General features: G+C 45.5%; 1 protein-coding gene across 1 annotated transcript; it reads left to right on the top strand.

Moving 5' to 3' along the window:
• The first annotated feature begins 16,297 nt into the window (after window positions 1-16,297).
• IGFBP4 (insulin like growth factor binding protein 4) lies at window positions 16,298-193,741 on the top strand. The gene is made up of 4 exons (XM_069237599.1): window positions 16,298-16,837; window positions 177,486-177,634; window positions 185,478-185,606; window positions 192,184-193,741. Exons 1-4 carry the CDS (start codon window positions 16,498-16,500, stop codon window positions 192,316-192,318), a joined length of 753 nt encoding a protein of 250 aa, XP_069093700.1. The 5' UTR covers window positions 16,298-16,497; the 3' UTR covers window positions 192,319-193,741.
• Window positions 193,742-288,358: the final 94,617 nt, after the last annotated feature.

A 288,358-nucleotide genomic window follows, 5' to 3' on the forward strand; every position in this document is an offset into this window, starting at 1 on the left:
TGAATAGTAAGTTTAAAAGGGAGCTATTACAGAACCCACTAGTGCAGTGAGAGGGGACATGCTCTTTGCTGTGCACAAACCCTAACAGTTGCCCCCCTCAAAGGCCCTCCTACAGGACGGGGTTTTCCTGGGTTTTTTAAATAAAACCGTCTAATCAGCTGTGGGGCATGTACATATGATGCTGGTTCCCATGAATTCTCAGATTCATCATATCCTTTCCATTCTACTAAATAAAACAGACGTCCACTAATTCTTTTTGAGTCTTTTATGCTTTTCACTTCATATTCTAGATTTCCCTTAATTGGTATGGGTGGAGGTGGTGGTTCAGGTCGGGTTTTTGGGTTGTACGGCTTAAGCAAGGACACATGGAATGTAGTATGTACTGGATATTCTTTTGGTAAATCTAATTTTACTGTTACCGGGTTTACTATGGCAGTTATACTAAAGGGTCCAATGAAACATGGTTGCAGCTTTCGGGATCCCTCTATGTTTAGGTTCTTTGTGGAGAGCCATACCTTGTCACCAATTTTATACATTGGGGCCTCAGATCTGTGTTTGTCTGCTTGTCTTTTCATGCTTTCCTTGTACTTTAATAAATGTTTCCTGGCTTTGTCTTGTATGTCACCTAACCTCGTTAGTCTATCCGTTACTGTAGGCAACAGGGACTCTTCTAACAAAATGGGTATAGCTCTTGCATGATACCCCTGCAAGAAATAGAATGGTGAGCAAAGTAGAGCTGAATGCTCAGTATTATTATAAACAAACTCCGCTACAGGGAGAGCATCCAACCATTCACTAGAATAATCAGCCAATAAACAACGTAGCGTTTGAAGTAAGGTTTGGTTCAGTCGTTCAGTCTGTCCATCTGTCTCTGGGTGGAAAGCAGTGGATAATGCCACATCTATTTTCAGTTTTTTACATAATTTTTTCCAAAATCTAGAGTTGAACTGGCTCCCTCGGTCTGACACCACTTTGCTTGGCAAACCATGTAAACGCACAATTTCCCTTATAAAAATATCGGCAAATTCTGCCGCCGTGGGTAATTTCCGTAATGGTACAAAATGTGCCATTTTAGATAAAAAATCCACTATAACCAACACTGTTGTGAAGGATTTTACAGGTGGTAAGCCTACAATAAAGTCTACGCTCACAGTGTGCCAAGGTTGCTTGGGTGTTGGCATTGGTATTAACAAGCCGTCAGGGGCCTTATGAGAAGATTTATGTCTTGCACAAATTGGACAGGTAGTGACAAATTGCTTAATGTCCTTTCTTATAGTGTCCCACCAAAAGTGTTTTTGCACATTTTCCAGGGTTTTTACCCAACCAGGATGACCTGCCAACGGTGAGGCGTGATGCCAAATTATCACCTGTGTTTGTAATTCAGAGGTGGGCACTAACAGCATGTTGTCGTGATACAATAAACCTCGTTGTATTGTGTTATGGGAATCCTTTAACCAATCCTGAGGTGCTATTTGCATGTGTGCATTATATAGATCTGTGATGAAATCCTTCTGTTGTACTGGTGCCAAAAACTTTTGGGGAGGAATAATGGGTTCTCCTATTTTATCTTGTTTCATGTCTGAGGTATGTCCGTATCTAGATAACACATCAGATTGAATTTGTTGTGCACCTGGTCTATAGGTTATAACAAAGTCAAATGTGCTAAAAAAATTTAACCAGCGCATCTGACGTGGTGTTAGTGCTTTAAGTGATCCAAAAAACTGTAGGTTCTTATGGTCAGAAAAGATTGTAACTGGGTACTTGGCTCCCATTAAATGATGCCTCCATTCTGAAAAGGCTACTTTGATAGCTAGTAGTTCCCTTTCAGCCACAGTGTAATTTTGTTCAGCTGGTAATAACTTTTTGGAATAGAAGGCTATAGGATGTAACTGGCCATCTACTATATCTCGTTGAGAGAGAACTCCTCCTAAAGCTACTTGTGAAGCATCCGCTTCAACAAAAAAGGGCAAGTCAGGATCAGGATGTTTCAGAATTGGGGCTGAAGTGAACTTTTGTTTTAGGAGTTGAAAGGCGTGTGCCGCCTCATCAGTCCAAAGAAATCGTTGCCCTTTCCGCAACAAGGTAGTTATTGGGGCCGCAATGTCTGCAAAATGTGCAATAAACCTCCTATAAAAATTGGCGAAACCCAGAAATTTCTGAATATCTTTTACAGAGGATGGTTCTGGCCAATCAGCAATAGCACTGATTTTCTTTACATCCATAGTTATTCCTTGAGGTGACAGGCAGTATCCTAAAAAGTCCACCTTGCTGACATTAAAAGTACACTTTTCTAACTTAGCAAAAAGATGATTTTCTTTTAACTTTGATAATACTGCAAGAACATGTTGGGTATGTTCTTCTGAGTTCTTAGAGTAAATGAGGATGTCGTCTATGTATACTATGACACAAACGTCCAGGAATTCATGTAGGACCTCATTTATAAAGAACTGAAAGGCCGCAGGGGCATTACATAACCCAAAGGTCATTACTGTGTACTCAAATAAACCAAACTTTGTCTTGAAAGCTGTCTTCCACTCATCCCCCTCTTTTACTCAGACCAGGTGGTAAGCTCCCCGCAGATCTAGTTTAGTGTATACAGTAGAATGTCTTAATTGATCCAACAACACAGGTATTAGAGGAAGAGGATATTTATTCTTTATTGTAGCCTTATTTAGTCCTCTATAATCGATACACGCGCGCAGGGATTTATCCGGCTTCGGGATAAAAAAGAGTGGAGATGATACCGGAGATGTGGACTGACGGATGAACCCAGACTGTAGTAGGTCATCTAGGTAGGTTCTTAAGTATTTGGTTTCTTCGTCAGTCAAAGCATATACTCTGTTATTAGGTAAAGGGGCCCCTGGGATAAGATCTATACGGCAGTCATAAGACCGAAGTGGGGGCAGCACACTAGCCTTTACTGGATCAAAGACGTCTTTAAAGTCAGAATATTCAGGAGGGAGACTTGGTTCATCTTGTGTAACACTAGCACAGTGTAATACTGTGCTCTGTTCTGTACCTGCTTCTTGATAGCAATTGGTTCTACAGAAAGAGGAATCCAAAGTAACAGTTCTATTCACCCAGTCAATTTTTGGGTTATGAGTTGTTAACCAGGGTACCCCGAGAATCAAACCAAAATTAGGAGTATCTATCAGATCAAAGCTAATCACCTCTGTGTGCCCGTTCTGACAGACCATAACAAGTGGACTTGTTTGTTTTGTGATTAATCCAGAGGTCAATTCTGACCCATCCACTGCACATACTGCTTCTGGACAAGGCTTTAGGCACATAGGAAGTCCTAAGTTTTCAGCTAACTTATTATCCACAAAATTTCCTGTCGCGCCTGAGTCCAGTAGGACAGGGAGAGAATGCCTCACTTGGGTAGTAACAATTAAAACGACCTGAATTATGAAATGTCTAGGTATGTGCGGTACCATGAAGGCTGCAGCATTAGAGGTTTGATTAAGATGTTTTCTCGAACAAGTAACCTCTCCCCTTGTCGAGCTTAATCGTTTCCCGATTCAGTTGAGGAGGTGGAGGAAACAGCACCCTTTCGTGGAGTTTTAGGCTTTACTGGACATTCTCTGGCAAAGTGACCTGCCCTGCCACAATATAAACATAATTGAAGTTTTCTCCTTCTTTCTTTTTCCTCTGATGTGAGTGGACCTCTGAGTGTCCCTATTTGCATAGGCTCAGGTTCAGGGAGTTTATTATCTGTGTCTTTCTTCTCGTGTTTAATAAAAGTTAACCGTGATTCCAGATTGTATTTATCTCCCTTTCTTTCTCCTAGTCTATGTTCTAATTTCACAACTAAATCTACAAAGTCCGAATAGTCTTCTGGCAAATCAACGATATGAGCCAGTGCGTCTTTTAACTCGTCTCTCAAACCTTTATAAAAAAGGGAGACACGCTTTCCTTCTGGCCACTGTGTCTCGGTGAGTAAACGATTAAAACTAGTGAGATAGGTCAATAAATCCTTGTTACCTTGTTTAAGATTTAAAAGCTCATTATCACTTGCCTGCATGAAAGTGTGTTTTGCAAAAAGGCTGGTCATGGTACGTTTAAATTGATTCCAATTATGGAGGATGGGATCATCTCTATCCACGAAAGGAATTGACCAATTGGCTGCTGTGCCACCCAAATAAGACAAGACGAATGACACTTTCGTAGCATCAGTAGGGAACTGTTGTGGCTTACAAACGAAGTGTAATTGACATTGATGGATAAAAACATGGAATTTGTTACTATCTCCATGAAAACGTTCAGGTGCTGCTAAGGGCACAGCATTAGGAACATTAACAGTAACCTCAACTGGGGGAGGCAAAGTTGTATGTTTTGATGGCACCCCTGTCTCTGAGGTGGTTTTAAACAAAGGCGTAAAAGCTGTGTTCCACTGAGATCCCCTAAATTTATACCTGCTTAAATCCTGTTTTAAAGAGGTATTCTCCATCTTTAATCTCTCTATTTCCTCTTGCATATGTTGCAAGATGCCAGACACTGATTCATTATGAGCCAAGTCCTCATTTAGGGCCTGCGCCATATCCGTGACGTCAATGCCCTCTATTTTTTCCCCGGTATTCATCGTCCACCAGAACTGAAATTTTTTAAGGCTTGTGCTTCTGTCAAAGCCCAGCTCACCTGAGTTCTTGTTCAGTTCTGATGGAGGTTGAAGACAATCCGACCCCACCCTGAAACTGCTTGTTCCAGCACACTAGTTTTTAACACAGTGCACTAAGAACAGAAGCTCAAGGGTAGGGGGGAAGTGGATAAAATAAAAAAGAGAGACAACACCGTTCTTGCGTTTCCACTGTTGAAGTGCTGCACAAATCTGCGGCCCTTTCTGACTTCTGTAGAAACTGGTGCCTAATGAAACATAAACAAAGAACAGATAAGTGCAACCTATTCCTAAATGGGTTCCTGACTATCCCTTTATTTATTAGAAATTCTCTTCTAAAAGTACCTCTTGGATCCTGGTCTCTAGTTTCCAGGTTTGGAATGTGTTACTGCTCTGGGATGTGCTTTCTATTACTGTAAAGTTTCTAAAACATTAAACAAATACCGTTATCAGAATTACCAATATCAAACATTCATCTTAATATAACTAAAGCCTAAATTCCCAATAGCAGACTCACTTTTCCCATATCTCCAGAATCTTTTGGAAAACAAATACTGTACTTTTACATCAAAATACAGCATGTAATTTGTGCAAGTCCTTGATTTACTGTTTGCCTTGCTGTTAATGGTTTCCACTGTTCGATTCTTAAAAGTTCCATAAAAAAAAAACAATGTTTGTTTCACAAAGCTCCGCAAGGTATTCTTGCAACAAAGAGCCTGAATCACAATGTTCGTGGAAGGTATCTTGCTTCAAACCGTCCACACACGAATCCAGAAATTGTTGTCAAAGTTCCTTCAGGTAATAAAAAGTTTTGCACTTACTTGTTGCTGGCAAGAGATACTGATCAGTCTAACCTTGTCTTCTTTCTCTTTTGCAGGTTGTTTGTAGGAGAGAGGCTGAGGCAAGGAGGAACCGGAAACCAGAAGAAGGAAGAGCCAGCAGCTGCGCCCATTGAAGCCAATGAAAGTCTGTAGAGAGCAGGAGTGCCAGCGCCGAGGGATCTGTTCTCAGGTAAGCGGGAGGTAGACGAGCACAAGCACTGGGTGAGGCTCGGGGGCTGCCTTTTATAGACAGGGATGGGTGTGGTTCGAAGAGCTGGGTGTGGTTTGAAGGGCTGGGTGTGGTCCTCACATGCTGCACATGTTCTTGAAAGGTGAGCAGAGCTGGGTGTGGTTTGAAGGGCTGGGTGTGGTCCTCACATGCTGCACATGTTCTTGAAAGGTGTGCAGAGTTTCAGTTATTATGCAAATGAGTTGAATTAACACATGGCCTAGGGAGGAGTGTTTTAAAGAAGCCTTGGTAAAAGCAAGGCCCAATGTGTAAACAAAACAGCACATTAAACAACTTACACAGAAGCCTAGGGGGGGGGGAAGGTGAGATAACAAGAAAGGGTTTGAATAGTAAGTTTAAAAGGGAGCTATTACAGAACCCACTAGTGCAGTGAGAGGGGACATGCTCTTTGCTGTGCACAAACCCTAACAATCTTACCCCACACTCCTCCCACATAGACTTCATGTAGGCAGACATAAGGTTGGTACCCTGGTTGGACACTACTTCCTTGGGGAATCCCATGTGAGTAGATATTCCCATCAGTGCCCTGCCTACTGTGGGTGCAGTCACCATCCTCAGAGGTATGGCCTCTGGGTACCAGGAGGCAAGGTCCACTAAGACAGGACAAATCTGTTGCTCAGAGCTGTCTTGGGGTCCAGAGGCCCCAAAATGTCGACGCCCACCCTTTCAAAGGGTGTGCCTACATTAGGGAGAGGAATCAGGAGAAAGTTCTGCTTTACCCAAATTCCCATTGACCTGGCATGTGGACAGGACCTGCAGAATCTCAGAGGTAATTCACATCCTGGGCCAATAAAAGTGGGTAGCCAGGCTTGCAAAGCTTTTGGCCTGCCTCAGATGTCCTGCCAGGGGTACATCGTGAGCCAATCCCCATAGGAAGACCTGGTAGCTCTTGGGGTCCACCAACACATGGGTTGATTCAGGCTGAGGTACCATAGGTTCACTATTCAGGAGACCATTCTACCAATAGATGAGGAGATCAGCAGTGTTGTCTCCATTTTCCTGAGCCTTGGCCTGTTGCCATAGGCCCTCAGCAATGAGGCACTCATTCTGCATTTGGCAAAACTCTGCTTTGGAGGGGCACATTCCAGCTTGCTATCCAGCTAGTTCAGGTAGGTCTCCCAGGGCAGCAATGTCCTCGCTAGTAAGTTTGGGGGCATCACACTCAATATCAATTTCCTCCCATACTGTTGGAATGTCTGGGTTGAATTTATCATGCCCTCTGCCCCTCTTCTTCATGGTGGGGACCCAGGCAATTGCTTGAAGCTCCTGGTGTTTTTGGCTCTCCTCTTGGGCTGCCATGGGCCATGTGGTCAGACACACCCACTCAGGCAATACTATCATCTCCAAGTGAGACTGCATCTCCACCTCTTTCCATATAGTTTGCTACAGGTCATTTCCTAGTGGATAGCCCACCAGCATAGCTGGACTCACAGCTCAACAAAGGAACCTGAGACACCCCCGACCACCATTGAAAGGGAACCAGAGCTATAGGATAATGACTCTTTTGGTTGTCTGCTGTCACAACCTCATGCATTACCGTAGGGATTACCTACTCTGAGGAAACCATATCAGACTTAACAGTAGCGATACTGGCCCTGTCCACCTTTCTGTGATCTCCCCCAGGTACTCTTCCCTCCCCCCTACCTTATTCTGGGACCCGTCTGTGTCACCTTGAACCTTCCCCTCACTTTGCTGAGGGTGAACCTGAAACACCCTACTTGGGGTCACTTCCAGGTACCTTCTTTTGACCCTGATGCTGAGCCAGAAGTCTGCTTCCTTGGCAAGCTCTTTGGGCATAGTAAGCGTGGACTCTATTTGGTGTTGGTGCAGCTCTGCAAAACAATAACTGAACATGTGCTATTTTAAAACAAGATGTTATAGCTCATCATAATTACTTACTTAAGTGCTCCTCACCATCTACTGCCTTAGCAGAGTAATCCATGAAGTCCACCCAAGACTGGTGAGGCAGTTCCTGGTTTTCTCTAAACTTTAGCCTGCACTTCCCTAGGGTAAAAATAAATTCCATAGCTAGAGCTTCTTTCATCAGATTAAACTTCATCCAGTCCCTTTTTCCCTGGGCTAGTAGCCCTGAACTGGGCAGATGTTTCCACAGACTAGTATCCCTGTCCTCCTCAGGGATGACTGTTCATTTCTAAGGCCACGTTATAGACCTCAAACCATTTATTGATATTACCCCCCCACACACACATAGCCAATCACCAGGTCTTTGGGAATGTGGACCCTTTTACCTCCTCTAGGCACATCTGTATCACTGCCGCCATCCTCACTTGACACTCTGAGCTTCTTTGCATTTAAGTCCAGCTCCTTCTTGCTCGTTTCGTGAGCCAGAAAGGTCTTTTTGTCCTCTAAGGTAAATCTTTTCTTCTCCAGGGTCTGATGACGGCTGCTTCCTCCATGGCCAGTCTTTGCTTCTTTATGTTCAGCCATTTCTACTACAATGTCATATTTGCTTTTTTCACTTCTAGGGCCCCCTGAACCTCTGTTTTCTCTTTGACTATGGCTATGTCTCCCTCAGCCCTTTTCTCCTCTGCACCAGTTTGATCTTGGCCAGCAGCAGTTTCAGTTGTCTTTCAGCTCCTCTGCCCCTCAGGGGACAGGTTGCAGGAGGACACACTGGTTCCTGTTCTGGATTCAGCAGGGAACCTCCTTGCTGGGGGCCCTTCTCTCTACTCTGTGCATATGGTTAGGAGGTACTCTTCCTCCTCTGTTTTATCATCCACTTCCACATCTTCCTCATCCTTCTCCTACGCTGTGGATTGTGCTGGCAAGCATCTTCCCAGGCTCTGATGGCTATCTGGAGCTCCTTTTTATTGGAATCTTTTCTCACCCAGAACTCTCTCCCCTTGCACAACTGTTTCAGCTCCACCACAGTCTAACCTTAAATGTTGCTCAGGACTCCTTCTTTTTTGTTGATCTAGCTACCCCTCATGTTCCTTCTCTTTGGGTCCCATTGACCATTGTGCAGAGCACTTTTCTACTTGTACTTCAAGTTCTAGGTTCAGCCAAACGCACCTGGCTGTGAATCAGTGGTTTGAGGTTAAGGGCACTTCTTTCTCTGCCTGTTGATTAGTTGTAGATCATTGCCTAAGCATGCCTTAGATATGTTTAACTTACTTGCGTTGGACAAGTGGGACTTAATGTTTCTCCAATTCTTCTATTAGGAGACAGAAGAGAAAAAACTTCTGGCCTATTCTCAGCTGGGCGACCTCGACTCATGATCTGACGCTAAGAGTTGGAGCTGAGGCAGGCCTACCTCATACCTCCTATGCAGGCATCCTGAGCACCTCACTGAAGGGTAAAAAGGATTCTGGCCAGGAGGAACAAGGCTGAAGGATCTCTAGCAAAATGTATTAACCTCCACCATAGGAAGTGATAATTGCAAGGCAGAAGCCACCTTACGCAAGGTAGAATTGAAGGAGAGGACATCCTCCTCCGAGAGGTCATCCTCTGAAGGGAAGTCTGATGCCCAACCTAGTTCGATCTCAAACTCAGAAACCAAACCTCTGACAAAATGAAAATCCAAGTAAAATCCTTTCATATAGTCAAAGGAAGAAGATGAAACAACGTCCTCCACTCCAAAAACCATTGCCAGAACATGAACCCTTGATGTTAGACTTGAAGGAGGCGATGTCCTCTAACTGCAAATTTATGGGGCCAATCTAGTTTGAACTTGGAGTGAGAGACAAACTCACTGGCAAAATGAAAATACAACTAGAACCCTTTAACAGATTCAAAGAAAGAAGCAGAAAACAGCACTTCTCTTTCTCTTGAACAGATGTGGGAGAGTATAATACTGTGAAGCTCAAGACCTCAAAGCCCGTACCATAAGCAAAGAACACCTAGAGTGCTGGAACCAAGGAAGCACGTATAGTTGGGTCTCATAAATACACTCAGGTTTATACGCAACAGTCGCATTTGTCAGACTAGTCTCTCAACTCATATGACAAGTAGGAACAGTAGCTGGAGTTGAGGATGCCATCATCCCTGGCACCAACACTGGCATCAAAGCTGATGAAACGTACATGGCATCCAGCAGCAGAACGGGAACTATCAATGTTGAAACAACATCGCCAAGATCAGTGAGACTAAGGCACATCAGGGTAGGAGCAACCCTCTTGGAAGGACTGAAGGCACCCTGGAACTCATAGGCACAGTAGAGGGACTGAAAGAAGGTGAAAAACTGCCAGCAAAGCCTGGGTGAGCTCTGCCACTTGAGTGGGGATCAATGCCAGGCTCTAGAATAAGCATTGGGCAGCACCAGCCACAGGGGAAGAATTGAGCAAGGTCACTGGCACAGTGCCTATGCCCAGGGACACTGGAAATAATGCAGCAGAGGAGCACCAAATCATACAGCAGGATAAACTAAATTATGCAGCAGGAAAGGGGAAATTATTCGGTATAATGCTGTACATTTAAAAAAAAATTATTACTTCATTATTTTACAATGTTTACACAATCAATCAATCAATCAATCAATGCATTTATAGAGCGCGCTACTCACCCGAGAGGGTCTCAAGGCACTGGGGGGGGGGGGGTGTTACTGCTGCTCGAAAAGCCATGTCTTGAGGCGCTTCCTGAAGGCGAAATGGTCCAGGGTAGTTCTTAGGTGTGTGGGGAGGGAGTTCCATGCTTTGGCTGCCAGGTAGGTGAATGATCTTCCTCCTGCGGTGGTTCTGCGGATACGTGGGACGGTGGCGAGGGCGAGGCTGGCTGAGCGACGCTGACGGGTGGGCGTGTAGAATGAGAGCCGGCTGTTGAGGTATTCGGGGCCCATGTTGTGGAGTTCTTTGTGTGCGTGGGTGAGGAGCCTGAAGGTGATCCTCTTGTTGACGGGGAGCCAGTGCAGGTGTTTTAGGTGGGCGGATATGTGGCTGTGGCGAGGGATGTTGAGGATGAGGCGTGCGGAGGCGTTCTGTATGCGTTGTAGATGTTTCTGAAGCTTTGCGGTGGTCCCTGTGTATAGGGTGTTTCCGTAGTCCAGACGGCTTGTGACAAGGGCATGGGTAACTGTCTTTCTGGTTTCGGCGGGGATCCATCAGAAGATTTTTCAGAGCATGCGTAGGGTGTTGAAGCATAATGACAAGACGGCGTTGACTTGCTTGGTCATAGTGAGGAGGGGGTCCAGGATGAATCCGAGGTTGCATGCGTGATCCGCGGGGGATGGTGTGGTGCCCAGAGACGTGGGCCACCAAGAGTCGTCTCAGGCGGAAGGGGATTGTCCGAGGATGAGGACCTCTGTCTTGTCTGAGTTCAGCTTTAAGCGGCTGAGCTTCATCCATTCCGCGACGTCTTCCATTCCTTCCTGTAGGTTGAATTTGGCGGTGGTTGGGTCTTTGGTGAGGGAGAGTATCAGCTGGGTGTCGTCAGCGTAGGAGATGATGTTGATGTTGTGTTTGCGTGCGATGGCGGCGAGGGGGCTCATGTAGATATTGAAGAGGGTTGGGCTGAGCGAGGAGCCTTAGGGTACGCCGCAGATGATCTCAGTGGGTTCTGAGCGGAAGGGAGGGAGGTGGACTCTCTGGGTTCTGTCGGAGAGGAACGAGATGATCCAGTCGAGGGCCTGTCCTAGGATTCCAGTGGTGCGGAGGCGGGTTATTAGGGTGCGATGGCACATGGTGTTGAAGGCAGCCGAGAGATCCAGGAGGATGAGGGCGGATGTTTCTCCGTTGTCCATCAGAGTTCTGATGTTGTCGGTGTCTGCAATGAGGACGGTTTCTGTGCTGTGGTTGGCCCGAAATCCTGATTGGGAGGGGTCGAGCGAGTTGTTAGCTTCAAGAAAATCGGTCAGCTGCTTGACGGTCTTCTCAATGACCTTGGCCGGGAAGGGGAGAAGAGAGATGGGGCGGAAGTTCATCAGGTCATTGGGGTCAGCCGTGGGTTTCTTCAGGAGGGCGTTGACTTCCGCGTGTTTCCAGCTCTCGGGGAAGGTGGCTGAAGAGAACTACACATGGTAATACTGTCTAGGCAAAGATTGCACCTCACTAGTACTCCTTTATCAACTAAACAGAGAAAAAACAACTGAAAGATGAACATTTAACCTCTGCAAAGGGCCGTCCACTGTGCGCAACCGCGTTTTATTAACTTTTGATCCGTTTGTGCTAGAAACAAATAATTTTGTTAAAATGTGCAGATTATGCGGCAGATTATGTAATTGTGGCGAATTCATAATTGTGCGGAAAAAAAGCTGCGGCCAAGGAACTGAATTATTCCAGTGGCCCTGCATATGCCCAGCTGGGCACTGGTGCCAAGTTAGAGACCGACGCCAAGGTCAGAGTCAGGAAATGGGGGCCACTGACAAGGACAAGTGCCCTTTGCGCACGAAGTGGCGACACCCAGGAGAAAACCATCCAACAGATTGAGCTGAATTGGCTACCAGAGGCATATCCCGACCATGGAGTCTTCTCCCCAGAATCACACCGAGAGCCAGACCTGGAGCGGAGCCCTGAGGGACGATAGCCCCACGGACCCGTGCGGTCCTTTGTAGACATCTATTCCAGCTCTTGCTGGAGGAGGATGGAAGCATCAGCAACAGATGAGGTGAAATAGGAAATCTGAAACAAGAATATGCGCACTAATGGTGTCTAAAGAACAATCACTGGCGATGGAAGTGTAGAAAAATCGAGGGAGAGCACACCTGCCGTTTCAGCTCCGGGTAGCGCCTTTTACAGCTCCTAGACATCACGACAGAAGGAGCAGCCGTAATCGAGATGGGGCTATTTGGGTAGGGCAGCACCTGCTGGGCATTGAGAGCCATTTCAATTTTCCTGATCCCGGCTAGTGCCTGGAAAGTCTCACGAGGTAAGAAATCTTCGAGTATCCATTAGAACCTTTCACCTCTTTTTTCGACCCCCCTCACTCTTTGCTACTCTCCTTGCCTTTGTACTTCCTCCTTCCTTCTTTTCTTTCTCTCTCTTTGCTCCCTGCCTCCTTCGCTTCCTCTTCTTCATTCCTTCTCTCCTTCCCCATCTAACTTCTGTCTTTCCTTCCCCTCAAGAAGTGACGCCCTTTACCCTGCTTCTCTTCTTCCTTCTTTTTGCTACTCGTACCTCTCTTTCCTTTTTACCTCTCTGTCTCCTCCACTCTTCCTTCCTCCCTTTTTTCTCTGTCTGTACCTAACATCCTACTTTTATGTCTGACTCTGTCTTTTCGCTGGCGCGTGCAATTCCCTACTTCCAAAACTCCCTCTCTTCTTGTTGGTCTCCTTCTCTGTCTCCCTCCTTAACACTATCTGTCCCTAACACCAACCCTCCCTGCCTCTCACCGTTCTAGTCACCCAGGCTTAATGCTTAATTTTTTTAAAAATATATATATAAGTGCTGGGGCCAAGGTATTGCAGCTGGCACAACCCAGAGCTCCTACCACTGTTGCTGAATAGCAGAGCCAGCATCACTTAAGAACCATCACAGTTAAACTTAAGTGTGGCATTTTTCACTGTTGCAGGTCCCCCCAAGCTGTAGGCAAGACCTGAAGTGCGAATTGCGAAGTGCGAATTGTATCATGTTAAAAAAGAAATTGAATTACAAAACGCTTTTGTTGTGCTCAAAAAATTGTTTGAGAGCGCCGCCATGTGGTGTACTCCCGTTAACAAGTGCAAGTGTTTAGAAATAAGTGCAGGTACCGAACACCGGAGAACAGCATTAGAAATTAAGCACTTCACACAGTTCATAACTTCTACCTCCCTACCTCCGTGCCTCCCTCACTGTCCCTCACTCTCCTTCTTACAACCTCCGAGCCCATAGCTCCCTCCTTCCCTGCTTGCCTCTCTCTTGCTCACTTACAGAGCCAATTTCCCTTCCTACATGCTTGGCTCCCTTTCCTCTTCCCCTCACCCTTCCCCCTTCCAACCTCTTTACCTGTCTCTAACTCCCTCTCTGCCTCTTTCCCACCTCCCTCTCTAGCTACCCTTCCTCTCTCCCTTTTGCCTCCAACGTATTATCCTTTACTCGTTCCTCCATGCTTGTCTCCCCATGCCATGTCTCCCACCTTCCCTCAATGTCCCTCCCGCTCCCCTCTATTTCTCCTCCCTGCCTCACCGTCCCTAACTCCCTCTCGCCTTCCTTCTCCCTTGTTATTCCGAACCCCCTTGCTCTCTGTCTCATTCCTTTCTTCTCTCCTTCCTATGTTTTTCTTTTACAGCCTCTTAATCGGTGCCTCCAGCTTCCCTCACGCCCTCCTGCCCACCCCTAACTCCCTCCCCTCACCGCATATCCCTTCTTCTCCCCCTCACTGTCCAGATCTCCCTCCCTCCAAGCTTACCTTCCCCACACTCTTCTCCCCATGCTCTTTCGTATCAGCTTCATTCTCTCCCCCTCCTCTCACTTCGCTTCCTCCCTAACTCGCTGCTCCTAACTCCCTCTTGTACCCTCTCTCTCTGCTCTCTTACTCCTTCCCTCACTGTCCCTCCCTACCTGTCTCCCTTCATCCACTTCTCTCCTTTCTTCGCTATCTCCTCATATACCTCGCTGGCTGCCTTTCTCTCCCCCTCTCTCTCTCCCTCTCTGCTTCTCTCTCTTTCTGCTTCTCTCTCAGTCAGTACGTCTCTCTCTCTGCTTCTCATTCCCTCTGCTTTTCTCTCTCTCTGCTTCTCTCTTTCTCTATCTCTGTGCTTCTCTCTTTCTTGGTGCTTCTCTTTTTGTTTCTCTGTGCATCTCTCTTTCTCTGCTTATCTCTCTCCCTGCTTCTCTCGCTCTCTCTCTGTGTTTCTCTCTCTCCCTGCTTCTATCTCTACCCCTCTCTGTTTCTCTCCCTGCTTCTATCTCTCTCTCTGCTTCTCTCTCTACTTCTATCTCTCTCTCTCTGCTTCTCTCTCTCTGTCTGCTTCTCTCTCTCTGCTACTCTCGCTCCCTGCTTCTCTCTCTTTGTGCTTCTCTATCTGCTTCTCTCTCTCTGTCTGCTTTTACCCCCCCTCTCTCTGCTTCTCTCTCTTTCTGCTTCACTCTCAATCAGTACTTCTCTCTCTCTGCTTCTCACTCCCTCTGCTTTTCTCTCTCTCTCTGCTTCTCTCTTTCTCTATCTCTCTGCTTCTCTCTTTCTTGGTGCTCTCTCTCCCTGTGTTTATCTGTGCTTCTCTCTCTCCCTGCTTCTCTCTCTCCCTCACTCTCTCTTCTTCTCTCTATCTCCCTGCTTCTATCTCCATCTCTCTCTGTGTTTCTCTCCCTGCTTCTTTCTCTCTCTCTCTCTCTGCTTCTCTCTATACTTCTATCTCTCTCTCTCTGCTTTTCTCTCTGTCTGCTTCTCTCTCTCTCTGCTTCTCTCTCTCCCTGCTTCTCTCTCTGTGCTTCTCTCTCTGCTTCTCTCTCTCTATCTGCTTTTATCTCCCCCCTCTCTCTCTCTCTGCTTATCTCTCTCCATGCTTCTATCTCTCTCTCTCTGCTTCTCTCCCTGCGTCTATCTCTCTTTCTCTCTTCTTCTCTCTCTCTGCTTCTCTCTCTGTGCTTCTCTCCGCGCTTCTCTCTCTCTCTCTGCTTATCTCTCTCTGTCTGCTTCTATCTCCCTCTCTCTGCTTCTCTTTCTCTCTCTCTCTCTCTATCTCTCTCTGCTTCTCTCTCATTGCTTCTCTCTCTGCTTCTCTCTCTCTGCTTCTCTCTCTGTGCTTCTCTCTCTCTCTCTCTCTCTCTCTCTGCTTCTATGTCCCTCTCTCTCTGCTTCTCTCTCTCTGCCACACTCTCTCTCTGCTTCTCTATCTACTTCTATCTCTCTCTGTCGCACTATCTCTCTCTGATTCTCCCTCTCATCTGCCTCTCTCTCTGCTTCTCTCTCTCTCTCTGCTTCTATCTCCCTCTCTCTCTCTGCTTCTCTCTCTCTCTCTGCCGCACTCTCTCTCTCTGCTTCTCTCTCTACTTCTATCACTCTCTGCCGCACCCTCTCTCTTTGCCTCTCTCTTTCTCTCTCTGCCCCCTCTGTCTCTCTCTCTCTCACTGCTTCTCTCTCTGCACCTCTCTCTCTCTGCTTCTATCTCCCTCTCTCACTCTGCTTCTCTCTCTCTCTCTGTTTGCTTTTTCTCTCTCTCTTTCTACTTCTCTCTCTCTCTCTCTCTCTCTGCTTCTCTCTCTCGCTGCTTCTATCTCTCTCTGTCTCTGTCTCTCTCCCTTTCTCTGCTTCTCTCTCTCCCTGCCTCTGTCTCTCTCTGCGTCTCTCTCTGCTTCTCTCTCTCTCTGCCTCTCTCTCTGCTTATCTCTCTCTCTCGCTCTCTGTCTCTCTCCCTCTCTCTGCTTCTCCCTCTTCCTTCCTCTGTCTCTCTCTGCGTCTCTCTCCGCTTCTCTGTCTCTCTGCCTCACTTTCTGCTTCTCTCTCGCTCTCGCGCGCGCTCTCTCTCTGTGCTTCTCTCTCTCTCTGCCTCCATTGTTCCTCCCTGACTGCCCCTTATCTCTCGGCCTCCAATCCTCCCTTCACCTCCTTCCTTGCCTCCCTCTGTCCCTGCTTCACTCCTCCTCCCTCCCCTCTCACTGTCCCCACGTCTCTCCTTCTCTGCCTCTCTCCTTCTCTCACTCCCCCCTCGCCCCCACCTTTCCCTCTGCCGCCTGGCTGATGTGAGATGCAGGGGGAGTGGTCGGACTTCGGTATAAAGTCCCAGAGCTGTCAGCCGGGCCTGGCTCTTCAGGTCCCCTGTGCCCTCGGTGCCCACATTTGGCTCCTGTGTGCCCGGGACTAGACCCCGCTGAACCTCTGGTGCCTTAGTTTTCCTTTCTTCTTGGACACCGTAAACCCGTTTCTCTCCACTTCGCCCCGTGGACTTATCTCCCCTCAAAGTCCGTTATCATTCTACAACGCCCGCTCGGACCCCGGTCGCCATGGGCTCGCTGGCCGCCCTGCTGCTCCTGGCCGCGGCGGGGCTCTGCCAAGCCGACAACGCCATCCACTGCCCGCCCTGCACGGAGGAACGACTGTCCCGCTGCCAGCCCCCCGGGGGGTGCGAGGAGCTGGTGCAGGAGCCGGGCTGCGGCTGCTGTGCCACCTGCGCCCTCGGCCGGGGCGCCCCCTGCGGAGTTTACACCCCTCGGTGCGGGGCTAACCTGCGCTGCTACCCCCCGCCTGGCACCGAGAGGCCCCTGCACACCCTGATGCACGGCCAAGGGGTCTGCATGGATCTGTCCGTGGTGGAGGCTATAGTGGAGAGCCTGGAGCCCACAGGTAAGGGACCCGTACCCCACTGCGCCCTCGTGCCTTCTATGGGTATTCACAGGTCAGAAGGCTACAGGTGAGAGAACTGTACCCAAACCCCTCCCCCCAACACACACACCTTACAGAAGTATTCAGAGGTTAAAAGGCCACAGGTAAGGGACTCGTACCCAGTAACCCCCTACATTCTAAGGGTACTGACAGGTCCGAAGACCACAGGTAAGGGACCCGTACCCCACTGCCCCCCAAACACCTTATAAGGGTATTCAGAGGTCAAAATCCACTGCTAAGGGTCCCGTACCCCACACCTCCTCCCCACCTTATAAGGGTATTCATAGTTCCGCAGGTAAGGGACCCGTACCCCACTTCGCTTCCTTACCTTCTTAAGGTATTCAAGAGGTCAGAAGGCCATAGTTAAGGGCCCCGTGCCACAGTCCCCCTCCCCACCTTTGGGAGTATTCATAGTTACACAGGTAGGGGACCCGTACCACCACTGCCCCCCTACCTTCTAAGGACACTTAGAGGTCAGAAGGCCACAGGTAAGGAACCCGTATCCTCACTGTTCCCCTTCTTACTAGGGTAATTTAGATGTCAGAAGGCCATAAGTACTTTAGCCCTCACCTCTACCCCCACCAATATAAGGAGTGCCTAGAGACTGCGGTACGCCTGCATGGGACAACAAACCCCCCTCCCTCCACTACATCCCTGAATCTGGAGCCCACGGGTATTGTCACCGCACCTCTCTTGTGCCATCCCACCTGGTAGGGGGGGCGTAATACCTGCAGCTTACAGGTGAGGGGGACTCCCCACACTATCTTATCCCTCAAAACTGCTGGCCGGAGGAAGGAACCGGTACCCCATTATCACCTTCCGCTCCCGCAGCTCGCGGGTAATGGGGCGCGCATCCTTTTCCATCTCCCAGAGCCGCCAGCCCAGCGGGAGTGCCCCCCTTCCTTTCTCCGTGTGTGTGTGTGGGGTGGTTGGGGGGAGTAGGGGTCATCCAAGCCCGTAGTCCACAGGTGATGGAGTCGTGAGAGGGTGGGGTGGGGGCGAGGGGGCGTCTTCGGGGCTTGCGGCATTCACGAAAGCGAGCGTAACACTAATCCCTCGCACACACCCAAACATAGCAGGGGACCCCGTGCCTGTGGCCCACACTTTTCATACCCTTTAGCCACATAAAGGAGCAGAACCTATACTGCCCCCTCCTTACCCGGTAAAGGATCTTCCGAGCCTGCAGCTCAGCCCGTCCCCGGCTCCCGATCGCACCCCACACTTTCAGCCGCGGGTGACGAGCATTCTCCCGTTTCACCTCCTCCCCCCGCAGGGTCACCTCCAACCTCGTAGGAGACCTAGAGACAACCCCCCCCCCTCTTCTGTCACCCCGCCAGGGGTTCCCATCCCACGAACCAGATGTTGCTACCCTCAGATGAGGAAGTGTTGTCTCTTTCCACTCCCAGCTGACGCGCCCTCCGCCCAACCTCTGGACCACTAGTTCTTGTTAGCTAGAGATGCCACCCTCCACGTCTCTGCCACCCCTTTAGGGGGGCCCATCCCCGAACCTCCTCGCTTTTGCCAGGTACGACGTCCACTCCCCCCCGCCGGACATCGCAGTCTTGCGCTCTACAAGCTACAGATGTCTCCCCTCTTCATCGGCTTCCCTCAGGCTAGTAAGGATGGGACTGCTACCACTTTTGTACCTTGTCATGCATCCCCGGTACCCCGCCTGCACCCCCTTCTTCTCCTGACAGATGTTTCTCCTTCTCCTGAGCTAGCGGTACCCGCTCTCCGTCCTCTTCCTCCTGCATTTGAAGAGCAAGACCCTCATCACACCTCCTACCAGTCTGGAGTGTCTGCCACCCATAGGTAAGGGACAACCGCCCCCTCCTACGTAGTTTCAGGGGAAGGAGGGGGCTCGGCGAGATCCCTTCGCTCCCCGTTAGCTCAGCTAGAAGGGTTACCATTCTCAAACATCCTGCCGAGTTACTCATAAAGCGCTTGTTCCCAGAAGGTCACGCTTCTAAGCTCTGTAAAGCCTATTCAACTCTCACAGCTACCCACACCACTATGTATTTATGTTTTTAATTGTTTTATCTATGTCTATTATGTGACACAATTAGTTCACAAGCAAGGGCACGCGTCAGACAAGTAACGTTCTTTTATCCTTGAAGCGCACACTGTGAGCTCGGCAATTTCTAGGCGCCGGGGAACTAGTGTCGATTAAATGTGAACAGATGAAAATATGATCTCTTTTCGTTGCCCTTTGTTAATTGTAATTGGATTTATATAGCGCTCACTACCCCTGACGAAGCGCTGAAGCGCTTTACGGCCAGTAGCACTATTCCCATTTTACCTGAAGAAGAGTTTAACAAGGAATGCAGACCAGTACAGAAACAAGGACAGAGATGCCTCGCGGGGCTGCTTTGCTGTTTATAGTCTGGAATAGAAAGAGAAGTTCCCTGACAGAAAGTGCTGAGAGCTCCAAATCAAAGGGGCTTCTGAAATGAAACTCCTTTCTCCAATCAACAGCGCATAGACCTGTTCATACAAGTAAGTAATAGTTCAACCTCCATGGGATTAATCAAGGTAGAGCGCACAGACCCCCTTCTGGGGGGGTTTACACAGTACTCTGATTATACAAGGGGGCGTCGGAACTGACAGGTCCAGTGCATGAGAACAGACAGGGTCCCTGCACAGCAGAGAGTTGTGTTCATAGACCCAGGGGTGACAGTGCCTTAGAAGAGACAGAGACCCTGCACTGCAGGGGTCTGGGATCAGAGACCCTGGGTGAGAGTGCATTCGCATTAGAAGAGACAGGAGCCCTGCACTGCAGGGGGGCGGGGTCAGAGAGCCTTGGGTGACAGTGCATTAGAAGAGACGGAGACCCAGCACTGCAGGGGGCTGAGGTCAGAGACCCGAGGGTGACAGTGCATTAGAAGAGACGGAGACCCAGCACTGCAGGGGGCTGAGGTCAGAGACCCGAGGGTGACAGTGCATTAGAAGAGACAGATACCTTGCACTGCATGTGGCTGGAATGAGAGACGGGGGGAGGTGACTGTCATTGGAAGAGACAGAGACCCTGCACTGAAGGAGGCTGGAATGAGAGACCCGGTGGTGACAGTGCATTAGAAGAGGCAGAGACCCTGCACTGCCGGGGTCAGAGACCCGGGGTCACATTACATTAGAAGAGACAGGGACCTTGCACTGCAGGAGGCTGGCAATGAGAGACCCGGGGGTGACAGTGCATTAGAAGAGACAGAGACCCTGCACTGCAGGGGGCTGAGGTCAGAGACCCGAGGGTGACAGTGCATTAGAAGAGACAGGGTCCCTGCACAGCAGAGAGTTGTGTTCATAGACCCAGGGGTGACAGTGCATTAGAAGAGACAGAGACCCTGCACTGCAGGAGGCTGGAATGAGAGACCCTTGGGTGACAGTGCATTAGAAGAGTCAGAGACCTTGCACTGCAGGAGGCTGGAATGAGAGACCCGGGGGTGACAGTGCATTAGAAGAGATAGAGACCCTGCACTGCCGGGGTCAGAGACCCGGGGCCACATTACATTAGAAGAGACAGAGACCTTGCACTGCATGTGGCTGGAATGAGAGACCCGGGGGTGACAGTGCATTAGAAGAGACAGAGACCCTGCACTGAATGAGGCTGGAATGAGAGACTGGGGGTGACAGTGCATTAGAAGAGACAGAGACCCTGCACCGCAGGAGGCTGGAATGAGAGACCCGGGGAGACAGCCCATCTACGACATCTAGGGCTTCACAGCGCTGTAGTCCAGTCATGGTTATTGCTCTGCAGCGGGATATAGGACTCAGTGAACAACATTACAGCCACGTGATTCTTACCAAGCGGAAAAAACGACCATAATTACAATAGAAAAACGGCTACGAACAGTGGTGTGACAATGGTGCCCTGGGCCAGTGCTTAATTTGTGCTTGTTGTTTCCGGAGCTGAGCACCTGCACTTATTTTTGAGGGTAGGGGCTTATTCTTCTGCCTCAAGCATTTGCTGCGAGCAAAAGACACATATGGGAAAGACGGATGAGCGGAAATAACGTCACAAAGGGAGAAAGTAGAAAGCTGCAAGAGTGAGCTGAAGGGGCAGGGAGTGGCTTTTTATGGATTGAAGAGGCCAGAGATGGCTTCACGATTACGCCGCCTCAGTATTCCCGTTCACACATTGAATTGCAGCAGCCGCGTGTTTAAATGGGGGGCTTTGGGCACCGGCACCTTTTTATTTACAAATTAGGCACTGCCCTGGGCCCTGGTGCAACCAAGGGGTATAACCCCCTTGTCTGTCGTTTGAATGGTAAAATATAGCTATATTCGGGGTGAAATCGGTGTCTGGTCCTCGGTGCCACTGCACCTGCTGCACTATTGGCGACTACGTCCCTGGCGACGACTTGTATCGAGCAGCACAATGTCATACCGAGTGTCAGGAAGGAGCTGAGACTGCAGCACCGAAGCCATCGCGTGCAAATGTGCCTGCCGTCTCCTGTTTGCGGTGCCTCAGAGAGAAATTTACAAAATGATGTCACGGATGGAAAGTTCTTCAAGAAATGATTTGCTGATTCCAATCTTAGTATTGAGATGGAAGATGAACGAGGTCTGAGGGTCTGTACCTCATCCTGCTGGACTACAAAGAGAACTAGGTAGCTTGTGCGAAATGACAATCCGCATTTAAACAAAAAAAAAAAACATAATGTAACCTCCCACCACCACCAGGTTTGAGTGAATTTTGTTGTGCTGTTTTGCAAATTATATGCGAAAGGTTGTGAAATCCACGCTGTATATCTCACGAAGGAAGTTGAACGCCAGGACACACTTGTTTAAATGTCATGCTCGATATCTACAGGCAAGCATCTCGTTCAAGGAGAAACAATCTTTCAGTCTCTGCTTCACCGTTCCACCAGTGAAAATCACGCGAAATTAATCCCAGGAAATTTCGCACTACAATGTCAGAAAATTGAGAACGCGAAAATCGTGACATTTGAGAGATTTCACCTGCTTACAAAAAAACCCACTCAGCACTACCGGCCACCGTCGCGGTCTTTAATGGGCGCCAAAGGGCCTGAAGAGCAAAACCTACATTCTTGTATACGGCCCCAGCCCCCATTGTGAAGTTGGCTGTAATGTCATGCTCGATATCTACAGGCAAGCATCTCGTTCGAGGAGAAACAGTCTTTCAGTCGCTGCTTCACCGTTCCACCAGTGAAAATCACGCGAAATGAATCCCAGGAAATTTCGCACTGCAATGGCAGAAAATTGAGAATGCGAAAATCGTGACATTTGAGAGATTTCACCTGCTTACAAAAAAAAAACCACTCAGCACTACCGGCCACCGTTGCGGTCTTTAAAGGGCGTCAAAGGGCCTGCAGAGCAAAACCTACATTCTTGTATACGGCCCCAGCCCTCATTGTGAACGGGTCTGTATATGACGCTGGCAAGCCCCGTCGTTTTTACTGCTTGAGCTGATTGTAAGGGCAAAATCGTATGACAGCAGAGCTATCGCTCCAAGGTGGCGGTTTACTGATGGTTTAACTTCCCCTTCGACCTTTACATGTAATTCTTACGCACGTGCATTCTACATGCATGTACATATGAACTGCCCTATGCGTTTCTTATTATTGTCACAACGTTTACCCTTCCGCTATCTCACCATAACTCTCTATAGGGGGGTCTGTATAGTGAAGAGGGGGCTCTCTCTACGTGTGCAGATGCGGGATGCTGCTCAAATGAATAAACTTCATCTGTGACCTGCTCGTGCTGTGAGTAACATAGTGGTGAGAAGAACATTCAAAAAGTTAGCAGCGCTCTGTTTTAAAGTATAGACTAAATTGTGCTAATTTATCATAAAGGTATATCATTAAATCAGGTGTTTATCTAGCGTTTTGTGACGCACTTCTGCTGTTTCGAAGCGTTACATACACGGCATTTCACACTGGCCGGTAGGTCCAAAGGATGGTGCAAGTTTGACGCATCTTCCGGTTAGGAAGATGTAAAATCTACGAAATCTGAACCCGATTGAGTCCTCCTGGCTGACTGTCCCTGCCTTTGAAAATCACTCCGTGAAACTTCGTTTCGTGGTTAATGAGCGGCGAAGAGATTCTGCTTACGAGGTAATTGTTTTCAGAAAGAAAGTCCTACAGTGATTCCGTGCACATGGTAAATCCGCCGTAAAGCCAGTGTGCACTTACCCGCCTTGCACCATTCTATTTATGTATTTATATAGGTTTTATAGCGCATAAAAGCCAAAGTAAGTGCGTCAGAGTGCTATAATTGGAGAATGATTTGTAAAGGCACCACAGCTTTAAAAGAGAAAATGTGGTAACAAAGTGAGCACAGCACAGTTCTCGTTTGGAAGTTTTCCTGTACAATCTTTCTACAGGTTAATCCTGCAGTGTGACTGTAGTGTAACCGTAGTACACATGTTCATTAGCATTTGGTTGACCTTGAAAGTAATTTTTCTTATGTGGTCATCATAAAAATTTTTAGTATGCAAAAGAAAAGTTTTGGAATTTAGGAGATTTAAGCGCTTTAGGCATCTTAAGCCCTATATAAAACACCTATAAAATTGCCGCCAACAATTTCAACCATTTATTTGAAGATTCAGTGCCAATTTCATCAGTGTCGGCACATTTCAGGACATGCGAAGAAAGACATGTGTAGTTAGGGGTAGATATCGGGGAGTCAGTAAGCCAGTAATGCTCCCCATGAGTCCAGGCAGTGTGGCATGCCTGGGATAATCCTCGTTGCTGCAAGAGTCACTTCAATTATTTACTTTCAGCCTTTAAGCCGCACAGAGACTTTTCTGGGCCCAAAGCGTTTGGCAGAGAGTAGGAATGAGCTGATATGGAAGTGTGGTAAGCGAGCTGCACATGTGAAAGGAAGGCTTTTTTTGGAAATTAAAATAGCTTGTCCTGGAGCCAGTGTTCCCAGGTCCGGCCCTACATCCTGGAATCCGGTGAGAGAGGAGAAGTGGTTAGCATTCCTAGCAAGTACTAAGGTCTAAGGAAAGCAACTCAGTTGCAAAGTTTTAGCCTTCGGCACTTTGCGCGAAAGTTGTGCATTTTCGCCAAAAAAATTTCCATATGAAAAACCTGCAGAGAAAATGCTATATACATTTGCTATTTTTTAATTATAGTAAACATTACCTCGCAGTGCGGTGAAAATTGTCTTGCAATGTATAGACGGCCTTTGCAAAAGCAAACTTAAATCGTAAAACTTTGCAAGCTTCACAAATTACTAAAATCAGAAACGTCGCCTGCGTAAAAAGCTTTGCACGTGCCTAACTAATGAGTAAGAGGGAGACTCGAATTCCGCTCGGGGGAGGGGAGCACTCTGGAGCAGATGTTATTGATCACTAATGAGGTCCTTTGTGATGTCATCAATTATGTCAGACTCATTTGAGAGGTCATGAGCAGTGTGTTGGTGGAGTTATGGTGGGGATGACAATTTGAAGTCGTGTACTTACCGACCTTGAAGAACCTTCAACAAAATCTCCTTGTAAAAAAAAAAAAAAAAAAAAAAAAAAAAACAGCATAATTTAAGTAAGCCAGACTGTGGGGATTGATGGTTGAAAAGCGATCATTCGTAACCAAAAGGTTATGCTCAGTTCACATGGTGACAGGGTATTCAGTATCCACCAAGACTTGTCTCTAACACAGCGGGGTAATTGACATGAAAGGTTGATAACTCACACTGTCGATAGCCTGAATTTTTACCAACCTTTCAAAAGTTTCATTAAATTTCAGAGTGTGGCCCCACACAATGAATCGATTGTTACCATGTGATGCAAGACATACAAAAATAATGCACGCAATCGAATGAGGCTTTAAGAGCCTTTTCTGCACAAACAGCTTCCGGTTTTGAGAGTATGTTTTTCGAAATCCTGAGCAGTTTTACAATTTATAGTCTTTGCTGATGATTATGTCTAGTCCCAGTCTCTGAGAAAGGTTGAAAATGAAAGGTTGGTAGCTATAGGAATTTATCAATGCTTTGTCCAAGTGCAAAGCTGTTTCTTTGATTAATGCTCGGAGCTCCTTAGGGACACATGGCCTTCTAGTGATTCATACCAGATTTAGGCAAGGAATATCAATGACACAGGCTCATCGTTGTCCTTTGGATCTCCCCTACAACATGGTTGATTTGTTCACTACTCAACAGACTTCAATGAGCTCAGGAGACACAATCTCAGAATCAAGATGCTATTTTGGAGAACCTGAGCTCCAGTCTGTCTAATTCAGATTACTGCTGATCTATGTAGAATCAGATGGTTACACGTTAGCTCATTACGTGATTAGTCAAAATCGAGATCGGGCCTCCATGAACAGTAAGTTGAAGAAGGATGAGTGCTAGCAATTGCAATTGCTCAGTTTATACATCAGTGGTTTGATGGCAGACCTTGTAAGGTCTGCATTTTTCTCATGTTAAAATGTAGGATGCAAATAAATGGTCAACTATATACAGACCAAGTCATAATTTGCTACCATAGTACCACAGGGCTGCAGTGCACATCGAATACTAAAATATATACAATGCAATTTGTGCTTTTTCTTGCCATACCAAGGTAATGATAGTTGGGCAAAAGAAGACACATTTTTGATTGGCTGGATTGTGTCAAGTTAGAGGTGGTAAACTATGGCCAGTTTTGTATTGTCTGGGACGACTACTTGACCTGGAGGCCCTTCTGAAGGGCCCATCGCAAGGGGGCTCTAAATTGGCCTGATATTCCCTCCCTCACAGAGATACAGATAGGGGTATCGTCAGTAAGTCAGGATGTGCGATCATGCTACTGGATCACAAAATGTACCTCTGGGTCCCTTGAGAAATGGTGAATTACCAGGAGAATAAGAAATACTGCACCTAATTCCCATAGTGATTCTTCTCCTGATTTTACACCCAAACATCAAGTGTCCCCGTGGGACTTGTATTCCAGATGGGGTGGGTAACTCTCAATACAAACCAGATTGGAATGACTGGTGCTCTTATAATGAGCACCCTAGATAAAAAGATCAGTTATACTCTTGTCAAGGGTAGCAGAAGTCCATATGAAAGGTCCAAACAGAGAAGGGGAACAATTAAAGGGGATATAGCGAAAGTGGTTTCATCCATGGGAGAAATGATTAATTGTCGTGGAGCAAGAATACTGTTGCAAGAACACTTTTTCATTACATTTACTCATGCACACATTTACACCAGGTACCTGAAAATAAATTTAACGTTTAAACACTTTTATGTTAGTATTCCTGGAACCCTGTGACAATACCATGTACACCTTCTGTAATTCTTAAAAAAGTCAGAAATGTACTTGAAATGTCTAAGGGATTAATGTTTGCCTTTATTTGTGAATTGAGCCCACTGTAAACTGTGAAAAGTTAGAATGAGGACCTGCCACTGACAGGGACATTCATCTTTCAATACATGTGCCACACTGTGGAGATATCCCTTCCAGTCCTCATTGGCACATCTGTATGACGGAAGCATGCTCTCTTTGAGCAATATTACCCCAATGAAAAATCCTATCTGTTTTTTTTTATGCTGAGTTCCAGAATCTGAGATCATGCTATAGTGATTGATTTGCTTTCCCTATTCATGAAAGGAACTGTGTCACGCAGTGTGAAATGTGTTTGCACAATCCTGGCATCACTTTGAGGTTCCACTCCCGTCCTTAGACCGGAACACCTTTATGCATTTTCAATGAAGAATTGCCCTTTTTATTAGGATAAAGGTAGAACTAGGTATGGGATCCCAAAAGCTTCTGTCACTTGTGTACACATGAATAAAGAAGTATTAAGCACCTCTGTTTTCGATTCTTCATTTTTGAGACATTTGCAGAACAGTGATTTATTATAAATATTCAAGACAAGTTGGGTTAATTTGAAAGTAGGGGAAAATTAGTTTTAATTAACCTAAAATATTTTTTAACTTACCAACTGGCAATATTCAAGGGGATGAATTACAATGAATCAAAATCTTGTTTCGGCTTGTTTTTCTAAATTAAATATGCAGTTTTACTATATTTATATTACTACAATCATCCATTTTATCAAGAAAAACAAAAAGTGAAAAAGTTCACTATAAAGCATGTGATCATAAACAGCTGTACGTTTGTTCATACCCAGATGTGCCCCTAATTCATGAAGGGTCTGATTTACAAAGCACTTTCCATGAGTAGATGCTTTTGTCGTAGATGGGAATTACTCCTGAATATGCAGCCCTGATTCATAAAGCACTTTCTGTGAGAAACTGTGTCATAATCTAACATTAAATGTGCCTTACTTACAAGCTTACAAAGTAAAACATCCTCACTCATGGAAAAAGGTTTTGTAATTCAAAAGGATTTTATCTACAAGTTGGAATATTTTACTTCAGGAAATACATGAATAAGGGCCTGATTTAAAACTCGACGGACGGGTTACTCCGTCACAACGGTGATAGGTATCCCGTCCGCCTAAATCTAATTCACATTATATTCTATTGGATTTAGATTTCGGTAGACAGAATATCCATCACGTTGTGATGGAGTAACCCATCTGCCGAGTTCTAAATAGGCCCTAAGTCACATCTGAGCTTGTGTTTACTTCCATTAATTTGCATAAAATGTGCAAAATTATGTGACAATTTCATCGAAAGATTGAAGTGACATTGCATAGTTGCACATTCCTGAATGCTTCTGGATAAAACTGAAATGACCAAAAATCTGCAGACTATCTACAAGCAAGTAAGAGTGGAAAATATCCAAAATACAGTGATAAATCTAGAGATGACATGCCAGCACAAAACACCCAAAGATGAAGCAGCAGCACACCTAACAGGAGGTGACAGTACAAAACACTCAAAGATGGAGCTGCAGCATACCTGACAATAAGTGATAGCACAAATCACTCAGAGATAAAGCAACAGCATGTCAGACCGGAAGTGATAGTAGAAAACACTTAGAGATGAAGCAGCAACATACCCAATAGGAGATAACAGTATGGAACACTTAGATATGAAGCTGTAGCATACCTGACAATAGGTGATAGTACAAATCACTCAGAGATAAAGCAACAGCATGTCAGACACGAAGTGATAGTACAAAACACTCAGAGATGAAGCTGCAGCATGTCAGATAATATCTGATAGTACCAAACACTCATAGATGAAGCAGCAACATACCCAACAGGAGATAACCGTATGAAACACTTAGATATGAAGCTGTAGAATATCTGCCAGTAGGTAAAAGGTCAAAACACTCAGAGATGAAGCTCCATTATACCTGACAGGAGGTGATAGTACCAAACACTTAGAGATGAAGCTGCAGCGTACCTGGCAGGAGGTGATATTACAAAACACTGAGAGATGAAGCTGCAGCGTACCCGACACAAGGTGATAGTACAAAACACTCAGAGATGAAGCTGCTGCATACCCGGCAGGAAGTGATAGTACAAACCACTCAGAGAAGAAGCTGGAGCATACCCTGCAACAGGTGATAGTACAAAACACTCAGAGATGAAGCTGGAGCATACCTGACAGGAGGTGATACTACAAAAACACACAGAGATGAAGCTGCAGCATACCTGACTAAGGTTGGCAGTATGAAACACTTAGAGAGGAAGCTGCAGCATACCCGACAGGAGGTGATATTACAAAACACTGAGAGATGATGCAGCAACATACCCGACAGGAGGTGATCGTACAAAACACTCAGAGATTACGCTGCAGCATATCCGGCAGGAGGTGATATTACAAAACACTGAGAGATGAAGCTGCAGCATACCTGACAGGAGGTGATAGTACGAAACACTCAGAGATGAAGCTGTAGCATGCTCGGTAGTAGGTGATAGTACAAAACACTCAGAGATGAAGCTGGAGCATACCCTGCAACAGGTAATAGTACAAAACACTCAGAGATGACGCTGTAGCATGCTCAGTAGTAGGTGATAGTACAAAACACTCAGAGATGACGCTGGAGCATACCCTGCAACAGGTAATAGTACAAAACACTCAGAGATGAAGCTGCAGCAGACCTGAAAGAGGATGACAGCACGAGCCACTCAGAGATGAATATGCAGTATACCTGACAAAGGTTGACAGTATGAAACACTTAGACAGGAAGATGCAGCGTGCCATGCAGCAGGTAATAGTACCAAACACTCAGAGATGAAGCTGCAGCAGACCTGACAGAGGATGACAGTAAAAAACCCTCCCAGGTGAAGCTGCAGCATGCCAGATAAGAACTGACAGTACAAAACACTCAGAGAGGAAGCTGCAGCATACCTGACAGAGGATGACAGTATGAAACACTCATAGATGAAGCTGCAGCATACCTGACAGTATGTAATAGTACAAAACACTCAGAGGTGAAGCTGCAGCATACCTGACAGTGGATGACAGTATGAAACACTCAGAGATGCAGCTGCAGCATTCTCTGCAACAGGTGATAGTACAGAACACTCAGAGATGAAGCTGCAGCATACCCGACATGAGGTAACAGTACAAAACACTCAGAAATGAATCTGCTGCATAACTGGTAGAAGGTGATAGTATAAAAACACTTAGAGATGAAGCTGCAGCATACCTGACAGGAGGTAATCATGAAAAACCCTCAGAGATGAAGCTGCAGCATACTCTGCAGCAGGGAATGGTACAAAACACTCATAGATGAAGCTGCAGCATTCCAGACAAGAAGTGATAGTACAAAACACTCCGAGATGAAGCAGCAACATACCCGACAGGAGATAACAGTATGAAACACTCAGAGATGAAGCTGCAGCATACCTGACAGGAGGTGATAGCACAAAAAACTCAAAGATGAAGCTGCAGCATACCTGACAGGAGGTGATAGTATGAAAACACTCAGAGATGAAGCTGCAGCATGCTCTGTAGTAGGCGATAGTACAAAACACTCAGGGATGAAGCTGCAGCATGCCCGGCAGTAGGAGATAGTACAGGACACTCAGAGACAAAGGTGCAGTGTGCCAGAGGGAAGGTGATAGTACAAAACACTCATAGATGAAGCTGCAGCATACCCAACATGAGGTAACAGTACAAAACACACAGAGATGAAGCTGCAGGAAACCTGACAGTAGGTGACAGTACAAAGCACTCAGAGATGGAGCTGCAGCATACCTTACAGGAGGTGACAGTACAAAACACCTTTGAGGTGGTTCTGCAGCTTGCCCGGCAGCATGTAATAGTACAAAACACTCAGAGATGAAGCTGCAACCTGCCCGGCAGTAGGTGATAGTACAAAACACTCAGAGATGAAGCTGCAGGAAACCTGACTGTAGGTGACAGTACAGAGCACTCAGAGATGGAGCTGCAGCATACCTTACAGAAGGTGACAGTACAAAACACCTTCAAGGTGGTTCTGCAGCGTGTCCTGCAGCAGGTAATAGTACAACACAGTCAGAGATGAAGCTGCAGCCTGCCCAGCAGTAGGTGATAGTACAAAACACTCAGAGATGAAGCTGCAGGAAACCTGACAGTAGGTGACAGTACAAAGCACTCAGAGATGGAGCTGCAGCATACCTTACAGGAGGTGACAGTACAAAACACCTTCAAGGTGGTTCTGCAGCGTGTCCTGCAGCAGGTAATAGTACAAAACAGTCAGAGATGAAGCTGCAGCCTGCCCGGCAGTAGGTGATAGTACAAAACACTTAGAGATGAAGCTGCAGCATACGTGACAGTAGGTGATAGTACAAATCACTCAGAGATAAAGCAACAGCATGACAGACAGAAAGTGATAGCACAAAACACTTAGAGGGGAAGCTGCAGCATAACTGTCATTAAATGATAGTACAAAACAACACAAAAATATAATGAACGGAATGCTGAACATTGTCAAACATTCAAGCCCAGTCACAGAACTGGGTTAAGTCCATCATGTTTTAGTTCACCATGCCACCCCAGTTTGGACTAAGCCATATCGAAATCAGCCTTGACCCTGCTCCCCATGGGAACAGTTCAACCCGAACTGCCAGGCCAGGTCTTCCCTGGACCGGAAACAAGCATCCTGGCACCGGTCTTGGGGTATCACCCCTCTCCAGCCAGGCTAGCTTGAATCCAGTGGCACAGTGAGGATGACTGTTTTATGTGATCCTCTGGTACTCATTGTGGGTCAACAGAAGGACTGCTGCAAAACAACCCCAGTGTGTGGTCAAGCAAAGAACTAGCCGCTTGACTTGACTATAGAATGTACTTTGGCACCTTGTCAGGGGAATGAATTGTTATATAAGTGCGACTGACATATAATACATCTACATAATGAAGGAAGTGCTCTGGAGACACTGTGTCAGCACTAATATTGCCACTGCAATAGTTCCTGCCTTGAAGCACTACAGTGTCACTCTGTCTACACTTATACCACACATGTACCAGTTTCTTCCTTTAAGCACTTTAGTGCCAATGTGTCACGCGTATAACACCAATGCGATGGGTTCTCCTTTGAAGTGCCACTGTGTCAGCACTTATAACACTGATGTAACAGTTAGTTTCTTGAAGTGCTGTAGTGCCACTGTGTCAACACTAATAACACCAAGGCATCAGTGTGCCGCTAGTGATAACAAACGTGCCACTGTGCCAAAAGTTAACCTGTAATGGAAATACTTAAGCTGCTTATCTGCCAAGCTGCCCCATGCCAAGTGTAATCCCTACAGCCGCGTTGGCGTTTTTAGCCTATAGCGCAGTTTGCAGTACGGGACAGTAGTGGCATGCGCTGCAGGGCCTGCGATGCGAGCCTCTGTTTATTAACTACCAGTACGAGAACTGCTTGGTGAACTAAACATATTAAGCGCTACATAAAAGTTGAACGTTTACATTGTGTGGGGAGAGACTTGCAGGGGAAGCCGCACTGTCCCCCACCTCCCGCACTGCCTACTGAACGTTTGCAGAGTGCTTCACCGTCTAGCGCTCACAGTCTGCCTTAACGGCGCTATATTCACATTCTTCCACCAGAGTCGTGAGCGAGCGGCTCGGAGGTGTGGCAGGGCCTGCAGGGCCTGCAGGGCCTGCCGCACTCCCCCCCACCTCCCGCACTGCCTACTGAACGTTTGCAGAGTGCTTCACCGTCTAGCGCTCACAGTCTGCCTTAACGGCGCTATATTCACATTCTTCCACCAGAGTCGTGAGGTGAGCGAGCGGCTCGGAGGTGTGGCAGGGCCTGCAGCAGCCGGTGTGTTTTCTTTCCTTCCTCCCTGTCCCGGCCCCCACTTTCTTTCCTCCTCTGGAGGCTGCAGCTTGCATCCGTCACAGAGCGCCGGACAAAGGCAAAGGAAGCAACAACCGCCAGCGACCCACCGTGAGACCAGTGCTCATAGAGTGAAACCACCCCCGTCCTCACTTCTCCCTCACAAACACACGTCTTTGCTCCCCCTCCAGCGGGCACAATCTAACTTCTAACCAACCTTTGCCATACAGGGACCGACAGGGGCACCATAGGTGAATGGAAGATGGGGAAGGGGTGGGGGGCGTTGAGAGAGCCTTACCATAGCTAATGAGTAAGGTAGCTCGGCGGGCTCATGACCGAGCTGCTTAAAAACTCTGTTGAATTTACAGGTTAGATATTTGAACCTATTGAATTGATTCATCCTTTCGAGTTAGATAAAACGAGTGCGCTTGCGCAGGGTAGTTCTTTAACCCCTATGATGTTTACAGTACTGCGTAGTACCAACCTGACCTGGAGATTTTGCAACCTCCTGTTGGACCTGTGACTAAATTCTGAAGTGGAACAGATTACATTTTTGGAACTTCTACCATGCCATAAAATTGGCTCATTGATGCTACCCCACTCTGCCTGTCACTCTCCAGTTTAGTGTCACTACGCACAGGGCTGCTGCTGCAGTGACCTGGGCTCCTTGGCAGCCGTCCCTGTCACACGAGTAACCGTAGCTGCTCTCGGCCTCGCCGGTAACGAGATATAGGCTAGTTGTGAAAAACTATCCCGCGCGCAGGGCGCCAGCGGCCTGAGAGATGCCGCGCGCGCAGGTGGCCAGAACCGTGCGCGCGCCGCAGCCAGTCAGGGCTGTTCTCCAGGCTGAGCTCCTAGTCGAAAGCACACAAAGAAGGAATAATGTGCTAAGCATCAGCTACTCAATCAACATAGATTTTGCTTTGACTACTCTAGTACTGCCTCTCCTTTATTCCAAAAATCAGGGACAAGAGAACTCGTAGTACTCTTGACTTACTCATGGAATTCAAGAGTACTATATGAGCCAGTCACAGAAAAATCTTTGTGAATCAGCCATTAACACTGAGCGCCTCATATACGTGGCGCATGAGCATCAAGTGCCTTACTGCGCTGCCCTGCGCCAATAGAAAGGGCAGAAATGCCTCTCTCCTCTTCACTGGCACACAAATTGCTGCCAAGCGCCAAAGCAGGCACCCTTGCACCATGGTTCAGGATGCCTGAGTTGCGGATATGATAGTTTTTTGTGCAGGAAAAGACACCTTCCTGCACAAAAACAAACACAAGAGGTGTTTTCCTCTTTCTACGCGTGTTGCAGAACGCAGCACACATAGAAAGAGGAAAAAACAGGGAGAAATAAACATTTTTCTCCCTGTTCCGTCCATCTTACACTATCCCTGAGGTGGCGTATGAATCCAATACTTTCCCAGACTTGTAAATCTGGGCGTGTATCAGATTCTTCCAGGTTCCATGAATGTTGTGTGGGAACACCCTAAGCAACACCCATGGAATGCCCCATTCACGCAGTGTTATGCATGAAAAGAGTCAAGGCCATGAGAGGTTACGCAAGGTGGCTTTGTGTGGCCTTGTAAATATGGGCTGGCTCTCTGCACCAACGATGCATAAAAGAAAATGACGCTTCTGTGGGGGCAGTGTGCAGCTGGGGCCTCGTAAATGAGGCCCTAAGAATGGGCAATAAATTCTGCTCCGCCGACGGAGTTTGTGGAATTTTGGCCACTCTGCATTATCTGGCCGAATTCTGCCAACATCAGTGTGGCAAAGTTTTTTCTTGAGCGAGGCTCGCCAAGGTTAAGTTGGCAAGTGTGAGCAAGAATTTTAATCCTGTAGAGTGATTTTCAGACCTTCAGGCTAGATTTTCTCACTACGAATGGTTACGGGCGTTCACGCTCATTCACGATAAGAAAGCTACCACTTGAGTAGAAAATTTACTTGAGCTATGGTAAAATCCACTCAAGCAGCAACACCCTCTGGCACTCCACGTGGTGCTGTTTGCACTGATTTTTGTTAGCAAAGAATAAGCTCCTGGCACTAAATATCAGCACGAGCAGGGCAACATGCCGATTTCCGCCCATTAACGGAACTGTGTGGAATTTTGGGGAGATTTCATGTAACTCCGCAGAATTCCACAGAGTGAAACTCCGCAAGTTCCTCCTACCCCTAATTTACACAGTCAATTAAATCATGTCTCTGCACTACCATCAGGGAAAGGTGAATGGATAAGAGGATTTGAAAAAGGCTCAGATTTGAGATTTCATTTCTCATGCAGGAAAGGTGTTTAGCTTTAGTGCACAGGATTTTTTCGACCCTGAACGATTTGCAAACATTCCATTTTGCAAAGTTTTCAGGTTTGCCTTGCCATGTGCAACACTTGTTTTTGGTCATAAAGCATGGTAGATTAGACACTAAAAACTCAGCGGCTCAAACGAAACCCAGGTAGTGTGATTCATATTATATGCACAATATATGTGACATAATTAAATGCTGGATAATATATACTGAATTTTTCTCTGCAAGTTTTCAAAGTTTGCAGACCATTTCCACAAACAAAGACCTCTAACTGTTTACTATGAAGTAAATCTCTGCAGAACTATTTGTTATTGTTAAGCAAAGACATGAATCTAAAATTTTCAAGAAGCTGTCCAAGAGTGAAAATCTGTGCAAAACATGCAAAGTTATTGAGATGGCCTGGGAACAAGGGGCATGTTTACAAGCCTCTAGCACCACTGAAGCATCACTTTTTGTGATGCTCTGGTGGTGATGTGCGCGGCACCGCATTTACAAGGTGGCGTTTAGCCACTTTTTGTGGCTTAATGCACCTTGTAAATACGGCCCCCTACCACACAGCACTTTGTGTGTAAAGGGTGTGCAATGGGTGTTGCTGTGGGTGTGCCACAGCCACACCCATTGTATTTTGATGCTGCCTCATATTTACGAGATTTCGTAAACCTGAGGCAAAGCCAAAATCTAATGCCACCCCATGGGTGGCGTTAGCATGGTGCAACAAGGAGAACTGCTTTCATTTCTCCTTGTTTTTTGCTCTTTCTATGTGTGCTGCATTATGCAGCACACATAGAAAGAGTAAATCACCATTAAAGATTGTTTTTGTGCAGGAAGGATTCCCTTCCTGTACAAAAACAATCTCCCCAGCAACACAGTCATTCTTGCACCATGGCGCAAGGGTGACTGCCTTGGTGCTCCGCAGCTAATTTAGTGCCAGAACAGGGAGAAACACAGGGATGTGCCATATTTTTTAAAATATGGTGCACCCTGCGTTGTAGAAGTGATGCAGCATGGCGGTGCCAATTTTGGCGCAGCGGTTGCGCTGAAACACTTTTAGTAAATATACCCCTAAATTCGCAAATCAGGGAAGGGGGTTATGGGTGTGTTAATTTAGATTCTTCTTTCTTCTCTTATGGTAAAAACTATTAAACTGTGGTGTACAAGGCTATTGTTGAGTCTAGATGTTCTAGCAGCCATGTCCTTCATTTGCAAAATGGTGAAGTTCAGTATCTCACAAATTATTATTTTTTTTTTAATTGCCAGTTTTGCAAAGAACAAGCTTGAGCAGGTTTTCCGCCTGAACGTATTTCTGGCAGCTAGGAAAGGAGATGATGCAGTTGTCAGGTGGTTACTATTGGGTTACCCCAATGCTAGTTAGGGCTGGGGCATCTGAGAGTAATAGCAAGGAAACTACGGGTGAAGCAGTGGAATTTTGCACCTCTTCACAATAAGTGAAGATCCTCAACTACACAGGCATACAGTTATATCACCTGCCTCTAATCATTGTACTAGTCTACCATACGTATATATCAGTGGTATTTAAATAGCTCTATTATATCTCTCCTTTACTCCTCTTCTGACTTTATAACTCTGAAGTCTTTAAATATGTATAAATTTGATCAGCTCACTGAGAAGTTTGGATTTTTTTGTGTGTGTTTAATGATCGTTGAGAGTAAATGACTATGTTATATGAAATGGATCACCAGCAGTGGTAGACAGCCTTAGGGTTGCCTTATCCCAAACTTTTTGCATTCCACATCCATTTTTGCTGATCTCATTTTAGCTGGCCTTAGGAGTCTGCACACTTTACAGCTGCTGACCAGTGATAAAGTGCATGTGCTCATTCCTTAAAAGTCAGTAATATTGGCTAACACTCAACAAGAGAGGGACAAGGAGCAGTTGAGGTCCACCATGCACAGTCCACTGTATATAGCTAATAAAAAAGGAGTATGCAGTTTCTAAAATTACCTCTGGGTGAAACACCATTAGTGTATTTCCAGGGAGATGTGGCAGGTGAAGTATTTACATTCAGGAGTAGGGCCCTCACCCACCAAACTTGGTGGCATGCTTCATCATTGGGCAACTCCTCTTTGGGCTGGCGATGTAATGGCCAACGGGCTCCTCAAGAGGGCTTTTGCTCTTTGCTGGAGATCTTTTGATTGGTTTGCTGTAGCAAGCCTGTAGTGAAGGTGCTGGAGTGGTGTAGACTGGAGTGGAAGTAAGTGAAATATTACAATTCAAATTAACTAAGGGCTTCCACATCACTAGTTTAACATAGTGGTGCTCCCTTGCAGATGATCTCACAATAACATCAAACCTGCTGACAAGGAGGGAGCCATCTTAGTCCTTACTACTGTTAACTATAGAAAAGAGTGTCTCAGACAATTAGCAGACAAGCAAGATCATTAACCACAACCCCATAGAGAGCTTCACTGCCAAGATCCACTCCTTAGTGGACGAAGCTGAGACATTGGGCTGGGTGACTAAGAAAGAAGTGGACTTTTTGATCCATGATCAACATAGGATACCTTACTTCTACATACTTCTCAAAATACACAAGGGCATTTTGTCGCCACCTGGATGCCCCATAGTGTCAGAGATTGGCTCTCTTTTAGAACCTCTCCCAAAATTCTTCAGCACTTCCTCAAAACAGTGGTGGAAAATACTTCATCTTTTGTCAAAGACACTAAAGTCGTTCTCAACTTCATTGAGGGGGTTAATCAAGATAACAACATTGATCTATTGGTTACCTTAGATTGGACCCTGCACACTTTACAACTGCTGTCTAAATGGGAGGCCCTATACATTAATATCCCCCAGGATGCGACCTTTGATGTTATTGAAGGAGTCATGAGATCGGGAAAATGGACCTCCCCGCACCCATACATATCATTATCAAATGTGCAACCATTGCCCTAAAATGAACTTTTGTTCAGTTTGAAGACAAACTGTATCCTTCAAAGTAAGATACCTCTATGAGAGGTATATTTGCTCCAAGCCATGCTGCTTGTATATGCCCAGCTTTGAAAATGACTGTATCCTATGTACTGATAACCCTTATATAGTCAATATACAATTATGGCGTCACTACACAGACGATATTTAGATATTATGGAAAGGTGATTTGACCACATGTGAGAAATTCACCGGATGGATTAATTTGCTTAATCCATACCTACGTTTCACAAGTAATGTATTTGACAAAGAGCTTTCCTTTCTGGACCTGAGTATCACAATTGATAACGGGATCCTTATGAATAGAACATTTAAATAGCCTATGGACTGCATTAGTCTTTTCTGGTATGATAGTCACCACCCTAGGGCTCTAAGTAAAAATCTTCCCTTTGGGCAATTCTTGAGGATCTGCTCTAACTTCAGTGAGATTAAGGACTTTGATATACAATCTGTGACTCTGACAGGCAATTTGACAGTGAGGAATTACCCACACCAAGTTATCAACAAGGCATGTAAGAGGGACAGGAGTAATAACTGGGACGCCCTGCTAAAGAAGAGGATAAACAAACCCAATGACATTCTGACATGCATGGGCACTTTCACCCCCAATTCAAGCAAAATCAAAGAAATCATTCACAAATGATGGAACATACTCAAAACCAGATTCCTTGATATCTCTACCCCTGGTTTGCTCAAAAACATACCAGTAACATGAGAGACATGCTGGTTCATACTAGACAATAACCCACAACACGAAAAGCACAGAGTAACCTATGGGACCTTCTGCCCATAACAGGACAATATCCATGTGGCAACTGTTGTGTTTTGCGGCCTTACTAAATCAACTGAAGAGATTGCACTCGATGACACACACATGTGGTCTCTAATTAACCACACAACTTGATATAGAAGATACTGTCTTTACATGATCACTTCCCCTTGTAAACTTAGGTACATAGGGATGACTTCAAGACCCACAAAGACCTGCATCAACAAACACAGAAGTGGTATTAGATGCAAAAGGGTCACTGCCAAAATGAGCGCTCATTTCCTAGAAAAAAGTCACACTCCATATGATACTGAATTGCCAAAATTTTGAGGTATTTCAGAATGCTAATAAAAGCCCCTCCCTTTTCCTTATGTTTTCCCAAATGTTAATAAAATAACATACATCAACTATTGTTCCATTTTCCACTTACAACCATTTCATAGAACCAACTTTAAACGATCCACGATACCTGTTATGACTGCTCTTTGTTACTCCTGTTGTGCACACATAATTATCCGAGATAATTGACCAATAAATAGTATAACGTTTTTCCTGACTACATCCGAGATAGCACTGCACTGGTTCTATTTTAATTTTTCTCTTGTATTTCCCGCTGATGCACTAACGTACCACGCCCACATGTCAAGACGTGCCAAGCCCATGTGTCATGATGTGATGACAGGGCGGAGCTTCTGAGGCGCGAGTACAGATGTAATTTAAGCAGCGGCCTCCCCTACTCGTTCACCTCCAGGATTGCAGTGACGGGGTAGGTCTACTGGCACTGACCGCACACCAGGCCATGAGTATACTTCATGACCAGTAGCGCTTGGAATCCCTTGTATGTGCCTGACTAAGCCAGCAATGCATATCTTCACTTTCAGAAACCGCATACTGAGTGGTGTCTTGAATCCTGCAATACCTAAGGGGCCTGATATTTTTTCCCACAAGCTTTGACATTAGTCCATGCTATTGCCACTTCACTTATTTTGCATAATGGACTTGTCAAGCCAGATCAACGGAGAAGCCTAACTATGTATGCGTCTATTCCTTAGTTTATTCCACAGGTCAGAGGATGTTAATACCTTTTTTCTTCATGGCAGTATCTCCATAATGAGAAAGAGATGCTAATTTTCCCACACTTTGTGGGTGGGTAATAGAGTTGGGCACTTCACTGCTTTCAACTCTTGTCCCAATCCAATGTAGATTAAGATGCCAATAGGTCCTGGTGAATTGCCACAGATCATCTCAACTCCCTTTACAGAATGAAACATGTTGACTAGATATTGAACACAACTATACTATGAGAACAAGAAGGAACATTATTTCCTTTCTAGCTTCACATTGCTTTTATCCCTTAACAAGGACCTCCCCTACAGTAACCTAGTGATGTGGAGGCCTTTAGTTATTTTTAATTTTAGTATTTCACGCACTTCCATTCCAGTCTATAACACTCCAGCACCCTCACTATAGGCTTGCTACAGCGATTCAATCAAAAGAGCTCTAGTACAGAGCCCCTTTGAGGGGACCATTGGGCATTGCAGCACCGGCCAGTGAGGAGCTGCCCGATGATGAAGCATGCCACCAAGTTTGGTGGGTGAGGGTGCTTGAGCCTGAATGTAAATATTCCACCAACTACTTCTCCCTGGGGATACACTAATGGTGTTTCAACTAGAGGTAACATTGGCTTATCGCCAATTGCAATATTTAGTTTACTTATAAGTCCCTAGTAATATAGTACTACATGTACCCAGTACCTGTAAATTAAATTGTACTAGTGGGCCTGCAACATTCATTGTGCCACCCCCTTAAGTAGCCTTTTAAACATGTCTGAGGCCTGCCGTTGCAGCATGTGTGTACAGTTTAAACTGCCATTGTGACCTGGTAAATAAACCTTTTGCTAGGCCGAAAACTTTATTTCTAATAAATTTAAGTCACCCTTATGGTAGGCCATAAACAGCCCACGGTGTAAAGTATTTAAAAATTAGGACATGTACTTTTAAGTTTTGCATGTCCTGGTAGTGAAAAACCCTTAATCTTAGTTTTTCGGTACTGCAAGGCCTACCTCTCATATAGGATAACATTGGAGTTACCTCATTTCATTTAATAAGCTATAGTTTCAGGTGGAAACACATCACCAGGTCATGTTTGTTGCCTTTGGAACTGTAATGAAAAATCCTCTCTTGTGGTAGTGTGGGGTTTTAAATTACAATTTTGAAAATTCCACTTTTAGAAAGTTGGCATTTTCCTGACTTAGCCATTTAGTAGCTGTAGCCTGCCTCTGAGTTGCATGACTGGCTGACAGTTGGGCTTTGTGTATTCCTCCTATATAGCCACACACAATAGAGAGCTTAAGCATACCTGGATGGACCATCACTGGAAAGGTGGGAGGGCAGGGCTGGGCACAGCCTTACTTACACTTGAATAGGTTGTGTCCTGCCACCACACAAAGGGCTACATACCCCTTGTAGCTTTCAAATTCCATGACAGGAGATGCAGGAAGCCTGTGCACTTCAAGGGGAAACCTTTAGAAGCTTCTCCCACTTCAAAGGAAGGCCCAGGTATAAATATTGGACCTCAGACGCCAACTCTTCAGTACACTTCTTGACCTGTGGATACTCTGCCAGGAAAAAGGACTTCTGTGCTGCTGAAAGGAATGCTATTCTGCTGGACTGCCAATCTACTGGACTGCTGCTCTGAAGGAATGCTTCCCTGCTGTACTGACCTACTGCCTGCTGCCCTTTGCCTGGATGAGAAGGACTGGACCTGCATCTGTTGAACCCATTGCCCCAGAGTGACCTGAAGGGCAAGTTGGCCATCCTCCTGACTAGAGGGTCAGGGACAGAAGGCTCCAACAACCCTAAATCCAGCATAAGGACTCTGCTATGTGTGAGTCCTACCCAGTCAAGTGGTGCCACCACAATCCTGGAGCATTGGAAGTAGGCCTTCAGATGCTCTGCCGGCCGATCTGAACCAACGCTTCTTATTTGCTGTGCGGTACAATCCCAAGCAGAACCAATGCATCACCCCTGCTGCAATAGTTCTCCAGAAGCAAGGACTCAGCATCGACCTTGCAGCCCGCATTGGAACCGCCGCTTGTGTGAAGCTTCCCTGAAACAGGCCATCGTATCGCAAATCTCTCATCCATGGCAGCCTCGATGACACACGTTCCCTTTGTGCTGAGAGTTGTTCTCTGTAAAAAATACATATTCTAAAATTAAATACATCAGTGCATAAATGAATATATCACAGGGCATTGCAAATGCAATACCGGAGAGGTATGGAAGGAGAGAGAGTAATGAAGATGAGAGTGACCTTCAAGGAAGAGGCCTTTCCATTGAGCCCATTCCCAAGAGTTATCAGCTCGCCCAGTACTGTTTTTTCTTTGTATAATGGTATTTGTAGTTTTCTTTCCTGATCATTACTATAAAGGAACCACCAGGAGAATCTGTAAAGAAAACACCAGGAGTATATAGGTTTCTTACACATGAGATGGGACACTTCTAGATCTCTAGGGCAAAGAAAAGATAATAGAGAAGTAGGAGGGGAAGAAAGGGACAGGGCAAGCTACAGAAAAGTAGAGAAAAAGGAGGAAGAAAGTGCGGAAGAGGAAAGAATGAGGCAAATCATGAGAAGCTAAGAGAGAAGGAGATGGAAGGAGAAACTACGAAACATAGAGGGACAAGAGAAGAAAGTCAGGGACAATTGGAGTAAGGGAAAGGAATGAAGAGACATGGAAAAGTTTGAGTGAAAGAGAAGTTGCCAGTCTGGGTGTCTCTCAGTGATAGTTCCGGTGGGGCCTGTGTGATGGAGCTAAACTCTGGACGAGATGTTGGCAGCTGGTGCGAGAGTTGCAGGCAATCCAATGCTTCCAAGCCACTACCAACTAATAGTCTGATGTTATAAGTGTCACCTTCTGCCAGGGCTGGCTTCTTAGTCAAGAACACTTTGCAGTATAGGACTTTTAGTGCCGTGATAGAGTGGGAACAAGCTGAATTCGGGTTCGGACAAGTATTTTTGAGCCAGAGCCATGATATGTGCCGCCCCACTGACCCACCCTCTGTCCCGAGGCTGGTTGCTGACTCAGGCACATTCAGGGACTCACACACATTCATTTTACTTCACTGAAGGTTGCATCGGGTGAAACATTAAATGGCTCCCTTTTTGGACAATAATTAATTCTTTTTGTCCTGACTGTGTGACCTGCTGTGACTGGCTGGAGGTCAAATGAAGCAGAACAGCTGGAGCATTGCCTCCAGATTCAGAAACAAACAAAGTACAGTCGGTGTCGCGTTACAAGTTTACCACAGAAAAAATGACCTTTAAAAGAGTTTTTGACTCAAGCTCTGTGGATATGCAAAATGTGTACTTTGTAGAATTGTCAATCTTGACTGTGTATGTAATTGCACTAATAATCATCTACGTACCTATAGTATATATTTCCAACTTTTAATAATAAGTATTACTATCCAACCAAACCCATTTTGTCAATCTTAAATATTTACAGAGTTAGGCCCTATAAGTATTCTAAATTATGCATCACAAATACATCCAAATGTTTTTAGTGAGTGCATAACTGGTGAGGTATTTTACCCTATTGTAACTATTGCATGAAATTTAAATAAGGACCTCTTCAATTAACTCGTTGAGCTATCTAATATAAAATAAAAATCGGTGACCTTTATGTTATATTCTTTACAGTATACACATCAATGCACTATCAATGGCCACTCGTTATGCATAGATCTCTCCAACAAGTGCATTAATCACCTGAGTAACCTTATCAGGATTATACCCTGCAATATAGACCTCAGTAGCAGGAGCCTTAACTTCCTGGGATATTTTAAAATGCATATTTTGGGTGGGTGCATGCTGGATTTAAGCTATTGAAGTTATTACTAAGCTATCACTTTTCAAAGAAATACCACTTTAATCATTGTGGTAGAGGAAAAATGAGAAAAGACGTTGAGCAACGGAGTCTCTAGATATTCCAGAAAATAGCTTCAGGATTTGGGAATTATCTGTGATTCAAAGACTGCAAAAAGTCTGCACTTTGTATTGCTCCGGGGCTGTCCTGAGTGGTGAATGTTTTTGACATTGAAGTCTGCTAGGGTATGGTAGTTGAAAGTCACGGGCAGCTAAGTCTCATGGTTCACTTAGCACATATCCCCTTACGCCTCCACAAAATTTCGTTTTTATTTCTGAGAAATAAGCCAAAGTCAAGTAAGCTGACTGATTGGTTAAACTAGAAATATTTTAAACCCCAATGGTATTTATATCGCCTGGTACTTTTCAGTTTGGTACAAGGTTATTTTAGGCTACTGGGACCAAGATCTCATTTTGCCTGTGACCTATTTCTAAACTGTACAGCCCAGAGTATATGATTAGTTTCCCATTATGTGTGAGTGAACCAACAGCTAAATAACATCTGTATCTTTTAAAGCTCTGGTCGTGGTCTGAAACTTTCAATAGTGTTAGGCTACTGGGAAACTAGGGGCTATTTAAACCGAAGGACAACTGTGTGAGCTTTGACTCTGTGTACCTCTTTGTTGTGCCAGTTTGTCCACATTTGTGTTTAGTAAATCAAAAGTTCACAACTTCAGTGGCACCACAATGCCTTCATTTTGTAGATCACACTTATGACCTGGCTACAGATACTGAATTACACCCTTTCCAAGCAACAGGCAGGGCTAACAAGAGGACTCTGAAGAGAAACAGCAAAGTGACACTGGAACTGGACAAAAGGTGTTTTGCTTAAAATGCCTATATCACACTTACCCAGGTCAGTGAGAGTTCAAAGTCCTTGCTGCACGTGGCATTCCTATATCCTGAGCTAAGTAACAATAAAAGTGCTCCAGGCCAAAAACCCTTTTTAAGCCATTCCTGGAAACACATAAACACTCAACAAAATATGTTTACAAGTTTAACAGACACTGGACCTGATGGGCAGGGCCGGCTCTAGGGCAGTATGACCGGTGCCACAGCACCAGGTGCTGACTTCAGGTGGGGGAGCCCTGTTTGTAGGTATATTATGATTTTAAAACACCAGCTGTGGCCTTCTTTGACTCAGTAATTTTCTGGCAACAATAAATATGTCAATATAACGCTGATGATTAATGTTCTGCCTGGAGGGAGATGAGTTTTCTCTAGTCAAAAGGTTTAGGTGGGGGGGGGATTAAGATGTCTGCTGCAAAGAATGTACAATGCAGAACACAAAGTGCATATAATGCAAATAGGTTAGTGGGTTACTACTTTTGTCAGAGAGGTCCTTTTGTTACTTGCAGTTTAGAAGTAAAAATCCTTGTAGAGAACAGTAAGCTATTTGCTGTCATCAAATAACTGTATGCATACAGCAAAGTATAAAGCGTCATGATTTTTTACCCTGTCTTTCATTCTCCCAACGTTGCAAAAAGGGTTCATTTGGGTAGAAATCAGTTGTTATTATTAAAGAGAACACCCATCCATGCTGTTACATTTTAAATTCTGAGATTGTGCTTCTTCAGACCAAGCACTCTTAAAGTATACAGCCTACCAGTATGGATGACATGTAACATGTCTTATACACTGAATTACACACATATGATTGATTGTCTCAGTGTAATGTGTGTGCAATGTAAAGAGCTCTGACACCCTACACTGTTATGAGTGGCACTATAAAACTAATTAAAAGCATCTGAGAGAGAGTGATTATGGAGACATAACAGGCACAGAGGGGGTGCCCTTGCAGCAAATGATGCTCGCATGCCATCAATATTTAGATGTAGAACAGTTTAAGAAACTCAAGGATGCTGCCATTTCTTAAGGTTTAAACACAGTGTACATCATTAATGCGGAGAATCTCCAGTAAGTCAATGATGCACTGTATTCAATGAACAAATTGTAATAATCAACACTGTTTGGAAAATATATGAAACAAATGCAACTTAATTGCAGTACATAAGTGATTCACTGCCCATATGCTGCAATGGAACTACATAAAAAAACAAAACCAACTGCGCACCAATCAAATGTCCACAATAGAGTGAAGGCCCCTCTGTCAATATTTATTTTTAAAGATTTTTTGGTGATTAGGTAAACTCTGGCAGACAACAAAAACTGCCTCTAAACAGACATATAAATACTTTAATTGACACTCAACATTAAAAGTAAAATTAAAAGAGTACAAAATAAAAGACAGACCTATCTGTCACCTTCTGAACTAGAAGTTGTTTTTAAAAACAATGTAAAGTCCCTTCCTATGGCATTTTCAAATCATATATTATTACTTATGAAGTTCACAATATAAAGCACCTAAGAACTTCACCAATCACACAATAGCACCTAGTTAAACAAAGTTTAGTCGGTATGTTTGCTTTTAAACACAAAAGATACTTTAATTCATACACAACTTATTTCTGAACCTAAATTTCCTATCTACACAATGAAAACCAGACTTTTTTAGCCCTCCTAAACTAGAGAACTATGTAAGATTGTCTCTCAGTGTTGAAAAATGTAAAGCCTCTTGCTTCGGAGCTCATGTGGAGTTCACAAGCAATGTAAAACCCATGACTATGGTATTTGTCACAGAGTTAACAATATGAATGTTCTCCTTCTTTATTTGTGAGGAGAGAATTTACAATGTAAAACCCTTCTTATTTCATTTATCAGGGAGTTCACAATATAAACCACCCCCTAATGTATTTGACATGGGGTCTGAGTTCATAAAGCCTCTTTCATTTATGAACAATGGAGCTAATTCACTAACTCACTAGGACATCTGCAGCCCAAACAAATGCCTGTAAAGCAGATTAATAATGGTGTGAAACCAAAGCCCTGAGTCACTTTATTATTCCACCCAAACTGAGCACCTAATGCACCACTCTCAAATATGACAATCAAGGTAGTACAGCAGAGTAGTGACAGCTTTTCTCGGGGAAGTGCTGAGGGTGAGGATGTCAGAACTCTGCAAATCACACAAAAAGACTTAATACATCAATGGCACACCAGTGCTTTCACGTTTAGAAAGAACACATACTACATTCATACACAACTAAATGCTTAACATAAAATTACAGAAGTACCCAATGAAATCCAGGCCTATCTAGCCACCTAAACTAGAAATGCATGTTAGAAGGACTCCCATTGTTTTAAACACTGTAAAGCCCCTTACTGTGATATCTGTCATTGAGCTCACAGTGTAAAATCCCCTCACACTGTAACTGTCAGAGTTCACAGCGTAAATCTGCTTTCTGTTGCATTTGTCAGAAAGGTCATAATGACAAATTATTTCTTGCTGTGTTTGTCCCAAGGCTATTTCATGCAAAGGTCCTTTCTCCTTTATTTTCCATGAGACCTGCATTAACAGTGTCTCTATAAGCAATAAACAAAGGTACTACTTTGAATACCAAAATTGCTGATGAGTCACATGCCTGTGGAGAAGAAGATTAACATAGAGCCAGAGCTAAAACCTTTCTCTCAATACTGCTTTGAAAGACTTTTTATGGGCGAACGCAAAGCGCTCTGTCCCACTCTGTAATCTCTCTTTGGGCTTCCAACCATGCCTATGCCACGTCAGTCTCTTTCATTGGTTCTTGGGCTTGCCTTTTAAAATCCGCTTGCTTTCATTTGTGAAAGGCATGCATACGTCATGCCTTTTCTGGTGTTTAGCCCACCTACACAGCACCAGTAAACTACTAAAAACATACGAGGCTCAATGTTTTCAGCATGGTGTCCGGACTACTTTATCTGTCTATTTTCCACGCAGCGCGATCGCGCTGCATTTTCCTTAGTGCGATTGAGCTGCGTTTTTTTTTCTTTACAGTCCTAATAGCTCTAACTCAAGCAAATGAGAGACCCGTTGCATTGAAAATGCTTTTTTAGAGTTGAGCCTGAGATAGCATGCGCTAGCACATGCACCTCATTTGCGAGAGGTTGTTGTTAACAATAAAGGCTTGGAGCCTGCCTGTCACTTACCATTTGTGGGCTTGCCAAGAATCATTTTCGTTCTCTCTGGGGAGCAGGGACCAAGCACTGCTTAATTCAACTTCATCAATGCCCATCCGCTGCTCCCAACTTAAATGAGGGCCTATTTTGTTCTTTTTAATTCTAGTGCCATGCAAAAAGAAGGCGTGAGACTGTCAAAAATGTGCAGAGCAGGAAAAACAAAATTGCAAAGATTTATTTTCTATAGTTAACTTTCTTTTATTTGGCCAAGTCTTCTTTTCTCACTTTCCACTCATGTTTTATTTTGTTGTTTGCTGGTGGGCCCTGTTCCTGAAAGATGAGCATTATCTTGTTCTATATATTGCAAAGCAGCATTCTTTCTTTCTTATGTGTGATTACTGAAAGGATCCTTTAACACATAATTGTGCAGTACATCCATATCCACCCCACTGCAATCCGCCCCACTTAATCCAATCCACCCCAAACCAATCAAATCCACCCCACTGCAATTGAATCCAAACCACTCACCCCAATCAAATCCACTCCAATTCACCACAGTCCAAATCTCCGAATCCACCCCACCCCACCCCATTTCGTCCCATTCAATCCAAAACAATCTCCTCCAATCTAATCTTCTGCTCTATGGTCTACTCCACTCCAAAACACTCTACCTTATTCCAATATGCCCCACTCCAGCCCCAAACAATCTGCCTCATTCCAATCTGCACCACTCCAATCCAAAACAATCTGCCTCCCTCCAATCCAAAACAATCTGCCTCACTCCAATCTGCCTCTCTCCATACCAAAGCAATCCACCCACTACAATCTGCTCCACACCAATCCACAACAATCTGCCCCACTCCAATCCAAAACAATGTGCCCCACTCTAATCCGCCCCACTCCAATCCAAAACATTCTGCACACTCCAAACCACCCCACTCCAATCTGACCAGCTCCAATTCAAAACAATCTGCCCTGTTCCAATCCATCCCACTCCATTCTGCCCCATTCCAGTCATCCAAAACAATCTGCCCACTCCAAACTACCCCACTCCAGTCCGCCCCACTCCAATCCAAAACAATCTGCCCCACTCCACTATGCCCAACTCCTATCCACCCTATTCCAATCCAAAACAACCTTCCTACTCTAATCAGCCTAACTCCAGTCAATCCCACTCTAATCCAAAACAATCTGCCCACTCCAGTCTTCTCCAATCCAATCCAAAACAATCTGCCCCACTCCAATCCATTCCACCTTGCCCCAATCCACCCGCTTCATCCCAATTTACCCCGCTCTAATCCACCACAATCCACCCCACTCCAATTCAGTCCTCCCCACATTAATCCAATCAACCCCACTCTAATCCAATCCACCTCACCCAATCCAATTCACCCCTTTCCCTACCCAATCCACACCACACCACTCCCATTCAATCCACTGCAATCCACCGCACTCCAATTCAAAACAATCTGCCCCACTCCAATCTGCCCCACACCAGACCAAAACAATCTGCCCCACACCAATCCAAAACCATCTGCCCCACTCCAGTTCAAAACAACCTGCCCCACTCCAAAGCAAAACCACCCGCCCCACTCCACTCTCCCTCTCTCCAATTGAAAACAATCTGCCCCACTCGACTCTGCCCCACTCCAATTTAAAGCAATCTGCCCCACTCCAATTTAAAGCAATCTGCCCCACTCCAATAAGGCTCACTTCAATCCTAAACACTCTGCCCCACTCCCATCCAAAACAATATACCCCACTCCAATCTAATCCACCTCACCTCAATACAATTCACCCCACTCCAGCTCTGTACAGTCCAGTCCACTCCACTCCAATACAATCCAGCAACAGCCAAATCCAATCATCTACCCCACTTCAATCCACCCATCCTGCCCCAGTCCAATCCACCCCAGCCCAATCCAATCTACCTCAGTCCACCCCACCCCACCCCAATCCAGTTCACCCTACCCCATCCAATAAAATCCACCCCAATCCAACCCACCACAATGCAGTCCAGCCCACTCATTCCAATCCACTCCATTCCAATTCATCCCACTGCAATCCAATATACTCCATGTCAATGTATACCAACCCACGCCACACCAATTTAATCCACCCTACTCCAATCCACCCTAGTCCAATTCACCACACTCCATTCCACATCACTCCTTTCTGCCCAACTCCAGTCCACCCTATCCCACTCTAGTCCAATCCACCCAATCCATTTCACCTCACTCTAATCCACCCTACCTCGATCCACTCCACTCCAATCCACTCCACTCCTCCCCAAACCAATACAACCCACCCCACCCGACCTCAACCCACCCCACTCTACTCCAGTTCATACTTTCTACCCTAATATAATCCACCCACCCTAGTTCAGTCCACCCCACTCAATCCAATCCTCCCACCCCACTCCAATTCACCCCACTCTAGACCAATCCTCCCACTCTACCCCAATCTAATCCACCCATTCTATTTCAGTCCATCCCAGTCAATCCAATCCATCCGGCCCACCCCACTCCAATCCACCCCACTTCAGTCCAGTCCACCCCACTTCAGTCCAGTCCACCCCCTCTCCAGCCCAGTCCAATCCACCCCTTCAGTACAGCCTAATTCATCCCATTCTACTCTAATACACCCCACTCCAAACCACCCTACTCTAATCCAATCCATCGCCCAGTTTTATCACTCCAAGCAAATCCACCCACCCCAAACCAATCTAATCGACCCACTCCAATCCACCTCACCCCACTTCAACGCATCCCACTCCAAACCACCCCATCCACTCCACCATTCCAATCCACCTCACTCAATCCAACTTACTGTACCCAAATCTAATCCATCCGAATATACTCCAATACAATCAGCCCCACTACCTCAATTCACTCCACTCTACGACACTCCACTCTACCACACTGCACTCTGCAACACAGCACTCTACAGCACTGCACTCTATGACACTCTGTCACTGAACCACTGAATTCTATTTGGCTCGACTCAACTCTATAACACTCTGCTTCTCCCACCCCACTCTACAACACTCTACTCCAACAAATCCCATCTACGACACTGTACTCCCCCACTCCACTCTAAGACACTTCATGCCACTATCTTTCAACAATGCTGAACAGCAGCCAAACTGGTGTACACATGGCAAAATCACATTGCCAAAGCCAATAGCTCTTTTATAGGTGAGACCTATTGGCTTTGCCAATGCTTGTTGTTTATTACATGAGCTCTGGCAGGAGATAAAGCTGTCTCCCCAGACCTAAAATGACACGATCGGACAGATGAGGACTGCTGACCTAGTAAATGAATTTCGGTGCACTATTTATTACCGTCCTCTGCACAAAAATCTTAAGACTTATTCTGAGGTACAAATGCACATTATACTTTTTTAATAGAGGTTGTTGCAAATGCTCCAAACATGAACAAAGTTATTTCATAGTTTCCACCATACTATACACTGCCCTACCCCGGCCCACCAGAAATTGGTAAAAGAGTTGCTGCTTGTCATAGAAAGTTGCTCGAAATCATAATCCAACCGGCAGTGACATCATCGTCTCGTTCAAGAAGCAAAGTGATCTAGTGCTTAAGCTGAGGGTGTACTCGGGGGTGCGGACTCGCTGTGCTTTAGTTCCCTTGCCAGGCAACCGCGTGGCTTATCAACGGGCTGAATGTTGTTAATAAGCGCTATGTGGAATAAGAGGCGCTACTGAAAGCTCTCGTCCCTAGCCAGCCCTCTCTGCTGCCTCCTGATGTCGCTGACTCCATCCCAGTCCACCCGTTTTTCAGAGGACGCGTCTAGTGGATAGTCGATCCGTTTCTCCTTTAGGCCCGTCAGCAAAAAACAATGCTAGGCCAGAACATTTATCCGGAACACAAGGCATGAGGAAATTCTGCCCAATTTCCTTGAAGCATGGAATTGTTTTGACCTGTGGACGAATTCGCAGCCCTGCAGACAGAATGTGCCTGCCAGAGTCTGCGAGTCCCTGTCCGGTTTCAACATCTGAAAGCATAAACAAGAACCCAGGGCCAGGGGAGGTCAGCGAGAGTACCACGAAATGTGATTACTTGGATGAGTAATTGAAAGGGCCAGGCCAGGTGCTGGCAGAACTTCCATAAACATGATGGGGTGAAAGCTAATCTCAAGGGCACCACGGCACCTGTCCGTCTGGGTGTCAGCTACTGATCCCGCGCTACTGGTTGAATGATTTTATTTAATTTTAGGTAATGATGTTACAAAGGAGTGGTGCCAAAATGCTGCATAATATGTGGTGCCGCAAGCGGGGCAAGTACTGGAATAAACGCTTTGGAACTCTACATCACAGGTTTCAACCCCTGGGACCTGTACATCACAGGTTTCAACCCCTGGGACCTGTACATCACAGGTTTCAACCCCTGGGACCTGTACATCACAGGTTTCAACCCCTGGGACCTGTACATCACAGGTTTCAACCCCTGGGACCTGTACATCACAGGTTTCAACCCCAAGGACCTGTACATCACAGGTTTCAACCCCTGGGACCTGTACATCACAGGTTTCAACCCCTGGGACCTGTACATCACAGGTTTCAACCCCTGGGACCTGTACATCACAGGTTTCAACCCCTGGGACCTGTACATCACAGGTTTCAACCCCAGGGTAAGGGCTGCCACAAGGGGGCTTCATGCCAAGTTCACGCATACCAGGGTGCCCTGGTGCTTCAGCAGAAGTTGTTTATTAACTTTTTTTAATCAAATAATCCTAATCATTATCCTAAATAAATAGACAGCTTACATGGCCTTCCAAGTAGAAGGCCAGGTTTTCTCTTTTCCTGGAGTACAATATTTAAGACCTGGTAACTGGCGCATAAGACACTTGTCAAAAATAGAAGAATTGCCCAGAGGGCCCTGCATTGAGTTTTTGTTCACAGCCTCGCAAAAACGTCGAACAAGCCTGCCCAGGGGGGCCAACTCGGTGCTTTAGCAACCTTAACTTTATAAACTGAAACTCCTCTAGATAGGTGTTAGTTAGGGATGTTATTTGCAGAACTAGCTAATGGTAAAAAACTGGAATGGTGAATGCTAAAAAAACGAATTATGTGTGATATTTTAATACACCAAAAAACGTAACCGTCCCATAAATGCCTATCACTCACTTTTTTATTACAAGTGGGCTGTGTTCGAACTCGCATACTCACTAGACCCCCTAAACATTTATTACAGGCGGTGAGTGGTTGAAAGTCAAAGAGCAAGCAGCTGTCTTGTGCACTGTCATTCCTTTGGTTGCATTTTATGATATTTTCAGCATCGAGTAACATGCAATCACATTTCCAAAGAAATAGAACTCGAATTGCCTTTTGTGAAAGGAAAGTCATAAAACTGCACAGCAGCTTAAGTTACCTGCCTTTCAGTTGTCCCTTAAAGTGACTTCTTTCCATGCTTCAGCTCTAGTTCCATGTTGTTTGTTGCTGAAAACTCCTGCTTGTGCCAGAGAACAGCAACTTTTTACAAAAAAATAAATATACGTATGGCCAAGTTTTTTTGGTATTGGTGACCATTCTTAGTGTAACACCTGAAAAGTTGCTTCAGGCATAGGTTTCCAGGCCTACTTCTGGGAATGTTTGGTGACTGTTCTCAGGGACTCCTGTTTGCACAGTGCAGAGTTCAAAGTAGTGTAGAAATCCACGCATGGGAAAGGAGAAACCCGAGCAAAGGCATATTTTTTCCATTTATTCCTCTGTCAGGGAAACATTTTTCTCTTTGAAGAAGGGTCTTTCACTACACCCCTATCAAATCTGAAGGTGCTCTGTGGTGCAACACATCCTGAAAGGGGTGCTACTGCATGATCCCTAACCATTTTCATGGTTTGTCAAGATGCACAAAAGTACGTTTACAGAAACGACCTACATTTACGAATAGGCCTATGTGCCCTTTAAAATGTATCATCTTTGCCATAACACACCAGAATGCTGTAGGTTGATTGCAATAGATAATTTAGAAATTGAGGTTTAAACGTCTCTTGTTCATTTTAAGAACCACTGGCTTCAAAACCTGGTTATTCACAGCTCTGATGCCAAAGTGCTGATGGTGATGCTCTGGTGGACACTGATCGCCCCTGTCCTCAATCTCTGCTTACCCAGAGAAGATAGAGGAGCAGAGGCGGTGTCCTGGAGTCACCAACCACCTCTTCCACTGTCATTCGTACATCTTCACTGCCCCACAGCTGGCAGGGAGCTGGAGCCCCGCCGATGAGGCGCTTTCACAGTCTGAATTCAGTGACTGCTCACTGCTCTCACACTGAAACCACACAGCGACGTTTCTCATAAGGTGCAGAGGGAGCCAGCGGAGGGTGGCAGGATAAAACATATTGTTTTTTGCATTTAGCGTGAGGGAAATGCACTACTAATGGAGGACATGAGGGTCGCTGGATGCCAGTTTTTGTCCAATTAGGAAACGGGAAGCGAGAGAATATCATTGGGGAATGTAGGACATCAGTTATTTTAAGGAGAGCTGAGGGGTGTGGAGCATGGCCATGTAGTGCATGGGTCCTCCGTGACTTCTCTAGTCTTACACTGATGATTACAGAAAGGGAAGAGGATTTGCTGGCCATAAAATTTTACTAAATAGGTAGGTATAAATTGTGTGGAATTCGTCACCTTGGCGTTTTAAGTGTTATCATAAACAACTTTGCCTTGCTTTGTAGTTTGTTAGGGTCGAGTACCGCAAATCGCTCTGTCCCTGTTGTAATATATCTGTGGACTTTTAACCACGCCCATGTCATGCCCATCAGTTTGGTTGGTTCCTGGGCTTGCCTTTTAAAATGTGTTTGATTTTATTGGTGAAAGGCATGCAGACGTCATGCCTTTTCCGGTGTTTAGCCCTCCTCGAGCGCATTGGCCAACTACTGAAAACATACAAGGCTCCATGTTTTCCGTATGGTTTGTGGACTACTTTTTCTCTTTATTTCGTAGGCAGCGCTACCTCGCTGGGCCGTAGTCAAGCGATTAGCATGACATCGACCCTGTTACATGGATAATTGCCCTTTTGCCAGTTACATGGATTATAGAATTGCATTTTTGCCGGCTACATGATAATTTCACTTTTGCCAATACGTTTCACTACGAGCAAACTTCTGTTTCCTTTTGTGTGTCTGCTTTGCACTCGTGGTGGCTGTCAGCTCATTATGTGAAACTGTTTTACTTTTCATTTTCAGTTTATGTGGCAAGAAAAGACCAGTTAGGAGTTTACAATGCTATTAGCTTGAACTCGAGCAAACACGAGACCCCATTGCATTGCAAATGCTTTTGTCACAAGGAATCTCTCATGAAATCAACCATGTTCCTGACAGCTGCCCAACTAGAATTTTGTATATTCTATATGAGGATATTGGTTTCATCTCTAGAAATTTTTCACATGTCCTTTAGAAATTGTCTGATCTGAAAATATATCTCAGCTAGCTTCATTTTGATTTCTACAAGGAAAAACCTTCCTAACTCTTTGAGTGACATTGTAACAAATATATGACACCAGCTACCTCCACATCCACAAATTACATTTGTTCGATTTTACATTGTTTTGCCATCTAATACAATGATGCATTTTACATTAGTGGCACCATCCATGTGTAGCAATTTGAGGTGACAAGGTCCATCATATAAGTTTGTGCTGTCTATAAATGTCAAATAAATGCCTTGTTATTGCATTGGGTTTTAGAGCAGACAGTGCGCATTCTGATGGTGCTGGGCAGGGAGGCCCCATGCACTTGTTCTCCGTCAGCATTTGCATGGTAGGGAAACCTCCATGAAAAGGCTGACGGAAAACAAGGTTGTAATCAGCAGGGCGGAGCTGAGTTCAGTGCCGCCCTGGATGATTACAACTAAGACCGCCGTCACCCCATCCAAACTCGTAATGTGGCAGTCGGACCGGCAACAGCTGCGGCGGTCTGGCCACCACCACGAGGTTGGCAGTCTTGTGGCCACCAACCTTGTAATGAGGCCTTTAGTTTGTAGTTGTTAGAACATTGAAACTGCCAAATGTAGGTTTCCATACTTATTTACATGACAAATGTGCATTCACACAGTGGCATAGCAAGCGTGCCACATGCTGTAGTATAACCACGGAATATGGGTTAAGGTTACCATGCTGATTAGTAACAAACTTCCATAGTTGGGGTGCAGAGTGCCCCTCACAGGTTTGGGCCCCAGTGCCACTAGACCTGCTGCAGCATTGACAGCTGCACCCCGCTACTCACTCTTCAGTGTCACTAGGGTCTTAGCATGCTAAATAGTCAATTACAATGAAATAACACTCTATCCTGACACTTCCTTATAAATCATAGTTTTGTTTTTTGAGCACACTATGGCCCTGATTACAAGTTGCTCATTATATTCCAACCCATGTGTAAGCCTCTGTTTACACATGGATTGGAATTATGAGTTTGAAGGGATTTTGAGCATAGGATAATTATTGCATTTGTTAAATAATTGAACCTTCGTTAAATACCAAAATCTGCATATTTTTCCCCAATAAGTCCTAATAGGTGTTATTTGTCACACCCAACAGATAACATACCCAGTGGTATCATTATTTGTGATGAATGATATATAACGCCTAAACTCGTAATCAGGTCCTAAATTGTCAATGTGCATAGCTATTGGCCTGCTGTTCATGAGTGACAGCATGGAGAGACACTTAAAAGATGATACAATTTCGGTATTTGTTCATATTTAAAAATAAATGCAGGCAACGAAAAGTATTGTTTTCAGTTGTATTTATGTTTAAAAATAAGTAGCAACAGAAAACTGGAAGCCTGAATTATGTAGCGTGCTATAACGGTGGTAATCAGATGAGTTTATTTGCACGGATACATCATTGCCTATGGCACCTGTCATGTGCATGTGTGGGCTACGAGTATGAAGTGCATTTTACGCTTTATGTATATTAGCAAGATGGATTCATGATGGATATGCTGAGATACGTCATGATTCTGTACAGCAACTGAACAGTTACTGTGCAAGTGCCCGTAAATGTGGATAAAGTCTGGATCTTCTTATAAGGAACTTTCACCAGAAGCACCTGAATCTATTTTTAGCATTTGTGAGGTGTGTGTCTCAGTTTCAAGTCAGAACTATATAAATGCCAAATTTGCTGCAGATGGGTTTGAGAAATTTGAAGTACTAAAGGCATTGCATTACAAAATATGTATTTTTTAAAAGTCTTGCTTGTGCTGGTGTATGTGACAACTGAAACTACACAAAAGTTGGTGAACTGTATACAAGTATTTTTTTTTTTTTACGTTTATATAGATTTTGGTGTATTGTAATCTTAAACGCAGTAGCTCAACTACAGGTCTATATTGCAATATAGTGCAGCACTAAGGGCTACAATGATTGTCAGAGGCCCTCTAATCAGTCGTGCTCGCGGGAAGCAGAAGGGGCGGGAGAGCGTGCAGAGAGGGGGGAGGTGTAATAAACATAAATACGTTTTTGTTTTAAAAACCACTTACCTTCACTCGCCACTGCGTGCTCCTCTCCTCCGTCGCAGGCTGCAGGCACAGGCCCCCAGCCTGCCCTGCGGCCAATCCTGATGCTACTCAGAGCAGGGTCAGGATTGGCTGGGAGCCTGTGCCTGATCTCTCCAGCCCAGCAACACAGTGCAGGGCTGGAGAGATCACACTGCGCATGTGTGTTTGGCCAGCCCGAGATGGCCGGCCGAACACACTTGCACTCTGAGGGGGAGCGCTGTGCACTCCCCCTCACTGCTTGTCACCCCTGTGGCCCTGCTCCTTTTTTGTTATTGTTTTCTTGTAAAGGTTTTGCAGCTGCCTCTGCTGATGGGGTCGGGGGGGGCGCTCCTCCACCCTAACGTAGGAGCCGCACCTGCCTCTACTTGAGTTATAGACCAGCGCTGCAGGCAAGGGCTGATAACCAGAGGGAGGGCCTTTTATAACCAGTGTAACCTGAAGCAGAAAGGTTATAAGGCTATTGGAAAAGGTCACCCACTGAGGGAAGACTGTTGAAAATTAAACAAGGAAAACAATTAGACAAATATTGGAACTTTGAAGAAGATGGTCTACATCAGATGTTATTGCCACTTTGCTACACCTTAGGCTTGAATGGAGCTTCCAGCACTGCAATATTCTAATATTTAGGCCCCCATGACAAAACAACCCTCCCTCATGACACGACAAACCTATTGATTGATTTTGGGGCACCTACTGGACGCTATGTACTAGTGTGACATTAAGGTGACTGTAGGAATCTTTCTTCTGGGATCACAGCAAGCGGACACAAAAGGGGGCCAACCAATGAAATTCTTGCTACGGCTAGAGGACACCCGTAAGGTAAAATATAACTTTGCCTTGGGCTCTGAAAAACAAAGCATGTAAGCTGACTTTAAACGAACAGTAGGGCTGGATGAAGAACAAGTGCAGGCAAATCAGGACAGGTGAGAGCTGAACAAGGACGGCAGAGCAGACGTCTCTTTGAAGTGGAACCAGTGCAGATAAGGGTGTTGAAAAGAAATGAACGACCTCAGGTTTCTACAAAGGCCATCCACACCTGCTCCTCCTCTTTGGTTAATTTATTACCTGGTTAGCAAACATTCTCCCTGCCGCCTCTGGGGTCTTCTCAGAATTCACTAAACACACCATCTTCTTTGAAGCAAATTGATTCCTTTTTCCAGGAAAGTGTACTCAAAGCACGCAGAATATGCTCAGTCCCTTCAGCAGCAGCAACGCAGTTTAGCAATTTCGAGTTCAGAGCACGAAAGCAAACCCAAAGCATAATGAATTATCCCGAATGTACCAACCCAATGTGCGTCCAATCGGACCTCCAGGGGGATGCTGAAAACACATCACTGCTAGTTTCAAGCAAATGACCAAGTCTGCGACTTTTATTCTTAGAATTGTTATAACTTTTTGGGGATTCACAAAAGCAGCAGCATTACCGAACACTTATTTTTTTTGTTTAGTTTACAATGTTTTAAATGTAAAACACCTAACAAACAGCTGTAGCAGATAGAAACATTTGAGTATCCTATAGAGAAATATCAGTTCAATTAACAACAACGAAGCATGGAATAATTTAAAATAACAGGATAAAACAGAAACATACGAATTAAAATAGGAAAATAAGTAAGCATAACTCCTAACGAGAAAAGGATAGATAAGCTATGTAAGAAAACAGTTAAAAAAAATTGTAAGAAGACAGGATTCCAACCGAGTGCAAATGAGAAGATGCATAATATAACGAAATAAAATATAACAATTGCCGAACACTTTTGCCTGTAGATTATCTACAGGGCCGTATGCCAGAATGTTAAGCATAAACTCAATGAGCTACAAACTAATGTAGCCAGGATATCGACTACCCTAAGTAACGTGAAGTATAGTGCATGTAATTAATTATAGATTAACTAGTCTTTACTTCACATCTATGTACCTTAAAGATATATACTGCTCAAGTACATACACGTGGAGTTAAGTATAGCAATCTATACTTACCTACGTATAGGTATCATCACAATATTGTTGTGCTCAATATTCTGGTTATGATGATGTTGGAGCACAAAATTTAACATTCGATATCCTGACACTATACAGTCCGTGGACACACAGTCACAAGATTCCTGATTGGGACAATGTGTATTTGTGCACTTTCTCAACGTGGAAACGTGTTTTCATGTGAAGGAAAAAATGTCCCGTACCCCGCGAACTATGGTTGTATTTCAGGAATTTGCCCACCTCAATCGCACTCTTAACCCAAACTCTTTTTCTGTGAAAGTTATGTGTGCCATCAAGTAGAGAAAAGCACTGAAACTTTTTGTAAAAACCCAAAAAGCTAACTGTGGGAGTGTTCACAAGCTTTCCAATGGTCTCCTCCTAATCATCTGGTTGAACTTTCACCTTCCTCTCCTTTGCTCGCACATACCCTTGTGGAAAAGCCAGACACTTAGTGAACTGTCTGTAGTTTTCAAGTTTCACTATAGATCCTCATTCAAAGAACAGGCATGTGTCATTTGCGATCCCGGTTGACATGGTTTTGCACTGAAGTAAGATTTTAACTTGCAAAAGGGCAATTGAATCGGGCAAAACTGCTATTAAAAGGCAACATTAGGAGATGCCTGTTATAAGGCAAAATTGGGGAAAAATATCTGAAAGGCTTTTAGAGCCGGGGCAGTCATCACATACTAGAAAAAGTGTGAAATGTGACTAACTTTGCATAATCTCTCTACCTGAAATGTGGTTGGCTAAACCCCAGCTTTAACTAACACACCTGGTCCCCCTCCTGGTCAGACCACAACCGACCCTATACTGGTTTCAGTCTACGTAGACCTCATCAGTGAGGTGTAGCTTGAGTTATGTATTAAAGTAGAATCAAGACCGATAGCCCTGTGGCTGGTCTCTGTCTGGAACGCAATAGAGGATGAAAAATAGTGGATTGGAATAGAGCTGAGCGCGGTCGCCAGTGGCTGAGATTAATTGGAGCATTCCGTCCAACACCTTATTGTTGGTCGGTATGTACACAGGCATAATAATTCTCAAGTTAGTACAGAGTGATTGGGGTAGACGATCCTAAAGATCATCGAGGCAGTATCTAAGGGGAAATTGACATTGGAATAAAAAAACTCTCAGCTCTGTTTTATAGGTTTTGTAGAACGAGGTAGTCATGATAGGCAGCGGAATACTGATCCAGAGCTGGGGTGTCTCCTCTAAAAGGCAACAAAGCAGTCAGTGAACATGACCACTACACAGTACAGGAGCTGTAATAATATTACAAGGCAACAACAACAGTTAGTGAACATGATCACTACACAGTAAAGGAGCTGTAATAATATTACAAGGCAACAACAACAGTTAGAGAACATGACCACTAAACAGTAAAGGAGCTGTAATAATATTACAAGGCAACAACAACAGTTAGAGAACATGACCACTACACAGTACATGAGCTGTAATAATATTACAAGGCAACAACAACAGTTAGAGAACATGACCACTACACAGTAAAGGAGCTGTAATCATATTACAAGGCAACAACAACAGTTAGAGAACATGACCACTACACAGTAAAGAGGCTGTAGTAATATTACAAGGCAACAACAACAGTTAGAGAACATGACTACTAAACAGTGAAGGAGCTGTAATAATATTACAAGGCAACAACAACAGTTAGAGAACATGAACACTACACAGGAAAGGAGCTGTAACAATATCATAAAGCAACACAACAAAACAGCCAGAGAACATGAACATTACACAGTACAGGAGCTGTACTAACATAACAGTTAGAGAACATGGATACTATACTGTACAAGAGCTGTAATAATATTACAATGTAACATAGCAATTAGAAAACATGACTACTACACAGTAAATGAGCTGTAAAAATATTATAAGGCAACAAAACAAAACAACCAGAGAACATAAACACTACACAGTACAGGAGCTGTAATAACAGAACCGTTATAGAATATGACCACTATACAGTACAAGAGCTGTAAGAATATTACTGGCAACATAGCAGTTATAGACCATGCCCACTACACAGTAAAGGAGCTGTAATAATCTTAGAGTTTGCATGTTCTTGCTCGCTTCTCTACAATGGGTGGTTCCAAACCCAGAATTATGGTGGCAGAATAAATGAGGTGCCTGTTGCTTGAAGCTGGATAGTCATGGTGGACTTTTTTCATGCCCCCACCCAGGCAACAAAGACTTAACATTCTTTTATTTTAGAAGATGCAATCACACTAGGCTCCAGTGGCTTTGTGATGCACGATTTTTGATGGGTCTTTTGGAACAATACATCATGTTTGTCATGTTGTGTATAATGACGAGTGACGATGGCATGGAGAGTTGGACTGGCTATTCTGCTATTATGGCGTTTTCCTGTTATGGTGCAGGCAAGGGGGCTACTTTCAGAGCTGGATGGGCTTCCAGGACCCAATCAGTTCTCAAGGACTCCATTCTAGTAATGGTCATCAGCTTGGTGGGGCTGGTTTGGACATTTTTACTATAGCTGATTTTGGACCCCAGTACAGCTTTAATGACATGCTTATGTTTGCAGGTGAAATTACCTGTCGGAGGCCTGCTGATCAGAGCTAGGTCTGGCACGTTTCCATTGACCTCTTGAATGACTGCTGGTTCTTAGTAATTTCAGATTCATAGATGAGGGTGACCTAGCAGGAGTGTGGTTAAGTCATGAGTTCCAGACTGATGTCAATGACGGGTGAAGGAGCAGATGCCCCAATGTTAGCTCTGGAGCTATCAGTTACTTTGCTAAGGAATGATATTCGATTTTTACAGAGATCCTTCTAGAGAGTTAAAGTAGACGATGTAAGGTTTATGGCCACCTGATCTTTGTCATCCTGGGACACATCTCAGGTGGGATTCTCCGTTTCCGAGGTCTTAGGTAGAAATGGGGTTTCTATGATCTGGTGTAGGCTGGTTTCTTGCTCTTATTGCAATCCTTCAGCCATAGTGGTGTGTTGCTCAGGTGCTCTTCTGACTGTTGTAAGCCGCGAGCAAGCTAAATGATTGAGGATATCAGTGCTTAATTTGTGCTTGTTGTTTCTGATGCTGAGCACCGGCACTTATTTTTAAGGGCTGGGGCTTGCTCTTCTGCATCAAGCATTTGCTGCGAGCAAAAGACACATATGGGAAAGACGGAGGAAAGGGAAAAACGAAAAAGCGTCACAAAGAGAGAAAGTAGAAAGCTGCAAGAGTGATCTGAAGGGACAGCGAGTGGCTTTAAATGGATTGAAGAGGCCCGAGATGGCTTCAGTATTACGCTGCATCAGTATTCCGTGTTCAAACATTTAATTGCTGCAGCCGTGTATTTAAGAGGACGGCTGTGGGCACCGGCACCTTTTTATTTACAAATTAAGCACTGGAGGATATCCTCCAGATATCTTGAGATTAGATCATGTTCATGCTATTACTTGGTTGGGGTACTCCTTTTATGATTCTCCAGAAGAAATCTGTTCCAAAACAAAAGATAGAGTTAAAAGGTGCTTTTTGTCTCACGAGGAGGAGAGCGAATTCCAAGGTGCCTTAACATGGAGTCTGTTTTGCGTTATATACAGATTTTTAATGTTTCTGGTTTGCATTTTTACTTACTTTGGTTAACTAACACTCAACATAGGTTTTATTTGGCATGCCTAAGGCGCAATACAGTGCATCACCTTTTTGCCTTCCCCGCTGCCGGCTCAAGAATAATCGTTTTCTCACGTTGCCCATGTGACCATGTTTCCTCACAATCTACTGTGCACTTTATTTTGTTTTGTAATTTGTATTTTTTAGTTAGGGTTCAGTTTATTTACCCAATTTTAAAGTACAAGCACTTTAGGTCGCATATAGATGGTCTTAGGCACCTGCAACCTGCAGCATCTTTGGAAATCTGCTTTGCTGCTATAAACGTTATTAGTGCTGCTATCAAATTACGGAAATCTTATGGCGCATAATTAGGTTGTTTTATTATGATTAATTATTTTTTATGCGTTGTTTGACGTATTTTAACATTGTACTGGCTTGGGGATTGATTTTGTAGCCTCCTCTGTAAACTTTTAATTTATGTACATATCGTTCTGTCTCTTTTTTATTTTAATTTATTGAATGGACCTTTTATTTTGTGTACTTTTATGGTCAAATTGAACCGAATACAGATTATTATTGACTGATTGAGGATATCCATGATCAATAATGGGCCACTCATGGGCTTGAGGCCTTAAAACATGTTCTTCCTTTTTCTAGGTCGGGTGAAACATGTATTTATGTTGCTGTGCTTTGAATGTAATGAAGGAAAGATCATTTACAAGGACCCCAACCAATCAATCTGGAGTGTTTTCCAATGTAATTTATTCACATTTGATATACTGTTGTGCTTGGCAACAAATCTGGGAGAAAAAGCACCCAATGAAACAGGAAACATTGCCTTATAATATGGAATATTGTGAAACTTGAATCAAGTACTGAGTGCCCAGTGTTGGGCGTTTGTGTGAGAGCCAAGGGATAACCTAATGCATTCTGGGTGCTGTAGTCTTGTTTTGTTTCCATTGAACTAATTAGACTAACACACTTGTAAGCAGTGCTTTGTAGATGAAAGTTTCAGCACTGGAGACAGTGTCTGTAATGACCGATAGTGAGTTGGTAACTCTAAGTCGTAATTACTGCCTTTGATAATTTGTTTGATCATCTTTCTTACAGCTAATATTGATGTCTCTCTCTCTCTCCTTCTCTCTTACAGAGCTTTGTGCTCTGGTACAAATCCAGACAATGGTGCAAACACACGAGATACAAAGCAAGCACGGCTGTGCAGCAGCAAACAGTGGTATAACACAAAATAATGGCCCCAGATTGTAACGAGGGCCCCCGAGTCTCTCACATCTCACAGCTATTTATTGTCCATGAGAGAGGCCATCTTGAAGGGTTGAGGACCCCCTGATGGGTTGCGACCTCCCTCTCCCAACCTCTTCCCGATACGCAGAAGTTGCAGGGACCTGTGTTAATCCCTGGGTGACCCACAGTCAATTACATTATTCCAATTCCTCAAGGGGTAGGTCAGATCTGCAACAGCCTTTTGGTGTTATTAGTGCAATATTTAATCTACTTGCAATACATTTTGATATTTATACATAAAAGCCTATTCTTTCACAGTGGCACAGTTCACTATATTTTCACACTTCCAAATGTTATAGGTTGATGCCGCTAGTGAGTCTGGGCTTTGTAGTTCCACAGCTTTACATGCAAACTCGCCAGGCTCAACATGTCTCTACATTTCCATATTTTCTGACTATACGCCTTCAGTGAGACTGGGGTTTAGTAATCCTTTCCTCGGCAATGTACAACATTTTCTGGAGTACTTACAGTTTGAGTGAGCGTTGAAAAGCACCATCTTTTTTCAGCTTCAATTTTTTCATGTTTTTTGTGACTTTTCCTGGGCAAAAGGAAGGGCAGATTGACACAGTATCGATGTGCATTGTTTGTAGAGGTGCAGCTGGACTGCCCTTATAGATGTTGGGCTTTTGTGTATTTTTACTTCACATCTCAGAATTTAACCTAGGATCAGCCGCACACTGTAACAAATATCTCCGCATTTCACAAATCCATGCCCGTATTTATACTTTTTTAGCGCCGCATTTGCGTCGTTTTTTGACGCAAAAACGGCGCAAACTTGCAAAATACCATTGGCCCATATTTATACTTTTTGACGCTAAACTGCGCTAATGCAGTTTAGCGTCAAAAAAATTTGCGCCGTCTAACGCCATTTGGATGCGCCATTCGGGCGTCAAATTTATACTTTGACGTACGGCGGCGCAACCAACAGGTGGGAGTCATTATTTCGTGACGCACACAGCGTCAGTCTGTCGTAAGGGAAACCCACGTAAAAGTGACGCAAATCACTGTGGGTCGATTTACGACAGCGCAATCGTGAAAACGCCGTTTTTTTTCACGCTATTGCGTGACATTTTTGCGCGAAAACTTCACTTTCAGGAGAGAAGACCCAAAATGGATCCTAGATGCCCCAACAGACCCCAGGAGGATGAGAGCAGACCAGGAACCAGCCAGGAGGAAGCATACAGGAACCAGGACATGTCAAAGAAAAAAAGAAAGTGTCGCTTCAGTGCAGAGGAGCAGGAAATCCTTGTGAAAGAGGTGACGGAACACCAGCACCAACTTTTCATATCCTCAAAATTGTCACTCAGTAGGAGAGAGGCCATCTGGAAAGAAATTGTGGACAAGATAAACAGTGTGGCTGAAGAACGCCAGACAGTCACCGAGTGCAAGAAACGCTGGCATGACTGTAAACGTAGGACCAAAGAGAAAATGGCCAGGAACAGGAAGGCAGCAATGCAGACTGGAGGGGGGAGTCCAGCACAACAGGAGGCCCTGGACCATATGGAGGAGATGGTCGCAGCCGTCATCCCGGAGGAGATCGTCACAGGGATACAAGGACTGGACAGCGCAGACTACCACGACACTACGCACATGCAGGGTAAGTCGCATGGGGAATTACAATGCAATAATGGGGACTGTAAGCAGGGGGGGATACCTACTACACAATGCATGTAACTTAGCACATATATGAAGTGGCATGGGGAAAGGGGCACGGCAGGGGGGAATGCCCAGTACTGACCATAGCCGGGGCACGACAAAATACTGCCACCACTACAGTCCCACAGGGACATCCTGTAATTACAACAAGAGAGCCAAGGGAAACCAGTGACAGGTGGGAAGGACACTACCCTGAATCCACATCCAGGCACTTATTTTGCACAAACTATTCCCCATCAACTAGGTCCCTACCTGTAATGCAGTAGCAAATACAAAAACTGCAACTTAACTGCCACCACAGTTGCCAATAACACCTCTCATCTCTGGGCAGCTATAGTACCAAATGGCAGGAACCCCACCCTGGAACATACATACCTAAATTACGGGGTGAGGATGACATCTGCAACTACTCCTAGAAATAAGACAAAGGTACCAGTACACTTAAATGCCGAATGTCCATAACTGACACATACATAAGCCTAAGTAAACAGCAATAGGAGCCACACAGCACTAATGACACACACATGCTGCATACGTCAGGGTCCCTCACGTGCCTGCCTAACAATGCTACATCACAAATGTCATACTGCTCAGACAACAACATTGACGAGGGGACACAGGCAACTGGTCAATGAAACACATCTGCACAGTCTAACCAAAAAATAGGACATTCATACGATAAACAGGCCAATCCAGTAAGACACACATGAGACCCCATCAGATACAAACATCAACAATGTTTACATCCATACCACATCCTAACATTGACATACATAGGTCATGCCACCTAACATGTACAGATCATGCAATGTGAATAAAAAGTGTATGGTGCAGGGCCTGAGAGTCAAGTGTGCTGGCAGGGCAGTCACAACACCCACAGTCAGTCAAAGTGTAGCGTGGCAAGTGAAACGTATACTTTGCGCAAAAGCCTCAGGCTGGAGGCCTTTGTGCATCTTACCCTGAATGTACTTATACTCATTTGCTCACATCTAAGTGCCTCAGAGCACTTTGCACTAAATTAATCTCATTGCCCTTCCTATCAGTTAATGTAGCAAATAGTCAGTCCTAAGGTGTTGGCAAATAGTCTAATCACCCTGTTTTGCCTACTTCTGCACTGGAGTTTGCCAGAACATATTCACTCTGTGCCCCAGTCAAGGATACCGTCTGGTTCGTTGATCATAGATGTGGTAGGGGTTAAGGTTTGCCATTCCTGCGTAGGGAAACTTTGTCCTCACAATGACATATGTCTTTTAAATTCACTTCCTCGTCCCAAGACACGCATGGGGGAGTTTACAAACAGAAAATCACAACTAGATGCTGCCTGCCTTGCTGCTGATGCACAACCAGATCCCAGCCCATTCCTCTGATATGAGGGATGATGTCTCCCCTGTGATTCAGACAGCCAAGCTCCAAACTTAACATGCTGTGCTATACATAGAATAAGCAGAGGGAGAGTAGAAACTGTTATGCACCATGATAGCTGTGTACCAATGTATTACTCTCCTGCGGACTATTTCAGTTCTAACTGTGTGTATTGTTTTGGTTATTGGGGCTCACACCTAAATTCCTACAAGTCAGTTGTACAATGAAACTTCATATCAAACAAATACTGTCTGTGTCATTTGTGTATGGGAACATACCGGAAAAGATAGAAATGTGTAGGACCTGAGTGACCACCACTTCCCTGAGAAGTTCCAAAGATGTCATGGGCTTGGACTTCTAAACATTCCTCTGTTGTGGGAGACCAGAGGCACTGCTAGTCTGTCTGAGCTAAATAGAATATCTGGGTGACAGAGTTATTTACAAGTGGGTCAAACTTAGTCCCCCACACCATTAGCTATCCTGCTGCCTAGAAAGCCAAGAATCACATGTAGGATAATGAGAGCCCACCCAAACAAATGTCCCTCCATAACAATAGTGAAACACCGAGGGAGGATTCGGACAAAAAAATGCATATTCCGAAATAATTACAAATCAACACCTAGAGATGACCTGGCAGGCATGTCTGATAGCTCCATATCATACATGTGACACACAGGTGGGCCATAGGCCTACAACAATGCCCTATGACGGACAGCAGATACCAAGACAAAATCAGAGTACAAAGTTAAGGCATCCAAAGGCTTGTATCTTAGTGCAAAATGATCTCAACACAGACACACTAATTGTACCCTGTTTCTTTGCAGAGGAACACGGATCTCCTGCCGATATGCCTGTCCATGAGTTCCCTGATGACATGGATGACGAGACCATCAACCTCACACAAGAGACCACTGACATGGTCCTCGAAAGCCTCCAAACCCCCCCTTCAGTAACAAGGAGGAGCCAAGAAGAAGCAGCCACCACAGTAGAACCACCCGCCACCCCAATTGTAAGACCTGCCAGCTCCAACACAGCTGAGGACTCTGACGACACTGGCACCAGCTTCGAAAGAACAGTCGTTGGGGTCCAGCGGGAGCTGGCCAAGGAGGTGCGGGTGGGGATGCAAACTATGGCAGCCAGCCTTGAGAGGGTGCGTTCGTGCATGTTGTCAACTGCTGATCAGGCAGCTGCAATGCAAGCCAGAACATCGCTGTTGGAGGAACTTTTAGTAACACAGAAGGCAATATGCACAGCTGTCATCCAGTTGACCAAACAACTCCAACAGCAAGCCAGTCAGCGTGTGCACGAATGCAACATCGAACCCCTCAGGGCCGACCTGGCTGCCTACCATCGGGATGTGGCTGCCATTCTGAAAAACCAGCAGGCCCTCCTTGCTGCAGTACTGCCCTTCATAACTGGACAGGGATCAGCCCCCGGGATGTCTGCCTCCATGTCTTCTGACACTGAGGTGTGTGTTGCCCCTTCACAACCAACAACAACAAGGACACACCAGGCAACACACACATCAGAAGAAGAAGACATGGAACAGATAACATTCACTCGCAAGAGTACCCGGAAGCCCTAGTCCCTGCACCATGGCCTACTCTGACCAAGGTCCTACGTTTTGACACATGCCAGCCTCACTCCAACTACCCTCAATGACTGTTCGGCAATCCACTGTTTAACTTGTCCACATTGGCTGTAAATGTTTCTCTCCTACCATTTGGCAATTCCTGTTCCTCTGCACCGTCTGTGACATCACCCCAGCATGTCAGGAGCATCATCCACACCCTGTAAATAGGATCACCATTTAAGAATGCACCAGAACGGACTCACCTAACATTGTTAATGGACTTTTTGCACTACTCCACCTAAAAATAAATATCACTTGCACACCTATTGTGTCTCTGTGTCATTTCACACTTCAACTGTGCAGTACATAACTCCAAAGTGGCTGTGTGGCAACCATGTCGATTCTCTATACTACTGTCCTGATTTCATGTATACTGAAACATCTGTGCAGTGGCCAGGATTGCATCATAGCTTTACTAGACTGAGGAAAATAACTGATGTAGGGACTAAGCACACACAATCATGCTGTGTTGGACAGAATGATGCCCCATCCATAGCTATTCTAGACAACTAATGGTGGCTGAGAAATGTAGGCACCTTGCAATACTAAAACAAGAAATTAAGCTGTAAAATGGAAGGAATGATAACCAAATTACACTGCATCAATCACCCTTACAGCGTATACTACCATGTTGTAAAGTCATGCTCAAGCAGTACACACATGATGTAGGTCAGCAATGACAGCAACAAGACAAGAGTGTGAACAAATACTCATCTACAAAGCTCTCCCTGAACTTCACGATGCTGTCCGACCTATCTATTTACCTACAAAATCAACTCTGGAAGCACTCTTTGTGAAGTAGGATACATACCAACCCAAAATCTTGATGATCTATGCACACTACCAATGGTGGCTCTCCCACATGGTGGATACTTACCAAGTTAGCACACGGATAGCTGGCATGTTAAACCTCAATACCCTGGGGATAGCGAGCATAGGACACAAATGTCATACTAAAACTTTCTGCTACACTGATGTCAAGGCCATGAAAAGGTAGCACCTAACGCATCAGGTAAAGGGTTAACAAAATTTTTATTTCCAATAAGTAATAAAAGAGGCAACTAAGGGAAAGATAAACCTACACTAATCTAACCTGACTACTACTAACCCACAACTGTCCCTAACTAACCTAAGCTAAACTTACTCTACACATGTAACGAAACGATCTAAACATCAACCCCCCACCCACCATTATGAGACAAGACACATGCAGGACAACACTTACTAACCTACACACATACTACACTATCCTAAACAAACATATATATATATATATTTTTTTAAATTTGGAATCCCAACATTGCCCCCCACCCACACAAAAATATAAGATATAAAGAATAAGGACCCCCCACCCTCTTACCTAACACTAACTAAGCTAATTTCCTACACTTATCCTATAACTAACCCCCCAAACCCAACTAACAGTATGAAATAGGAAAGAGGTGAGAGGGGAGGGGTAAAAGTTCTGGAGGGCAAAATGTCTACAAGTTTGCCCTCCGTAGTGTTCGCCGGATGGAGCGCACCTTCTTCTTCACCTCAGCCATGTCCTCCGTCAGGGTGTCAACTTTTCCTATCAACCTGTCCAATTTCCTTGACAATGCGTGGAAGTCCGCTGGGTTGATCGGAGGGTCAGTGCAGGTCTGGGTGCCGGTGGAGGTGGATTGTGTTGGTGGAGTGGTGTGGGCACGGGACTGCCCTGCTCCCACCACACGGCTGGGTCCAGGTCTGGATGAGGATGCCTGGTCCGTTGCTGGGTCCACTTGGCCAGACCTGGTGGATGTAGTGGCGGGGGTTGTTGGGGGCACCGTTGGGGGAGCCTGTGGTGTGGCATACCACGCCCCGGAGGCCCGTTCCGAATTGTATCTGCGGGCCATCCTCCGATACCCACACTGCACCTGCAGGATGTGGCTGTACCTCATTGCCCGGCGCTCAAACTGGTTGCGAGCTGCGGCACTCAGGTTTGCAGCTGTGAAGAGAAAAGGCAAATATTGAGCATAGAATTTACAGTGGGTTGAATACCACAATGGGTAATTTGTCCATTACTAGCAATGTATTGGTTGCAGCAATTGTTACAACATAGTTCACGGGAAGGCTCAGAGGAAGTACATGTGAATCATGCATACTGAAGGGCATATCACATATAGCATATCCATGTCTCTACATGATGGATGACATCACCCTAAACTACTCATAGAAATCATACATAAGGCATTAGACATTATGGCACCAGCTCGTCCGCATACTGACTTCACTACATATGTCATTCTATGTGATAACAATCACACTCCTCACTCAATGGCATTTCGAAATAGTTGTGTGCTAAGATTGAACCCCTGGCCATGAATCATATGTCGACACAATGGGCCAGATGTAGGAATTGATGGGAAATCAACTAGCAAATTGCAAAGCTGAACGGTGTCTCTGACACCGTCTGCGAGTCACTATGGGGTCCCTAAATCCCACCTCATGAACATCAATGACGTGGGTTCCAACTTGCACCACCTTAGCAACTATGGGCACTCACGGGGATGGAGGCCTGCTGGGAACAGCAGAACTCCATAGACGTGACTGCTTTTAAAAGAAGCAAGTTATTTTTCACCAAGTGTAGGCCCTTTATCTGAAAGGAAAATGAACTGCTATTTGTTTAAATTCCCAACATTTGATTTTTCGTAATTTACACATTAATTATTGCTCCCTTAGACCACTGGCTGTTTTGTGCAGGAGTATTTTGGTTCACAAACAAAGGTGAAGGTTCACAATGAGGACCCCTTCCAGTCAGCAAGTTGGTTAGCATCCACTTCAAGTGGATGATAACAGCTACTCACTTTGCAACCACGTACTCGTTAGCAAATGGGATTGCCTACCACTGTGATTTGCAAGTAGGGCTGGTAAACTCCTTTATTTTTTTCATTTAGAAAAGCATTTTGCTAATATGTACATGACCACCAAAAACATTTCGGATTGGGAAACAGACGTTTGCAACTCACTGACATCAAATTATGCTATTTGCAATGTGTAGACATTTTGCTACATCTGGACCTAGGTACAAACTCAAGTCACAAAAGGTGTTAAGTACGTGTAACATACTGATTGCTACAGTCCTAGGTACCCTGTTTCACAGTAACATCCCAGTCTTTGTGGGTGGTGTGGGAAGAACAACCAACAATCCCATGATCAATGCACAACCGGGAGTGTACAGAAAGTTCAACAAGCATGTGCCTTCACACACAACACCTATGAAGGGCTAGCAACACGTTGGAGTCAGCCCAACCTTGTCACATCCCAGGTCCACACATGTCAAAATGATATGACTTAGCCCAACATAACATACTATTAGTGAGGCATGTTTTACAACACACACAGAGGAGGTAGAACACCCATTCACATGATTCAACAGAACACCTAGGCCATTGCACTCAAGTCACACACACTTCGAGGTCACCTTGTGGAAGTACATGCCCCCGGAAGATCCGACCTACAGTGTACACAGTCCATCCTCAACTAGGAAGAAGCACTTGTCATCGAAGCCATGTGCTTAGCTATCTGGGAGACTGTCAGTCTGATATGCTGACTCAGTTAATGGCAAGTTCCTGACCAAGTCTAACATTGACCAGTGTATTCAAAATGAGTCATGCCATTCCCAATTGTCGCACTAATTGAATGACCTACTGCCCCTCAATCTGAGAGATGACTAGGTATTGCTTTACAGAAACATTATTCCAATTTGATATCACACCAAAACAACAAAGCCAATGAACGGCCAGCACATCAAATAATGAATTATCCTGAACACACAGTAATCCATCATGCTTCATTTCCAAACAATGTAAATAGCACTTAGGCAACACTCACAGTAGGTATCGGGGTGGTCAAAATGGGCCACCTCACCAACGGTGTACGGGGCTGGTCCACCTGTAAAGCATGAAAGGAAGATTATACTCAGACTGGGTGAACAGACAAATAATTTCTGTTACAATGACACTGTGTGAATATTACATGGTAATGATACACTTTCACACATGCTCATCCTGCCTGGCTGACTTTGTATTCTAGATTATCATTGGATGAGTCTTCTGCTCCAGTGACACACCCTACTACACTCATGCAGTGGCCAGGACAGTCATGTGTCGTCCAAGTTAATCCTCCATTAGTAGGCCCCAACAATCATGTGATCCATACATCTCAGCATGTGCATCCCAGAGAGAAACATTCCACAACTGGTTCCATGAGGACTGCATGACCACTCACAATCAAACAGGCTATGTGGACAGGTTCAACACACAGCAACCAGACACACATGTGACATATGTGTGGACAACATGACTAACTTCATGTGACGTGAAGGCAACACACATGTGTAGCATCATCATGTATTTGCAATTTTCGGTCTAGCTATGGTGTCTACATATGTAGGTATGTTGTTTCTACATGACGTACTCACTGGCCATTATGACCAGTAGAGTACAAATAGAGCAGTTCACGTGTTGCTTTTCAGACACAAATGCAACAGTACATTCCATGCAGCTACAGCCATCTTGTATGTGTTGCAAAAATGAGGCATCGGCCTGGTAGCATAGGTCTTCATACACATCCTGCAACAAATACACATTTGGACACATATGTATACCTTTGTAGCGCAGCATTTGCATCTTTTTGTGACGCAGAGAGGGGGCTACTTAGCAAAATACAAATAGATGTTGCATTTTACTGCTGTTATTGGGTGTACATGTGTAGCAAAAATGGGGATTTATGTGTATACCCATGGGCCTAGGTTTCCCTAGCATAACACGCAGTCAGCTACTTATTTTGCAGATTGGCTACCAATCATCACATGTTCACGCACACATTCCTATTATTCCCATGTAATTGATTAGTACTCACCAACATAGCCACCAATCTGGAGTCCCAGGTGGTCCAGCAGGTCCTGTTCCCTGCTGATCAGATCTGCCCAGCGGTGCTTGAGTTGGTGTATGTTCCTCAGACTCCCGTAGACCCGGACCAGGTGATGGCGCACCTTCTCCCAACGGATTTTCCTCGCCTCCGTGTGATACCCCTGTATCACACGGCCCCCAGCCTCCAGCATCAGTGGGAGGAAATGGCTTACGAGCCATATGAAGCCCCCCAATTCGTCCTCACCCATCCTGGACAGGCGAGGCCTACCTGACATGATGAGAGGTGTAAAAAAGGACAAAAGACAAATGAAAGAAAAAGTGGGAAATGGGGAAAGGTAGAGGTGTGAAAGAAAATGAAGAAGGAGAAAAATAGCCCAACTAACCCCCCAAACTATGCTACCCACAACAGACTCCCACAGACAATACAAACTATCACAGGTATAGACAAAATAACACTAAACAGACTGAAACAATGTTAGACAACAATAAAAGATTGACACAAAGACAAAATACAAGGCACACAGGACACTAAAGCAGTAAAACACAGGACAACACCTTTCACACAACCACACAGTCTAGATAACTCTGAGACTGCAAAGTGAAAGTGAAAGTCAACTCCCAGTACAGATTTGGTAAACAGGATATCCTATTACATCACTTCCTGCATAAAATGGCCGCCGTTTTTATTTTCGCGTAATGCGTCATATTTTCACGCATACACAGATGTGCGTCATATTTTTTTGACGCATTACAGTGCACATGATGCGGAGTGTAAAAATATGATATGAATATTAATATTTCAAATTGTACATGAGATGACCAACATATTGTCCATGTAGCGTCATTTTTACCACGCATACATCATGGGCGTCATTTTTTTTACACGTACAGTAGTGCACATGATGAGGAGTGAAAAAAAAATGATATGAAGATTAATAATTTTAAAGGTACATGACATGACTAACATATTGTCCATGTAGCGTCATTTTTACCACGCATACATCATGGGCGTCATTTTTTTTACACGTACAGTAGTGCACATGATGAGGAGTGAAAAAAAATGATATGAATATTAATAATTTTAAATGTACATGAAATGACTAACATATTGTCCATGTAGCGTCATTTTTACCACGCATACATCATGGGCGTCATTTTTTTTACACGTACAGTAGTGCACATGATGAGTGAAAAAAAATGATATGAATATTAATAATTTTAAATGTACATGACATGACTAAAATATTATCCATGTAGCGTCATTTTTACCACGCATACATCATGGGCGTCATTTTTTTTACACGTACAGTAGTGCACATGATGAGGAGTGAAAAAAAATGATATGAATATTAATAATTTTAAATGTACATGACATGAGAAACATATTGTACATGTAGCGTCATTTTTACCACGCATACATCATGGGCGTCATGTTATTGACACGTACTGTAGTGCACATGATGCGGACTGTAAAATATTGTGGATGTAAATTATACTTTGAAGGCAAAATATTAACACAGTTTGGGATACATTTGAATTTGACTCTGCATTGTGTGCACTCATGTACGTGTACAAATTAAGACGGCCATGCTGTATGCGTAGAATTTGGCGCACATTGATCCTTATGTCTTCATGTTTTTACATTTGGAAAGGTGACTTGTCATGGTCAAACGGTGCGATGTGATACACATTTGTGTTTGGATATGACTCATGTCCGTTGTTTTATGTATGGAAGGCATTCACACTGTAATGTTTGGGATACGTAAACTAATGTATTGACCATATTTGACTATTTATTTGGTGTAATTGCGGATGGCTATTTTGAAATGATGGATGGGATACCATGATGTATTCCTTCTCCAAATTGTGTCCACATTTATGAGGGTGATGCTTTTATCTGTAGTCCTAACAGGGAGTGGACGAGTCACTTACAGTTTTGATGGGGCTAACCATGTTCCATCATGATTTTGTGTTTCCGATTTGGGTTGGACTTATGACATGGAGGCCACACATGTGCCTTATGCATGTGTTTAGTTCACAAGTACATGATTCTTTTATGTTTTGGGGGCGGTAGAGGTGGACTTAGGCCCCCAGCACCCTAGGATTTGACCATCCAGAATAGCTACTGTATCCATGGAGTATATTTATTATCTCATGGCAAACCTGCAGCAGCAGGCTAATGTAAGGCCATATGGGATGAATGACTGTTGACCATTCATTCATCTCATTAGCCCATTTGACATTTGCAGTAATGATGAATTGGAGCTAACTTGCATTCCATTTCCCTATGACTATGTTTGCAAGACTCTCAGCGTTCCCAATGTGATAATGAGGATAATTTATTTGTTGTCTGTGTCCCTTTCTGCATAAACTGGTTTAGTGTCATGTTTCAGTCTTCCTGCTAGGTTCATACTGGGACACAACTGTGATGGTCTACTTTCAAATATTAGGTTGATTGTATGACATATGTGTACATGTGTGTGGGAATGTGGATCCACTATCACCTGTCTGGGTGTATGTTGTCACTGTAACTTCAAGGTCTCCTCCTGAGTTACTGGCAGCTGATGTTGTACCAATTGAGTATTGGTCATATCACACACTTGAGAGAAGCCATTGATGACATGGTCACGTACACATGGATGGTTCCACCCTGTCTCTGAACACGTGTGATGTGACTTTCCAAAGATCTCCAATTTTTGTCTGGATGAGAGACTGTTTCAGTTGTTTGTATCCGGCATCTGTACTTGTCACATGTGTACTCTTGTCGGGCTCTGTGTATGGTAATGTATCATGTCACATCCTGCCCTCTGTGCATACATTTTTAATGTTTATTTTGGTTGTGATGAATGTTATGGCATTCTTGCTCAATGAGACGACATTCATCTTCAGCAATTTCAAAGTAAAGATGGCCAGAAATGAATAGGCCACAGCATGATGTGGTGTTTGTTATCTGTGTTTATTTACAAATGTGGAATACAAGTGAATATTATAACTTATGTAAAAAAATTGTTGACAAGCTGTTGGCGCCTACGCACTCCTGCTGCCGTGTTAAGTTGTTCCCCCTCCTGTTGCAGGCCAGCATCCTCCTCATCATCATCCTCAGGCATGTCTGGGTCCGGTTCAAGGAGGGGAATGTTCCTTTTCACACAAATATTATGTAATATGGCACAAGTGAGTATGATCTTGCAGACCATCTCTGGGGAATAGAGTAGGCTACCGCCAGTGATGTCAAGGCAGCGGAACCTTGACTTTAGGATCCCAAAGGTCCGCTCCACAATGCTGCGTGTCCTCTTGTGTGCGTCATTGTATGCCCGCTCGGCAGCAGTATTTGGATTCCCATATGGTGTCATTATCCAAGGCTGGATGCCATACCCCTGATCAGCTGAAAGAGAAACACAGAATGGTATCAATTAGATGTAGGAAGAAGTGTTGTACGTATCTTGGATGGCAGTAGTTGTGTTGTGTTGTCTGTGACTCTTTTGTGTACTAATGTGTCAACCTATGGTTGTTGGTGAAAACTTTGGCATTTATTTTTTTTCCTTGGCTGAGCAAGTGTTTGTTGGCTAACTGTTTGTCAGCAGGATGTATTGGTTTCTCAAGTACAGTGTGCCCTCCCTTGCATTGTGACTTGTGACACAGGTGTCCGTGTGTCCTCACTGGGGGTGTGATGATAGTTCCATGCAGAGTTGAAACATGTAAGTGTATTAGAAACGTTCATATGTACATACCCAGGCCATCCCATCCCTTAAAAAGTATGCTTTTTATTAGTGTACAGGTTATTGTGAGCCTTCAAATCTGCAAGGTGAGTTTTAGGCAAGCACAATCATTAATGTCTTCACACTAAGCTGTAGAGTACATTCCAATGTGTGAGAGGTTCAATGGTGACTTGTGAGACATGGCTAGTGATGTGAGTACCTCAGTGTGTTCCTGTCTAGTTGTTGCTATTGTGGTGTATGGGTTGTTTGTCCTAGAGGGTTTCTGTGCAGTGAGTATATAAGTAGAATTTTGTCCTTACCAACAAGTAGTCCATTGCCATACCGTCCATCCTGGAAGTGTTGGTTGATGGTGCTGTGACGGAAGATGAATGCGTCATGTACACTTCCAGGATATTTAGCCACAATGTTGCTGATCAATCCTTGGTGATCGACTATGGCCTGCACGTTGATGAAATGTGTGTGCTTCCTGTTGCGGTAGAGGTGTTCCGTCGCAGCAGGTGGCACAAGGCGTACGTGTGTGCAGTCGATTGCACCAAGGACATGCGGGAAGCCACTGATGGCGTAGAACCCCTGTTTGGTTTCCTGCTGCTTCTGCGGTGTGTTAGGGAAGCAGATGTGGCGGGGTGTCAGTCCAATGATGGCATCCAGTACTTTCGGCAGGAATGCGGAAAAAGATGGTTGTGATATTCCCCCAACCAGGGCACCAGTTGTCTGAAAGGAGCCACTTGCCAGCATGTGAAGTACGGCAAGCAGCTTTGTTTCTGTTGGGATAGTACGTGGAGTCACATAAGTGGGGGCCAATTGCTGTTCAATATTTCTGAGCAGCTGCTGAATGGCCTGCCAGTTCAACCGGTACCTCTGGATGATGTCCCGTTCCCTGAGGCCATGCAGGGTTGTTCTTGTGCGGAATATCCTCTCCTGCCTTCTGCGCTGTCTTTGGGGTCCCTGCTGTTGTTGTTGTAGCTGCTGTTGTTGCTGCAGGGCTCTGCGTCTACGTGCACGCTGAAGAAAAATCACCTCCATGTCTCCCTGTTGCTGCTCTGCTGTTTGTTCTGTGTGTTCTGATTAAGTACAGGTGTGTTTGCCCCATTTTAACGCCTGCCCTGACCCAGGCGTTAAAATTTCACGACATTCGTGTTTTGCGTGATTTTTTTGCGCCGCCTGCCGCGCGGGAGTGATTTTTGCCCGGAAGCATAAATCCCACGCACCGCTGTGTGCGTCAGTTTTTGGACGGGCACGCCTACCCTGCATGTCATTAACGCAGGGCGGGGTGCCGCTTCCAAGAACTGGCGCACATAGCGCCATTTTCCTTGTGCGCCGGATCGGGCGTCAAGGTTTAAATATGGGGCAACGTTTGCGCTGAAAGTGCGTCAAATTTTTTGACGCAATTTCGGCGCAAACGAAGTATAAATATGCCCCCATTGTATTTTGTAGGTTTGCGCCGTTTTGCGTTAAAAAGCGGCGCAAATGCGGCGCTAAAAAAAGTATAAATACGGGCTCCAATCTTTTTTTTTGTTTGATCGTGAAATGATGTTTATGGTTTACATGATCATACAACACAGTTATGGCAGCAGCAGTGCGGAATTCCAGCGTCTATGAAAGATTTCCCACATAACAACACATGCAGCAAGAGATCAAAATTCCTCATATGTGGAGAAAAGATGCTGTTGGTACAGCAGCTTCACAAGCTTCACCTGAGTTACCACACAGGGAGAAGTGCATACTTATCCTAACAAGCATTGGCGAAGGCAATAGGTTTTGCTTTAACGTACTGATGTAGTCATAAAGGATGTTTACATGCATTCCGTGCGGAAATGCTATATATAAAATTAGGGCCTCTGTTGTTGGCTTTGTCAACGCGTGGGAAATAAGTAGCAAAAAGGAATGCTGTGTGTACAGAATTCTTGTTAGAGAAAATAAACCTGAATTCAACAAATAGGTGGATCAGAGCGGATATTGCACAACTTCATAACAGAATTGACGCAATTGTGAGGTTGACGGGTGGTGGAACATGACTGAGTACGCTTCTCTGATGTAAAACAGTCCCTTTCCCTTAAGGATGATGTCAGTACTTTTATAGCGTGCTGTCACCCTGCAGTGTATACCAGTACTAGGGGGATGACAACTGGTAATGACAAGCATTGGCAAAGTCAAAAGGTCTCATTTATGCAAGATCTATTGGCTTTGCCAATGCATTTTAGCCATGTTGTACACCAGCATGGCTGCTGTTCAGCATGACTAAAAGTTAGTGGTGTAGAAGAGAGTGGTGTGGAGTGTCGTAGAGTGGAATGACGAAAAGTGGAGTAGAGTGTTGTAGAGCCGAGTGACAAAGAGTGTTGTGAATTGGAGTGGCATAGTGTGGAGTCACGTAGATTTGTTTTACACATAGAGAGAGATAGGGGAGGATCTAGTCCCCATACTACCTCCCTAATTCAAAAGTCATAAACACAAAGAGTATGGGGAATATATTGAACAAACCAACAAGGTCTGTTCAACTGGTCATCAGATCACTATTTTCGTGATCTAATTGAAGATGGGGTATGGTTGTGATGTCCATGTTTTGGGAATCTATTGGGGGATTCCTCATTACAGAATAGGTGGTCTTACACCCATTATAGTGTCATGCTTCATCATTTGACCACATATCCCCACCCAGATAGGATAGTACCACCTGGGCGGACTCAACCTGATTGTTAAATGAACTCTGAGGGAGTGCTGAAATGATATCTTTATGGATAAAGTGGGGAACCAGTTGTGTGAGAAATAACATAAAATTACCTAACAGATCACCAGTGTGTCTTACACCTTTAATGGTGGTGAATGTTGGTAAGGTTAAAAACACAGTTGGGACACAATTGGGTGTAATGGCTCATAGTGTCACCGTAATCCTACTGGCCAACATGTTTCTGCATGCTCGTCCAGCCAATACAGGTCTGGGGCATTTGTCAGGGCCTGGGATCCCTCCTAAGTTTATTGTGAAGTGAGTGCACAGTGCAGGTAGTGCGTCTGCACCAAGCATAGTCTAGTTGAGATTGTAAGGACTTGTGGCACCATCAGTGACATCATATGCGTGTTTTGCCAGATATCTCCTACTGTTGTTATACCTATGCTATCCCATTTCAAAAACCCTTCTAAGTTGGCAACCTTCCATAGCTACTGTCCGTCCCATAGGGGAGTAAGTAGCGTGATTTGGCCCCACCACCCTGTCAGTTTCTAGGGGATCCTCCAACCATGGAAGACCTGGCTAGTGATTTCAGGGATGATTGTACGAATAGAGCTTCCACATAGCATATTCATGAGTCTTGGGAACCCTACTGTGGATAACTCAAGACAATAGGTTTGGTTATCCCACCCGCCAGTAATCCATTCATTGATGATGAGCAGTCGGGAAGCTCAATAGTACCAGTAGAGGTTGGACATGGCTAGACCTCCTTCATATACATCACATTGGCATGTTTCCCATGATAAATGCCGCCGGCCCTCTTGCCACAATGAGCGAGCCATGGTATCCATCTGTCGGAACCATTGGCGAGGGAGCCAGAAGGGAATGTTTTGGAGAATATAAAGGAATCGGGGTAAAATGAGCATTTTGTAGAGGGCAATGCAACCCATCACATTGAGCGGCAGCGTCTGCCCGCGCCCCAACTCCGCCTTCACTTTCTGGGTAAGAGGGCTGAGGTTAACGGCCCATGTTACGTTCGGTTCGAGTGACACTTTTAAGCCTAAATACGTGAACCTTAGGCGATGAATGGGGATGGTCTGCTGCCAATCAATTTAGTCACGGGACTCTGATAACAGGACCCGGAGGGACTTCCCGAAGTTCACATTAAGGCCTCCCCAACTATGCGCAACAACTGAAGGCATCGGGGTCCACTCAACTCCAGCCGTGACAGATTGAGCAGAACATTATCTGCATGTAGCGCAATGCGGTCCTCCCCTCTCTCCCCATCCCCACCCCTCTATGAAAGGGTCTCAATGGATCATCTGTGCAAGCGGCTCAATGGCGAGGGCAAAGAGGAGAGAGGACAGAGGACAACCCTGCCTCGTGCCCCTCCCAATGTGGAACACCTTGAAAAGTCTCCCGTTCACCGAGACACGGGCAGATGGCACCCGGTATAAGAGGCAGACCACGTGTCGAAAGGGGCCTCCCAGTCCCACCGTGCGAAGGACACCATCTAGGTAACCTCAATCTACTGTATCAAACACCTTCTCAAAATGAATAAGGAGGAGGGCCAGAGGGGAGTGGAGCTTGTGTCTGTGTGCCAGGGCCACATGCAGCCTCCGTAGACAGTGTCTAGTGGTGCGGGTGGGGATAAAGCCGCATTGATCGGGATGGATCAAGTGTCATAGGGTTGTTTTTAGGTGGACGGCCAGTATGTGAGCAAAGATCTTAATTTCGCTATTTATAAGTAATATCGGTCAATAATCTGCACATGATGTAGAGGGGGTTAAGACTTGGGCTGCAACACTATCGTGGCCTGGTCCAAGTCGGGAGGAAAGGCCCTTCTTTCCAATGCCTCTGTATACAGTCCATGCAAATGCGGCAGCAAAGGTATCAAAATTTAGTATAATATTCTGCAGGGTACCCATCCGGACCTGGAGTCTTCCCAGGTCTCAGGCTCATGATAGCCTCCCCAATTTCCTCTAGGGTTATGGGATCGTCCAATCCCCCACTGACTAAAACCGGAAGGGTCGGCATGTCTACCTCATTTAATAGCGGCATTTTCTGCTCAACCATGGGTCTGGGCACTGCCATGTAGAGGACAACATAGTACTGGACAAACCTATTTGCTATGTCCTGCGGGCCGTACAGATAGACCCCCGGTCATCTAATATTTCCAGGATCACGCGCCCCATCCGCGGTCCAGTCACTAGCCAGTAGAGAAGTTTACTGTTTTTGTCCCCCCAGCCATAGATCCCGGCCTAAGAGGCGCACCAAATCTGCTTTAACATTTCCAAGGAGTGAGTTCTGATCCTTGGCGCGTCATCTCCAGAGCCTGTTGGACTGAGGGACAGAGGCGTTGCGCCTGGTGCAATACAGCTTTTTGTTTAATTTTATCCAGGAGACCATTGAGGTTCCATGAGATTATATTAGTGGGAGCCATGTGGCCTTAATGAAAGAGTGGACCCCACACTCGTTCCTGCCATGGAAGATTTGGGGTGTTTGCCCAAAGGACCTATATAGATGGGGATCCTGTGTGTAACTAGTGCTTGAGGTGTTCGAAGGCACCCTCTCATCCGTGACATCAAGGAGTAGAGAACAGTAAACAAACAAAAACATAGCAATGCAATCGTGCAGCGGTAAAACCCTCCCAACTCCCCCCTCCCTCTACTTCCCCTTCCAACTTGAAGAAGCATCTGTCACCCCAAAATCCCCAAAGGAACCAGAAGGAAAGAAGTAGAAAAAGGAAAAGACGAGTCTCTGTTGGCATGGAGTGGTGGACCCCTCCCATAGATCAGATCACATATATATGGTGCTGGTGGGCCCATGCAGTGCCCATTAGTCTCATGTCAGATGGTCAGATAGGCAGGGTTTTGCTCAACCTCTCCGATTCCTCCGGAGGCTGCCACCCCGGTGCCGTCGACTCCCAGGGGTGAGTGGGATGGAGGGCCCCTTACAATGGAATGCAAGGCCCTCCGGGACCTGCGTCTCCTGTGATGGGAGCCAGCCTGTGGGTCCCCATAATGGCCCTGCTACCCCACTGCCCTCTTGAGCGCCCTAGCAGAGGTATGCTCGGAGAGAGGAGGAACCACCCGCATCTCCCCGAAGCGGGTGCTCCTCCGTGTCTCATTCCCACTCTGCCTCCGGTGTATCAAAGAAATAAGTTCTACCAGCATATAGCACTTTAAGTCAAGTTGGGAACAGAAGCATATATTTCAGTTGCAGTAACCTTAATCTCTGCTTGACCTGTTCATACGAGCTTCTTTTGGATTGGACCTCCCGGGAGTAGTCCGGAAATATCAATATCTTCGCCTTTTGGTATCGGATTTCTGGTTGAGCTCTAGCCTCACAAAGGATGGAATCTCTGTCTCTAGAGTTGAGAAAGTGAGCAGTGATCGCCCGTGGTGGCGCCCCAGGTGGGGGCCTGGCAGAGAGGGCCCTGTGCGCCCACTCGATGACAAACCAGGGGGACAGTTTTTCCTCGAGCATTCACAATTCAAGCCATTCTTCGAGAAAGACAGTGGAGCCAGGGCCCTCGGAAGACTCCGGGAACCCCACAAATCACAGTTTATTCCACCTTGAGTGGTTTTCAGCATCATCAGCATGTTGTTGCAATTCGTGGGTGCACGTTAGGAGGCTGGATACCTTTGTCTGAAGATCGTGGACTTCATCCTTCATTGTAGAAACATGCGTTTCTGCTTCCATAAGTTGCGCCAATGCATTCTTGAGGTCTTGCCTCAGCAGTGACATGTCGACCCATACCTCCTCTATTTCATTTTCAACCACTGCCTGGGATGACTGTATGGCCTGGAGGATCTTATCGGTATTGCCATTGCTGCTCTCCATCCAGGCAGTGTCTCCAGACATATCTCTCCTGGGCCCCTTGGCCGGGGCCATGTACTTATCAATGCAGGGCTTGGAGGATGATGGCTTCACCTGCTTATCTCTCCCCATGGTGTTAGGAAGGCAAGTAATAGGTACAGAAACTGGTGCAGTGTCTCTCTAGAGTTCCTGGGAGGATCAGTCTCTTAGCCGGGGTCCCCGGGGCAACACTGCAATCAGTCAGCAGCAGTCCGCACTCCCGTCAGATACCCATGGACGTCAGACACCTTCTGGTTTAGACTGGGCAGTGTGCCCTGCCTCTAGGGGCACGGGCACCTCCGGTGGTCACCTATAGCCCCAGCCCCTGATCGATTTGGGACCTCAGCGAGCCACCGGTCTGCGGCTGGCCCAGCCCAGGGCATCAGGTCCTGGCCCTTCTCTTCTCTCCCACACGAGGTGCAGACTAGGGCCCTGGCCTCACGCCACCCAGGTCCAGCACCTCCTACTGGTGTCCGCCGCCTCCGTACCTTATGAGTTCTTCAACAAAGGGGAGATCCGGCAGGCCCATATGCCCAGACCCAGCTCCACTGCGGGCTCCTCTCCTTCTCTGGCCAAGCAGGGCCGGGGGCACCGCCTCACACCAACTACTGCCCATCTCCAGCAGGGCGGGCAGGCCCGGTCTCGGCCCGAGCTCAGCACCTCTCAGGGCCCCTGCCACCTCCACTCCACCTCCGGGCCAAAAGGGAATGGCACACTCCGCGGGCTGGCACCTCCGTCCACCACCACGGCTCAGTGCAAACAATTGCGGGCAGGGGTGGGCCTACTCCATCACGGCCCACCTCGGCCCCTGCCCCTCTTTGCAGCCATTGGGGCCAGCCCCACGCAGCCAACGAGGCCCAACCCCCTCCGTGCAGGTCCTGTCTTTGCTGGCCTGGCCCCAGGCCCCAGATCGCCCCCCGGCCGCCACTGGGAGAGGCACCCAACAGCAGATGCCTCAATTCTGCACTAACTCCAGGCAGGACCGGGGATACCGCCTCACACCAGCTCTGGCCCTCTTCCTGCGGGCTGGGTATGCCCTGGTTGCAGCCGGACCCGGCTCCACACAGGGCCCGCCACCTCCACCTCGTCACTGGGCCAGCGGGGTCTCCAGGTCACCATCGAAGCCCAGTCCACCGATTGCAGGCAGGGGCGGCCTACATCAACACGGCCTCCTCATTCCCTGCTCCTCCTCTCAGCAGTCGGGGTGAGCCCACTGCAGTCACCGGGGCCCAGCCCCCTCCAGATAAGGCCCTTCATCATCGATCCTGCCCCAGGGTCCAGATCGCTCCTCGATCCCCACAGGGGAGGGCTGTGCCTCACAACAGGTGTCCCAGGATTGCACCGCCAAGCCCCCAGGCCCAGACAAGGCCAGAGGCCGCGCCTCAGCACTGGCACAGCCTTCCCTCTCAGCCGGGCGGGCAGGGTCACTGCTGCCCCTCCCAGGCCACCGGGGGCACCCCGATCGCGTGTCTTTGGGCAGCACCGCTGCACCAGCTCTCTGGAGCCCAGGCCATCCCACAAGGCGTCTCTCAAGCACTGTGGGCGGCTGCCATATTGCTTGTGCTTGCCGCCTAGGTTTTCATCGTCTCTCCTCCCTACGGCTACGGATGGCAGCCGGAAAGATGCCCTCTCTCAGCTCGCCGCCCATCCCGTGTCAGGGTAGGACCGACTGTCCCAATCTTGCAGTGCCATGCGCAGCGTGGATGGTGACGGAGAGGTCAGGAGCACTCTTAAAGTACGACCACCATCTTGACGCCCGAAGCCTCCAAAACAATGTTCCTTAAAGGTGGATGCCATATGTTTTCATAAAATATTTCTTTAAAAATTAACCTTAGCATATAAATGTGATCAAACAGTATGCGTGGTTTCTAGCAGGTGCGGAACAGGAAAAAAATTATAGTTTAATTTTAGCTCACATCACATGAAAATATTTATTATACATGAGCAAAGGAAAGTTGTAATTGCCCTTCAATGACTGTAACCAAAAGACATTGTTTAAACACAGAGGGATGACTAAAATATTAAAAAGGATAAAGGATAAAAAGGAAAAAAGCATAGGTGAAGTGAGGTTTTAACCCACCCGCCCTAGCACTGACATGCACTTCTGTCAGGTATTGTGCACATATGATAAGAAAAAATGTCATCATTCACACTCCAATGGTTGAAATGGGTGAATGATGTGGTGGGAGGGAGCAAAATGAGAATAAACCCTGAAGAGGCCACTGGATGAAGAGGGTGGACTCAAAGCCACTCTATGCAAGTATAAATGTATGTTTATGGATATTTTTTACATGACTATACCTAAAAAGGAGGGTTTCAATGCACTAACTTGTTTCCGCTCTACAGATTACAATTTAGGGCATACATCTTTGTCAATGCAAACAGGGACTTGGGCACCACGATAACACATGCACTTCAGTTGGGTAGGGGAGAAACGTTGTCCAACATTCCTTATTTGTTGGAAGGTACCTACTAGCAGAAGTTAAAAACTTTAAAAAATTATAGTCATGCAGATTGACACAGCAGTACAAAGTCTTAGAAGGGTATATACTTTCCAGCGCAAAAGATAATTTGCATTGGAAAAGTACCCTTTTCTCTTAATAAATTGAACTTTGTGCCTCTTTACACCGCTTTTCATCAAGGATACATTAAATGGGGGTTACTTGGCTGGATGTGCACCAGCACCCATAGTTTTTTAAGCATAGCCTAATCTACTAAAAAAAGGAAAATTGGGCTTTAAAAAATAGTGCCTCATTGAAGCAGGTGTCAACTTTCAGATTTTTTTTATTCCTCAAAACTTCCCACATATGCACTGTACAGGACACATCCAGTGTGTGGAATATTTTGCAATTTTGTGCTTTCGGGACACAACCTATGCTAGATATGCACACACATCTCTGCACCATAGTGGAAATGTTGTGCATTGTGCTAGGCAGCCTAGATGTGCACCAGCGAAGAGAATGGTAGCTGCAACAGGCCATTTTTAGGGATCGTATAGCAAGCTGTTGGTAGGTGAAAGAATCTATTGTCACTTTACAGTGGACTTAGAGCCCACTAATTGTATAAAATTGATTGGCTTTATTGCCACTGTCATTTGCTTGCTTCTTATTCATTACCTTCTGTGGGCTTTTCTTCTTCTTGTGTTTGTCCCTCCCCTGGACCATGGATGTAATAAGTGTGTCCATCCACTGCTCATATTTAAGGTGGTACTTTTTTCTGTCTGTTTAACAAGAGTACATGTGTTTTCCAGCTGTCTCTCTTGTGTATTTGACCCCGCTCCAGCACATTTGTTTCGCTCTATTTTGCCCACGTGCTTCCCCCGTGATGCAATCTCCTTCATGTGCTTCTTTCCCCACATTGCATTCTCAGATGTGCACTTCCCCCAGCTCCAGATTGCTCTCCCTCATCGACTTGCTTTTCTCCCTGCACTCCATGCTTGCCTTCTCCCCATATCTGCCCTACCATGCCCTCCATGTGGTTATCCCCGAAGCTCCCTGTGTCGCACCCCCAACCCTATTATTGCTTTGCCCTACTCTCACCGTCCCTGATCCCCCCTCCCATTGTTACTTCTGTCCCCTGTGTTCCCTTCCCCCACATACCCTACTATTTGCTTTTTGTTCACTGATACAGCTTGTATTGGGAACCAAAAAGAAAACAAATCCTGTACCATTTTGTAGGCACACACATGCTTGGTGCCCTTCCCTATAAAATGATGCAGATGGCCATGACATAGGCATTTTAGGTCGAGCATAGCAGCGAGCAAGAGCTGCTTTTCCGACATGGTGGTATGTATTTGGACTTTTAACCACCCCCATCACACGCCCATCACTATCATTCGTTCATGAACTTGCCTTTCAAAAATCTGTTTTCGTTGGTAACTGCTTTACATTTGTCCCTCCTGAGGGTGGTTTTATTGCCACCTTGGCCATCGACCCTGTTACATAGATAACTGCACTTTTGCCGATAACTTTGAGTGCAAGCAAACTTCTTTTTCCTTTTGTATCTCTCTTCGCGCTTACGGCGGCACTTTAAATCGGCTCGCTTTTTTCAACTGTTTTACTTTTTATTTTCAGTTCATATGGCAAGAAAAGTCCAGTTAGGAATTTACAATGCTAATAGCTCTACCTCGAGCAAACACAAGACCCATTGTATTGCAAATGCTTGTTCTTCTCTTTTAGCCATGCTGTGCAGCATCCTGCACAGCATTGCCCAAAAAAGAAATTGACAAATCAATAGGTCCCAAAGACTCCTTGGCTTTGTCAATGCTTGTTAATAAACGTAGATCAATACTGCTCCCCCACTTCAAAGCACAGTAACATCGGTGTACTTTGTTGCACAAAAAAATTATGTTCTATCACATAAGATTTTTGCTATTCAGACAAGGCGGGAAAACAAAATTTGTCATAGACTTGAGTCAAAAGGACTGTGAGTGGTCAGATTCATCGCACTTGTCAGTGATGGTGGCTAAATAGAAATATAAAAATAAACATTAGATAGTGTAATGTAGTGCACACTTACAGGCCCATCCATACACACAGCATGTGCAGTAGCAGGGCACGTTTTCCTCATGCTGTCATGGTGTAAATGTGTGTTTGTAAATTGGTGTTTGTGAGGGAATGATGCATATTATGAGTGCATGATGGCAAGGTATGTCACGTTATTTATGAGATGGTGTGTTTGATGAAGTAATCATACATGTTTTGGTGTAATATGTTCATTGGTGTATGTCATGGTGTCAGATCTGCCAGCTTGTTCAAAATGTTGAGCATGTGAGGAGTGGGCAGGGCCGTGCGTGGGCAAGGCAGGACTTTGTGCCGAGCTCAGTCTGAGGCACTTTAAATTCACTGCCTCCTCCCTCCAGCACAAAACAAAGAAAGATTTGGACGCTGTGGCATATCCATGAACGTCAATTCACCAAAATGCCAGGGGTAGCGGAAGTGACATCAAACGCTTTTTGACCTTCAGTTTCATTCACACACACACACATTCACACTTAGACACACTCTCTCTCAGGCAAACGCACACTCACCCTTAAGCATACACACAACATGCATCTAAAAGCATTTTTTACTTATCTCAGCTGCCAGGGAGGGCACTTGTCCAGCTAATTGTATTTTCATTACACTAATAGAGAATAATTAAACATAATTTACTGTTTGTGTAATAAAAAAAAAAGTGACAACAACAAGAAATGAGCCTCGTCGGTAAGGATGCACTGTCATTGTGTTCCTGGCACTGATTTTGCTACATCTGAAGCCAGGCGTCTCAAAAACAGTGCCAGGGGTCGCAAGGGGCAAGCCAGGGGTAGCAGCTGAAATCTCTGAGGATCCCAATTGACGTCCATTGGCATATGTCCAGGGAAAGTTTCTCACTTGGTATTGGTCGTTGGCTTCACAAAGCTTCACAAAGCCTTCAAACAATTATCTGGAAAACTGTCCTCTGCAGAGGTTTCTAGCTAGTTGTGTGCTCACAATGTAATATTGCCTCCTCACCAGGCAGACGACTGTGGGAAAGGAGCCAATGCCGTGTGCACAGTGGCCCTCTTCGAGTTGGAAGGTTAGCAGTGTGTATCTGATTGTTCAATGGTGGGTTTTTGTTGATGTGTTTAACTGTGTTATGTTTTAATACCAGGCTCCTGTTCCATATCATAGTGCATATATAATCCATCATATCCTTCTAGTCTGCTGTGTCCCAAACAGTTGTCATTGTGCACAATTCTGATCAAAAAAGGTCTTCCCTGCAATAAATAGCATAAATCAAAATCAAGTCCAGAAGCATGAAAGGCTGGGATGGCCCTGCTATGATTTTGGGGCCAGATGTATGACCTTTTGTTTTGCGACTCACAATTTGTGATCCATTTGTGAACCGCAAATTGCGAGTCGCAAAACGAAACAAAATGTTAACCACAATGTTTGGAATTCCCAAATGGGTCTCAAAGGACCTTCCTCATTAATATTCATGAGGCAAGTCACAATTTGCGACCCATATGGGAATGGCCACACTCACAGGGATGGTGGCCTGCTGGAGTCAGCAGACCACCATGTCTGTGACTGATTTTTCAATAAAGCAGTTTTTTTTTTTAATGCAGCCCATTTTCGTTAAAGGAAAACAGGATGTATCTCAAAAAGGAAAATGAAGTTTCTTTTCATTCTTTCAGAATAGGCAGTGGTACGTGGGACCACTGCCTGCTCTGAAAAAACATTATTGCTACCATTCACAAAGGGGAAAGGGTCCCGTGGGGACCCCTTCCTTTTTGCGAATGGGTGAACACCAATTTGAAATTGGTGTTAACTGCGATTGTTTTGCGACTACATTCATGGTAACAAAACAATCATACATCTCCCTACGAGTCTCAATTAGGAAGGGACACCCTCAGGACGCCCCTTCCTAAGTGCTAGTCGCAATCCTTCTTTTGCGAGTCATTTAAAACTAAAATAAAAAAACACTTACCTTAATGCTGCACGCTGCTCCGCTCCTCCTTCTCCTCGCTGCAGGCACAGGTTCCCAGCCTGCCCTGTGGCCAATCCTGAGCATCAGGAGTGGCTGGGAGCGACCAGTCAGGGTGCTTCCAGGAAGACTGGGAGCCTGTGCAGGCTTTCTCCAGCCCAGCAACTTAGTTGCTGAGCTGGAGAGACCCTACAGCGCATGTGTGTTTGGCCGGCCCGAGACAGCTGGTCAAACACACATGTGCTCTGAGAGGGAGTGCACTCCCACTCACTCCTCGTCACCCCCGTGGCTCCGCCCTTTTACCAAACAATGATAATAAACACAGTTTATTATCATTGTTTGGTAAAAGTTTTGCAGCTGTCGCTGCTGGCAGGGGGAGTCGCTCCTCCGCTTTCATGGAGGAGCCACCCCTGGAAACAAAGAGATCCAGAGAGATCAAAGCCCCACTCAGAACAGCTGAGGGATTATTTGATAGAAATTAGGAGTGAAATACAGTGCTGCACGTTTGCCTTGAAAGGAAGAAAAGCTACCCTTACACTTTAAGCTGTATTAGATTGATTGTGCATTAAAATACTGAAACAAGCATCAAGGCAGGGACCAAAATGAAATTATGCTGCCACAATTTGCATAATTCCGGGAAATTCACATTCCGCTTATTCCTCCAAATTCTCAAAATAACACCATTACACTACATCACGTAATTTCCTGCAGTTCAATGCAAAACTTCACCACGAGCGATAGGGAATAACGAAAATGGGCGGAACGTGAACAGCTTCTAATCGCATCACTGGTGCTTCTCGAGCTATATTTTTACCACAAAATAGGCCCTCGCTTGCAATATTGGAGTGAAATATAGAAGTAAATGAGAGATTTGCATTTGACATTATTATACCTAATTTCATAAATTTTTCGCGTTTTTCGTAATTACGGGAAAGCAAATTAGACGAATTTTGCATACCCGTACAACCTACCTGCCTTCCAACTATAAACCGGAAAAGAGTCAAAATGATGACCCAGGCCACAGACCGCCTGCTTATGTGATATATTAATAATCTGCCGATCAATGCAGGAAATAAAATCACATTCCACAATTAGAGTAGGGAGAGGTCTAGGAATTGGGGGGAAGGTCATCACGCTATATGAATTATTAGACTACCTCAGTAAAAATACAGGAAGAGATGTACTTTTTTGCTCTAACCAGGTGATAGTTCACGGCATACTATTGGGAATATGATGTGACATGACCCGCATGGTCCTATTCACTCTGTTCATATAGCTACATCAAGCAGAATTCTCAGTGCTTAATTTGAGCTGGTGGTTTACGGTGCGGGGCACCGGCACTCATGTCTGAGGGCCAGCACTTATTTTTCTGCCTCAAGTATTTACTGTGAGCAAAAGACACATGGGAAAGACAGAGGAAGAGAAAAACGAGAAAGCGTCTCAAAGGGAGAAAGCAGAAAGCTGCAAGAGTGAGCTGAAGGGCCAGGGAGCGGATGTAAATGGATTAAAGAGGCCTGAGATAGCATTAGGGTTACGTTGCCTCAGTATTCTGTGCTCCCTCATTTAATTGCAGCAGCCGCGTGTTTCAGAGGACAGCTTCGGGTACCGGCACGTTTTTATTTACAAATTAAGCACTGAGAATTCTGCAGATGAGAGAATGAAGCCTGCTGCACAATTACGTTTTTTTTGGTCGCAAGCACATTTTTTTCCCAATAGAGAAAGCTCTTCCCCTCCCCTACCACACCTTCAACAAATCTGGAGGTCATCCGTTTTCCTCCCCACCCTTAAAGAGGAGTCAATCCAGTTAATGGTTGGAGTAAGTCCCAGGGCCATTCCCAAAGTGAGAGGACGTCAGATTAGAGTTTGAAATGCTCGCAAGCATACATTTGTGGGCATTCCCCAACTTCCAAGACAAACCATGTCTTGGAACGCCTACTTTCCACCCCTTTGATGAGATTTAATACTGTGGATTTCTCTGCAATCATTTCTCCAAAAGGCTTGCTTATTTGGAACTTTACTAGTCATACTGTTAATAGTACAGTTCTGACACGTAGCTGCAGGGACACAATGAAGAAGTAGGCAACTGAGAGTGACAGGAAAGTCAGCCCATGCTAAGCAATAGGAGGGCTCCAAGCCCCAGCATGTTTTTGTTAAATCCATAATAGGTCTTGCAAAACAGGCTCGATTAAAGAAGGGGATAAGATCAGTCGCGGCTCGCAACAACGTGAAGGGGTGGGGCTTTGTGCGAGCGGGTGGATGTAAATAAAAATTAAATTGAAAACAATAAAAACAAAAACACCTCCTCTGCCGCGTGCCACTCGTCTGTCCCTCCTCGCTCCAGGCTGCAGGCACAGGCTCCGAGCCTGCCCTGCGGCCAATCCTGATGCTGCTCAAAGCAGCGTCAGGATTGGCTGGGAGCACCCAGCAAGGGTGCTCCCAGGCAGATGGGAGCCTGTTCAAGCTCTCTACAGCCCATCAACTGTGTTGCCGGGCTGGAAAGAGCCTACTGCGCATATGTGTTTGACCGGCCCAAGATGGCCGGCCAGACAAAGATGCGCAGTGAGGGGGAGTGCTGAGCACTCCCCCTCGCTGCTCGTCACCCCTGTGGCCCCGCCCCTTTAACAGAAAAGGATAATAAACTAGGTTTATTATCCTTTTCTTTTAAAGGTTTTGTAGCTGCTGCTGGTGGCGGGGGAAATGCTCCTCCGCCCCGATGGAGGAGCCGTCCCTGGATAAGATCTAATAAGAAGGTTAAATAGCTGCAGATGGCAGGATCTAGTGCTACAATCTGCTAATGTTTTCAGAAAAATACAAATAAGATAATAAATTAATACAGATTAATACTGATGCAAATATCGAAAAAGACTAATATCAGTCAGTCAGTCATTCATAAAGCTTTATTTTGGCAACAAAAGCCATTAAAGCAACACACATAAAAACAGTAAAAACAAATTTTAAATATCAATAAAACTAATAAAAAAAGGACACTCCTACAAATCATATTTCCTCTATATAAAAGTCCATATCAGAAAATGGACAGATGATTAAAAACAACCCTGACTTTTTGGACATTCTACTGTCCAAGAGCGGTTTTGTCAATTTTGAACCGGCTTATCTGAATGAATCTGCTGACAGTCTCCAGAGGTATAAAAACTCTTTCCATTATTTCCATGTTTTAAAACCCCTTCAAAGATCAATTGAAAGCTGCTGCGATAAATACTATCTATGTTTAATATGTAAATAAAACAAGCTGCAGCAAATTAGAAATAATGTGATGTCCCTTCATGGTGGTGGTAAGCTTTGGTGTCTCTAGTTGCGCTCTTCCGCAGCAGAGATAACTTGGTTACCTCATGCGCAGGCGTCTGGCCCGCGCAAGGTTAGTCACCCCCAGTAATGGGCTCTCTCCCAACACAGTGGTACAGCTTGTCCTGGCATTGGAATTGCACTCCGTTGACATCTGAGTGAAACCTTCATTGACCCCTGGAGTCATCGCCACATGAGAAAACATTATAGCTGTCCCAGTTTTTTGTCTGTCGCCCATGCGCGCGCTCATCTCTGGAGTGGTTCCGTAGAGGAGCTTGAGATCCTCATGGAAGCTGCAGACCTGGGAGGCAAGTGCTATTCCTAGTTCCTAGAGTGCTTTCAGCAGTAGCTTCCAGGAGCCTTGTTCTTCAAACGCCTACCCTTCTTCCTTGTAGATAAAGGTCCTGTTCGCATGGGTACTAAGAAATCATACTTATCGATCTGTTGACACGTCAACACAGATAAGTTAAGAAATACATAATGAAAGGGATAAAAAGGAGCAGGATGTTTGCAAGGCCTCTTTATAAACACTAAAAAACACCGAAAAGGCACTTATTGATAAACATAAAAAGAAGACTATGAGCTCTTGAATCCTCTGGTAACTATTAACAAGAACCAGAATGGAACATCACTTCATTTTCATTACTAGCCAGGGTAATGTACAGGGGCGTAGCTTTGTGAGGGATGATGGGGGTGGAGTTTGGGGCGTTAACCCCACCTAAAAAATGTGCTTCCTTATAAATTGTTGGGTACAGATGCTTTCAGTCGGGTATAGTGAGCTATCTGTCGGATTTCACCAGGAATTTCTACATACACACATACAGACAAAAACACAGATAAATTCTCTCCCTCTGTTTTGAAAGTTCTGAAAAATGTTGGTTCTTTTACAAAATAATGTGATTTCTTTCACACAATACTCCTATCAGTCCGAGGCCGATATTTATACTTTTTTAGTGTCGCATGTGCATCATTTTTGGACGCAAAAGCTGCGCAAACTTGTAAAATACAATTGTATTTTGTAAGTTTGCTCCGTTTTTGCGTAAAAAAATGGCGCAAATGTGGTGCTAAAAAAGTATAAATATGGGCCCAAATTTCTCTCTCTTTTCCCCTCTCGTGCACCCCACTTGTCCTATAATCTAGTTTTACATTATATGCCAGCGTGATTGTTGGGAAAATCTGAAGCTCCGCCCCCCCCCCAACCCTCCCAATCTTACTGACCTAGTTACACCCCTGGTAGTCTATCAATGGTCATAGAATGGCATCTATATCACTTCATGGCGTTTGCAGTCTGCTGGTCCTAGGGTAGACTAGATTACACATAAAACCTTGGTTCAAATTTTCATATGTGAAAAGAGAGGGCGAAAGTAATAATAGGCAGCACTCTTAATCAGACAGATTTTAATGAATTCACTGAGTGGAAGAAAGTCAGCACTTCGAATCCGTAAGAAAGACGTGAAGGTACAATACTCTCTACTACAGAGTTCCATTAGAAATGAGCTTTTCTGCTCAGAAGGGTATGTCCTAGCCTGTCATAAAAAGTACAGCCTAACTTAACCTACGCATTTGATTAACCTAAAGAAGACATCTCAGGTTTCAGTTTCCCTAGGAAAGACCTCAGCAGGAAAATAATCACCTGTATGGTGAAAGCCAATGCTCGAAAGGATATATGATCCAGACAAATCTTACTTTTGCTAACTTCTCTGCCCCTACTCCCAATGACATATACAGACTTTTCAACTTTTAGCCTTAGGGAATTGACACATAGGGATGGAATCACAAAGGCATGCTCTTGCCGTACTACTTCAGGTATTCATACATGAAATTCACATATGCAGAGGTGTGGATCTACATATCTCCCATATCTTATGTATATAGGGGCATATTTACAAGTCCGTAGCTCCACCAAAGCATCACTTTTTGTGACGCTCTGGTGACGCTGTGCACTGCATTGTATTTCCAAGGCAACTTTAAGCCACTTTTTGTGGCTTAATGCCAACTTGTAAATACGGCCCCTTAACACGAAGCACTTTGCGTGTAAGGGGTGTGCAATGGGTGTTGCTGTGGGCGTTCCACAGCAACACCCATTGGATATTGACACTGAGATTTCGTAAACCTGAGGTAGTGCCAAAATCTAACGTCACCACGGGGGTGGCGTTAGCATGGCTCAACAAGGAGAAATGCTTTCATTTCTCCTCGTTTTTTATCTTTATGCATGTGCTGCGTTCTGCAGCACACATGGAAGGAGCAAATCGCCATTAAATATTGTTTTTGTGCAGGAAGGTGTCCCTTCCTGCACAAAAAACAATCTCCCCTGCAAAGGTGGCTGCGTTGACGCTCAGAAGGTAATTTGGTGCATGGAGAAACACAGGGATGCACTGTGTTCTTTTAAGTACAGCGCATCCCTGTGTTTAAGAAGTGATGCAGCGCGGCACTGCCAATTCTGGCACACCAGCCGCGCTGCCCCACTTCTAGTAATTATGCCCCATAGTTTCCTGCAAAAGGTGAATAACTCAGCACAGGCAGTCCTACATTTTAGATGTAAATATGGCAGGGACAATTGGTAGTGCCTGAAAATTTGAGAATATGTACTGCAAAGTGGGAAGAGGAAAGGGGTAATTAATGAGGGGCACGGAGGCAGACATGCAAATAAAAAAAAACACAAAAGAAGGGTAACAGTTTAAAATCACCATGCATATCTATTTAACTACTACAGTAGCCTCAACTGGATCAAATCTATTTCAGCCACATCTTGGAGATTGTCACACACCTCACATAGACTTTAACAGGTACTGCAAGGAATTCACTTAGAAATCAATTGAGGTTGGAAATAACACTACCGGCACAAAACTGAAAATGTAAATTAACATAAGTGAAAGAAAATGGTCATTTAACTTGTAGGAAAGTGGAATATTATGTTGTATAGGGATTAGTCCTCACCATGTAATACTCTCACATTACCCCAAAGATGGTCCTTGGATACAGAATAATAAATCATCAGCTCAGTCCTGGTAGTATGGTAAAGAGCAGTCAGGCTTCACTAGAGGTACATGTGTTAACCATTTCAGAGCACCAACATGGATCGTACGTAATTGACATGGCTCTAAAGAAATCTAACACCAATTTATAAAAAGATAGCTTATTTTTAACCTAATTTAGACACCAAAATAAACAGAATTGCATCAGTACAACGAGTTATAGATTTTAGAAGCAAAATTAAATTACAGCAAAAATGACATTTAAACGTTACGTTGGTCAATGGAGAAAAACCTTTAGTGACAAAAGACCAATTAGAAGTCGAGTTACGTGGAACCCTTTCAGGGTGAAGGTTGTGCAGGTCGTAGGACCAGGCCACAACAGTCAGTTCAGTTTAACCAGGACCATGGCGCCCAGGTGCAGAGTTGTCCTGGCTGTCCATGGTGCTGAGCAGGACTCGCACTGGTGCTGACTTTACAGCTCACACGATGATGCAAGGAACAAGAAGCAAAAACTCAGCAGGGACAGGGTTGATGATGTCAAATGCAGGCTTCTCAGTGTGCAGAGTCGAGTGTTGGGGTCAGTTACTGGGCTGGCAACCAACAAGCCGTGGTAGTGGTAAAGGTAATGGAAAAAGCTTTGGGAACTTCATGGGTACTGGGGGTGTGACATCGCTGCCTGAAACTTTGAGGTCGGCAAGAGTATAACTCTCAGAAGACACTGGGCCATCTGTAGGTGGGCGACCCCATGGAGGATCCGATGGGCGGCGAAACTTCGGATCCTGTGAGTGTTTCTACCTGCAGTTTTCAGGAGACAAGTGCCACTAGTCCAAGGGAGACTGAGGGTGCTTCTGTCATCCACATGGGTTCTTCTGGTTTGGAGTGCAGCGTTTGACTCAAGGACTAGGGTTGTTCACTCAGTTCCCAGTCTGTTGCCTCAGTGACAGAGTATCCCTCTTTCGCTTTGTTGCAGTGGGTGAAGTCTGGTTGCCAGTGATACCGGGCTCCCTTTGGTCTTTGTTCAAATCTGAGGTTCTGGTGTCATGGGTGTTCCTTAAATCCTAGAATTAGGGGTGTGGAGGCTAGTGGCCAATGGGCAGCTAGCTCTTGCAGCTACTCTGCCCCTGAGGTGACCCCATCTGATGGGGTGGGTCACCTTTTTCTACCAGAACCATCTATTATACCACTCCCAAGTTGGGGTGTGGTCAGCATGCTGGGGGAGTGCACTACTCTGCATATTTGATTTCCTGCCTGACCACGAACAAATGTGCTTTGGGGTAGAGGGAGGGGAGCAGCACAGATGGATATCAGGGGTGTGAAGCCTTTAAAGCTTACCACCCTGAAGTGCCTATTCTCTAGTCCAGTTGGGGGGGCAGGATGTGTCACATCCTCCCTGCCTCAACCTTAGTCTCTAACCCCTGGGAGTGTCCACACTACCTGACAGAAAGTCAGTACCTTGTCTTGGCAGCAGCAAGCACAGGAAAGCATGGGCTGGGTGAGCCATAGCACAAAAGAAGTTGGGGCAAACAGGTGGGTAACCTCTAAGGTGCCACGTGCCACCTGGGCATATGCTAGCTATCCCTCAACACCATATTCATGTCAGGGGAGAGAATGCATGTAGTTTGACACCAAACTCGACATATCTAGGTGGTACCATAATGGACCTAGCAACCTGGGTGTGCCAGGGTGCAAGTCCCATGTTATCCTATGGACTGGCTATCACTTATAATGTACTTTAACAGTCAAGACACTATAGAGACACATAAGCACATGCTTACATGCCTGCACATTAAATATAATGTGCATCCTGGGCTTTAGAGGCCTTCCTTAGGGGTGTCTGACATATGTAAGGCAGTGCATTGGACTGTGCCACTCATGGTGAGGGCATAGTCTAACACGACCCCCCCAGCTGCCCTCTCCAGCTCCTCTGGCTGCTGCCCTCCCCAGCTCCTCTGGTTGCTTCTGCTGCCTCTGCCTTTTGCTGGGCTGAACTGAGAGTCTCCTGACTCTCATATCGAGGCCCTCCTCCACCCGCAGGCTCATCCCTGCGCCTCATCCCTGGTGGTCTAGTGGCCATCACAAGTAAGTATTTCTCTCTGTCGCTCTTTCACTCTTGCTTTTTCTGCCTTTTTTCTCTTTTTTCTCTCGTTTTTCCTTTTATTCCTTTTATTTTCCTTTCTCCCCTCTTTCCTCTTTTCCCCTTCCCCAGCAAAGCACCTTTCCCGCTCACCCGCTCCCAGCTGACCGCTCTCCCGCCCTTCTCCCCTTCTTAATGGTGGCTGCAGCGCTGTGAGAGGGCAACTGCACTGACCTCCTGGTCAGCATCTGCTGCCCTCCCCAGCTTCTCTGGCTGCTGCTGCCTCTGCCTTTTGCTGGGATAAACTGAGAGTCTTCTGACTCCCAGTTCGAGGCCCACCTCTACCCACAGGCTCATCTCTTTGCCTCATCCCTGGTGGTCTAGTGGCTTTCACAAGTAAGTGTTTCTCTCTGTCGCTCTTTCACTCTTGCTTTTTCTGCCTTTTTTCTCTCATTTTTCCTTTTATTCCTGGACCACGCCCATCATCAGGAACCCTGGATCTCTGCTAAACCACCCCCTGGAATGCCTCCGTTAGCACTCTGAGACCCCCCCTCTCCCTCAACACCGGACGACTCAGAAAATGTTGCACCATCTCCCTCAAGGACACCCACGGACCTTTTACCTGCAGGAACTTGAACTGCAGCGCCAGCCTCCACAAGCTGAAGGTACTTTCTGCACACAAAGATACCAACAACCTCCACAACCCCATCAACTGCCTGCTCCTGAACATCCTCTCCCTCCACAAACACGCCACCGAACTCTGACATTTGATCGACACCGCCCGACCAGACATCACCTTCCTTACCGAGACCTGGACCAATCCAGACATCGTCATCGCCATTACTGGCAGTTACAGCATCCTAAGGAGGGACCGGCCCTTCCGCCCGGGCAGAGGATTAGCCATCCTACACAAGTCCTCACTACATGTCAAGGCCGCCCCAGAAGAACTATGCACCACCATGGAACACCTTCACTTCTGGTCCACTCCAACCACAACTCCTTTATCCATGGCACCCTGATGTACAGGCCACCTGGCCCCCGCCCAGCTTTCGAGATGACGTTGTAGACATCGCTACCCCCCAGGCCCTGGCCTCAGTTGACTACCTCCTCCTCGGTGACCTGAATTTCCACCTTGAGGACTGCGCCGACCCAAACACCACCGCTCTACTCAACAACCTCGCCACCCTCGGCCTTAGACAGCTGGTTGCCGCACCCACACACATCACAGGACACACACTAGACCCCATCTTCCCCTCAAGCAACTGAATCACCATTGAGACCATCTCCACCCTAGACTGGACCAACCACTGCTGCATACACTTCACAATCACCGCACCCAGCAGCCGCACCCACATCTCGAGGACCCCCCACAGGAAATGGAACAAAATCACCAACAAGCAACTCACCTCATCGCTCACCAAATCCCTCCCTCCTCCCTCTGACAATGCAAACACAGCAGCACGCACTCTCAACGCATGGATCACAGAATGCGCCAACACTCTAGCCTCTCTCCGGCTGACATCAGCCAAACACCTACCCAAGAAAGCCAGCTGGTTCACCACCGAACTCCAAGAATCAAAGTGTACCCGCAGACGTTTAGAGAAATAAATGAAGGAACAGCCAAACCAGTGAAGACCTCGCCTCATTCAGAGCCGCAACTGCCGCCCACAGACAAAAAATCTAGAACGCACGGAAGGACGCACTCCGGCAGTGCATCAACTCCTCCGGACACAACTCTAAGGAACTCTTCTCATTCATCAACGAGTTGACAGATCCCCTCTCCGAAGCCACTGGCATCCCCTATCATAGGACCTCTGCGACAAACTTGCCTCCTTTTTCCACCACAAGATCCAGGAAATCTATGACAACTTCCCCTCAGAAAATCCTGGCACTGGAACATGTGACCGGCACCCCCCCCCACAGAACCCACCCAGACAAACCACAGCTGGTCCACGCTCACCATAGAGGGAACAGTCAACATCATGAACAGCACCCACTCCGGAGCCCCTTCGGACCCCTGCCCGCATCACATATACATCAGAGCCCGCGCATCCATCACCCCGAGCTCTGGAACACAATCAACTGCTCCATCAACACGGGCACCTTCCCTGAGGACTGGAAATGCACCGAAATATGCCATCTCCTGAAGAAACCTTCAGCTGATCCATCGGAACTAAAGAATTTCCGGCCCATCTCACTGCTACCCTACCCCGCCAAAGTACTGGAGAAAGCAATCAATGCGCAACTACGGAATTTCATCAAGGCCAACAACTCCCTGGACAGCTCCCGGTCCGGCTTCTCCAGCAACCACAACAGGGATACAGCCCTCCTGGCAGCCATCAACGACATCCAATTACTACTAGAGTGCGCCACACCGCAGTGCTCATACTCCTCGACCTCTCAGCAACATTCAACAAGGTCTCCCACAGCACTCTGTGCACCAGACTCCACGACATAGGAATCTGCAGAAGAGCCCTGGAATGGATCCACTCCTTCCTCTCCAGACGGACGCAGAGGGTCAGACTCCCGCCCTACACTTCCAGACCCACAGGAGTCAACTGCAGAGTTCCCCAAGGATCCTCACTGAGTCCCACACTGTTCAACATATACATGGCCCCTCTCGCTGCCATCGTCAGAAGCCATGGTATGAACATCGTGTCATATGCCGATGACACACAACTCATCATTTCCCTCACCGAAGACCCGGATGCGGCCAAAAGGAACTTCCACTCAGGAATGGAAGCGGTCACCACCTGGATGAGGGAAAGCTGCCTCAAGCTCAACTCCGACAAGACTGACCTCATCACCTTCGGAAATGACACATCAGCTTGGGAAGACTCCTGGTGCCCCACATCCCTCAGCGCCCCCCCCCGCACCGACTGAGCACGCCCCACCTTAGGAACCATTCTCGACTCCTCCCTATCCATGACCCGCCAGGTAAACTCTGTCACCTCCTCCTGCTGGCACACACTCTGCGAACTTTGGAAGATCTTCAGATGGATCCCAGCAGACTGTGGCAGGACAGTCACCTATGCCTTAGTCACTAGCAAGCTCGACTACGCAACACCATCTAGCCGGCACCTCAACTAGAAACATAAAAAAACTACAACTCATCCACAACGCCACCGCCAGACTCATTGTGGACCTCTCTTACCGAGAACGCATCTCCCAACACCTGAGGACCCTCCACTGGCTACCACTGGAATCACCTTCAAACTTCTCACCCACATGTACCCAAGGACATACACAGCGCAGGACCAGCCTGCCTGAACCACTGCGTCTTCTTCCACACCACCACCAGATCCCTTCGCTCCACCCAGGTGGCCCTGGCCACCATCCCTTGCATCCGCAAAACCACCGCCGGAGGACAATCCCTTTTCCCTTACACTGCAGCAAAGAGCTGGAACAACCTCCCCCTGCACCTCAGACAAAGCCTACCCCTCACCATCTTCAAGACGTGGCTCTCTGGATGAGACCTCTCCCCTTCCCCCAGCGCCTTGAGACCCTCATAGGTGAGTAGCCGCGCTTTACAAATATTGATTGATTGATTGATTGAGCAGTTTGCACTGCTCTTGCAGTTTGCAATGGTTGGTCTGCTAGCAGTAGTTTATTTGGGTCATCCAAACATATGTTGCAGCCCTCTGAACTCCTTTTCCACCTATGCCCTGGGTACCTTGGGTATCATTTGCTAGGAACTTATAATGGGGTAAATTGTTTTGTCAATTAGAGAATTACCACGTTGACAAATCAGTTTTAGGAGAGAGCACTAGGGTCTGGTTAGCAGGCTGCTGTGCACTAACAGAATCATAGCCGTCAGCATTGGGGGCAGAAAGTGGGGGGTGACCATCCTCAAAGAGGCACTTTCGTAAATAGCTCACTCCATACACTAATATACATCACATTGTACAAATGTTACTAAATATTTAAAAGAAAAAAAAGAAAACAAACATAGTGTAGCAAACTTTATCCTTTGTATACACCTGTATACATCACATTGTACAAATGTTAAACAGAATTAAAAATAAAAGACATACAATAATTGCAAAGCATTGTTATCTAATTGCTTACATTGCAGGCACCAGTACAGGTCAAATTTTAAACACCTAAGCATTACAGATGAACATGCATAGAAAATTACAAGTATGTAAATTATTAATGAGTTATTTGTTAAAGAAATTGAACTATTCACCCACTTAACAGTGTTGTAAACACACTCAAAAACACATTGTAGCATGTTTCCTGTCTCAACACACACAATGACACACAGCGCGACTATAGATGGTGTCTATCTCGACATCTTTCAGCACAAAGAAAAGACAATAAAGTCATAGCGGATGCTTTTTTCTGTACATCCAGTAGTGATGTTTGTCAGGTGTATGTATTACTCCCCTCGGGTGATGTCTTTTTCCATAATATGCAGCTCAACATAGCATAGCCTAATATCTCCACCTCCACTAAGTAGAACTATAATTGGCAGATTTATGTATATAATATTACTAGGAACTTTAATAGCACGTTTGCATTTTACATGTTCCTGCTCTCTCAGATTTTTTTTTTAATATGGATTTTTATTAATTTGCATCGAAGTCTTAACACAGTACAGGCAAAAAGAACGTCCAATACAACATGTCTCCTCAATTCGGTATGGAATTGTCATGTGCTGAGGCAGCGAGAAAGAAGATGGAGAAAAGATAGAAAAAGAGCAAGAGAAAAACAAGAAAGTAAAAGGTGACGGGAGAAGGAATGTTTCCTCCGGATGCCTTAAAGACATCAGTGCAGCTGTGGACGTCAGTGCTTCTGTTGTAAACATCATGCAATATAATAATCAACTGGCAGCAATCTTAAATGCGATATACAAGAGGAGTCCCAATTCAGTATATTATAAAAGCCTAGAATGCCCCAGTCCCAAGATGTTACAGGTCTGTCGACACCATATAGGTAGCTATGAGCAGACAAGTCGGCAGATATCTAAAGGTAACGCACGTATTTTTGTTCCTGAGCACCAGCCTCAAGGAGGGCGTTCATCATTTTTTGCCTCCAATTTCGCAACATATTCATCCCAACAATTCCCTCCTCCCATTACCATGCAGGCTCATTTTTGTGTAATATTGAGCTTCGGCTCGAGTCCACGTCAGGAGTGATCTCAACCATTCCCCAATATCTGGAGCAGCCTGGGCCTTCCAATACATTTTATTTGGTGCTTAAAGAGGACGAATGCTAAGTCAGCACATTTTTGTAGCTATTTTTGCTCAGTTGCCCATGTTCGCACCCCCAACATACAGGATTCTGGAGTGAGTTGCAGCGTGCACGTGCTTGTGATCTCCCTAACTTTATCCCAAGCATGAGGGAGCGACCGGCACTCCCACGTTATAGAAGTCGGAGTATTGGGTTTTACATCGGGGGCAGACAGAGACAGCGCCTGGATACATACATTGTATCCCATGAGGAGACCAATATGTTTGGTATATATAATTAAATCAGATGAACCTAAAGTGTGGGTTGTGTGACACTTCCCTAATCTGTCGCATCGCCCCCGCGCTCTCAGATAAAGGGATTCGACATGCCCTCCCACTACTAGGGGTGCCTGAAAACTTACACTTGTGATTTGGTCTTCTTAAAAGTTTACTTACTTTAATTGCCTGCTGTTGTGTTCGTGAAAGTAAGGCTCCTATAAGCCACATCAGTGCATGAGTGCTCTTACAGCCCACCCAGGCCACTCCCTGCATTAGTTGTGGTGGGCTCTAGCTAGGCTCTAGTTCTAGCTAGACTGGCGGTGGTCTGTCCATCCATCACCTATGGTTACCTAAGTAACAAAGGTAGTCATTAAACCTTTCCTAATATTCTGCCCGAGTCAGAATTATGAGATGTGCAGTAAAACCTGCACATTTAGATTCTACCTGAAATACATTACGCCTGTTAATAGATGGCAGAACTTGCCCTGTGAATGTCCATATCAGAAGTGAAACTCTGTGGCAATCACCAGGAAAACACACAATTATGTCGTTATTCCTCATTTTAAGTGGGAAAAACTTTAATAGTATATCCATACCATCCACAGTAATTACTGTACCGTCGCATATCAGTAATCCTAGGTGCTGTACTGCTGCTTTGGTTTCTCCTTCTATCAAGTATTGAGGGCCAAAGTGGTGCCTTTTTTACTGCAAAAATCAATTATAGGGTGCAATAAGTCTAGATTTTTTTTAACACTATAGGAATTCGGAGTAAAGTGCTGATTTGTAGATGTGGACCTTCATGTGGCAAGGGGGACTGGAAAATCATACTGTAGTAAAAAAAAAAAACTTGAGGGATCACAGGGGTTGCAGACACTAGCCAGCCCAGACATTATATAGGAAACTGATTGGTGATGGCTGGGCACAGTACAGGGGTCTGCTCTCAGGTTTAGACTTCAAAAAGTTGCTCCCATAGCTTTCTAGCTAGGTTCGCAATATACACATACTATCACATACATACAAAAGTCACACCAAAATTACTTGTGCGGAGATTGTTAATGAGGTATACAGTGCGCTGGTACTTGCTGCTAGTTACCTAACACGTGCAGAATGAAATACTTTTCCACTGAGGGGTCTGCTAGGCATGTAGGACCTCTGTGCATGGGATTTTCCTGAGGAGGCATAAACTCCAGGTCATGGTACCTGCCGTTGCCTCATGGTGGGGCCCACATGTGACCTAAGAAGCACCCCTGAATACTCATTCATGTCACAAGGCCAGAACTGAGCTTCAGAAAAGAGAAGCTGCACTTTTAGGGGTCTATCACTTTCCAAAGGGAAAGGGGTAATCTCAGAGTAAGGTGGAATGGGAAAGCCTTAATGAAGTTATCAGTTTCCCAGTTTTTTTATTGAAAATTGCCAAATTTAAGAGATTTTGAGATTTAGGTGCAAAGATGTATAGAAGAATTGTTTTTGGCTAGATCAGACTTGCGCCAGACAAAACCAGAGTGACTTGGTGGATGGTTTGTTGTTAAACCAAATATTATAAAATGACACATATGCTCAAATGTCTTTAATTAGTTCCTAAGTGCTGAATATTCGTAATAGCAATTGAATTTCTCTTCACACTTGCCACTCCGGCTAAAATATTGATTGACAAAGCACTGGCCGTGCCTTCTCATACCTGGCACATAAAGCTTGGAACAACCTCCCACAACACATCAGGGCCTCCTCCTCTCTTCTTGACCTTCACAAGGAGCTGAAGACCTGACCTTTCAAGTAAGCCCTCTAGGGCTGGCCTCACACACTGACTACAGAGCACCTGGATACCTTCACGGGTGATTAGTGCACTATAAAAACACCGACAAGATAACAGAGCAAGTCAAGCACTATTCTGAGGATTTACCCTGCTCCATCTAATGATCTCTGGCAATTTTCTTCGTATTTCATTCCTCTTGCTCTTTCCAGCCTTCTCGACCAGAGTATGGCCTCCACCTCTGCGGACAAAGAGAGGAAGGAAAGGAGAGGTATAGGCGTTGTAGAGATCAAGGCGTAGAGGTAGAGAATAAAGGGAGGGGAAAAGTGTCAAGGTCTACAAGGAAAGCGTCACATAATTTTGAAGGAGTTAAATTGGTGAGAGGTATACAGACTCACAGTAGGAGGAATAGATACAGCGGATATTTTATGCCCAGAGTTGGTAGTGCCAGAAGGGCTGGTTAAACATGTTGCTCTGTAGACTGTTTTTTCCGGCTGCTTGTCTGCCTGTTTTATTGTCTAGTGGGCTGGTGTTTACTGTTAATTTCCCTGATATTGCCCCAAACATTTCCTGCAGCAAGCACAAATGCATGCAACCCTTGCAAAACAACTAGCCAAAATGTTTGTACAAGTTACAAGTTCAAAACTCCCCAATTTGCAAACGTGGCCCACTTTCGTAGCCATCTGACTTGTCCCTGATTATCTGCACAGATGACAACATGTGCACAGTGTAAAGTTTTGATTTTCAAAGAATGCAGATATACAGTCACTACTGGGCAAAGGCTATTTTGCACCCCATGTCTTCAGCTGTATCTAAAAGGTGTACCCGTACGAGCTTCGGATGGGATTACCTCCCAGAGATAAGCAAATGTAAAAATGCTCCTTAGACTGTGGGATCTCCCATGATTTACCAGAATAGACCAAAGTAGGTAAGTGCAATACCTTTGTCATTTAAGAAACGTATTTCCAAATTCTATTTGATTGCGTTTTTTTGCCTATTCTGATTGTTACGATAGTTCTGTATCACATCCAGTAACGCAAAATTAGATGCTTTGACAAAATTTGGCAATGGCAGTGTGCTACATTTAGTAGATTTATTTTTTAGTATCTAGGACTTTGAGATGGTTTTGTGAGACCTTAAGGGTCTTCCGAGCAAGATACTGAGAGCCTGTAGCTCAATTTTGGCTGTTTATGGTAACAATACAATGATCAATGGCGTCAGAATGCAGGTTTTCTTAAACCTTTTTAGCAGGGAGGTGTGCAAGTGTTTCTTGGGTGGATGTGCATCTCAGTATGGAATTAGTTTAAATGATGCTACTAGTTAACATGTACACTTTCTAATCTGTATGTATTGTAATGTATTACATTATAATTGCATTATATAGCGCTTCTTACCCCTGGTGTGACACTAGAGTACTTCTGTGGACTGGTAGCACTCCAATTCGAGTGGGGGCCATGGATAGAAGAGTGTGTCTGTCAAGTCACCTGTGTGTGTAATGTAGATGCTGTGTGGGAAAGCTAGAGTGGTGATTTCTTTTGTCACTGCACCTTGAAATTACTTGAAGTGAAAAGGAGAAAGGACACTTAAGAGTAAGAGGTACCACCATGGAATCAGTCATGGAAACGGCCATGCAGGCAGTCATGTTATCATGACAGCGAAGTAAAACAAATATGCAAGGGCATTAATAGCATTAGGCTGTCATGAAAACAAACAAAACACACTTGCTAAACAAAAAATGTCATGACCCAACAATTACAATGTCACCATTTCAGCAAAGTAAATACCTGAAAGAACACACTGACTCTGAATTACGAGCTAGCTAAAGATAACGTTGCTTCTGCAGTCCAACAAAAGTTCTTCTTGAGCCCATAAGTGAAACCCAGCGGGGACACGAAATGCCAAGATCTTTGAGTACAAACCATCTAAAAAGTGAGAAACCATGAAAAACCTAAAAAATGCAATGTCCGAAAGGTGCAGTCTCAAAGTCCATTCTCTCTGTACTACTTACTGCCTGTACCTTTTTAAAGTATTGGTAATGTGAGGGTCTCAGACATTTAAAGCTGTTTCTAGTGAGATCTAAAAAAGAGAGCAGATGATCAAGAGATATAGTAGTAGAGAGGAAAGAGTTAAGGAAATGATGGAGAGAGAAAATCAAGGACTGCACAGACTGCACATGAGAGTCTGCACACGGGGGAGTAAAGTGTCTACGAGGAAGTGTACTCCAGGAATTGCACAACAAAAGTCTGCAACTGAGAGAGCGCACATCGCAGTGTACCCACCAGAGTCTACAGCTGGGAGACGTGCACCAGGGAGTGTGTAACTCATTTGGAAGTACACATCAGAGTTTGCACATGGAGAGTGGGCACCACGGTACAATAAGAGAGGGGATGCATTTGTGGGAAGGAAACATATCTAGTAAGAGAGAGATAAGATATTGTACACATATGATGTGTTCTTCAGTACATCCCTTCTATCCCGTTAGAAGTAGTTAGATATTACATCGGATTAGAGTAAGTGGTGGACAAGACCTCATGCTAATACATAAATCTGAAAATAAATTGAAATCAACATGAAAACAAATGATATCCTCGTCACCAGTGTTGTATTCATGAATAAACCATTTTCTACACACCTCAGAGAGTATTCTAAGAAGTGTATGTCGAAAACTTTGCCAACTCATATTTAGTTCGCATAATTCCCCAATCTTTTTAAAAACGAATCTCAATACTCATCTATTGAAGAAATTGATTCGTTCATAGTTTCTGACGTGCCATTTCTAATGTACTACATGTATTTCTCCATGCCATCTTTATTATCTATATGCGCTGTGTTGTTGAACAAATCTTACGTTCATCTTTGGATAACTCAGACACGTTTTATGCATCATGATTTTTGTCCCCCGCTTCTAGCACTTTGTCGCTCCTATTGTGAGTGTGGTGCACGCCACATTAAGAACTTTTATAACGAGAGGTTGAGAGGAAAGCGGTAGGAAATCTTGTGGACGAAGGGCGGTTGATACAGTGGGATGTGAAGAGAGTGTGGGGGTAGAAAGGAAAAGACTGCCATAGAGAGAGATGTGGGGAAGGAAGGAGGGCTGCATGTGAGGTGTATGTGCCAGTGTTTGCCGCTGCTCAGCACTGGTACTCATTCCACAGGACTTGGACTCTTGTGTCCTAATCCCGCCTGCAGTCAGTGTTCCTGATTAATATTTTCATGAGCTCGCGGACAGTCTTGTCCCTCCAGGCCTAGGCATTCGTGCCGTGTGGGTTAACAAAATAAACGCACCACTCTCACAGTAGCGTAACGAAACTTGAGAGGGCCCCCCTGCAAAGTACCTTGAGGCCCCCCCTGGACCCAGACAAGGACCTGCCACCCATTCACAGTGTACTGTGCCGAGGAGGCTCCCGGAGCTTGCAGACCTCCCCCCACCCCCGGCACCGCAAGGGCTGCGGAGGCCTTTGTTACGCCACTGCACGCTCAACATCATAATTCTGACATCACCACTTATGTGTTTGTAACTGTGAGTGGGAAGACTTTGAACCTTCACAGTTTGTCACTAAGCCTATCTTTAACCACCTCTCTAACTTTATCCTTAACCCTGGCATTAACGCTAGCCCTGACCCCTTACCCTAACCTTTAACTTCTTTCCCAATAGTCTCTGTGTTGATGCAGTTGGTTTCCATGTTGTGGTAGGTCGACATAGTGAAGTTCTGCTGAAAATCCCTTTGCATTCAAAAGTACATATTGTCATGTTATAGAATCACAAGTATCATAAAAAGTGTGGCTGATAACGAAATATCTCTTTGGAAATTAAAATGAAACTAATTTCCCTAAAAATTATGGGTGGGTGGAACTTACTGAGTTCCACTCCACAAAATTATGTGGAATTGCACCGTGGCCGCCGGTAATTTTAGGAAGGAGGGGGGTGGATGGGAAACACACTCACACGCATTCATTCACACACACATGCACACAAGCACATCCATTCGAAACACTCAACATTCAAACATACACGCACGCACCAAACATTCATTTAAAAACACACACACACACACACACACACACACACTTACCTTCCGAATGGAGGCCCCAGGAGGGTTGGGACTGCTGCTTCCCCTCGTTGGTAGCGAGGGACGGCAGCAGTCTCAACTTCCTCACAGAGTGGGATGGGGTCAGTGAGACTACTGACCCCACCCCACTCTGTAACGAGGTGTCACTGATTGACACTCACCCTGTGCGCTTCAGGGCTTGAACCTGAAGTACCCAGGTCAGAGTCCGTGGGCAACGCTTCCCCTCGTCACCGAGAGGGAGGGCCTCGAGGCACCTTTGCTGAGCCAAGGAGGTCACATAGGAGCTGTGACCTCTTCACCCCAGCAAAGTTCAGCTCAGGCAGCCAGGAGTCTATGCAAATCGCACATCTCACTCCTGGCTGCCTGAGCTGAATGTAAAGAGTGTCTGTCAGGCTGACCTTTGCTTAGCCTGACAGGCATTCTTCATGAGGTGCAAAATTTGGGGGGGCGTGGCCCCTCCACCCTAAAGGACAGGCCACTGCTGGAATTGCATGAAAACTCAGCAAGATTCCACAGAGTTCTGCGAATAGGTGGAAATAGACATGCTGTGCTGCTCATGCTGATTTGTAGCGCCATGAGTTCGTTCTGTGCTGAAAGATCAATGCAAATGACACTACGGGGTGCACCAGAGAGCACTGTTTCTCAAGTTGCTTTTGCTGCTGCTCAAGTAGATTTAGCTGCAGCATTCTGAGCGCAAACGGTTGCTACTGCCCGTGTTGCAGAAATGTCGCTGGATGCCCTCTTAATGACTGAAAATCGCACTGGGGGATGCCAAATCTTGCTCCATTTTGAACCGTTGGCAAGCTGTGCAATAAGAAAAAACTCTTCCACCCAGCAATTAGTGGAATTTGGCCACAAGTCTCCATTGCACCCATAACGTGGAGTGGACACAATTCTGGCAGCTCCGTCCATGAAGCAGAATTTATCCCTACTAAATCCGTACTTCCTCTCTTCTTAAAATAAGGAAAAAAAATACTTCCACCTGAGCAGTTACATGGACCCCTAGACCCAATATGTGCATCAATATTTTGTTTTCGAAAAATGTTCTGGAAATCTGAAAATGTATCAACTGCCTCCCCTCCAGCTTCCCCACCACCCACTGAGCTCTGTATCTGCAAAATACCAAAACTACCACGAATTACACTCGTTGAAAAAATGTTTTTAATGCAGCCAATGATTCACGTTGAAACCAATAATTCTAAAGATGTGGTACAGTCAGGGCCCCTGGAATTATGTAACTCGGCCGCCATTGTGTTTCTGGTATAAGTGTGGATTTGCTACATTGAGCGATAAGCCACCATCTGCTGTATAATTTATAGATTAAAAATGTAGCTCAAAAATTGCTAAAAACGCTGCAACGTTTGTTTCCACCACTGCTGAAGGCCCTCCACAGTTGATTTTTCACCTTTCAATTGCCTATTGCTGCTTTTGAATGTTATAATGTTAGGAGAGAGAAGGACCCCTTAAGAAGACTATTAAGAAGTGTAAAAAAGAGAAATTAATACATTAATGCTGTCACAAAATATGCTGTATTACGCCGGGTAACTTTCGTTCTCTTGCCACATAATTTGGTCCTACCCTGTTGCATAATTCCAGTGGCCTGACTGCAGTAGCCAGGGTATAGTCTGGAAAGTGCCTGCAGAAAGTGAGAAAGAAAGAACGGGTTGAGGCTTTCAAGGCACGAGACTGCATTAATGTTTCAGACAGCCTCCGATGACTTTAGTTTAGAAGTATCCTTGCTTACATTACGAGCAGCTCGCGGCAGCTCACATTCCCTTCCATGACGAAGCGCGAATTTAACAATTGCAAATAAAAAGCACACCATGACAGGCCAGAAACGTTAGACGCGGTCTCAGCAGGGAGTGCGGGCTGTGCCTGGTAACGGCGGCCAAAAAGAATCTCTCGCAAAGGAGAGAAATCTGTATTAAGTTAAAAGGTCAGAGGTCTTACCAAGAGCTAATCTTTGGACCGTTTGGGGTTTGCACGGGTCTATTTCTCGCCACCAGGCGAGCAACCAAGCTTGCAAGGACTGGCCAAAGAGAAGTCCGACAGAACTTTCTAGGCAATGCCTTTGTCGTGGCTTCAAGGAAAATGATGCAGCCAGCCTTCCGAATGTGGGAGGATAGTGCTTTAAGTGAGCAGGTACCATCGGGTACTCAGTACCTGCACTTCTTCAATTTGGAAGGGATAGTACGGGCATTTCTCTGTACTGTGGGATAAGGAGTAACTGCTGTATTGGTTGTTAAAGGCCTTGAACCCGAGGTATAGGCTGGAGTCACAGGTGAGGGCCTATAACGAGGATAATGCCCTTTAACAACAGGTATAGCCAGAGACAGTAGGGGTATAAGGCTATTAGAATATTCCACCCACAAAGGGTAGAATGTTCTAAATAAAAAAGGGGGAAACAGAAAGGCAAAAATTGGAATGTTGGAGCAGAAGGATTATACCAGCCATTATGAGACTGAAGCCCCTCTATTGTCTTCAATGGAGCTTATAACATTCCAAAGTTCTAATTCAATTTCAAGCACTTGGTGAGGGTCATAAATCAAATATCTCACAGAGGTTTACAGTCCTAGAGCTCAGTGGGGGCCACCTGATGAGCCCTGAGCCTTAAGGGCCTGCTTTATCTCCCTGCATTGGTGAGTGAAAACACAGGCTTGCAGTGTGTGACCCAAAAACAGTGTACGGGGAAGGGAACAGCGAGTGCTGACTATACCCAACTCATCTGTCGGCTTCCCAACAACCCTGCTGAGAAATACTTCTAAATCCAGTCTTTCATTAGTACTGGAAGCCACTCAAAGATGGATGAAGTCACATTTTATGAAGCTAAATCCTAGCAAAGCTAAAATTGCTCCCATATTTAGCAAGATTAACAGACATGATTTTTTTTGTAGCCTTCCACACTCCGCTTATCCCCAGAACTAGGACCTGCTGACTGCTGCTTTGGCATACGTGACACAAAGCTCTCATTGGAGCCCCAGGTATCCACGGTAATGAAATCCTGCCCTTTTCACAAGAACTTCTTCAGAGAATTTCCCCTTTTCTATTGTTCCCTCTTAGCCAATGGCTTTACTCAGCCAAGATTGAGTTATGGTAACTCACCTTATCCAGGCATTTCAAAGAAAACGCTGAATCATTTTTTTCAGTCAAGGCTGGATTGTGGTAACTCAGCTTTTCCAAGCATATCAAAGAAAATGCTGGGTCTATACCAAAACTTTGACATGCTGCAGTTGACTTGCCTTCAAGTTACAAAAAAAGAATTGCTTGTGTAACCACTTGGAAATGAACTTCATTGGCTTCCTATCAATAAGAGCGTTCCGTTTAAAACTGCTTGCCTAATATATAAAGCTTTTCTTTCTGAAAAAAATCAAAAGATATGTACGAGTCACCACATAAAATCCTCCTCTAACCCCACATTTCTAGTTCTAAAACTCGAATTTCATAACCAAGGACTGAAGTCCTTCCAGGTGCTTGGTCCCTCCCTGCAGAACTCACTGGTGCTATTCATTCGCTTTGAACTCGACCTCTGTAAATTTAGAAAACTCTTTAAAACCTGTCTCTATGAGATGTGAACTGTTCTACTACTGCTGTACCAGGTACTATGTAACTTTAACACTAAGACACTCTGTATATGAGTTATCACTCATACAAAATCCAAACATACATAAAAATATAATCACATCTTTCATCACACTTCAATTGCACCAGAGAAATTAATAATGCAATTCACTCTATTCTGGTAGAGACCAGCATACCTACTGATGAGTCCGGTTCACGCTTTGATGAAACCTTGAGGGCCTTGCGACCCTATGAGTGATTAGCAGCACTTTACAAATCCATGATTGATTGATAGAACCTCTCTGAACAGAGATCAACAATGGCAATTCACTCTCCCATGACAGATATTGGCAATGATTCCAGTTCACTCTCCTGTTACACAGCTCTCCATAGACATAAACGGTTTCAATTAATTATTCAGTGACAGAACTCCACAATGACTCCAATTCACTCTCAGTTTCAGTTTATTTGTTTGCACAGCGCATATTCACCCATGAGCATCTTGGCATCGGGGTTTCAGAAAATTCTACTAACAGTACCAACAGTTTCAACAGTCGCAACATAATGCCCTTCAGAATGAGACAATTGTTGGAACAGACAAGTTTTTGATAGCCTCCTGAATTTCATTAGTTCCTTCCAAATGAGACTGTTCCACAGCTTAGCTGCTGCCACCATGATGGCATGTCCTCCCAGTGTGGGACGAATAAATCTTGGGACATTAACTAGTGCTGTCTTTCTGAACATAGAAGCCCTCCAGATATGTAGGGAATCAATGGCATAACTAAACTTGAGCCCCCCCCCCTACAAAGTACTTGGAGGGGCCCCCTCCAGACTCACTCCAGAGTTCTCAGTCCAGGCGACTGTACTGAGGGGGCCACCTGGAGCTCAGCCCCCTGGTACCGCGGGGGCTGCGGGGGCCTGAGTTACTCTACTGTAGGGAATCTTTTTGTGATAGAGCTTGTTCTCTTATTGTTGAGGGTCTTATGTACTTGGGAAACAGATGTTTCCAGACGTGCTTCAGGCTATATGTCTTTCTGCAAAGAGTAACAAGTTAACTTTGGCGTGGCTGACAATGCTAACAGTCTTCTCGGGTTTCTGCACCAATCCTACAGGGAATGATTCCAAACTGTTTATTGCTGGAATGGTAAACGTACATAAAGACCCAGCCCGGAAAAGAAACTTCCACAGGGAGAAAAAACTATTTTTGTTTTACTAAACCCTCACCTACCAGGGTTACCCCTTGGTGGTATGCTTCATCATTGGGTTTCTTCCCATTCTGCTGCAGAATGAGGCGTGTTGTGACCGACGGAATCCGTGGGATCACTGTTGGTTTCAACAATGTGCATACTAGTAAGGGATAGGAGTGGTGGGGTCTTGGTGAGTTAAAAATACTACCCTCTGAATGATATTACCAATTTAAAAGGTGTATGGGGAGGGTGGGTATATTATGTACTTGTCCTCCTAGGTGGTCTACATGTTTCGGAGTCTACCTCTAGACTCCTCCTTAGTACCAAAGTGAACTCCCTAGTGTCACTCCTTGTGCGCCTGCCACTGATAGAAGTACTGCTACTACCCGCTATGTGGTAAGGTAATGTATATAACTAAATTGAATACATTAAATAGTACCCATCAGTAACGTTATCCTGCTGGGCAAACCTGTGGAAGGGAAAGGGAATAAAATAAAGTAAAAGCGTAAATGCAGCTCTCAACGGTGTGGTGCTAATCTCACCATCACCCAGCCAAATGTCACTTGTAATTTATACAGAAAACGCAAATACAAGATGTACTACACATAAGAAACACTTCAACACACTTAAACACGTGAGGCACCTCTAAAAAACATGTGGTGCATGTGTGACCTACTTTCTGTGTCCATGCTAAGGAGGGGGGTGTGCTTGTAGTCACACACTGAAAGATATAGTCAGTAAAAGTCAGATTTACTGAGCGCGTTGTTACCACTGCAGGTGGTCTAAAATATTGTGCACACTTAACTTCGTCAAAGCAGGATTCCCGCCATTAACCTACTTCTCACCTCGCCAGGGGATGAATAACACCGCAATCCCAGTTGGGATCCGGTATTTGTGAAGGAAACTGCTCACGCGTCCCAACTCATGGACGCGTCAAAGACTAGACCGATGACCTCCCAAAACCGCGGTCGTCGATGTCCTAAAGGAGGACTGCAAGGGCCCCGACTTACGGGTGCCCCTCTTTGTGCCTGTTTGAAAAAATAGGCGATCAGCACCAGGTTTTGTTAAAAAGGCAAGGGAGGAAAGGAAGACACGGGGATGAAGGGAGGGGGGGGGAAGGTTATGGGAAGGGAGAGAGAAGGTAGGGGTTTGGAGGATTTAGGAAGGGGGAAAAGTGGGAGAAAAGGGGAAATGAAAAAAGGAAGGGAGAAAGACGAAGGAAAGAGGGGTGCAAGGAGAAAAATTGGAAAAAGATAGAAGGGTGAGGGGGAAGTTGTGAGGGGGTTGGGGAGGAAGAAAAAAGGGGGATCATTTGGAAAGGGCATAGAGAAGAGAGAGAAAAAAGAGAAAACAGAAAAACAGAGAGAAGGGAAGGGACTAGTGAGTCACGAAGAGTGTTAAAAATATATATATACAGTATATATGCGAGAAGGTAGCTGCCATATGTTAAGGCTAGAGGAAAGTGTTAATAAAGTATCTTGGTGGTGATTTTAAGGAATCTATGTTAGGTATATCTACATGTGGTATTGAATGTGTGGGTGTCTTGCTCAAGTGAGGGGGACAGTTGTTAGTGTTGCATTAGTTGTCCCCATGGGATGTTTTCGTTCAGGCCACATTGATGGGTGCATAATTTGAAAACCCAGCGTTGTTCCCTTTCGAGAAGGAAGGATTCAGACCTAACCTCCCTGTGGTGTTCAAGGATGACCCATTGGTAGTCATCAACTGTATGCACATAGTTGAAACCAACAGTGCTCCCACGTATTCTGTTGGTCGCAGCACGCCTCGTTCTGCAGCAGAACAGGAAGAAACCCAATGATGAAGCATGCCACCAAGGGGCGAGGGTTTTTCAAACAAAAATATTTTTTTCTCCCTGTTGAAGTTTCTTTTCCGGGCTGGGTCTTTATGTACATTTACTGAAGCCTTAAGGAAGATAGACCCAGTCCCTCTCAACCCTCCTTCTTTTTCCCTTTTAGTTATTATATTGCTGGAATGGGTCATATATGTTGGGTCAATCCTAACCATTGAGAAACCCCACAATTTAGCAATTTGATCTTTGAAAAGTTTCATTCAAGTTCAACTTGCGTTTGTCGACCGATTAAAAGACTATAGACCCAGTTTAGGGCTGTATCAACAATACTGCAAGTCCTCAAACCTTTGAGCCATAGTTAAAGGTCCAAAGCAACAAAGGCAGCCAATATGAATGAATGAATGAATGAATGAATGATGAATGAGAGAACCTTATATAGCACATGGCTACTCCAGAAGTGTCCCGGCACTAAGGTAATCACAGACTGAGGGAACAGTGAGAGTCCTACTCTCCCTAGAGTTTGAATAAGTAGGTTTTCAGTTCCTTTCTTAATTTAATTTTCTCCATATTAGATCTCATGTGCCCAGGCATCTGATTCCACATACGGGCCACCTTGACCGTAAAGGAGAAGCTCCCTCTGGTCTGCTTTTTGAAATGGGGGACAGTGAGTAGTTTGGTGTTACTGGAACGCAGGGGTCTCTCTGGTCTATATTCCTTGATTCTCTCATTAAGATACACAGGCCCCTTGCTGTGGAGGGCTTGATGAGTCAATGTCAGGGTCTTGTACATGATGCATACACAATGAGTTGTCGGACTGGTAGCCAATGGAGTTTCTCCTGTAGTTGAGAAACCAAAGCGTGCTTGGGAAGTTTATAAAGTAGGTGGACTGCCATGTTCTGAACTACTTGTAAAAGCTGAGCCATATAGTCAGGAAGACCCAAGTACAGGTCATTGGCTGTATAGTCCCACAGAAGGGAATGACACAGTGGCCTGTCCAAGGTATTTCTCTAGGTTGAAGGGCCACACAGACCAAATTATCACAGGATATAATATCTGGAGTATACTCTCGTTTATGTGTAGTTAGCCTTTTGCCAATGCTGAAATCAAACAGTGACAAGATCCGCTTAAAATTAATTGAGTGCTGTCTGGGTAAGAATCTAATTACATATTAAAACCATCCTCCGGGTGTCAAATTCTGGCATTGGGTGTGGTAACATTAATTACAGGACCACTAAGACAATCTAGTGCACTAGTGGGGCAGCTGATTGGAGGTCGGTAGCAAAGAGAAATAAGTCAGATATTTTCCACAGGGTCAATTGCTTCCAGTTTAGGATTGATATCATCCAATACTTTCTCATTTTTCAGTGAATCTCTGATAATCTTAGCTAAGCCCTCATTCCATTTTACTTCCCTGAAGGCTAAAGCTGTTCGGTAACCAGTGGGGACTAATTCATCCAAAACAGTCAGTTTTTCATTATTTATCCATGTTTCCGTAATACAAAATAGACTGAGTTCATCATTCATGATAAGATCAGCAGAATGATGGCCATGTGCTCCACATCCCTGCCTGTCCACCCTCCATTCTCTGCTTGTTACCACATCCACGCCCACTTACCCTGTGTTGTCCATGTGCTTCCCCATCCCTGCCCACCCTCCGTTGTCTGTTGACTTTTCCATCCCCGCTTGTCCTCCATTGGCCATGTGCTTCCCCATTAACGCCCCCTCTCCACTGCCTGTGTGCTTCCCCATCCCACCAACCTAGCCTTCATTGTCTCTGTTCTTCCCAATCCCTCACCTTCCATTTTTCGATGTGCTTCCCCATTGTTATCTCTTGCTTGGCTTTCTCACCCCACCCTCATCCTTCTCTAATGCCCCCCTACTTCCATGTGTGCTGCTCTCCCACACACTCCACCATTTGTTTGCTTTTTGTTTTAAAAAAGTTCATACTGCTATGTCAAAAAAGTGCATTGCCACTGTCTCAAAAAAACATGTCACACAACTTTTTATTTACTAATATATCTTGGATTGGTAAATGAAAAGGAAAATAATATTGCCTTATTTTGTAGGTGATGTACAGCTTGGCTAAAAACATTTGCCAAGGCCGATGGGGCTGATCGGCGAGACCTATTTGCTTTGTCAATGCTTGTTCCCAGTGTACAGGTGTTGGCAGATAGCTGTATCTATTAAAGGCATACCTAGGTTTCCTGAGACTAAAGAGGACAGACATGATTGAACATATAAACTCCTGAAACCCAAAGATTGCTCTACTCCTATGAATGTGATTATGTGCGTAAATCATCAAAAGTCGCTTCTTATCCAAAAAAATATTGGAACACAAAGGGGCAATATTGACACATTCTACTTCCAGCAAGAGTTGTGTTGTACTGGTTTCTGAACTTTTTTAAAATGTTCTTCCTTGATATTGGGAATCAACAACAGCTAAGGATTGAAGAGGGATTAACTATATGTTACATTAAAATTATCATGAAGTTTTCTGTCTATTGTGTTGATAATAATTTGAATAAAGCAATCATTAATAAGTAATCAGATTAGTTCCATAGAAGGTCTTAGTAAGCAATGCTGTTTGTGAATGTTTATTTTCTATTTTAGATCTTATAAAACAATCAAATACCATGTTTTAATGAATTATTTAATTAAATGTGATGTTTCAATCGCAGTGCAAAATGTCACTGCATTTTTCGTTATTGCTGTCATCCTGATTATAGCTGTATTTCTTTTAGAGGTGTGAGTTACATTTATTTCAATTAATGGTTACTAGTATCCATGTTGTATTGTTTTGAAGCACCTTGCTCAGGCAGGAAAGAAGAGGATAGAAGGTGGTTAGACTTCAATTGAGCCAGTTCATCGAGACTTAATTGACATGTCTTTTCTCAGACTCCAAGGTTTCCAGTTCACTCCAAGGACATCACTGGCAGGTCTATTCAGACTCTAATGACATAAGTGTCCTCTATGGACTTCAGTGATTCATCTCTTCTTAGGCTTTAAGAGTTTCAGTTCAGCCCATGGACTTCCCTGACCAGTCTCTTTGGTCTCGAATGGGGTCTGTTCAACCAGTTGTCTTCAGTAGCATCTTTTGAGTTTGCAGTACATGCCATAGACATCAACTGCAATAACTCTCATCACACTTCAATAGTAATGAATCAGTCTATCGATGCTAGTGGGATGTATCCCTGTGACATCAATGGATGTCTTCTTTCGACAGCGCTTGTCACAATCGACTCTGTGGACTCAGATACATTCAGCTCACCTGACAGTTGTCACTGAAATGTATCTTATTAGAGTTGGGTAGTTTCAGTCCTTTAAAGAACAAATGTAGTATAGCAGGCTAAGCTACTTTCTCCGCCACTCCTGGGACTTGTCCTAGAACTACTACTCAATAACAGTGAAATTGATTGACAATGTTATTGTGCTGGCTGTGTCACTGCCTGCTGTTCGTTCTTAGAAATGTGGCTTAAGTGATTGCAGTTAAAAATGGCTTAGGCAGGATTTGATGCAAAGGGTTGAAGGAATAGATGTGAAGGAAAAAGACGGAAAACCTATGCTTTCTTTGCCTGCAAGTTGGTTTGACTAAAGAGAATTTTGCTGGACTCATTTTAGGGATTGTCCAGGACTAACAATCGCTTGGAGTTTTGGGCCAGAATTGTGACTAACCCTTGCATCATCAGGATTTTGTGTCTGTGAAACAACTAAGATATTGGTGATACTGCTCAAAGCGAACAGTACAGTTGTGTTGAGCAGAGTAATAACTAGGTATCATGCGCTACATTGCAATCAAGGCTGTAAAACTCTTTCAAGCCATCTACTTAACTGTATAAGTTTAAGGTTTCCTCCCAGACACAATAATGGGAGCTTCAAGCACGATCCTGTTTATCTTAACGAAGCCCACTCATCATCATCATCTTGCCTGCAGGCCAGGCGAAATTTGCTTTCCACTGGGATAAGCGGTAGGCTTTGTAAGTGACGCTTGGTTACCTCACACTACATATCCCATTAGCGCTCCATAGAAGTCGGGTTTTACCATAGTCCATAATCATGTACAGCTGGTACGCAAATCTTTCAATCGCAAAGTAGAATATTTGCTATCTAACTTTCAGGAGATTTGCAAGCAACTTTAGGCCTCCTCAAGGACGTCTTTGCCTTACCTACACATATTGAATTTACTCTAGCAGAATTTCCACTATTTCTACATTTAATTTTTTTTGTTAAATTATGTGGTAAATATGTTTCCCGTGCAGAAATGTATTCTTCTACGCACCTAATAAAAATGGTTATTTAGTACATTTGAAGGGCCGAAAACTACCAGTAAAAGGTATGTAAATGACCTCCACCCTAATAGTTTGTGGGTGTTAATCTGCTGTTGCAGGTAGACTCACCAAGGGACACTTGTCAAAGTTAAATTCTCAAAATCCTAATCCTGTGTGCGATGAATGGAAAATTTTTGTGACAAAAAAACTGGATTTCGTTGCACACCTAACTTAAATTTAGATACACAAGACACCTTGGGGCATATTTATACTCCGTTTGCGCCGAATTTGCGTCGTTTTTTTCGACGCAAATTCGACGCAAAACTAACTCCATATTTATACTTTGGCGTTAGACGCGTCTAGCGCCAAAGTTCATGGAGTTAGCGTCATTTTTTTGCGTGGACACCTACCTTGCGTTAATGAGATGCAAGGTAGGCGTTCCCGTCTAAAAAAATGACTCCCAGGCCTGCGCACCGTATTTACACTCCCGTGCAAAAACGGCGCACAGGAGTGGGCGGGTCAAAACAAGTTACGTCTACCCGCGTTAGCGTCATTTTTTAACGCCTGCTCAGGGCAGGCGTTAAGGGACCTGTGGGCTCGGAATGAGACCACAGGTGCCCTCCCATGCCCCCAGGGACACCCCCTGCCACCCTTGCCCACCCCAGGAGGACGCCCAAGGATGGAGGGACCCACCCCAGGGACATTAAGGTAAGTTCAAGTAAGTATTATTTTTTTTTTTTGTGGCATAGGGGGGCCTGATTTGTGCCCCCCTACATGCCACTATGCCCAATGACCATGCCCAGGGGACATAAGTCCCCTGGGCATGGCCATTGGGCAAGGGGGCATGACTCCTGTCTTTGCTAAGACAGGAGTCATGTCAATGGAGGTTGGGCGTCAAAATAAATGGCGCAAATCGGGTTGAGGCAAGAATTTTGCCTCAGACCTGACCTGCCCCATTTTTTGGCGCACAAGCCCCATTTTCCCATACGCCGGCGCTGCCTGGTGTGAGTAATTTTTTTTGACGCACACCAGTCCACAGCGCCGGCTAACGTCATTCAATAATAAGGCGCCCGCATGGCACTTTGGAATGGCGTTAGCCGGCGGTAAAACTTTTGACGCACAACTGCGTTGGCGCAGTTGTGCGTCAAAAAGTATAAATATGGGCCTCATTGTTTTCAACCCTCATCGTTTGTTATTCTAACATTTCTAAAAAGGGTTCCTTTGCTTAGCAATACAATTTTATTAGTTCGACACTCCTATAATTTTATTACATTTATGAGGCAGATGTGCAAACAATTTGAACCTAGTTTGCATCTTAAAGTTGAAGCAGACATGGTGCAAGGTGCTGTTTTGAGGCTTACTTTCCAGCACAAATCCTGAATCGCATTGCACAGTAGCCCTAAAGTATCACAAAGTAGCACAATGTGATACTTTAAGTCAACGAGACATACCATACATGGACGTTCCCATGCATTCACCCATGGATTTTGACACTAAAAACTATCTACTAACTTTGGTAGATCAGTATTGGCGTAAACAAAATTACTCCTCCTTGATGCAGGAGTAAAGTTGGAGAAAAGGTTATTTTTCTTCAAACCTTTCAGCTTTGCATGTGTGCTGCGCCAAACAGCACAAATACAAAGCAGTGATGAGTTGAACTTTGTCGAAGCATAGAATTGTTTCCTGAAGCGGTCACCTTCCAGTATAAAACCTATCCTTGCACTCAAGCAAACACTCTCACCCTATGGTGCAAGGGTTTGTGCATTAGCACAAGGCAGCCTAAGGTACACCATCACTAGAAGAGAGAAAAACAGGTCTCTCTAGATATGGTGCTGCTGTGCTTTCTTGTCTTCATGCATTGCTATTGTAGCAACTTTGGTTACTGTGCATCTTAAAAACATAGTTAATCTGCCCATTTGTTTCTCCAGACCAAGCACTCATAAATATAATGCCTACCAGTAAGGCTGACGTGACACCTACACCATTTAGTCCTCATTGTCTCAAGTAACTATTTCCATGCATTGATTTACAGACTCATTGTCTCTGTGTAATATGTTTGTGATGTAATGTGCTCTGACAGTCTACTTTGGATACATTGGAATAAGTAGTGCTATAAATACTTATGAGAAAGGGGCTAAGAAAAGATGAAGAACAGCATTGGAGGATAGTAGTGAGAGTTTCCATGAAGAAGGAGATCACAGTGGTGGGCGGCAGCAACAAAGGTTGCCACACTGGGCACCACCAACATTAAAGCCAAACCAGAATAGACTACAAGGTTGTAGTGTAAAAAGGTATAAGACTGGCGGTAAGGGGGAAATTGATTGATGTCATTCATGTGAAAATGCTTTTTGAATTATTTATATTCCATGATGAAACAAAAAGAAATAATGTGAGTAACTCATACACTCTTTAAGGGGCTTTGCAGCAAAGGGTAGGTGGGATGGACCTAGAAATTATTATAAAACAAAATTGACATATGAAGTAATTTTATTTGTTGATTGGGTAAGATAGCTTGAACTTTCTGCTGCAGTTTGTGCCCGTTTGTAGTGGATTGAGGTGAAGGCTGCGAGGCAAGTTAAAAGAGGGATGCTCTACTTGTTGTGTGATGAGATGATTCAGTGGACATGGTTAGGTGGGAGGAAAGGCTCTGTTTTAAATGATAAATAAATTAACTGAATCTATGCCACATGGTCTTTGGTTCAATTTCCATAGCAGACTGAGCTGAAATAATTTTGGGGATATCTACATTGATGGTTCTGTGTTATTGGTTATCAGTACATTGAAGCATGCCACTGTGAACTACATCACCATTAGTATTAACAGTGAGAGTCTCAGACATCCCATATTCCTTTACAATTCTGGCTGTGCTATGGGAGCTCTACTTAGCAAACATGATTTTGGGCATGTGGCCCCGCCGCTATGGAGGAGGAGCTTCTTTGAGAAGTTGGAAACTTTCCAATGATTTCTGACCCCATTGGCGATTGCAATTACGGGTAGATTTCATTCTGAATCATAATTGGGGCGGAATCCATTTCACTTTAATAAGACAGTAAGCATATTTTAAGATTCAGACAGGCCATTTCGAATCGCAAAATGGATTTGGTACAGTTTCACATGTCACTTTGTGGTTGCAAACCCTACAATTTTGTAAATTGCAGGGTCTGTGACCACAGAATTATTCTGCACACTTGGCTTTATTTTAAATGTAATTGTTGCACTTACAGTGACGTATTTTACTATGACTGTGCTTAAATTACATTCCTCTAAATTTTGAGTCCAGAAACATTTCCTCGTCATTGTTTTGCGGCAGATGATTGCTTGCTGGCTCTGAAAAAAGATTTTGTCATTGTGCAATGCCTTTACATTACTAATACATGAGAGCCATAGTTGAAATATCTCTGGCACCAACGTAATAATATTAGTAATAAATATCCCCAACACTGCATGATTTATTAGTGAAATACTAGCTTCAAATATATTTTGGAACTCCAACCATCTTTTTCCAAATATCAGCTTATGAGTTCTGGAAATACACACATTTTCATTTCAAATGTGTGCTTTTGAATTTTGGCATTCCTATATTAATTTAACCAAGGAAAAGCTTCTAATTTAGTAGACTGGGCTGCGCTCAGGAGAGTTCATTAAAGATAGCTAGACAGCTACCAGCAACTCCAGAACTAGCTACTCATTGCAGATGCCTGTTCTAAATCATTTCTTGGAATAACACTTCAGAACAATTGACAAGCCTTGTATGCCTGTTTAAACTTGCTGCCTAGCACAGTTCAGCATAAGACTGAGCAGGTCAGATTTGAAGACTTTTGTTTTCATTCCTTCCACTTTCAGCAAATGCATAAAATTGAGACTAAACAACGTTCTTTAACTATTTTTTATAACTGTGTCTGTGTAAGGAATGTCTGCAGAAGACTGACTAAACTTATAAGGAGCCTGGGAATACAGCCCATCTTGTACAACACTCTCTAAACAAATCAGTTCTAATGGGGATGCTAGCCAATTCATTGGTTGCTACAAAGACAAGGCCTCTTTATGGATGGATGTCAGAATACTGATAACAGAAAAATTGTCTGACAGGAATATAGTGTCCTAAATATCCTGTATAAAATTATCACTAGATTGGGAGTAGACTTTATCTTATTAAATCTGATAGGGGTATACTTTTGTAAACAACAATTAGGATGCAATATTTTTGTCAGACAATATTTAAGCGACAATATTATATTACCATGCACCATATTGTGGTGTAAATCAGGTATCTACTTGCCTTGGAGCTTGGGATTTAGAGCAAATGCTGGACGCATTTTCAAAAAAGGCAATGAATTAACAAATGGCATTATGTTGTCATTATGCGCTGAGCAGTATTTTCTCTGACATTATTGGCAAAAACCACAAATGTCATGATGCTGTTGATGACCAACTAATGTGTACATTCTCCATGTAGGAGGCGAGTCTGGAAAAAAGCTGTTATAAAAAGTAAAAAAATGGATCTAAGTCTCAATACAGCACACAATGCTTTGAAGAAGTGAATCAAATGGTCAGTATTGAATCAGTTACAGTGAGACCATGTTCAGTGTTTCCCACACATTGTGCACAGTTAGCGCTCCAACACTGAGCTCTATCGAATGGTGCCATTTTGTGCAGGATACCGACTACTCACATTCGTTTCCTCAGTAGATTTATAAGAACTTTTTCATTATAACAGCCTCTGCAAATTGAACACACAGACCTACAGAGATGTGTGTGTTTCTTATAACAACATTCAAGTCACAAGGCGAGATATTGAACTAAGGGGCACATTTACAATGTCCTAGCGCCACCTTGCACCACATTAACGTCATTATTTTTTACGTTAACGTGGCCCAACGAGGCCGAAATCCCTGCACCGTATTTACATAGTGGCGCAATGCATGCATTGCGCCACTCTATAACCCTTTGCGCTGCATTATGTCTGCGCCAGACATAATGTATGCAAAGGGGGCGTTTTCCAGTTAGGGGAGCCGGAGAAAGGGCATAAGGAAATCTATGACATTTCCTTGCGCCATTTTTTACTGCACTTTTAACGCCTGAAAGGGGCTGCCATTCTTTAGAATGGGCCCCTATGTACTCTGCAGGAGTAGCGCCAATATTTTGGTGCTACTCCTGCAAAGTACATCAATAGCGTCATGAGAAATGACACTACTGCCCCCTACTCTGTGCCATGGTGCGCTGTATTTGAAATACGGCGCACATGGTGGCGGTAGGGGGGTGCGAAGGGGCGCAGGGAAAGTGGCGCTACACTCGGCGCAGCACCACTTTCCATAAATCTGCCCCTAAGTCTCTGAATCTATTGCCCCGCCCCCATTGGAGAATGTATTTTTTTGTCAATCCCAGTTCTGTAGCACAACGAAACTCAATCGCATTATACAAATGCCCAAATAACCAATTGTTTCGGTGGGTATGGGACAATTATCGCACCTATTGAAATGCGATACCCTGAGGACAGACTACAGGTTGTGCCCTTAAAGCCAAGCACTCAGGTTTCGAGCATTTGCCGCAGGTACATTTTGACAGGTTTGGCTTCCACGAAATATATGATCATGATCAGGCCAGACAGAAATGACCAACTCGTTGGCGGGCGTGAATATTCTTTAGAGTTATATGCGGACATACTCGTGTATCAAATACATCCGCAAATCAGAAAATCATCTCTTGGACTCTGCAGACTTCATATTTAGGAGCGTTATGCAAAAATATTGCAAGATTTGTCTTTCCCTTTGGTTCGGCGGAATATCCTGTCTTGTTACTGAGTTCTCAACTTGGGGCAGGTTGTGTTGCAGCTCTTAAATTGCAGGCAAATAAAATTAAAAACCACTTGCCACGGTGATCTGCTCCACAATCAATCAAAAACTTAAGCAGAGTTTTTAGTATGTAGTCTGGCTCGACCTTTTCCCCTTGCCTTTTTTGATTTCTTTGTTTTTTGGATAACTCTGAAATGACTGATGGCTCCTTCCCACTTGTGACTCAGCACTCCTTGAAACTCACCAACTAAGTGAGTCACTAATTCAATTCTCTTTGCTGTTTGGTTTTTCAATTCTTTCTGCAGTGTCAAAACATTCTCATCCTAGAAACGTGTGACAAATGCTACTGCTCTTTCTTTTGCAGACAAAAGCATATTTGAAGTTGTGAATATTTTTACGCAGTAAAAACTCTATAATCTATTTATAAAATTTTATTTTTATCTTGGTTATGGCTGTGTGCTCAGTGAAAACGTATGTTGACTCCACAAGTCGTAGATTACGTCTATCCTCTCCAGATTTCTTGACAAGAAAATGTTAAGAAATGTGTACCACTGTCTCATTGCAGTGACCTAACAATAATAATGAACTCCCAATATCTTTTCAGGAGATCAGTGGCGGCTGGTGATTGCACAAAGTGGTGGGGCTTAAGTCCATGCACAGAATTGTACCTTGTGATCGAGCATAGTGAGTGAACCCGATCCTCCCAGGAATGGCTCGCGGGGTTATCCCCAAATACCTTTTTTTTTAACATTGGGGTAAAACAGTGCATTTTGCAGCAGAATTTATCTAATAAACCAATTAAAACAACTAGGCATTTCTAAAGGAAACTCATGAAGCAATTTAAAGAAGTCCTCAGTGTCAAAGTAGGTATGACCCTCATAAGAAGTGCATGCACCCAGCAGACCACCGACCATATAAGAAGGTATTCCCTTGCAAATATATTTATATGATTGTCATAAGGAATATCGAAGGCAGAATCTCAGAGGGTCACAATACCATGACCAGAATATTGGGGGACAAAATGTCAAACAGTAAGTGCACAGATGGAGGTTTGGCACTATATTCTGACTCGTTGATATTCTGCCTTTGATATTCCTGATCCACACCATTCATTGTAAGCGGCCACGTGTAATTGTGAACTGCACTTATTTCGAAAGCAGTTTCTTTGTGGCTTTTTATTAGTGAAACTGCTGGTTTCTGGATGAGTAAGAATATGTGCATTTGACCATGTGGTTCAGTCAAAAATTGTAGGGGTTGACCGAGTGAGTGGGTGAATATGAAATGAGTCAGTGGGTAGATGAATGAGAATATATACGCGGGTCGGGTAGATGAATGTAAGAGAGTGGGTGGATGTGGGTGACTTGTTTGTAAATCACAGTGGCAAGCTTAAGGTGGAGGGGGAATATGAATGAGTAAGTGAGTGAAGGTGAGTTAATTATTGGTAAGGAGGGTCCTATTTACTTGACCACTGTAAGAGGCTGGTCCTCTATGCAGTGTACAAACTAGGCACACTATGTAAGGGGTCCAGGTAACCACACGTTGGTTTCCAGAGCCACAAACAAGATTACCTAATGCTTTAATTTTTGAGGTAGCTTGGTCAAGCAGTTACACTAATCTTGGAGAAGTGCAAAGCATTTGTTGTACTCACAGTATCAATCATGCGACTCACACACTCAAAGAGACCAATTTATTAAAATACTTCAGATTTTTATATAACTTTTGAGATGAAGATTATCAAAATTGATTAAGTACTTTTTAAGTTATGAATTTTTCAAGTTTTAATAAATGCAGTCTTTCTGTGCATAATTACACACCATAGGAATCAATGTAAGGCCACCTAGAGAAATGCATATAAAATCATACAGTTGCTGTACCAAGATCAGCTTTAGCAGGTTGGTCACAGTCATTGGTGGGCACGCTGTGCCAGGAGGAGAAGTTTGGGCGGCTGCCGGTTACAGCGAGAGCAGAGTTGGAAAGACACTTGGAGCTGGTGCGCGGCCACTTTGAGGGACCACTTGGGAAAGGTCTGCAGTGGCAGGTTTAAAGGTGGTGCCTTGGGGTCCCCTTGTGGTGTCGAGGTCGCAAGGAGTGAGGGACTCTTGGGGCACAGCTGGTTCCTCATTGCTGGGTGCAGGGTGGCCGGGTGCAGGGCTAGTTGTCGATACGAGAGCAGTGCGCAAAGATGCCTCTGTGGTCCAGATGCAGTCGCGGTTAGGATCATTTGCAGGACAACGGGGTCCCTCTGGCAGGAGGTCTGGGGTGCTCCTGAAGTCCCTCAACTGGAGCTTCCATCTGGTGCAGTTGCAGCTCAGGGAGAGCTGTTTTACTTGATTTCCAACATCCACTGACCAGTACCTGGGGTATTGGCACGACTCGGCCACCAAGGGGTGCGGTGTCACCAAACTTGGCACACTTGCAGGGTTTGTCCTGGTTGTCGTCAGTGTGTTGTTGGATCTGGCTGCAACTTCTGGTTCGGGAGATATTGGCCGGTCAATGAAGTGACCCTCACTGCCTTGTTGGTTCTTGCTGTTTTGCAGAGTGTCACCTCCAATCAGAAGGGAGATCCCGGGCTATTGGTAAAGCCTGGAGGTCCTGAGGGTTTTTTGAGGTCAGTCCAGTGGTCAGCTCCTCCACAGTTGTGATTGTTGGGTCCTAGTTGCAGCAGGCAGGGTTTGGCGTCTTTTTCTTGTGCAGCAGATCCACAGTTCTCGGCCTTTGGTTCTTCTTCATGCTGTCTTCTCTTCTTCCTTTGAAATCTGAAATCTTGTCTAGGGGTGCCCACTAAATTCTGAATTTAGTGGGCGTTTTAGGGGGAACCTGGTAGTGTCCAATGGGACACTTACCTTTGGGTGGCTACAACCACTATAGTGATCACTTCCTGTGAAAAGGGTCACTTCCCTAAACCGGATTGGCTATCTTCCTTCCATCCAAGATGGAGAAAAATGAAATAGAGGGTCCACCTCGCAGGCAATTCCCTAGGGGTGGTGCATGCCAGGTGAGGCCACTCCCCCTAAACTTTGTGTGGTTTACCGCCTTTGCTCCCTCCAAAAGTGGGGGTTTGCAAAGGAAGAGGCCACCTCCTTCTAGCAGCAAGCCTGAGGGTTGAGTTTCAAGGGTGGTAGTCCTTTGAAGCTCACTGCCACAGCAGTGCCCATTCCTGAGGGAGTGGGTGTTAGCTCCTCCACCCAAGAAGGGCATTGTTTTACAAACTGGAGAGGCAGGCCTCTCCCCAAAAAGTTTGGATATTGGCTGTCTGGAGGTGGCAGCAGAATAAGGCCAGTCAGCAACCATGCCAGAATAGTTAGCTTTTGCAGGGGGCACTTCTAAATTGACCCCTAGGTACATTTCATAATAAATCCAGTACTGGTACCAGTTTGGATTTATCATTCTGAGTTGTTTGATACCGAACAACCCAGGGTTCAGAGTAGCCATTATGTAGCTAGGAAACTCGTGCTGACCAGTGTCCAACACATATATTTAAATAGCTGCTCTGTTCACTCACTATGTCCCAGATTTGGCAGGGACACAGTGGGGGCATATTGCTAATGCAGCTATGTCCTCACATATAATATGGAGCATCCTGCCTTAGGGCTGTAAGGCCTGCCAGAGGGGTGTCTTATCCATAGAAAATACAGTGTATGGTGGACAGGGAACACAGGAAGTGTGCCAAGTCAAGTTTGTGTTTTAGGTTTGCACCTGGACACCTAGCCTGCAATGACAGTGCTGGGTGCATGTGGATGCATGGCCCTAGAGAGTGGCATAGTAAATGCTGCTGCCCTCATGGGCCTACTCTTAGTACCCCATGCCCTGGGTACCAAAGGACCTTTTACTAGGGACTTATAGTGGTAGCTAAAGGTATATCCAATTAACTGTACAATGTTTTAGGGTAAGAACACTGGCACTGGGATCCTGGTTAGCTGGATCCCAGTTCACTCCAATCCAAGCTGCATTCAGAAACCGGGCAAAAAGTGGGGGGTACTGCAACAAGGCGCCAGTTTCCCACAAACATGCAGGATTTCTTTCAAACATTTTATGAGTTTCCTTAAAAAATTCATGTTTTTGGTCAGTGTCTTAGACAAACTCTTCAGCAAATTGCAATATTTTACCCAATTTTCTTTAAAAAGAGGTGTGGGGCAGAACCTCACGAGCAGTCCCTGGGTGAACTGGATTTGCTTGCTATGCTTAACATCAAGGTACAATTCTCCGGATGGTCTTATGCCCCACCGTTTTTTACAATCAGCACCCAACACTATTGAATATGGCAGGATGTGCCTGCCCCTGGAAGAGGAGGCACTGGCCACTGGCCATAAACCACAAACCTGAAACCACACAAACTGCTCGACCAAGGGCTGCACAATTTGTGGCCAGTAAATGGTGCATGCAGGTGTACATGCCGATATGTTAATGTATACAATCACCTCTGTGTGATAGCAGCGACCGCACAACTAAAATGGGTTCCTGTAGTGCTGGAATTCCGAATGAATTATCACTCTTGAAATAGTGGTTAATATTGTAGACATTCCCAGATTTGGGACCAAAAAAATGCAGGCAATGGGTAGTAAAGTGATCTGGCCAGGATCGCACTATTTGGAGTGGAGAACCAACGATTAGAAGTTGGATCCGGATCAAAGACACATTTTACTTTTTGTCCATCTAATTCCAACTTTATTGTTATTACATGCAACATAAATCAAAGTTCCTGCACTGTGTTGCATTATGCTGGTCCCCAATCAGGCTGCCTAGCGCCACACACACATTTGTACCATGCAAAGGTGTGTGACTGAGCTTAATACTGGTTTTGTACTGCAAGGGTGCAATGGTGTGTGACCGAGCCTAGTACAGGTTTTGTACTGGAAGTACCTTCCGGTACAAAAAGCTATGCTTTACATTTCCTCCACTTTGTATGCTTGCTACACAGTGTAGCACGCATGCAAAGTTTAAAACGTTTGGAGAAATAAAAATATTTCTACTGCTTTGCATCTGCCTTGAAAAGGTATACATTTCTGGTGCAAGGCCTTACCTACCATTGTTAGTAAATATGGTTTTGTATATCAAAACCATAGGTTTTAGCCTAGGAATACCCTTGTTCCACCCGTGAGACAACCCCATTGATGCACAGTAACACAAAGTCTTCCTTTGCCTTTCTTTAGGCAATGTTCCTGCACAAACTGAGTTAGACGCTGGAAAGAAATTAACAAATCAACACTTTTACACCAGGTAACGTCACTTTAGGTAACTGTCTCATTGCAAAGTGTTGATAAATCTGGCCCCAAATGTCAACCAAAGTGGAGAAATTCTTGCTGCAGTCGCAAATCCCTGGTCTTTCTACGCGGATCCGGAAACATTTACACCCAAAAATAGAGTTTACGACTTAATATGGTGATTTGTTTGTAGTCCCAAGTGTATGGTTCTGTACAGGAAATTAAATCCTCCCAACAGAGCTGCAGAGTGACTATTTAGAATCTACTTAACGTTCACAAAGTTTTAACTTTGCGGTACCTTCATAAAGGTTTTTCCACCCCAATTGCATGTTTACTTTGTAATATCACGAAAAACTGCCACAGTTATGGTAATTTGGTAAATACGTTTCTCATATTGCAGCGGCTGTGGAGAAGAGAGTTTTCTCCAGGGAAAATGTATATTTCCAGCAACTTATTCCCTGTGACAATATGCAGGAGGAAATATGGATAAGGGGAACTATGCATGCAGACAAAAACTTGCAAAGGTTTCCATGTGCACTCATGGTGATTTATGTGAATCTGCTTCAGTATGTACATCTGTGTAAATTACAACATATGTAACACAAACATGAAACTCTTAACGGGTTACCACGATTACCACAGCAAATATCTGAGATGGAAAATACGTACATGCAGGGCTGCCACAAGGGGAGGGCAGGCGGTGCTTGTTGCCCCGGGCCCCGAACTCAGTAGGGGCCCCATTTTTGTGCTACAATACCTGTTAACAAAAAGCAGGGCCACTGGAAATATGCTGCAGAGAGTACCAAATTATGCAGTGGGTCTGACTAAATTATGCGGCAATAAGAGGCAAATTATGCAACATTATGCAACACATTTTGTGATAGTATTACTTCATGATTTTGTAGTTTTGTTCACATGGTAACAGTGCCTGGACAAATGTTTCACTTCATTAACACCAGTTTAACATCCAAATAAGTAATATGTAACTGAAAGGTGACCAGTCCACCTTTGTATAGATCCTTCCACTGTGCAGCAATGTGTATTGCTGCAATTTTGGTAAATTTTGATCTGTTTGGGCTAGAAACAACATATTTTGTTTAACTCTGCAGGTTATGCAGCAGCTGATGGACTAGGTGGCAGATTCATAACAATGCGGAAAACATGGCAGCTGCAGAATTGTGTAATTACAGGTGTCCTGATAAAACTCGGGCAACACCACTTCCTTTGTGATGAACCTAATAATGCAACATCAGTACTAGCTTCAAAAACGGTGTCGTTTCCCTTTCCCCAGTGTACTTGTTTCTTTAACTACATGTTGCAACTTGGATGAGAAACCAATAAAGGCCAGTCAATATTGTTAGTAAATGGCCTCCACAAAAGCTTCCAGCATGCCTGTGTATATGTGTAGTGTTCATCACCACAGGATTATATATGTGTTAAGCTGACAAATACTGCAGTAGGCAGGTAAGCCAATCAGTTGCCAGCCATATCTTTGGATCACCATGTCAAGAAATCTTCTGTTGTCCACCAATTTCTTTTATTAGGGCTGGATAGGGCATTCGAGAAACGGGCACATTCCTCATAAGCTGGGGAACAGGTGCCTTTTTATGTTGGGGAATGGTCCAGGTTTTTTTTGATCCACCCATCCCTCAGAGACCAGCACACCCTCTTCTGATATATATGATTTGCTACTGCATAAAGATAATGGTCTCTGGTATCGCTGCCTTGTAGTATTGCAACATCTCTTGAATTCCTCTTCAGAACTGCCCAAGTATCCTTTCGCCTTATATGCAATACAATTGGTAAATTGAGCCTTGAAGAAAACTATTTTGACATATTTTTAAAATAAAAGATTTTAGGGGTTGGTATCACCCAAGCTCTTGCTAGAGAGGGGGCGATTTTCCGTCTGCCCTCTCTCACTAGATGAAACATGCGTCTCATCCTACTAAACACTTTGTGGGATTGCTCTGAGCTCCCAATCCAGGTTTGGTCCTTCAGGGTTTAGCTATCCGTAGTGCTGCAGGTGAAGAGACACCAAGACCCAGGGGCCATAGTGGCCCATTGTACTATTGTACTTCCTGTTTTGGATTCTTATATGTGAGAGAGGATGCAGTCACACATGGAACATTCTGGGAGTTCTAAATGGAAGGGTCTTTTTGGTTGGTTGCACTGGTGGGGTCCTCATGAATGGAAGTCTATACTTTGCAGCATCTTTGTAGTTCATTTAAATTATGGCTGTATTTTACTACCCAACAGCGGCACGATGCATGGGCATTTGCTTTTTTTACACTGGGGACCATGGCACCCTTGCTATGCCACTGTGCCCAGTTGCTGTAACTCATGATTTTCAAAGTCTGGCAGCTTCATATCAACTTTAATGGTGAACACTAGAAACTTTAACCGTAAAGCAAGCATGTGCAAAGCATTCCGATTCCACAGTCTGATTCCAGTCGGAAGGAATGCTGCCAGTAACCAGCGCCAAGAAATTCCTGACCACCTGCCAGGAGCCGGGACATGACACTCACCAAAACAGGCTGACGAATGTGGTTGGCAAACTGTATCCTCTTTTCTGATTTGGTCAGGCAGTGCTTTGGGTTAATCATGGGAATTTGCAACCAGCCCCAGCCCCAGACCAAGAAGTTAAGTGTTGAACCTGACATCCTTGTCGTTCTTTCCCCCCAACCTTTTGCTTTCCATCATCCTGTTTTGCTGCCTTTGTTTTTGCTGGCTTTAGGAATTTGCACACTTTACCAGTGCAAAAGTGTTTGCACTCTCTAAATATAGTAACATTAAAGTACACCCATTTGGCACATTCAATTTAGTTATAAGTCGCTAGTAAAGTGGTACTACATGTACCTAGGGCCTGTAAATTAAATGCCACTAGCTGGCCGTCACCACTTAATTGTGCCACCAACTTAAATAGTTTTTTAAACATGTCTCAGGCTTCTCATTGCAGCCTGCGTATGCAGTTTCAAACTGCCAATTTGACCTGTCAAAGTAAACCTTTTGCCAGGGCTAAACCTTTATTTTTAATACATATAAGTCACCCCTTACAAGGTAACCCATAGGGCAGGGTGCAATGTATTTAAAGAATTGGATTTACTTTTAACTTTTACATGCCATGGGAGGCAAAAGCTCTTAAATTCATTTTTTTTTATTGCACGGCCTATCTCTACCATACAATAACACTGAATTACTGTGTAGCATTTCATTAGTGATCGCTTTCTATTGGGAACAGGTAGGAATGTAGAGTTTGGTGCCTAAAGAATTGCAATTTAACATATTTTTTAATGGTAAATTCAAATTTTAAGTAACAGTTTGGAAAATGCCACTTTTAGAAAGTTGGCATTTTCTTGTCTTAACCATTTGTTGCCTGTATCCTGTATCCTGGGTCAGATGACTAGGCGTAGCTGGCAGTTGGATGGTGTATTTCTCCCAGACAGTGAGACAAAGAAGGAATAGATGTTGGCAGGATGGGCTATCTCTGACTTGATGAGGGGAGGAGAAGTTGTCACTTATCATACGTATACATCATTAAGGCTCTGCCTGAGCACACTCACAAAGGGTTTGACATTAGTCTTTTGTGTCCCGAGAAAAGCTGGGGAAGAGCAGGGAGGCAGCATATTCCAGACACCTTTGGGGGCAGAAGCCTTCAGAACCTTCTTCTACCTAAAAGTGGGCACCAAGTATAAATATTGGACCATTGGACCAAACTCTTCAGTACACAGATGAACCTGTGGAAGGTTCAGAAGAATGATGGCTGTGCTGCTCTGCTGCAAGCAGGACTGCTACTCTGCTACCCTGCTACTCTGCTGTCTTGTTGCCATGCAGCCTGACTGAGAAGGACTGGACCTACATCTTGAACCTAGAACCAACAGAGTGACTCCATGAGCTAATTGGCTGGAGTCCTGATCAGAGCCACAGGGACAGAAAAGGCCCCAACCATTCTGAACCCGGTACCTAGTCTCTGCCTCCAGTAAGTTTTACCCTTCAAGTGGTGCCCACCCAGTCTTGGATCCTTGGGAGAGGGCCTCAAGGTGCTCTGCCAGCCCAGTTGTGTTCTCTTGGGCAGAACCAACGCAGTCTGATGCAATGCCTCACAGCACTGCATCAGAACTGCCACAGCAGAGGACCCCTCTGCTCCTCTGAACCACTACTGACACATCTTCACCATGGGACCTAGCATCATAGCCCCACAGTTCATCAGAACTGCCACTGCGTGACACATCCTTGACGCATCCTAGACAGAGGACCATGTAGCTGCCACTGTGTGACGTATCCTCAACACAGGACCTCACCATACTCTCTGCAACACAGATTTAAGGCACTTCTTTCAGTGGGCCTAACTTCATCACTGCATCCAGTCCATGCTCCATTGTGGTCTTCCTGAACTTATGATTTTGTTCTGGTCTGGTGTGACCAGATAACCACATTTGGCGCTTTGTGCTTCTAAGCACCATTTTCACCTAAATCTTCAAAATAGTATATTTCTCCAGTTTCTACTGATTGTCTTTTTGTTGTTTTGGTCTCAAATAATTTATTAAATTCTACTCTATTTTTTTAACTGGTGTGGGATTTTTCTTGTGTTGTGTTTTCACATCATTACTGTTTGAAGTGCTGCATACATATTTTACACATTGCTTCTGAGTCAAGCTAGACTGCCTTGTGCAAAGCTACCAGAGGGTTAAGCACAGGTTGAATTGGGGATTTGCTTGTGTTTCACCATGGAACAAATTGTGGTTGCTGCCTGAGTAGGGATTCACACCCTCCCCCAAACCAGTAACCTCATTTCGTACACTGAAGGTGAGACAGAGCTAGATGCAAGGTATCCGGCTTGTCTGGTGGCAGAGCCAGCACTTCCAGCCAGGTCTACAGGCTCAGAAGACTCATGTCTCAATGCCAGAAATCTCTGTTTGGCTCATGGTTGCAGGTTCAAATCCTAGTGGGTCCACATAATATTTTATCATTCAGAGGTACTATCGAGCTAGATAACAATTAACATTTTTTATCCTGCACATAAAAATTCCCAAGGGATGTATGTGTGTTTCCAAATACACATGTGATGTTATGGGAAAGCAGCCTTACAGAACTAAATAGTGCCAAATTTCAAGAAGATTCAGAAATAATACCCTTTTTATTAGAGCGCAAGGTGCACTGTACTGCCAAAATGTTGTCTTGTGTGGAGTGTTGAAAATCTTTATTTGGGAGCTGACTTTCTTTTCCAGGCGCTGGCTGCAGCAAACCAACCAGCAACTCATTTTTCCAAGAAGGTATGGAATTTCATATACCTTAAAAGATGTCAGGGTGAAAAAATGGAGTGAGGTGATAAATAACGCAGTGAGTCAGGACACCAGCATTACCAATGGATGTCCATCACAACCTTTGGGCCTGGTATCTGGTAATAAAAAGCCAGAAAACACCCAGAAAAAATCCATCTCCCAGCAATGGTATTAGTCCATTACTGTCAGAGAGGAAAAAGCAATACCTGGAAATGTTTGAGCCCATGCTTTCATCTCCTCCTTATGGATGGTGCGGAGACGGATTTGTGTACTGCTGTTCCCTTCCATAATGGTACAAATAAGCAGTTTGTCCTGCCACTGTAGGAGATGGCACAGGACTAGACCTGGGTGAAATTTCCGTTAAACTGGTGTAATCTTGTGTAATTTTGCATTATGCTTGTTACGCAAAATTCCAGAAATTATGCTATTACACCACGTCATGTAATTACATGCCATTCACTACAAAAATGTTACACAAGTGAGGAAGAATAATGCAAAACACCAGAATGTGTGTTTCTGCTGTTTGTGGTGCTTGTGATTTTTTAAATATTTTTTTTTGCGCAAAACACATCCTAGGACTTAAGCATGAGAATTTCATACACCCCTACATGGGATCTGTACTACATTCTCCCTCTGGAACTGGGAATGCCTTACCCTAACACCCTGAGTACAGGGTACTTGAACCTGAGCTGGAGAAGTAGCACTTGTGCACATGTGAATGTATTTAGGGACTTGATAGCTGAACTTCCGCATCTGAGGCAGGTTGTATGTCAGAAAATTGACTGGACATATCATGCTACTACACTGTTGAGGCAAAAATAACAACAACCAAAGTAATAACAAGATAAGTACATATGGGTAAACAAAGAATTACTACTCTTAACTCCACGTCTACATACCTTGGAGATATGAATTATCAAGGTACATATATGTGGAGTTACGTATTCTAAACTTATAATAACCTATAAATAATATTCTTATCTTGTTAAAATGGTAGCTGTTTATATATTACCTACTATAGTCTTGTAGCACTTGCTCAAACTTGATATTTTGGTACGATATGTTTAAAAAACATACCTGGACGTAAGTGCCTGTGCATGCAAGCCTTCACCTGTGCATGTGAGGCTGATTCTGTCCATGAGGGACAATGCGGCATATGTACAAGCCCCTTGTGCCTCCCTGCACCACACTAGCATCCTTTTTTATGCTAATGTGGCGTTAAGGAGGCAATTTCACCACGCCATATGTACAAAGTGGCAAAATGCATGCATTGCTCCACTTTGTAAACCTTTGCGTTCAATTATGCCTGCGCCAGGCATATTGTATGCAAGGGGAGGAATCCCACACAAAGAGGCCCCAAACAAATTACGCAGTGAAATTTATTAGATTTCACTGAGCAATTTTTTGTGTCATTTTAATGCCTGCTTAGGGCAGGCTGTAATCTCCTATGGGCCTTCCTGTGCTTTGCTGGGCTAGTGTCAACATTTTTAGCACTAGTGCAGCAAAGCGCCACAACAGCACCAACAATTTTGATTCTATTGTGGTATTGCGTGCCATGGTATGCCGTATTATAAATATGGCACACCCATGGTGCCATTAGCGGGGGGCCAGGGGAGCACAAGAAAAGTGGTGCATCAATGCTGATGCGCCACTTTCTTGTAAATATGCCCCAGTGTTTGGGTATATGAAGAAGGTTACATGTAACCATAAAGTCCACGGCACCCACAGCATTCTGTGGCATTAAGTAAACACATGGACTATGACTTGATTGACATTGTATACTGACTTTTTTTGTTGTCGTTAGTGAAATTGACCTACAGAGATTTAAGTTGAAAAGTTGTTTATCACAAGTTAATATGTGGGTTAAAATGATTGTATGTTTTGAAAATGGCAAGTCATGTTAGAAAATAGGTGGGGGCTAGTTTGGCTTTATGAATACAAAAGGCTGCGGCTGTATAGTGAGGCGGTCCATTGCATGTTTTTGTGGTTCTCCTTCAGGTTTCTGTTGTTTTAGTTTGTTTCCAGTGGCCCCTAAACAAAGAGACTAGCAGGTTGCCAACTATTGTGCTCCTCAGCAAATCCATATGTTAATACAGGGAGGAAAAGACTAGGGGGGTCATTACGACCTCGGTGATCTTGCCGTGCGGAAGACTGCCTGTGCAGGCGGTTTGCTGCTCGGCCTATTATGACCGTTGGCAGCTCTCCGTCCCTTTACGGACGGAGAGCCGCCAACAGCCATACTGGCGGGAGGCGGGGAAGTGGAGGTTGCTCCACCTCCACCACCACGCCATCAGAACACCGCCCAGAGAATCACGTTCTGTGATTCGCGTTGGCGGTGTTCTGTTGGCGGTGTGGTGTCGGCGGAGCTGCCCCCATGGCTCCCGTCCTCTCCCGGAGGATCGACGGAACAGGTAAGTCGATCGTCCGTTAGGGGAGGGGGTGGGGGGCTGTTGGGTGTTGTGTGGGTGCATGGGGGTGTGCGTGTGTGTATGTAGAGGGGGTGTGTCAGTGCGTGTATGCTTGCGGGGGTGTCGTGTGTATGGGAATGAGTGCGTGTATGTCTGTGGGTATGTCTGTATGGATGTGTGCGTGTATGTTTGAATGTGGGTGTGCGTGTCTGACTGTCTGTGTGGATGTTGGCATGTATGTCGGGGTGTGTGTGTGTGTGTTGGTGGTGCCTGCATGCGTGTCGGGTGTGTGTGAGTTATGTGATGTTGGGGGTCGGGTGGGGAGGGGTGCCCTGCCACCTTTGGGGGGGTGGCAGGGGTGGTGGGGGTGTAGGGAAGGGAGTCTGGGTGGGGGTGGGGGGTGGGGGAGACCCCTATCAGTGCCAGGGAAGGAATTCCCTGGCACTGATAGTGCTTACCGCCATGGATTTCATGGCGGTTCAGACCGCTGGAAATCCACGGCGGTAAGCCGGGTCCAAATACTGCCGGCGGTATAGTGACAGCCACCGGGCTGGAGACCCAGGTCTCCAGCCCCGCGGTCGTGTCCGCCCTGGCGGGCGGAACGGAGAACCGGCGGATGACCATGGCGGTAACCGCCATGGTCATAATTCCCCAAGGTAAGACCGCCAGCCTGTTGGCGGTCTTACCGCCGGTTCTCCGCCATCCGCCAGGGTCGGAATGACCCCCTAGATCTGGTTCAATCTTCACCTGCAATTCTCATGTGCATGACCTTGACTGCTTGACCAAGTTACTCCGAGGACGCATTGTAAGATCAACCTTCTGGCACAGAACGAATGCCTGACATCCTGTTTAGTAGTTTTCTCACATGCATTCCGACCTTTTATGTGGCCAGGTAGTTCCTACAAACTCAAGAACTTGAAAACAATCTCAAATGGTACATTTGGCCCCATTGACAGAAGTCATTATGGCCAAGATTTAAGAGGGTCTAGCGCCACCTTAGTGCTGCCTTAACGTCATTTTGTTGATGCTAAGGCGGCGTAATGGTGGCCTTTTTTACCTGCGCCATATTTACAAAGTGGCACAATGCATGCATTGTGCCACTTTGTAATCCTTTGTGCTACGTTATGCATGCGCCATGCATAATGTATGCAAAGGGGGCATTCCCCCTTGTGGGGGGGGGGGGGCGAAAAAATGGTGCAAAGAAATCTAAAAGATTATTTAGCATCAATTTTTTTCCCACTTTTAACACCTGCTCAAATCAGGCGTTAAAAAGAGGGCACACCGTTGTTTACAAAGGGCCCCTATGTACTCTTGAGGGTTAGAACCAAAATTTTGGTGCTAACCCTGAACAGTAGATCAATAGCATAAAAAATTATGACCCTATTGCCCCCTACCCTGTGCCATGGTGTGCTGTACCTTAGATACAGCGCACACATGGTGACGGTAGAAGGGCGCTAACGGCCGCAAGGAAAGTGGCACTGCACTGCGTGAAGCGCCACTTTCCTTAAATCTGCCCCTAAGTGCCACCTGCTGGTTTGCTACCTCTTAGGAGCCGATTTATAGCAGGGTCCCAGTTATAGCACCCACTGCGTATTCGTAGAGATGTTTTCAGAACTCCATTTTCTTCAGCAAAAATATACACACTCTTTTTAGGTGTCACCTTTAGGCAGCTTTGGCTGTTCCATCAATCTAAGGCCTTCCAAAACATTTACAATAAAAATACATACATATTCAGGGGCTTTTGTTCACCCTTTTCACCCATTGGGTCTATTATTATGCAACATTTCCATTTTGCTTAGGCCCATCATAGCATAAAGCATGTGAAAATGGGTCCGATTACTTTAGCTATTGGCTCTCTTCACAGTGAATCAGGTAATTTCGCTTGTGCACATCCATCCAAAAAGTGCCAGGATTGATGGGCCAATCTCTGCTTTCACTTCTACTTCTTGAACTGTTTTTATGTAATCTCTGCTGTTATGGTTCATATTGAAACGGAATAAAGCCTAACTTGACTTGTAAAGGGTAATATTTTTAGTTGTTTTAGGCAAGCATATCCCTTCCATTTTCATACATCCTTTTCCTTTTACTTTTTTTACTTTTTTTGCTTTGATTTTTCTTCTGTGTGGGAGCCTGGTTGGCAAACCTCTTTGCCATGCCCCCTACTATTTTGGATGTATTCCCTTTCACCCATACCCTTAAAAGTGGTTTGCTGTCTCCCTTGTCTGCAGTAAATATTTTCATTTAAAAGTAATTAATCTTTTGAGGACAATTATTGTTGATATTATGGAGTTGCTTTCGTATTGTTCTGCATTTGTTTGCTATTGTGTCTCCTTTCCAGGCTCATATGGAAGCACTCCATGAGCTGTGTTTATAGGTTTTTTGCTTTATTATTGAGTTCCGGGCTATTAAGGCTGGTGTACCCTAAGGGACAGGTCTATCGTCTGAACGTGTAAGATCACAGTTAGTTGAGAGATAGCTCTGCTGTCTGAGCCTGTTGAGGTCTCACCTCAACAGACTAGGCAAGTCGTGGATTGTTCTTGTGTATTGCTCTCGTGCATTGTTCTCCAAAGCCATACTGTTGAGTCATAACATTAGAGAAAAAAAAGTGGAAATCGTGCATTGTTCTCGTGCACTGCTCTCCAAAGCCATACTCTTGATTTATAAAAATGTTTTTTAAAAAGTTGAAATCATGCATTGTTCTTACATTGTTCACGTGCACTGTTCTCGTGCATTGCTCTCCAAAGCCATACTGTTGAGTCATAAAATTAAAAAAAAGTTGAAATCATGCATTGTTCGTACATTGTTCTCGTGCACTGTTGTCTTTCATTGTTCTCGTGCATTGCCTTCCAAAGTCATCCTGAGTCATAAAATTAGAAAAAACGTGGACATCGTACATTGTTCTCGTGCCCTGTTCTGCAAAGCCATACCGTCGAGCCGTAAAATGGGAAAAAAGACGAACTCTTGCATTGTTCGTGCATCGTTCTCGTGCACTGTTCTCTTGCGTTGTTCTCGTGCACTGTTCTCCAAAGCCATATTGTTGAGTTATAAAATTAAAAAAAAAGTTGAAATCATGCATTGTTCTCGTGCACTATTCTCTTGCATTTTTCTCGAGCGTTGCTCTCCAAAGTCATCCTGTGGAGTCATAAAATCAGAAAAAACGTGGAAATCGTACATTGTTCTCGTGCACTGTTCTCCAAAGCCATACTGTAGAGCCATACAATGAGAAAAAAGACGAACTCATGCATTGCTCGTGCATCGTTCTCGTGCACTGTTCTCTTGCGTTGTTCTCGTGCATTGTTCTCCAAAGCCATCCTTTTGAGTCATAAAATGAGGGGGAAAAAGTCGAACTCATGCATTGTTCGTGCATTGTTTTCGTGCACTGTTCTCTTGCATTGTTCTCGTGCACTGTTCTCCAAAGCCATCCTGTTGAGGCATAAAATGAGGGGAAAAAAGTCGAAATCATGCATTGTTATTGCATTGTTCTCGTGCACTGTTCTCTTGCATTGTTCCCGTGCACTGTTCTCCAAAGCCATCCTGTTGAGTCATAAAATGAGAAAAAAGTAGAATGCCGATCATTCTCAGTTCCTTGCTGTACCCGAAAAGTCCAAGAGAGAAGTGGCCCTTAAGCAAAGTTTTCTTCCGATACGGACGTTACATCTAAACTTGGCGCCAGGAGGCACCGCTTCCGCCCGGGCCCAGGTCCTTCCTGCGCCCAAAGGAAGGGCCGGCTTAGAACTGAAATCCAGCTGCGGGCAGATGAAGGGCAGCCACGCGGGACCGCATCTGGCTGGCTTAACGATAGGAAAGGCCGCCGGGGCCTCGGGTTTTAATAGATTTCAAGACAGAGGTTTTTTTTTCTCAAAGTCTTTTGATCCGGTAGAAATTGATGAGTTAGCCTCCGAAGTTTTGACCGCTGTGAAGTGGGCTCATTCTATGGGGACTCCGCCCGTTGACAACGACAGAAGGCAATCTGTAACCATGCGGGAGGCTTTTAGTCGGTGCTGACGCTGGGATTCATTTCAAACAGTTAAACAGCGTACATACAGACTGCAGGGTATATTGCCGCTAGGCCTTATTGCCTAACCCAATGACATTCCTGTTATGAGCCTCAGAAGGATGAAATGCTGGGTTTGCCCTACAGTTGTGTTTAGGCCAAAGCTGTGTCAGCTGCCTGTGTCCCCCCTGTGTCCCGGCGCAGCGTGTCAAAACTGACACACATAATGTCAGGTTCTATACTAGCAAACCTTGGATACTTAGGGGCATATTTACAAGAAAGTAGCGCATAGGTCCCGATGCACCCCTTTTTTGCGTGCCCCTACCGCCACCTAGCGACACCATGGTTGCGCCGTATTTGTAATATGGCGCACCATGGCGGTGGTTAGCACAAAAGCGTCAACATTTTCTACACTATTGTTGCACTTTGCTGCACTAGCGTAAAAAATGTAGATGCTAGTGCAGCAAAGCACAGGGAGGCCCATTGATTTCAATGGGTGCGTAATTTTAACGCCTACTCTCAGCAGGTGTTAAAAATTATGGAAAAAATGGCGCAGTGAAATGTTGTAAATTTCACTGCGCCATTTATTCAGGCCTCCTAATGGGGGAATACCCCCTTACATGCATTATGCCTAGCGCAGGCATAACGTGGCACAAGGGGTTACAAAGAGGCGCAATGCTTGCATTGCACTACTTGTAGATACGGCATGGGAAAAAGGCCACCTAAGCGCCGCCTTAGCATCAAAACAATTATGCTAAGGCAGCGCTTAGTGGTTTTTAAATATGCCCCTTAGTGTGGACGGTGCTTAGCTCAGATGAAGCCTGCAGGGGACATGTTTGTCTCCAAATTCCACATCTCAAGGAAAGTCAGTGACTCCATTTGGGAGGAAAAAGCGCTGATGTTAAAGGCAGCATAATTAGATATTTCCACATTGTTAGAAATTGGGTTACTGATTGAAGCAACCACTATCTCTGTTAGGTTGAAGTCACAAGCAAACCCCAAACTAACCTGTGCTTAACCCTCTGGTAGAGTGACACAAGCAGTCAGGCTTAGGCTAGAGACATTGTGTGAAGTATTTAGGCAGCATTTCAAACAGTAATAAAGTGAAAGCACAACACAATAACAGTCCTACAACAAGTTAGAACAACAGAGTGAAATTTAATAAATAATTGGATACCAAAATGACAAAAATCCAATTAGTAGAACCAGAGATGTGCAATTTTAAAGATTTCCGGTAAGTATAGCTCCAAAAAGCACAAAGCACCACTTGTGTTATCTGGTCGTGCGAGACTGGGTGTAAGTCACAAGTTTAGGCCAACCGCAATGCAGCACAGGCTAGATACATCAAATAGGACAGTCCCTCTGAGAGAGTGGCCCTCAAACTCCAGCACGAAGAGTTCTGTTGGCGGTGGAAGGGGGCCACGAGGAGCAAGGAGAGAGTCATGGATGGTCCTTGACGTAGCACGAAGAGCAAACCGGGCATCACTGGCTTTTGTTGCTGTAAGACAAGATTCTGTTGGGTATTATGGCTGGTCATTGCTGGAGCTCTGCGTTGGTGGTTACCTTGAGCTGTCAATGCTGTGGGAGAGTGTATATCTCAAGCTGCTGTGTGTCAGTGGCAGACACTGTGGTGCAAAGAGTCAGGTATCCTTAAATTATGCATTGGTGGGAGGCAGGAGCAGCAAGATCTTGGTGTGAATGGGCATGTTTGCATTTGTGATGAGTACAAAGCTTCAAGGGAGCTCGACTGAGGCCATACGAAGGGTTTAGGACCTGAGAGGCACCACATGGGGTCAGGAACTCACTCCAGCAGAGGCCAGCAAGGCTCAGGTAGGTCTAGTTGCAGATCGAGCAGCAGATCAGCTGGGCAGTTGCAGAGAGCCTCTGGACCTTGTTATGTCCTTGTAGCTCAAAACAGGACATCAGATAGCTGACCCACGTAGTCACTTCAGCCTGAGATGAAGGATGCAGGGTCCACTATTTATATCTGGTGCCTTCTTTGAAGGAGGAGATGTTTCTAAAGAATTCCCTTGCATGTCCTTGACATTTCCTGCCTCCCCTGCCCTGGCTCCAAGCTGGCTGCATGAACAATGCAGTAGTGAGAAGTCCTTCGTGTGCAGGCAGGGCACAGCCCATTCAGTTGCAAATTGGGCTGTGCCCAGCTTTGGCCCCCATCCTGCCTGTTGATGGCCCATCCAGGCACACCTAAACCCTCTATTGGGTGGCTGTCTGACAGTAAAAATCAAAGTTCTACTGTCAACTACACCATGCTGCAGACACCAAATAATTATGGCAGGAAAATAACTTTCTAAAAGTACCATTTCCAAATTGTAACTTAAGATCTGCCTTCACCATTAAAGAGGATTTTTCATTACAATTGCTCAGATACCAAACATGAAATGTCCACCTGTTCCCAATCAAAAGTTAGCACTTATTAAATGTAATAAGGCAACCCCATATTATCCTATTGGAGAGGTATGTCTTGCAGAAGTGAAAACAGATGTTTCCAAAGATTGCCTTATTTTGCACTTTTATTGGTGGCAGAGTTTGCAAGAATAATGCATATGTTCCATGTGCATATACCACAGGATAATTGAAGGGCACACTGCCACCCATAGTTCCACTTCTTATGACAATACCCATACCAATTCTGAACTTCATTACTGCTTCAGTATTCACACAAGTTGAAGATTCCTGGAATAAGTTTGTAGAATTTTCAGCATTCCTCTAATCATGATGGACTTGTGCCGGCAGCAAGTGAGACATAGGAAGCCATGGCATGAACAGACCTGTTAGGAAAAGTTTAAAAGAGGATCCTCCTCAACCTACAAACCAAGGGTTTGACCTAATAAGTCAGGCTTGGCATTTTATTCAAAAAGGAAAGGAAAAATAATCTCTCTAAGCAATACCTCACCAGCCATCAATATGAGAAAGCAAGGGAACTTCTGCTACCCGGGACAAACTGTGATGAGAGCTCCCCTTTCCTTCCCTCCAACCTTGTCTTGCTATTTGTGGCCAATTTCTAATCACTGCCTACCCCTTCCACTGTGTGCACCGTTAAGTTTGTTCCTAGTTAGGTTAGACCTCTATAAATTACAAAATTCGTACACATGAACTCCCATGGGTCATCTCCATTATCTGATACTGTGTCAGTCAACAGCAATAAACCACTCATCACCAACCAAACAGACTTGCAATAATTGATGAAATCTGCAAATACCACTGGACACAAAGGACTCTAACTTAGTCCACCACTGCAGATGCCAACCGGCTACATACAAAGTAAATCCCAACAGATCTCCCTACCATTTCTACCTCCAAGCTATATCTGCTCAGGACCCCAAACTTTAAAGTAAAAATCTCCCCACTGCGGTAAGGAGCTTAGTTGACTGTGATCCTGATAAATACTATAATGGGACCCTCAAAGCTGTTCAAACCATAAACTATGTGTCTGTCTCATACTTTGTCATCCCTCTCACTGTTATGCACTGTGTTCTATATCATGATAGCCACACCTCAGTGGTCCTTATGCATGAGATGGAAACACTTCCCACATAGTATAAGAAACAAAGACAACACCCTTACAACCACATAGCCTACTCAGCGTAGAATGCTACTCTTGTAGGCAAGCACTTCCATGCCCCACAAAGTGGTAGGAAGTGCTTTATAAATATTACAATAAAATACAATACAAAGCGGTTATTAGCACTTATCATCAACAACCCAGATCTGCACGCCTTGAACACTTCACTGACATTACAGACTGAGAAATAACTCTTCATGACAGGTTTTTCAACAGAGAAAAATTTCACACAAACTGAAGTTTGCAGAGACACAGCCCTGCTAACTTCGAGCTCTGTTATGACTACTTTGTTAACATGATTTGCAGGATAAGAGGTAACTTTGATTTTTCCTCCCAAGCTACCACCCTATCATTTCAAGATAAGGGTTTCCGTACTAAGAATGTTGCTTCCTTATTTGAGTTTCATTTTCTTAAGCTTTATCTGGTCCTTAAAGTTGCCCTTTCTATAAAAATTAAGATCTCCAAGTGATCCTTGCCAACATTTTGAGTTTAATTTAGGAATCGATTAGCTGGGTCGCCCTCCCATCTCTCTGCAATGTATTCCTTTCCTCTGCTTCAATGTCTGCTGCATGGAAACACTGTACTGCACAATTTGTACTAAAAAAACAATCTGCAGAACCTTACGTCTTCGCTAGCTGCAGTCCTATCTCGCTTCTGTCCTTTCCTTCTAATTTCCTGAAACTAGAGGTGAATATACAGTTATTTTGGATCATGGGGGATCAGTTTCACTAATCCTCCTTGATCTCTCAGCAGTATTTGATACTGTGTGACCCATAATTATTTTTCAACCCCTTCACAGCATGTGAATTTGTAGTCAAATGCTCAATACACTTCATTTCTTCCTGACAAATAGAACTTATGCCATTCTTATGCCTATGTATAGCTCTACCACCTCCACACTTACCTGTGGGGTGCAACAGGTTTCAGCCCCAGCCTTTTCAATGACCATATGACTCCTCCAGCAGAGAATGTCAAATCTCACCACTTCAACATTATATGTTATGCAGACGATGTTCAAATCATTATATCTATTTCTGACACCCACTCAAAGTTTCGAGCCTGCATGGTTGACATTGCCAGCTGGATGTCCTCAAATTGCCTTAAGACAAATGAGGACAAAACAGAGTTAGGCCTTCTCAGTGACAGTGGTAATATCTGGTCCTCCCGCTAGTGGCCTGACAGTCTGTGTGACAGTCCAGTACCCTTCCAAATCTGTTAGAAGTCAAGGAGTTCTTCATGATAAATATTTATCTATGACCAACCAAAATAATTTGGTCTCCTCAAACAGTGTTTCAATCCTCAAGAGGCTTTGCAAAGATTTATTTATTTCAAGTTCCTGTGAAACCATTATTCAGGCTTTAATCACGTTGCGTCTAGACTATGAGAATGCCTTGTACACAATCATGCAGGCATACCCCATTATTTAATTCAGCAGCTGCATGTAGACCAAACTGCAGCTGCCTGTGTGATCCACCGACAGCCTGTATGTTCCACCCTCTCTGAACACTTGATTCGTATTCACTGGCTTCTCATGAGGCAACGATCCATCTCCAAGATGTTGTGTGTGCAAAACAATAGAGAACTGGTTCTTTGCACTGCAAAAAGAAACTGTTCTTATACAAACCCACTTATGTCCTTCCAATTGCCTATTGGCCTTCCTTACTAGTATCCACCGTCTCATGTGCTTCTTCTCATTCCAGGCTGCCAAAAACTACAATGAACTCCATCTACTATTCATTAAATACCTGACTTTAGCATCTTTAAAAACAGCTAAGAATCCATCTTTTTCAGCATCCTCTTTAGGCTTGCTCCACCTTCAGGTATTTGCTCTGTTTCACCTGGACGCCCTTTGGGGTAACACTTCTGTGCTCTATAAATTAGCATAAGAATAAAAAGGTCTCCAAAGAAGTGGTGTTGGGGCAGATTAAACTGAGAAATATGTGCTGAAGCTAGAGGTCTTTCAGTGGGCTTTGCACCTTTTATTCCAAGAAAATTGAAGAAGACTGGCTCACCCATCATAAGGGTCACTGCAGGGTCAGTACCACCAGCAGGAGGCAGCACATGGTGCTGTATTGCAGGTAGGACAAAGTCCTTTTGAGAGACAGGAAAAAATCTATTTTTGACTGTGGTGCCCATAACCCTTACACTCCTCCTGCTCTTACCTGGGTGCCTGTGGCAGAAAGCAGAGTTTGACCTCAGGTTCCCTTCACTTCTCATTCCTGAAAAAAGCTTCAGGAGTAGCAACATGGCACAGGAATACGAGAAGGCTTGGCTCTCACAGTCTGTTCACATGCTGTCAGCCCTGCCAAGTGGCACGCATCACGGGTTATGATAATGCATTTCAGTGCATTTCGCCACATTACTGCACTGAAAAGCATCATCACGCAATTAAAGCTCCTTGATGCTTAGCGTTATTGCTCTAAGCACTCTCATTATGGCAGTGTTACAGTCAGTGTGAGAAAGCAGCTGAGGGAGAAGACTGTGTGTTCAGGCTGTGAGAGAGCTTCACCTGGGGCTCAAGGAGGGGTGATGTTGCCATGGATATACCAAGGCAAGGCTTGTTGTTAACACAGAGTCACAGTGTTATCACCTCTTTGTCACCCTTTGCTATGATTGTGGGGCGGATGCAGGATGAAATAGGCATTTTTCTGACATTGGACACCAAGGGTCTGGCTGTTTTGAAAAACTGGCTCTCAGGTCTCGAAACAAAGCTTTAGCTGGTGCTTGAGAGACAATGGGGCATATTTAAACTTTTTGGTGCATAACTGCGCCAACGCAGTTGTGCACCAAAAGGTTTACCGCCGGCTTGGGCCATTCCTGAGCACCAACTGGGCACCATATTAATGGAATAGCGTAAGCCAGCGCTAAGCTGGGGCTAGCAGAAAAAAAAATTATGCTAGCCGGGTGGGAGTGGCAGTATGGGAATAGGAGGTTGGGCATCTGGAAATGATGCAAAGCTGATTAGCGGCAAAAAAATGCCACTGTCCAGCCTTGCCTCATTTCCAGATGCACAATCATCCTAATACATGACTTCTGTCTTAGAAAAGACAGGAGTCATGCGCACCATCCCAGTGGAATAGTGTCCCCTGGGCATGGCCATTGCACCCAGTCCCCTGCAGGGGGGTCGATATTAGGGCCCCCAATGGCATTGTTCCTGGGGTTTGGGGTGGGCACCTGTGGGCCCATTCCATAGTGTTTGACCATGGAAATAGGTCCATTGGTCCCTTAATGCCTTCTCTGACCAATGCCTTAAATAATGCCGCTAACCAAGCTTTGAGCTATTATTTGGGGCTTCATCCCACCTGTGCGTCATTTTTCCACGGGGGGATAAATATGGCGCTATGGGGATAGCACCATTTTTTGGATGGTAACGCCTACCTTGCATCTCATTGACGCAAGGTAGGTTCACGCATCCAAAAAATGGTGCAAACTAATATTTTGACGCTGGACGTCTAGCGTCAAAATATAAATATGGAGTTAAGTTTGTGCTGTATTTGCATAAAACAAAGTATGCAAATGTGGCACAAACAGAGTATAAATATGCCCCAATGTTTTGCTCTCTGGAGTGCCGACCTGGCCACCATGGTATTTTCTGCCTCCCCTTTCAAGCTTTTCTTGTGAATTTCAGTTGTATAGATGAACCAAAACGAACACTGTTCTGAAGTTAGTTTGCACAGCAGATGAAGAAGAGGGTGTGTGCTTGCCCAATAGAAGTTGTTGACCTAAAGCCTGAATTAGTGAGCTGCTTCAGACCACAAATGTCAGGTATTTTTTATGTAATTTCTCTCTTTTTATCTAAATTATAGTGATATATTTTGGCTGCCTGAACCCGAGAGTTTTCATTTATGGAAAATACCAAGATTAGCCATCATGGATTGAGGAAAAGGAAAAGGAGAGGAGGGAAAGAGAGAGAAATGGAACTGAATACGGTTGCAGTGTGTAAAGTGACTTGTGTATTTACAGTGCAATGAGGTCCCAGCCTACAAATGAAAGCACTGTGAATATGCAAGTCACTATTTTAAAATAGGGACAGTAAGTTAGTGACCTTCCATTTTAATGGGTTGCCACAGTTTCAAGGTCGATTTAGAGCTTGTTATTGCTCAAAAGGGTGTCGTTTTCATTTGCTTCACTGCTTCGTTTTACTCGCAAGAAAGTGTCACTCTAAGTATCACACATTTGTCAGTTGAATGGCACTCATAAGTACATTGAAGCCATGGGAATGTCACACATAAGCATTCTGAAAACGGCAGCTATGTGCCCCAGCCATAGAGAGCATGAGGTCGTCGCTCCCTGAGTTGAAATCTTTTTAATGTGCTGACAAGCCCATGGCTGGGCCAGTTCTCACAGCTGTTCCCTTCCAGTGTGGAACGCGTGGACAGGAAGTGCGAAGCCTTGTCTTGTGCAAGGATTTTCAGAGATCCAGGAAAAACTGGCATTTTACCATTGAGGCGTTTCTTTTCCCCTGAGCAACAACACATTTTTAGAGGCCATTTTGTACATTTTGATGCCTTTCTGTGGGCATTAGCAGTGGCACTGTAAGGGAGCCCTGGTCCTTCCTGTCTGTGCCTGATAAGAAACAGCACATAACACAGCAATGGTCGCTCTTTGAAGCGACACTTCATCTTCTCGCCACAAGAGGGCGCCAGATAACTTATTCACCCGTGTGCAAACGCCTTGCTCACATCATGCATGGCAATTTAGAAAAGTAATATTTGCGAGATGAGGCACACAGCATAAGTTGTATACATCTGTACATAAAATATTAGCGACATTAGCGTTGAATTATCCAGTCGGTTAACGTGTATTGCAAAAGTATTAGGGCGACCCCACATTTTCTGGGAGTAGCCTTGGTTTTTCACAATCTGTCCCAGCAATTTTTCATGAGATATTTTGTTTGCATTTCAAACACATTAGTCTTAAGAGTGCACTGCTCAGAGGGCAAATAGTTATTACAGTCCTGTGTCCACATCCCTCCCAAGTAATACAAAGCAACAGAAAATAGAGGCTTGGGAGGGAACATTAGCGAATGGCTCTTCCCAGCTGTCGCATCCCGCACCCTCCTTGGCCTGTTCCGACAGCACCACTCCCCAGGCTTCCTCAGTTTGAGTCTGCACTTTTATTTCCAGACAATGGGACCTGCTGTTGCGATCAATTTTAGTACATTTTGCTCATATCTCAGTTTTCAGAAAGGGTCGACTGAGGACAGAGGAAGGCACGTTTTCATGTCTTCCAATGCAACCCCTAGTTGAATGTAGTCCCTCGCTGAATGCCAATAGGTTAACACAAAAGATTGTGTGTGTATACGATGCCGTTAACTCCCTCTAGTGGCTTATTATCTGTAGGTTAAATGTTGGTGAACCCTGTCAATTCTGTGAGTCATTCTGGGACCCATGGTCGATGCAAACATGAAGTCCTAATTTTATGGGTGTGAAATGTCCTGGGGCTTTTTTTAAACCTTGCAACCCTAAAAGGTATGCATCGGAACAAAATGTATTTTGTCAGAACTGTATTGATCACCTTATGCAATTGTTTTACTTAAAAGTTGTTGCTGGCCGAGGAGCATGATTTTTCAAAATAAATAAGCCACCCAACTCTGTAGTATGGGTTTTATAGACCTCAGAAAGACCAAAAAGGCTTGACTATGCCCTGCTGGGATTTAAACCTGTGATTTTCAGATTACAGACAGATGTGGTGGATAGCTGAACTCGATCTTGTAATTAGATCATGATTTACACAGTATCTAGTTCTTAATTAAAATCCAGCCTCCTTGCAGGTCTCTCTGCTTGCATTCCTGCGACCTGCTTCTCTCCTGCAGCGTTTTCCAGGAAAGGAATGAGAGAGGAGGGTATGGCAGGGTACGGGAACCTGAGAGGACAAAACGCAGCTGTTCTTCACGCTGACACAGTGGAGGCGCGCTTGTTAGCGGTGGGAAATCAGGGTGGACTGGAAACCAAAACCACCACTGGCAAACATTTTCAGACTAGCCATGCTCTCTCTTGCAACTCTCTCGCTCTCTAAAGAAGTCTCCCCAGACTCCCTCCGTCCCTTCCCCACTGAGCTTGGCCTAATTTCTACCAAAGCTGGAGAAAGTGACGGAGGCCCAGCAGCAGCAACAGGCTTGGAGTGGCCTGCTGAGCGCCAGGCGTTTCCCGAGTGGGCTGGCATGGCGGGGGCCAGTATTATTACCGATGGGGAGGGGGTGGTGTGCTTACATTTCTTGCCTGCAGCGCTTTACAAACAATTGCTTTGTATAGTGCTTACTAGCCCTGAGGAGGAGTTAAAGTACTTTTCAGCGAGTAGCTACCCCGGAACCCAAAATGATTAGTGGTGGAACAGGATAGGAAAAGGTGAGCATGGTGTTAGTGTTAGCGTATGCAAAATAAATGGTTAAGTGTGCCAGTCAGACCACACACATTTGAGTTTTTGCCTTGAGATGGTTCTTGTCTCCTGCAGTGTCACCACAGCAGCGCTGAACCTTGAAGGGGGCCATGTGAGAAAGTCACCTTTTTAACATGTTCACCCCAATGTTGCTGACTTATACTGATGGTAACTGACCCTGACTCTGCCCTGGGCTCTTCTTAACAAGGCCAAGGCCAATGTTCTGAATACAATTTATATGGCCAAATGATAATGTTATAATTCCAATTGCCAATGACAGGCCCTGGAAGTCGCTAGTAGATAACAGGGGAAGGGGGATTCAGACTACCTATAACTCCCTAGTATATACTAGGGCCTGGAAGTTTAGAGGCGGAGTAGATTTCCTGCGCTGGAGTGTGCACTACTGTGTGCCTGCTGTTCCTTTTAAAGGCAGCCATGCTGTGCAGACTGTCTTTAAAAAGTAAAATGTATGCAAATTTTACTATGGAATTGAAGGTACTTCCAAAGTTTTAATCTACCTTACTTTTACATATAAGTCACCAAAAAGTTCTCCTCTAGATGCCCAAGGGTTAGGGTGCTATTTAACTATTAGCAGGGACATTATAAAATATGTCGTATATGCCCTGGCGAAATGCACCTTTTCATTTGACCCCATTGTAGAAAGTCAGCTCCATAGGCTATGGTGGATGTATGTTTCATAAGCCTAAGTATGGCTAGGAAAAACATAAAAATGTCATAAGTGAACTCAGATGAATGGTAATGGTAAATGCGACAATTTGACATTGTTGAGTTTATCATAACGTATACAGAAAATAAGTTATAAGACTTTCTTTTCTGTAAGCCAAATTCCATCCTGCTATAGGTCTCTCCTGATTGGTCAGCCTTAACAGGGTTAGCCAGGCTGCTTTGATTAGGTGATAAGTGGTCTGCTCTGAGCAGAGGTTATCTGATGGGAGGAGGTAGGCAGTTTGTGAACCAGGCACGGAAGGGGGCTGGGTAAAGCAAGTAGAGGCTTCAAAAGGATAACAGTAAGAAAGTAATGTAAACAGGTCTGCCCTCTCACCCCTGTACTCCACAGATAGATGGTAGACTTAAGAAAGGAATTTGCAGATGTACAGAGGATTTGATGGAAATGAGCTATACCAGAGGGGGTGGAGAGAAAGGGTTGGTTTATTCAGCTCTTGCTCCTCTGGAGAGACATCTTCCATCTTGAAATGTTAAAAGTGCAGTGCTTTGTGGGAGAAGAAGATGCCACACGTTGGAGGAAGTTGTCATACTTCTGGGTTGTGCCCTGCAGCTCATTGGACAGGAGTGCCCACTGACTTTCCCCCAAGATGATGAAATAAAGGTGGCTGATCTGGATTGGAATTCAGATCTGCTGCCTGAAACCACAAGAAGAAGGACTGCCCTACTGAAACCCTAGTTTGCAACCCAGAGGCCTGCACACTTAAGGGCTGCACCTGTTGCACACTGGAACCGCAGCCCGAAGGAATTTGCCTTGCTTCAAATAGGACTCAGGCGTAGGCTCCCTGAAGCAACAGGTCAAATGAGTTTCCCTGCACCAACTTCTAAAATATTCCCCAGCTTGGAATGCGTCCAGTGGATGTGCAAAGATTTGGCCAGGTGCATTGTGGGAATTGTAGTCCCAATGTCCCAAGGAACAACTCAGAGATTCTAGAACCTTGCATTTGGGTTGTGGATCCTTTTCCTGCATCAAGAAACACTTCTGGAAGTAAGCCCCACTGTCACATTGCGGACAGCCGGAACTCTTGACTGTGTCCCGGTCCAGTGCAACCTTCCCTTTGAGAGCTATTTGCTTCTAAGTGCTAGTTTACTTTTAATCTTCAAACATTTCTAGCTCTGGTTTCCTACATTGGATGTTTGTCATTTTGGTGTAATTTTAAAGATAAAATGTTTCCTATTTCTATAAATTGGTATGGGATTTTTATTGTTTGTTGTGTCTGAAGTACTTACTGTATTGGTGTATTTAAATGTTTTACATATCTGTTTCCTAAATTAAGCCTGACTGCTTGTTGGCAAGCTACCAGGGGTTGAGCCACAGGCTACTTTGTGGGACCTTGACTGGGCACAAAGCTGTGTAGGGGGTGTAGTACTAGTGGTGGGTGTGTCCTAACTCTACCAGTACCCAGCCTCTAAAACAAACAAAATTGCAAAGTTTTATTTCCTATAGTTAACTCTTTTCTTCAATTTTGCCAAATCTTTTTTTCTCACTTTGCACTCATGCTCTGTTTTTGCTCGTTTGCGCTGTTCTCAAAAGATGATGATTATTATGCTCTAAATATTGCAAAGCACCTTGTTTCTTTCTTATAACACACAATTGTGCAGTACACCCTAATCCACCCCACTCCAGTCCAATTTGCCCCACTCCAACCCGCGCCAGTCCACCCAGTTCAATCCAATCCACTTTACTCAATCCCATCGACCCCAAACGAATCTACCCAACTTCAATCCACCCCACTCAAACCAAACCAAACCACTCACCCAATCCACTCCAATCCACCACGCTCCAATCCTCCCAACCTACCACGCTACAATCTGCCCACCTGCCCCACTCCAGTACAAAACAATCTGCCCCACTCCAATCGAAAACAATCTGCCCCGCTCCAAACTGCCCCACTCTAATCCAAAACAATCTGCTCCTCTCCAATCAAAAACAGTTCACCCCACTCCAATCTGTCCCACTCCAATCTGCTCCACTCCAATATAAAACAATCTGCCCCATTCCAATACCAAACAACCTGCCCCACTCCATTCTGATCCACACCAGTCCAAAACAATCTGCCCCCTCCAATCTAAAACAATTTGCCCCACTCCAATCCAACACAATCTGCTCCACTCCAATCCAAAACAATCTTTCCCACTCCAATCTGCCCCACTCCAATCCAAAACAATGTGCCCCACTCCAATCTGTCCAGCTCCAATCCAAACCACCCTACTCCAATTGACCCCAGACTAATGCACCCATCTCAAATCTACCTCATTGCAAACCAAACTACTCACCCCAGTCCACTCCAGTCCACAATGCTTCAATCCTCCCAACCATCCCATTCCAATCCAAAACATTCTGCCCCACTCCAATCTGCTGCACTCCAATCCCAAACAATCTGCCCCACACAAATACAAAACAATCTGCCCAACTCCAGTCCAAAACAACCTGCTCCACTCCAATCCAAAACAATCTGCCCAACTCCAATCCAAAATAAACTGCCTCACTTCAATCCAAAACAATATACCCACTCCAATCCAAAACAAGCTGCCCCACTCCAATCCGCTCCACTCCAATGTTACCCACTCTAATCCCAACAATCTGCCCTACTCCAATCCAAAATAATATGTCCCACTCCAGTCCAAAACTATCTCCAATCTGCCCCACTCTAAACCAAACAATCTGTCCCACTCCAATCTGCCCCATGCCAACCCAAACAAATCTGCCCACTCCAATCTAAAGCAATCTGCCCCACTCCTATCTAAAAATATTTGCCCGCTCCAATCTAAAAAAAAATCTGCCCAACTCAATCCAAAACAATCCACCCCACTCTAATCTGCTCCACTCCAATCCAAAACAATCTGCCCCACTCCAACTGCCCAATCTAAAACAGTCTGCTTTACTCCAGGCTGCCCCACTCCAATCCAAAACAGCCCACCCAACTCCAATCTGCCCTACTCCATTCTGTCCCACTCTATTCCAAAACATTATGCCCCCTCCAATCTGCCTCACTCCAGTCCCAAACAATCTGCCCCACTCCCATCTAAAAAAAGTGCCCCACTCCAATCCAAAATAATCTGCCCCACTCCCGTTTGCCCCACTACAACCTGTCCCATTCCAATCTGGCATACTGCAGTCCAAAACAATGTGCCCCACAGCAGTCTGACCCACTCCAATCCAAAACAATACACCCCACTCGAATCTGCCCCACTCCAATCCGCCCCACTCCATTCTGCCACACTCCATTCTCCCCCACTCCAATTGCTGGTCTTACTTTCAGAAACAATTTGTAGGAAGTATTTATTTTGGTGCTTTAATTCAGGGATAATATTTCAGATTTATATCTTTTACATTGTCAAAGAGTTATTTTTGATGCTTTCAATTCGCTGACCGCTCACCACTCCTAAACACCATCAATCCATGCCCCCCAGACATCGGCTCCGCCCCTAAACTACACTCATTCTGAAACCCTAAGAGCCCTTTTGACCCCTAAGCTCCACCATCCCAGAACCCTTAAAGCCCTCACTACAACATCTTTGACCCCTAAACTGCACCTATCCCTGAACCATAAAAGCCTTTCCTACCTCTACACTCCATTCATCCCTGAACCATAAAACACCACTACCCCTAGACTTCATCCATTCCTGAACCATAAAAACCCTTTCTAAGCCTAAACCCCACACATCCCTGACCCATGTAACCCCTTACCACACCCAAACTCCCCATCCCTGAACTAAAAAAAAAAACCTCATAGCTCTTTAACACCACCCATCCATGACTCCTAAAGACTTCTCACCACACTTACCCTTAAACCTAAAACCCTTTCTACATCTAAACTCCACTCATCCCTGAATCCTTAAAACCTCTCACCATCCTACACTCCCTCCAATTCTGCACCCAAAAAACTCTTCACCGCCCCTAATTTCTACCCATCACTGAATCCCACAAACTGCCAACACCCCTATACTCCACCTATCCCTGAACCCTAAAAATACCTCACATCACTAAACTGCATTCAGCCATGAGCCCTAAAAACCTCTCACCTCTCCTAAGCTCCACCCATTCATGACACCTAAAAAACTTGCACCACCCCTAAACTTCCTAACCCTGAATCCTGAAAATGCTTCCGTACCTGAACTCCACACATTCCTGACCCCTAAATACTCCTCATCACCACCACCTCTATTATTACTCATTCTTGAACCCTAAAACTTCTCACTGGTCCTAAGCTCAACCCAAGTTTAATGTAATTTGGGATTTTTCCTTAAAACTATCTTTCCTTTCAAATGTTTCCGTTGTTTTTCAATGTATTTGTATTTTCTTAAAATGTATTTTCCATGATTTGGTTTCCTCCAATGTGGTTTCACAGTTTTTGTTTTTCCATTAATTCACAATATCAATATTTTTAATCGCAGGGTGCATCATAATGGATGTGCAGTGGTTTACTGCGTTTAGAATGTAGACCTCACTTTTCTTCCCTCTTTTAGAGCTATTATCCTGCAGCAGGTCAGGACGCCCAGCATATCTGAAAAACGCAATTGCCAAGCTTTCTGCCAGCATCAAGTATGGAATAGATGCAGCAATGCACTGTGGGAATAAATTGAGAATATGAAGGGTCTTGGTAATATGCTGATTAATATAGTCTTATTCCTACATATATTGTATGGGTTTGAAGGCTGCCCCCTTCCCCAACATTATACATGATGCTTCTCCTGGGCTTTGACTAAGAGACTGTAATGAGAACACTTCCAAAGTTGTTCACTTTGGGTTCACCTTGGTGTCAAGGTGAAATGGCTAGTGTTATCCATAAGCCCTCATCAACGGACACCTTGTTAATCAGCTTTTGCAGTGGATGCAAGATGTACTTTCACCAATTACCCGTAGACGGAATTCCTCACCACTATTTTTAGCTGTCAAGAGGGACAGATACTATGACTGAGTATTTAGCAGTGTGCTTAATGTGTGCTTGTGTTTGCGGGCACTTGTTTTTTTAACACTCACACATATTTATGACAGCCAACCACATGGTGGTGCTATCAATTTTTAAAACAGCACATGTGTAGAGTGATCAACAATATGATGTGCAATTAAAAAGAAGAATAATACCAGGGCATTTTTATAGCTTTAGGTCACTAGTCCAAAATGTCGAATTTGTTGGACTCGACTGAGTAGTAGGTGGCGCAGATGCTGGCATTTGGCAACGTTGACAGGGTTTATATGTGGTGCAAGGAATATCTTGGGCTGTGGCACTTTTCTTTTTTTTTTTACAAATTAAGCACTGATTTAGCCAGCTCAGATAAATCACCATATGCATACTTGTATGTTTTCATGTTTACCACGTAATGCGACTTGCTAAATGTCTTAACTATTTGGTAATGGCCTGTGCAGTGTTTTGTTTCTCCTTATTGTTCTATATTCTGTAATGACATGTATATGATGTTGGCATTATAACACATACAGAGAGTCAGGGAGACAAATCGAACAGACCAGAAGGAATCAACCCATACTTTCTCCCTATATATAGAACCAGTGACTCAAAAGAGTATGGGGTTCACTTATAATAAGGAGCTGCACACAGGGGAAGGTTCCCTGGTGCTCTTTAAACTCACTTGATGAGTGGATGGTGTATGAGTGCTGTGGAGGGTTGTGAAGTGATGATGGGGGGTGTTTCCTTTATGGACTAGGTGGTCTCACATGCTATATAGTGTCATGCTTCATCATTTGACCACTTAGCCCCACCCAGGTAGGGCAATGCCTCCTGGGCGGTCTCAACCTCACCGTTAAAAGAACAGGAGGAAGTGTGTAAATTTTTCACTTTCTGGAAATTATGGGATCCAGCTGAACTAGGGTAAATATAAAAACACCTAGACAGTCACCTGTGTGAAAAGTACACTTTTAATAGTGGAGTCTGCTGGTGTGTTTAAAAACAGGGATGGGACACCTCTGTGAGAATAAGGACTCACTGGGTCACCTATCTAAAAATAAATGGCCAACATGTGTCTGCCCTCTACAATGAGCCAAGGAAGGTCTAGGGGCATTCTTCAGGGCCCAGGATCCCTTAAAGTCATGCGTTACAAAGAAAACCTACTCGATTCAATGGGGGTTTGGGTAGAATGTTGTGATACGTGATGTGGCCTACCTGAAACGAGGAACTACCTAGCGTAGGCCTAAGGGAAACAGAAACAAAATTAACATTTTGTGACGCACAACACTGCACAACAAAAAACACACGCAAGGATGACACAGCAAGCAAACGTCATGCAATGTATACATGTGTAATACATATCTGAAAGGGAAAACATCTTACCCCAAACCTAAAGGCTACTTGCCCCAGGACTCCAGGAGGGGGAGTGTCCCCTTGTAGTCACACACTAAGGACAAGGGAAAAATTAGGATAGGACGGCAGTAAGTATTTACAAAGTAATAAGAAGGTGAATGTCTGGCCAAAAGCTGCGTTCACTGAGGAGTGGGCCAGCAATAAAACTCTGCCAGGAAGCGTTTAAATATGGTCCCAAGAATAAAGAAGGGAGCGTGTTCTATGCTACAACTATGGGCAACATGCTCAGCGATCACATATAAATCACAATCTTACACGGAGTGAGCATCTGGTAAAAGTAAGATAAGCTAAGTAAGTATATACAGATAAGTAACAACTTAACATGACCCCCGTGGCGGAGTGTGGGCCGCCGGCTTAGGAAACACACAAATAAAAAGATCTTATCTGCGCTGAAGTAGATTGCCTCCGGGTAGGGAGAATCTCCACTCACAAGGTCAAAGGAGGCGCTCGCTGTACGCCTAGTCCGTCCCCTCACTGGACCGCTTGAGGTAAATGGTCCAGTGTGGCAGCGGCATTTAAAGCCCAAAAAAACAAACGTGAAGAGGAGTGCAGGTCGAGTATTCACCGCTGCTGGCCCAGACTGGTTTCCGGGAGACCGGGGTGTGGCAAGTCGCGTGACGTCTGTGTGTGTAGACCACGCAATGCCGCGACACGCACGGTAGGTTGGGAAATGTAGTTCCCAGCCTCTCTGTGAAACTGAAGTACGCCCACCTCGAACAAGAGAAGCGGGGGGGAAAGGAAGGAGGCAGGGAAAAAAAGAAGAAAAAGAAAAAGAAAAGAGAAGAGTGAATAAAAGAGAGAGAAAAAAGAGAGAGAGGGTGACAACATAAGGGTGAGGGGAAGAAAACAGAGATAGAAGGGGTGGGGGAAGAGGGGGTTGGTATAGGGGTAAGAGGAACAAAAGGAAGAAAAGGGACAAGGGCAGGCAGGTTTTTTTTGGGGGGGTTGGGGAGGGGCGGGGGAAAGAAGAAGGAAAAAAGGGAAAAGGGAAACAAGAGAGAAAGAGAGGAGGGAGAAAGAGAAGAAAAACCAGGGAAGTGAGATGGAGGTACCCGGCTGGGAGTTATTGATGGGACTATGTCATAAGGATCCAAAGATCAAGACCCCAAACTCATTACTGGTATGTGTCATAGGGATGTAGTCACTTGTTAAGTGAGGACCACAGGATATCGTCATTTAGTCCATTGATGTCCGTGCGTAGTCTCCAGACCCAGCATTGTTCATAGTAAAGTAACTTCTGTGACATGTTGTTTGTCGTGGGAGGCAATTGCTCTAGAATAGTCCATTTCAATTTGTCTGAGGAGTGGTTATTCGTAATAAAGTGACTCGTGAGTTTTGTGGCGTCACGTTTACACCGGATAGTGCTCCTGTGCTCACAAATGCAGGTGCTGACCTTCCTCGTTGTCATTCCGATATATTTGAGCTGGGAAGGGCACTTGATCATATAGATTACATTCTTACTGTTACAATTTGTAAGTGACTTCAGCACCCACGGTGTTTATAAAACAAGGTCTACTGTGGTATATTTCTGTGTGAACCTGCACACGCTGCAATTGCCACATGGATGGTGGCCTACTGGAGGAGGTAGATGCCAAAGTGTTGGCTGTTTTTTTGGAGGTTTCATGGTAGGTCTTGTGTGGACCACCATATTGCGTATATTGGTGGCTCTTTTGAAGGCATGCAGCGGTTGCTGAAACGGGAGGCCACCCGATGTTAAGATTTTCCAATCATCTCTGACAATTTTCTGGATCTTATTAGAAAGTGGGTTGAATGTTGTCACACACACTATCTGTTCCGTCTTGGGTTTGTTTTCGCGGGGTTGTAACAGCTGGTCTCTATTGTTGTTCTGTGCTCTTTTATTTGCTCCACTGACAAGATGTGCAGGGTAATCTTTTTCTTGTAGTTTAGTAGGCAGAATATTAGCATGTTTTTTATAGTCTGATAGATTCGAGCAGTTCCCTCGCAAACGTAAGAATTGTCCCATGGGGAGGTTCTCCCTCAGGGATCTTGGGTGGAAGCTCTGAAATTTTAGTAAATTGTTGCGATCTGTAGGTTTGTGGTAGACCTCTGTCACCAGAGATCCATTTCTTTCATAGATTAGAAGATCCAGAAACGGCAGTTGGCTATCGCCAATAGTCATAGTGAAATTTAGGAAAGGGTTTGCCGTATTGAGCCAGTTCGAGAAGGCGAGGGCCTCATCTCTGGTGCTTGTCCAAATGAGTAGAATGTCATCTATATACCGTTTCCAAAGTTTGATCTGCCCCAGGAAAGGGTTATCATCATGGAGAACAACCTGTTTTTCGAAGCTGTCTGCATACAGACAGGCCAGACTAGGAGCGAAGGTGCTACCCCTGGATGTCCCCTGAATTTGTAGATAAAATGTTTTCCCGAATTCAAAGTAATTCCTTGTTAGTGCAAGGTGTGCTAGATCTAGTACGAATGCTGGGGTGTCCTTGAATCACATCTGTTTGCTTCTAGGAGATCACATATAACCCCCAGGGTTGCTTCCTGGGGGATACTGGTGTAAAGCGATACAACGTCCAGTGTGATCAGGAGTTCCATGTTTTTATCAAAGGACATGGAGTCTAAGAGAACCAGGACAGCGGTGGTGCCTTTCAAATAGGTGGGGATTTGCTTTACTAGCGGTTGAATGAAGAAATCACAGAACTAGGAAAGTGGCTCCAGAATGGAGCCAATTCCAGACACTATGGGCCTTCCAGGAGGGGGAATTTTCCCTTTGTTTACCTTAGGAAGGATGTAAAAATAGGGTATTTTAGGATTAGATTGTGTCAGGAAGGCTGCTTCATGTTGAGTGAGCCAGTCGTTCTGGCTCACTGAACATGGGAAGGAAATTTCTTCCTGGATGTCTGGTGTAGGATCTCGGGACAGGCGCTTTAAGTGTTGTGTGTTTTCTAGTAAGCGCTGACATTCCTTTCTATATATTTTTAGTGGCGAGATTACCGTAGCCCCACCCTTGTCTGCTGGTTTGAGTATGATGGAGGGGTAAGACGTTGAACGCTCCAATGCTGCTAGTTCGTCTGAACTCATATTGTGGAACGACTTGCTCGGTGTCTCTGCAAGGCCACTGATCTTGAGGGACACTGATTTCTCAAAGGCAAGAACCTCTGGGGGCATTTGTCCTGTTGTCGGACAGAAGGTTGATTTAGGACGTAGTCCTGTGTTTCTCTCCGGTTCAACAAAGTTTCTCTCTAAGAAAAATGTTTTGAGGCGGATCTTACGAAACAGATCTGCAAGTTCAGTTCTAGATTTGAACAGGTCTATTTTGAGCGTGGGAACAAAATTTAGACCTTTGTTCAGTGCCTTATACTCAAGAGTGTCAATGTTTCTGATGCTTAAGTTTATGATGTTGTCGCTCCTACCTGTCATGTTAGGAATCACTACATAATGTTTGCATACCTTCAAAAATGCATGACTCATTTAGAGTTTGGCTTTGGAGTTCATTATGTGCACAAACTGTGGAAACATTAAGGGAGTCCCAATGCCAGCAGGGATTCGTAAACTCAAATCAGCACAATGGCAGTGGGGCAAATTCTACTACCGCAGTGTAAAAGTTGGTCCTAGTCAGGAAAGTACTATTGCCGTAATAGAGCTTTCCAATCCCTTGGTAGAACAGAATCAAGACTGAAGGCAACTTCTGAGAATAGCACCAGCACCACTCTTGGTTATGCTCCCAGACTAATTTGGTCAAATAAAAAAAAAAGTATTTTTATGATTAACAAAGGGCTAAAGTGACAAAAAAAATGTGCCAGGCACTGCAAAGGTATAACATTTTAAAGTGGCAGTTCTATTCTACGTGGCTTCTCCTTTCTTCATGGACTGTCATTGAAAGGAAGGTCCTGTGCAGTACTCGTAAGCTGCTGCTGTAGGTGAGACTCCATGACTCCTAGCCCTGGGCTACTTCATGTCTGCAGTGAGGCCGGATGGGCTGATAAGAGTCAGTCACCTTGTGCAGGCAGGAACATTTCACAGCTTCCAAACTGCACAGAGTTTCTGTGTGGGTGTTTTGGATTATGTCCTCATGGAAGACAGTCTCGTTGGTCTTTCCTAGCCTGCCTAAGCCAGTAGATAGTATCTCCTCTTCCTTATCAGCAACTAGTTCAGACCTTGGTGTTTTTGTCACCAAAGTCCTCACCTTTCTGTGATGAGTTCACTCTCTGTAGGCCAATTTATAGCTAGCCTTGTAACTCACGTTCGAATTCCAACAAAGTTTTCCAGCAAAGAATCTTCACCAAGTAAAGCTCCAGGCCATTTACAACTGGCGAGCTGGTCTGCTTCAGAAGAAGCGTCTTCTGGGTGCTCTGCTGTGACCTAGTGATCTAACAGAAGACCAGCCGACTCTGATCCTTTCGTACAACAAAACACAAAGGCTTGGTCAAGGTGATCACACTCCCACCCGCAGCTCAGTAATCTTTGGCCTCTTCTTTTAAGAGCTACACCAAATAAGTTCTTGGGTCTTGTTGTCTTTTCTATGTGGTTAAACGTCAAGCTGTGCTCTGTGACTTGGGAGCTCCGGTGGCTAACAGGCCACACACAAACCCCACCTGTTTCCTCTGGGCAGGTGGCCTGTGTCTCAGTCTTGTAAGGAGTGCCGGCTTTTGCGCTGGGTGTCGCCCTGTGCGTGGGTCTTTTCGTGGCGCCACCCCCCCCCACTAACACAAGCCAACATTGCTTTCTGTACAGCATTGACAAAACCTAACAGTCCATGGCTCACCATTAAGGTCCAAGGCTTGCACAGTACCATCATGGATAGCGACTCACCATGCAAAGTGCGTACACAAAGTAGCAATGCATTCTGCACAGTACTGCCAATGCAATGCTACACTTCACTGAGACAAGTCAAGCGTGCAAAGTGACCAGCGTTCACACAAGCTAGTGATGCATTGTGCACAGCACTGCCATATCCCAGAGTGGAGCTGTGCAGAACACTGAGACAAGCCTTAGGTGCACTCTGTGCAGCATTCGCATAAGGTCGGACTGCATTGTTTACAGCATTAACACAAGCCAGAGGCACATTTTTAACAGTACAGGGAAAAGACAGATGTATTGAATGCACTTCACACAATCAAGAGCGCACTAGCTCAAGCCATGAACAGCAGTGTCACACACCAAGGGTGCGTTTTGCACAGTTTATGATCAGACACAGCACCAATACAAATAGAAACTCACCATGTGCAGTGCACACTCGAAGTGCACTATACTGACACAATTCACTGGTACACTGTGGCCAGCCCTCAAACAATCCAGGGGTGCACTATGTACAAGAGTCACACAAACCAGAGCTGCATTGTTTGTGCCACTGACTTAAGCTATTGGTGCACTGTACACAGCATGGAAACTAGCTAGTGATGCTTTGTGCACATCATCCCCATGAACTGGAGCTGCAGTGCCTACAGCTCCGAGACAGGCGAGTTGTACATTGTGCAGACACGTATACACGCCCCAGGCGAACTGTGCATCGCAATGACACAAGCTGGAGGGATACTGTGCACAGAGCTGAGATAAGTTAAGTAGGGATGGCCACAGTATTCACACAAGCCTGGTCGCACTGTGTACAGCAGCAACACAAGCCACAGAAGCACACAAACAGTACAAACACAAGCTAGAGGAGGGGCACTGAGCACAGCACAGAGACAAGCTGGATGTGCATAGTCCACTGTATTCACACAACCCGTGGACAGCACTAACAGAGGCTGAGCAGGGACATCTTAAGGATTTTGAGGACCCGGGCCAAACATATTTTGGGGACCGTTATTCGGAACAGCTTTGAATTTATGTTACAATTTGAACAATGCATGCCCTCTTCTCCATCTCCTGCCCTCTCCCCCACCCTCCATGACCACCTCCTCGGAGTCCCTCACTACTGCCCGGTAAATGTGCCCCTTATCTCTCCATAGCCCCCTTTCACATACATTCATTTATTTTAAAGCGCGTGTAAAGGCTGACTTTACTAATCCACTCAGATAGCCACATACAATATAGTTCTGTTCGTTTCAGCAGGCATAGTAACCCTCTGCATATTAACCCCCTACGCTACTTTATGTTGAGTCAAAGCTGCCACCAGACAAAACTCCCATCTCTCTCCCTGGCAGGAACATTAATCACAAGAGGTATCTTGATATTTTAATTTCTTCCTGAAGGCTGGACGCACAAGAAACTTTTCAGGAGGTGCTTTTGAACCGCAAGCTTCTTATTATTGCAGAAGACAGCGCCCCTATGAGGTCAGCACCCGGTGCGGTCGCACCCCTCGCACCGCCCTAAAGTCGGACCTGCTTGTAAGAGACAAGTAGCAGAAGTATGTCTGTGCCAAAGCAGAGGCTTCTCTCTAAAAAATCCACAACTCCTTTCTAAGCTGACAACCTCTCCTTTTTTGGAAAGACATTCTCCTGCAATCTAAAACGACCTAATCGCCTGTAGCTCATCTATTAACCGCACCAAGCAGTTGCATAAGCTCACATAGTCCCATTTTTTCACTAATGAGCACATAACTTCTATTACTTCAATCCACAAAAAAAAAACTGAAGTGAATGCATGAAATGGTCTCCTTGACCATGGAAGACAATCCCCAACCAAAAATAACCAATAACACTGGCTTAACCACTAGCCTTAGGTTTCAGGCGCTATATAAATGCAATCACAATTACAGTCACGATCAGATATAGTATCTAGCGGATGTTGGGCGAATGTCCTTGTTCTCATTTCCCCATCCACAACTTATTAAAGTCTCTCCTTTACTGCAAAGACCCTTCTAAGTGAATTGCTATTTCCAGGCTTTCAAAAGATTATGCTAGTAACATTCGAAAATGAGCTGCCCCCGCATAGGCCATTATGGTTCCCTCCCATGCAAACCCAGGTCTGTGTCAACCATGGCTTTGCTGACCTCTTATATTAGGATTCAATAGGGAACAAGCTGCAAACATATATCTCTCCGTTTTAAGGCCGCACTGCTTCTATTTTCTGAAGATTCCCTGTAGCAGTTGGCTAGCCTTGCCCATTTCTATTCCTCTCTTATCTCCTCTTGGGTTTCCTATGCAGTTAGCTGTCGCCTTCTCCCCTTGCTTAATACTCCTGTATGTTCCTGCAAAGGGACTCGGTCATTATGCAGCCCTCTGATGCCCACGACCGGCAGAATGCATGCCTGTGGCTGTGAAACTGAATACACACCTCTACATCCATTGACTAGCACTGATGTAAAAAATCTTACAAGTTCTCTTCTCGTTTTAGATTAAGCATATGCACTAAGAAACCAGTCAGTGGTTTCCCAATGCACAGAGGCAAAACATCAGCATGTGTCTAGCACAGAAAAAGAAGGGAAACAATTTGAAAAGGCAGATTTGTGTACAATCTCAAAACTGTGTTTTAAGTTCATCCTTTTAGCACTTGGTGCTCAGGGTAGGGAACTCGAGCAGACCAATGCTTACTCGTGGAGGTGATGTGGGTTAGAAACTCAGAATTCAATAACAATCAATCACTCATTGACCAGCCAATGCTTTACTCAAGAAAAGAAAATACTTTAATCAGACACACAGTTAAATACTGCATAGCAAATTGTTGCAGCCCAGAGAAAAATGAGTATGCACAGTTCATGGTAGAGTTGTGGAGGAACTAGCTGCTGCTAGTCAATGCACTGCACATTTCGGACTCCCCTCCTCCACTTTAGGCCGCAGAGCACTATGTTCTCTATCTCTATCTCCTCCCATTGCCACTCTCAGGACAATGCAGAGAGTGTTAGAAGTGTGTGTCACAGTCATGGGATTATCATTGTAGCTGCCTTACAAAAGTTATTATGTTCCTGGTAACTCTGGGTATGTATAGTACATTTGCTGGACTTGAGGTAGCAGTTCTTCACTGTGTACTGCCAGGTGAGGTGGTGTGCTATTCACCCGGATGTGTGTGTTTGCACACTGCCTCCAAGACCAAAGATGCTCAGTCATCATCCCTCGCCCCTCTGGCTTCTGCAGTAGTATTTGGTGCCATGGTAGGGAGGAGGCATGTATTTTCCGACTGAAGAGGCAGAACTGCACAAACCCAGCTTTGAGTAGGGGCATGCTCACTTGTATTTAATGCAAAGATGGAAATCTTCGTAGGATCTTCCCTGGGTGCAAATTCGAGCCTGCGCCCTAAAAATGTGAACAGTCAACCACGGGTTGCTGCTGTAATTCTCATCAAGGATTTGAGATGATCTACAGTTGATTGTAGTTGTACTGATTTGTAGTGCCAAGATGTCCCAGGTGCTGGGTCTTCAAGTGAGGCAATCACCAAATGCAGCCACATCTTGTTTGTAGCACCAAGTCGATAAAAGCACTTCTGATTCTTCCATAGAAATCTCTGAGTGTGGGCAGAGGAAGTGAGGATGAAACATGTACAAAGACGAAAAGCTGGCAGATGACCTGGACACATGGGCGCAGATGCTGTTGGAACTCAAGTCTATGCCTGATGATCCGGGAGATGTGGCGTTAGGGTGGGCTGTGATTTGCAGCTTGCTGGTGATCACAGAGGGGGTCAGTTTAAAGATGCTAAAGGGTCTGCTAGACCGAGTCTGTTGGCGCATATAAGTAACTGAGTTGGGCACCAGATGATGAGCTGAGAGTTCCTGTGACTGATAGAGGCTGGTGGATGTATATTTGCTGTCCAATAGGATGCACCTCCCTCACATCAATGACTGTTTACCATATAAACATTAGGGGTGGGTGGTAAGCTCCGCTGGTGGGGTTAATAAAATTTTTGGCACTCCGCGCCCCACTTAGAGCACGGAGTTTGGCCAAAAACTCCACTAGCCCCAACAGCAGAGCAGAGCTCACCAGCGTGTCACTCTGTGGCACGCACTGCAGCCCAGTTATGTGCGAAACATCGCAAGCGCAGTCTGCACTTGGCCCTGTGTGGTCCATAACAACACTGCCCAAAATGAAGACAACATTTGCCCTACGACAGGCAAGAAGACCCCTAGCCAAGGCTTTGCTTTCTACCGCTCGGCAGCATGGAGCTGCTGCAAGCTGCTGCTGAGGGGCTGCACCGGTTCCAGCTCTGGATCCAGGCCTCCCTCCTTTCACTGTCCTCAGAAGCCTAGGAGCAGAGGGCAGAGGGAGACACAAAGCCAGGTGTCTGGCAATGGGGACCCTGGACCTAGACAGCATTCAGACTCAGGTCAGACTGACCCCCGTTTCCCTTTCTATGTGCGCACAGGGGCGGGCACTGGGCATGGACAGTATTTGCACATGAGGGGGTCTGTTCTTGGAAAAATGGAAACTTGCAGTCGAAGCTCCATTTGGAAAGAGCCTGTCTCCCCAGAGTCCCTGGAAAAGGGAGTGGTGTTATGGCGAACGGTGCTGAGGCCAGCAGGGAGAGCTGGAGACTGGTGGAGAATCAGCTGCTGAGTGGTAGTCCGGCAGTCCCTGCCAGACAGAGATGAATGTGGCCTGAGAGAGTGCCTCTGAGCCCAATGGCAAGCAATGGTAGGCACTTTGTGAGAATACAAGGCTGCTGGTTTTGAGCAGGTTTGCTGCTCCCAGTGCTGGCCCCTAAAGAAAGGGCGGTCTGAGGCAGAGGAAGTGCAGAGGAAGCGATTGCAAGGCTAATACAAGACAAGGGGAGTGCTTGGCCCTCCGCAGCAAATTTGTGAAGGAGGGCAGTTGGTGAAGGGAAGTGTACAGGTGTGGCTGAGAGCAGCAGGCTCCAGGCCGGTGGGCTGTATCTGCACAAAAGGCCTGAAATGACGGCTTTCGCTGCCGTTTCAGCATACCTTGGGATAAGGCTGGGTTCAAACTGAGGTAGGATGGTGGGCAAAAGAACGGTGGGTTGGAATGCTACCCTGAGTGATTGCCAGCGGTTAGACAAATTGCAAGCATTCCTCCCATCACTTTTTGTGTTTGATGCTCTTACTGCACCTGTTTTTTAAAGAAATCTTGTAGTAGTACTCCCGCCTCTGAGGGCTGCTACCATTGTTGTGCCCGGGCTGAGCGTGTTAACAGGCCTTGTCCACACTTACAAGTAAACAGGCCAATACAACATGTTATATTTCTTCAGATTGTCATTTTTTTGCTTATTTTCATTTTCCCTTTCTTTGTGCGGATTGTTAATTGGTCTTTTTACGGTCAAGCGCAAAAGCACTTTGATCCTGCTGTAATTTCTCTGTGGGCTTCTAACCACGCCCATGTTACGTCAGCCGCTTTCATTGGTTCGTGGGCTTGCATTTTAAAATCCGCTTGCTTTCATTAGTGAAAGGCATGCATACGTCATGCCTTTTCCGGTGTTTAGCCCTCCTCTAGCGCACCGACCAACTACTGGAAACATACTAGCCCCGGTGTTTTCTGTGTGGTTTCTGGACTAATTTTTCTCTTTATTTCGCAGTGTGATCGTGCTGTGTTTTAAACAGCGCGATCGCCTTGTTTTCTTTTTTTCCAATGAATGCGGCAAGAAAAGTCCGGTTAGGAGTGTACAAGGCTAATAGCTCTAACTCCACGAAATGCGAGACCCGTTGCATTGTAAATGCTTGTTTACTTGTAGCAGTTGTATATTTACCGTTACATTTAATGAAGTTGCTTAAATATCTCATCATATTTATGACAAAGGGAGAGGGGATGGTTATAAAAGGCACGCTTAATTGTAATTGCATTAACACACTGGTGGTGGCTAGATGGGTGTGTAGGATGCTTACATGCATCATTGCCTTAACCACAGCGGAGGAAGCGAGCATCTTCCAGCAGGGATGTGCATCCGGAACAAGGGGTCATTCAGTAAGATTGACAGTCTATGGTGGGCGGAATGGAAAAAATGTTTTAAATGTCGTTACCAGCTCCAAGGCTGAGCAGGTGCTGACAGCAAGCCCTATTATTGAAATTTGATGTGATTAACTCCCCAAACGCTGGCTCGGCCCTCCCAAAAATCTAGCCCGTCCACCACCCCTCACAACAGCCTGAATGAAGTGCTTTAAGAAAACGCATCAATGAGCCGGGTCTCTTTCCGTCAGACTCCAACAGAAAGCCTTTGGGATGGTGAACTCCATTGGACGGTGCCAGCGAGGGCTCTGCCAGGCTGCCAAGGGCTTTTGTCGAGGAACCGAACAGTGAAAAGGACCTCTATATCGCTGCCACTCTGGGCGTGGCTCTGGGCATCAGTTCGGAAATGTGCCAGGAAGATTGGCAGAACTGGATCGGTGAGGGGGCGGGAGAGGGGGTGGGGGCACGAGGGCGCGAGGAGTACAGTAAAATTCACTGTATCCCTTTTTATCAGTTTCTCCTTTGTTAGGTTCTGGTTCGCCCTTCATGCCATGTGGAGCTCGTTTGGTGGAAGAAACTGGGGGTCTTCATTACAAGCCCCTTGCGCCGCCGGCGCGTCACTTTTTATATGGGGGAAAAGTGGCGCACCAGAGGCGCTAGGGCTTGCATATAAGCCCTTGGTTTCCTACTAAAGCCATTCAGTTGGAGTAGTGCAGTCAAACATATATTGGATAAAAAATGAGGACTATTTGCAAAAATCCACCTGTTTAGTTGGTATGAAAATAATAGACCAAATTTATTCGAAGTAGGGATTCGTTGACATTTAAAGGCGAAGTCATTACATGGGCTACACTCCACAGTTGGGCACTTAGGGTAAGGGCAGTGCTTTAATTGAGCTGGTACTGTCCGGTACGGTGTACCGGCACATATTTAATTTTAGAGGGAGAGTACCTCCACTTCTCAAGGAAAACGTAATACTTTTAATTGGAGAGTACCGGCACTTCTCAGAAATAAGCAGGTACCCTGGTACAGAGTACCTGCACTTCTATTTTTCCATTTCAAGGCCTGGGTAAGGGTACCTTTCCGTCCCAACAATTCACCTGGCGACATTTTTTTTAAAAAAGGGAAGCGGGACATGCGCAGTACCCACTCGGGTGAGCGCTAAGGGCTAGGAGCTGGCATGCATTCAGTACCTGCACGACCTGCAGGAGCAGCAGGAAGTTTCACTCTTCCAAAGCAGGACATTCAGCTGCAGGGAAGTGATACCAAGTAACGTGAAACGTCACTCAGGAAATTCAGCACGTGACTCCAATGAATAACGTTTTCTGACTTCCTACCCTAAATTAATGTAATATTTATACCGCCATTATACACAGGCCCTCCTTCAGGAGACATGCCTTGAAGACTGTGATAGTGTAAGCATGTCAGTGTATTGTATTTGCATGTTGACGTAACAGCGGCCCTGCGTGTGTCACTATGTTGCATGATGGCATCTCGGAAGCAGTAACCATGGATGCCCGTTCTTTATACTGCAGCAAGCATCTCTCGGTTGGTATGTAAGCAGTGCTTAATTTAAGCCAGTGGTTGCCGGTGGGAGCCACCAGCGCTCATTTTGTGCGGACCGGCACTTATTTTTCCACATCACACATCCCGAGTGCAAGAGAGGGAAGCACTGAGCACATACCAACGGGAAAAAGGGAGAAAGCGAAATACGGAAAATCCTTTGGGAAAGGAGAAAGCAGAAACCTGCAAACGCAAGATAAAGGGGCAGAGAGTGCCTGGTAGTCGATTAAAGAGGCCTGAGGTGGTTTCCAGGCTGCTCACACTTGGTGTTCGCTGCACTGACATTTAATAGCACCCGTAATGGGCTTCTGAGCAGACATTATTTTTTGCAAATTAAGCATTATATGTAAGCATCCGGGAATAATAATAAATGTGCAACTAGTATCTCTAACTTTGACTGTCGATAACTTTATTAGATTACTGCCTAGTTTGTCCGACGTGTTTTTGTTCCCTGTGCGTTCCTGCGGGGCCCGGGTGGGGAGGAGGGGTGGTTGCAGTGCTAACTGAAGGGTGTTGCAGGTTACCTGCCTTGGCAGGGCCAGAGTCTGCGGAGCAAGGTTCCATATGGGACCGAGGAACAATCTGGAACCTTTCCCGCCAGAGGGATAGGAGAAGAAAGTAATTTAATGTATTGTTGCCGACATGGCAGCAACTGAGCCCTGAGTGGAGCTGGTGACAGATTGTGGGGGCCATTGCACTGCTGTTCCGGCGCCGGGCTTACTGCGCTGTGAGACGGGTTGGTGCCAAGGGATGATTTCGTTCTTGGCCTCGAGGCTCCAGTATTCTCCAGAATGCCGCAAAGAAGCCAGCTCTCGCATTAAGTAATGGAAACTGTAAGACAAGGTCTCTGTAATAAAAAAAGGCATGAGAACAACCATTTGGAACCGGGCCAAGCAGCTCCATTCAGGCGGTATAACACAAAATGGCTACTTGAGAAAATTGGATGGTGGCCAGACATCATCATCTGATGACTGTGCAAACTGGTCATGGCGGGCTCTGCGGTGACATGGCCACATGCTGGGCTCTGAAGAGCTCTGCGCGCGGGCACAAGCTTCCAATCTGCTTTCGCTGGCATCTTCTGCTCTTAGGACAAACTCATTTTCATTGGCTTAGAACTATCAGTGGACTTCAAGCAGGCCCGCTGACCTGCCTTCAAATGAAGAGGTTTCTTGATAGGCCACAGTGCTTCGAGCAGGTCAAAAGATACTGGGGGCCATATTATACTTTTTGACGCAAAACTGCGCTATCGCAGTTTTGCGGCAAAAAGATTAGCGCCGGCTAACGCCATTCTGAAGCGCCATGCGGGCGCCGTATTTATTGAATGGCGTTAGCCGACGCTAGCAGACCGGCGCTGCCTGGTGTGCGTGGAAAAAAAACACGTACACCAGGCAGCGCCGGCGTTGGGGAAAATGGCGTTAGGGCGTCTTAAAATGGGGCAAGTCAGGTAGAGGCAAAAAAATCGCCTCCACCCGATTTGCGCCATTTTTAACGACGCCCAGACGCCATTTACATGACTCCTGTCTTAGTAAAGACAAGGGTGGCAGGGGGGGTCCATGGGGGCATGGGAGGGCAGCTGTGGGCTCATTTTGAGCCCACAGGTCCCTTAACGCCTGCCCTGACCCAGGCGTTAAAAAGAGGCGCAAATGCGGGGTTTTTTGCCCCGCCCACTCCCGGGCGTTATTTTTTGCCCGGGAGTATAAATACGACGCATTTGCGTCGCAGTCATTTTTTTAGACGGGAACGCCTACCTTGCATCTCATTAACGCAAGGAAGGCGTTCACGCCAAAAAATGACGCTCATTCCTCATACTTTGGCGCTAGACGCGTCTAACGCCAAAGTATAAATATGTCGTTAGTTTTGCGCCGAATTTGCGTCGAAAAAAACGACGCAAATTCGGCGCAAACGGAGTATAAATATGCCCCTGGGTTTGTAGTCAGTCACGCCATGGACATCTCAAATGTGACCGCCCCCAGGGAAAGGAAAAGTGCATGTAGTTTTACAACTGGGAAAAATGGTCCCACATGGTCATTCCTTATTCCATGGGGTTTTGCTTTCAATTCCATTATAGGTGTACAAAATTACTGCATGGTAACTGTAATATTTCATGCACTTTTACTGTTAACCCGTATTGGGGAATCAATGATTAAGGAATTGTGTGAAGCCCGATTTTTTGTTTTTTTTGTTTTTTTGTGAACAGATTCTTGAATCGAATCTGGGGGACAAAACGCTTTGCTATTGTCCCTAGTCTGTTACCCTGTACTGTGGCATGTGTACTGTATTAATAAATTACTGTTTATTAGTTCAATAAACGTCTTATTTGACTACATATCTTTTCACTGTCATGTTATAAATATATTTGCGCCATGCCAGTGAACAGCAACCTGGCCGAATATAATATATGATTCGGATCAGCAGTAGTAATATGCTATTTATCACTATTGCTGAGTAGGGGGGAGCAGTGTGGCCCACTAGAGACTTGGCATTTCATGAGTTACAGCCTGTGGCAGAGAGCCCCCCGAGGTCGAAAGTTTGTTACGACTTGTGACCCATCCTTTACCTCCTTGAGGATAACTTAAGCATCCCAGTTTTTGGAGCTCTCAGCCCAACACCTTTTGTAAAACACATTCCTTAAGTCAAACGTGCGTCTAGCAAACGCCTTAACGCATGTAGGCAGTCCGTAAATATCTCATGCTCGGCTCTAAAGGGCATTTGGCATATGTACACTCTACCACACAACTATCAGAACTGAAATCCAGCTGAGCTGCTAAGAGTGGGCAATTGTCAGTGATTAAAAGGGTTATGAAATGAAAATTAGATGAACACCTGAAATTAACTGAATACTATTCATTCAGCACCTAATTTAGCCCCAAATGGTCCGGGTCTAGTTAATACAGAAATATCAGATGGTGTGTTGGAAGATAGGTCATTAAAGAAAAGTATTGTTTGAGCAAAACAGTGCAGTGAAAAAAAACATGAAAATTCACAATTCCTAACCCTATTCCTGACTCTTTAGATGCATATTGTATGCATTGTGCAGACCGTGGACACATAGAGTTAGGAAGATAATCACAATACTCTCCAAATGTGCATTTTTGTGAAAGTGTACATACTTTACGTTTGCTCAGCAAATAAATGTAAGTAAATGCCCAAATACTTGTAAAATATATACCTGCTTAGTCTTACATTACACATAGCATAATTTACAAGTCTCATTCCCTATCTTTGTGAATACATTGAGGGCCTCTGTTACACAGTGATAAGAAACTCCAAGGTAAATATGCGCCCTACAAATACAGCTTAGGTCATGTGATGTCATTTCATGTTATAGTATGTTAGGCACCTGTAAGGAAATGCTTCTTTTGATATGGTTATCCCCAAGTTTTTCATCTGAAGCTTATGGTTTTTCGACATTGAGAGTGCACTGAGGCCTACTAACCAGACCTCAGGGCCAGTGCCCTAACTCTCAATTGTATGTTGAATTGGCTGTACCCAATTGGAAATTGATAATTTACCTGTAATCCCTAGATTATGGTATCCCATTACGCAGGGCATGTAAGTTAGGGGGGTACCTCAGGGCTTGCAGCACTGGTTGTGTCATCCTGGAGGAACCCCATGTAAAACAAGTCCCTCAGTCCCCCACTTCAGACTGGCAGAGCAGTCGTGCACTGCAAGTTCGACTTTGAAAGCAATAGAAAAGCAACCACTCCTCATGTACATCTGTGTAAGTCACTCCTCTGGAAGGCCTACCAAGTCCTAAGGCAGAGTGTCACATATGACACAGGCAGAACATGTACTTTTACATGTCCTGGCAGCAAACTCGCAAAACTACTGTTTTTACTGTGCAGAGACTTGGCCGCCCAGTTAGTGAGTACCGGTTTTGCAGGCTGCATCCTCAGCTCCTGAATGGCATGGCTAAACTGGGCGCTCAAAGGTATCAAACAAGTTGTTACATTAAACCCAACTTGTACCTCAAGTCGAAATTATTGTAACTTGTTGCAGTGTGCAGCTTTAGCAAATCTGACACTTTGTTGCCTTAAAACTCATGGGCCTTCACAGGCACACATGGAGGCTCTCCTGGAGAGACGTGCCAACGAATCACAAGAAAGAGAACAAAGAGGGATAGCAGGCCAAGGAGGTGTTATCTCCCTCCTGTAGGAAGCTGCATTTATGTTTGCCCCAAAAGGCAGGCTTCAAAGGGGAAACCTCCTTTGAAGGGAAAATGTAATACACTAGGGAGGAGGGTTGCCCTATGGTTTAGACAGATAGGCTGGCATGGGGAGCAGACAGGGGAAACCAATTGCCAAACCAGTTTCTCAAAGGGCATGTAGCCCTTAGGTAGTCACACCCCGGGGTTGGACTAGGGAAGTCTGAACAGAGAGAGAGGGATCTCACCATCTTGGGAGTGGGCAGAATGGTGCATCGTGGGATAGCCGGATGCCACATTTAACAGGAAGTGGTCCCCAGGTGGGAGGGAACCTTGTAGCCCATTGGCTACCAACCGCAACCTGCGGATTAGAGTCTAAATTCTCATAACAATAGGTATATTGTTACAAACTGGAGTCTGATTTCTTAAGTGTCGTGTTGATTTCTTCTTCAATTATTTTGGTGCAGTTTAAATGCTTTACAATTGTTCTTCTGTGTAAGCCTTGCTGCTCAGTGCCACAACTACCCAGAGTTGAGCTAAGTATTTGACAGATGAAACCTACTGGTCCTAAAGGGTGTCATAAGCATATTATATGCTGAGGTCACACAACCACACCATATAATACACCCCATTCCCTCACAGCTTCTCGGTGCGATGTTGCTTTTACTGTAAGCAGATTGACCAGAGACCACCCGTGACCTATTAACAATGCATAAGGGAGTGATTTATTAGGAACAACACACAATGTTAAATAGAAGACCCCTACAATTGCATAAGAAGCCATAAAGGATCCAATTGTAAACATTTAAGGATCCAATTAGAAGCGTCATACAGTTGTGCCTAATTTGCTATAATTAGAAGCGTTATCAGGTCACAGCAGATGCCTCATTGGATCCATTCACAAACTTCCCTGGTTCCCATTACAACTTTTCTTGGACTCCCTTAGGAGACTGGAAGAATCTAGTTTGATGTCCTGCACTATCCTATTGGAAGCCTTATGTCACCACATTAGAAATGTTGTTGATTTCCTTTAGAAGCTGCATGTGATCCAATTAGAGGGCTTATTGTATTCCATATGAATCCCTGTAGTGTGCTACTGGAAGCTTCATGGGATCCAATCAAATGCCTTGTAGGATGATATTTGAACATTCAAAGGATTCTAAAAGTCTCATATAATTGAACTAGATTTCTCTTAGGATCTCATCTTCCCAAGGACATTTCTGGGTATTTGTAAATTATGACAAACCACACATATTATTAACATGACAATGATGTAGCACTATGCCAAATAAACCTTCCAGCTGCGATTTCACATTTAGGTCCTTGTTCATTTTCTCCTTCTCCAAGATGGTGACTTTGAAAGAAACAGCTTGAATCCCTGTGCCCCGCATGACCGCAGGTGCATTGAGAAGCATGTAGCTTGGACCCGCATGCAGATATCCAGCAGTGGCAGGATGAAGCACGGAAACTCTCCCCTGCCTGACATCCGGCCCATGGTGAGTCTAAGTGTCATGTTGTAAAAACAATTCAGTGACTGTAGGAATAAGTAGAGTATCTTTTATTGTCAAAACATCCTTGTCGGTAGGAGATAGGGCATTTTGGATGGCCTATACTAATTTTGGTTTAGAAGTTACTCCTTCACTACACAAACATGTTGTCAATTAAGTCACAGATTTTACTCCAAATTTACATTTAGAATGTTCTACAATTAAACCCATTTCTTACAAAATTCTTAGTACCGCTTCTAACACTCTATCACATTCTAATCTATTTTTGCCAAATAATAAGATATCTTCTTGGAAACACCTTACCCTAGGATGTTTTCCAAACAGTTGGTGCATTAATCTTTGAAAAATAGCAACTGCAGAGGTTGGGCGAAAAGGCATTCTTTTATACTGAAAATATCAGCAGTGAGTAATAAATGCTGTATACTGTTTACTTTAATAATTTAATTTAATCTGGTGATAAGCCGCCGATAAGTCTATAGTTGAAAACCACTTCACATCCTTCACCAGGGTTAACATTTCAGACATTTTTGGTAAAGGCAACTTATCTACAACTATGTTGCTGTTTAAATGGCATAAATCAATACACAGACGGATTTTTCCATTATTCTGCCTTACCACAACAACTGGAGAAATCCATTCTAAGGATTCAATAGCCTCTACTGTATCAGCCTCAATCAATTTCTCTATTTCCTTTTCCACATCTTTTCTAAGAATAATGGAAATATTCCTTGCCTTATGTATTTTTGGACACAAATTGCTTTTTAATACTATATGATGCTCGAAATCCCTTAGCATACCAATGTCACCAATGAAAACTTTCAGAAATTTATTTAACATCTTCCTCACATTCTCTCTATCATCAACAATCATGATGGGTTCAGGACTGTTGGGAACCAGAATCAAATATAATTCACCTTGGTCTCTCTATCCTGATACTGAGGGCCCTTTCTTTGCCACATATAATTTTCCTACAGACTCTCTACCTTTAAACCTGAACATGAGAGTTCTATACCCTAAAAGATTTATTGTCTCTCCAGAAAATCCTTCTGGATTTATGTCAGATTCCAATAAGTTTTTACCAATTAAAAAAAAAAAATCAGAGTTCCATACTTCTTCATTTACAATAGTAAATGGTGACCCTGAATCCACGTACATTTGCGCTTCCACACCTCCTATGGTCATTAAACATATAGGTTTCTTCTTATTCACTTATGAATTTTCACTTATGTTTAACACAAAGGACTTCTTAGAATAATTCCAACTAAAATTGTTATCACAATGCGTGACTTTTTTAACATTGTATTCGTCTTCAATTGAACTTCCACTTTTTTCATCAGCACATTTTACTTTAAGATTTCTCTTTTTGTTACATACCCTAGCAAAGAGCCCAATTATTCCACATGCTGAACACCTTTGTGAGAACTGCTATCACATCCATAACATTTTAATCCTTCTTTTTTCTATAAAATCCTGTGTTTTAACACTCCTTTTTTTCCCTTGTTGCTACTTTTGTTCTTTATTTTATTGATCACTTCATCACATGACTCTTTGTAATCTTTTTTTCAAGGCTTTTGCACTATGACTTGATAATTCTGTTTTCCTTAATATTGCAAATATATGTTTTAAATCAGCATCTCCATTTACCCACAATCTTTCTTGAATTGCAGAATCATGTGTATGCATGACTACATACCTGATCACGAATACGTTTTTCTTGTAAGTGATCAAATGTACAATCTCCTGCTAATTTCCGCAGAACCACTGCATATTCATCAATTGTTTCTCCTGCCTCTTGCTCTCTCTGAAAGAATTTGTATCTTAAAATCTCTATTCACACTTTAGGTGCAAAATTATTATCAAAATCTTTTAAAGCCTCCTCAAAAACATTAGTGTTGCCCCCCCCAGTAGATGCTATTATTTCTTCATATACTTTCAATCCTTCTGGGCCAACTGAATGTAAAAAAAACAATGTCTTTTTCCTTCTAGTTTCATATTTCCTTCCTCATCAATAGTTTCCAAAAAGTTTAGAAAGTACGCCTTCCATTCCACCCACTTCATACATGGGTTTCCTCCTGCTGGCCAAAAGGCCTGTGGGGATTGAAGTGCAAAATTGTGTATTGTCATGTTGAAAATGTAGAAAATGTATGATAACATTTATCAAAAACAGTGTCCAGTGTCCTTTCTTCACCGTAAAGGTAATTAGGTGGCAATATTATTAACCAAGAGTAACAACATCACACTTTAGGGACTAGTTCACTGGTAAAAATAAATTAGGATGAAAAGTAATGTTACTTCAATTACTGGAAATGCCCCCACTTACATAAATTCTCTACTTGTGCTTCTGTAGTGCTGAAAGGAGAACTTACCTGTAGGATTACGATCGCTGGTGAAAGATAAGTCCTCAATAATTGAGCTCGCCGGAGATTGTGGAGAATGGTTGTTTCTTTATTTCCATGTTAAGGTACAGCTTTAAAAAGCATCAACTGGATCAAACAGGATCACCATGGAGATATAAACGAATTAAAATTAAAGCTGTCCGCATGTAAGGGACGCAAAGGGGAAAGACGTATTAACATGCTATACGCAAACATGCAACACGTTCCACGAAGTTTTGAGCGTATGCATCAAGGAATCCTCAGAGCAATGGCTGAAATCGTAAAATGGAGCCCACGAGCCCTTAATTCCTCTATGCGGTAAGGACAAAATCCAACACCCACTGTGTAATTAATAGTCTCCCGAACAATTAGTAATTGAGAAGCAGTAATGGTTAATGCATAAACAGTACCTCACAATAGTAGAAAATGAAATGTGCCATAACGGAATAACAGATGCTTTTCCAGACATGGTGGGTTCCTTCAAACAATGTTTTCACAGCTAGAGCTTCTCGCCAAATTGTCGTGTTGTAAAAAAGATTCCATGACTCCAGGAATAAGGAGAGTTTCTTTTATTGTCAAAACATCACAGCTCAACATCTTAGACATCCAGTCTCCGCTCTCCACCCCACGCAACTGCTGTCCACAAATTCCACACCAGTTTTGAATTCAGCGGACGTTCAGTTTAATGAAGAGCAAACTAAAAGTACACAATACTCCTATGCAGCCAAATACATATAAATCAACGTTGCCACAAATATAATAAAACTTAAAGAACATAACATTAAGCCTGTCAAATGCTCAGCCAGGATATCTCTGACTCTCTTCAACCAGGGAAGTGGCATTGAATGTAATAAACCCACCAGCTACAGTAGATATCAATCATAAAAATAAAAGTGATGACCTTCAAGTTGCTACTGGTGAGCAGAGCAGTAGCCAGGCGACCTTGAACTCTAGTTGGAGATTAAGAATCGTTCATGTAACTCAGGTAACGGCTATAATTGAGAACTAGTGTCTGAATACACTGTGAGACTTGTCTTGTGGCCAGACCTTAAAAACTACATTTCTCTTGGCTGAGCTATTGGGGATTGTGCACTGTTGATGTTCAAAGACGATTTTCCATTCAGGCTAGTTTCTGAAGTCTCCTGGGATAGCTACCCACAGTATCCCATCCAGTTCTGTTGATTATGGAGCCAGTCCTACAGCAAGAGTCCACATCTTTTCTAATTCACAGAGAAGAAACCCCTTCACCATTTTGATGGAGAAGTTGCAGAATCCAAAATCTACTGCTATACTTATTTGAAACTATATGATGTGTGAGGACGTACCATGCATATGTGCTTTCCATTGCAAGTACAGCTGACTAGATTCTATATTAGTCTGAACACTGTACCATAGGATGCTACTCTGGTTAGCTTGTGGACTAGCACATAGATGGGTACAGTGGTTTAGATTTTGGTTTTGGTCAGAAGAGAGTATTCCAGAAGTAAGAATAGCATTTTTTACATTCATGCAACTTTCCTATACACCTGCATAAAACATTAGTTCAAGAGGCATACTGGTTGTTCACTAGATCATTAAGTCTCATTCCATCATATTTCATCTTGGAGGACAAATTGATAATAATAGATAGTGCTTATACCTTCCCAATGGTATGTTTTGTAAATCAAATGTCTGAAGCTGTCCTTGTTGGCTAATATCAGTCAAGCATCCTCCTCAATGATCAGACCTCGGCTGGTTCCACAAAGTATGCAATCAATTATTCCACCCATTGCATAGGATAAAATCTCAGTCATTATCGTGATTGTTAATTACTTTCTCTGAAAAAGTGGAAAATGATGCCAGTGACACTCATCTCTAGCAGACGGAATCAAAAGACAATGGCATAGACCAATTGTTGAACCCAGTTGCAACTGACTGATGAAGGTCCTAGATATGTTGATTGGGCCATTGATGTACAGGAAAAAGAATGTAAGTCATGGCGTCTGGATCGCAATAATAGACGCATAATTATTTTTATTCTCCGAGGAGGAAGAAGAGACTGAGATCAATCTTAGGGGTAACTACTTTACTATTTTATCCCTCCAAAATATTGATTATGAGTGTTTTATTTTCCACTTTATGCACCAAAGCCCACATAAGAACATCAAAACATTCCTCACTCGGCTCAAGGCTTGCATGAAAGACTGCAAATTCGACAAGTACAGTGCAAAGATACACTCATAATGCAAGCCAATGAGGGGTATGTATTGCTTGTCCTGAAGTAACTTCTTCAGAAGCCATGAAAAGAGGAAGGCGTTTGGCAATGGCACATGCCATTCACAAGGCATATAGTACAGTAGACATCATGAAAAGCTCCAAACAAGTAGACCCCATAATCTTCCATGGTAATTACTGAGGTCAATTGAATTAGCCACACTGTACAAAATACTTCTGTTCTTGTTTCAATTTTCCACGTGTGAGGAACTACCATGCAGTGGGCCACCATTATTATTTGTGTGACATGAGAGATTATTCTCGAGAGTTGTGCTAGTCTGGCAAAAAAACATGAACTGACAGGAATCATTTATTCGTTCCTCAAAACAGAACTCAAGACCCTCACACCCGCCAGTAAAACTACACACCTATGAAGAATATTAACAATCATTGACAAAGACTATAAATTTCGCCCATTCAAGATCTATTGGCCTGGTCAATGTTTTCTTAGCCATGTAGTGGAAGAGCTATATGGCTTTGTCAATGTCAACAATGTCAGTGTTTTTTTTTGCAATGTTATTCAGCAGTGCAGCTGCTAGATAGCATGCTTGAAAGTAAAAAAGAAAATGCTATAAGGGAGAGGATGTGGTGCAATGTCCAGAGCGGCTGACTTTGGACCTGGGAAACTAGGTTTGAGTCTCGCCATCGGCTCAGCATCCTGTGATTCTGGGCAAATCATTTAATCTCCCTGTTCCTCCCAAAAAAATGAATGTGCCCTTGTGTAACGTAACTCACATAAAGTGCACCAATACCTTCAGGTCGAGTTCGTGTTTTATAAAACCGCAAAAAAAAAACGCTATGGTGCAGCCAGTGTTCACGAGTCATAGTGCTTTTTTTAATAAAGCAGCTCTGCACAACATGCTGCTGTACAACATAGCTGAAAAAAATATTGACAAAGCCAATAAATAAAACCTTTTTCGGTTAAGCGTGGAAGTGTTTGGACTTGTTCTAAGTATTGTGGGCTTTTAACCACGCCCACTGCACGCCCATAATTTTCACTCGTTCCTGGGCTTGCCTTTCAAAAATTCTTTGTTATCGTTGGTAAATGCTTACATTTATCCCTCCTTGGGGCGGTTTTGTTACTGTCTCGGTTACATGGATAATTGAATGATTGCCAATATGCTTGACTGCAAGCAAACTTCTTTTTCTTTTTTTGTCTCTCCTTTGCCCTGACGCTCATGGCTGCTATGGCAATTTGAATCGTCTTATTTATGTCAACTGTTTTACTTTTCATTTTCAATTTAAGTGGCCAGAATTTACAGTGCTAATAGCTCTAACTCTAGCAAATGCGAGACCCATTGCATTGCAAATGTTTGTTTTCGCCAAGTTGTAAAGCAGCTCTGCAGCTGTGCGCATGGTTCAAAGTAAAATAATGCTAAGACACAGCCAGCTTTGACCGCGTCATGCTGCTTTTTCCTTAAACTTTCAACCTTGCTGCACAGCAGCGGCACTGCTGTACAAGATGGCTAAAAACATTGACAAAAGCAACAGATCTTGCATATGTGAGCCCTACTGGTTTTGCCAATGCTTATTACGTTCACTAAAATCCACTTCAAAAGCCTCCCACATACTCCAGTCAGGTTACCTAACAGTGCTACACAGGACCCTTTACACTTGTATTGCCCACATATGCTGCAGCTGATGTGGCAGAATACATTGCAGAACTTCACACGTGTGTTGTTGGAACATACTTATCAACTTTCCGACTTTTCGAGAAGACATATTTGAATTCAGTGCATCCTCCCCAATGCAATGAGAGTGTGTTTTATGCTCAGGTGAATGGATGGGTGCTCATGAAATGACACAACACACATCTGTGCGATGTCACTGGTCACACGTTCACACAACCACAACTTTGATGCAATCTATACTATTTTTGTTTGAGTTTGGTGAAAAGTGGAACTCCTCAGCAGGCATATATGCCAGTGGTTGTAGCACGGTATTTTAATATTATGACAATAATTTCATGGCAGGCAACAGTCCCTCTCTTGAATTCATTCAGGAACAATCCTAAATATCCTGAAGGCGCTGCCAGAGGGTGGTTGTTGTTACACACAATAATTAAAAACAGATCAAGCACTGGCAAATGTTATGCAAGAACTATTGGCTTTGCCAATGTTTTTTTCTTTCTGGTGATATGGAGGGGGCAACCACAATGACGGACAGCTGGAGCCTCGGGAAGCAAGCAACAATGACTAGAGGGGTTGAAACAACAACAATCAGAGGACAAGCAACAATGGCATAAGGGAGGAGGAAAGGGAGGCAAGCAACAACGATGGGAGAGGGATTGGGTGCACATAACAACATTGGCAGGGCAAGCAACAACAGGAGGTGAGTAGGCTTGCATAACAAGGATGAAGAAGCAACAACAATAGGAAAAGCAACTAGAAGAAAAAATACCAGAATGTGAGTGTGAGAACGACATTAATAAAAACTAAAGATAATCAGTACTTTGTCCATGTTCCATTGGTGAAACAAACACATCAAGAGATAAAGTGAAACTGGCATGCAGTAACCAATCAGAAGCAAGGAAAATGAGAGTAACATTGAAGCCAATGGCAAGTAATGGACCATCTCTAAGCACTTTTTAGTTTTTTTTTTTCTAGTAACAAAAGATCTCACAAGTGACTGTGCATGCGCTGTCTCAGACGAGACTTAAAACTCAGCAGGACCTCAGGATGTAAGACAGGTAGGCCAACCAGAGATCGTGAAGGAATACAATGCCATCATGGAATTGGTTCTGGGCATTCAAATTGAAGGCTTGTTTCCCACATTCCTGGTGGACACTGTGGTAACTATCAATGTCATGACAGGAGAATTCTTCAGACTACAGAGCAACCTGAAGGTCTATTCTAGTCAGAATCAAATGCACTCATTCTCTAAATGCCTTGAGGTGGAGCTCAGGATGAGTACATGGGTTCAAATGTGTGCACAATTTCATTAGTCGCTGGAGAGGTGGAATTTTAGGGAGGAGTAAAACAGTATTATAATTGAATGTGCTTACATATTCTGTGTCTACAACTGCATGTAGCTTTGTAGAACCAAGTAGTCTGACTTTCTGCTTTACTAGGCATGTCCCCAAGTCAATGTAATGTTGTCACGTAGATTAGCCATGAGAGCTATTCTGTAGGGATAGCGTCATTTATGCTGTGTCCTGTGTGAGTACATTTTGCAACCTACCTCACTGCCATTTTATGTTATAGGGTTCATGTGCCAGAGAACTAAACTTAGCCTTGGAAAAACTGTCTGCATCACCGACTCGAACACAGGAAGATCTCCAGGTTATTCCTATTCCCAACTGTGATCGAGATGGGAACTTCCACCCAAAGCAGGTACAGTATAGCACTCCAATGTATGTATATACACACACTCACACACACACACACACACATATGTATATATGACCTACTGGCAGTCGGAGGACCTACTTTCCATAGGTAAAGCGTTTTTTGTTTTGCCCGTAACTGTTTGACAAATCTTCTCAACATTTTCATGGTGGCTCTATGTTTGTATTACTAGGTGTCTGTGTGGTTATATTGCTGAGTAAGTGGGTGTATGGTTGTGAGTGTGGCTCAGTCAGTACAAGAATAAATGAAGATTGTATTGGCTCTGTAGGTGGCTGTGTTGCTGTCTGAATGGCTTTATGGGTGTATAGGTCGGCGTGAGTAATTGCAAAGTGAGTAGTTAGTTATGTGACTGGCTACATGAGTAAGGGAATGGGTGTGTGGGTGCATTTTACAATGAGTGAGTTTTTTGTATGTATTTGTATGGGTGTATGAATGGGTATGTTCGAAGTTGTGTGAGGGTGTGAGTGGGTTTATGAGAGGTTTGTATGGGCCTATGAGTGGGGTGTGAGTCTTTAGGTGGATGATGTCATCAAGGATGTCATTTGAAATATCATCAGTCATGTCACTGACCGTGTCTTGTGTGATGTAATATGTGAGGTAATAAACAGTGCATTGCGGGGTCGGAAGTTATAGTTAGGACTGCTGAATGTCTCTGTTTTTTTGCAAGTAAATTCACTATCTGACTATAACGTCTCTGTAACCTTTGGGTTTTTTCAGTGAATTTCTACATTTTTAAAATGTTATTTCCTAACTATAACATCCCTGTAACCTTTGGTTAGAGTTTGCTTGGTGATTTGTTAAAAACACATAAACAGACATTCATATTTATTACCATTGTAGCTTTTCAGAGAGCACAGTGGTTTGTCTTATATGAGGATGTGCACACAGATACTGTCTAGAAGATTTTTTTCAAAGGCCAGACTCTGGGAGAAGTGTGCATTGAATGCCACTACTTAGTTGTTTCTGCACCAGGTGGCTTATCAAAATAAGCAACTCCTGGTGCCCAGTAAACTTCTGTGCCACATAAAATCAAATAAAAGCAACCCTGCAGTGCACAGAGAGGATGCGAACAGCATGTGTGACACGTCTACTAAAAAACAGGGTGGTATGTGACAGTCTAACGTCGTGTGCATTTTTTGTCCTACCCATATGTCCACATCAGTAAATGAAATACATAAACTTGTTTTCCTCTCTCTGAGTCCTGTTTGCGTTTCACAATAATTAATGTCACAACATCTAGCCCCAAGGCACTGCGGGGATATCCCCATGTCTCTTGACTGATATCAGAGCTCCTGGTCCAGGGCATCTTGGGTGTATCCTTCTGGCACCGTCACAGCCGCTGGTGCGCTGGCTAAGTCCGCCGCCTCCTTCCCTGATCATGGTGCATTAAGCATCTGCTGCACCCCTGTGGCCCAGGAACAGCAATCGTAAATCGCCCCTAGGGATGACATATCGCTGGTGGGCCAGGCATCTGTTGGAATAGGAGGTGTTTGGGTGTGTGGTGTCTTGTTGTGTGCGTGTAACCTTTTTTTGTTGTACCTCCCTGCTGTTTATTCAGCTTCTGATTGTTGTGTGCAGTCTCTGAGACACACATGTTCTTTCATTGGAGATGCTATACCTGTTCTGCCTTTGGGGGTCCATATCTGAGCTGTCAGGATCCTATCCACTCTCACTCCTTTCAGAAGAACCCTTGTGCGAGGTGGCAACTCCCTAAATATGCAATGTATGTGCTAATGTATGTAAGCAGCATATAGGCACCTCTGTATTTATATGTATTAACACATAATGATTAATTGGCAGTCAACGTCATTGTTGCCTCCATGTAGTGACAGTTTTTGGGAGAACACCTCTCCCCCAGACTCTAGATTTCACATCCTGCATAGGAATGCCACCCTGGCAGATATGTGTCTAAACGAAACAGATACTTTTTCCTTTTTCAATTGAATGGGTATGAGTGAGATGATAAAGGTGTATTTGATCTGCACCCTACATAAGGCGCATTGGCAGAAAGCCCTGTTTTAACAGTGTCACACAGAGAAATCGTTGACCATCAATAGAATGATTTTATTTGTTGTTTCCACCAAGTCCCTGTTTTCCCTAATAAACAGATGTACTTATATATACCTTTCACCTATGCTTTGTATTGTAGGCAGAAAGGTTTGGTGAGCAGGTGTTAATATCTTTTGGACCTCCTTGGCAAACATTTTCGGCTTTCTGAAACAAATTCCCAAAGTGGTAGTCGATTTTATTAGAATATCGCTGGATGGGCATCACTGTGATCTGCTAGACCTGTGGTAGACGGGCCATCAAGTTAAAGATTTCTGATGAAGGAGGCAACTGTGTCAACTCTAAATGGCTCGGAGGGACCGTATATTTGGTGCGTGGTGCAATAGACATTTTTTTGGCAGGTCCCCATCCCCATCTCCCCTCCACTACTCCATCCGCCAAAGTCAGGATGATAAGTATATTTTCCTTGGTACTTCATTATATAGAACTTTGGTGGATGGACCAGCCACAGCAGAGTAGTTACAGCTGAAATAAGCTCAAATTGCAAAATGCCATTCCATTTACAATAAGGATGATTTGAGTGGGCACATGAGCACAAGTTTAAAGACCATGAATATTTGTACATGATTAAGGTTTGTAGGTTAACAATGTCACTATAACTAGCACAGTCTACAAGAAACTGTGTGTCAAAGGCACTCAAGTGATGTTTGTTGACAAAGACATACTGAAATACAAATTAGGGGAACAAATTAACTAAGTTGTCCCAAGGAATGTTTTGCCGGCTCAAAAAAAAGGCTGTCATTCTTCAGTGCTGATCACTGTTGCTATCTTCTCCGGGATCTAGACAAATAAAAAGAACTTCCTACCAGTCTCATCTGCATGCACAGAACTTCAGCGCTGCTACCTCAGAATAATATCCTCAGCCGTAATGCACTGTTAAGTGGTCCAAGGAGGTAGCGATCTCCAGGCTTTTGAAAGCCCTGGGAGGGGGGCCCCACGTTCCCCCATCCTTTTTTAACACCTTGATGCCCCAGGGATCTGGCCCACCTGGGGGCCAAATAAATTTACAGCGCAGGATTCCAAGCTTTTATGTTTTTAAATCACAAACATATCTGTGGATCTATCCGTGGATTTTTCTGAGATTTAAAAAAATGTTTTTTAGCACGTGCAGTGTCCCTGTGGAACCCTGCACAAAGGCTAGGGGCTCAGGGTTTCCCTACACTGGCTCCTTTTCTTTTTTTAAAATTATTTATGTGGGACTGAATTGAAGCTGAGTCCCAAAGTGACTGCCAACACGTCATTGTTGAAGTGTTGGCAGCTAATCAGATATTAGCACGGGGACAGTTGGATCCACGGATCCTCCACGTCCCTAGATATCTCTATTTTTTAACCTTTAATATCTCAGAAACTACTGAATGGATCTACTGAACGAGTTTACACCAAATCACAAAAATTACAATCTGCATACCAGGATCTAGCTTCCTGACAAATTTGGTGTAATTACATTCAGCGGTTTAGGCTGTAGCCATGTCTAAAGACCCTATAATTACCTACCGGTGACTGTCAATAGGTAATATATCAATATATAAAGAAGCTTAAAGGATCTGATATATATATAAATATTTATTGAAAAAAACAAAGGTTACAGCGATGTTATAGTAAGGTTCTAAATTTATTCTTACAAAACCATAGAAATTGAGCAGTTATAGTTAGAGCTCTTAACTATAACGTCCCTGTAACCTTTGTTTTTTTCAATGAATTTCTATGTTTTTCTTAACGTATAGTAATTTTCATTGCTATACATGAATCCAACCACCGCCGTGCATGGCCTTTGGCCAACTAAGGCCAACCCCTTATAAGCACCCAAACTTGCACCCTGCACAGCCTTCTCCTGTGCGCAGTTGGGGTTGCTGCAAGGGCTGGCCTATAGCCAGTCCCTGCAGCCAACCCCCCAACGACCCAACCCGATGCTGTGCATGGTCCTACCCTGGCCCCTATTATTTTCTTTTTTTTCTTTTTTACTGGGATTCGGCGAAAGCTGAGTCCCAAGATTGCTGCCAACACTTCCTGGTTTGAAGTGTTTGCAGCCAATCAGAGCTGTGCATTTTCATGCATGAGCTTGTCTTTGTTCACGACTAATTCACAGTCCACAGATATACAAATTTGAATTTCCCTAAATTTCTCAAATTTACTGAACTGATTGACACCAAATAGGCGAAAGTGTAATCTGCATGCTGACAGCTAGCTGTCTGCCAGATTTGGTGTAATTCCATCCAGTGGTTGGGCTTGTAATCGTGTCTACAGAATCCTATGGGAATTAACATGGGAAATGCAACATTTTCTTAGCCCCCTTTTTCTTGGCCCCCGCTTAACTGTTCACCCCAAAACTTTCTATGCTCAACCTCAGCAAGAATCACTGCAACACTTTTTGGGGAAAATTTTGTGAAGATTTGATAAACACAACTGCTCCTGCAGCCACAGCCAAGACGGGTGGATTGGGCATTTTGACGGAGCCAGTCAGAAACAGATGCAAGTCACCAGACGAAAATACCACTCACTCATCTCGTTCGGTTAGTGTAGTTTATTCCAGCAAAATAGGGCCTTACATTGAGTTTGGCAAATGGGATACCGTGTCAAAATATGGCAGATATCTAATCTGCAGTACTACAAGTGCCTTAAGCTATAATGTTATATTTGTGATGCAGTATCTCATAGCTCCAAACTTTACAAAATGCCCTTAGTTTCATTCCTTGAATCTCAAATTGCTTTTTAGAAACCAGTGAATATGATGTGTAATAAGTACAATGTTTTCTAGTTAAAACTTTGGGACATATTTACAACCCTGGAGCGCCACTGAAGCATCACTTTTTTTGACACTTCAATGGTACAGTGTGCCAGGCCCATATTTACAAGGCCATGCAAAGCCAACTTGCTTTGCTTTTTTTGGCATTGTAAATATGGCCCCCTTTCATGCGTTACTGTGCGTGAAAGGGGCATTCCATGGGTGTTGCGGTTGGTGTTCCCATGCAACGCCCATGGAATCTAAAACATTCCCAGTTTACAAGGCTGGGAATGCATCAGATTCCTATGCCACCCTAGAGGTGGCGTAAAAGTGGCTCAACAACGAGAAATATATTCATTTCGTATGTGTGTTGCATCCTGCAGCACACATAGGAGGAAAATGGCATTAATAATTGTTTATGTGGAGGAAGGTGCCACTTCCTGCACATAAACAATCATCCCTGCAATGCAGGCACCCTTGCACCATGGTGCAAAGGAGTCTGCGTTGGAGCTAGGCTGCCGAATGAGCACCAGCACTGAGGAAAGTACAAGGATACATCATATTGCTGTAAATATGACGCATCCCTGCACTTTCCTAATGGTGCTGCTCTGCGCTGCAAGATGGCTTGCAGCACTGGACTGAATCATTATTTTGCAAATAAGCCCCTTTGTTTTTTTTTCCTAGAATACTGTGCACCCCCCTCAATAATCATGTTTTATTGTTCAAAATCAGAGGTGATGGATTATCAGTATGATAACTGAAAAAAGACCATGGCCTTAGACAAGGACGTAATCCTTGTGTGAGTCCAAAATCAGGATTGCTGAGATAATAATATCCATCTAGGTATACATGGTTGATAGAAAAGATAGTTCATGCAACACCTGAATGCCTTGCCATAGTCATTCTGTGACACGTGACCTATATATATTCCTTCCACCTTCCATATTCCTTAAAACACTTATAATTAACTGCCCACTACATCAACTTGCTCCTACTGCTATCTTGGTGCTCTGTATGGAGCAATCCTGATGCCCTATTTAACAGAGAAATAATTGAGGACTGTTTATCATGCAGCATGGGTCTCCAAATTTCGTGGGTGGCCTATGGCAAGTGGATGTGTCACTCACTGGGCAGGAAGAATTGCTTCCACAAGCTGGAAGGGCTCTGTAAAGATGACAGATCCCAGCTGAAGCAGTTGTTTCTTGAAATGAGGCAGCGAGAAAGGGAAGCAGGGGAATTAATTAAAACCCAGAACAAGGATTAAAATTTACTTCAAACCACCCTAGGATTAGAACCGAATTTGGAGTTTGTAACTTCCACTTGGGACATGGTCCTATTAACTAGATTGAGGCTAGTATATATTTTATGGCAGATAGGTTTCCCTCTTGGGTGATATGTACCCTCTATCATTCTTGTTTCCCATGTAACGAAAGGTCCCCACTGAGTTTGCTGAATTCGTGTTTTCCTGTGGATGCTACTCGTGCTCACAAAATATTATCTAATCCCAGTTTTGCGGGGTTCTGGGATTATCAGAAGCAGACCCTCCCTACCCCACTTACAGAGCTCACCATTGATTCGTTTTAGTGTTAGCTCATTTTTTTAAAGTGCCTCCATTTAGGAGTCATATGATCTTTTGATTCTGTGACGTTGTAAGGATTGGATTTTAATAGTTTTAAAATGAAGAGTGATTTTTGGGTATTCGCTTTTGTAATCATATTTAATGTTCAAATAAAGCTATTTATTGATTGATTTAAATGCTCTTTTCCTTTCCAGTGCCACCCAGCCCTGTATGGGCAACGTGGAAAATGCTGGTGTGTGCACCGGGAGACAGGTGAGAAGATCACGGAGGAGCCGAAGGTGATCGGAGAACTGGACTGCCAAATGTTTGTCGACAGCACAAGGAAATGAGTAGCCAGTCTGGCCCATGTCATTTCATGCAGAACCCAATTGCGAACAAGGCTAAATAAACACAAAATGGCAAAGCAAACACAAAAACAAATCCACTGCGGCACTTTGCGGAGCGAGAAGGGCCACTGTGTCCCGCCAGTCTCTCCCCCTCCGGCTTAAAGGGGAAGCAAAGGACAAGGCTCACCTTCAAGGCCAAGACATACCTCCTGAGGTCTTTGCTTCTGAATGGGTGTGAACTCAGCCCTTATACACTAAGCTAAGAAAAAGGCGTGGTAGGGAGGAGTGACATGGGCAGATAAAGGAGTGATATGTAGGTGCTCAAAGGTCTGATTATAGCCTCTGCACATTGGCCAGCCTGACATGCAAGGGCACAGCTATAAATATAAGCATTGGTTCACTATTTTTATCCGCAATCAACTATGACTGTTTTTTCTGAGATTAATTAACAATCCATAAATTCTTTTGTATTTAGCATTACCAGAAAACCAAGGCACAGATTATGTACCCAGAAATTAATTCATATTGTGTCTCATTTCCAGTTCAGTTTATGTCAGTATTCTTTCATGCACCCTCCTGCAAATTGCTGACTGTTTTGTTGTAGTTTTCACACGGAGGATCAGGTTATTTCATCTTCTGATGAATATTTCTGGAACTATGATCTAATTTCTGCATACCTATGACACCATAGCCCGGGGGCATTGAGTTCATTGAAAACAGTGATTCCATATTTTCATTTTTAAATCAATGTTTTGAAATGACTAAAGAGGCCAGTTTGAGAAGCGATCAGTCCATTTTTAATACAAATTTGGCACTCTTTGCAGATCAGTTTCCACGCGTGGAGTTCGCACAGATCGCAGCTATCGAGTGCACCAATTGTCCATTTTCAATAGATTGGAAGAGGAATCATTTATGGGGAGACTGTTGTTAAATGGAGAAAAGCTTTGAGCAGGTCTTTGCGCCTTCTGATCGTACTCCAAACAATGACTGCAATTACTCAACCCCTTCCTACTTCTGGGAAGGGGCTACTCAAGATCACTCAAAGCAGAAAAAAGGAAAGCCAGAATCAATTTATTGTAGAAAACTGCCAGGAAAGCAGCATCTGTTGTACTTTTTTGTAAATTTTGAGTTGCAAGGATGCAGGTGTTTCAGGAGATGTGTGGTGCTGCTTTAACTTCTGAGGATAGCCTGGACTGAAAGGCAGCAGAAGTAAAATTGGAACAGGATCAATTCAAGGAAGTCAAGAGGGAGCCGAAGAAGCCGATGTGTAGGCAACCAAGTACCTAGTGGAAAGAGATGACTTTATTGGTGTAAGAGAGAGTGCATATGAATGTAGCTACGTAGGAGTTTAATGCCAGTGAAACGATATAACTATGTACATGGCTTTATTTTACATTCTTAACACTGCTTCTACAACGTTCTTCTACTTTCTATGTGTATTTTGTTTTATTTCCATTATATAAACTCCCTAAATGTAGCCCACTGGATTAAATAGATCAGATGGAATGGACTGAATGTATTTTGGGGAGAAAGTCTCCAGCAGTAAGGACCTTTAATCAAGATGGGAGCTTTTCTTCTGCATAAATTAGTAACAAATGCAAAAGGTAGCTATTTAATAGTCCTTCAATAACACATGAAGCGTAGCTGAATCTATGAAACTACTCTTTCAATCCTAGGAGGGACAGCCCTCAAAGACACCAAAGTTAACAGTTTTTAGACAGAATGAGCCTCCACCGTTGTTTGCAGGCAAAAGTGACTCTCAAACCCTAAAAGTGTCCTCCGATATAGAAACGTTGCTACATTCCCATGTGTAAACAAACCAGTTTAGTTCTATGTCATCCTGAAGCTGCACTTCAGCCCTATCTCACAAGTACCTGACATTCTGTTCTATAGGGCTTACTGCTGTAAGCAATATGGCAGACGTATTAGGGCCAAGATAGTGAAGAACAGGCTGGGAAGTCCATCATGTGAACCATGAAACATGTCAGAAAGAGGGTATAGTATGGATCTGTATTTTTTAAAAGCCATCCTAGTGCATCATTGATCTGTTTCTGTTACATGAATCAGCTGAGGTGCAAATCTGAATAACTCCCTGTAAATCTCTCTTTTCAGTAAAAGGTAAGAAGAGTTCACCGAAATGTTTGCTCTTTCTAATATGTGCCCGTCCAGCAGCCCATGCTGGGTACTGCTAGAAGGAAGTATTCACCTCTTAGCATAGAGAGGATGCCCCACAGATGATGCCTACCGGACAAGACTTACTTGTCAGCCATCAGTTCATTATTGCTGGGCAAGATCATGGGGTGGAAAAAATCACTCCTAGACACCACTTCCCTGGCCTGTCTTCCCCACTGAATTCCAAACTTTATTTGCAGACATGCAAACACGTTTTAAGGCTAGATGGGAATGTAGCTAGTGCTTGGTTCTAGGCCAAGAGTCTCATGAGGATGTCATGCTGCTTAGATTAAGAAGCAGATAAGGGTAGGGGTAACCTTGGTGGGAAAGGTCCAGGTGAAAAATCCCTACTATTGATTTAATGGGCAAAGACATATTGATGTTAACCATACCTTTTACCTTAAACCATATAGTTTCCATAGCATTTTTCAAAGCCTAACTACTTTCTCATACCACATCCACCATAATGAAGCCTCACCTTTCTCTTCTCCTTAATGTCAGATCAGGAGTGTCTAAAGTAAGTCAAGATAGTTAAGATATCAACTTGAGAAAATACACATGTATCTACTCTAAACTCTTTTCCCTTTCCTCCTTTCAGTCACACCTCCCTTTAATCCAAGCGCATGATGGGTTCTTGAACACCAAAACTCAGCGGCGGTGCCTGCAAATCTCTAGCGGAGAGGTGGGCCCAGGGACATGGGGAGGGGGGGAATAAAAAAATAAAATAAAACTTACCTTTCTGATGCCGGCTGCCTCGCTCCGGTTCCCTGTTGATGGTGTTGGTGTCCCAGCAGTCCCTGGAACACCAGCACATGCTCCCCATGCAATCCTGGTGCTGCTCTCGTGCTAAATCAAGCATGAGAGCAGCACCATGATTGGTCTGAGCACCTTGGTCTGCCGCTCAGACACTGCATAGGAGTCAGTGCAGTTTCTCCAACCCAAGAAACCCAAGTGCACATGTGTGGTTGGCCGGCCTAAGTCGACCGGCCAAACACACATGCACACTTAAGTGCACTCCATTCCCCCTCCCGTCTCCCCCCTCCCATGGCCAAGCCAGCCCCTCCCTGCATGTGCTGCTGGCCTAGCCAGAAGGGTGAAGTCCCTACACCATTCCAAAGGAGCCGACCCTGCCAAAACTGTACGTCTTGATTTCACCTCATACCTCTTTCTTTCACCAACATATTCTCCTTGCATGCTTTATCTTACTCTACCAGGTTCTTTTTCATCCCGGCTTTCTGCCATTCCTCTTGTTGTTCTGGGCCAAAGTCTGATGATTAAAAGTAAGTCCTGGTCCCCCAGAAAGAGTGCCGGTGGCAATCACAGGCTCACATTTAACACTGATTTAGCTGTATGCTTTGTAGGCCGCCTACCGCTCCAATTTTAGACATCAGTTGTACCCTTTAAATAGGTCTTTTTCCTCAAGATATACTCTTTTAGTATTCTTACATGTGCCCGTAGCTTCAGGTGACAACACCAGGTTCATAATGCTAATTGTTTTGTCTTATTGTGGCATTTAGAGCAGACCCCTCCATCCCACAGTGTTGCAGGCAAATAACATTATTCTGATCACCGTTATTCATTAAAAGTAGCTAGGATCTTTTTTCACAAAGGAACTTATTTCTGTAGAGCAGATGCATATGCATCATGTCGATTTTGGAGTGCAGATATAAGCCCCCTGGTTTGTCCCACAAGATCGGTGTGTCACTATAACATAGACAGGATTATTCCTTTCACATCCTTGATGTCGCCATTTCCTCCTAACTTCACCCCCCGCCCCCCCCCCCCCCCCACGCCCCTTCCCCGGTTCTCCACAACTCGCAACACTGCTGCGAGAACCACGCACATGGCATTATACTACACCAATGCCCCACACAATGAAGAGAAAAGGTTATACTAAGGGCTTCACATTGTATATTGTCTTGGTTAGTTCTATTGTTTTTTTACTTGCACACTATTTTAATAGAAAATGAAAATCTTAATAACATCATGTTAATGCATTAATGTGATTTTATCTTTGATGGGAGGGTGACTGTAACAGGGAGTGCGGTGGCATTCCATCTGGCCAACATAATGCAGTGCCCTTCAACGTCACTGTGCACGTCACTTCCGTTTTCTTGCACTAACAAGCCACGTGCGATGTTCAGTGTTGTTTGGAATTCGGTGGCCGCATGGGATACCCCGTCCCGCTGAAGCGGGCCTACTCACAAATAGATATCTTGCATCTTCTCCTGAATGCGGGAACGGGGAAAACCACCCGCCACCGCGTGCCACACATCGCTGACACTACTAGGCTTGACTGAAGGTCTTTGTGCAGCTGAGCCCGTTGGTGAACCTCGCGCGGTTCGCCGCTTGGTGGCAGCCACTTTCACGTGCTCTCACCATGCGGTGGAAACTTTTTTGTCACTTCCCTTCTCAGTGGGCTTGAAACTTGATAAAAAGATAATCGCTACATTGAAAATATTTACTTTTCACTATTATTTAATATTTTGCTAAGCTGTGCAGTGCTGATGTTATACCTACGTTATTGGGCATATCCTGTAAAGAATATGCACTGAACAAATTTGCGGAAACTGTGTACAATTTTTGCCGCTCCCTACATCTAGAGCGCAATTTCCCTTTTATACATAGAATGAAAAGCATCGGAATGCCTCTGCGGCAACCTTCTTGTGCACCGTTCTTGGCTTAGTTCAGTCAACGAACGGCGTACCATTGATTTTTACCCCACATGATCAGTGCACGGTTTTTCCTATAGATCAGATGCCAATTGCTTCCTGTAGCTTGTACTGGGTCTTTTTTCAGTTTCTAATATTTGCCTTTCTAGTTGCAGTGCATGCGTGATGAGACCTACAATTACCAGAGCGGAGGCATTTCATATTATGTCAGCTCTGGAGCATAGTTGGTAGAATACATTAAAAGCAGTTAATGCATTTATTTCACATTCAATAATTGGCCAAAAATATGCGTAGATTGTTGAAAGATCCTGCAGGCGGAATGACTGGATGTTTCTGGAATGAACTCACGCTAAGGTATGTCTTGCTGTCTCTGGCCCAATATCATGAGGGCATTTTCAGCCAGTCTTATTTTTTCAGTCAACAGCACTATGCTTGCATTAGTAGTTCTGAACTAAAAGTTCCAGCTTAGTACCGATTGCTGAAAGATGCACTACCGATGTCCTTATTGTTTGCAAGTCATTTCACGACTATATGTTATTTTGTAAATTTGCTGGTTGAAGTCTAGCCATTTCTGTGCACGAAGAATGTTTGCGGCAGAGACAAAATATGCAAAAAGGAGCTGTTGTGTAGACATCGAAAAGCGCTAAAATCCTAATTTAAATTTATAGTAAACCCTGAGTGAATCTAGAGCCTGAGTTCTTGAACGTTTCCACGTGCTAAGAGTTGCTGGAGGGGCAATATTAGGCCACCAAAACGCCAGCGATTGTCCAAAACTCTATTACTCTGGAAGAGACCACAGGCTACGTTTTGTCAGCCATTTTCCTACCACGAATTCCAGACTTCATCGAACCATCACTTGATTTGAAGGAGCAAGCACTCAACGTTCATGATGTGGAAAGCAGAGGGAAGACATGCCTGCAGACAGCTGGAATGGGTGGTGCTAAGGAGTGGTTTATTTTTTTAGTGTTTTGCATCTTCACAAAGCCCACAAGAAGCGGCCACTCGAATCACACTGGTGGCGTTGAGGTCACGCTCAGCATATGGAACTCTATGTTACACAGAAAAACTATATATCTTGAGATAAGCTAAGTAAAATGTCTTGAATTAAGCTAAATAAAAACAACAAAGTTTACAAGATGTCTGTTTTATTTCTATTAAAATGTTTGTTTTTTGAGGCTATCTCGTGGCACACTTTTTTTGTGGAGGTGGCTGGGTAGCAAATAGAGGATTGGTTCCCATTCTAAAGGCCAGTTCTGGAGAATAGTGATTAGAGGTCACTTCTGAAGATTTCCTCTCTAGATAGATAAAGACACAAGTGAGAAGTCCAGTGGCGAACTATCGAGATAGTATGAGTTCTTCAGAAATGGAAAGAAGGTGGGGGGATCGGGGGGTGTAACAAAGCCTGAAAACCGGATAGTCTGAATGTAAGGAGAGAAACTGTAGAAAAACTTTAACATACACTAGAATGTAGGAAGTGTGCATATTACTTCACAGGGGTTGCTATAGGACCCAAGGAAGTTTTTCCTTTTTTGATTGTGGCTCTTCCGTGTAATATGTGAGTTTAAATTTAGCAGCAGGGTTAAAAAAAAACCTGGATTTTTATGATATATACCATAAGGCACAACGTGTCTTTAATGATCGTCTGCCTACAAACATGAATAGATGTAATCCTGCATAAAGGGGATAATGAAGATCGAAAAATAACATACCTGTGTTCCTGGAAGGAGTGTCCATAGTGACTGGGGAATGATCCAGTGTGCTTGCTCAGGATTAAGCCTGTTTTTACTTGCTAATTGTACTGTTATTACTGCTCCTTCTCCTCCTCTTCTATGCATCGACGTCATTTAGGGGTCACCAGGGCTCGCAGCTGTGACCCCTGGCACTGCTTTGCGACCCTCTGGAGTGGGAGTTAGCAAAATCAGTAACAAGAAGGCAGTTCACTCTTATGAACGTCGTGCTCCACCTTTGTTTCTGCCAATTTTTTATTACACCAACAGTGAAAAATAGTTCATTATTCACTATTAGTGTAGTAAAAGAGGAGCGCCGGAGCTATCACGAGTCCTTCAGTTGCAGATGTTGTAAGAAAAATTGTTTTCAATACATGTAGTGTGAGTGCAAATGGGTGGGAGTGTATTTGTGTGAAAGTGAGTGTGTGCCAGTGAAAGTGAGTGAGAGTCAGTGACAGGCAGTGCAGCGAGTGAGAATAAGTGTGATTGATTGTCAGTGAGCATGAGCCAGTCAGAATGAGTGACAATAAGAGTGAGGGCACGAGTGAGAAAGTATGAGTGATTGAGAGTTAGAGTGAATGTGAGTGAGCGTGAATGAAGGAGAGAGAATGGCTAAGTGTCTGTGTATGGAAATCACAGAGCTGGTGCAAGTAAGTATGAGTAAGTATGATTGAAAAAATGAGAGTGAGTGAGAATGAATGATGGAGTGAGAATGAGTGTAAGCATGTGACTGTGAGTGATAATGTAATGTTATGCTTACTAGTTTGCCACTGGCCCTGACATACTAATGGTAATTCTGGACTTACAGAGGCACCCGTGGAAAAATTCTGCAGCTGGCATACTGGAGGCAATTGTTAGCATTACAGGCACCTAGGAAAAATACTGCTTTTGGCATGCTGGAGGTAATTCTTGACATATTGAGCACCCATGGCAAAATGCTGGCACTAGCTCATTAGTGATACTTCTTTGCATAAGGGAGGGGAACCGTCGCAGGGCGGGGTACAACAATGGTATATTGTAGGTCATTTTTGGCATAAGTGGGTATGCGTTGCATATGGGGTGCACCCCAGACAAAATGCTGGCCTGGCACAATGGAGGTGATTTTTGATGTAAGGGGGCATCCATGACACATCCTGGAAACACTAAGGGTGAACTCGAGAGCATCGGGTTCCATCGGCTTGGCACACCATGAAAGTGCTTGAATAAGAAGAGTACCCTTCCAGAACTGTTGACTTTTTAGGAAATGTTTGTGAAAATTGTGCTTTTTAATACACTACTTGCTCTCATTTTTTTTTAAAAAAATCTAGTTTTGAGAACCCCCCTATCTACCGAGAAGAGATGTTACATCCCAACACTTTCAAAGATCATATATTGATGGTTTCTAAAATGGCATTTGTCTGTTTTGTTAATTCAGCCATGTAGTTTTCCTGGGAAAATTTAGAGGCAAAGGTCATATGATATTACTTTGTGTGATGTCATTAAAAAAGAGTGTGTAATGTCAATTCTGCTATTTTGGCTAGTTGACATCCTTGCCTTTATGCAGAGTGCACTGTTTTCAACAAAGACATACAGGGGTATAAAAGAACATTCAGGGAAAGCAAACAGCAATACCTGTACCCAAAATAGTTTAGCAAAGTTTAGGCCAGACGTACAAAGTATTTTACAGTCGCAAACACTCCAGTTCGGCATTTGCAAACATTACAATGCTTTTTCTTATGTACTAATCCAATTGTATGAGTCAGAAAGGTTTTTCCGACTCCTGCAGTGTCATTCTGAATGAATATAGATTGATGGTCTTGTGTGTATGCACTAGTGTACTCATGGCCTAAAATGATATTGCAACCCAAGCAAATAATGATAATTCTTTCTACGGGCTTGCATGCCGTCTCAAAACGTGCATCCATTGGTCCTAAAATCCCTGCATGAACACTGACTTTGACTTAAAACTTCCAATCCTCAACTCTCCTTTTTCTTTCCAATGACTCTCTCCTGCCTTTCCATCCTATGCACGCCTCCTCTCTCTGAGCACAGCCTACTCTAATTCACATACATTTTTGCCATAACCCCTGTTATTGCATATCTGACAATTGCATGTACCTCATTTCACAGATCACAACTTCTCCTTTAAAAGTCAAAGCCCTTCAACCTAACAATACCTAATTTTCTTTAGCTATCTATAAACCTGCCTACCATCTAGAAACTGAAGTAAATGCATGACGCAAGACTAATCCCAATAACCAAGAATAACCAAAAAACCCTGGGGCCTAGAACATCCTGACATAAAGTGCTACAATATCTCTTCAGAAGTAAAAAATATGGTATAAATGCAATTACAGTACAATACAGTATGGACGATCCTGCCTCATACAGGGAGTGCAGAATTATTAGGCAAATTAGTATTTTGACCACATCATCCTCTTTATGCATGTTGTCTTACTCCAAGCTGTATAGGCTCGAAAGCCTACTACCAATTAAGCATATTAGGTGATGTGCATCTCTGTAATGAGAAGGGGTGTGGTCTAATGACATCAACACCCTATATCAGGTGTGCATAATTATTAGGCAACTTCCTTTCCTTTGGCAAAATGGGTCAAAAGAAGGACTTGACAGGCTCAGAAAAGTCAAAAATAGTGAGATATCTTGCAGAGGGATGCAGCACTCTTAAAATTGCAAAGCTTCTGAAGCGTGATCATCGAACAATCAAGCGTTTCATTCAAAATAGTCAACAGGGTCGCAAGAAGCGTGTGGAAAAACCAAGGCGCAAAATAACTGCCCATGAACTGAGAAAAGTCAAGCGTGCAGCTGCCACGATGCCACTTGCCACCAGTTTGGCCATATTTCAGAGCTGCAACATCACTGGAGTGCCCAAAAGCACAAGGTGTGCAATACTCAGAGACATGGCCAAGGTAAGAAAGGCTGAAAGACGACCACCACTGAACAAGACACACAAGCTGAAACGTCAAGACTGGGCCAAGAAATATCTCAAGACTGATTTTTCTAAGGTTTTATGGACTGATGAAATGAGAGTGAGTCTTGATGGGCCAGATGGATGGGCCCGTGGCTGGATTGGTAAAGGGCAGAGAGCTCCAGTCCGACTCAGACGCCAGCAAGGTGGAGGTGGAGTACTGGTTTGGGCTGGTATCATCAAAGATGAGCTTGTGGGGCCTTTTCGGGTTGAGGATGGAGTCAAGCTCAACTCCCAGTCCTACTGCCAGTTCCTGGAAGACACCTTCTTCAAGCAGTGGTACAGGAAGAAGTCTGCATCCTTCAAGAAAAACATGATTTTCATGCAGGACAATGCTCCATCACACGCGTCCAAGTACTCCACAGCGTGGCTGGCAAGAAAGGGTATAAAAGAAGGAAATCTAATGACATGGCCTCCTTGTTCACCTGATCTGAACCCCATTGAGAACCTGTGGTCCATCATCAAATGTGAGATTTACAAGGAGGGAAAACAGTACACCTCTCTGAACAGTGTCTGGGAGGCTGTGGTTGCTGCTGCACGCAATGTTGATGGTGAACAGATCAAAACACTGACAGAATCCATGGATGGCAGGCTTTTGAGTGTCCTTGCAAAGAAAGGTGGCTATATTGGTCACTGATTTGTTTTTGTTTTGTTTTTGAATGTCAGAAATGTATATTTGTGAATGTTGAGATGTTATATTGGTTTCACTGGTAATAATAAATAATTGAAATGGGTATATATTTTTTTTTGTTAAGTTGCCTAATAATTATGCACAGTAATAGTCACCTGCACACACAGATATCCCCCTAACATAGCTAAAACTAAAAACAAACTAAAAACTACTTCCAAAAATATTCAGCTTTGATATTAATGAGTTTTTTGGGTTCATTGAGAACATGGTTGTTGTTCAATAATAAAATTAATCCTCAAAAATACAACTTGCCTAATAATTATGCACTCCCTGTACTTATACTAATTCCATAATGCTTATAGATTGGGCAGGTGATTGTAGTCCATACAGGCTTCATACTACTTTCCGTATTCTGCTTACCACTCTCTCCCTTACATAAGAGAAAACTGCTATGCCATCACCCAGCATTGTACCAGTTCAATGCAATAAACCACCCATCATCTACTGATCGAGCAAATGTGTGTGTATCAAAACAAACATGTTTATTTACGCCATAGCCTTAAAACACTATTAAAACACAATAATCACATAAAATTCCAATATACACAATTAAATACTATATCATAAATACAATAAAACATGCCCTAACTACATAAATACACCATATACAAAACCCTACTACATAAAATAGCTTTTCTCCCTCCCTGGTAAATAAATCACATTATTGTCTCTCAGCAATGTACCTATGGAGTTGAAAATTTGACCCATCGCACCTGTCACATCTAAAAATCTCATGTCCATCAATAGGTCATTCGCTTGTCCCCTATCTCTAATACCATATTAAAAAAAAAAAAATGGTTTTAGGTACTTTGCCCGTTGGGGTAAAAACCACAGATAGTCAATCAGGATATGGAGTGAATTCATTTTCACATTAAGACCACATCGGCAGATTTTCTGTTCATTTTGCAGACCCTCCCGATTCCCTGACATAAAAACTAAGTTTATTCCACAACAAAACCGTATTATACTGTGGCACATCTCGATATGTGGAATCTTTTCCAAGTAGGGGAAGATTTCATTGTACTCCCAGGAGTTTACCAAATGTGAAACTGAGCATTTATTGCTCAGGTACGAGAGATCCTCATCCCAGGAGACCTGTTTTAATAGTCTTTTAAACTCTACTTTACTTACTCCCACCTCATCAATACCCCTTGTTACCTGTATGTTTAATAACTTGGCACAAGCCTGAATTCTTCCTCTTACCCCTCGTGTTCAAGATAATTTGCTTTGTAGTATCTCCTTTTTACATAATGGGAAGATTTTCGATATCCTGCACTATCAATTCTTGTACAAAATTTTAATATCTCTACATAAGCAGTCTGTGTCCACCCTAATAAACCTGTCTCTACTCTAATCGCCTGCACCTTAGTAGAGGATGGGAGGCAGAGTAGCCTTTTAAGGCACCTTCCTTCTTCCAGGTCCCAACTCGTCTTACCCCCTATACCCATCACCTCCAACCCATAGATAAACTACTGTCTTACCGTAGCTTGATAAGCTCGCAGTACTGGTCGGAGAGAGGGTCCCCCATATTGTTTGTCAAATTTCCTTAACCCCGCTATTGATGCCAGTGCCTTATCTTGTGAGGAGGCATGATGATCCTTCCAACCTAAATTATGCGAGAACAATACCCCAAGGTATTTATATTTATTCACTCTCTCTATTTTATTATTATTAATTACCTAACTCATACTCTTCCCACGTTTCCCTATTTTGAGCACTTTTGTTTTTTCGATATTTATTTTCAATTTTTTCCTGATGCAATAGTCCCCAGATATATTAAATTTCCATTGTAATCCAATTCCTGTCTGATAAAAAATCACCAGACAGCTAATATTTCTGCCATTCATTTTAGGACTAAAAACATTTGACAAACTTAAAAAATTCGGAGAGATCTGCAAGAAACAGGGAAAACAATGTTGGGGCCAATACACATCCTTGCCAGAGGCCATTTCTTAGACTGATTTTCTTTGAGAGTGAGCCCTCACTATCCAGCTCCACTTGGGCTCAGTTGTCACTGTGCAGTTCCTTGATAATTGAAAGAAGGTCTTTTGGGATTCTATATCCCTTTAATGCCTCCCACAACAATGCCCGATCAACAGTGTCGAAAGCTGAGCTACAATCGACAAAACAACAATAAAGTGCCCCCCGCTCTATAGATTTATTTTTAATGGCCCACTAACTAAAACAGTGGTCAATAGTCAAGTGACTCTCCTTGAAGCCACCTTGCTCCGGGGGTATGATAGAGTTTACATCCACCCACTCTTTAATCATCTTCAGTAATATTTTGTAAAAAATCTTAACACCTATGTCCAACAGGTTAATTTGCCTATAATTTCCCGGGAGAGTATAACCACCTTTTTTGTGGATTGGTTTTATCACAGCCCCCTTCCCACACTCCGGAATTCTTCCCATTACCAGGATTTCCTGGAAGACAATATAAAACATCCTAGCCCACCATGCAATATTAGTTTTTAATACCACTGCTGGCATATTATCTGGGCTTCCAGCCCTTGTGAGTTTTATCCTCTCAATAGTGTCCTTAATTATTAACTTGGTAAATCCCATCTTTGTTTTCTTCTCAATACTAAAAATGGTGGGGCTCTGTTCTGTCGGGACACCATGATTATATGTCTCCTCCAAAATGTAACCCACTCATCCTCTTCCACCTGTCCCAAGGTCCTCTTTTGTGTCGGATACCTGCCCCACACTGTACTAACCTCCAAAATGTTCTAACATCATTAGACTCTATAGTTTTTAACATCACATCCCAACATTTTGCCTTTGATTCCCCTTTCTTTCGAGCTACCAAAGTTCTCAGTTCCCTTTTAAACTAAAAAGCTGCTATCCCCACCTATATTTCTTGAACGCCTTCGGTACCTTTCAAATTTCCTAAAATTACATTTTAATATCTTTTTCTTTCATACGTCCCAGCTTTATTTTTAGTTTGTCTAATATTAAAATTCCTAACTTCGGGTGTAAGGCACGCAACCACCTTGTTTATTACTTTCACATACCCGACTAAGGGATCTAAGGGAACCTCTCCATGATCTATATCATTGTAATTATACTTCAATTCCTTCAATAAACTTAGGTGCATTTCTGAGAGCCTTGTTCGTAATCGCTTTGAGCAGTCAATATTCGGCGTTAGATCCCTCATTTGTCTTTGGGCAATATCCATTAGTTCTTCGGCAATACCCCTTGTGGTTCAGCTTTGCCTCCTGTATACCTCCAATCCCTGAATGACCCCCCTCAATGTAATACTTTCCTCATTACCCTTTTTCCTCATTACACTTGGGGGGGTTACTTGCGCATTTAGTTTCTTCCCCTTCCTTGCTTCTGCAGCCTTTCGAATCTTACCAGGAGCTATTGAGTAATAAAAGCAGATTTAAAAAAGCAGAATGCACTTACCTGACCGCTGCCTCCACCCCGAGGTTGATGACACGTCCAAAAACCAGTCAATCAAATGTTAGTTGAATGAATTTCCAAAACACGTTTTGCTGTAAGATGTACTTTAGGTTGGATGAGACACTACTAGAGATCGGCGCATAAGACTCTAGTGGTCACGAATAATGGCTGATAACCACAACTGCAGCAGCAGAACCAATGACAACCGGCAAGACCAGGGGAGACTAGTCACAGTGCTGCGAGCCGCGTAGCATACTGCCGCGGTCACCCGATTTTGGTGAAATGGCAAAATGGGAGCCAAATTAAGCAACCTCGCCCCTACCCGCCACAGGCTAGTTGCTGCAAACAAAACGATGTTGAGACATAGAGTAACTCCAACACAAGGGAGCAGCAAGAATGCACTACAAACCGAAGCGCTCGTTGAACAAAAATCCACCAAAAAACCCAAATCCTGCTTCCAATCTCCGTTCTCTGCTACCCCATACGTGGGACGGGTGATCTTCGAGGACCGTCTCGAGAACCGTCGAACGACCAAGTATTTGAGTGTCTAAGTGTTCCCACGTGCACTTTGGAGTCAGAGTAGGACACAGAACCTGTCGCTTCGAGGTAGTGGGCGGACACGAGCACGGTTAGGTTGAATAGTGGATTGGATTAGGATGTCCTTGAAGTTGTATTACAATGTAGTCTCTGCTGATACAGGCACTGACAACTAGTGAAGCCTTCCACTTGATCCCAGAAGGAAAACAGCGAAAGTGAAATGCAGCGCCAGACCCCAGCCGGGCGTCTCGCGCACCAGCCCCGAGTGTTTGCCTGTCTTCCTGCTGGAGGCGAGGAGGAGCTCTCATGTGGAAGGGTGAGGAGGCTTGGCAGTATGGGAGCAGAGGGGTAGGCTCTGTCCAGGCACGCTGCTGAGCACCGGGGACCTCCTGTGCTCCCGCACCGAGCTGTCAGGGGCTACAAGCTGTCTCCGGACCACCGCAAGACCCACGCTCCACTTAGGCCAACAGCCGATGGACAGCCTGGTGTCTTGCCACGAGACCACGAGGAGCCCCCGACCGCTGGCGCCTGGAGCACCGAGAGACTACCAGCAGCAGCAGGAGAAGAAAGCAAGGGAAAACTGCAGCACTGCTTTCACGGTCTGTGTGTCCATGAACATGCGTGAAATAACTGAAGAGGTCTGTGACATATCACTGGTCAATGGAATACCTTAATTTAGTTCACCACTGCGGGTCCAAGCGATGAGAGCTTTTGACATTACACAATAATGGCAATAGGATAAGGGTTAATAGTAACAAATTCCATCCCAGCAGATCTCTGATCCATGCATCCCTCTAACCTATGCCTGCTCAGGACCATACACTTTAAACAAGATATCTCAGAATGTACAACCCAGTGCACTAAAAAGGTCAGTGGACTATGAAAAATGAAATGTCACAAAGCGACCTGCAGAGCTGCTCAAAGCTGCCAGATTACTGAAAACCATAGCTAAGTGCTATGTCACACACAATAACCATACCTGGCTGTCATCAAGCACAACATGGAAACCCTTCCAACACAGGATCAAAACAAAGACAATAGCCTTCCAATCACACCCCCCACAGGGTGTAGCTTGTTACTCACGTAGGCAAGTGCTTCAGCATCCCACATATCGGCAGATAAGTGTGGTGTAAATATTTCAATAAATATAATACAGTACTGATTTTGGTATGCGAAAGGGGCATTAAGTAGGCCTTCCTTCCAAATACTGAATCGGTATCCTGTGCATCAATGTTTTCTGATTGAAATCCGGTCACCAAACATTAATGCATTTGCATTTGCAAAAATTCTCCTTCCGACCTCTTGCTCTTTTTTAATGTAAAAAACAATGTTGAAGAATAGACAGTGGTGCAGGAATATGAGATAGATTTAAAACAATCTTTATTAAAAAAGGCACATCAGGTCACCATCCCTGTTTAAATCACTGAAAATATAAAATGGATATTGTGTGCTTTTGTCCGGATCCCAAACCACACTTTCCTTTCGCGTGCAAGTACCAAGAAAAGCTGCAGAACCGGAGCCCATTGTTATGTGCACTGTTCTGCCATTCTCCTCTCAGAACTGATATTTTTGTTTTGGGGTATTTGTGAGCTTTCCAGTAACCAGTTCTCTTGAAGCATAAAAGATGAGAAACATCTGTGAAGTTAAAAATGATTCTCTGCCACATGGCTCAGTAGGTGTCTGTTAGACCTGGCATCCTTGGCGTGGTTTGCCCCTGATTTTTTGCCTTCAGGCCTCCTTTTTCTGCTGACTTCATTTTTGCTGGCCTTGGGAGTCTGCCAATCAGAATGCCGCTTTAGTTGAGTTTCAGCCTAGCCAAAAAGTGTGGGTGATGGTGCCTGTGGAGCCCACATCCCTGCAAGACTGCTGGTCTGGGCCTTAGGAGGTGAAGGAGTGCAAGAGTGATGTCACCTACCTGGTGGACCTCAAGACTCCCTGGAACTCTTTGAGGGTCTTACATGTCAATAGCCTCAAGCACCACTTAGAGAGGTCTGAGATAACCATGCTCTTAGTCACAGATGATGGGATGAAAGAGGAGTGGACCTCTCTCTGACCTCCTTTTTTCTAAGGAGCAGGATGGGTCAGTGGAAGGTCTTAGCCTGTCGCCTACACTGACCCTAGACCAGCAGAGAGACTGCCAATAGTTGCTGGGGCACACATTCTTTACAAACTGCCTTCAATTTAATCCTAACTTCTCTGTGCCAGGCTACCAGAGGGTGAGCACAGGTTAATTTGGGGTTTGCTTGTGCCTTACTCTGACAAGAATTGTGTCTGTTGCTTGACTAGGGCCACACCCCAGTCAACCGACAAACCAGTTTCTCATAGTCATTGTCATTGTCATTGTCATTGTCATTGTGCATTCCCTTGTTCTGTGGTGTGTAAAAAAAGGAGATAGTTATGGTTAGAACTAAACTTCAAATGTTTAGGAGGAACATGGGCCTGTGGCTTGAGTGTTCCTGGTTCCAGGGAAACATAGCACAGATATTGTCACGTTGACTCACTGACCCAAGTACCAACTCAAACATTCAAATCTTCAGGGGGGTGTCACAGCCCTAATCAATCAATCAGGATTTATAAAGTGTGGCTACTCACCCGATAGGGTATCCAGGCGCTGGCAGGTCCCGGAGTCTTATTCAAACAGTCAGGCTTGAGGGCCCTTTGGAATTCCGGAAGTGTGGTGATGGTCCGGAGGTGTGTGGGGGGGCTGTTCCAGGTTTTTACTACAACATGAGAGAAGGCGCTAGTCAATGTATGCGGATCCTTCATTGTGTAGAGCCTTTTGTGCGTGGGTCAGCAGCTTGAATTGGCATCAGGGAGCCAGTGGAGTTGCCTGAGGTGAGGTGTGATGTGGGTTCATCTGGGAAGGCTAAGGATGAGTCTGGCTGCGGCGTTCTGTATAGTCTGAAGTCTCTGTAGGAGCTGCATGTCGATTGCTACATAGAGGGCATTGCCTAGTCCACTTGGCTGGTGAGGAGGGCCTGTGTCATGGTGCATCTTGTGTGTAGAGGTAGCCACTTGAAGATCTTATGTAGCATGGGCAAAGTGAGGAAGTAGGCGGAGGAGATGGCGTTGATCTGTAATTTCATGGTGAGCTTGTTGTCAATGAGGATTCTGAGGTTTCTGTTGTGGTCAGAGGGAGTGGGTCCTAGGTCTGATGGCCACCAGGAGTCGTTCCATGTGTTGCTGCTGTTGCCAAAGATCAGTACTTCTGTCTTGTCTGTGATCAGCTGCAGGCAGTTCTTCTTTATCCAATCAGTGACACTTGTCATGCATCTGTGGAAGCTGGTTCTGGTGGTGGAGGGTTCATCTGTGAGTGAGAGGATGAGTTGGGTATCATCTGCGTAGGAAATTATGTTGAGGCCGTGGCATCTGATGATGTTGGCCAGCGGGGTCATATGTGCATTGAAGAGCATGGGGCTGAGGGATGAGCCCTGGAGGACACTGCAGGTGATCTCCTTGGGTTTGGAGATGAAAGATGGGAGGTAGATCTTTTGGGTTTTTCCAAAGAGGAAGGAGGTACTCCATCTGAGCGCATCACCGTGGATGCCAATGAGGTGGATTCTTACGATCAGCCTGTGGTGGGATACGGTGTAGAAGGCTGCTGAGAGGTCTAGGAGGATCAAAGCAGCTGTCTGTCCTTGGTCAAGAAGGGTTCAGATGTCATGGGTGGCTGTGATCAGGGCAGTTTCGGTGTTATGATTGCTGCGGAAGCTGAACTGGGAGGCATCAAGTAGTTGGTTCGGTTCCAGGTATGTCATGAGTTGTTTGTTGATGATCTTTTGCAGTCCCTTTGCTGGGAATGGGAGCAAGGAGATTGGCCGGTAGTTTTTGGGTTCATTAGGGTTGGCGGAGGGTTGTTTGAGTAGTGGTCTGACTTAGGCGTGTTTCCAGGCGTCGGGGAATGTTGGGGTGTTGATTGAGGTGTTGAACAGGGTGCTAAGTACCTGGCCAATCCTTTGGTTTCCAAGGTTGAAGATGTAGTGCGGGCATGGGTCTGTGGGAGCTCCCGAGTGGATGGATTTCATGGTGGAGGTGATGTCCTAGGTGGAGAGAATGTTCCTGGTAGTCAATATGTGGTTCATGTCAATTACGGTGGCTGCATATCTCTCAAGGAAGTCCATAGGGGTGGGTTGGGGTTCTAAGTTTTCATATATGGTTGCAAATCTTTCATGGAAAAAGCGGGCAAGGTTGTCACACAGCTCCTGTGAGGGTGTGATGTTGTTTTCGCTGGCAGCAGGGTTGGAGAATTTCTTAATGATGTTGAAAAGTGCCTTGGTGTTGTTGGTGCTGGTTTCAATGTGTCTGACAAGGGCTGTCTTCTTTGTTGCCCTCAGCAGGTGGTGATACAGGTTGAGGGAGGTCTTGAAGGCTGCTCTGTCAGAGGTGTCCTTGCTGGCGCGCCATTTCCTCTCCAGCTGTTTGCTGTGTTGTTTCGCTGTTCTGAGTTGTTGGGTGTACCAGCTGGCCGTTTTGGAGGATTTTCTCTGGATGTTGCTCTTGATGGGGACGATGCTGTTGGCACAATTAGGGATCCAGGTGTTGAAGTTCTTCCTGAAGAATACAACTTGTGCATTGCCAGTTCTCTGATGTACTTCTTGCCTGTGCTTAGTCAAATCAAATATCATATCATAGTACTTCATGGGGCAACCTATATCTGACCCTGTTGTTTACCTTAATTCTTGCAGTGTTCCCTGACTTTAAGGCTCATAAGCCACTTGAGAGGCTGTGCCAGTTTCCTTTCCTATAGTCCTATTGACCTGTTTGGGGAGCAAAAAGAACCATCCTACTGCGCTAAGGAGTCTCATTCTGCCATACCAGCTTTCAAAAAGTATCATATTATCAGAAAATCTCCAGATTCATATTAGTCCAATCTGACATTTACCCTAAAGAGCATGTGCTGTCCCGAAGAACTAGAACTTTTCTGTTCGTAAGTTGGGCTAGTGAAAGGTCACTTGCATGGTTCTGGTGTGTGTGCCTCCTGCCGCAAGTTCATCAAAGCAAGCATTGAAGTTTTGCTTTTTGACCACACTGCAGCACACATCAAAATCATGTGGGCCTTTGAGCACGTCTGGTGACTTTTGGCGAGGTTCTGTGGCCTGGAAGGGCTCACCAAGTGCACCCCCTCTATCGAGCATGACTATCAAGATCTTGCTGTCTGTGTATCCTATGTTCATATGAAGTCCCTAGCTGAGTCTCCTCCACATCTGCAGATTGGAATAACATATGTGGCCTCACCCCGTCCATGGATTTTCAAGCAAAAATGTCAGCAAGAGCTGAACAAAACAACTGAAAAACAGCCGGGCCACTAAATGTGATGTTCCCAGTCAGACTATTAGTCACCTCCAGGTTCTCCTGTGTGTGCCAACCTGTATGTAATCTCTATCCCAGTGTCTTAAAAGCTGTACTGGAATACTTGGAGATAAGTGATGCTATTGAGCAAATGTATGGCACATCAGCACGGGGCGTCCAACAGAGGAACAGAAATGTAGGATCCATATCAGATTTTCAAGATATCAACAAACGATACATTTACACACAACAAATCAAAACTGAACTAGTTTGTCTAGGCAGTGGTTACCATGACACTCTGGTATGGTTCTGTCTTCTCTGCCCCCTTCTGCAGCTCAACACAGAGGACCACTGGCTATTTTTATCCACTTAAGATCTCACACATCAGTCCGCGCTTCACCAGATATAGCTGCCGAGGCTTCAGCTGGGTGACCCCGGGTGAACCTGAAGTTCTTGGAGTGTGTTCCGGCTCAGGCTAGAAGGTTCTCTCCATCAACACCAGCCCAGTATTTTCCACCTCGTGCGCCAATTTCACAAAGTGCATTCCAGCGCGAGAGAAACTCAACGGTGTCAACGTTGAAGAGAGTGAAAATAAAGTCTGAGAAATGCTATTTTAACAGGGCAAATAGTTAAACAGAGCAGCTGTAGGAACAGACAAGCTTTCTGCTTGTAAATATTGACTTAAAGGGTAAAGAAACAGCGTGTTCGCTTTCTCTGTATGCCAAAGTCAATGGATGGACCGCAGGGCCGGAGGGCAAAGGTCAGAAAGTCCCTCATTTCAATAAAAAGTAACCTATTAAGAGACAAGTCAACATTTTTCTACCGGTGATATCAGCTTGTTCTCAAACACGCAGCCTTAGCCATACACCCCAGGTCCTGCCCTGTGAGCTTGTCAGCATCAGGGGCGCCGGGTCACTGGAAAATACATCCCTTGCGTGTTAGAGGAGCTCTCAAGTATCCTAGTTCATTCTAGGTGTTTTTTTTTTGCATTCTGTGGCTTAAAGTCCCGTTTTTGAATTGGTTAACTAGGAATACCAGTCCTAGTACCAAACTAAAAAAAACATGCTTGGATGAGCTACTGACACATGGGAAAGGATGAGCTCTGGGACCCCACAGGCTGAGTTCCTATAAACTACTAGTTGACTTGAAATATCCATAGGATGTATGGAATTGGGTATTTAATTTCTTGTTATATGTAGTTACACCACCCACCTTCCACCAATGTTCTTTTAATTCCTTGTTCTCATAACCTTTTTTGTTTTAATAAAAGAGGTACTGTGTCTGCAGATACGTAGACTAGATGTGAAAACTGTACTGCGAACATAATCACAATAGCCTGTGACTCATAATTAGTTGCAAAGTACATAGTAAGCATTATCTGAATTAAAAAAAAGACATTATTCACCATGGCTCTGACATTCAGACATTTTCTTGCTTTACTAGAATGAACTCAAGAAGAGTAATACATAACCATATTTTCATACATTTCACCTTTTTAGCTATTGACGTTATATTTACAGGGGGGAAACGTTCACAAGACAGAGCCCAAAAGATAATTGCATCCTTCATTGTTAAAGCAAAGGTGCGGCCGCTGCTCAGTGACCTACCTTTCACACTCTTGGTGGGTTCTAGGAAGTAATAATCTTATTGCCCATCTCAGCCACATTTATTGTATCGACCTCAGACATTGAACACTTGTCCCATTCTTGGACATTAATGTACAAATCACTGCTATCAAATATCTTAGTCTAATTAGTTCAATGGAAGCAAACCTAAGAATATCGGGCCCAGAATTCAATGGTTTGTCACTTAAAAGCTTGGGTGTGGACACAATGCATGTGGTGACATGAAGCAAGGGGACCATCCTACTATCGTATTTCAACACACAGCCTTCCACTATCACTGCAGTAGCAGAAGATTCCCAGTGCCATGCATTACTAACTCATCCATTCCAAGAATTTTCTTGAATTCTGGAACTTATAGCACTGGTTTTGTCATGGAATAAAGAGGACTACAAACCTGGATTGGATGAACCACCCACGCAATGATCTGCAAAGCTTGAGAGCTCTGCGAAGGCTTTCACTATAGTGCTGGTTTAGTCCAATTAACAAAAGGGACTATCTCACCTGAAACCAAAGACCTGTAACACAAAAGTCCAGGGCTGGAAAAGCTCTGTGTTTGTGTTTTATATCATAATGTAATGTAAGGTGGTTCCGTAGAGCACTGCTTGTCATCCATGAGGGTATCCAGGCATTGAGTAGGTGAGTGTTGGTGTGTGGTGAAGCTGGGCCTGAATACAGACAGCCTCTATGGTTCAGTCCGCAAGAAGAGTAATTAAATAGCCATGACTTCAGCTTCTTGCAGAATTCAAGAAGTGAGGAGGAGGCCCTGATGTGTTGGGCGGAGGACCTTCCAGGATTTGGCAGCTTAGTAGGAAAATGATTGACCTCCCATTCTGCTTCCGTGGAAATGGGGTGTGTGTACATGTGAAAATGATGCTGAGTGAGGTTGTCTGGTGGGTTGGTGAAAGTGAAGCCGTGATTAAGGTATGCAGGTTCTGTGTTGTTTAGTGATTTGAATGCATGTATGAGAAGTTTGAACTGGCAGCATTTCTGGATGGGGAGCCAGTGGAGCTCTGTGAGCAGTGGTGTGGGTTCAGCACACAAGGTCAAGGAGAAGTCTGGCAAGGATGTTTTGTATCGGTTGAAGACTGTGAAGGAGATGGGTTGGGATGCTGGTGTAGAGTGCATTGCCGTAGTCCAATCTGCTTGTGATTAGGGCCAGTGTGATGGTACATTTGCTGTCCAGTGGGATCCATGTGAAGATTTCGTGTAGCATACGGAGGATGTAGTGACGGTGCTGACCTAGGTCTTCATGGTGAGGTTGGTGTCCAGGATGAGGCCTAGGATCCTAGTGTGATTGATTAGGGTGGGTATGAGTTCAAAATCGGCAGGCCAGCAGTTGAATCGCAAGGGGAGCTCTTCAGATCAGCACTTCAGTTTTGTCGGTGTTAGCATGAGGCAGTTTTCTTTCATCCAATTGGCCACACTGGCCGTGCATTGTTTGAAATTTGTTTTGGTGGTGAAGTCTGGGAGAGAAAAAATGAGCTGGGTGTCATCATTGGAGGAGATGATATTGATTCCATGGGATTTGATGATATTTGCCAGAGGAGTTATGTACATGTTGAGGAGTGGGGGCTGAGTGATGATCCCTGTGGGACTCGGCAGATGAGGTCCATTGGTTTGAAGTGAATGGTGAGGGCCTAACTCGTGTCTTTACAGAGAGGAAGGAAGCTATCCATTTGAGTGCTGGTCCTCTAATTCCCGCTGTGTGTAGTGTGGAGATGACTGTGTGGTGGGAGACGGTGTCAAATGTCGAGGTTGAGGATGATGAGGGTGAGGGTTCTGTAAACAGTCAAGGATGGTGCGTATGTTGTCCATGGCAGCGTCAAGGGCCGTTTTGGTGCTTTGGTCTTTTACGAATCCTGATTGCGAGTTGTCCAGAAGTTTGTGGCATTCTAGCTGGTCAGAGAGTTGTCTATTGATGGTCTTCTTAATGACTTTGACTGGGAAGGAGAGCAGTAAGATGGGTTGGTAGTTTCTGAGTACTCTGGGGGTCGGCTGAGGGTTTTTTGAGGAGAGCAGTGACTTCAGCGTGTTTCCGGTTGTCTGGGAAGGTGACTATCTTGAGGGAGGTCTTGATGATGGAAGTGAGTGTGGTGCTGATTGTGGCTCTTCCCAGGTTGTAAAAATGGTGGGAGCAGGGATCTGTGAGTGCCCCTGACTGGGCTGTCTTCATTAGTGCTGCCGTGTCCTTGATAGATAGAGGGTTCCATGTTGTCAGTTGGTAGTTTTTGTTTGATGAAGTCAGCAGGCTGGGAAGGTCAATGGGGGTGGCTGGGGTTCGAAGCTGCTGTAGATCTTAATGGTTTTTTCATGGAAGAAGTTGGAGAGTTTGTTACAGAGGTATTGTGTTGGGGTGATGGTTTGGGTTGCAGCTGTTGGGTTCGGAAATTCATTGATGATGATGAAAAGTTCCTTGCAGTTTTTGGAGCTAGATTCAATCCTCATGGTCATGGTCTTTTTCTTGATTTCTTTTACTTGATGGTGAGAGTGTCTAAGTGCGCCCTGTAGGTGTTTGTTGCAGTGGTTCATCAGATTCCATAGGGTGGTTGGTGGCCCTGTTATGTGGAAGTGGACGATGGGGTAGTCTGTCCAGGTGAATGGAGTAACCTTGTCGCTGAAGGAGAAGATGGGGCCCAGGGTATGTTCGGTGATGTCGGTAGGCCCTTGTATGAGCTGGGTGAGGCCAATGTTCTGTAGACTTTTGAGCATGTCTGTAAAGTTGGAGTCCATGCGGTAGATGAGATGAAAGTTGAGATTTCCTAGCAGTATAAAATTTTTGGTGCCCATGGCGAGGGGTGTGGTGAGGTCGGTGAGGAGGTTGCTGAAGTGGATGCAAGGTCCTGGGGGCCAGTAGGTGAGGCTGCTCATGGTTCATGGGGTCGGTCCTAGTGCAGGATGCTGTATCCAGTATGAGTGGCTGTGGCCATGTCTGGCACCAATGTAGGTTTGAGCCAGGTTTCAGTAACGAAGTGGAGGTCCAGTGCTTGAGAGTGAGCTTGTGTTAAGGTGCATGCATGCAAGTGAGTGTTGTTGTGCAGGGTGGGTGTGTGGTGCTGTGTGAGTGCGGATCTTGAGTTGTGGCTTTGTGGCAGGTGAAGTGGCAATGCGATCAGGTAAAGGTGCCAACTGTGGACTGAGGTATGGCTCCGCAGCATTTGTCACGGTGTTCAGGGTTGAGCAGGTGGAATTTGTCAGTGATGTACCTGCGAGAGGCGTTTGAACCAGGGTTTCTGGTGTTGGGTGCGGTCCAGGCGTGGATGGGTGCAGACAGGCTTGCCTTTGTTTTACCATGCCCACTGTACATGTCTCCTGTATAACCGTGATGCTGCCTCCATTAAGTATGGCCTTTGAGAGATGGAGGAGCGTGGGGATGTTGGGCTGGCAAGAGTAGGAAAGTCTGGTGAGGAGAACAGGAAAGTCCTGTGGGAACAGCAAGGTGGTAAAACGCGATTGGCGGAGCAAGTCAGGGGGCAAAAACTGACATAATGTAGGAAGGAGCAGTAAGAGGAGCAAAAGATGCAAAAGGGGAAGTTAGGAGGAACAAAGGATGCAAAAAGGAGCAGTTAAACAGAGACAGGGGGCAAAAAGAAGAGATGGCACAAACAAGAAAGAGCAGTGTTTATTTTTTGCACTCCTTAGGTAATTATAGAAAAGTTAGAATCTTTCAGCAAGTTTTTACACATTCCAAGCTACTACACCTTTCTTTTTTTAAAAACTGACATGTTTTATACTGATTCTGATTTATCTTTGCAGCAAATATATAACAGCATTTTTGATGTGCTTAATTTTCACTATAGATTCTATTTTTATTCTTCATCATTGCAAACATGCTCTCTCTTTGATATGAAACAGCTATGCAAAGATTTCAGTAGTTTGTGAGAAAGATGATAGTGTGGCCATGTATTACTATGAATAAAGCGCCCCCTGCCAAACATGATAAGGATATTATAAGTCACCGTGGAGTTCCATAACCATAAAAAGGAACTCAGACTTTCAGCCTTATGCCTCTACATGGTCATGGAACTCCTTGGAGCCTTGAAATATCCTTATAATAAATGTCAGGGGCTACTTTATCTCAATATAACAGTCTTATAGGTAGGTGTTAAAATAAGACAAAAACGAATGTTTTAAAACCACAAACACTGAAAATCACCAGTTGTAGCCCACTGAGATACCTGTAGTTTGCACCCTTGAGTTGCACTCTCAGACTTCACATATTACATCACTAATGGCATGTTAAAACAAGTGGCTGGGAATGGCTCTTGGGTACACCCAAAACAGCGGGTTAGAACTTTCCAGAGTGAACCTTACCTACTTTGGGCATTTTCAAGCTGGCAAATGTATTCAGCCACACTAACCTTGGCTCTGACAGCTGGGTGTGAGTGAGGAGTATGACAATCCCAGTGCCGTCCTACATCTAACACTAAAATATAGTCAGCCACTGTGCCCACAATAAACACAGAGACAGAAGTCTGATAAGACAAAGCAGGGTCCTTTAACAACCCGAATTGCCTTAGAATCCTGTTCCCTTCCTTTCAAGTTTACTGCAAGTATTATATGTAAAATCCAATGACAGAGATCTGGTTAGAGAAAAGCATGATTCTTCAGCAACCAGGTAGTGAATACACAAGAATTTTCTGGTAATTCTTTTCCCTTCTTTTCAAGTGTTCCCCAAGTGTTATGCATCCAGCAGACCTGTCAAGTAAGAGTTGCTTCTCATGCAGCATTTGACACTGTAATGTCAAAGGAATACTCACAGTTGCCACTTTTCTACGGAGCGCAAATGAATGAGCCCTGCCCATTCAGGTCAACATGTCAATCACAGTGACCTATTGTATAGCTCCTGGGAGGACTATCACACCAGTGTCACACCTTTTCAAATGATGGCTGGAGAAGATGGAGAGCAGATGCAAACTAGCCTTCAGGAACTTCAGGTAGGGGAAAGGTAACATTTTAAAAGTTACTTTTTCCCAATATTTATTAAAAATGTTATGTTATGTTAATGTTATGTTATGTTATGTTAATTTGTAGAGTGCACTATCACTCCCGAGGGTATCCTGGTGCTGAGCGGGTGAAAAGCATTGCTACATAAGGTGAGCGGGGGTGAGTCAAAGAGCCAGGTTTTTGGCTTCTTGTGGAACTCTAAAAGTTATTAGAAGGCTCTGATGTGAAGTGTGTGTATGTGTGTGTGTGGGGGGGGGCATTCCAACTTTTAAGAGCAATGGAGGAAAAGGCTGTTCCTCCGTGTTAGACCTGACCGCCTTAAGGTGGTCATCCCCCAACGTTTTGCCTGCCTCCCTCCACTTTTCTGACACTGTTTCTGCTGGTTTTAGAACTCTGCACACTTTACCACTGCTAACCAGTGCTAAAGTGCATATGCTCTCTCCTTAAACATGGTAACATTGGTTCATCCCTGTTAGACTTTTCATCCTTGGCGTGGTCTCCCTTAACTTTTTGCCTCTGTTCTCCAGGTTGTTGATGTGTGCTGGAATCTGATTTGGCTGTTTTTGTTACTCTGGGCACTTTACCACTGCTAACCAGTGCTAAAGTGCAAATTATGCTTTACAAAATGTGTGCGTAATTGGCTTATCCATGATTGGCATATTTGATTTATTAGTAAGTCCCTAGTACAGTGCACTAGAGGTGCCTAGGGCCTATAAATCAAATGCTACTAGTGGGCCTGCAGCACTGGTTGTGCCACCCACAAAAGTAGCTCTGTAATCATGTCTCAGACCTTCCATTGCAGTGTCTGTGTGTGCAGTTTTAACTGTAAATTCGACTTGGCAAGTGTACCCACTTGCCAGGCCTAAACCTTCCCTTTTCTTACATGTCAGACACCCCTAAATTAGGCCCTCGGTAGCCCCAAGGGCAGGGTGCAGTGTATGGTTAAGGTAGGACATATAGGGGGTCATTACAACCCTGGTAGAAGGCGGAGAACCGGCGGTACAGGCTGGCAGTCTTACTTTGTGGAATTATGACCATGGCGGTTACCGCCATGGTCATCCGCCGGTTCTCCGTTCCGGCCGCCAGGGCATAGACGACTGCCGGCCTGGAGACCTGGGTCTCCAGCCCGGCGGCCGTCACTATACCGCCGGCGGTATTTGGACCCGGCTTACCGCCGTGGATTGCCAGTGGTTTGAACCGCCATGAAATCCATGGCGGTAAGCACTATCAGACTATCAGTGCCAGGGAATTCCTTCCCTGGTACTGATAGGGGTCTCCCCCACCCCCCACCCCCACCCCGACTCCCTCCCCTGCCACTTCCCAAAGGTGGCAGGGCCCCTCTCCCCACCCCGACCCCCAACATCACTTCACCCATACCAACACGACACGCACGCAGGCACCACCTACATGCCTACATCCACACACACAGTCATACACGCACAACCACATTCAAACATACACGCACACATCCATACAGACATACCCACAGACATACACGCACTCATTCCCATACACACAACACCCCGCTGGCATACACGCACTCACGCACCCCCTCTACATACACACACGCACACCCCCATGCACCCACACAACACACAACACCCCCTCCCCTCACGGACGATCGACTTACCTGGTCCGACGATCCTCCGGGAGGGGACGGGAGCCATGGGGGCAGCTCCGCCGACACCACACCGCCAACAGAACACCGCCACGGCGAATCACAGGACGTGATTCGCTGGGCGGTGTTCTATTGGCATGGCGGTGGAGCAACCTCCACTTCCCCGCCTCCCGCCAGTATGGCTGTTGGCGGCTCTCCGTCCGTAAAAGGACGGAGAGCTGCCAACGGTAATAACAGGCCACGCAGCAAACCGCCACCAATGGCGGTCTTCCTCACGGCGGTCCCTCGGCGGTCTTTAAAAAACACAGCTGAGGTAAAAATGACCCCCATAGTAATGTGTTTTAGATGTCCTGACAGTGAAATATTGCTAAATTTGTTTTTCACTGTTGCAAGGCCTGTCCCTCTCATAGGTTAACATGGGGGGGTACCTTTAAATCTCTGAGCTCACAATTTAAAAATACATCTTTTAGTAAAGTTGATTTTAAGATTGTGTGTTTGAAAATGCCACTTTTAGAAAGTGAGCATTTTCTTGCTTATACCATTTTTGTGACTCTGCCTGTTTGTGGATTCCCTGTCTGGGTCAGTTTGACAGTTGGGCTGGTTGCACCTCACACTAGACAGTGACACAAAGGGAGCTGGGGTATAGCCTGCATATCCTGATGAGCCATCTGTGCTAGGAGGGAGAGGAGGAGTGGTCACTCACACCTGAAAGGGCTGTGCCTGCCCTCACACAATGCCGTCTCCAACCCCCTGGTGAGTGTCTGGGGCCTCGCCTGGGCAAGGCAGGATTTCACATTAAAAAGAGACTTTGGTTTGAAGTAGGCCTACTTCAAAGGAGAAAATGGGTATAAGAAGGGCACCCAAAACCACAGACTTTAGAACACTTCTGGAAACCAAGAGGAACCTCTGACTGTAGAACAGTTGAAGAGCTGAGGAAGAAGAGCTGCCCTGCTTGTGACTGTGCTTTGTGGAGCTATCCTGCAGTTGCTGCTTCTGCCAGAGTAAGAGGGCAAAGCCTGGACTTTCTGTGCCTTCCATCTTGAGGAGAAATCTCCAAGGGCTTGATTTAGAGCTTGCCTCCTGTTGTTTTAAGTCTCAGGGACAGCAAAGACTTCTCTCTGACAGCAACTGGAGTCTCTGGAGAGACTCCTACTCTGACCTGTAGTGCCCATCCAGTTCCTGGGACCCTGAAAGGAGAAGCTGGCAGCTCAAGAGTGTGAAATCCATGCACAGAGCGCCGTGCAGGGAAAAGATCGATGCAACTCTGATCTGCGGCTGATAAAACAGCGTGGCGCAGGCTCTGCGTCTGAAAATCGACACTCGCCGGAAACGCGACCGTAGAATCTACGCAAGGAGCTGAAGAAACGACGCGCAGCATCGCTGACGGTAACTCAGAGATCGAAATCCGGGCTGCGTGGTTTTTGAATCATCGTGCAGCTGGATTTCCGACGCAAGTACAGCTGGGTGTGTAAAAACAACGCAAGGCCTGCCCAGACCCAGGAGTGCTGACTGGATCGACGCATCGCTCTCCTGCGGAGAGAATAAACGACGTCCCCCGACCGACGAAAGGAGAAACGACGCAAGGTCTAGCTCGTGAGTGAAATTGACGCATCGCAAGCCCTTTTTGACGCACACCCGCCGCATGCGTGGTTATTTTTGACGCACCCGAGGTACATTTTCACGCTAACAGTGTTAGTGTGTATTTAAAACTACTTAAAGACTCTTTTTGTTTAACTTGACTTGTGTATTGTGGATTTTTGTCATTCTGGTCTTGTTTTGTTTAGATAAATATTTTCTATTTTTTCTAGACCTGTGTTGTGTCATTTTGTAGTGTTTTCATTACGTTACTGTATGTGTCGGTACAAATACTTTACACCTAGCACTCTGAAGTTAAGCCTACTGCTCTGTCATGCTACCAAGGGGGTAAGCAGGGGTTAGCTGAGGGTGATTCTCTTTTACCCTGACTACAGGGAGGGCCCTTGCTTGAACAAGGGGTAACCTGGCTGTCAACCAAAGACCCCATTTCTTACAATCTCGCATTGGCATATTTGATTTACTTATAAGTCCTGCGTAAACTGCACTACATGAGCCCAAGGTCTGTAAATAAAATGCTACTAGTGGGCCGGCGGCACTGATTGTTCCACCCACATAAGTAGCCCCTTCACCATGTCTCCGACCTACCATTGCAAGGCCTGTATGTGCAGTTTTACTGCCACTTCGACTTGGCATTTCAAAGTACTTGCCAGCAAGCCTTAAACTCCCTTTTTCTACATATGTCACCCCTAAGGTAGGCCCTAGGTATCCCAGAGGGCAGGGTACTTTGTAGGTAAAAGGCAGGACATGTACATATGTGTTTTATATGTCTTGGTAGTGAAAAACTCCTAAATTCGTTTTCCACTACTGTGAGGCCTGCTCCTTTCATAGCCTAGCATTAGAACTGCCCTCATAGACTTTTTGAGTGGTAGATTCTGATCAGAAAGGGGTAACCAGGTCACATTTAATATGGACAGAATGGTTAGAGAAAATCCTGCTTATTGGTGAAGATGGATTTAGTATTACTGTTTTAGAGATGCTACTTTTAGAAAGTGGTCATTTTTCTGCACTTAAGACCATCTGTACCTTTCAACCTGTTTCCAGTCAACGTCTGGTCTTTGCTGGTTGACAGCTTCCTTGTGCATTTCATCCAGACAATCACAAACACAAGACACTCAGGGGGTCATTCTGACCCTGGCGGTCCATGACCGCCATGGCGGAGGGCGGCGGAAGCACCGCCAACAGGCTGGCGGTGCTTCCTGGGCTATTCTGACCACGGCGGTAAAGCCGCGGTCAGAAAAGGGGAACCGGCGGTTTCCTGCCGGTTTTCCCCTGGCCCAGGGAATCCGCCATGGCGGTGCGGCTTGCAGCACCGCCATGGGGATTCTGACCCCCTTCCCGCCAGCCTGTTTCTGGCGGTGTCCACCGCCAGAACCAGGATGCCGGGAACGGGTGCCGTGGGGCCCCTGGGGGCCCCTGCACTGCCCTGCACTGGCATGGGCAGTGCAGGGGCCCCCTAACAGGGCCCCACAAAGATTTTCACTGTCTGCTCTGCAGACAGTGAAAATTGCGACGGGTGCCACTGCACCCGTCGCACCCCTGCAACTCCGCCGGCTCCATTCCGAGCCGGCTTCCTCGTTGCAGGGGCTTTCCCGCTGGGCCGGCGGGCGGCCTTTTGGCAGTCGCCCGCTGGCCCAGCGGGAAAGTCGGAATAACCGCCGCGGTCTTTTGACCGCGGTGCGGTCATTCGGCGGTAACCGCATGGCGGGCGGCGTGACCGCCTAAGTCACATCTGCATTCATCTGCATATTGAACGGGTTTTCTGGGCTGGATGTGTGGAGGGCCTGACAAATACATTTTAAAGGCCAGTGGCCTGCCCTCACACAATGGACTGAAAAGTAACCCAATGAGACCCTGGCAGACAGGACTGGGCTGAAAGGGGAACTTGTGCACTTCAAAACCACTCTTTGAAGTTTCCCCCACTTCAAATGCATTTTTGGGTATATAAACTGGGTCTCTGACCACACCAAGTCAGATACTTCTGGAGTTACACCTACACCTTGTCAGAGGAGCTTCCTGGCTCTTCAAAGGACTCATCTGGACTGCTTTGTTGAGAAGGACTGCTGCCCTTCTGTTGCCCTGCTGCCCTGCTGACTTTTAACTTTACTGGAAGAACTCTGCCTTCCCCCAAAGCGTGCTCTCCAAGGGCTTGGATTGAGCTTGCCTCATGTTTCTGAAGTCTCAGGGCCAACAAAGACTTCATCTTTTCAATAAACTCCTTGTGCGTTGAAAATCACTGCACCTCCTGCAGAACTCGACACGAAGCCTGCATTGTGACTGAGAAATCAGCACACAGCCGACAGGAACAACGCAGCCCAGACTTCCTGACTGGAAATTTGATGCAGCGCCTACCTTGCGACAGAAAATTTGACGCACCGCCTATCGGATCGATGCAGCTTATGTGCCTTCTTCCAGCGCATCAAGGATTTTCAAAGCATCGTCCCTGGGAGCCAAAATATTTCCACATCGCAGTGAGGAACAAAGACTGCGCACCAAAAAATGACGCACACCCCTTGCAGCGTGGAAAGAAACGACTCATCGCCTGTGCCACGTCGGAAAATTCGATGCAACGCCTTATTTTTCCACGCATCTCTTCTGTGGTCTCCATGCGTCATTATTTTTGCCGCATACCAGGTACTCTGCGTAACAAAGTGACTACTGTTTATTTCTAAGGATGGAGACTCTTTTAAACCTTTTAAAAGTGACATTTCAACTTGTGCTTATTGGATCTTTGTCGTTTTGGCCTTATTTTATTCAGATGAATATTATCTATTCTTCTAAACCTGTGAGGTGCATTTTTTGTGGTGTTTTCACTGTGTTACTGTATGATTTATTGCACAAATACTTTACACATTGCCTTCTAAGTTAAGCCTGATTGCTCAGTACAAAGCTACCAGAGTGTGGGCACAGGATAATTTGGATTGTGTTGTGACTTACCCTGACTAGGATTGTGGTCCCTACTTGGACAAGGGTGTATACCTCTGCCAACTAGATACCCCATTTCTAACACTCTGTCTCTGTTTCTGTGTAAGCATGGACTGTGTTTGAGGTAGGCTGACCATCATGTGGAGTCCCATGGTGAGCTGTGTTTTCCGAAGATCACTACTTATGTTTTGCCTGTGTTGAGTTTGAGACAGTTGGATGTCAGTCAAATGATGACTTTGGTCATGCAGGTGGTGATCTTGTTCCTTGTACTGGGGGTTTTATCCAAGAGGGACCGTGTAAATTTCTTGTCCTCAGCGTAGGAGATGATGTTGACATTTGGGCTTGGATGACATTGGCCAGCAGAAACATATAAGTGTTGAAGAGCATAGAGTTTAAGGAGGAACCTTTGAGCACTCCAAAGAAGGGTTTCTGGGTGTCTGTGGTGGTGGGTTGACTGTTTGAGTTCTTTCCATCAGAAATGAGCACATCCAGCAGAGTGCATGTTCTTCAGTGCCAATCTTTTGAAGATATTTGCTGAGGATGGAATGTGATACTGTGTCGAGGGCCACAAAGAGATTCAGTAAGGTGAGGGTTGCAATTTCCCCTCTGTCCAGGATCATGCAGGTTTCATCTGTTATGGCACTGCAGTTTCTGTACTGCGGTTCGGCCTGAATCCAGACCGTGTGGCATTGAGGAGCTGATGGTTGATGAGGTGGTCAGTGAAGCGTCTGTTGATGAGCTTCTCTAAGACCTTGGCTGGGTATGGTAGGAGGGAGATAGTTTCTTGAAGGTCGGTGACAGCGGTGTGTTTCCAGGTTTCAGGGAAGGTGGCAGAGTTGGTGGAGGCGTTGAGAATGGGAGTGAGAGCTGCAGTAGTGGGTATGAGTCCTTTGTTGAAGGCGTGATTGGACGGTCTGCGGGGGCCCTCGAGTGGATGGACTTCATGGTGGCTGTGGTCTTATCTGTGGTGATTGCGGGCAATGTGTGTTGCTGAGAGTTTGATCGGTTTTGGTTGAGGGATGAAGTTGCTGTATGTGTCTGTGATCTTGTAGAAGATGCCTCAGAGGTCTTGTACTCACAAGTGTTGCTGCTCCAGGTGGCTGTAAGAGTGGTGAAATCTTTGACAGTAGCAGGGATTTCCTTGCTGCTGTTTCTGGCAACAGCAATGTATTCTGCTAGTGCTGTGTGCTTGGAGTTTAGTTGATGGTGACACCTCCGGGCAGCTTTGAAGATGTCCTTTACTTCAGCATTGTGGCTCATTCTCCACTTGGGCTCTGTTTGTTTGCAGTGCTGTTTTGACCTCAGGGTCTTATGTGTACCACCTGACTTGTGTCCGTGTTCTTGCAGTTTTGCCATGCTTTATTTTTGTTTTTACATATTTCTTTATTGGCATTTTCTTAATAAAGAGGCAGTAATACAGTAATATTCAGAAACTTCTGTACCCAACATAACAGCAGTTAGGAGCGGTTACAGCAGTAAGCAAATCAGGGAATAGCACAAAAGGGAAAATACCTGTTTAGTCCATTACCCAGTCCCATACCATATGATAAAAGGTCACATCGTGAAATCCGCAATGGAGACACACTGCCACTGCACCCGGGAATATCTTACTTAATCATTGTGAAGTAGGGTAGGTTTGATGTATATAACTGAAATGGGTGACTTTGCATAATGCCCTCTTCATCTGATTGAGCACCATCTCCATTGCTTGGGCAATAAAACCGTCCCCAGGCACATGTCCCAACGGGGTTTACTGGAGTGTGCAAGGCCTGCACCGGCAGCCTGTAGTGCCGTATATAACATCGTGATAGCCCTTCGGCCTAGTCCATGCATCAGCAAACACTACAACCCATGGTGTAAGGCAGGAGCCTCCTGTCCCACCACCCAAGTGTCCCTGATTGACTGAACTAGGCCATTATAAGCCAGAAATTGTCTTACTCCCTGGCCCTGAGCATTGCGCAGATCTGGGAAGTAACAGAGCCCACCCATCTATGTGCAGGTCTCCTAAACATGTCACCCATCCTCATTACCAGGGCATTTGGTTGTACGTCACCAGCAGTCCTCGCAACCTGGGCATACTCCACAATAGTAACTGCTGGGCATAAGATGGTGTCCGCTGCCTCAAGTAGATATATCTGTTCCAGCAGAGTTGAGCAGTTCGTGCCAACTCGCCCCTTCCTCTGCATGGGCCACTCGACATCAGCAGCTATTCCAGAAATCCTATGCCTCCCAGCTCTCCCTCAATCATTCTACCCTCTCCTAGCTCGACGCCCGCCAACCAGCGTATAGGCCACTGCAGCTGAGCTCAAGGTCTGCCACCACTAAGCCCTCTTCCATCAGGTGGCGCTGCAGTGTCTGTATAGCTACTTGTTTTCGGGTCCCACCCCAAATTAAGTCAGAAAGTAATTTACATAATTCATTAAAGAATCCTCTTGCGGAAGGCACACGTATCATGTCAAAGAGATCAAGTAGCTGTGGGAGTAGTAGCATTTTCGTGATAGAGGAGTGGCCTAAGGGCTATAGAGGCAGTTGCATCCAAAAGCCAAGGGAGTTTTGCAGGGATATCAGCGCACTGCCATGATTACCATCGAGAAGGACCCTGTCCGAATGATATACATTCACTTCTAGATTCCGGAACGTCTTGCGCTACCAAGGCAACTGGGTGGGCTCCAACACCTCCCCCATCGGCATGTCTGTCTTCTGTAGAGGGAAGATACAGGACTTAACCAATTCACTCATAGACCTGCTATAGTCCCAAAGAGATCCAGGAAGACATAGAGAGCCATAAGACTATGCATGTAATCCATCAGGGATACCAGGACGTCATCCGCATATAATGACACTATGGTGGTCATTATGTCATTGGCGGTCAGTTGACTGCCACGCCGGCGATGCCGGTAGATCCGGCGCCAGGTTGGCAGTGAAGACTGCCAAATTATGACCATGGCGGTGATCTCTCCCATAGACAGCCAAAGTACCACCCGAACCGCCAGTGCAGTCTGTCCACTGACCACAGCAGTTGCCATCTTCAGGCTGGCGGAACACTAAACCCCGCCCACCATATTATGACATAGCAGACCGCCAGGATTTCTGGGGCAGGACCACCACCACCAAATGCCTGGTGGAAACGAATCATGTAAAGGAGACACTTACCGCCAGGGACACAGAGGAGTTCACGGCCGCCATGGAACCCGATCTGGAAGTCCTGCCGATGCTGTACCACATGATGGCAGTCCAGGAGCAGCAATACCGACGATGATGGTGAGTACAGACTTCTAGCACACAAGGGAGGGAGGGGAGAGTGACACACCCACACACACAACACACACTATACACACATACCACACACGGAGAACTATCTGCAGAGAAATTTAACAACAACATAAGACAGGAGCAAAGAAAGCCAAGACATGTACCTGTGGTCCAACCACTGTACTTCGGTGGGAAAAGGGACCTCAATAATATAAATTACATATATATATATATATATATATATATATATATATATATATATATATATATATATATATACATTTATATTATTGTATTGTGTTTGTGTGTGTTTATACATATATATATATATATATATATATATATACACACACACAGAAAGAGCCATTGGCCAGTCCAATGTTAGTGAAAAGCCACAGGGCAACTGACAGCCCAACTCACTCCACTGGGTAGGGGTATGATGTTGATGGTAGGCAGGCACCTCAGGGGGTGGGGTGGTTTCTTTGAAGTGGGTCCTTGGACTTTGGTTTGGCAGGGGGTGGGTTCTTGCTCCGTTGCTTAGTGGGCAGAGGTGGTGGCTTGGAGTGGGGGGCCGGAGTGCCACTCTTGTGCCCCTTAGTGGCAGGTGTAGCTGCAGGCGGAGGGACATGAGTGGACTGGGAGCTAGAGGTACTGGGCTGGGGGAGAGGGAGCTTCCTCTTATGGACAGGACGGGGAGGAGGAGGGAAGAGGTAAAGGCGGGAAAGGAAAAGTGTCTTAGGTCCAATGGGGCCGGTTGTGGGAGGAGGTTTGGGAGTGAAGGTACAGGGAGTGGTTGTAGGAGGAATAGGTGTGCTGGACTGGGTTGCAGGTGCATGGACAGTGTGTGAGGTGGATGGCTGTTGAGTGTCTGAGCGGGAGCATTTATGTGTCTTTGGAGGAGGGCAGACAGGGTGGGAGAGGGCAAACAGGACGTGTGTATGTATGTTGTGGTGGTGTCTGCAAGTGAGGTGGGTGTGCTGCATGAGGTTGTGATGGTGGTGGTGGTGACTGTGCATGGATGGGGTGCTAGTCTGCGTGTCTGCTGTTGTGGTGACTGGGCAAGGCTGTACAGGTGGCAGGATCTGGGACTGAAGATGCAGTGCTTGCAGGTGTGAGTGTTGTTGTGACTGAGGGAGGAGGGGGAGGTAGTGGAGGCAGTGGCTGTTGTTGTATTTGCTTCTGTGTGTTGGCTGTGTGTGTGCTTGTGGAGCGAAGTGTGGTGCCTGTGCTTGTCTGTGCGAGTCCTGTCTGTTGTCTTGGGTGCATGCTGGTCTGACTGTGTGCATGAGATGGGAGGGGGGAGAGGGCTTTGGCACTGGTAACAGGTAGTTGGAGGGGGATGGAAGAACCAGGGAAACTGGCTGCTGTCAAAGAGGAGGCCAGAGCCTGAAACGATCTCTGTAGGGCAGCCAAGCCACAGTGAATGCCCTCCAGGTAGGCATTGCATTGCTGCATCTAGGATGCCAGCCCCTGGATGGTTGACTACCCTACAGAGATGGATCTCCGGAGGTCAATAGCCTCCTCAGTGAGGGAAGCAGGGCTGACTGGGGCAGGGCTTGAGGTGCCTGGGGCGAAGGAGATGCCCACCCTCCTGGGTGAGCTGGCAGGGGCAACTTGGTGGGGGGCTACTGGGAGGACGGTGCTGGTATGGGGGTGGCGCAAGATGTTGTAGCTGGGGTGGTCCCACAGGGATCTGCCACCACCAGGGAGCTTCCATCAGAGGATGAATCTGAGTCAGATGTTGTATCTCCTGTCTCCCCCGTGGTGCTCCTCTTGCCCTCCAACCTGCTGGTCCCCTCGGTGTCGGTGGACTCTGCCTCCTGGGTCCGGTGGGCTGCAGCTCCCCCACTCGCTGGTGCCCCTGCTCCTTCGTCAGATGATGCTTATGCACACAAGGACAGGATGAGAAAAGGAGAGAGGGTGGGGGAGAAAGAAAGGGAGCGCAGGATCAATTACAGCAACAACAGCACATATGGCATACACATCACAATCATTCACTGTGACTAACACTGTCCAGTATGAACCACAATGACAAACCATTACCTGGGAACAACAGCAGAAATGAACCCAAACACTAACATCTGCACACCTACTGGGACTCCCTAAGCCATATTTGCCATGGTATGCCAGCTACTTGCCATTACCAAATATACATACCACCCTACATTGCTAAGCAGGACTCCACAAGATTAGCTAAACTGGAATATTGGGGAATCCACTGACTAGAACCTTGCACCAAAACACCATGGCAGGCAACAAAAGAGAATACCACACAGTGTGTACTCACCACCTTGTGGCTGTTGCGCTGCCCTCAAGCGCCCATCCAACTCAGGATTGGCCACTGCCAGTGTGCGGGCCATTAGGGGGGGGTCAGGGTCCGACGGGCACCCCTCCCTCGTTGGGAGGCCGTCCCTAGCTCGGCCTCTGCAGTCTTCCGGGCCCAGTGTCTCAGGTCCTTCCACCGTTTCCTGCAGTGGGTGCTCCGCCGGCTATGGACGCCCAGCATCCACACGTCCTTGGCGATGGCTTACCACAACCCTTTCTTCTGATGGGCGCTGACCTGCATAGGGAACACAGATGCATGGACACCATTAACTCAACCATCCATTCTGTAACAGAAATGGCTTACATACTTCATAGATCTCACATCAAGCCCTCACATGACCCGTACCTATGCATACACATTGCATGCAGCAAAAATACACTCCCCAAATGCCACACTGCCAGCACACACATACATCTTCATATAGCCATGTCGCAGCCAATGAACCCATAAGGTAGTCATATGTCAGTCTGGAGGCCCAATCAACTGCCCATACAAGGGTAGGACCCCATCCACAAACTTCTCCAACTCCTGAGATGTGAAGGCTGGGTCCCTTTCCCCTGTTTCAGGGGCCATCCTGGGTTCCAGACACAGGACACAGCAGCACGTGTAGTGGAGGTGTTGATCTGTAGAGAGTCAGGAATCAAGTGAAGTGGAACAGAGAAAATGGCGGTCACAACAGCAATGATCATCATTGGTTCCTGTGCTCCATAGACCTCCAGTGTTCCTGTGCTCCATAAACCAATGAGGAGTTGCACGGTGGTGCAGACCGCCTTCCGCCATGACGCTGTCGCGTAGGCTCTCATTATCCTAATGGGACTACTGGATTGTGAGTGGCAAGATCATTCGCAGTGTGGGGGACTAAGGCCCTCATTCCTACTTTGGCGGGCGGCGGTCGCCGCCCGCCAAGCGGGAACCGCCAGAAGACCGTACCGCGGTCAAAAGACCGCGGCGTTCATTCTGACTTTCAAAAGGCCGCCCGCCCGCCCAGCGGGAAAGCACCAGCAACGAGGAAGCCGGCTCCGAATGGAGCCGGCGGAGTTGCTGGTGTGCGACGGGTGTAGTTGCACCCGTCGCGATTTTCAGTGTCTGCCAAGCAGACACTGAAAATCAATGTGGGGCCCTGTTAGGGGGCCCCACGACACCCGTTCCCGCCAGCCTGGTTCTGGCGGTGAAAAGCGCCAGAACCAGGCTGGCGGGAAGGGGGTCGGAATCCCCATGGCGGCGCTGCTTGCAGCGCCGCCGTGGAGGATTCACAGGGGCAGCGGGAAACCGCCGGCTTCCCTTTTCTGACCGCAGCTTTACCGCCGTGGTCAGAATAGCCCCAGAAGCACCGCCAGCCTGTTGGCGGTGCTTCCTCCGTCCCCTATCCTGGTGGTCTCGGACCGCCAGGGTAGGAATGACCCCCTAAGTCTGATCCACAGTGAAGGACCCTTGTCACTCTAAATCCGGGTTTTGCTCCGGCTAACTAGCAGTGCCTTATCTCTCCCAAGGGAAGAGACAATTGGGCAGCCGAGCACATGACATCTCAATACTTCCCAGGGAAGTCGTGGTCCCCCAGGTCACAACTGGTTTTCTCATACATAGTGCGGTCTCATATATAAATGACAAAGGCAGTTTAAGTTTTAAAGATTGGTTTAATAAAACGACTGCATTTTAGATAGCAAAGCGTGAGCTGCAATAACCAGAACTATACAACACAGTAGGATTAAAATAGTAACAATGAGAGTGAAGCACAAGAATAAGGCTATCATAGTGCTACTAGATTAGGTTCTCTCTACGTTATAGTCTGAGCACAGCATGTAAAGCTCTAAGCCTGCCTTTCAGGTTTCCCCTGGAGGACATCAACCCTCATACCTGAGCAGAGGCCTGTATTCTGCATCAGCATCTGCAACGGGGCAGTCAGCATCTAGTTTTCCGTTCCTGGTCGGAATCTCCATCTGCCGTGTAATAGGACTAGAAAGTGTTTTTATAACTAACACGCAGATGTTCTAAGAAAATGTCCCTACGTAAGAATGTGTATTTTCTACGAACACTAGAGACTAAACTTCTACCACGTTTACCGGCAATGTACCAGACTGTAGCCTTGACCGAAGCACAGAGTGAGCAAGAATGCATTGTTTGAGAACACAGTGCTTAACTAAGCTAAACAGTGTGATAGAATGAAATAAAACAAGACCGTAAAACTGGTTATTGTAAAATAACAGTGCGAGGTCGAATAAAATGCATCTAGGGCAAAGTGCACAGAGGCCTAATATGTTAAGCTAACGCGCATGAAGCTACATTAAAAAATGGCTACACTACACCCTCCCCTTGTCGGTAGAAAGTGGTTTAAGCCGAAGCTAAAAATGCCCTAAGCTAAAATAACATTAAAACCCTATTCAATTTCAACAAGTTAAGAGGACGCACAAGCATAGTAATTTGTAATCCAATATATGAGCATGCGGCCAAAGCCAAATTCAAAGGATAATGTCAATTCTGAATAAGTCCAAATCAAGCCTGGGTCATGGAAAGCAGGAAATTCTCCACTTCGGCAGATGACAAAACCGGAAAATCCACGCCAAAGACTATCAGGGAGCAGGTGTGTTCCAAAGCCTCAGTGTCAACCAAGGCGGCATCCTGTGCAGTGCCTATAAACAAGTTAATATCAACTTCCTCCAGGAAGGGTATCTCGTAAGCAGCCTCTAGAAGCAAACGCAGTTGCAGCGCGCATGTCTGGTAATGAGCCCTCATCGAGAACATCAACAGATCAGCATCAACCACTGGGGGGGCCGTCGCTGTGAGAGACAAACGTCCAGTGCATGTTCAAAAGAGCACCAGCGGCACCGAAACACGGGCTGCACACAATCCAAAACCGGTCTGAATGACAGAGACCAGTTACACTCCAAATGTTCCAGGAGTGTTGCTCCAAAGTACTGTATCATACGTTCACGACACAGCTGCGCTGATGGGAGCGCCCACATTCGTCCTTGTTGCGGCGGGACAGCCATTGCGGAAAAACAACAGCAACAGCAAAGTGCCGGCTAATAAAGCCAAAGTTATTGGAAATCCCCCAAAAATGCTTCCCGAAAATTGAATGAATAGCCGAAGGTATTAAACCGAATATGGAGGAAAAGGTGTGAACGAAACCAATACCAACAGCTTTGAAAAAATGTGCTAAGACAGCCGTGCTGGAAGCATTAAATATACGTCCCACGAGTTCACCAAAGTGGCTCAGAAAGTTTGTATTTAACAGGGACTGTATTTCCGCCGATGACCTTGCCACCTGAAGTACGTAGGTCTCGCGTGCAGATGTAAGGGCCACATGCTTCTGAAACAACAAAGCTTTTAGTCTGCTTAACTTGTCAAAATTCACCTTGGAAGTAGCAATGTGAGGCCAAATATCTGCTACCTCCCTAATTTTAGTGGGGGGAAACAACACATTCCCGCAGCAAGTAACGTCCTTAGTGACCGAAACAACGTAAACTATTCCGGCCCGCATACCACAACAGTCTTCACTATTGAGGAGGACGTACCTGCACCTGGAACGTGCATTTAACCAAGGGGACTGGAACTCCCTTCAGATAGCAAGCCAAATTTGCAACCGAGGCGTTACACGCCCCATGCAAGGACAGCTGCTTACAAATCATCGAATTGCTGACTGAAGTCTCTCATTCGCTGCTGTTAAGAAAGACCTCTTTCATGCCATTGAGGCATTTGTACAAGAAGGGAAGCTCCCACACATCATGGATGTAACTATCTCCGGGCTTCTCATATCTGCCTACAGGAACATGTTTTAAACAAGAAGTGAATTGTAATGAAGAAATAGGCAGATTAATAACCCCGTGTATCAACCACTCCGCTGAGGGGATCTCAGCCACGGTAAAAGCAACCTTTCTAACTTTTCAATGTTAAGCATGACATAAGTCACCTCCTTCTTAGCCATTAGTTGTTGTTGCGTCAAATTAAAAGAGAAAAATATTTCCCTGGCACTGATGTGCTGCCACGGAACGCGACCCGCCTTCAATGTCTGAAGCCTCCAACCTAACTGCATAATGGACCTGGTCTGACTCTGTCCATGATATAAAGAAGACATATCAGATCGTATAATGTCTATAGCAGAAGAAACAATGTTGTTAATTGTATAAATGCGGTCGGACAAGGTGTGAATTCCATTATCCACAGCAGCTAATGCCTTTTTCATATTTTCCTGATCTATCTGATCTATCTGCCTTAACCGAGCTGCAGCCTCTTGCTGGGAAAGTTTCCATATTTCATTCTATACTTCATACAAGAAACGCTTCCTACGTGGCGTCTTCGGGCCTGACAAAGAATCTTGTAAGTCAGTGTCATTAGACAGGAGAGTGAGATGTATCTTAACTGCATCTAGCGAGGATGATTTCAGCCATTGCTGGCACAATTTTCCCACACTATGGCGGTCATTACAACATTGGCGGTAAAAGCCGCTTACCGCCGTGCAGAAGACCGCCAACACACCGCCGCGGAAATCCACCACAGCTATTATGACCCACATTTCGGAATCCGCCAAAAGTCAGACACCCACACAAGTCCGCCACACCAAAGGTCAGTGATAAACTGGCGAAAACAAAACCTCCACCGTCACGCCAACAGAAATACGCCCACACTATCACAACACACGAATCCACGCGGCGGTCTTTCAACCGCGGTATTCCATTGGCGGTACACACCGCCGCGCTCAAAATACACACACTCTTACAAAACACAACAACATTGGACAATTCAAAATACACACACCTGATACACATACACACACCACTCCCACACACACAATACAATATAAAACACCCACCCACATCACCCACAAACCCCCACGACAAAAAATTCCGAAAGAAGGCCAGAGAGAGACACCACCAGCAAGAACAACAGCATCCACAGGCACACAACACCATCACCCACACAACTTCCACGCACCTCACACAACACACCACTACATATCACCACACTTATCACCACACACTCCACCCAACACATCACCTACACCACCCCATGGCACGGCAAAGACACCCCAGGTTCTTGGAGGAGGAGCTCAGGGTGGAGGAAATCGTCCGGGTAGAGCCACAGCTATTCGGATCACAGGTGCAGCACACCTCAATTGCAAGGAAGATGGAGCTATGGCGAAGAATAGTGGACAGGGTCAACGCAGTGGGACAGCCCCCAAGAAATCAGGAGGACATCAGGAAGAGGTGGAACGACCTACGGGGGAAGGTGCGTTCCGTGGTCTCAAGACACCACCTGGCGGTTCAGCGGACTGGCGGCAGACCCCCACCTCCTCCCCCACAACTAACAACATGGGAGGAGCAGGTCTTGGCGATTCTGCATCCTGAGGGCCTCGCAGGAGTAGGTGGAGGAATGGACTCTGGTAAGTCAAAGCTTTACTATTACATCCCCCACCCTACCTGCATGCTATCACATACCCCCACCCTCACCCCCAGCACCCCAACTCCTCACATATATCCCAACATCACAAACCACCCATCCCAACACCAAGCCCTGCATGCAACAACAAAGCATGCCCACTGCACATACCCATACACCCCCCTAAACCATCATCACACAAGCTCCCACACAGGAATGCTAACACTGGGGTACATGGTCACCCACCCATTGCACACCATTACACACACAGATTTAATAAACATCCTTTTATACCCCTGCAGGACCCCTACCCAACGTCACCGGACAGGAGGGTCCACACATGTCCACACCACCAACAGAAGAGGCCCACAGTGATGACAGCACCTCTGTCCAACTGGATCTAGATGACCAGCCTGGACCATTGGGGACCTCTGGACAGTCGGTTCCCCTCACACAGGCACAGGTCCAGGGGACGGAGGCACAGGAACACAGGGTAACTGGGAGGGCTGCTGTGCGACAGGGGGCGGACAGGCCAAGGAAACCCACTCTCCACGAGGCCCTCTCCTCCATCATGGGAGCCTACCACTACTCCCAGGAGACGATGGCAACGGTACTGGCCAAGTTTCAGGAGACCCAGCGCATGCAGGAGGAACAGTATATGGGCTTCTGTGAGGAACTCAGAACCATCAGCTCCACCCTGGGCACCATCGTAGGGGTGCTGAAGGAACTACTCAACACCAGGAGGGACACTGTGGCACTACAAGGGGCCCTTGACACTAGCATGGACGATGAACTGCCCACCACCTCCGCCGGTGCTAGTGGACAGGACGCCCCGCCACAGGACCACCACACCAGCACCCCACCCCCTGCAGAGGGAGAACCACCCCGCAAACGGTCCCTGAGATCCAGGACAAAGACAGATCACAATGCCAAGGCCCCCGCCAAGAAATGAGACCACCCTGATTGTCATCCTACTGTCCCACTTTGTCACCCTGTCCATAATTAAACGGCTCCAGCTCCACTTCCTATGCCCATATGGCCAATGCACCTGTGAGACTAATAGACTGGACTCTGCCATGGACACTCCTCCGCCATCACCCCTCACCATTTCACTACCCCCTCCAATATTGAGCATTTAAATAAACACACCTAAAGCACAAAACGATCTGGAGTCTGTCTGTGATTTCGAAATAGTGTATTAGCAATTACAGTGCTAAAATGTTTTTAAAATAGTAATGTCAACATACCTATGTCACACAGCTCTAGTCCATGAGGAATCTAAGCAGATGTCACACAGTGGGACCCACATCTGTGAAATCGTAAGGGAAAGTGACAACTCAGTGACCATACACTGGGTGAAAACGACAGACAGGAGAGAGGTAGTAGTGTTAAAGTACATGTAGTAGGCAGGTTTGTATTCCTACCTGTGTCTCACTGGAAATATTGCAGGATCACTGAGTCCCTGTTGTGCATGTCTTCTTCCTCCTCATCACTGTCCACAGGCTCCACAGCCACAACACCGCCATCTGGACCATCCTACTGCAGAAAAGGCATCTGGCGTCGCAAAGCCAAGTTGTGAAGCATACAGCAGGCCACGATGATCTGGCACACCTTCTTTGGTGAGTAGAATAGGGATCCACCTGTCATATGGAGGCATCTGAACCTGGCCTTCAGGAGGTCTGCTTGATCACCCTCCTAGTTTGCCCATGGGCCTCATTGTAGCGTGCCTCTGCCCTTGTCCTGGGATTCCTCACTGGGGTCAGTAGCCATGACAGGTTGGGGTAACCAGAGTCACCTGCAAATGGCGAGAGACAACTGTTAGACACACACTAACCTGTAGGGATAACCCCAGACCCAGACAACCATTCCCAATGACTTGCTTCCAGGTGCTCACCTAATAGCCACACACAGTGCCTCTGGAGTTGACCCATCCCATAAGGGATGCTGCTATTCCGCAGGATGTAGGCGTCATGCACTGAGCCAGGGAACATGGCATTCACATGGGAGATGTACTGGTCTGCCAAACATACCATCTGTACATTCATAGAATGATAACTCTTCCGGTTTCTGTACACCTGTTCACTCCTGTGGGGGGGGGACCAAAGCCACATGGGTCCCATCAATGGCACCTATGATGTTGGGGATATGTCCCAGGGCATAGAAATCACCTTTCACTGTAGGCAAATCCTCCACCTGAGGGAAAACGATGTAGCTCCGCATGTGTTTCAGAAGGGCAAACAACACTCTGGACAATACGTTGGAAAACATAGGCTGGGACATCCCTGATGCCATGGCCACAGTTGTTTGAAATGAGCCACTTGCAAGGAAATGGAGCACTGACAGCACCTGCACTTGAGGGGGGATTCCTGTGGGATCGTGGATAGCTGACATCAGGTCTGGCTCCAACTGGGTACACAGTTCCTGGATTGTGGCACGGTCAAGCCTATAGGTGATAATCAAATGTCGCTCCTCCATTGTCGACAGGTCCACCAACGGTCGGTACACCGGAGGATGCCGCCATCTCCTCACATGTCCCAGCGGACGGTGCCTATGAAGGACAACAGCGAGCACAGAGTCAACCAACTCAGAGGTACATACCCACAGTTTACACAGAACACCATCCATACACAAAAGGTGGCCTGTATGTGTGTTGAGTCTAGGCCTAGGTCTGTGTGGCGCAGTTGAAAATGAAGCCATGTGGGCCCCTGAAATGGCGGCTGCCTGACCTCTAAAGTGGGACAATGGGATGTGAGGTAACTGCGCTGGCGTTGTACACCGTCACGGTAGGCGGTCGAAGACCGCGGCGCAATGCTGCATTGGTTAACCTTGGACCCTATGGGTCCCAGGAGCCAAAGATGATGTACGCCGGCAGTGACGGTACGCACCGCCGCGGACGTGACCGCCATTTTCTATCTGTTCAATCACTCGATACCTGATCTTCGACAGGAGAGGACCTACACTGCAAGTGCTGCTGTGACCTCGGTCTGGAAGAGACAATGGCTTGTGCGTCTGGGGAAAGGGCCCCTGCCTTCACATCGGAGGAGTTGGAGAAACTCGTGGACGGGGTCCTCCCCCAGTACAAGCTACTCTACGGTCCTCCAGACAAACAGGTAAGTACACAGGGAGCATGTTGCATGGGCTATGCCTGTGTGGAGAGGGCTGGATGTAAGAAGGAAGAGGGCAGAGTGCTGAGTGCATGAAAGACGGTGAATGATGTGTCACATGGCAAGGGTAGGGATGGGGGCCAATCACTTTGACGGTGCAGTTGGTAATGACTTCTCTTTTTCCCCTGTACATTTCATGTAGGTCAGTGCCCACCAGAAGAAATATATTTGGCGTGCCATCGCCAAGGACGTCCGGACCCTGGGGGTCTACCACAGACGGAGCACCCACTGCCGGAAAAGATGGGAGGACATTCGCCGCTGGAGCAAGAAGACGGCGGAGACTCAGCTGGGGATGGCCTCCGAACGTGGGAGGGGTGCCCGTCACACCATGACCCCCCTGATGTTCAGGATCCTGGCGGTGGCCTACCCGGAGTTGGATGGGCGCTTGAGGGCATCACAGCAGACACAAGGGGGTGAGTACACTCTCATTCTGCTGACTTTGCGCGCAGTGGAGGTGTCTGGGTGGGGGAGGAGGGCTGTGGGTTTCCCTAGGCCAGGGCGAGTTCCGTAGGCAAGGCCCCTCCATAAGGCAGGCCATGTGGCACCCCACCCCACCTCTGTAGAGTGCCAAGTACACCTAGTCATGCCCCTGTGTCATCTATGTGTTCAGATGTCGTCCAAAGCCTTGTAGGCCATTTCCCAGGAATTGAACAGTGGAGCCCAAGAGCGCGGCATAGTGCAGGGGGCTTCTGTGTCTGTCGTGTCCGCCAACGGTAGCGGTAATCCATGCCCTCAACAAGTCTTTCTTCTGTTCCCCCCCACTCCCCATTTTTGTGGTCTCCCTGTTCTTGTGTGCATTAGCATCATCAGGCAGAGGAGCAGTGGCACCGGAGCACGAGGGAGCTGCATCCCACATGGCCATGGAGTGCGACACTATGGAGTCTGAATTCACCAGTGGGACGGAGGGCGAGCGGAGCTCCACGGCGGGGACAGGAGCTGAGACCAGCGACACGGACTCGTCCTCTGATGGGAGCTCCCTTGTGGTGGCGGCAACATCTGTGCCCCCCGCATCTACAGGTAGAGCCGCCACCCCCCCTACCAGCACCGCCCTCCCAGCAGCCCCTCAGGCTTTGCCCCGTGCCCGCTCACCCAGGAGGGTGGGCATCACCTTCGCCCCAGGCACCTCAGGCCCTACCCCAGTCACCCCTGCTGCCCTCAGTGAGGAGGCCATTGACCTCCTCAGGTCCCTCACTGTTGGGCAGTCTACCATTTTGAATGCCATCCAGGGTGTAGAAAGGCAGTTGCAACAAACCAATGCATTCCTGGAGGGCATTCATTCTGGTCAGGCAGCCCTTCACCGAGCTTTTCAGACTCTGGCCTCAGCACTGATGGCAGTCATTGTCACCGTCTCTAGCCTCCCCCTCCAACTTCCTCCACCCCGACCCAATCCCCTGTACCTCTGCCTATCCCAAGCACACCATCAGACCAGCCTGCACACACCTCAAGATACAAGGGAAGCTCAGGCAAACATAAGCACCACACATCCCACGGGCACTCACGCAAGCAACACACACATGCAGACACACCAACATCCACTGCCTCCACTGTGTCCCCCTCCTCGTCATCTCTCTCCTCCCTCCCAGTCTCGTCTACACTCACACCTGCATGCACTACATCTACAGCCACTACGTCCCTCACCAGCACACCCACCAGCACACCCCGCTCACCTGCAGTCACCACCCCCACTACCATTCACACGTCCCCTGTGTCCTCTCCCAGTGTGTCTGTGACGCCCCCTCCCAAGATACACAAACGCAGGCACACACCCACCCAACAGCCATCCACATCACGACAGCCTCCAGCGCATGCACCTTCACCCAAAGTCACCAAACGTACACCTCCTACTACCACCACCTCTTCCTCCACTCCCAAAACCCCTCCAGCTACCCATCCCAGTGTGTCCCAAAAACTTTTCCTGTCCACCCTTGACCTTTTTCCCCCACCTCCCCCACCCCGTCCATCTCATAGGTCCCGAAGTAGCACCTCAGCCACAACATCTCCGGGACCATTGGTGCCTGTAGTCACCAGTATGTGGAGTGCACCGGCCACCAGGACAGCCAGTGTGGTACGGAGCCACAGCACAGACAGTCCCCCACCTGTGAAGCATCAGAAGTTGGCCAGTGCCCGGCGGGAGAGGGGGAAGACTCCAGCCACCAAAGCCGCTCCCAGGGGTCCCGTTGGGAGTGTGGAGTCAGCTGTGACACCTTCCAAGGTGGGGAAGGGCCACAAGAAACCCAGCAAGTCTGGGAAGAGCAGCACGGCGGAGAAGACCGACATCATCCCCGCTGCCCAGGAGGCCACCGCCAGCCCCAGCCCAGCTGTCCAGGAGGCCACCGCCAGCCCCAGCCCAGCTGCCCAGGAGGCCACCGCCAGCCCCAGCCCAGCTGCCCAGGAGTCCACCGCCAGCCCCAGCCCAGCTGCCCAGGAGGCCACCGCCAGCCCCAGCCCCAGCCCAGCTGCCCAGGAGGCCACCGCCAGCCCAGCTGCCCAGGAGGCCACCGCCAGCCCCAGCCCAGCTGCCCAGGAGGCCACCGCCAGCACCAGCCCAGCTGCCCAGGAGGCCACTGCCAGCCCCAGCCCAGCTGCCCAGGAAGCCACCGCCAGCACCAGGCCACCGCCTGCCCCAGCCCAGCTGCCCAGGACGCCACCGCCAGCCCCAGCCCAGCTGCCCTGGAGGCCAGCACCAGCCCCGCTGGGACATGAAGGACCGCCAGCACAAGCCCCACTGGGCCATGAAGGACCGCCAGCCAAAGGCCCGCTGGGCCATGAAGGACCGCCAGCACAAGCCCCGCTGGGCCATGAAGGACCGCCAGCACAAGCCCCGCTGGGCCATGAAGGACCGCCAGCAGCTGAGACCCTGCAATGTAGACCGCCATCTGAAGCACCGCTGAGGGCACTGCCATCTGAAGCACCACTGAACAGGGCACCGCCATCTCAAGCACCGCTGAACAGGGCACCGCCATCTCAAGCACCGCTGCACAGGGCACCGCCATCTCAAGCACCGCTGCACAGGGCACCGCCATCTGAAGCACTGCTGCACAGGGCACCGCCATCTCAAGCACCACTGCACAGGGCACCGCCATCTCAAGCACCGCTAGCCCATGAGTGTCAGGGGCACTGACGCAACTGGGTCCGTTACGGGGTGAGTGATGCACTCTGGGCACCAGTCCCCCTCCAGAACCAGTGGAGAGATCCATCCACTACCTCTGTCCTTAACAGGATGAAGCACTCTGGGCAACAGTCCCCCGCCAGAACCAGTGGAGACTGTCATCCACTACCTCTGTCCTTAACAGGATGAAGCACTCTGGGCACCAGTCCCCCTCCAGAACCAGTGGAGACTGTCATCCACTACCTCTGTCCTTAACAGGATGAAGCACTCTGGGCACCACTCCCCCTCCAGAACCAGTGGAGACTGTCATCCACTTGAGAGACTGTGGCTTTGCACTCCCCAGGATTGAACAGTGGGCAAACCACCCACTGGAGAGACTTGAGAGACTGTGGCTTTGCACTCCCCAGGATTGAACAGTGGGAAACCCACTCACTGTAGAGACTTGAGAGACTGAGGCTTTGCACTCCCCAGGATTGAACAGTGGGCAAGCCACCCACTATAGAAACTTGAGAGACTGTGGCTTTGCACTCCCCAGGATTGAACAGTGGGCATGTGGCCCCCTCGTGGATTTGGCATCGTGCACTCAAGCGGCTGATGTGCCCCCCCTTTCCCTCCCCCTGAGGTGCCTGTTTTCTTGCTGACTGATGCCCCTGCAGTGTTCTCTCCGTCATGGTCGGGGATCTTGTGTGGGCCTCGCCCATACCGTGTGGTCCCAGTGTTCCACGGACTTTCTTTGTGCAGTACCTGGACTACTATGCCTGGTATTTATTTTGTACATTGTGTATATATATATTTCTACCTACTTGATTTTAATATATTCTGATGGTTACACTCATTTTCTTTGGTCTTTGCATTCTTCCGGGGGAGTTTGGGGGGTGTAACTGTGATGCATTGATATGCTTTAGTGTGTGTGTTGTGGTGGGTGAGGGTGGGGGTGTTGCATGTGTGTGTCCATGTTTTTTGCCTCCCCCTCCCCTGTGTCGTAGGTGCTGTACTCACCGTGGTCTTCGCCGCCAGCGTTCGTGCTCCTGGTAGAAGAGCAGGAAGATTATCGCAGGGAGAATTTGGAGTTCCGGTTCCATGGTGTCCTCGTTCCTCGTGGAGTGTGTAGAGGTGAGCTTTTTCCCTTCGAAATTCCTGCTTCCGCCGTGTTTTTATCCGCGGTGAATCCGCCCCGGAAAAGGTGGCGGATTGACCTGTCATAATAGTGTGGGCGGTACATTGTCTCCCGCCTGTCTGTTGGCGGTGACCGCTGCTCTGTTTGTTTGTACCGCCGTGGCCGTCTGAGTGTTAAAGTGGCTGTCTTTGTTGGCGGTTTCGCCACGGTCGTAATTGCAATTTTTTTACTGCCGGCCTGTTGGCGGTCTTACCGCCGCTTTAACACCGTCCACCAGGGTTGTAATGACCACCTATATGTCGTAATTATTTCAGCATGTTCTGGTGATATATAGCGAGGGTCTGACCTACTCGTTCGGAAACTACCTGAGGAGGTGACAAAACGTTGATGACACCCGTTGTTATCTACTGGCCACAATAACCACCCTCCTGGACGTGTCAATGAAGTGGTAAATGTAGCATTCTGGACCCATTCAGTAAGCTCACCAAAGGTGGCATTTATGTATTTCTGCCAATTATAAATGTTTGCAGGGGCAGGTATACTGGGCATGTTTAATTCTCTGATTGTAGCTAACTCTAAGCAGCTGGTCTGCTGTACTGTTTCATTTAAAGAAAACATTTGAACAGGAATGAGACATGCTCTAAACAATATTTCTCTACCCTTGGTCTGCCAATTTTTTGTTCCCCAAACACTTTTCAAATCAACATTTTTTGACCAATATTCATAACCTTCAATTGACAATCGGGAAACAAAAGAATCCGAATATATGAATTTCGTGTTGGTCAGCAACATTTGTTTATCTTTTGTCGGAGTTAACTTAAAATAATATGACTCAGCAGTCTTTTGATGATGCCCAGAAAAATACGTGAATTTATCAAAATACGTTTTGGAACTCCCTTGCGGGGGAGTCGGGCAATGTTCCCATTGCGTATAGTCAAATATCATTTTAGGAGTACTTGCTTTATGTATGAAGTGGTGCCCATAATAATTATAGCAAAACATGTCACCATAATTGCTCTAAACTGGTAAACATCTTCATTTTCATAGACAGTATAATATTTCAATTCTGTCTTCATCGAGTCAACTGTCTTCACATCCCAATCATCAGATACAATGCCTGGTATTGCTACATCATTCATTGATAAATTTAGGACATACCGTATTTGAATTATTTCAGTGGGACCATATATATCAAACATTACTTTATCCCACACAATCCCATCTGGAATTGGCACTGCAGAAATGTTCACAAAGGACAAGTCTCTTCGAACCTTATGTGATTAAAAATGTGGTTTCAACACCTCCTCCACCTGTTCAACCGCTGATCTTTCAGGAAGAAAATGACCGTGTATCAACAGAAAAAAGGTAATGACAAACCCAATCCAAAGAAAAAATGCTAGCATAGTCAATAAAAGCCACAGATAGTTCCATGGAGAAACAAAATACGTATCTTTAAGCCAACGCATCAGCTTACGTGGACCTGACAGGTCAGTAGTCGAAGAGGCAAATGAGCCCGATAGACCATCGTTGTTGTCGGTAAAGTAACAAGAGGCAGTTCGTGCAAAAGGCGTTGCCGTAGTCAATGGAGGAGTTGGTGTTTCTCGCGGTGGTACACTGTAGACAGCACCATCGGTCACATCTGTAGTCATGGTGACTTGATCAAATGTTTCTAAGTTGGTCGTTGTTAGTGGAACTAATGCGAAATCATCATCCACCCTCCCCAAGTTCGGAGAGGCACCAGTGTTGGTATAGACAACTTGAAGCAGAACTTCTTCTCCAGTAGTGAGAGGGAATCGGGAACTACTGGACGTTCCTCTTGGTCGGCTGTGTAGAATCGGCCACATGTTGTAACTTGACATTGTCAATAAAAACAAATGCGATTTTCTTTGGCACCTGGCAACGGGGGTAGAATAACAGTTCATGTTCCGTGTATCCCCAACACAGGGACTGGTGCACGATAAGAAGGGCCAAATTATTTTTTTACTGTGACCTTTTCACACACAAGATCCCCAACCCTGGGAATCCAGCCGGTAGGTGTTACTGGCACATCCTTAATTCCTGTGGAGGCAGCACTTTTAGAAGAGTTATCTTCACGGAACTGCTGTAATTCCTGTAAAACAGTGACACGATAATTTATGTCAAAAGGTGTCTCCGCCGCCTCCACACCAGGACCATCAAGATCCGGAACAAACATTAGTGTTCCGAACAGGCACTCATATGAAGTACGACCCCCCAGGGACCTTCTAGTCAGGTTATTTAGTGCTCTCAGAACTCCACGCAGGTGGGTTAGCCAACTACGACCCATACCTAAGACTCTGGCTGTTAAGGATTGCTTTAAATCGCGGTTTAATCGCTCTATGACAGAATTTCCCTCGGGATGAAATGGAGACGGGTACTGGAGCTGGACCCCCAATGAAGCCATGGTGTCCCTGAATGCCCTTGAGGCAAAGGCAGGGCCCTGGCCCGAATGGAATGCCGCAACTGCATATGTACCGACAAAGACTCGCAAATCTTTAATAACAGTCCGAGCGTCAGCCGAGCATTGTGGCCACACCCACACAAATCTGGAGCAAGAATCAACAGCGACTAGGATATATTTGTATCCACTATCCGGTGTCAGTGGACCACAATGATCCAGGTACACACATTGTAATGGTCTGTTTGAAATTAAGAGGGGTGTCAGCGGCGGGCGCTTAGCTGTTGAAACTTTAATTTGTTGACAGATGTCACAACAAAGGACATACTGCTTGGTCTCTTTATAGAGACCAGGCCACCAATAACGGGCCTGTAATAGCGAAATTGTAGCTGCCACGCCAGCATGTGCAGATGCCACTCCCTCATGTGCTGCTTTAATCAACTGTGGTCTTACATCTTTATTGGGGATGTCGCGTACGCCTACGCCTGGAATCTTAACTTCAGCGTTCAGCATACTTCCCATCAAGTATTGGTATGTATTAGGAAATCCCTTAGGATAAGGCGTGCCATCAACCTTAGCTTTTATGGCAGCCATAATGTCTGTGTCTGGTTTGGAACTCGAACAAGTCACTACAGCTACAGTGGCAACCGCCACTGCCGACTTTGCGGCTTCATCAGCCAAGGTATTTCCAGCAATGTGTATTCCAACGCGCTGGTGTCCAAGTGTATGCACAACATGGACTTTAGGTAGCGCCTCTTTCAGATCTGCTACCTTCCCCCACAGTAGTCTGTGTTTGATGGTGTTGCCTTTTGAATCTCTGAATCCATTCAAGCGCTAGTAATGTAGGTATTCATTAAAAGACTGGACGCAATAATACGAATCACAAACAACCAGTGTGAACTGTGTTGGATCCGTATGTTCTAGAGCTATTAGTAGAGCTTTGAGCTCAGCCAATTGTGCTGTACAATCCCCTAAAGTCTGTGTATAAGTATGTTGGGGGCAGAATTTCTCCCCCTCCACATAGCCGCTCACTACTGCACATGCAGCAGAATATTGGTGTTTTGTTCCAATCGCGGGTTGCGCAGAGCCATTGGTGTACATGACTACTTGATATTGATCAATAGGCAACGTGTCAGCGGGAACTGGATATTTAACTTCATATTGTAGAAATTCCTGAGTTTGTAACTTAGGGTAAAAAATGTAGTCTACATCAGTGGCTGTCAAGGACGTGGCCCATTGAATCCACCTTGGGTGGAGTGCTTTTGCGTTCGGGACGCTAGCTTTTGTAACAGCCTGTAGGGCCGGAATAGGAGAAACGACAATAATGCGTTTTCCCTGAGCCAGAGGTATCTCTTTAATATCAGCCATCTGTACAGCAGTGAGAATTTTCTCTGTGGGTGCAAATCGTTGCTCTGCAGTGGAATACAAGTGTGACTTGTATGCTATTGGGACTGTCTCACCTTCATTAAATGTGACATAAGTAAACCCTATGGCCCCAGCTATCACCTTGATGACCAAATGTGTCTTATTGCCCCGTGTGTGTAGATGTTTCGCTGCGAGCATATCTGCTTGTAACTCTCGAAGAGTATGTGTATGTTCTATTGTCCAAAATTTACTCAAAAAGTCAGGACGTATTAATTCATATAAAGACTTTATGCATGTAGCATAATCCGGAATGTATGTTGTGCCAAAATTCAGAAAGCCCAATAATGATTGGAGTTTCTTAATCGTATTTGGTGGTTGCAATTGTGCACACTTTTCTAAGAATTGTGGCGCTAGGCTCTTCCCTTCATTTGACAACTCATATCCCAAGAACAGGACGCTGAGGAAGGCAATTTTTAATTTTTTAAAGTTACATTTGTAGCCTATTTCGGCAAACCCTACAACAATGCGGGCTACTCGTCTTAAATGTTGTAGTAACTCGTCATCTGTGAGATATATATCATCCACATATGACAACCCCTCAGGGTCTAACTCGTGCAAAATAGCAGTCACACAAGCCGCAAACAGTCCAGGGCTGTTCTTATACCCCTGGAGCAAACAACAGAATTTTTTCTGGGAGCCTAGTGCGCTAAAGCTGATTAAATCACGACTTTCAGGAGCTATATTCTGGCAGAAGAATCCATTCGAGATATCCAAAGTTGTCTTATATTTTTTACGCACAATGTTGCTCATTAATGCGGTGCTATGCGAGTTTTGTTTAGCATATGTACGTGTATGTCCGTTCAAATGTCTGCAGTCTAAGACTATTCTGTATGAATGGTCCGGCTTTGCTACAGGAAATAAGGGATTATTCATCGGCGAGACACAGGGTTCAATTACCCCCTGGTATTCTAATTGTGTAAGTATTTCTCTCACCGGTGCCCTTGCTTCATGTTTTATGGGATACTGCGGTTGTGGCTGAGGTTCACCTTTAATGGGAATTACATGATATGGAGAATCCCTGTCCCATCCTACGTGATTTCTATATAAGGTAGGTGCCCATTTTATAGCATAGGACTCTGCGAGTTCCTCGGGAACAAGGGGCGAGAAAGAAGGTTTAATAACCTCCTCCCCAGCTGGGCAGGTACGGACAAAATCAGGCGGCCAATCTTGTTCGGCCAGCAAAATGTCATATATCTTAACTACATGATCCCAGAAGATTGCGTGTATAGTGCGTTCAATGTCACCTTCCAATTGTAGAGTTACTTCATAGACCCTATCGGGCTCGGAGACACGCATATCTGCTGTTTCTACTTGTATAAAGTCATCAGTTGCTTTCACCTCCAGATGCTCTAGAAGATTCCAGCGAACTATTGTGACCTCTGCTGCGCTGTCTAGGAGTGCTAGAGCCCATTTCTTGTTCTTCAAGAGAACCCTCTTCCTGAGTGGCATGCCTAACTGCTACGGCAGCCACCTTTTTCTTTTTAAACAGTTGTTTTTGTTATACTGGTTTCTCTTCCTTCTTGACAGAAACCTCTGAAGAGCGTTGTGATTCCTGTCTCGGTTTCACGTACTCTGTTTGCCGCTCTTACCGCCCACCTCTCTCATTTCTCTTTTCCGATGAGTCCTGAAAGGAACGAGATTGGCGTGAATCAGTATATTGATATCTATCAGGCGTTTTTATATTATCCCTATTTCTGAGATTATACCTAGTTTGCGGGGTCTCCGGCCACGGAGATTCTCCCCTTTCTTTTTTAGGCTTTCTCCCAGCGCTTCTTATTACCCTCAGGTTGTTGTTTAGTATTATCCTTATTACTTTTTCCCTGAAATTGAGGTTTTTGCAGTCTAGCCCCCAGGCTATCCCAACCAATACTGGAATATGTTTCCGCTATTATTTTAGGCAGTTCCCGCTCCGGATCTGGATGCGGGACGTCACGAAGACACATGCGCACTGCAAGCGCAACTGTTTCCCCTTTAAGATTATTTAGGATTATGGAAGAGACCGTGGCAAAATTGCCCATCAGTTGCATTCCTAAATCTAAGGCCGGGGCAGCCCCGTATTCATCTTGAATTTGTTTAAGCACTTCCGGTAGGTTGGCTAGTGTCGGTGTACCGTGTGCCGTTGTATAGAGCGCGACAAACACTGTGCCCCATGTATTACCATGTTCCACTGTGGGAACCATCCCAAAGGGTAAACACATAGTTAATATCCTATGTTTATCCTGAGGTCCCGTATGGGGAAATACTGCTTCCAGCATATTAATTTTTTGTGCCAGCCAAAACGGAGTCTCCTCTCATTTTGCTGGGACTTTACCCATAATTGAGTGTACAGTCACCGGATTTATACCTGGAGTTACTGCGTGTGGTTGTGCCGGAGCAGCATGCGCTGGGTTTGTATTTAGTGTCTGCATCACGAATTGTACTAAGCGTCTATATGTAGCCGTTAAGTCAGTATATAAACGTCGAACTTCAGCCACTGCCATGTTTGCAACCGCAGGATGTGGTGTATATGTGACCAATAAAGGCCAAGTAGGACCATCATTACTTAGTGGACCTAACCTTACTGGTAATATTGTATGGGGTAGGGCGCCATCAAGCCAATTATTATGTTCTTGATAAGATAGAGGTATCTCTAAGTATGCGTACGCCCTGTACTGTCCAGGCGCGTTCGCAACTGTATATGTATGAAATGTGTTTGTGTTCCCATCAACTGCTGGAAATGTGACCCAAGAATAAAAAAGTTCTGTTCTATAGACTGCGTGGGCGTCCACCACAAACGTGACTGGACCACCCTGGGCCGTAAGGCCATTTGCTAGCAAATGTGCTGTGAGCGGTTGTCTCATGTTAAGAACTATTTGTACTACTTGGGGATTCGCCATTAGAAAAACAGTGTGAATTCAGAGGAGGCACACCAAGATGGGGTCTTTCCTTTTAAGGTTCAAGCTTGAACAACCACCCGCTGTCAATAGGGCTACCTATGCAGCGGTGGTGGAAATCCTCAGTACCACGGACGTCTCCGTATACGGAACTGAGGGGGTCATTATATTATATGAGACCGAGATATACCGGTGGACCTGAAAATTAGAGCCTGACCAAACGTTGGCGGCGCCATGTCGCGTAGGCTCTCATTATCCTAATGAGACTACTGGATTTTGAGCGGCAAGATCGTTCACAGTGTGGGGGACTAAGTCTGATCCACGGTGAAGGACCCTTGTTACTCTAAATCCGGGTTTTGCTCCGGCTAACTAACAGTGCCTCATCTCTCCCAAAGGGAAGAGACAATTGGGCAGCCGAGCGCATGACATCTCAATATTTCCCAGGGAAGTTGTGGTCACTCACGTCACAACTGGTTTTCTCATACATAGTGCAGTCTCATATATAAATGACAAAAGCAGTTTAAGTTTTAAAGATTGGTTTAATAAAACAACTGCATTTTAGATAGCAAAGCGTGAGCTGCAATAACCAGAACTATACAACACAGTAGGATTAAAATAATAACGATGAGAGTGAAGCACAAGAATAAGGCTATGATAGTTCAACTGGATTAGGTTCTCTCTACGTTATAGTCTGAGCACAGCATGTAAAGCTCTAAGCCTGCCTTTCAGGTTTCCCCGGGAGGACATCAACCTTCATACCTGAGCAAAGGCCTGCATTCTGCATCAGCATCTGCAACAGGGCAGCCAGCATCTAGTTGTAGGCTCCTGGTCGGAATCTCCCTCTGCCGTGTACTAGGACTAGAAAGTGTTTTTATAACTAACACGCAGATGTTCTAAGAAAATGTCCCTACGTAAGAATGTGTATTTTCTACGAACACTAGAGACTAAACTTCTACCACGTTTACCGGCAATGTGCCAGACTATAGCCTTGACCGAAGCATAGAGTGAGCAAGAATGCATTGTTTGAGAACACAGTGCTGAACTAAGCTAAACAGTGTGATAGAATGAAATAAAACAAGTCCGTAAAACTGGTTATTGTAAAATAACATTGCGAGGTCGAATAAAATGCATCTAGGGCAAAGTGCACAGAGGCCTAATATGTTAAGCTAACGCGCATGAAGCTACATAAAAAAATGGCTACACTACAACGCCAAACGCCGGCGGCATACAGGACAGGCGGTTGTCAATTCCTAATGCTGGTACTCATGGCGGACAATTTAATGTGCGTCATAGGTACCGATGGTACACACCTGGACAATTCCAGTCTGCTATGTACATACATGCTCTGTGTAATGTGATATTGTATGTCCACACTTCCTGTAGTCACACACATCTCATGTTTGGTTTACCTAGATACTTACCACTGCGGAGGAGGAGGCAAGCACCCGTGTACAGACCCCTAGCGGACTTGGCTACACTGGAGGAAAGCCACATAATTTTGACCTATCGTCTGGACAGGGCCACAATTACTGAAATGTGCCAACAACTGGAGCCAGATCTGATTCCTGCTATCCGTAGCACTACAGCAATACCCCCTGCAGTACAGGTACTGTCAGTGCTCCACTTCCTGGTCATGGTTCCTTCCAAGTGACTGTGGGCTTGGCTCCAGGAATGTTTCTGAATGTGCTTAGAAGAGTTTTGGCTGCCTTGCTAAAACACCTGAGCAGCTACATCTCATTCCCACAGAGTGAAGATTTGCCCACTGTGAAGGCTGGATTCTATGCCAAGGGACACATACCACATGTGAGTGGGGCCATTGACAGGACCCATATTGCCTTGGTCCCTCCAAGGACAAATGAGCAGGTCTACAGGAATAGGAATAGTTACCACTCTATAAGTGTCCAGATGGTGTGGCTTGCTGATCAGTACATCTCCCACATCACTGCCAAGTTTCCTGGATCTGTGCATGATGCCTATGTGTTGAGGAATAGCAGCGTCCCACAGGTGATGGCACGACTACAGAGAGAGTGTGGCTTATAGGTGAGCTTGAGGTTTCACCCAATGTATGTAACTGTATGACACCTGGAGTTGTACTCTGTGCTATTGTACATGAGTAATGTGTGTCTCTCACTACTTTCAGGTGATTCTGGCTACCCAAACCTATCCTGGCTGTTGACACCAGTGACAAATCCGAGTACAGGGGCAGAATTTCAGTACAATGAAGCACATGGGCGTACCAGGAGGGTTATTGAACGCACATTTGGGCTACTGAAAGCCAGGTTCGGTGCCTCCATGTAACTGGTGGATCCCTATTCTATGCCCCTAAGTAGGTCTGCCAGATAGTGGTGGCTTTCTGCATGCTGCACAATTTGGTACTCAGGAGCCATGTGCCTCACCTGCAGGAGGAAGGGGGAGACAATGCACCTGTAGCAGCAGAGGACACTGAAGACAGTGATGAGGAGGAGAATGTGGACAGCAGGACACATATGATACAGCAATACTTCCACTGACAGTTGAGTGCTGTGTGGCTGCTGTGTTGTGCCAAGCACTACCTTAACTTCTCAATTGACTGTCACTTATGCTTTCTCTTTTTGCAGATGTTGGTGTGGTCACAATTGTGTACTGATGTGATGATTACAGACTGCTTCCACACATTTGTTGGATGGATTCACACATTACAGGACATTTGCACAGGATACTGCAGTTTAAGACATTGCATATTGTTGTGTGATAAAGCACAGAAACTTCAGTTGTTTTCAAGGGTGTTTATTGAAGTGACAAAAAGGATAGGATAGTGCAATACAGTGGGGTGATGGTGGACGTAAACTTCAGTGTAATGGCCCAGTTGGTTTGTTGCACAGGTCCAGTATCCATGGTGCCATACGAAAAGGAGGAATGGCAGTCCAAAGAGAACAAGGTGTCTCAGTGGCACACAAGAGAGACATTCAGGAGGGGCTAATTTCCTGGCAGTCGTTTGGGTCTTGGCAACAGTCTCTGGTGTCTGTCTGGGTCACCAGTCTTCATGATGGCAACTCTGCCATGGAGGCCACTACATGCACCTTCCACTGTAGGTCGTTGCACCTCTTGCGAATGTCAGCCATTGTGCATGGATATGTTCCCACGGAGGTCACCCTGTCCACAATACTCCGCCATAGCTCCACCTTCCTGGCAATGGATATCTCCTGGACCTGTGCACTGAACATCTGTGGCTCTAGCCTGACAATTTCCTTCACCATCACCGGAACTCCTCATCTGTGAAACAGGGATTCCTCTGTGGGGACATACCTATTGTGTGGTGGATGTAGTGTGTTTGTGGTGCAGAGTGTGATAGGTGTTGGGGTATGGTGTGTGGTGTGTGATGCGTGAAGGGTGAATATGTGGCTGTGGTTTGTGTGTGCAGTTCTTGTATTATCTTTTGCTGGCAAGGTGTAGCAGTATTTTCGTGTTTGCAAGGATTGTGGGTTCTGTGGAGGTGTGTTTTATAGTGTTGTTGGTGGGTGTGTACGGTGTGTGTATATGTGTCAGGTGTGGTTTTTTCAGTCTGGCCAATGTTGGTTTCTGTTGGTGTTGGGTGCCCAATTCTACTGCAGTGGTGTGCATCGCCAATGGATGACTGCCGTTGAGTGTCTGCTGTGGTGATTCGTGGTCTGTAATTTGGAGGGAGGTGTATTGCTGGCGTAGTGGGGAGGGCGGTGGGTCCAAAAGTTTTTCGCCTCCTTTGAGTCTGGCGGAATTGTTGTTGTGGCTGGTTTCTGTCGGTTTTGTGTTTGTGTATCATAATCTGGCAGGCAGATTTCCGCCTCTGCGGCGGTCTGTTGGAAGCCGTCTTCACGGCGGTCTTCCGAAAAGACCGCCAATGTCATAATGACCATCTATATGCCACGGGGGCCTACTGCCACACCATAGGCAGGGACCCTCACCCATAGGAGGGCAGCCAGTGGCTCCATAGCTAGGGCAAAAATAACCGAGGAGAGGGAGCAGCCCTGTAGGGTGCTCCTGCCAATGACAAATTGGCATAATATCTGATGACCTGTGCGCACCTGCCCCCACAGTGCCATGTATAACAACCACCCCCATCGTAAGAATTCAGGCCTCATTTCCATTCCTTCCAGGACCAGCAGCAAGTATGACCACCCTGGGTGTCAAAGGCATTATCGAAGTCTAGTGAGACCTCCACTGGCAGCTCATCAGACCCCTCAACCGCATCCATAATGTGACACAGCCTGCGGGTGTTAGACGAGGTGGCTCTATAAGGAATGAATCTGCATTGGTCGGGATATACCAGCTTCTGTAAAGCTGGAAGCAGACGATTCACCAAGACTTTACTTAAGATTTTATAGTCGATGTTTAACATTGACAAAGGTCGATACGAGCTAACCTCAAGGGGGTCTCTGCCTGGCTTGGGCAGTACTACTATAAGAGCTTTGGATAATAAGTCTGGTTGTCGACCTCGCAGGTGCACTTCTGTATACATAGCCAGCAATTTAGGTGCAAGTGTGGCCCTGAAGGACGTGTAGTATTCCGCTGGAAGTCCATCAGTGCCTGGGACTTTTTTACGGGTCATCTAATGAATCGCCATCTATACCTTCACAGGTTGCAGCGACATTTCTAATTTCTGCAGAGTGTCTAGCTGGGGGAGTGCCGCACTGGCAATGTTTTAGCACATGTGGTCTGTATGCAGGTGAGACGGGGGAGAGTAAAAGGTCTCATAGTACTATGCAAAGACCTCACAAATCGCCACCTGATAGTTCACCATCTCTTCCATGGGGTCACAGTTTTGGGAACCTCAGATCGCAAAAGCCATACCAATGTGTGACCCGCCTGATCCCCTTCCATGTGCTGCCGCGCCAGGAACGCCGCATAATCAAACTGTTGCAAGCAGCGTACCTCAGCCCTGTATTCACCTACCTCTCAAGTCTCTCAGGCACTCCCGTGCGTCAAAGGAAGTCACCGCCCCCAGCTCACTAGTACAGAGTAGTGTCTCTAACTTGAGCACACTCTGAGTAAGGGACGCCTGCGTGCCCCACGTGGTTTTGATGCAAGAACCCCGCATGACCAATTTCATGGCATCCCATTCAGTGCATTTGGATCCCAACAAGTCCTTACTCTCCTCAGAATAATGGAACTAGTGGGCTTCAAGGGTCTCCCTATAGGCTGCACGTAGGATAGTCTCTCGCTGCAAGCTCCAGGTAGGTATCAGCAGCCTGTCCTCCCCCCAGCGCAGGGACACCATAAGAGGGCATTTGACACTGTGCTCCCCAAGTAATCCGTTCTCTGGACTCTGGGCCACAGGTCTACATGGCAAAAGATATAATGAAGTTTGGTAGGCACCTGATGGCCCGGTGCATACTACAAGTGCATACTACAAGTATTCTGCAGTGTCTGGATGGCCCAAGCACCAAACATCATGTAGTTGTGACACATCTGTTCAGTGTCTGAAATGCTTGATCACCTGTAGGCCCGGTGTTTCCGGCAGGGGGGAATTGAGCAATCAAGGTCATTGTCATCTACACAATTAAAATCCCACCCCCCAAAGAGTAGGTGCCTGGGGATGTCCAAGCAGGAAATGTCCCTGATGTGTATTGGGTGCATATACTGAAATCACCGCTAATGGATGCACAACCAGAGCACTCTCCAATATCAGGAATTAACCCTGAGTGCCGATGGAGATGATGATAAAGTGGCAAAACCAAAAAAAAGAAACAGCTGCAGAGACAAACAATGACAAGGCAAATCTGATAATAGGTAAATGAGGCAGAGAAACAAAGCAAACAGCAGCAGAGACAACAGTGAAAAGGCAAAACCAGGCAAAGGCAGAAATGATAAAGAACAAACAGTAGCAGAGATAAGCAATGAAGAGGCAAAACAGACAAACCTCAGTGAGAGAGAAAAGAGAGAGAAAACAACAGGAATGAGACGGGTGCCTCTACTCTGATTTTATACATAGGACAACTAGGCCTGCCATAGTGAAAAATAGTTTTTGAGTGCTAATGTATGTAAGGACGTGTTATCATTAATTTGATTTATGCCCTACTCCTAAGTACTATGCAGTAGTACTGGGGTAGGCAAAGCTTGTGGAATTTAACTCAGTGAAATTCTGCAGAGTTACATAAAAACTCTGCTATATTCCGCGGAGTTCCACCAGTGTGCAGAAATAGGCATGTTTTAGCATCAGTAGCACGTTCCATGCTGAACAAACAGAAGGAATGGCGCCACAGGTGTAGCTACTGAAGTTGATTTTGCTGCTGCTCTAGTAGATTTAAATTCCAGGTCCTAGTAGTCTTTTAGCAGGGATAAAGTGCACATAGTTCTAAAACCAGCCAAACTATAGGGCCTAGCAAGAGGTGAAAAATTCAGGTTGACCATGCAGAAAAAGTGGATTTCCTAAAACTTGAATTGAAATACATCATAGAATTGGGCATGATTACACCAAATGGTCCCAGTATTAGTAAATTGACAAGTCATCTAGTAGAACATTAAATAGCTGTATAATTCACATCCCTTTCTTATGGTTTAGCTGTAACGTCCTGTTTTTTTAGGTGGGGGTGTCATTCACAGATGAATCAATGTTTGACAAAGGGACTATCAGAAAATAACTCGACATGTAAAGGATATAAGGGCTTAGTTTGTAATATCCCATGATGATTTATCAATAATGTCTGAGGAACATTCAAATTGAAACAGGGAGCCCAAGGAGGCAGGATGATGGCCATGTAAACAAAAATCACTTTTGGAATTTACTCAAAAGGAACTATGAGCCTGATTTAGAATTTGATGGATGGTAGGTTGTCTGTCAGGGTGGTGTAGAATATTACCTCCGCCTTCCTGATGGACCGCCGATCATTAGAGATGACTGTACATTGAAATGAACCACATTCACAGAGGTTCCTATCAATGTACAGTTTGTTGGTTTTGAAGACTGTTTACCAAACTTAAAACATTTTTTGTTTTTCAGAAACAAACCCTCATCGTGGGAGTTTATTTCAGAAAAATAAACAACTACTGTTCTCCCAGTGTGTAGGGGGTTATTTATTTTTAATATTATTTGTCCCTCACTGCTAGGTTGACTGACACAACTATAACTTACACCATTATAGATTACAGATCTCATCAGTGTTGTAATATGCAAAGTCATAAGCAGAGCATCACAGTGGTAAGTTATACTCATGTCAGTTACCTATAACTGGTGAACTTCCTTGGTTTGTTGGTTTGTAAATGGTAGTGCTCTTTCAGTACATTTCTATGGTTTTTGTAACATAAGTTAAAATCTTACTACCTTCCTCAAGTAAAACTCAACGCTAACCCTTTTCAGTGAAATGATAGGCTTTTTATCAAATAAAGAAATATATTATATTAGGACACATTTGTGGCCAGCCCCTCGCCCCTACAGCCTTCAGCTGTGCACAGCAAAGGGGCAGGATTGTCTGCTGGGCCCTGAACCAGCCTATTGGCACGCATAGCTCTTGGACATGCACATTAGGTTGAGGAGGTTGCATTCGACCCCCCCCCCCTTTACAAGCAGCCAACTTCTGCCCCTGTTGCATACAGCTTTCAGCCATCCTATAACAGAGCCCCTTACCCCTCTTATTAAAAACGTTTTTCTTGTCCCGTAGGAGACCCACAAGAACACATAGGGAGACCGTGTTGGGTCACTCTGGAGTCCTGTGGAATAGCAGCAAGGCCAATTTTTAAAAAGATTTTTGGCCTAAGTTTTGGGGTGGGGTCACCCCTGGCCCCCTCCTTAGGGGACGGAGGTTTCAGGTACCCCTACCTTGCCCCCTACTACCTTAAATCTTTATACCATTTTCAGGACACTAGGATAATCGTGGCTGCAACATTTTATTTCATGTTGTGGCCAGCCAGTCAGACTCACGGTCCTTCAGGAGCGAGCCGGCCGACAGGAAAGCAAGCACTTGAGACAAATCAGACCGCTCCAATTTTTGAATTTGTTGTCCATTGGGAGTTTCCTGGGGTCAACTCTCAGTATGGGCCAGATGTAGCAAAGTTGGAAATTGCGACTTGCAATTTGCTTGTCGGAGCGACTCGCAAATTGCAAGTCACAATTTCCAATGCAGAACGGTGTCTCAGACACCGTCTGCGAGTCGCTATGGAGTCGCAAAGACCCACCTCATTAATATTAATGAGGTGGGTCGCAAATTGCGGCCCCATAGCGACTATAGGCACTCGCTAACATGGAGGCCTGCTGTAGTCAGCAGACCTCCATGTTCGTGACTGCTTTTCAATAAAGCAGTTTTTTTTTTTTAAGTGTAGCCCGTTTTCCTTAAAGGAAAACGAGCTGCACTTAAAAAAAAAAACGAAACCTTTAGTTTCGGTATTTTTTCAGGGCAGGTAGTGGTCCCTTAGACCACTACCTACCCTGAAAAAATAATTTGTGGTCCATTCACAAAGGGGAAGGGGTTCCCTGGGGACCCCTTCCAATTTGCGAGTGGGTTACCATCCACTTGAAGTGGATGGTAACTGCGACACCATTTGCGACCGCATATGCTGTCGCAAATGGTATTGCATACCACTCCGAATCGCAAATAGGAAGGGAACCCCCCTTCCTATTTGCGATTCTGAAATGCATATTGCGAGTCGGTCCCGACTCGCAATATGCATTTCTGCATGGCAAAGAGGCATTTACGCCTCGCAAACGGCGATTTTCGCAGTTTGCGACGAGCAAATCCTTTGCTACATCTGGCCCTATATCTCTAAATTTTGCACCTTAATTTAGTAAAAACTACTGAACATATGTACATCAGATCACAAAAAGCATGTTTTCTGAGTAAAAATCTAGCTTTCTATCAAATTTGGTGTAATACTGTTGAGTTATTTTGGCTGTATGGGTGTCTAATTTTTCCTATGGAAGACGCATGGGGAAAAACATTTTGGAACTCCTCCTTTTTTAGGCTCAAGCCTGCAATAGTATGCGCTAGCGCAAGCTTTCCACTTGCACTCTTGTAAACAGAAAAGGTCTTCAAGCCCTCCTGTTGCTTACCATTTGTTTGCTTGCGTGGCACTCTTCTTTACAGCCTCATAATTGTCCACTGCAGGCATTTCATCATTTCCATTCCTGTCCGTGGAGCAGGGACCAATCACTGATTGATTCAACTTAATCAGTGCCCATCCGCTGCTCCTGACATGATTGAGGTACTATTATGTTCTTTTTAACTTCTAGTGGCCTGCAAATACAAGGCGTATGACTGGCAAAAATGTATCCAGCAGGACAAACACATTTGTAACATTTTATTTTCTATAGTTAACTCTTTCCTTTTAGTTTGCCAAGCCTTCTTTTCTCACTTTGGATTCATGTTTTCTTTTGTATTTGCTGTTCTCAAAAGATGATGATTATCTTGTTCTAAATATTGTCAAATGACATTGTTTTCTTCTTATGTGTAATTTCCAAAATTATGCTCTAACACATAATCGTGCAGTGCAACCCACCCCACCCCAATCAAATCTGCCCCACTCCAATCCTACACCAACCCACCAACTCAATCCAATCCACCCCACCCAACCCAATCCATCACAGACCAATCCAGTCCACCCCACTCAATCCAAACCACTCTCCCCAATCCAATCCACCACACTCCAGTCCTCCCAACCCACCCCACTCCAATCTTAAACAATCTGCCCCACTCTGATACAGCCACTTCAATTCACAACAATCTTTCCCGCTCCATCCAAAACAATCTGCCCCATTCCATTCTGCCTCACTCCAATCCAAATCAATCTGCCACACTCCAATCCATAACAAGCTGCCCCACTCCAATCCAAAACAGTCTGCCCTACAGCAATCTGCCCCACTCCAATCTGCCCACTCCAGTCCAAAACAATTTGCCCCACTCCAATCCAAATCAATCTGCCCCACTCCAATCCAAAGCAATCTGCCCTAATCCACCCATCTAATCCAATCCACCCTACTCTGCTCAAATTCACCCCTTCTCATTCACCTCACTCCCCTCTAATCCACCCCACTCCACTCTAATCCAACATACTCTGATCCATCCAACTCTACCTCAATTTAATCCAACCCACCCCAGTTCAGCCCACCCCACTCCAAAGCAGTCTATCCAGCCCATCCCACTCCACTCCAATCCAGCCCACCCACTCCACTCCAATCCAACCTACTCCCATACAGTCCTCCCCATTTCAGTCCATCTCCCCCATCCTCGCCCAGTCCAATTCACCACACTCCAGTGAATCCAGTCCACCCCAATCCAATCCAATCCACCCCACTCCAGCCCAATCCAATCCACCCCACTCCAGGTCAACCTAATCCACCCTACTCCACCCCAAGCCAATTCACCCCACTCCAAACCACCCCACTCCAGTTAAATTTATTTTAGCCAGTTCACCTAATCCAACCCACCCCATTCCTGTCAATCCACACCACTCTACCCTAATCCAATCCACCCCACTCTACTTCAATCCAATCAACCCCACTACCACAATCCACTCCACCCTATTCCACTCCACTCCACAACACTGCACTCTATGACACTCTCTGCCACTGAGCCACTGAACGCTACTTCCCTCTACTCAACACACTACTCCCCTATTCGACTCTACAGCATTCTATTCCAACAAAACCACTCTCTGTACTCCACTCTATGACATTCTACTCCAACAAATCCACTCTCTGACATTATACTCCACCACACCACTCTACAACACTCCACACCACTAACTTTTAGCTAAGCTGAACAGCAGTCACATTGGTGTACAACATGGTAAAACTACATTGCTAATGCCAATAGCTCTTGTATAGGTGATACCTGTTGGCTTTGCCAGTGCTTGTCTTTTCTGGAAGGAGCTGAGGTCGATTAACTTTTTTTTTGGAAAGTTTCATGAAGATTTGTCAAGCGACGCCAAAGTTGTTAGCAAAACAAGTGACTCCACTGTGACATTGTGTGCTCCTCCTGACCACAAAGCCCCAGTCCTGAAACCTATTCATGTCACCAAAAAGCTTTGTCACACACACACGATTGTTTTGTTTGGTGACGGGGGGTCAAAAAACCTAGAGAGCTTGTTCTGATTAACTCATCTGGCTGGGGTGCATGCTCTCCAGAGCCACGCCAGTGGCCTTTCTCTGTCCCAACATAAGATAACAGTTCTAGTTATTTTTTTAGCAACCTTCTTTATTTTTCGGAGATAATGTGAAATTGCTTCCAATATAGTTCGTTTACAGCAGCCTTGAGTAGACACTGATATACTCTTTAAAGAATAATGAATCAAAACAGGACAGCCAAGTAGCAGACCACTGAAAATTGTAAAAACAACACTGTGCATTCGCCCATAAAAGTTATATACACATCATCTACTTTTTGACCCGGCGACATCTCTGACAAATTTGATCTCATTAGTAAATCAGGCACCCCCTTCGATCCCACCTGCGCTCCCTGAACTATCAATCTCTTTTTATGCACGTTTTGGATGGAAGTCATACAGTTTCAAACTTCGGTACTTTGGGGGTCATTCCTACCCTGGCGGTCTCGCGGATGCACCGCCAACAGGCTGGCGGTGCATCCAGGCCCATTCTGACCGCGGCCAGAAAAGGGAAACCAGCGGTTTCCCGCCGGTTTTCCCCTGGGCTGCAGAATCCTCCATGGCGGCACTGCAGGCAGCGCCGCCATGTGGATTCTGACCCCCTTCCCGCCAGCCTGGTTCTGGCGGTTTTGACCGCCAGAACCAGGCTGGCGGGAACGGGTGTCGTGGGGCCCCTGGGGGCCCCTGCAGTGCCCATGCCAATGGCATGGGCACTGCAGGGGCCCCCTAACAGGGCCCCACATTGATTTCCAGTGTCTGCATAGCAGACACTGGAAATCGCGACGGGTGCAACTGCACACTTCGCACAAAAGCAACTCCGCCGGCTCCATTCGGAGCCGGCTTCATCGTTGCTGTGGCTTTCCCGCTGGGCGGGCGGGCGGCCTTTTGGCGGTCGCCCGCCCGCCCAGCGGGAAAGCCAGAATGACCGCCGCGGTCTTTTGACCGCGGTACGGTCTTCTGGCGGTTCCCGCTTGGCAGGCGGCGACCGCCGCCCGCCAAACTAGGAATCAGCCCCTTTATCTTTTAAATATAGGCCAGCATTTCTGAATAGCACGGATGTTCCAAATCCTTCCTCGCCATACATTCATGGTGGGGTCAGCCTCAACTTCCAAAATTGGGCATGGGTAATCTTGCTTTTAGGCAGTGACACAACGAAACTTGAGCTCCCCACCTCTCCCGCGAAGTCCCTAGAGGCCCCCACTCCGCCCTGGACTCAGTCAGGGGCCTGCTGCCTGTGCACAGTGTACTGTGCTGAGGAGGACCCCTGGAGCTCGGGCACCGGCACCGCAAGGGCTGCGGGAGTCTTTGTTACTCCACTGCTTTTAGGAGCAAATGTGTTAACAATTTTCCCATTGGAGTCATTAATGGATATATGTTGTTGTTATTTGGGTCACCTAAAAATGACATTATAAGACCCAAGGATAATTGTAAACCCAAGGTATCTTTTATGTTTTTTAATATGTCTGCACAGAATTGTTGTAGCTGAGTGCATGGCCACCTCATGTTTATCATGTCGCCTCTTTTGCCTCTCGACCTCTTCAGCTGTGATTTTGAACTGTGGAAGAACTGTACAGGCTTACAGGGGCAAAATGCCACTGAGATAATATATTGCACCTATTTTCTTTGCGCTGTATATACATGAGTGATTAGGCTACATTTTCAGTCATGTTTCTTCTGAGATAATTTTATTTAGGTATATTTTTCAAATGATTTAAATATTTATTAGGCTTATTCGATTGTGTGTTCTTCAAATGTATATCCGCCCATGAAGTAAGGTCCAAGTTTTTTGCATCTGGGCAACGAGGCAGACTGGCCTACTGTGATCTGGAGATTTTTAGCAAGGTTGGTACCTCTGAAAAGTAGGGCTGAACAAGAGTCTCTGTCCCAGCCATATGGTTATCGTAGCCTGTCAGAAGCACAAAACGGGTTAGTAATACCACCTAGTACCCCATAGTTCGGTCCGGACTTTCTTTTTACTTCCCAGACAGGCCTTTAAGGATGTAGAAATCTTTGCAATTGGCCAATTTGAACCGGTGCTTGCAGGTGGGGCACAACAGTACGTGTGTCTTTTTTCAGATACACAATAACAAAACTAATAATCATATGAGGGGAAGGTGGAAACAGTGCAAATACCATGGGGTTCCTATTCAGCAGCTCTTCTGTTTTTGAATGTGGAAGGAAAGTGTAGTTTGAGGCCAAGACCAAAGTACACATCATCCATCTTTATAGTTTCAATAATTTAAAATTGGGAATGAGTTGCGGGATCTCGGGGGTGGGACGGAAGGCCAGTTTTCTTATTGGAAGAAAGTGGAGCAGTGGAACATGACGACGTTAATTGCTCCTTCACCTTCCTCCCAATATGAGAAACAGCTGTGATACTGCCATTATCAAATGTACTAATTTAGACCTTGCAACACTCATACCTGGATTTTAAGCCCGATTGGAGAATATTGTGCAATTGCGAGCAAATCACTGTATCTCCCACTATCTACATTTGTAAATATGCATAGTTGCAAATAAAGGTGGTCATTACAACTCTGGCGGTCGGTGTTAAAGCGGCGGTAAGACCGCCAACAGGCCAGCGGTAAAAAATTTGCAATTACGACCGTGACGGAAACCGCAAACAAAGACAGCCACTTTAACACTCCGACCGCCACGGCGGTACAAACGAACAGCTTGGAGGTCACCGCCAACAGACAGGCGGAAGACAAAGTAACGCCCACAGTATCACAACCTACCAATCCGCCACCTTTTCCGGGGCGGATTCACCGTGGATAAAAACACGGCAGAAACAGGATTTCGAAGGGAAAACGCTCACCTCTACACACCCCACGAGGAACCAGGACACCATGGAGCCGGAACTCCAAATTCTCCCTGCGATAGTCTTCCTGCTCCTCTACCAGGAGCACGAACGCCAGCGGCGAAGGCCACAGTGAGTACTGCACCTACGACACAGGGGAGGGAGTAGGGAAAAAACAGGGACACACACATGCAACACCCCCACCCCCACCCTCACCCACTACAACACACACACTAATACATATTAATACATGATAGTTACACCCCCAACCCCCCTGGAAGAATGCAAAGACAAAAGAAAATGAGTGTAACTATTGTAATATATTAAAATCAAGTAGGCGGTGGTGCCCTGTTCAGCGGTGCTTGGAGCGGCGGTGCCCTGTTCAGCGGTGCTTGTAGCGGCGGTGCCCTGTTCAGCGGTGCTTGTAGCGGCGGTGCCCCGTTCAGCGGTGCTTGGAGTGGCAGTGCCCTGTTCAGCAGTGCTTGTAGCGGCGGTGCCCTGTTCAGCGGTGCTTGGAGCGGTGGTGCCCTGTTCAGCGGTGCTTGTAGCGGCGGGCTCCTTTGCAGTGACTCAGATGCTGGCGGTCCTCTCTGTCCCAGCGGGGCTTGCGCTGGAGTTCCTCTCTGTCCAAGCAGGGCTTGTGCTGGCGGTCCTCTCTAGCCCACCGGGGCTTGTGCTGGTGGTCCTCTCTAGCCCAGCGGGGCTTGTGCTGGCGTCCTCTCTGGCCCAGCGGGGATGATGGCGGTGGCCTCCTGGGCAGCGGGGATGATGGCTGTGGCCTCCTGGCCAGCGGGGATGATGGCTGTGGCCTCCTGGGCAGCAGGGATGATGGCTGTGGCCTCCTGGCCAGCGGGGATGACGGCTGTGGCCTCCTGGCCAGCGGGGATGACGGCTGTGGCCTCCTGGGCAGCGGGATGACGGCTGTGGCATCCTGGGCAGCGGGGATGACGGCTGTGGCCTCCTGGCCAGCGGGGATGACGGCTGTGGCCTCCTTGGCAGCGGGGATGATGGCGGTCTCCTCCGGCGTGCTGCTCTTCCCAGACTTTCCTGGTTTCTTGTGGCCCTTCCCCACCTTGGAAGGTGTCGCAGCTGACTCCACACTCCCCCGGGAACCCTGGGAGCGGCTTTGGTGGCTGGAGTCTTCCCCCTCTCCCGCTGGGCACTGGCCAACGTTTGATGCTTCACAGGAGGGGGACTGTCCGTGCTGTGGCTCCGTGCCACACTGGCTGCCCTGGTGGCCGGTGCACTCCAGATTCCGGTGACTAGTGGCACCACTGGTCCCGGAGATGTTGTGGCTGAGGTGCTAGTTCGGGACCTAGGAGACGGACGGGGTGAGGGAGGTGTGGGAAAGAGGTCAAGGTTGGACAGGAAAAGTTTTTGGGAGACACTGGGATGGGTAGCTAGAGGGGGTTTGGGAGTGGAGGAAGAGGTTGTGGTTGTAGGAGGTGTTCGTTTGCTGACTTTGGTTGAAGGTGCATGCGCTGGAGGCTGTCGTGAGGTGGATGGCTGTTGGGTGGGTGTGTGCCTGCGTTTGTGTATCTTGGGAGGTGGCGTCACAGACACGCCTGGGAGAGGACACAGGGGACGTGTGAATGGTAGTGGCGGTGGTGACTGCACGTGAGCGGGGTGTGGTTGTGTGCGTGCTGGTGATGGCAGTAGTGGCTGTAGATGTAGTGCATGCAGGTGTGAGTGGAGACAAGACTGGGAGGGATGAGGGAGACGAGGAGGAGGGGGACACAGTGGAGGCAGTGAATGTTGCTATGTCTGCATGTGTGTGATGCTTGCGTGAGTGCCTGTGGGATGTGTGGTGCTTATGTTTGCCTGAGCGTCCCTTGTGTGTTGATGTGTGTGCATGCTGGTCTGTAGGTGTGCTTGTGATAGGCTGGGGTACAGGGGATTGGGTCTGGGTGGAGGAAGTTGGAGGGGGGAGGCTAGACACAGGGACAATGGCTGCCATCAGTGCTGAGGCCAGAGTCTGAAAAGCTCGCTGAAGGGCCGCCTGACCAGAATGAATGACCTCCAGGAATGCATTGGTTTGTTGCAACTGCCTTTCGACACCCTGGATGGCATTTAAAATGGTAGACTGCCCAACAGTGAGGGACCTGAGGAGGTCAATGGCCTCCTCACTGAGGGCAGCAGGGGTGACTGGGGCAGGGGCTGAGGTGCCTGGGGCGAAGGTGATGCCCACCCTCCCGTGTGAGTGGGCATGGGGCAATTGTTGAGGGGCTGCTGGGAGGGCGGTGCTGGTAGGGGGGGTGGCGGCTGTACCTGTAGATGGGGGGGCACAGATGTTGCCACCACCACAAGGGAGCTCCCATCAGAGGATGAGTCCGTGTCGCTGGTCTCAGCTCCTGTCCCCACCGTGGAGCTCCCCTCGCCCTCCGGCCCACTGGTGAAGTCCGAGTCCGTAGTGTGGCCCTCCATGGCCATGTGGGATGCAGCCCCCTCGTGCTCCGGTGCCACTGCTCCTCCGCCTGATGATGCTAATGCACACAAGAACAGGGAGACCACAAAAAGGGGGGGACGACAGAAGAAAGACATGTTGAGTGCATGCATTACCGCTACCGTTGGCGGACACGACAGACACACAAGCCCCCTGCACTACGCCGCGCTCTTGGGCTCCACTGTTCAATTCATGGGAAATGGCCTACTAGGCTATGGACGACATCTGCACACATGGATGACACAGGGGCATGACTAGGTGTACTTTGGCACTCTACAGAGGTGGGGTGCCACATGGCCTGCCTTATGGAGGGACCTTGCCTACGGAACTCGCCCTGGCCTAGGGAAACCCACAGCCCACCTCCCTCACCCAGACCCCTCCACTGTGCGCAAAATCAGCAGGATGAGAGAGTACTCACCCCCTTGTGGCTGCTGTGATGCCCTCAACTGCCCATCCAACTCCGGGTACGCCACCGCCAGGATCCTGAACATCAGGGTGGTCATGGTGCGACGGGCACCCCTCCCACGTTGGGAGGCCATCCCCAGCTGAGCCTCCGCCGTCTTCTTGCTCCAGCGACGAATGTCCTCCCATCTTTTCCGGCAGTGGGTGCTCTGTCTGTGGTAGACCCCCAGGGTCCGGACATCCTTGGCGATGGCACGCCAAATATCTTTTTTCTGGTGGGCGCTGACCTACATGAATTGTACAGGGGGAAGCAGAACTTATTACGAACTGCACCATCACAGTCATTGGCCCCCATCCCTACCTTTGCCATGTGGCACATGCACTCAATGTCGTTTCATGCACGCCGCAATGTCCCTCCCCTTCTTACATCCACCCCACTCCACACAGGCATAGCCCATACAGCATGCTCCCAGTGTACTTACCTGTTTGTCTGGAGGACCGTAGAGTAGCGTGTACTGGGTGAGGACCCCGTCCACGAGTTTCTCCAACTCCTCCTATGTGAAGGCAGGAGCCCTTTCCCCAGACGCACAAGACATTGGGGGTCATTCCGACCCCGGCGGGCGGCGGGCACCGCCCGCCGGGCGGAGACCGCCAGAAGACCGCACCGCGGTCAAATGACCGCGGCGGTCATTCTGACTTTCCCGCTGGGCGGGCGGGCGACCGCCAAAAGGCCGCCCGCCCGCCCAGCAGGAAAGCCCCAGCAACGATGAAGCCGGCTCCGAATGGAGCCGGCGGAGTTGCTGGTGTGTGACGGGTGCAGTGGCACCCGTCGCGATTTTCAGTGTCTGCTAGGCAGACACTGAAAATCATTATGGGGCCCTGTTCGGGGGCCCCTGCACTGCCCATGCCAGTGGCATGGGCAGTGCAGGGGCCCCCAGGGGCCCCACGACACCCGTTCCCGCCATCCTGTTCCTGGCGGTTTTTACCGGCAGGACCAGGATGGCGGGAAGGGGGTCGGAATCCCCATGGCGGTGCTGCGAGCAGCGCCGCCATGGAGGATTCTTTGGGGCAGGGGTAAACCGGCGGGAAACCGCTGGTTGCCCTTTTCTTACCACAGCTTTACCGCTGCGGTCAGATTTGCCCATGAAGCACCGGCAACCTGTTGGCGGTGCTTACGCGGCACTCTGCCCTGGCGCTTTTCAACCGCCAGGGTCAGAATGACCGCCATTGTCTCTTCCGGAGCGAGGTCACAGCAGAACTTGCAGTGTAGGTCCTCTCCTGTCGAAGATCAGGTATCGAGTGATTGAACAGATAGAAAATGGCGGTCACATCCTCGGCGGTGCGTACCGTCACCGCCGGCGTACATCCTCATTGGCTCCTGGGACCCATAGGGTCCAATGTTAACCAATGCAGAATTGCGCCGCGGTCTTCGACCGCCTACCGCGACATTGTACAACCCCAGCGCAGTTACCTCACATCCAATTGTCCCAATTTACAGGTCAGGCAGCCACCATTTCAGGAGCCCACATGGCTTAATTTTTAACTGCGTCACACATACCTAGGCCTAGACTCAACACACATACAGGCCAGTTTTAGGATTATGATTCGTGTTCTGTGTAAGCTGTGGGTACGTACCTCTGAGTTGGTTGACTCTGTGCTCGCTGTTGTCCTTCATAGGCACCGTCCGCTGGGACATGTGAGGAGATGGCGGCATCCTCCGGTGTAACGACCGTTGGTGGACCTGTCGACAATGGAGGAAAGACATGTGATCATCACCTACAGGCTTGACAGTGCCACAATCCAGGAACTGTGTACCCAGCTGGAGCCAGACCTGATGTCAGCTATCCGCCATCCCACAGGAATCCCCCCTCAAGTGCAGGTGCTGTCAGTGCTCCATTTCCTTGCAAGTGGGTCATTTCAAACAACAGTGGCCGTAGCATCAGGGATGTCCCAGCCTATGTTTTCCAACGTGTTGTCCAGAGTGTTGTCTGCCCTTCTGAAACACATGCGGAGCTACATCGTTTTCACTCAGGTGGAGGATTTACCTACAGTGAAAGGTGATTTCTATGCCCTGGGACATATCACAAACATCATAGGTGCCATTGATGGGACCCATGTGGCTTTGGTCCCCCCGCAGGAGTGAACAGGTGTACAGAAATCGGAAGAGTTACCATTCCATGAATGTACAGATGGTATGTTTGGCTGACCAGTACATCTCTCATGTGAATGCCAAGTTCCCTGGCTCAGTGCATGACGCCTACATCCTGCGGAATAGCAGCATCCCTTATGAGATGGGTCAACTCCAGAGGCACAGTGTGTGGCTATTGGGTGAGCACCTGGAAGCAAGATGGTGGGAATGGTTGTCTGGGTCTGGGGATATCCCTACAGGTTAGTGTGTGTCCAACAGTTGTCCCTCGCCATTTGCAGGTGACCCTGGTTACCCCAACCTGTCATGGCTACTGACCCCAGTGAGGAATCCCAGGGCAAGGACAGAGTAACGCTATAATGAGGCACATGGGCGTACACAGCGGATAATCGAGCGGACCTTCGGCCTCCTGAAGGCCAGGTTCCGGTGCCTCCATATGATAGGTGGATCCCTATTCTACTCACCAAAGAAGGTGTGCATGATCATCGTGGCCTGCTGTATGCTTCACAACTTAGCTTTGCAACGACAGGTGCCTTTTCTGCAGGAGGATGGTCCAGATGGCGGTGTTGTTGCAGTTGTGGAGCCTGTGGACAGTGAAGACGAGGAAGCAGAGGAAGAAGACATGGACAACAGGGACTCAGTGATCCAGCAATATTTCCAGTGAGACACAGGTAAGAATACAAACCAGCCTACTACTTGTACTTTAACACTACTACCTCTCTACTGTCTGTCGTTTTCACCCAGTGTATGGTCACTGAGTTGTCACTTTCCCTTACGATTTCACAGATGTGTGTCCCACAGTGTGACTTCTGCTTTGATTCATCATGGACTACAGCTGTGTGACATAGGTATGTTGACATTACAAATGAAAGAGCTTTTTGCCACAGTAATTGCTAATACACTATTCCAAAATCACAGACAGACTCCAGATTGTTTTGTGCTTTTAGGGTGTTTATTTTAGTGCTCAATATTGGAGGGGGTAGCAAAATGGTGAGGGTTGATGGCGGAGGAATGTCCATGGCAGAGTCCAGTCTATTAGTCTCACAGGTGCATTGCCCAAATGGGCATAGGAAGTGGAGCTGGGGCAGTTTCAGGATGGACAGGGTGACAAAGTGGGACAGAAGGATGACATTCAGGGTGGTCTAATTTCTTGGCGGGGGTTTTGGCATCGTTCTGTGTCTTTGTCTTGGATCTCAGGGAACGTTTGCGAGGTGGTTCTCCCTCTGCAGGGGGTCGGGTGCTGGTGTGGTGGTCCTGTGGCGGTGCCTCCTGTCCACTAGCGCCGGCGGAGGTGGTGGGCAGTTCATCGTCCAGGCTAGTGTCAGGGGCCCCTTGTAGTGCCACAGTGTCCCTCCTGGTGTTGAGTACTTCCTTCAGCACCCCCACGATGGTGCTCAGGGTGGAATTGATGGATCTGAGTTCCTCCCTGAAGCCCAAATACTGTTCCTCCTGCAGGCGCTGGGTCTCCTGAAACTTGGCCAGTACCTTTGCCATCGTCTCCTGGGAGTTGTGGTAGGCTCCCATGATGTTGGAGAGGGCCTTGTGGAGAGTGGGTTCCCTTGGCCTGTCCTCCCCCTGTCGCACAGCAGCCCTCCCAGTTCCCCTGTGTTCCTGGGCCTCCGTCCCCTGGACCGTGTGCCCACTGCCACTACCCCCAGGTCCCTGTTGTTGTTGGGGTGGTGGGTTAGCCTGGGTTCCCTGTAGTGGTGGACACAGTGCTGATTGACGTGTCCTGGGGACGGAGGTATGGGCCCGCTGGGTGGGTGCTGGGCTGGTGTTTCCAGAGGGGGAAGCTCTGTAGTGGCCTGTGACTGTGTGATGGGAACCGACTGTCCCGAGGTCCCCGATGGGCTGGGCTGGTCATCTAGATCCAGTTGGACAGAGGTGCTGTCATCACTGTGGACCTCTTCTGTTGGTGGTTTCTGTGTGTGACATGGTGTGCAATGGGTGGGTGACCGTGTACCCCATCGCTTGCATTTCTGTGTGGGACCTTGTGTGATGATGTTTTAGGGGGGTGTATGGGTATGTGCAGTGGACATGCTTTAGTGATGTGTGTCCATGCTTTGTTGTTGCATGCAGGGCTTGGTGTTGGGATGGGTGGTTTGTGATGTTGGGACATTTGTGAGGAGTTGGAGTGATGGGGGTGAGGGTGGGGGTATGTGATGGCATGCAGGTAGGGTGGGGGATATAATAGTTAAGATTTGACTTACCACAGTCCATTCCTCCACCTACTCCTGCAAGGCCCTCAGGATGCAGAATTTCCAAGACCTGCTCCTCCCATGTTGTTAGTTGTGGGGGAGGAGGTGGGGGTCCGCCGCAAGTCCGCTGAACCGCAAGGTGGTGTCTTGAGACCACGGAACGCACCTTCCCCCGTAGGTCGTTCCACCTCTTCCTGATGTCATCCTGATTTCTTGGGTGTTGTCCCACTGCGTTGACCCTGTCCACTATTCTGCGCCATAGCTCCTTGCAATGGAGGTGTGCTGCACCTGTGATCCGAATAGCTGTGGCTCTACCCGGACGATTTCCTCCACCATGACCCTGAGCTCCTTCTCCAAGAACCTGGGGTGTCTTTTCCGTGCCATGGGGTGGTGTGGGTGATCTGTGGGGTGGTGTGTGGGGTGATAAGTGTGCTGATATGTAGTGGTGTGTTGTGTGAGGTGCGTGGAAGTTATGTGGGTGATGGTGTTGTGTGCTTGTGGATGCTAGTATTGTTGATGGTGGTGTCTTTCTCTGGCCTTCTGTCGGTAATTGTGGTCGTAGGTGTTTGTGGGTGATGTGGGTGTGTGTTTTATATTGTAATGGGTGTGTGGGAGTGGTGTGTGCATGTGTATCAGGTGTGTGTATTTTGAATTGTCCAATGTGGTGGTGTTTTGGAGATGTGTGTGTATTTTGAGCGCGGCGGTGTGTCCCGCCAATGGAATACCGCGGTTGAAAGACCGCCGCGTTGGTCGTGATAGTGTGGGCGTATTTCTGTTGGTGTGACGGTGTCGGTTTTGTTTTCGCCAGTTTATCTCTGACCTTTGGTGTGGTGGACTTGTGTGGGTGTCTGAATATTGGCGGATTCCGTGCTGTGGGTCATAATAGCTGTGGCGGTATTTCGCGGCTGCGGAGGTGTGTTGGCGGTCTTCTGCACGGCGGTAAGCGGCTTTTACCGCCAATGTTGTAATGACCGCCTAAGTCCCTAATTTAAACCAAAGTGGTGCACCACTTTTGAAATGCAGGGATGCGCCTTATTTACGGGAATACGGCGCACCCCAGTGTTTCCCCCTTTGCCTACACTGAATTAAGCTGCCTTCACCAAACCTTGCATTCTTGCACCATAGTGCAAGGGTGTCTGCGTTGAGGGAATAGATTGTTTATGTGCAGGAAGGTATCCCTTCCCACACATAAACAATCTATAATGGTGATTTGGTACTTCTATGTGTGCTGCAAAATGCAGGACACATAGAATTACCAAAGCGTCATTTTTGAATGACTGTATATGTGCAGGAAACATATTGTGCACATAAACAATCATCCATGGCATTTTGCTTCTTCTATGTGTTCTGCAGAATGCAGCACACATACAAAAAGCAAAAAACGAGGATGAATGAAAGTATACCTTCTCGTTTTGCCATGCTAACAAAACCCCTGGGGTGGCCTTAGTTTTTGGTGCTGCCACAGATTTACGATCTATTGTAAATCTGAAGCAGCGCCACGAGCAATGGGTGTTGCAGTGGAACACCCACTGCAACACCCATTGCACACCCCTCTGACTCAGTAAATTGCATCTGAGGGGCCCACTTGTAAATATGGAGCAGTGGTTAGCACCACCGGAGCAGTATGAAAAGTGGCACTCCAGTGGCACTAGGGGCTCTTAAATTCACCCTTAACTGTGCAGGTTACTCTCCAGTCATGTCCCTTAACATCTTGCAATTCAGCACTCATCATCACACTCACATTCTGTTGTTTCCTTTTCATCTGTTGCACTGTGCATAGCACCGTAAATCTGAGATTCTCCTTCTGACTCTAGAAAACACTGGAACTCCTGAGCTATCTCTTTAAGATGAGTAACTTTATATTAGCATTAGTATTATGTATAACCAATCTATTTATTGTTAGCTTTTTGAGATTTTTTTTAATTCTATAGAATGTTGTATTTAAATAGCTTTTTCCATTGTGAAACACACAGTAAATCATCCCTTTCGCCTTGAAGCTTTCTCCCAACAATCGCTTCCCAACCATTCTTGCAATGAATTCACTTATTGTATAGAATGTAGTGGATTCCTTTATCATGTAATGCTGGTTACACTTGTGCAGATTTCTGATCCAATACGTTTGGGATGGGGAAAACAGAACCTCCATGTCCCGGATACTATTTGCCGTAGCGATGGAGCCGCTGGCCTGCAGATTGCAGCAACACCGCTCTGACAGGACATTAAACTTTGTTGATAGGAAATTGCTTATATCACTTTATATGAATGACATGGTAATCTATGTTACAAATTTGAAAGAAAATGTATCCCAGATTTTTTGAAACTATGTAATATTCAGTTTCATATTCATTTTACAGATAAATTGGAATAAATTCATTATATTCCCCCAGCACAAATTACAGACGGATGTCTGGTTGAGTATCCATTGGAATGGGCAGCGGTATCAGTGAAATACCTCGGGGCTGGATAGACAGAAAAAGAGAAATGATCATATGGGAAAATGATTGGAAGGCAATAGCTGTGCTGGAAGCTCAAATAGAGATGTGGATGGCACTACCACTTTCCCTGAAACATAGAATGAGAATAATGAAAATGATTGTCCTACCAACACTTTTATATATGTTTAGTAATATCTCCTTGACACTTTAGTACCTCTAACAAAAATTACTTGGGCAGGCAAGAATGTGGTGAGAAATACTTACTTTCCAGGAGGAGTTTAAAGCACCTGATATGGAACTTTACTGTTTATGTACACAAGCGCAGCATGCATATCACTGGTACCATTCAACTGCATACATGCCTCATCTAGCAGTGTAAACAGACAATGCTGCACCAGTGCCACTGCATTCTATGTTAACCACTCTTTGGTACACTTTTCTCAGAGGGACCTTTCCTTTCCATGCAGAGTCTGGAGAGCTCACCATTTTATAGCCAGTTGATTGAGTTTGCATACTAGAGGCATGCAAACACTATTTCGAGCTAAATCCCAAGGAGTCTATAATATTGAAATCCCTGTTGCTTCTGGTGATGTCTGGATCGTAGTCTGCCAGAAGCACAAAACTGGTTAGTAACACCACCTATTGCCCCATAGTTCAGGCCGGACTTTCCTTTTACTTCCCAGACAGGCCTTTAAGGATGTAGGAAAACTCTGCTACACTGATGACACCTACTTCCAGAGCGTGCTGCAACCAGATACTGCCACCCCCCACTTGGAGGCGATGCACTGTTTCCTGATCGGGCAATGTCATTGATGTGTCGATGTCCAGAAGCGCTGAGTACCGGTTCAAAAGTGTCCGTGGCCTTGGTGCAGGCAGGTTCCTTCCTTCAGTTCCAAGTGCTGCACCAGTGTTGATGCGTCAGTTATTGTGTTGCAGCGCCACACTCACCTCCAAGGGGCCAGGGCTGGATTAGGCACCACATGGCCGAGCAGGACTCGCAGCAGAGGAGACCAGGTGCTGGTAGCAAGGTGCAGGTGAAGTCTTTAATGTCCCTGTGACTTCAGAAACAGGAGGCAAGCTCAGTCAGGTCCTTGGAGAAACTTTAGGTTGCAGGATGTAGAGAGTTAAGTCCAGTCCTTTCACTCCCAGGCAAGAAGCAGCAGGCCAACACAACAAAGCAAACAGCAAAGTGGCAGTCATTCCTGACAGCACAGCAGTCCTTCTTCCTGGTAGAATGTCCTTAGTCCAGAAGTGTTCTAAGTATATGATGTCAGAGGCTCAGGAATTATACCCCAAAATGCCTCTGATGTAGGGGTAACTTCAAAGAAATTCTCTGAGGTGCACAATGACCCCTTTCAATCCAGCCGTGGCTCCAGACTACCAGTAGAGGGTAATCAGCCTTTTGAGTGAGGGCAAGACACAGTCTATTCAGATGTAAATTTGAACTACCTCTCCCTGCCCAGGATGACTATCAGTATGCAGATGTATTCAGCTGTATCTCCTTTCACACCCAGCCCTTCGCGTTTGTGGCTGTCTGGAGAGAATGCACAAATGTAGCTGTCACCTAAACCGAGACATGTATTCAGATACAGGCTAAGGCACAGGATGGTTAAAGTAAAAAATGCCTAAAAGTGACATTTTCAAACCTGCAATTTAAACAACAACTTTACCAAAAGATCTATTTTTAAATTGTGAGTCCAGAGACACCAACCTCCATTTTTCTATCCTTTCCCAATTGGAAATTACACTTAAAAGATGTTTCATGGTAATTCCCAACACTAGCCTACTGGGGAGATAGGCCTTGCAATAGTGAAAAACACATTTAAGAGTTTTTTACTATCTGGACATGTTAAACTTAAAAGTACATGTCCACTTTTTAAATCCACTGCACACTGCCCTTGGAGCTAACAAAGGCCTACCTTGAGGGTGTCTTACATGTAATAAAAAGGACGGTTGGGGCCTGGAAAGTGGGTACACTGCCAGTTGAAAAGGGCAGTTTAAAATACACACTCAGGCTCGGCAATGGCAGGCCTGAAACATGTTTGAAAGGCCACTTTAGTAGGTGGCACAACCAGTGGTACAAGCCCACTAGATGCATGTGACTTACAGGCCCAATGGTAGCAGGTGACTTTACTAGGGACTTTCTAGTAACTCAAATATGCCATTCATGGAGAAGCTAATGCTAGCATGTTTTAGACACAGAGCACATGCAGTTTAGCGCTGGTCAGCAGTGAAAAAATAAACAGGGTCCTAAAGTCAACAAAAACAGGGTCAGAAAAAGAGGAGGAGGAAGGCAAAAAGTCTGGGGATTACCCTGCAGAAAGGGCCATTTCCAACACCTTTTTATGGCCGTTCCCAGCTTCCACTCTTCAAAATGAAAGAAAGATACAATTGTTTACAGTAGCATGGAGATGCCTGGTTAATATTCAGACCTTCCCTATAGGTGTTAGGTCTACCTTTATGTCTGACCTGTCCTGGTTTTTCATTCTCAAAATCTGGTCACCCCACCTATGGAGAGCACAAGCAATACAGAGAAGTAATGTGCGTGTCATGGACAGGGGTGCTTAGTTCACATACGGTCAGAGCTGTAGAACGCTTGATTGTGTAGGACAGTGATGGGGAAGCCCATCCTTGTGATAAGAGAAACTTACCACAGACTCTCCACTTTACACAAAAAAATTACCGCCTCTTCAAAGTCGTGGCAGACTTTGGCTTCTAAGACACAATAGAGACTCTGCTGTTATTTACAAGTGTGTATGAGGGCCCCCCGCCTCGGAAAGACAGTATTTGCTGGATCCCCTACCAAAGAATACATCCCACTAATACCCAAATGGACTATTTTATTTATTTTTCCAGCAAATACTATCTGTAGAAATGTAATGTAACACAGATTAAACTGATGGTCATTAAATCAAAACAGTGTGTTAATTTGTTAAAACACACTCTGACTGCAATCATCTCCATAACATTTCACCACAAATATTCAATTGTAAACACTATGTTATATTGGAGAGAAGCTCACTCCGTTAGTTCACAGGATGAATAAAGCATAAAAGTGGTTTACCCAGATTTGTGTTAACATTTATGATCAGATGGAGAAGCTAGGATTGAAACTGCCATTTCCCTGTTGACAATATATGAGAATACATACAACACTTGCCACCTAGACTATGCAGTGGTGGCTGGTGCCATTTGAAAATCTTTTTATCAAACAAAGAAATATATTATATTAGGACACATTTGTGGCCAGCCCCTCGCCCCCACAGCCTTCAGCTGTGCACAGCAAAGGGGCAGGATTGTTTGCTGGGCCCTGAACCCAGCCTATTGGCACGCATAGCTCTTGGCCATGCACATTAGGTTGAGGAGGTTGCATTCAACCCCCCCTTCACAACCAGCCAACTTTTGCCCCTGTTGCATACAGCCTTCAGCCATCCTATACCCCTCTTATTAAGAACGTTTTTCTTGTCCCGTAGGAGCCCCACAAGAACACATAGGGAGACCCTGTTGGGTCCCTCTGGAGTCCTGTGGAATAGCAGCAAGGCCAATTTATTTAAAGATTTTTGGCCTAAGGTTTGGGGTGGGGGTCACCCCTGGCCCCCTGCTTAGGGGACAGAGGTTTCAGGTACCCCTACCTTGCCCGCTACTACCTTAAATCTTTATACCATTTTCAGGACACTGGGATAATGGTGGCTGCAACATTTTATTTCATATTGTGGCCAGCCAGTCAGACTCACGGTCCTTCAGGAGCGAGCCGGCCGACAGGAAAGCAAGCACTTGAGACAAATCAGACCGCTCCAATTTTTTAATTTGTTGTCCATTGGGAGTTTCCTGTGGTCAACTCTCAGTATATTAGTACATTTTGCACCTTAATTTAGTAAAAACTACTGAACATCTGTACATCAGATCACAAAAAGCATGTTTTCTGAGTAAAGATCTAGCTTTCTATCAAATTTGGTGTAATACTGTTCAGTTATTTTGGCTGTATGGGTGTCTAATTTTTCCTATGGAAGACTCATGGGGAAAAACGTTTTGGAACTCCTCCTCTTTTAGGCTCAAGCCTGCAATAGTATGCGCTAGCGCATGCTTTCCACTTGCACTCTTGTAAACAGAAAAGGTCTTCAAGCCCTCCTGTTGCTTACCATTTGTTTGCTTGCGTGGCACTCTTCTTTACAGCCTCATAATTGTCCACTGCAGGCATTTCATCATTTCCATACCTGTCCGTGAAGCAGGGACCAATCACTGATTGATTCAACTTAATCAGTGCCCATCCGCTGCTCCCGACATGATTGAGGTACTATTATGTTCTTTTTAACTTCTAGTGCCCTGCAAATACATGGCGTATGACTGGCAAAAATGTATCCAGCAGGACAAACAAATTTGTAACGTTTTATTTTTTATAGTTAACTCTTTCCTTTTAGTTTGCCAAGCCTTCTTTTCTCACTTTGGATTCATGTTGTCTTTTGTTTTTGCTGTTCTGAAAAGATGATGATTATCTTGTTCTAAATATTGCAAAATGGCATTGTTTTCTTCTTATGTGTAATTTCCAAAATTATGCTTTAACACATAATCGTGCAGTGCAACCCACCCCACCCCAATCAAATCTGCCCCACTCCAATCCTACACCAACCCACCAACTCAATCCAATCCACCCCACCCAACCCAATCCATCACAGACCAATCCAGTCCACCCCACTCAATCCAACCCACTCTCCCCAATCCAATCCACCACACTCCAGTCCTCCCAACCCACCCCACTCCAATCTAAAACAATCTGCCCCACTCTGATGCAGCCACTTCAATTCACAACAATCTTTCCCACTCCATCCAAAACAATCTGCCCCACTCCATTCTGCCTCACTCCAATTCAAATCAATCTGCCACACTCCAATCCATAACAAGCTGTCCCACTCCATTCTGCCTCACTCCAATCCAAATCAATCTGCCACACCCCAATCCATAAGAAGCTGCCCCACTCCAATCCAAAACAGTCTGCCCCATGGCAATCTGCCCCTCTCCAATCTGCCCACTCCAGTCCAAAACAATTTGCCCCACTCCAATCCACATCAATCGGCCCCACTCCAATCCAAAGCAATCTGCCCTAATCCACCCATCCAATCCAATCCACCCTACTATGCTCCAATTCACCCCTTCTCATTCACCTCACTCCCCTCTAATCCACCCCACTCCACACTAATCCAGGATACTCTGATCCATCCAACTCTACCTCAATTTAATCCAACCCACCCCAGTTCAGCCCACCCCACTCCAAAGCAGTCTATCCAGCCCATCCCACTCCAATCCAGACCACCCACTCCACCCCAATCCAGCCCAGTCCCATACAATCCTCCCCATTTCAGTCCATCCCCCCATCCTCGCCCAGTCCAATTCACCACACTCCAGTGAATCCAGTCCACCCCAATCCAATACACCCCACTCCAGCCCAATCCAATCCACCCCACTCCAGGTCAACCTAATCCACTCTACTCCACCCCAATTCAATTCACCCATTCCAATCCACCCCACTCCAAGCCACTCCAGTTAAATTTAGTTTAGCCAGTCCACCTAATCCAATCCACCCCAATCCTGTCAATCCTCACCACTCTACCCTAATCCAATCCACCCCACTCTACTTCAATCCAATCCACCCCACTACCACAATCCACTCCACTCCACAACACTGCACTCTATGACACTCTCTGCCACTGAACCACTGAACTCTACTTCCCTCTACTCAACACACTACTCCCCCTATTCCACTCTACAGCATTCTTCTCCAACAAAACCACTCTCTGTACTCCACTCTATGACATTCTACTCCAACAAATCCACTCTCTGACATTATACTCCACCACACCACTCTACAACACTCCACACCACTAACTTTTAGCCAAGCTGAACAGCAATCACATTGGTGTACAACATGGCAAAACTACATTGCTAATGCCAACAGCTCTTGTATAGGCGATACCTGTTGGCTTTGCCAGTGCTTGTCTTTTCTGGAAGGAGCTGAGGTCGATTAACTTTTTTTTGGAAAGTTTCATGAAGATTTGTCAAGCGACACCAAAGTTGTTAGCAAAACAAGTGACTCCACTGTGACATTGTGTGCTCCTTCTGACCACAAAGCCCCAGTCCTGAAACCTATTCATGTCACCAAAAAGCTTTGTCACACACACACACGATTGTTTTGTTTGGTGACGTGGGGGTCAAAAAACCTAGAGAGCTTGTTCTGATTAACTCATCTGGCTGGGGTGCATGCTCTCCAGAGCCACGCCGGTGGCCTTCCTCTGTCCCAACATAAGATAACAGTTCTAGTTCTTTTTTTAGCAACCTTATTTATTTTTCAGAGATAATGTGAAATTGCTTCCAATATAGTTCGTTTACAGCAGCCTTGAGTAGACACTGATATACTCTTTAAAGAATAATGAATCAAAACAGGACAGCCAAGTAGCAGACCACTGAAAATTCTAAAAACAACACTATGCATTCGCCCATAAAAGTTAACACATCATCTACTTTTTGACCCGGCGACATCTAAGACAAATTTGATCTCATTAGTGAATCAGGCACCCCTTTCGATCCCCCCTGCGCTCCCTGAACTATCAATCTCTTTTTAATCACGTTTTGGATGGCAGTCATACAGTTTCAAACTTCGGTACTTTATCTTTTAAATATAGGCCAACATTTCTGAATAGCACGGATGTTCCAAATCTTTCCTCGCCATACATTCATGGTGGGGTCAGCCTCAAATTCCAAAATTGGGCATGGATAATCTTGCTTTTAGGCAGTGACACAACGAAACTTGAGCTCCCCACCTCTCCCGCGAAGTCCCTGGAGCCCCCCCCCCCACCCCACTCCGCCCTGGACTAAGTCAGCGGCCTGCTGCCTGTGCACAGTGTACTGTGCAGAGGAGGACCCCTGGAGCTCGGGCACCGGCACCGCAAGGGCTGCGGGAGTCTTTGTTACTCCACTGCTTTTAGGAGCAAATGTGTTAACAATTTTCCCATTGGAGTCATTAATGGATATATGTTGTTGTTATTTGGGTCACCTAAAAATAATATTATAAGACCCAAGGATAATTGTAGACCCAAGGTATCTTTTATGTTTTTTAATATGTCTGCCCAGAATTGTTGGAGCTGACTGCATGGCCACCTCATGTTTATCATGTCGCATCTTTCGCCGCTCGACCTTTTCAGCTGTGATTTGAACTGTGGAAGAACTGTACAGGCTTACAGGGGCAAAATGCCACTGAGATAATATATTGTACCTATTTTCTTTGCGCTGTATATAAATGGGTGATTTGATTTCTCTGGGCTAAATTTAAAGTCATGTTTCTTCTGAGATATAGTTATTTAAGTATTTTTTCAAATGAGTTTAATATTTATTAGGCTTTCTTCAAATGTATATCCGCCCATGAAGTAAGGTCCAAGTTTTTTTGCATCTGAGCAACGAGGCAGAGTGGCCTACTGTGATCTGGAGATTTTCAGCAAGGTTGGTACCTCTGAAAAGTATGGCTGAACAATAGTCTCTGTCCCAGCCATATGGTAATCGTAGCCTGTCAGAAGCACAAAACGGGTTAGTAATACCACCCCATAGTTCGGTCCGGACTTTCTTTTTACTTCCCAGAGAGGCCTTTAAGGATGTAGAAATCTTTGCAATTGGCCTATTTGAGCCGGTGCTTGCAGGTGGGGCACAACAGTACGTGTGTCTTTTTTCAGATACACAATAACAAAAATAATAATCATATGAGGGGAAGGTGGAAACAGTGCAAATACCATGGGGTTCCTATTCAACAGCTCTTCTGTTTTTGAATGTGGAAGGAAAGTGTAGTGTGACGACAAGACTAAAGTACACATCATCCATCTTTATAGTTTAAATAATTTAAATAGTGACATTGGGAATGAGTTGTGGGCTCTCGGGGGTGGGACGGAAGGCCAGGTTTCTTATTGGAAGAAAGTGGAGCAGTGGAACATGAAGACGTTAATTCCTCCTTCACATTCCTCCCAAAATGAGAAACAGCTTTGATACTGCCATTATCAAATGTACTAATTTGGACCTTCCAACACTCATACCTAGATTATTATCCCGATTGGAGAATATTGTGCAATTGCGAGCAAATCACTGCATCTCCCACTATCCACATTTGTAAATATGCATAGTTGCAAATAAATTTGCAATAGAAATACTAAAGCCCTAATTTAAACCAAAGTGGTGCACCACTTTTGAAATGCAGGGATGCGCCGTATTTACGGGAATACGGTGCACCCCAGCGTTTCCCCCTTCGCCAACGCTGAATTAAGCTGCCTGCACCAAAGCTGGCATTCTTGCACCATAGTGCAAGGATGTCTGTGTTGAGGGAATAGATTGTTTATGCGCAGGAAGGTGCCCCTTCCTGCACACAAACAATCTATGATAGTGATTTGGTACTTCTATGTGTGCTGCAAAATGCAGGACACATAGAATTACCTGAGCTTCATTTTGGAATGATTGTTCTTGTGCAGGAAACATATTGCACACATAAACAATCATCCATGGCATTTTGCTTCTTCTAGGTGTTCTGCAGAATGCAGCACACATAGAAAAAGCAAAAAACAAGGATGAATGAAAGTATTCCTCCTAGTTTTGCCATGCTAACACCACCCCTGGGGTGGCATTAGTTTTTGGTGCTGCCACAGATTTACGATCTATCGTAAATCTGGAGCAGCGTCAAAAGCAATTGGTGTTGCAGTGGAATGACCACTGCAACACCCATTACATGCCCCTCTGACTCACTAAATTGCATCTGAGGGGCTCATTTTTACAAGGAGGCGTAACGCCACTTGTAAATATGGAGCAGTGGTCAGCGCCACCGGAGCATCATGAAAAGTGACGCTCCAGTGGCACTAGGGGCTCCTAAATTCACCCCTAACTGTGCAGGTTACTCTCCAGTCATGTCCCTTAACATGTTGCAATCCAGCACTCATCATCACATTCTGTTGTTTCCTTTTCATCTGTTGCACTGTGCATAGCACCGTAAATCTGAGATTCTCCTTCTGACTCTAGAAAACACTTTAACTCCTGAGCTATCTCTTTAAGATGAGTAACTTCATATTAGCATTAGTATTATGTATAACCAATATATTTATTGCTAGCTTTTTGAGATTTTTTAAAAATTCTATAGAAAGTTGTATTTAAATTGCTTTTTCCATTGTGAAACACACAGTAAATCATCCCTTTCGCCTTGAAGCTTTCTCCCAACAATCGCTTCCCAACCATTTGTGCAATGAATTCACTTATTGTATAGAATGTAGTGGATTTCTTTATTATGTAATGCTGGTTACACTTGTGCAGATTTCTGATCCAAATCGTTTGGGATGGGAAACACAGAACCTCCATGTCCCGGATACTATTTTCCGTAGCGATGGAGCCGCTGGCCTGCAGATTGCAGCAACACCGCTCTGACAGGACATTAAACTTTGTTGATAGGAAATTTCTTATATCACTTTATATGAATGACATGGTAATCTATGTTACAAATTTGAAAGACAATTTATCCCAGATTTTTTTAAACTATCCAATATTCAGTTTCATATTCATTTTACAGATAAATTGGAATACATTCATTGTATTCCCCCAGCACAAATTACAGACGGATGTCTGGTTGAGTATCCATTGGAATGGGCAGCGGTATCAGTGAAATACCTCGGGGCTGGATAGACAGAAAAAGAGAAATGATCATATGGGAAAACGATTGGAAGGCAATAGCTGTGCTGGAAGCTCAAATAGAGATGTGGATGGCACTACCACTTTCCCTGAAACATAGAATGAGAATAATGAAAATGATTGTCCTACCGACACTTTTATATATGTTTAGTAATATCTCCTTGACACTTTAGTACCTCTAACAAAAATTACTTGGGCAGGCAAGAATGTGGTGAGAAATACTTACTTTCCAGGAGGAGTTTAAAGCACCTGATATGGAACTTTACTGTTTATGTACACAAGCGCAGCATGCATATCACTGGTACCATTCAACTGCATACATGCCTCATCTAGCAGTGTAAACAGACAATGCTGCACCAGTTCCACTGCAATCTGTGTTAACCACTCTTTGGTACACTTTTCTCAGAGGGACCTTTCCTTTCCATGCAGAGTCTGGAGAGCTCACCACTTTATAGCCAGCTGATTGAGTTTGCATACTAGAGGCATGCAAACACTATTTCGAGCTAAATCCCAAGGAGTCTATAATATTGAAATCCCTGTTGCTTCTGGTGATGTCTGGATCGTAGTCTGTCAGAAGCACAAAACTGGTTGGTAATACCACCTATTACCCCATAGTTCAGCCTGGACTTTCCTTTTACTTCCCAGACAGGCCTTTAAGGATGTAGGAAAACTCTGCTACACTGATGACACCTACTTCCAGAGCTTGCTGCAACCAGGTACTGCCATCCCCCACTTGCAGGCGATGCACTGTTTCCTGATCGGGCAATGTCATTGATGCGTCGATGTCCAGAAGCGCTGAGTACCGATTCAAATGCATCAGTGCTGCGACAATTAAGTCTGAGCTGTGTTGAAAGTCAGGGTTGTTGCATCGCACAGTTGGCAAGAAGTGTCCGTGGCTTTGGTGCAGGCAGGTTCCTTCCTTCAGTTCCAAGTGCTGCACCAGTGTTGATGCTTCAGTTATTGTGTTGCAGCGCCACACTCACCTCCAAGGGGCCAGGGCTGGATTAGGCACCACATGGCAGAGCAGGACTCACAGCAGAGACCAGGTGCTGGTAGCAAGGTGCAGGTGAAGTCTTTAATGTCCCTGTGACTTCAGAAACAGGAGGCAAGCTCAGTCAGGTCCTTGGAGAAACTTTAGGTTGCAGGATGTAGAGAGTTAAGTCCAGTCCTTTCACTCCCAGGGAAGAAGCAGCAGGCCAACACAACAAAGCAAACAGCTAAGTGGCAGTCCCTCCTGACAGCACAGCAGTCCTTCTTCCTGGTAGAATGTCCTTAGTCCAGAAGTGTTCTGAGTATATGGTGTCAGAGGCTCAGTAATTATACCCCAAAATGCCTCTGATGTAGGAGTAACTTCAAAAAAACTCTCTGAGGTGCACAATGACCCCTTTCAATCCAGCCGTGGCTCCAGACTACCAGTAGAGCGTAATCAGCCTTTTGTGTGAGGGCAAGACACAGTCTATTCAGATGTAAACTTGAACTACCTCTCCCTGCCCAGGATGACTATCAGTATGCAGATGTATTCACCTGTATCTCCTTTCACACCCAGCCCTTCCTGTTTGGGGCCGTCTGGAGAGAATGCACAAATGTAGCTGTCACCTAAACCGAGACATGTATTCAGAGACAGGCTAAGGCACAGGATGGTTAAAGTAAAAAATGCCTAAAAGTGACATTTTCAAACCTGCAATTTAAACTACAACTTTACCAAAATATGTATTTTTAAATTGTGAGTCCAGAGACACCAACCTCCATTTTTCTATCCTTTCTCAATTGGAAATTACACTTAAAAGATGTTTCATGGTAATTCCCAACACTAGCCTACTGGGGAGATAGTCCTTGCAATAGTGAAAAACACATTTAAGAGTTTTTCACTATCTGCACATGTTAAACTTAAAAGTACATGTCCACTTTTTAAATCCACTGCACACTGCCCTTGGAGCTAACAAAGGCCTACCTTGAGGGTGACTTACATGTAATAAAAAGGAAGGTTGGGGCCTGGAAAGTGGGTACACTTGCCAGTTCAAAATGGCAGTTTAAAATACACTCTCAGGCTCGGCAATGGCAGGCCTGAAACATGTTTGAAAGGCCACTTTAGTGGGTGGCACAACCAGTGGTACAGGCCCACTAGATGCATGTGACTTGCTTGCATGTAGCAGGTGACTTTACTAGGGATTTGCTAGTAACTCAAATATGCCATTCATGGAGAAGCTAATGCTAGCATGTTGTAGACACAGAGCACATGCAGTTTAGCGCTGGTCCGCAGTGAAAAAGTGAACAGGGTCCTAAAGCCAACAAAAACAGGGTCAGAAAAAGAGGAGGAGGAAGGCAAAAAGTCTGGGGATTACCCTGCAGAAAGGGCCATTTCCAACACCTTTTTATGGCCGTTCCCAGCTTCCACTCTTCAAAATGAAAGAAAGATACAATTGTTTACAGTAGCATGGAGATGCCTGGTTAATATTCAGACCTTCCCTATAGGTGTTAGGTCTACCTTTATGTCTGACCTGTCCTGGTTTTTCATTCTCAAAATCTGGTCACCCCACCTATGGAGAGCACAAGCAATACAGAGAAGTAATGTGCGTGTCATGGACAGGGGTGCTTAGTTCACATACGGTCAGAGCTGTAGAACGCTTGATTGTGTAGGACAGTGATGGGGAAGCCCATCCTTGTGATAAGAGAAACTTACCACAGACTCTCCACTTTACACCAAAAAATCACTGCCTCTTCAAAGTCGTGGCAGACTTTGGCTTCTAAGATACAATAGAGACTTCTGTTATTTACAAGTGTGTATGCCCCCCCCCTCGAAAAGACAGTAGTTGCTGGAGCCCCTAACAAAGAATACATCCCACTAATACCCAAATGGACTATTTTATTTATTTTTCCAGCAAATACTATCTGTAGAAATGTAATGTAACACAGATTAAACTGATGGTCATTAAATCAAAACAGTGTGTTACTTTGTTAAAACACACTCTGACTGCAATCATCTCCATAACATTTCACCACAAATATTCAATTGTAAACACTGTGTTATATTGGAGAGAAGCTCACTCCGTTAGTTCACAGGATGAATAAAGCATAAAAGTGGTTTACCCAGATTTGTGTTAACATTTATGATCAGATGGAGAAGCTAGAATTGAAACTGCCATTTCCCTGTTGACAATATATGAGAATACATACAACACTTGCCACCTAGACTATGCAGTGGTGGCTGGTGCCATTTGAAAATCGGGGTAAGGCGTAAACAAACGAATGGATGAGTTTTATGTTTGCAAACAAGCAAAGCGAGCGGGCCTACTGGACAAAACAGGGGTTTCGGATTGTTCTCCACCCAATTAATGAATCAATCCGTTTTTGTAAAGCACGGCTACTCACCCCTGAGGATCTCCAGGCGCTTGGGGGGAGGGGCCTCACCCAAGAAAATTTTAAATAAAGGAGTAGCAAACAGGGCATTTACATTGAAATTGGATGAGGCAAAAAGTTTTATAAAGCAGTTGTGAACATATCTTGAAACATTTAAACAAATTAAAAACTGTCTTGCTGCATTAAATGTATTTAACAATTAGTGTAATGTGTAAAAATAAGATTTAATTTCTCTGCTTTTCCACTCTATTGTGTGAGTGCCCATTTGAACACCATATCACTGAAAGAAGTTTCAATGGTGCGAGTCACACAGGCAAGAGAAACAATGTAAATAAGCACATATAGAGCAGTCTCTGAGAAGAAATCAATATTAACTTAAAGACAAAGGGCCTGATTTAGATATTGCCAGACGAGTTACTCTGTCAGAACCGTGACGGATATCCAGTCCACCGTTATCTAAACCCCATAGGATATAATGTGATTTAGATATTGGCAGATGGGATAACCATCACAGTTGTGATAGAGTAACTCGTCTGCCAATATCTAAATTAGGCCCAAAATCTATAATGTTTATAAGATGTAAGTGTTTGTGGCAACCAAACGCTGCCATTTTGTTATAGCTTATTCCCAGGCCAGACCTTAGTCAAGGCCTCTTGTAAAATCCATTCATATATTTTGAAGGCAGCCCTGTTTATTAACAGCTAAAGTCATCAGATAGCGCTGAAAGTTGTAACTGTTGTTTCTCTTTCCTCTTGAAGACATAGATATTCCCAGTCCCACACACAAACAATAGGCCGGTGGATGACGGGCGTAGGAGTTGGACTCTGGAAAGATTCAGGGCCATGTACACGGTCAGAGAGTGAGAGTCCAGCCCACGTGCTTTCCCACACTGCACTAATTATGAAAATGCATTCATATTTTTTAGAAACATGCACCCACATTTCTGACTCGGATCCTTTCAACTGAAAAACAATAACCTTAATAGAAACAAAACTCCTCTGCAAATAAATGTACTCCCTCAAAAGTCACGCGCAACCCTCCAGGCTAAAACCAAAAAGAACAAGCGACAGCACTTCTGCTTGTCACAGGAGTTTGGTGAAAGAAGCATTGGCAAAGCCAATAGGTCTCACCAGTGAGAGCGATTGGCTTTGGAAGTGTTTTGTAGCCAGCTATCTAGCAGTGTGAATACTTTGTAGTGTGGCTAAAACTAATTTAAAAAAATGCTAAGATGCTGCTAGACTTGTTTTGTGTTAGTCTTTTTTAACTATTATTTTTAGCCATGCTACACAGCTGCCACACTGCTATAAAGCATAACTAAAATCATTGAGAAAGTCAGCAATGCCCATGCTGTGCAGCATTAACTAAAAGCAATGGCAGAGCCAATAGTCTTAAAGGCGAGACCTATTGGCTTTACCAATGCTTTTTAGATCTTGGCACAACACCCCTGTGTTTCTGATCGCATAAATTAATCTTCCCATGCATGAAAAAGAAAAAAAAATGACATTTGACAAAATAATTCTATAACATAAAGAATGCAGTTGTGCCCATGTCCATGTTTTCATGAAAATACATTTGGAAGTAGATAACGTCTGTCGTCACAATAAAACCAGACAACATCTGTTGAAACAACAAATATCCACTTCAAAGAAGTAAAGGGCTTTTTTGAGGTGCGTGTGGCACAGTAAAACATAGCTACAAATGGCTAGAGGTTGAACAAGGATGAGAGGGAAGAGGAAAAAATAAAAGTAGTATCTCAACCTCAGCATGATCAGCAGAGAGACAGTAATCAAGCTGAAGCACTCAGTACTTTTTCCATGCTTCAACCGAAAGAAGAGTAAGTGAAGTTAGCACATACTGGCCAATTAGAAGGCAGTAAATAAAACTGACAATGAAACCAACGAATGTTAAGAAATAAGTGAGCTGCAAGCCCCTTGTTATATACAATATCTCTCACAAGGGAGAGCGCATGCATTGTCGTAGGTGAGACCTAATTACACCTCTACATGAGGTGCTGGCAGACCTTCACTGCTTCCTATGTGGAAAGATGACCATAAGTCAAGTGCACCGAAGAAGGTATATAAGTTCTACCCTCTGAATCCAACACACTTCTGGATTACACACATGCGCCTGTGCAGCAGCTACACTGAAACAGTCTTCCTCTTTCCACACTTCCTGAAACTAAGTGGGCAAGGGCTTCATGGTGCTTCAGGCCCACACCCTGGAATCTACACACCTTATTCATAGTACTCCAAACAGAAGGGAGACTGTGGGTATAAGTTCAGTAGCATAACCATGG

The sequence above is a fragment of the Pleurodeles waltl genome, chromosome 6 (assembly GCF_031143425.1).
Source record: "Pleurodeles waltl isolate 20211129_DDA chromosome 6, aPleWal1.hap1.20221129, whole genome shotgun sequence".
NCBI lineage: Eukaryota > Metazoa > Chordata > Amphibia > Caudata > Salamandridae > Pleurodeles > Pleurodeles waltl.

Excerpts from the sequence above, each read along its gene's own strand:
- IGFBP4 (XM_069237599.1), top strand. The coding sequence starts at position 16,498 with ATGGGCTCGCTGGCCGCCCTGCTGCTCCTGGCCGCGGCGGGGCTCTGC. Across the intron at positions 16,838-177,485 it reads GGAGAGCCTGGAGCCCACAG|ATGGTGACTTTGAAAGAAAC; the intron begins GTAAGGGACCCG and ends TCCTTCTCCAAG. Across the intron at positions 177,635-185,477 it reads TGCCTGACATCCGGCCCATG|GGTTCATGTGCCAGAGAACT; the intron begins GTGAGTCTAAGT and ends TTTATGTTATAG.